This window comes from Lepus europaeus, chromosome 11 (assembly GCF_033115175.1).
Source record: "Lepus europaeus isolate LE1 chromosome 11, mLepTim1.pri, whole genome shotgun sequence".
NCBI classification, from domain to species: Eukaryota; Metazoa; Chordata; class Mammalia; order Lagomorpha; family Leporidae; genus Lepus; species Lepus europaeus.
The window spans coordinates 3224171-3504491 of NC_084837.1; the positions used below are offsets into that span (position 1 = coordinate 3224171).

The window sequence follows — 280321 nt, forward strand, 5'->3', positions numbered from 1 at the left end:
CGCAGCAATGGAAGAGCTGCAGCTGAGCCATGGTGTCTGCCACATGTCCACCTTTCTGGGCAGACATGGACTGGACACGTGCCCTCCGAGATGGCGGCCCGGGCCCCCACACTCACCAGTGCCTCCTGCCCTCGGCACTCCAGGAGAGGACGTGGCCCTCCATGCAGCCCCTCCCCCCGTAGATAACTTCCAAGGTCACCCACACTGGGCGAGAGCGTCTTGAATTCCGGTTCTCTGGGGCGGACGCTCCTGTGTGTGTGATCCAAGTGACCAGGAACAGTGACCGACAGGGTCACCTGGGAACCGGCAGGAAGCTCCTCCTTGTGGCCCAGATACAGACGGCACTCGGAGTCAGGTGCTGGATCCCGGGGCCCCTGTATCGTTGGGAACGAGGTCAGAACCGCGTGGCTGAGGCCTCACGCGTGTCACCACCTGTCCCTGAACTCACTCCTCTCTGCCCTCACCCCAAGCCGTGAGGACTGCGCTCCCTCACTGAGCAGAGCCGGGACGGCTAGAAGCAAACACAGGAAAAGCTGAAAACTTGAATCGCAGAGTCCGCGGCCGATCCGTCTGCGAACGCCACGGGCAGGTGTCACGAGAATTGACCTCAGAGTTTGTCAAGCATCAGGCGCTCCGTGCTGGCTCAGGGCTTAGCACGCTGTCTGGGGCGCTGCCTGCATACATGGGGACGCCGCCGGCATCGGGGCCACCCGAGCAGGTGCAGACGCAGAGCACGGCACGGCATCTGCATGGCCGGTAAAAGACAACAATTCCACAACGATGTCTTCACTTAGGACCACCACATCTTCGGGGTGTGCAGGCCAAGCACCCACACCTGCCTCTCCGGAGCAGGTGGGGAACCTGCAGGCAACAGGGCTCACGGGACGGACGTGGACCTGCGTGTCATCCCGACAAAGTCAGGACCAGGGCACCTGCAGGGGCCTCGCTCCGCACGCCCCACCCATGGCCCCTGGCACCGCCCCCATCACCTCCTACACTCTGAGTCTGCCTCAGCGTCTGCTTCTGAGGATTGCTATTGCCACGGAAGAGAGGAATGGGCGAGGCAAGACACCATCCTGGCCTCATTCCAGCCAGCATCTCGGACGCGGGGGTCCCAGATGTTCAGCTGGGGCAGACGGGAGACACCACGCTCCCCTGAGCCACCCGCCCTGCACGGGCAGGACCACTGCTTCTCCCTGCCCCCATGGCAAAATGCACAAATTCAGGGCCCAGCGCCGTGGCTCACTTGGCTAATCCTCTGCCTGCAGCGCCGGCATCCCATATGGGCACCGGGTTCTAGTCCCAGTTGCTCCTCTTCCAGGCCAGCTCTCTTCTGTGGCCCTGGAGGGCAGTGGAGGATGGCCAAAGTGTTTGGGCCCCTGCACCCACATGGAAGACCAGGAGAAGCACCTGGCTCCTGGCTTCGGATCAGCGCAGTGCTGGCCGTGGTGGCCATTTTGGGGGTGAACCAATGGAAGGAAGACCTTTCTGTCTGTCTCTTTCTCTGCCTGTAACTCTACCTGTCAAATAAATTAATTAAAAAATCTCTTAAAAAAATGCCCAGATTCAGTGGTATTAAGTCCCTCCACCATGTCGGCCCCAGCCATCCATCTCCAACTGTCCCCAGACCCCTCCCCAGCCACAGGCCAGCACCGTGAACAGTCTCTGAGCCTGGCAGCCAGGGGACGGCGCCAGGCAGATGTTCGTGTCTGTGACCAGCCTGGCTCCCCCAGCTTAAAGTCTCCGGGGTTCACCCACCCTGTGGCGTGAGGCAGTGCCCCTCCCTTCTCCAGGGGGGTCGACGTTCCCCCGTGTGCGCCTGCGTCCCACCCCATTTATGGAAACATCACGTCGTCGCTTGTCCTTGCAGCCCTCGATGGCACTCGGGTGGCTTCTGCCGCTGAGCCACCGTGACTGCCGCTGCCATGAGCTCCGGGTAGCAGGATCAGAGTTCTCTCCTCTCCAAACACAAGTCCACCACGTACTGCCAGCAGCAAGCCCCGGAGTGCTCTCTAGAAAGTTCTGTCGCTGGCTTAGGACGCAGCAAGGCCGGCTGCATGTCCTGACCTCCCCTGCCCCCCGTGGGGACCGAGGGGACCGGAGGAGATGAATGAAGTCCGCTCCCCACTTGCGGAGCACAGGGCATCTCGTTCCCACAAACGCTGCAGCCCAGTGCGGTGCCCCAGGCAAACCAGGGGAAAACACAGACCTGGGGGCAGAATCTGTGGTGAGCGCTGCCGGCTGGAACAGGGATGAAAGTGGGGTCTTCAACCCCACGGAAGAAAGGAGACAAGTCGCAGGGAGGGAGGGGCCATCTGACGCCTCAGCCACTGCCCGGCCTGGCCCTGGGGCCTGAGCTCTGCTCGCTGCCACCTGCCACGGCCATGTCTCTTGGCGTGGGGCGCGCTCTCACAGCTGTAGACACACAGAGGGAGCCACACCCCCAGCTCCCAACTCCACACAGACAAGTCGGGTACAGACACCTCTCAACTGAGATAATCCCCACAGAAGCAGCTCCAGCGGCCGCAGCAGGAGCCGGCCTCACAACCTCCTGCCTGGCCACCTGTTCCCCGCCCCATTCTCAGTGCCCCCAGCTCCCTCCAGCAGGTCTCGGCACTGGTTCCGGGGGAGTAGGAAAACAGGTGCAACCTGGCACCTGTCAATCTGCCCAGGAATTGATCAGCACCCCAGCCCTCGCAGTACAGGCAGGGGTGAACCCCACTCCCCACAGGGGGTGCCGCATCCCTGCTAATCCCTGGCCAGCACAGGAAGGTGCCAGAAACCTCACCCCCCCCTGCCCCGAGCAGCTGTGGTAACTGCTGCTGCCCTACGAGCAGGGACACAGGCTACTTTGTGGCTTCTGCAGAACAAAAGCCCCGGTTGCTAATGAGGTCTCCTATTTAGGGCAGAGGGAAGCTCTGGCTTATTATTAGGCTGTGAATAGAGGGCAGTGCACTGAGCTGACCTGCCCTGCTTCACAGAAGTAACCTCCAATTTGTAAATGAAGAGCAATTCGCAGGTGTGAGCAGCCTCTGGGGACCCCTGGGTCAAGCTTTGGGAACCCAACCTGGGCCCAGGAGCCCAGAGGTTTTGTCCAGCGCTAACCATCCAGGTTGTTTGTTTGTTTAAGATTTATTTATTTGAGAGGCAGATTTGTTTGTTTAAGATATATTTATTTATTTGAGAGGCAGAGTTACAGAGAGAGAGAGATAGAAACAGAGAGGTCTTCCATCTGCTGGTTCACTCCCCAAATGGCCACAATGGCCAAAGCCAGGCCGATCTGAAGCCAGGAGCTTCTTCCTGGTCTCCCACACAGGTGCAGGGGCCCAAGCACGTGGGCCCTCTTCCAGTGCTTTCCCAGACCATTAGCAGGGAGCTGGATCGGAAGAGGAGCAGCCAGGACTTGAACCAGCATCCACATGGGATGGCAGCACCGCAGGCAGAGGCCTAACCTGCTACACCACAGGGCCAGCTCTAACCATCGGGGTTTTGTTGGCCACGCCCAGAAGAGGTCCCTTAAGGAAATAAGTTGAGGATCTCGAATCCAAAACACATGGGGCTCCTATGGTTCCAGCGTCAGATCTTCTGGATTCTGGAGTGCGCATACAGGTAACGGGAAACCCACCCGTGTTTCCTGTGCGCACAGGTGCAGCCCGAGGGCAGAGTGACGCGGCGTCTTCAGCCTGCAGGGTGACGTCACACCAGGTCCAGTGCGGGGTTCCCAGCAGCTCAGATGGCAGAGCTCAGCGACTCTGAGACTTCCAGACCTGCGCCCCGATCCTGTTTGTCCTCGTGAACCTGGAGCCCCCACCACCACCTCAGGCTCCTCCTGCCAGCTGGGGCCCCCGGGCAGCAGCGCAGCCCGTCCTGGGAGGAGGCAGAGCAGCCTTCCCCGTGCAGCCACACGGCACAGTGGGAGGCTGCCTTCCGGCTGAGCTCACCACACACATCCCCCAGGAGGAAGTGCCCGGCCCCGGACCCACACTCCTAACCGAGGACAGGCACACTCACCCCTGCGCGAGGGCTCTTCCAGGAGAGGTGGCAGAGCCTGCGGGAATGTGGGGGTGAGCAGCTCCCTGCGTGGAACCCGGAGGTGCGGCCCAGCCCAGGCTGAACACGGAGCGGGGCTGGTTGTGTTTGGTTTGCAGCCAGTTCTGCAGCCCGGGTGCTGGCTCGTCCTGCTGTCGTGTTTGCTCTGGGCGGGGTGGGACTGGGTCACGGCCAGGCTGGGCCTCGGGTGCTGCGGGGGGAAGGGGGGCACCACGGAGGCCCACGGGTGCCCTCGGTGGCTCTTTTTGTTGCCCTCACTCTTTTGCTATTTGATTTCAACCCCCAAGCTACACGGCACTGCCCACCCCTACACTTGCTGCCTGAGCCCAGACCCTGGGGGCACTGGCAGAGGCCACTGCGGGCCCAGCTGGGAACCAGGCACTGCGAGGGACTCCCTGCTCTCCGGGGCTCTGGGGCAGCCCTCGGCACCCACTCTGTCTTCCCTGTGTCTCCCAAGCCAGGGCAGAACCCTGGAAATCAGCTTCGACATCACCCAGCCTCCAGTCCTGGGGCCCCGCGTCCATCATCTTCTGTGCGCTCCGTGGCCCAGCCCCAACTGTTGCAAGCATATGAGGTATGAACCAACAGATGGAAGATCTCTCTCTCTCTCTCTCTCTCTGCCTTTCAAATTAAATTCTCTTAAGTCATGCCTACGACGTCACCCCAGTGCTTCAAACCCACCCAAAGTAAACTCAGACTTCCCAGCAAAGCTTACAAGACATCAAGGCCCAGCACCAGCCCTGCATCCCTCACCGTTCACCGGCTCAGCCCCCAGCAGCCCCGTCCTGCGGCCACACACACGCAGACACTCCGACTCTCCCTCCCCACTGCTCCCCTGTGGGCCTGTGCTTGTCCCTGCCCTCTGCTCACCCAGCCTCCCCCCACCCAGCTCTGCCCCTGGACTCAAGGCCCAGCTAAGTTAGTCCCATGAGCCCCTAGAATGCCACACCCGCACCACCTCCTCCAGGCAGTACTCCATCACCAGCCAGGCCGGCTGCTGCAGCACCAGACACACACGGACAAGGAGCAGGTGTGGTTCACGGGCTTAGGAGCCGGCAGTCGCACCCCATACCTCGGCCCCTGCGTGGATGAGGCAGCTCTGCTGAGACTCTCTGCTCCCAGGAAGAGTGCCTGGGCGGCACCCCCATGCCCGGGACCTCCCGCCGGCTCAGCCCTGGCACCGCCTCCTCCCGGGCAGCCTTTCCCTCTGCCCACCAGCCTGGCCCTCCCCAGCCCCGGTCTCCAGGGCGGGACTGCTCCAGCTGCTCTCCAAGCCCGCCGTGTGACCCCACTGCCTGGCAGAGACCCAGACCAGTTCATCCCACAAAGCTGCCCCCGGCTGCTGGTGTGCAGGCCGGCCTCCCTCTCTCCTCCCATGCTCCCTGGCCCCTCGGTGAACTTACTGCATCCATTTCAAAAATACTTCTTGCTCTGTTGAAATCGCCATGGGCAAACACACGTGGTGAAGTCATAGACGGCCCCTTCCCGACCAGCGTCCTGCGTGTGCCCAGCCCTGCTAAGGCCTCTCTGAGGTCCCCCACCCCCGCTCCTGGAGTCAGCCGACCCCTCGTGCCCGGGGAGGGGCCTCGCAGAGGGAGCTGCCTTTGGGGCGGGAGCCCTGGCAGAGAAGTTTCGCCTTGCAGCAGGGAATGGACTCCAGGCCTGGGCTGAGGCTGGCTGACCCTGACCGATGCCGAGGACACGCAGTGGGTCCTGGAATTCTGGGTCCTGAGAGGGGCCCATAAAAACCCTTAGCATAGGGCTCAGGCTAAAGGCGCCTCCTGCGGGGTCTGGGTGTTGGTGGGGGAGGGGATGTTGAGGTAGGGGGAGAAGGGCCTCGCAGCCCCGCAGCCGAAGCACCCCCCTGGCTGAGTGCTGTGGCGCTGACCTTGTCTACACGGTCACCAGGCTTGAGTACCAACTGTGTGCCTAGAACCGGACGGAGAGCTCTGCCCGGAGTCTCATGTCTTCCTCCCCAGCCCAACAGAGAGGGTTACTGGGAACCCACAGAGACATCGGCACAGGGCAGCTGCCTCCCCAGTGCCTGCCTGTGACACACACGCCCCAGCTCCGAGCCACCAGGCCAAGCTGCACAGCTCCTATCTACAGAGAGACTGCGAGGCTCAAAGAGAGAATGAATGCGGGGGTGGGGGGGTGGGGGGTGACAACCCAAACCACTTCACATCCTCGGGCTGCTATTAGCAAACAAATTAAAAACAACAGGGGCTGGCGCTATGGTGCAGTGGGTTAAGCAGCCATCTGCAGCACCGGCATCCCATACGGACACCGGTTCTAGTCCCAGCTGCTCCACTTCCTTACAGCTCCCTGCTAATGCACCTGGGAAAGCAGCAGAGGATGGCCAAGTGCTTGGGCCCCTGCACCCGCATAGGAGACCAGGAAGAAGCTCCTGGCTCCTGTTGCAGCCACTGGGGAGTGAACCAGCAGATGGAAGATATCTCTCTCTTGCCCCCCACCCCGGGTAATTCTGACTTTCAAACAAGTAAACACATAAATCTTTTTTTAAAAAAATAAAAATGTAAACCGGAAAATAACAAGCATTGGGCACGGCTTGGAAAACAGCACGGAGCTTCCTCAGAACAGAACGGAGCTTCACCGCACGATCTGGGGCTCCACTGAGCAGGCACCCCAAGGCGCTGAAAGCTGGGCGCCAGCAGCCGCCTGCAAAGCCAGGCTCCCAGCAGCCAGAGTGGAGGGGCCCGGGCCCACTGCCGCGGGGACGAGCAGCCGGGGACCCCAGGGCGGCACTGGAGGAGGAAGGAGCCCTGACCCGGGTACTGAGGCCGGGGGGCCCGACGCTCGCCACCAGGCCACACAGGGACGGACACGGTCTGATGCCACTTGGGGGTTCCGGAGCCCCCAGAGCCATAGAGACAGGGGTGGGGGAGGGGGGGGGAGGCCGGGATAAGTGCTCCAAGGCTGCTGGGGCTCCGTAGGGACGGCCTGGAGACCCCGCGGTGGGAACGTGCTCGCCGCTCAGCCCCGGGGGCACAGGGGCGCCTCCTCCCCTGCTAGGGCCGAGCCCCAGGCCGCGGCCACGCGGGGCCTTCGGAGAGAGGGCACCGCCGACCGCACCGCGCGTCCCAGGCGCTCCTCGGCTCTCTGGCGCCCTCGTGCGTCCCTGTCCACCCGCGCGAGCTGTGCGTGTCCAGCAGCGGCGTCCACGCCCAGGCGCGCGTTCCTGCATCGCCGGTGGCACCTCTATGGTCGGAACCGTTTCCAATGCTTTGTTGCTGGAGATGTTCTCTTCCCTACAAGCAAATGAAGCCGGCCCGGTGTTCTAGGACCGAGGGGGCCAGGCCGCCTGACCGCGCCAGGACAGCTGCCAAGGTGCCCTCGGCTGTCCTGCCTTCCACCTGAGACGAGCAGAAAGGCAGGTGGGGGCGCTGACGAGGTCGTCAGGGCCACACAGGCAGCAGGACAGCTGATGAGTGCTAGCCCTGTCCACACACAGGGACACACCTGGAACCGTCACGAGTGGAACAGCCCCGCCCGTACAAAGGCAAGGCACCCCGTGACCGAACCCTGCACCTGCAAGCGACACACCAACGGGTTGTGCTGTGAAGCCATAACTGGCACCGCGGGGCGGTGAGCAGGTGACTGCGACCGGTGAAGCCAGTGAGTCCAGGACCCCGAATCCAGAGCTGAACCTTCTCCGGTTCTGGACTGGCAGGCAGAGCCTCCTGCGCGCCACAAAGGGCACAGCCGGTGCTCCCGGCAAGTCAGAGAGGAAGGGGAAACAGCCGCTTTGGAGCCACAATCCCGCCTCGGGCTACGGGTGCCCCTCCAAGGACGCAGGCCTGACCCTGGGACCTGGGAGTCCCACGTCCGCCACGCCTCCCCCTCGGGGCTGGGCCAGAAGCTGCAGCCGCAGGAGAGGAGCACCCACGCCGCCTCCCCAGCGGGCGGGAACGCCGACGAGGCCTCCGTGCTGGCGTGGGCCCACCTGGGGCGCTGCCCGGGCGACTTCCCAGGGCTCCTGCTGCAGCGCTTCGAGCCGACTCCACACAGACGCCCGCGGCACCTGCCTCAGAACCTGGGAAAGCAATTACACTGTGTCTCCAGACAGAGCGAGACCCTCCGGTTAAGCCTCATGAACGGAGAGGTCAACACATGGAGACTCAGGGAAGGATGGTCACCCCATCAGCTCTCACGTCCGTGTGCTGTTAACCCTAGGAGCACTAGAAGGCTGGCGCAGGTTAGGGATCCTGACAGATCCAAAGGCGCCAGGTGTTCGTCAGGCTGGCCATGCTGAAATAACCCGGACACCAGATTCACCAGCGGCCCCTCAGATCCACAGCACCGGGGCCAGGAGACCAGCACGGTGAAGGAGGAGACCTGGGGAGGAAGAGAAGTCACCGAGATAAATCCACCAGCTTCCGGTGTGGCTGGGAACTGCCCGCAGAACCAGGGTGTGGCTGAGCCACAGTGAGCGCCCGTGACTCCCTCGGCATCGGTCTGTCCCGCGGCGGGAGTGCACCAGGGGAAGTCACTGCCTGTGCCCGTGACTCCCTCGGCATCGGTCTGTCCCGCGGCGGGAGTGCACCCAGGGGAAGTCACTGCCTGTGCCTGTGAGTCCCTCGGCATCGGTCTGTCCCGCGGCGGGAGTGCACCCAGGGGAAGTCACTGCCTGGGACCCCAGCATCCCATGCCCAAGGTTCCACTTCCAATCCGGCTCCCTGCTAATGCACATTTAGGAGACAGCAGATGGCAGCCCCAACCATTACAGCCACTGGGGAGTGAAACAGCCAATGGAAGGTCTCCTCCACTGCCTCTCCCTCTCAGTCACTCTGCCTTTCAAATAAATACAACTTAAAAGTAAAGGCATCCGGCCGGCGCCGTGGCTTAACAGGCTAATCCTCCGCCTTGCGGCACTGGCACACCAGGTTCTAGTCCCAGTTGGGGCGCCGGATTCTATCCCGGTTGCCCCTCTTCCAGGCCAGCTCTCTGCTATGGCCCGGGAAGGCAGTGGAGGATGGCCCAAGTGCTTGGGCCCTGCACCCGCGTGGGAGACCAGAAGCACCTGGCTCCTGCCTTCGGATCAGCGAGATGCGCCGGCCGCGGCGGCCATTGGAGAGTGAACCAATGGCAAAAAGGAAGACCTTTCTCTCTGTCTCTCTCTCTCTCTCACTATCCACTCTGCCTGTCCAAAAAAAAAAGTAAAGGCATCCATTGACATCTATGCTTTCAGAGGGAGAGAAGAGAAAGCTGAAATAATCCCTTTGTTCACACGTGGAAGTAGCTATGGCAACAACTTCTTATCTGGAAGTGCTCGGTACCCGGCTGAGTCCCTCAGTGTGCGTCCAGGGATGCTGGGCGCGTTCCAGCCCCATCCGGCTCTGTGCACATCCAGGGACCGCACAGCCACACCTTCTGGAAAAGTCTCGGGGAAAGACAGCACTCAGAAACGAGCATTCGGTAACTCCTAATAAGATAACTGACTTTGGAACCGTCATGCTACCGTGGCTGAGGAAAAGGCTGCTGGGAAACGCTACACGAGGAGCGGCAGGAAGCCGAGATTCTCGCCTCACTGAGAGCGTGGGGCCAGGTGCTGGGAGTCCCAGGTGATGCAGTGAGAAGCATCTCCATTCAAAAGGACCTGGACTCTACCCAGGTCCTCAGCCCAACACCTGAAATCCAGGAACTGCCGGGGGGGGGGAGGCGAAGCCAATGAGACAACACCCAGAAGGCGGAACTTCAGCACCGTCAGCTGGAATTCATCCACAGGTCCACGGCACAGGAAAAACGGGCAGGGAGCCTCCCAAGATTTAAGAAATACTGGGGGCTGGCGCCGCGGCTCACGAGGCTAATCCTCCACCTGCGGCGCTGGCACACCGAGTTCTAGTCCCGGTCGGGGCACCGGATTCTTTCCGGTTGCCCCTCTTCCAGGCCAGCTCTCTGCTGTGGCCCGGGAGTGCAGTGGAGGATGGCCCAAGTGCTTTGGCCCTGCACCCCATGGGAGACCAGGATAAGTACCTGGCTCCTGCCTTCAGATCAGCGCGGTACGCCAGCCGCAGCACACCAGCCGTGGCGGCCATTAGAGGGTGATCCAACAGCAAAGGAAGACCTTTCTCTCTGTCTCTCTCTCTCTCACTGTCTACTCTGCCTGTCAAAAAATAAAAAATTTTTTTAAAAAAATTGGGCCTACGCCTACAGGTGCTGGGTCAAGTCCTATATGCTCCACTTCCCATCCAGCTCCCTGCTAATGTACCTGGGATAGCAGTAGAAGATGGTCCAAGTCCTTGGGTCCCTGCACCCACATGGGAGACCTAGAAGAAGCTCCTGACTCCTGGCTTCAGATCAGATCAGCTCTGGCCATTGCAGCCATTTGCGGAGTGAACCAGTGGATGGAAGAACTCTCTCTCTGTCTGTAACTCTGTCAAATAAATAAAATAAATCTTTAAAAAAAGAAAAAGAAAAACAGAGAAGTTCATAATGAAACCGGGTGGGCTGTGGATTAAACTTGTGTTAGTGCGAGCTGGCCTCCGGGCGACATGTTTGGCTCCTTGCGCCGCTCGGCCCCTGTTCTCCAGCGCACCTGGAAGTTCCTCCAGCCTCGTCTCAAAGCAAACAGGCTTTGTTTCTCAGGCTGCTGCTCCGTGGGCTGCCCCGCCAGAGCTCTCCTCCCATTGAAGTCGTCATCTGTGGGGCACACGCACAGCCTCTCGGCAACAGCAGCGAGCCCTGCGCCGGAACAAACCCAGCTCATCCCCCCCACCCAGCCTCTGCCCCGGAACCGCCGTGGCCTCCAGACCTCAGATGGGGAGACGGAGGCGGGGGCTGTGCACCACGGCCAGGCAGTGGGGGACAGGGCTTCGACCCCAGGCCGCTGACCCCAGGAGGTACACACTTGACCGCTGAGAAGGCACCTGCACAACAGCTTTTACTATGCCTTTATTATCCATTGTACTAGTGCTATCATTATTTCAATGTAACCTAAAGTGTAACCACGTTAGCTTGTTAGGCAACCATTAGTAAAAAGAAGCAATGCTAGATGTCTTTGACTTTATAATATGTATTATGTTAGATGTTGAGCTAAGTAATCCAGTAACTATATTAAGTTGATTATTGTACGACCCGAACCGCTGCCCATTCCTGGCACTCGCTATCGTACACTCCCCTTCCCTCCATCTGGCCAGCTGTGACCCTACCCTGACCCAGGTCCAGGAATGTAAAGTAATTATCTATACCTATAGGGTTCAAAGCTTTAGATAGCAACCAGCCACTACCCCCGGAGTCAGCAGCTGCGATGCCGGGACTTATCAGAAGTGTCAACTTGATCTACAGCATCCCCTTAACACTTGCTTGTAAGGGGTAATAAAAACTCTGTAACAATTAGGCTCCGGGCTTCTCGGGGGGCTTCCTCTCCTGGAGGCACTGAGAGGCCCGAGTTCGAACTCGTAATAAAAACGACCCTGCTTATTAGCTTCAACTTCAGTCTCTGGTGGTGTGACTTTCGGGGGACCACGGACTTGGGGCATAACACCGCCCTCTCTCATCGGCTGTCAAAGGTGATGATTTGGCCATCAGAAAAAGGTGTTGCTTTAGAAACTCGTGCCCCGCTGTGGTGGAATGAGGTGAAAAGGTCGTATCAAGATGGCTGCCGAGGTGAAAAGGTCATGCCAAGATGGCCACTGAGGTGAAAAGGTCATGCTAAGATGGCCGCTGACAACAGAAACTGCCTGGCAACAGGCCGTGATTGGATGGCTTTGGAAACCACATGACAACAGAGGAAACCACATGACAACAGAGCCTGACTGATGGCAGGCCGTGATTGGATGGTTTCAGAAACTGCCTGGCAACAAGAGCCTGCCTGGCAACAGGCTGTGATTGGTTGGGGCATAGACCGCCCCTTGATCGGATTGGCTGGTCTTGGCTATATAAGCTGTTGTACCAACTGTCTGTGGGCCGCTCGCCTCAAGCCTGCTCTCACTCGACTCCCGGGGTCTGTGTGTTGACTCCGCGCCTCTTGCCCCCACCACGCTGCTCCTCTCAGAAACCAACCCACTGCAACATTGTTGAGAAATCAGCTGATACACCCGCCCCCTAAGTTTCCTGCAGGTGGAATGGCGGAACGTGGTCGGATGACAGCAGAGGCAGAGCGCAGCTAACCCCGGGCGCCATCGCCTCGGCACACTCTGGGCAGCTGAAGACAGACGTCAGGTGCCTGGCGGTCGGCCTGCGGTGGGCCCTGTTAATATGAAAATCCCATTTGCAGAGGCTTTGCCTGGCCGCCCGCATCAGCCCGGCGAGGTGATCTGGTTAGAGACAGAGCTGGCTGGAGGGGCCCGGAGGGGCTGGCCTCCCACCCACCGCAGGCGAGCGCCTCCTTAGGGGCAGGTTTCTCCAGGCTTTGTCAGCTGAGCAGGTCAGGACTCGCCTCTCGCTTAATCCCCCACCTGCCACCCAGAGAGGGAGAGCCAGGAGAGCGAGCGAGCCGGAACCCCAGCTCCACCTGCCATCCGAGGGGCGCGGAGGCCCAGCCTGGAAATTCTCCCTCCGTGAGTCTGATGTTTCCCTTTCCTGGCGCTTCAGAGGCCTGTGTCCAGAGGTTCTCTCTCCTCTCACATTGTAATCCTCTGGAGCCCACATCTTTCTACACGGTGTCCACCACAGTTCTTTATGCTAAGAGTTTGCATAAATGTTGGTTGCATACGTGAGTGTGCTAAAGTGCACTTTGCTTTAAGAGCATTTTTGGGGCTGGTGCTGTGGCGTAGCAGGTAAAGCCTGCAGTGCCGGCATCCCATAGGGGCGCTGGTTCGAGTCCCGGCTGCTCCACTTCCAATCTGGCTCTCTGCTATAGCCTGGGAAAGCAGTAGAAGATGGCCAAGTCCTTGGGCCCCTGCACCCATGTGGGAGACCCAGAAGAAGCTCCTGGCTTCAGATGAGCTCAGCTCCAGCCACTGCGGCCATTTGGGGAGTGAACCAGCAGATGGAAGACCTCTCTCTCTCTCTGCTTCTATCTGTAGTTCTGCCTTTCAAATAAATAAATAAATCTTAAAAAAAAAAAAAAAAGAATGAAGAAGGCCCAGTTTATGAAATGGTGCTAGTGATGCCAATTCAGTCACTAAGTCCTTGATGTAAAATTCCAGAATTTTCTGCTTTTCTGGCTTGTCTTTAGAATCGGGTGGTTTTGTGACACTTTTGGATAACATGATGTAACCTCATCAGAGCACGGCTGGTGAAACCAGCACGTTGGTAAGAGATGGATGAGATGACCACGCTTACCCTGGGCACGGTGGGTTAAGCCACTGCCTGTGACGCTGGCATCCCAGGTGGGCGCAGGTTTGACAGGAACTCAAACACTTGAGCTGTCAACCGCTGTTCCCCAGGTGCATCGGCAGGAAGCTGGACGAGAAGCAGAGGCCGGAGGCAAGAAACACTCCAGCTAGGGCCAGTGAGCGCAGCAGGAACCCAGAGAAGCCCAGCACATCCCCTCCCTGGGGTCTCCCATTTCCTGATCTGACCCACCCCCTCCCCGCTTCTGTGTTTCCTTTGGTTCCTTCCGGCTTTCTCCCGACACACCCCTCATCTGTAAGATGGGACCCCAGCGCACGTGGGGCCAGTCCTGTGCTTGACCTGCATGGAGCAACCCAGACGTCTCAGCCATAGGCGTGGACTGTCCATCTCCGGCACGACACCCCAGGTCTCACAGCTCGGGGGCTGAGTCGGGGGGTTCAGGGAGGACTCTGGCAGCTGCTCTGCCCGTGGAGCCACAGCTGGGGTCATTTCCCAGCAGCATTCGGGCCGTGCCTGGAGTGGGACTCCCAGGAAGCCGTCCATGGCGTCTGTGCGGCTCCCCCAGCCACCTCTCCTCACCAGCTAGCTTGGGCTTCCTCCCAGCATGGCGGTCTCACGGTGGTCAGTCTTCAGACAGGGCCGCTCGCTTCCGAAGGGAAGGTGCAAGGAGACCAGTCTCTCACGGCTTCGCCTCAGAAGTCACAGTGTCACCTCCATCACACTCCCGAGGACAAAACATGTCCCAGGGCTGTGCTATGACGCAGAGGGCAAAGCCGCAGCCTGAGATACTGGTATCCCATACGGGTGCTGGTTTGAGTCCTGGCTGCTCCACTTCTGATCCAGCCCCCTGCTAATGTAGTGGAAGATGGACAAGTGCTTGGCCACTGCACCCGTATGAGAGACCTGGAAGAAGCTGCTGGCTCCTGGCTTTGGTCTGGCCCAGCCCTGGCCATCGCTACCATTTGGGGAGTGAACCAGTCCATGAAAGACCTCTCTCTGTGTCTCTGTCCCCCTCTGTGTGTGTGTGTGTACTCTGCCTTTCAAATAAAATATTTTTTTAAAAGTGTCCCAAGTCTAGCCTGGATCAGAAAGGAGGGGAAGCAGACTCCGCCTCCTGCTGGCAGCTGCACTGTTGCTTAGCAACCGCGTCCACTTGGCTGCTCAGACCACTAGGGTACCCGCTAACCTCTGCCGATGGCCTGGAGAGTTCTCCCGAGCTGAGACAGTGGACACTTTTCTAAAACTCACACCTGCGCACGTCGTCCCCTCTGTGTGAGGTCTTCAGGGCCCCCAGTGCCTGTGCAAGGAACTCCAGTCCCCCAGTTTGCTGTTCCGGACCTTTCACAGTGACAGTGTTGTTCCTCCGCAGCCTGACCGCGGTCCCTGGGCACGGGCTGGCACGTGCCGGGTGTACACTCACACAAGCACACACACACATGCTGTGGCTGTCGGCTGCACAGGACCCCCAGCTCAACCAGAGCCTCAGACACAGCCCCCTGCAGAGACGGCAGCTCCCCCAGCCCAACCCAGAGGGCGGCTCTGAAGAGGGTGGCCCCAGGCAGGCACCTGCTGGGTTTAGGGAGGGTCTTTCATCCGGGATCTGGTTGGGACCTGGCACAGCCCACAGGGTCTTGGTGCAGGCTTGGGGGCCTCGGGCCATCCTGGTCAGTGCACGGCTGCCTGGCAGCCCAACTCCTCCCCAGGTGAGCAGCCAATTGCTCCCAGGGTGGGATTCTGTGCCCTGTGAGCAGTGCCTCGCTTGAACAAACTGGTTTTTAGGAATTTCCAAAGCAAACAGCAAAGCAACTAACGGTTTTACAGTCTTATCTCCCTGGGCAAGAGTGTTCTGGAACAAGCAGTAACTGCGTTGCCACAGGCGGCCGCAGCCATTGGTCCTGACAGCTAAGCCCTGTGGGCCTGGTCCTCAGCACAGTCTTGCTCACCCTCGCCGGCCAGACGCTCAGAGGCCCCCACCTCTGCATTTCCACATCGTCACCCCTTCCCTAATAAAGTCCATGTCCCCCCATTTTCAAAGCCACGCCTGCCCATCACAGGAGAGTTTGAGAACAAAAACATGCGAATGACTCCATCAAGTACACGGGTGGGGGCTGTGCTGCTGTCCTGGGGCTGCCATCACGAATCACCTTGAGCCAGATGGCTTAAAACCAAGCAGCCTCTTCTCTCACATCCTGGATCCCGGTGTCGGGAGCTTGGCCAACCCTGGAGGCTCTGCGGGAGAAGCCATCCCAGGCCTCTCTCCCAGGGGCCACAGCAACCCCGTGCATCATTGGCTGGGGCTGCAAACGTCCAGACTCCGCCCCACCCCCACCCTCCGGGGCCTTCTCCTGCCTGTGTGTCTCTGGGCAGCCTCCGGCTTCTCACAAGGACAGGGTGGAGGTGGCATCCCCACCACACCGGCAGGACGCACCGCAGGCCGCACCAGCTTGCCTGGAGAGCTGCGACTTAACTGCGGAGGCGCCATGTCCAAACAACTTCAGCCCTGAGGCCCCAGCAGATGTGAGCTCGGGCAGAGGGGCTGCCGCTGCACAAGCCCCCATGGTGTGAGAGACCACTCCTGCCTTTCCAGGACAGGTGGCATCTAAAGTCACACGGTAAGAGAGAGCAGCCTGGGATGGCGCTGTGGCCTAGTGGGTTAAGCATCCACCTGCAGCATTGGCATCCCATAGGGGCTCCACTTCTGATCAAGCTCCCTGCTGGTAGCCTGGGAAGACAGTGGAAGATGGGCCCAGCACCTACCCAGAAGAAGCGTCTGGCTCCTGGGTTCAGATCGGCACAGCTCTGACCTTTGTGGCCATTTGGAGAGTGAAACAGCAGATGGAAGACCTCTCTCTCTCAGTCTCTCCTCCTCCCTCTCTGTAATTCTGCTTCTCAAGTAAGTAAATAAATAAATAAATAAATAAATAAATAAATAAATAAATAAATAAGGAAGGAAGAAGGAAAGAAAGAGAGAGAGAGAGAGAAAGAGAGAGAGAAAAAGAAAGAGCAACCTAAGCTGGTTAAAATAAAGCTTGGGGCCAGCGCTGTGCCATAGTGGGTAAAGCCACTGCCTGCAGTGTCGGCTTCCCACATGGACTCTCATTCAAGTCCTGGCTGCTCCACTTCTGATCCAGCTCTCTGCTGTGGCCTGGGAAAGCAGTAGAAGATGGCCCAAGTCCTTGGGCCCCTGCACCTACGTGGGAGACCCGGAAGAAGTTCCTGGCTCCTGGCTTCAGCCTGGCCAAGTCCCAGCCATTACAGCCATTTAGGGAGTGAACGAGCAGATGGAAAACCTCTCTCTCTCTCTCTCTCTCTCTCTCTCTCTCTCTCGGCCTCTCAAGTAAGTCAATAAATCTAAAAGAAAGAGAGAGAGAGAGAGAGAGAGAGAGAGAGAGAGAGAGAAGGATGCTGGTGAGCTGTCCTGCACGAGGGCCCTCCCTTTGCTCTATCCACTGTGTTCTCAGTGTAGCCCAGGTTTGAGGCTGGCAAGGAGGCCCACAGAGCTGACCTGCCCGCCGATACACCCTCCTGTGGCCCACACCAGGCGTGAGACGTCAACACGGCGCATCACAGGAGGTGTCGGCTGTGGCCGTGGGGGCTCAGGTGGCCAGCCGGTTTCCCTGCTGTAAAGTGGCTGGTTTCCCATTCTTGCTTATTTGGAAGTGGGTCGCTCAGTCCAGCTCACACACTGGGCCACAGCGCCGGCACCCATCCCGCATTTCTGTTTGCTAAAGCTGACAACCCAAGCCCCAAGCTTGGCCAGTAGGTGCACCAAACCCTGAGCATCACAGCGCCCTCTGCCTCTGCTCTCAACGGCGCTTACCTGCCCTGGAAAGGTCGACAAGCAGCACCGAGTCAACACACCAGGGACAGCTAGTTACCCCCAGGAGCCCAGCTCCTCCCCAGGGCGGGCTCGTGTCCCCCAGAGCTCTGCCTGGGCAGCCCAGAGCCAGGCGTGGTCCGCAGTGAGGTCCCCATGAGGACTCCAGCTGTGCCGTCTTCGTGGCCACAGCGCCCCCTGCAGCCCCAGGTGGAATCCGCAGCAGCTCCACAAGTGGTTGTCCAGTGAGCAAGTGGACAGAAGAATGACTGTTCCCATTTCAGAGATGGAACAACCAAGGCTTGGAGGAATTCAGCTCCACACGTCCTCTGCTTGTCTTTCCAGGCTGACCGTGGATAAGGAAAATCAATGACAGCGGGAGACCCTGGTGCATCCTAACGGAGAGATGCTGCCAGGAAGGTGCCCCTCCCCCACCCAGCTACTGCCCTCCCAGGTGGTGAACCTGTCTTGGCTGGTTCCCATCGCGACTCTGTGACCTTGGGCGAGTCCCTCCTCTATAAACCGCCAGGGCTGACCCAAACTCAAACATCTCTAAACATCCCCAACGTGTTTCTGCCCGCAGATCAGCCAACAGAACAAACAAGATGTTGCCGTTGACCGTGGGAACTCACGGCCGGCTGCAGGGACAGAGAAGCCACCGCTATGGGACCAGAGCGAGGCTGGTGCTGTGCTAATGGAGCAGCGGTCCCCTCTGTCTGCCTCACTCACCACGCTGCCCGCAGCCCCACTGCTGCTCCAAGCCAGAGAATCCAAACGTAGGAAGGGAACCACCTTGCTCACGGCCACCCAACTTACAAGCACCCAAGCGTCCATCACCCTCCGTGGCCCTGCTTCCCTGACGGGGTGGGAAGAACCAGGGAGGGTTCCAAAGGCCTCTCCAACGACGGCACAAAACCCAGCAGCCTTCGAACCCAGGGCTCACCTGTTCTGTGTGCGTGTGACCCATTACTCAGCTTCCAGCCCTCACAGAACGTCAGCCAGTTGGCACTGCTCTCCCATTTTATAGATCAAGTGCAGAGAGGCAAATGCCCCCCGCCACACAGCCCACCGCAGGGCCCGGCCCCTGATCCATTCTGCTACCCTGTGCTGTCACAGTCAAGAAACACAGTCCAGCCACAGAGGGCTAAGAGCGCCCCCTAGAGAAAGGCCAACAACCCCAGAGAGAGAAGCAAAGCAAACGCAGAGTTGAAGACTGAACACAGAACCAGAAAAATGCCGCCTTTGCCCCCCACCTACATACCAGGTCTGGCTGACCAGGTCGGCAAGAATTTGACAAAAGAGCCCACGGGCTCTGCTGGTGGCAGTGTGAATGGGTGCAAGACCCTTGGAGGGCAGCTGAAAATGACCCAGCCGGTCCACATCTTGAACTCATTCTGCATCTCACTCGTGCCTGTGAAGTGGCGCTGGTGCAGGCCCATCGGCCCGGACACAACCTGCCCCCTTCCCTGGAGACCGGGTCAATGCCAGCACTGGCACCCTGTGCACGCAGAACAGTGGAGAGCGCAGTGGGGCAACGCCGAGGCGTGTCGGGGAACAGGCAGCCATGGGGCGACACCGAGGCGTGTCAGGGGAACAGGCAGCCGTGGGGTGACGCCGAGGTGTGTCAGGGGAACAGGCAGCCGTGGGGCAACACCGAGACGTGTCAGGGGAACAGGCAGCCGTGGGGCAACACTGAGGTGTGTCAGGGGAACAGGCAGCTGTGGGGTGACGCTGAGGTGTGTCAGGGGAACAGGCAGCCGCTGGGTGACGCCGAGGCGTGTCAGGGGAACAGGCAGCCGTGGGGTGACACCGAGGCGTGTCAGGGGAACAGGCAGCCGTGGGGTGATGCCGAGGCGTGTCAGGGGAACAGGCAGCCGTGGAGTGACGCTGAGGTGTGTCAGGAGAACAGGCAGCTGTGGGGTGATGCTGAGACGTGTCAGGGGAACAGGCAGCCATGGGGTGACGCCGAGGTGTGTCAGGGGAACAGGCAGCCGTGGAGTGACGCTGAGGTGTGTCAGGAGAGCAGGCAGTGCTCACAACGGTGTGTGCGGTGCACTTATCCTTCTGTGTGCATTAAACACTGTTTTGTGCAAGAAAAGGAGAGGAGCATGTGTTTGGCTGGGCTGTTACAGGCCTAAAAACACCTTTGGGACCAGATAGGAGGTGGGTAGATTGGGGCGGGGACAGAGAGGGATGAAGATAGCAAGAAGAACTTCCCCTTATCTTTCACGTTTCTTGAGGCTTGAACCACACGCGTGTATCACTTATTTTTAAAATTTATCAAAGAATTCTAAAGCGAAAAGAACAAGAGAGGTGTTTCAGGGCCATGGTCCTGTGGTGAAGGAGCCTCTTCAACCTGTCAGGGCTAAGCAAAGGCGGGGAGCACCAGAGTCGCCCCTCACCCAGACAGGTGCAGTCCCCCACCTTCCCCAAGAGCTAACCCTGGGGCACAGAGGCCTGGTAACTGGGGGCAACCGCTGCCCTCATGGTTGTCCTAGCAACAGCGATGCTCCCACCCTCGGGTCTTCCCTGGAAGTCGTCCTCGCCACCTGTACTTGCATCACTGACGTTTAGGAAGGAGCCTCAGGGACCTGCCCTTCGTCCGAACTCGAGGCCCGCAGACCTGGAGCGCTGTGGACCCGGGGCCATCAAAAGCCACTGCGTGGCCAAAGACCTGCCGCGCCCCACCCCAGAGTCCCCACCACCCCCGGGAGCAGGAGAGCTCAGCAGGTCCTTGGTGGCCCCAGTACTGAACATAAAACACAACTTTCTGATTTTTCACATCGTAAGATGCTTGCCCGACATAATCGGCCCCTCTTCACCAGGAGCAACCTCGAGTTCAGACAGCTCAGGGCCCCTGCACTGCGCAGGGACGCACAGCCACCTCCCGGGCCAGGGCTGCGCAGGCTCCATGAGTGCAGGAGCCTGTGGGCCTCAGCAAGCAGTGCACTCACGGTGTTCACGGCAGGTCAGTCGGAAGCGGGGTGCTGACAGCAGAGGCCCCGCCGGGGGGGACCCTCAACCCTGACCTGAGCGGTTCCATCACCCACCCACGTGCGAGTACTCGATTTCCTGTCCAGCTCCCCATTTTCCCATCACTGTGCTGCGCCCCTCCCAGAGGGGACGCCACCTTCTTATGGCCTGTCATCAAAGCAGCTGTAGAAGGAACCCAGGAGAGAAGCAGGTGTTTGGAAGACGCAACTGAAATGTATAGCAGCGGGACAAAGGGTGGGAGGGGCTGGCGGAGAGCAAGGCTCTTCCAAGGCTGCTCCGGTTTGGGTATAATGGTAATGTCTTAATTTTATTTACTTGTAAGGCAGAGTAAGAGAGAGAGGAGAGAGAGGAGAGGAGAGAACTTCCACTACTTGGTTCACTCCCCCAAATGTATGCAATAGCCAGGACTGGACCCTACCAAAGCCAGGAGCCAGGAACTCCATCCAGGTCTCCCACATGGGTGCAGGGGCCCAAGCACTTGGGTCATCTGCTGCTTTCCCAGGTGCATTAGCAGGGAGCTGGATGGGAAGGGCAGCCCAGGACTCAACTGGGTGTTCGGATACCGGATATCGGCACTGCAAGCAGATGCTGAACCTGCCGCACCACAACACCCTCCCCTGGACACGGTTCGTCGTTCCCTGAAAGGCTCATGCCGGGGTGCTGGGAAGTGGGGTGGAAGTGGGTCTGGGGTCTCCACCCTCACGAGTGGGCCCATGCTCTCTCCACGCAGCTGGCGCCTGGCCACGCCCACATCTCTCTGGCTCCCTGGCTCACCTGCGTGCCCTCGGCATGCTGGGTTGCTCTTCCGCATCTCATGCCCTTTGGACCTGCCAGTCACCAGAACTGAGAGCCAAAGAAGCGTCTTTAGTTTATAAAGCACCGGCCATGGGTATTTAGCTCCAGAAACACAAGACAAAGACAAAGGGCGAGTACTCTCCTCCACCAAGAATAGATAATTTATACATTTATGTGTCTCTTCACAAAATGTAAACTTGGTATGCAAAACCTTCTATTCCCCAGTTAAAGTGTTGTAAAGTATATAATTCAAACACATTAAAATATCAAGTAGAATGGTTACACCATCTTTTTTAAAAAAGTTTTTTTTATTTATTTGAAAATCAGAGTTACATAGAGAGAGAAGGAGAGGCAGAGGCAGAGGGAGAGAAAGAGATAGAGAGAGAGAGAGAGAGAGAGAGAGAGAGAGAGAGAAGTCTTCCATCTGCTGGTTCACTCCCCAGTTGGCTGTAATGGCCAGAGCTGCACCGATCTGAAGCCAGGAGCCAGGAGCTTCCTCTGGGTCTCCCATGTGGGTGCAGGGGCCCAAGGACTTGGGCCATCTCCTACTGCTTTCCCAGGCCATAGCAGAGAGCAGGATCAGAAGTGGAGCAGCCAGGACTCGAACGGGCGCCCATATGGGATGCCGACACTGGAGACGACAGACAGCTTTACCCGCTACGCTACAGCACCGGCCCTATGCCATCCTTATAAACGTGCCCAGTGAGAGCCAATTGCAGGGAGTCGACAGCCACACTTAGGCTTCTGTAAGAAACAGGCGAGCAAGCTTTTCCTCAGCCGTTGGGAACTGTCTGTGCACTCCAGCCACAGCCGGGCAGGAAGAGGGCAAAGCCGACCGGCAGTCTGCGTCCCAGCCCTGGCCGGAGACAGGATTCCCACGACGGGGCTGTGTGGGCACTTCAGGGAGAGGCCAAGGAGGGCCTGGGCGGGGCGGCAGGGAGCCGGGCTGAGTCTGACTGGCTCAGTGAATCTTATCAGGCAGCAGTGGATAGAGGAGGTTACAGTTTTAATTTGCTTTCCACGCTAATGGGAAACAAAATTATACTAACCTCCTGTTGCGCCATCACAAAGTGAATCAACACCCACTTAGCACCCCACACTTTCTGGACCACAGCCTGCCCTGGGCGCTCGGTCAGCATCTCCCGGGCTGAGACCCAGCTGCCTGTCCCACGTCATCACCCGGGACCTCACGGAGCAAGATCTGTCTCCCGGCCTCCTCGGGTTGCTGGCAGAATCCATCTCATGGCGGCTGGAGGGCCCACGGCGCCTGTTTCTCAGTCTGCGCTGGACAGTCCTCCAGGTGCCCACGGCTCTCAAGAGTAAGTGTGGACAGTGCAGGCGCCCGGCCCCGAGACAGGCAGGGACTGGCCTGAGCACCCAGGCTCCAGTCCGGCAATACTTCAGCCCAGAGCTGTTGAGGTGGATTCATTCCTGAGAGGAGGAGCGTGGTGGGGGCAAGAGGCGCGGAGTCACCACACAGACCCCGGGAGTTGGGTGAAAGCAGGCCAGAGGCGAGCAGCCCGCACTCATTTATTTCAGTTGCTACAGCAGCTTATATAGCCAAGGCAGCCAATCCAGTCAAGGGGCGGTCTATGGTCTAACCAATCACACCCTGTTGCCAGGCAGTTTCTGTTGCCAGCAGCCATCTTGGCATGGCTTCATTCCACCACACAGAGCTGTGAATTTTTCTGGGGTCCCCAGCCGTGGTGGGGATGGGGCATGCAGAGAGATCCCACCTGCCCCAGGGCAACCATTGGGGGCCAGCTCACAACGGGTCCCAGGCTTCTGTCACCCCAGCTACCTTCCTGTAACAAGCCTGTGTCACATGACAGGTGTGACGTGGGAGGTGCTGGGTCTCACGGTGCCTGGCCTCTGCGGCTGGGTCTCTGCCACCAGGCAAGGCCAGGCCCTGCACCAGGGGCCCTGAGCAGGTCAGCCCGGCCAGGAAAGCTTCCCCTTCCATTAGTTCCAAATCCCCCACATGGGGAGCTCAGCGGCATCTGTGGGAGTGACAGCCCACTGGCCGGCAAGTTCCGCTGGGTGGCCGCGAAGCCCCAGACCATGTCCACTCAAGGGGAGGGGACCAACTCTGTATTGGTGGAGCCCTCTTTTGGTTACTATTTGTATGGTTAATTTTTTAAAAATATTTATTTATTTATTTATTTGAAAGGCAGAGGTACAGAAAGGCAGAGAGAGAGAGAGGTCTTCCATCCACTGGTTCACTCCCCAGATGGCCGAAATAGCCAGAGCTGTGCTGATCCAAAGCCAGGAGCCAGGAGCTTCTTCCAGGTCTCCCACATGGATGCAGGGGCCCAAGCACTTGGGCCATCTTCCACTGCTTTCCCAGGCCATAGCAGAGAGCTGAATCGGAAGTAGAGTGGCCAGGACTCGAACCAGTGCTCATATGGGATGCCGGCACTAAAGGTGGCAGCTTTACCTGCAATGTCACAGCGCTGGCCCAATCAATCAATCAATCAGAAAGCAAGCAAGCAATAAGGGGCCGGTGCTGCACTGTAGCAGGTTAAGGCTCCACCTGCAATGCCAGCACCCCCATGGGCACCAGTTCAAGTCCCAGCTACTCCACTTCTGATCCAGCTCCCTGTTAATGGCCTGGGAAAGCAACAGAAGATGGGCCAAGTGCTTGGGCCTCTGCACCTATGTGGGAGACCGGAAGAAGCTCCTGGCAGCCATTTGGGGAGTGAACCAGCAGATAGAAGATTCTCACTCACTCACTCAGTGTGTGTGTGTGTGTGTGTCCTTCTCTCTCTGTAACTCTAAGTAAATAAATAACCGAGTCCTCCCAAAGGCCCTGGCTTCTTCATGGAGCTGAACTAGAGGGAGCCAGGTGGGAGGCCAGACCCAGGAGGCGGGCACCACAACCTGGGCGGGAGCCACCAACAGTCACCAGCACTGCCGCCGCCCTTCCCAACACTGCAGTGCAAGGACCCCACCACTCACCTGGTCACTGGGAGCAGCTGGCAGCCAGGGCCCCAGCGGGCGGAGCAGGAGCCCCACTGCCCTGCGAAGCCGCAGGGGGAGATGGGAGCACAGAGAAGCAGCGGAGAGGAATCCTCTCCCGCTCTCCTGCAAGGGCCCAGGGAGGAGGGGCTGCCTGAGCCGGTAGCTGCCCGGACGCGGCAGAGATGGCGGAGAGCCGACCATGAGTCACGGCGTCTCTCACAGCCCTGCTGGTTCTGCGTGGGTCCTCCCTGCGCGGGCAGCACCGGCAACAGCTGGGCTCGTTACAAACGCAAGCCTCAGGCCGCCCCTGACACCTGCCCATCAGAACCCCCGTGCTGCAGCAGGCACAAGTGCTGATGCCGCAGGCCCGAGTTGGCACCCACTCCTCCAGACCACAGTCTGCAGGGTCACTCAGACGGGAGCTCCCAGCTCACCTGTCGCTCCTCTGAATTTACTCTGTGTGAAACCCTGATCACAGCTCCCTCCCACCAGAACACCAGAACACAACCTGTGGTCTCACGCATAGCATACGCAGAGTATACCCGTTCCATGCACTGTGTGTATGTTCCACCTTGTCTTAAAAGACATTTGAGGGGTCAGCGCTGTGGCGTAGCGGCTAAAGCCAATGCCTGCAGTGCCGGCATCCCTTACAGGCACTGGTTCTAGTCCTGGCTGCTCCACTTCCCATCCAGCTCTCTGCTATGGCCTGGGAAAGCAGTAGAAGATGGCCCATGTCCTTGGGCTCCTGCACCCACATGGGAGACCCAGAGGAAGCTCCTGGCTTTGGATTGGCCCAGCTCCAGCCATTGCAGCCATTTGGGGAGTGAACCTGCAGATAGAAGACCTCTCTCTCTGTCTCTACCTCTCTGTAACTCTTCCAAATAATAAAATAAATCTTTAAAAAAAAAAATGCGCTCCGCGCCAGTAAGCTCCGTCCCCAGGCAGCACTGCACCGCTTCAGTTGCTTTGTCGTTGTGCTTCACACACTGCGCTAAGTAAACACAGGCCTGCGTCCTCGCATTGACTCGGGTCTCAGAACGCGCCTGTGGAAGGCAGTATACACTCCTCTCCCTCGTGGGCCAAGCAGGCGCGGCTGCAAAGCGCCCGGTACAGCACCAGGCCCAGGCAAATGCCCCACAGCTGTCTCTCCCATAGCCATAGATGCCCGCTGGGCAGGTGCATGGGCCGGGGTCCAGCGCTATGACTTCAGGCGCCACTAGGTGGCGGTAATAGTACTAAGCGCAGTCACGGGTTAAGCAGGATCCTAGAACTCCAGGGTTGCGCTGGGACCTGGGATCCCTATTCATTCCATCGATCAACAAATAACCCGCGCAGCACCTGCTGAGCCAGGCTCCTGGGGGCTGCGTCTGACACTTCCCGCTACGCACGGCCTCCAAGCCCTTCAGTTCCAGAACTTTCCCTATCTCCTGACATGGCCAGTCCCCTTTGCTCAGAACCTCGAGTCCTTGCTTGGCCAGGGCTGGTGCTGGGCTTCCCTCACTGTCCTTGCAGACTCTGGGGAGAGCACGACCCCTCCTCAGGCAGTTCAGCGCCAGCCTCCCCCGCCCCCCATGTGTACAACCATGCTAGTCCTGGCCGCACGGCTCTTCTCTCTGAGGTCTCCTATCTACTGCTGGCCACCTGTCTTTGCTTACCGAATCCCACCGGTGGGGTGAGCGTTGGCAATGGTTATACTGCTGTTTGGGCCGCCTGCACCGGCGTCAGAGAGCCTCCTTTAAATCCCAGCTGCTCCACTCCCCAGCCAGCTTCAGTGCGCACCCTGGGAGGCAGCAGTGGATGGCTCAAGGGCTCGGGCCTCTGCCACCCGTGCGGGGACCTGGGTGGAGCCCCAGGCTCCCGGCTTCAGCCTGGCCCAGCCCTGCTGGTTGGGGCATCTGGGAAGTGAACCGGCGGATGGAAGACAGGTCTGTCGCTTTGCCTTTCAAACAATGAATGGAGACACTGCCTGTGCTGGCGTCCAAGTTGAGCCCAGTCTCTCTCCCACCCTGCAGGACAGCGCTGTCCTGCCCCCTCACGGCCGGGCCCCTACCACGTTTAAGGAGGGCTCAGAGCAGGTTCCTCCCAAACCCCTGCCCCCATCCTCTCCCTGGGTTTCCATCACCCCTACCCTAACCCGGGACAGAGCCTCCCGCCCCCTTCCCCGCCAGCGACGCAGCCAATCCCCCAAGCCTTCCCTAGTCCCTGTCAAATGCAAATAAGAGCTTGTCAAATGCAGATGGAGCAGGCCCCCTGCGGCTCGGTTCCCAGAGGAGGGGGCTCTCAGGGCGGCTCAGGTGTCTGCAGCCAGCGACTGGACCGCTCCGAGAGCGAGAGAGGGAGGGCATCGCGCTGGGGAGGGCACTGAGCCTGGGCGGGACGTTAGCTCCCACTGTGGGGTCCCCGTGTCCTCGCTGCCAGCCCCCAGGGCCGAGCTGCTGACCCTGGCCCGGTGGCCTGTGTCCTTCCGCTCAGCCTGCTGGCGGCTTCACCCGCCCCAGTTCACGGTTTCATCTTTCAGCTCCGGACCCAAATACCCGCGAGCCTCTGGGCACTCCCGCCTGGGTGCCGCGTGCACCCTCGGGGTCAGCGGGCCTAGAGACCGGCTCAGGCAGGTTTTGGCCTAGCAGGTGTGACCACCGCAGGAGCGCCAGGCTCAGTCCCCGGCCCCTGACTCAGTGAACCGCTAAGGAGCTCCACAGGAGGCGCTGACGAGGGCGTTCAGACCTGGACTGAGTCTGTGGCCCTCTGCCAAGCGTCTCTAACTTCCATGTCCCCACCGCTCTCGCTTTCTGAGACCTACCCAGCACTGGCTGTGCGCCAGGCACCATTCCAAACCCGGCCGCGCCGCTCCATCATCCTCACAAGCCTGGGGGGCAGCTCCCCTTTCCGCCTGCTTCACAGAGGAGCACCTGCCACACGGAGAGGTTAAGTGGCTGCCCCAGACCCCGAAGCCCCAGGCCCCGCACCCCGACCTGCGCAGCCCAGACCTGACTTTCTAACTCCCCAGGGTGGGGCTGGGGGTTGTGCAGCGACGTGGCACAGTGGGTTAAGCAGTGCTGCCATCCCATATGGGCGCCAGTTCAAGTCCTGGCTGCTCCGCTTCTGATCCAGCTCCCTGCTAGTGCACCTGGGAAAGCAGTGGAGGATAGCCCGAGTGCTTGGGCCCCTGCACCCCCGTGGGAGACCCGTCGTGGCCATTTGAGGAGTGAACCAGTGTGTGGAAGAGCTCTGTCTTTTCGCTTTCTTTTTTAAAAAGTGGCACACAGCCACTCACCCACAGGTTTCACACACAGATTCTATGTGAAAATAAGAAGCATCATTGAGACATCCATGGATGTTCCTCTCCTGATTCTTATATGGTTACTTTGTAGCAAAAAGAAGGACAATTTTGTATCAAAGGAAAACTTCACACTCATTCCGGGCGCACGCAGTCCCCGGCAGACGTGCAGGCACTAAGTCTGAGAGGGTCTCCCCTCGCACTCAGAGCATCTCCCGCGGACACAGCTTCTGTGTGCAGTCAGCAGAGGATCCAAACCCTGGAGCCACTGGGCCCAACTTGATTCCGCCTTTAACTCTAGCACCGTTCTCTGTAATCTCTCTCTGTTTTACTGTAAATGTTACAGATGCAGGTGGGGGTGGGGGCACCGGCACTGCTAAGTCACCGTCTGGGACCACTGCATTCCCCAACCAGAAACGGGTGGGACAGGGTCTCGTTTCCTCGCAAGAATTGACGTGACAGCGAGAGGACTGGCCAGCAGGGTAGCAGGTGCAACGGGGCAGGCATCCGTCAGAACGGATGGACAGGATCTGCGGGTGTCCACTCACTCCGGCTGGGGAGAGCCAGGTGATGTGGTTACTGGAGAGAACACCGGGCAGGCCAGGCGGGCGGCTGGGGAGCGCTGAGTGCGGTCTGCACTCAGACGGGCTCAGGGCGAAGGGGTCCAGTTCTCTCCATTTCCCCTTCCCCTCCTCCGCCAGGACACCGATGGCCCAGTGCGCATCAGGCGCAATCCCTCCCAAGGGTCCACTGCCCGGGGAGCCCATGGGTGCCAGGCTAGGGGCCGTCCTCGGGCGCCGGCTATGAGGCTTCTCCTGGGGAGCTCGCCTCGGGGGCGAGGCTGAGACCACCTGGGCGACTTCAGGCACCGCTGAGGCCCGCGCACACGCCGGCCGACTTCCAGCTGCTGCCCCGGGGTCTGGAGCTCGGCTCCCCCTCATGCGCGCGAGGGACACCCGGGCCGAGTCCCCAGGCCCCGCTGCGGCGCGCTCCCGGGAGCTACACCCGCAGTGGAAGAGCCGCTCGCTGCCTCTCAAATGAACGCTGCAGCCAGCAGACCCAGGAAGCTCCAGTGCAGGAGTGACCCCGTCCTCCGTGGGGGGTGAAACCAGGCGACACCGTCCCGCGGACCCCAGGGAGGCCGAGCCCGCCTGCGGGGAGGGCCGCGCCACGCCCGGGCCCCGGCCCCCGGCCCGGGCTGGTCAGTCCCAGACGCTGGGGCCTGCGGTGGCCAGGGTCACCGGGGCGGCGAGAACCCCCTGCCCCCTGCCCCCGGCCCGGGCTGGTCAGTCCCAGACGCCGGGGCCTGCCGTGGCCAGGGTCACCGGGGCTCCCGACGACGCCGGCCCGGGCTGGTCAGTCCAGACGCCGGGGCCTGCCGGGGCCAGGGTCACCGGGGCTCCCGACGACGCCGGCCCGGGCTGGTCAGTCCCAGACGCCGGGGCCTGCCGTGGCCAGGGTCACCGGGGCTCCCGACGACGCCGGCCCGGGCTGGTCAGCCCCAGACGCCGGGGCCTGCCGTGGCCAGGGTCACTGGGGCGGCGAGAACCTCCGGCCCTGGCCCCGGCCCGAGCTGGTCAGTCCCAGACGCCGGGGCCTGCCGTGGCCAGGGTCACCGGGGCTCCCCGACGACGCCGGCCCGGGCTGGTCAGTCCAGACGCCGGGGCCTGCCGGGGCCAGGGTCACCGGGGCTCCCCGACGACGCCGGCCCGGGCTGGTCAGTCCAGACGCCGGGGCCTGCCGGGGCCAGGGTCACCGGGGCTCCCGACGACGCCGGCCCGGGCTGGTCAGTCCAGACGCCGGGGCCTGCCGTGGCCAGGGTCACCGGGGCTCCCGACGACGCCGGCCCGGGCTGGTCAGTCCAGACGCCGGGGCCTGCCGTGGCCAGGGTCACCGGGGCTCCCGACGACGCCGGCCCGGGCTGGTCAGTCCAGACGCCGGGGCCTGCCGGGGCCAGGGTCACCGGGGCTCCCGACGACGCCGGCGCCCCGCGGGGAGCGGCCGGAGGGCCGAGCAGCGGCGCCCGGGAACGATCGCGAAGCTGGGCCGCGCGCCAGGGAGACGCAGGGGCGGAGACGAGCCCGGGGCCCGCGCGCGCCCGGCGCGACGTGACCGCGCTGCGGCCGCGCCCCCACGCAGGCCGCGTGACGCGCCGCTCACGCGCGAGCCTGCGCACGGCCCCCCGCGGGCGCGGACGTGCGGTGACCAGGGAGGGGAATGGCGGCCGGGACGTGGCGGCCGCAGGCCGGCCACCAGGGGGCAGCCGAGCGTCTGCGCCCCGCGGCCGGCTGGAACCGGTCTGGCCGGAAGCCGGGCGGGGCCTCCACTTCCGCCGCGACGCGCCACGTGGCCGACGGCTCTGCGGGAAAACAACAAGATGGCGCCGGCGGCTGCCGCGGCCCCGCAGGGCGGTGTCCGGCGTGGGGGCAGGGCGAGGCGGGCGGGGGCCTCTGTCCGCCGAGGAGGAGCGGGCGGCGCCCACTTCCTCCTCCCCGGGCGGCGGCGAGCCCGGCCCAGGGCCGCCCTTCCCGCGGTCCGCTCGGGACGCGCCTCCTCGCCGCCGGGGTTCAGCTGGAGGCGGCGGGGCGGCCACGTGCCCGCCCGCGGCTCTGCCGGGTCCGCTCGCCCGGGGGCTGCGCTGACCGCCGCGGGGCGCGGTGCTGTTTCTCTGATAAACTTGTACCGTAGGTGAGGTCGTAGGTTAGAGTCCATCAGGTTTGTGAGCCGGAAGGCCGCGCCCTGTGGGCCTCCGGCCGTGCCTGGCCACACCTGGCTGCCCGCCGGCCATCAGGGTACCTAGCCGCACCCCTTGAACGGGGTAACAGCCCGGGACAGGGTGTGTCCACCGCTCTTCGCCCTGGCCTCTTACCCTGCGCCTGCAGGGCGTGGCCGTCACGCTCACCGGGCCTCCAGCTCTGCTCTCCCCGGCACCCCTGAACACCCCGAACACCCCCGAACACTCCCGAACACCTGAGCACCCCCGAACACCCCCGAGCACCCCTGAACGCTCCTAAACACCCCCGAACGCCCCGAACACCCCTGAACACCCCCGAGCACCTGAACACCCCCGAGCACCCCTGACCACCCCCGAGCACCCCTGAACGCCCCCGAGCACCCCTGAACACACCCGAACACCTGAACACCCCCGAGCACCTGAACACCCCTGAACACCCCTGAACACCCCCGAGCACCCCTGAACACCCCCGAACGCCCCCGAACACCTGAACGCCCCTGAACGCCCCCGAACACCTGAACGCCCCTGAACACCCCTGAACACCCCCAAGCACCCCTGAACGCCCCTAAACACCCCTGAACGCCCCTAAACACCCCTGAACGCCCCCGAACACCTGAACACCCCTGAACGCCCCCGAACACCTGAACGCCCCTGAACGCCCCCGAACACCTGAACACCCCCGAGCACCCCTGAACACCCCCGAGCACCCCTGAACGCCCCTAAACACCCCTGAACACCCCCGAGCGCCCCCGAACACCCCTGAACACCCCCCAACACCTGAACACCCCCGAGCACCTGAACACCCCCGAGCACCCCTGAACACCCCCAAGCACCCCTGAACGCCCCTAAACACCCCTGAACGCCCCCGAACACCCCTGAACGCCCCCGAACGCCCCCGAACACCCCTGAACGCCCCCTGAACACCTGAACACCCCCGAACACCTGAACACCCCCGAGCACCTGAACACCCCGAAACACCCCTGAACACCCCCCGAACACCTGAACACCCCCGAGCACCTGAACACCCCCGAACGCCCCCGAACACCCCTGAACACCCCCTGAACACCCCGAAACACCCCCGAACACCTGAACACCCTGAAACACCCCTGAACACCCCCCGAACACCCCAAAACACCCCCGAACACCCCTGAAACACCCCTGAGCACCTGAACACCCCGAACACCCCGAACACCCCTGAGCACTGTGCTCTCCCGCTCGGCCCCACCCCTGCAACCCTGGGCCTCTCTGCCCCTGTGGCTGACACCCTAGGGGCACCCAGGGACTTTGGGAGCCTCGGGTGGCTGGTTATCCCGTGTGTTGTTACACAAATTAAACGTGGGATTTCCCTACTCCATAACTAAGAGCCTGATTGGGACCAGCACCTCCGGCCCGGTACTGCGCTGGCGGCACCGCCCTTACCCCTGATTCTGTGGGGAGAAGCGGAGGATTGTAAATCATACATTCTTGTGTTCTGATCGATACGAATTGGTGTTCAGTAAATACCAGCTTCGATTAAGTAAAGACTCCTTTCATTGTAACCTGGTAACTAGTTAACCTTTAACTAGTTTGCTTCTGTGTATAGGTGGCTACCAAAGAACCAACTGCTGGAGTTTTCCCAATGTGCAGCAAGCATGTGAACTTTGGCGTTCTCTAAAATTACCCAAATGTAAATGAACATTTGGGTTTATTTTTTTAAAGATGGTTAAAGCTTTTTTTTTTTTTTTTTTTGAAAGGCAGAGTTAAAGAGGGAGAGCTAGAGAGACAATGAGATCTTCCATCTGCTGGTTCGCTCCCCGACATGGCCACAGCGGTCAGCTGGGCCGGAGCCAGGAGCTTCCTCCCGGCCTCCCACCTGGGTGCAGGGGCCGAGCACTTGGGCCACCCTCTGCTGCTTTCCCAGGCCACAGCACAGAGCTGTAAGGAAGTGGAGCAGCCGGGACTCCAGCAGCCATCACAGCCTGCCTCAGCTCTATTAGCTGCCTGCAATCTGTTCTGGATCTCCGATCAGCCCTCCCCCACAGGAACGACAATGATGGCCGGGACCTAGTAGTGCTGTTTCCCCCAGCTTAGTGTTCAAGGCACTTGGACAGTCCCAGGCAGGAAACTTCAGAGTCTGCCATTGAAAATCAAGCCATTTGCCGCAGGATTCCTTCATTCTCCCAAAATTATTTAGAGAACACAGAACAGTAAAATATGATCAAGTCACACCTAAGGGGAAGATGTCAATTGGCAAGAAATACGTGATAATTAAGACCGTCTCAGAGAATGCAACCCTTTCCTTTCTCTTAAATGAAGTTTTTCTAATTACCTTACTTGGAACAAAATACATCCTGCTAGGATGGAGAACACGGCGTGCTAAGAAAATGTATTTGAACGGACTGGGAGCTTTAAGAACTACCTATGTGGGAATCATTATTATCAAATGACCATCTTCGTTGAAAGAGAGGTGGAGAGGGAGAGAGATAGTCCACCCACTGGTCACTCCCAAAGTGGCTTCACCAGCCAGGGCTGGGCCAGGAACACGTGGGTGGCAGGGGCCCAGGTACTTGGCCATGCTCTGCTGCCCCCGAGTGCGTTAGGACACCCTTCCTTGTAGTGACAGTAGCTGGTGCACAGGTCCATCTCCTGGCTACCATATTTAAAGCCACTTCAGAAGGCCCAAGGCTGCTAAGCGCTCTGGGTCTACAGATGCGGGCAGTAAACAGGAGGCGCCGAGCTCTTTTTCCTTTTAGCTATCCCAGCACTGTGCATCTGAAATTAAAATCTGTTACCAGAGTCACTGTGATCTTTTCAGAACAGCTCTAGACGTGTTCATCAGTCAGATTTCATAGCTGATAACCCAGCAGAAACTGGATGGCTGTTTTCCGGTTCAGTTCTTTTAAAGGATAATTGCTGTGAACAGCGTCTGTGAGCCATAGCTCTTAGAAGTTTATCTCCCAGGAGCTCCAGTTACTGTCTGCGCTGTAGCAGGAAGAAGGGCAGGGGAGGAGAATTGATCTCGACGGTCTTTAAAAACGCTTCCAGTTCCAGGCAGTTACTACCCAGCAATGAAAGGAAGGGCCTTAAAGCTCGCCCCTTACCCCGCCCTGCCAGAAGGAAAGAGGCCATCTTTGGGTCACTTCATGGCCCAGGCTCTAGGCCCCAAGTCTTGGCCCCTAGTTTGCCGCACGTGGCCTATTCCAGCAGGATCAGTGTTCTCAGGGCCTACCCATCACTCTTTCCTAGTCTGCCCCAAACCTCCCCCACCCGTCACACAGCCCGGGCTCGTTCCTGGTTAGGAACTGGGCCTTGGACAGGCGCAGGGGGCAGCAGCAAATTGGGCTGCCAGTCAGAAAGCCCACACCCCGTCTCTGAGTCCCCACCACTGGGCTTCTGAGTCCAGCCTCCTGCTAATGCATCCTGGGAGGCCACAGATGATGCCCAAGTGCTCGAGCTCCTGCCATCAGCCCAGCCTGGCCCAGCCCTGGCTGTTACAGGTATTTGGGGAGTGAGCCAGTGGATGGAAATTCTCTCTCTCTCTCCCTCTGTCACTCTGCTTTTAAAATAGTTGAATCGCTTCTCGGCCTTTAGGCTAAGATCAAGTGTAGTAAAATAGTTGAAAACAGAAGACCTGGAGTTTGGGAGTGAGAGGAGGCCAGAGTGACGTCCAGTTCTGTTATCACCAAACTGTGTGACCTCAAGCAGGTTACCATCTCTGGCCTCAGTTTCCCTCCCTGTAAACTGGGAATATGTCCTTCCTTGTGGTGAGGATCAAATGACGGACAATACAAAGTTCAAAATGCCTGGCGCAGATAGCAGCTCTCAGTGACGTCACAGACGCTCCGCGCTCCTGTCTCCTGAGCCGTCATCTCTGGCCGTAGTGGGCCTTCTCCTCAGGCCAGCACCTCCCAACCAGTCTTCCCTGAGCCGCCAGGGTCCTGTGTCTCCCCTGAGTGTGTTCTTGGGCTTCTTATCTGCTTGGTGACCCCCGCTCATTCATGGAGACTCAGCTCAAACTTGATGGTAGGACAGACCGATTGCGCTCAGTGTCAGGACCGACGTGGGTGCACCAACCCAGGTACCCACCCAGTCTGCCCCTAGGGATCTGTCCTGTGTGCGTCACACGGGGGCAAGAATCCATGCAGAGATGCTCTGTGACAGGAAAGCCTGCACAGCCCTGCAGGTTCCGGGAGGCACTGCCTCACCCCTGCGGGGCTCTTAGGGGAAGGAGCCGCTCCTGACGCTGTGTGACGTGGGGCGGGGTGATGGTATGAAAAGCTGAGTAGCAGGTGTGTCTTCATGTAGAGAGGAAAGAGGGGCCATACTTGTATTTCTGGGAGGGGTGGGGATCCGCCCCTGCGAGTGTAGACAGCCGGATACCGCACTCACGCCAGTCAGACTCGCGTTTCCGATAAACAGTGCTGTCTTTGCAGCACGGTCCTCACTCAGAGTGCTGGGTGCCTGGAGTTCCAGTGTGACCAGGCCGTTCTGTGATTGCGCTCGGGACAGCGAGCGAGCCCGCGGGAGGCCTGTGTGCGCTGCGGGCTCGCGGAATTCGCTTTCCCCGCCTGTGCTAGGGTGGCGCGGGGCTCGCTCCGATTTTTTCCAGAAACTCGTATTTTCCCATCAGAGTCCGCTCGGTAGTCTGGGCGCCTCTCAGCCCCTCCCCCAACGGCTCTGCTCTGCAGCCCCCGGCCCAGGGGAGCCCCCTCCGCGCCCGCACAGGCCGGGAGGCCCCGCGGCCCAGGCTGCCCGCATCGTCTCCCTCCCCGCAGAGCGATGGCGCCGCGCGCGTTCCCGGCCGAGGCCCAGCCCCCTGCCTGCTGCGGCCCCCGCGTCTCCACCCGGGAGGGTCGCAGCCGCGCGCAGCCACTGCCCCGCGGCGGGGACCCTGCGGTTGACCCTGCGGTAGACCCTGCTGTAGCCCCCGCGGTGGCCCCTGCGGTTGACCCTGGGGTTGACCCTGCGGTCGTCCCCACGGCGGGGTCCCTGTGGTAGTCCCCACGGTTGACCCTGCGGTTGACCCCCGCGGTGGCCCCTGCTGTGGCCCCTACGGTTGACCCTGGGGTTGACCCTGCGGTGGCCCCCGCGGTGGTCGCGAGCGGGGCGCGGGGGTCGCGGGGCCTCGCGCTCGGTTGTCGCCGCGGGGCGGCCGGTGACTTGGGCCCTGGGCGTCGGCGGCCCGGGCGGGAGCGGGGGAAGCGCAGAGGGCGTCCCCGCCGCGAGCACGGGGGTGTGGGCAGCGCTTGGTCTCCGTTCCCTGCGCTCCCACCCTGCGGGACCCGGCGACACCTGGTCCCCGCGCCCAGCCCCGGTCCCTGCCGCACGGCCGACATTTTAGGGTTTGGGGTTTCGGGGTTTTTCTTTGTGCCTCGGGCTTTCCCTTAACTTGGCTTTGAGGAAGCCCACTCATTCCAGCACTTTCTACCCAGAACAGGAGGGCGGCCACCCCGGGAACCAACTTTAAACCGAGCCTGCGTCTTCCCTTCAGGGAAACAAAATGGAGGCCCCGCCGGCCGCCTGGGCGTCCCGAGGCCGCGCGGCGCCTTTAAGAGCAGCCGGGTAATTTTCCACAGCCCCCGCCGGCCGCCGACGCGGGGGGCGGCCAGTGCGGCTGCGCGGTGCGGCGCGCCCGTTGCCTGGAGACGGCCCCGCCCCCACCTCCGGGCGCTCCCGGGCCCTGCGGGGACGAGGCCGGCCGAGTGCGGCGTGGACGCGAGCGCGCTCGGCAGCTCCCCGCGACCCCTTCCAGCCCAGGGCAGCTCCCCGAGGCAGGGTGACACCCCGCGGCCTCTGCGCGTCCGACTCGGGGTTTCCTGTAGAGCCTGCCCGGGGCGCAGAGACCGCGTGGTTGTGGCCGGCCCAGCACCCGCCGGCGGGCCTCCCTGCGACGGCCGAGGCCCGGGGGCCGGGGGCTCTGCCCGTCCGCGAGTGGCCGCTCAGGCGGGGCCCAGACCTGGCCCGCACAGGCGGACCGGGAAGGGGTTCCCGTCGGGTGCGCAGCGCGCGGCCCCGAGACCCCGGGGTGTCCCCGGGGAGAGCACTGGCCCCTCGGTCCACGCAGTTCACCCGATTCACCCTGGCAGCCGGCTGTCTGGGCCAACAGCGCTGCTCCTGGGAGACGTAAACGTGTATTTCTGACCCGGAGTTGGTGTGCAGCTTGGAGCCGGGGCGGAGACGGCCTGCGGGAGGCCCGGGGCGCTGCGCAGAGCCCGCCTCGCAGAGGGGCACAAAGGACTTGCCTTAGGATTTCCTAAAGCGAATGCTGGGGCCTGGGAGAGGTCCGGGTCCCTGCGTGCTTAGAGACGCGGCACCAGCTCCTTCCAGGCTCGCCGGGCGGCCCCACCCCGTCCACACCCGCCGTCCTGAGTCCGATGCGGGAGCCAGACTCCAGGCTCCAGTCCTCCGGTTGGATTCCAGCTCTCACTTCTGGCTTCTCTGAGGTTAAACCTGGTTCCCAGAGGGCGCCGAGGTGGTCTGGGGGCTGCGGCAAGGCCGGGAGAACGGCCCCAGAAACGCCAGGCCCCACCAGGCTTTGACCTTGAGCCGTCCTCCGAGCTCCGCGGGCCTGTAGCCCGGCCTTGGAGAGGCCTGGCAGGGAGGCCCCTCTCCCCGCTGAGCTCTGGAGTGGGGCCAGCCGGTGCTGCCGCTCAGCCCGGACCACTTCCCCTCCTGCTGCCCGCCGGCCGGCCCAGCTGCGTCTCATTTGGTTTCCCAGGGCCCTCAGTCCCCCTGGTAATTCTGCCACTCAGGCGTGGTTACCTTGTGTAGTCCTGTTTAGTTTTCTAGTCCACAGACTGACTTGATAGGCAAGAAGTACCCACGGCAGAGCAAGTTCTGAGGTCGCAGACGGGCCTGCAGGCCCAGCCCAGCCACCTCAATGATGAGTACTCCTCGAAAATTCGTTTTTCAGGGTTTGAGATCACCTTTCATTTGGCTACGCGTGAGGGGCTTTGAGGTCTCTTGCGGAGAGTCAGATTTGGCCAGCCTGGGCCGGTCGGCGCAGGACAGCGGGGCCTGGAACAGAGCTCGCCGCCGGTGCTGCCCCAGCCTCCGCTGTTCCTGGAGCTCCCCACTGACCTGCCGTTGTACTGAGTCTGATCAAAACCATTCTCCGTGTCAAAGAAATCAAGACCAAGGCCTCTTGTGCGAGGCGCGTGGAGGAGCCGGTTTCCTAGTGGACATGAGCAGTTGCCTGTGCTGTGTCGCATTCCTCCCTGTGTCTCTCTCTGTTAGGTCAAACCTGTGCCTGCCCCCATGTTCCTAGCATCCAGGTGCTCTATCAACGTTACCTTCCCGGTCCCTCTATTTGGTTTTTGACCCTTGGGGTAGTTCCGGCTGTTTGGGGTGGCAGGCAAGAGTGAGGAGAACCAGACCTGCCACACACTGGGCTAAGCCACGCCCTGCCACACTGGCACCCCACCTGGGAACCGGTTTGAGTCCTGGCTGCTCCACTTCTGATTTAGCTCCTTGCTAATGCACCTGGGAAAGCAGTGGAAAATGGCTTCAGTCCTTGGGCCCTTGCCCCTGGGTGGAGTTCCAGGATCCTGGTTTCAGGCTCGGCTGTTTCAGCCATTTGGGGAGTGGACCCACAGATGGAACATGTCTGTCTCTCTGTCTCTCCCACCCTCTCTCTGTAGCTCTGCCTTTCAAATAAATAAATAAACCTTTCAAAAAAAGATTTTAAACCTTTTACCCAGAGTTCCCAAATAACCACCTTTAACCAATCTTTCATTTCAGCCGGACGTCTCTACTACTGTTGCTGCGTTGTGGTTGCACGTGCACACAATATTGAGATTCTGGCGGCCAAGGTCTTGGTAACAGCCGGTGAGAGAAGTCCACAGGCACAGAGCACACACGATGCGAGTTCGGTTCACGCAGGGAGTTCGCGTTTCAGAGTGTTCTCTGCGGCACCTGTGCCTCTCAGACGATGTTTGCCGGGTGTGAAGTGACACCTTGCCAGTAGGGACTCCATTTAGAGTGCTCGCGACTCCATCTTGAGAAAGCACCCACCCCCCCACGAGACTCTGGGGGGGTGATCTAAAAAACTCAGACAACAGCAGTCCACGACACCACACTTGGCAACCTGTATCACACTTGGCAAAGCATAGAAACGCCCTGGTATGATGGCTCAAGCTTAAAAACAGACAGGCTGCACCTGGGTTAATAAGACTACAATTTGTCTATGTCCCATATATGATTTAGGCCAATACCTGGATTAATGTTGATTATAATTGGAATTGTTAAGATTATAACTGTTTTGTCAAGATTATAATTGATACTCGTTTCCCATAGGCCTTAGGTCAGCTGGACCCCACTAACCATGGATTCCCCCGATCCTAGTAACCATGAATTCCCCTCCCGTCCTGTGGTTTTGCCTTTACAAACCCTGTTGCTTTGGGCTTCGTGGTCGAGAGTTCCTTAGGGCCCGAGGCCGCTCTCCACGCTGGCCATAAAGGGCCGACACAGTTCACCCGTGCGTGGGCTCCTCTGTCAGCTCTCGCTCAGGCACAACAGGTAGAGCTAAGCTCCGTGCAAAGGTTACCAACAAGAGAGCGTTGCTAGTCCTGTTCCACATCAGTGAGCAAATACTTTCTTCTCCCAACACCGCGAGACTCATCAGTTGGTGCCTGTGCCACATGGGTGCTGATGTTCTCACATAAATTTGACCAAGACAACGCCAGACATTAGTTTAATAAAGCTTGTGTTTTCAAGGAAGGATTTAAACTCTTTTCCCACAAATTCCCACAGTTGACAAGGATCCCATCCAGTTCAGCAGGACCGGGAGTCTCTGAACAGCGCCTGCTCACCGACGTCATCGCCGACGTGGGGGACGCACGCACACCAGGCAGAGGGCTCCTCCCTGCTGTGACAGTGTGGGCTAGAGCGCCTCGGCGTCCCCTGGGACCTGAAAACCACTATGACGGTGCTTGGCCAAGTTTAGTCCTAAATCTGAGGCCAATTTTCCCAAGTGGTGAGGTCAGGTAGGACAAAACAGCGCTGACTCCGACATCCCTGGCCCTGCAGTCCCCAGCTTTCCTGGTGCCCCAGGGTGCTGGACCAGGATTCCCCAGGGGTAGGATGCTCCAGGGAAATCCACGTGGACCGGGCCGCGCAGGAAGAACGGTCAGCTGTGCGGTGTGCCTTGGTCTGGGCTTGAGCAAACAAAGCAGGAGGAACCTGCGCCCTCCAGACACAGTGGGGGCCTGGGTGGCGGGGTGGGCGAGGGCAGGGAAGAGCCAAGCCACTGGGCACAGTGGGGCCGTCTCCTGGTCTCCAGCCACAGTCCTCCAGGGACTCCAGCCACGGCGCCTGTGTTGTGGTCCAAGGACCAGGAACTCCTCAGTGCCGGAGGAGGCTCCTGGGCAAACAGACTCCGTGCACAGGATGTCCAGGGGGCTGCTGTGGAGCGCTGCCCACGTCCTGTGGTTAGAGGTGAGAGATGGAAGCTTTGCTGGCTTCACGGACATGCTGGACGTGCTGCAGTAATCGTGCCCTGTCTGCAAAACGGGGCAGTGCCTAACCTTCCAGGTTTTCACTCGCTTCAAAGAGGGGAGTGCAAATATTTTGATATCTGACTTTAAGTTTACTGGCAATCGAAGAAATACATTGTTTGCTAAATTACAGCATAGATTTGAAAGACGGGGGGGGGGGGTAGGCAATGTTTGATTCTGATTCAGAATCTACCGGCGTCTCACACAAGCCCGGCACAGCCAAGCCAGAAATGTGAAGGTTACAGGCACCAAAACAGCCCTCTGCGGCCGCTCCCTCCCCACGGCCACGCTCTTCTCCGGCAACGGCAGTCCCCAACGGAACGACTTGGAATCCCCTCCCGGCTGTGACCAGCTTGCCCGGGAGTGTGCGCCCCTGCCCGCTAAGCTCCCGGATTGGACCCAGAACCTGGGTCTTGGGTCCACACTGCACTTTCGCCCTTTCCTTCCCACATGTATCCATTTCCCCCCACCACCTTCCTTTTTGAATGTTTTCCTTTAAACATCTAAGGACGCAGGCTGAGCCCTGGCGGGGGCTGGGGGAATGGGCAGTGAGCGCCGGCCCCCAGGCTCTGCCAGGCCGGCTGCAACCCTGGCAGGGCCCTGGTATGGAAACTCGAGGCGAGGCGCGATGATTCACCGCGCGCTGGCCAGGGCTGTGGACGGCTGGCTGTGGCGCGCACCGCTTCTAGGTAGCTACCAGAAAAGCACGGTCCGAATGTTCCTGTCCAAATCGCGAGCTCACGGTGCCGTGGACGTTCGGCCCGGCTTCTGGCAGAGAGGAGGCTGCGGGCCGCGGCCCAGGCCGTAAAGAGAGGGCAGGGGCCCCAGCCTGGAGGCACCGCGTGCGTGCGCAATCCTTTGTCCCCGTCCCCGGCTACCCGCTGCGGGAGGCGCGCGCTCCCCGGAGTGCCCGCTCTGCCCTGTGGTACAGAAACAGCCTTGCTTTTGAGCGCGGCGCAGCCTGCCGGCATGGAAACCCGAGCCGTGCTCCCCGCAGCCCCGGTGCTGCCGCCGCCCCCGGCCCCGGGCGGGTCCGCGGGCCTGGTCGCAGGCGGCGCCAACGCGGTGCCCGCGCGCGGCTGGCTCCGGGGACGCGCGGGGAGGCGGCGCGCTCCGCCCGGGTGTGTTCGGTCGTGTGCAGCGGCCAAGCTTCGACAAGGGCGCAGTGTCCCGGACACCCCCCCCTCCGCCCCGGGCGTTTTCTCCCCCCAGAGCGCCGAGTTCTCTCGGGATCTCGCTTCCTCCGGCAGCTCTGCTCTGAACGCACACAGACACGTGCCGCACAGACCCTCGCGGGCAGACCAGCGCAAGCCACGAGACGTTTCCTGACGCGCGCGAGTCGGCCCGCCCGCAGTCGTCTGTGGGTTCAGCGTGTGCGCGGACAGCCCCGCCTCCCGCCCTGGCGTCCCGTTTGCCAGCAGCGACAGTGAGCGCAGGCAGCCCCGGGCCCGCGTGTCGCCCCCCCGGGCCCGCGTGACGCCCCCCCCAGGGCCCGCGTGACGCCCCCACTCAGGGCCCGCGTGTCGCCCCCCGCCCCCGCTCAGGGCCCGTGTGTCGCTCCCGCTCAGGGCCCGCGTGAAGGCAGGGAGGACGCAGTTGTGTGGAGGGCCGCGTGCGGTCCCAGCCACGGGCGGGGGGGCCTCTGATGAGCGCCCCTGGAAGGCAGGCCCAGGGAGAGACGGTGTCCAGAGAGCGCAGCCCCGGGGTTGTGTTGCGGACGGGGGAAGAGTCCAGGCCTGCGGCTGGCAGAGCGCCCAGACTCAGCCTTGCCCAGTGTGGGCGGGGCGGGTCTTCTGTACCCCAGGGGATGAGGCCCGCGGGCCTCACAGAGGATGTGCTGGGCAGATCTGCCTTCCGTGGTTCAGTCCCCAACTGGATAGAAGAGCCAGGGCTGCCAGGCTGAAGCGGGGAGCCAGGAGCTCCATCAGGGTCTCCCACGTGGCAGGCAGGGATTCAAGCATTTGGACCATCTTTTTTTTTTTTTTTTTAAGATTTATTTTATCTATTTGAAAGAGTTACAGAGAGAGGTAGAGGCAGAGAGAGAGAGAGGACTTTCGTCCTGCTGGTTCACTCCCCAAATGGCTGCAATGGCGAGAGCTGGGCCAGTCCTAAACCAGGACCCAGGAGCTTCTTCCAGGTCTCCCGCACAGGGGCAGGGGCCCAACCACTTGAGCCATCTTCTACTGCTTTCCCAGGCCATAGCAGATGCCCCAGCCCGCGGGGTAATCAACTAGGACACGAGGAGGGCAGACCTGAATGGAGAGACAAACCAGACACGAGAAGGGAGACCAAGACAGTATTCTGATCAAGGTCTCCCTTTATTGGAGAAGGAGGCAGCTTATATAATACAAGGCAAGGATTGTAACAGTCGAGGGCAAGCAGGTGTCATCTCACAACATAGTTCAAAGGAATAATTTCACAGGAATCAGTATCAATTTGACAAAGGGAGTTACAGCGAGGACTCACAGCTACCAGACGTGCTTATCAAGGTACAAGAAAGAGAGCACTGAAGCCAGATGGCCAGGCGCTAACCACATCAGTGAGCTGTACACATGGAATTTTCTAGTGACTCCTCCTTACAGGAACACAGTTGAAGGTTAGTCTAAACAAAGGCCTACACAGGGAACCCAGCACAGTGGCTCCCAACAGCAGAGAGCTGGATCAAAAGTGGAGCAGTGGGGGACTTGAACCGGTGCCCCTATGGGATGCTGGCACTGCAGGCTGGGGCTCTAACCTATTGTGCCACAGCGCTGACCCCATTGGGCCATCATTTGCTGCCTCCCAAGTGCACTGGCAGGAAGCTGGATTGGAAGCTGAGTTGGGACTCTGTCAGGCACTCTGATATGGGATGTGGGCATCTCATGGAGCAGCTTAACCCACTGTGCCGATCTAACACCCGCCCTGATTTAACCATTGGTCGCATGCAAAACCACCCTCACAGACACATGCAAGGTCATCTTTGACCAAATACCTTGGCACTGCAGCCAAACCAAGTTGATACATAAAATTAACCCTCTCAGGGCCCACGCTACAGCGTATCAGGTAAGACCACTGCCTGCAGTGCCAGTATCCCATGTGGGCGCTGGTTTGAATCCCAGCTTCTCCACTTTTGATCCAGCTCTCTGCTATGGCCTGGGAAAGCAGTAGAAGATGGCCCAAGTGGTTGGGCCCCTGCGCCCGCGAGGGAGACCTGGAATAGGATCCTAGCTCCTGGCTTCGTATCGGCCTAGCTCTGGCTGTTTCAGCCATTTGAGGAGTGAACCAGCAGATGGAATATTTCTCTCTCTCTCTCTCTCTCATTCTTTCAAATAAATAAGTCTTTAAAAAATTAACTCTCTCAGGCTAAATATCCATTTTGAAAAATTCACTTGTTAAGGTGAAGAGATGTGGTGGAATGAGAAGGCCATGCCAAGATGGCCGCTGGCAAGCAAGCGTCAGTTACTCAGGAGTGGCATCAAAACCCACCTGGCAACGGAGCCTGCCTGGCAACAGGCTGTGATTGGTTAGGGCACAGACCGCCCCTTGACCAGATTGGCTGCCTCGGCTACATAAGCTGCTGCACCAACTGAAATAAATGAGTCTGTGGGCTGCTCGCCTGTGGTCTGCTTTCACCCGACTCCCGGGGTCTGTGTGGTGACTCCGGGCCTCTTGCCTCCACCATGTTCTTCCTCCCAGAATGAATCCACAGCAACAGAGAGATTGCTCACCAGGTTAAATAATAATATAAGAATATATTCTTATGTAAGAATACAAAAATGGGTAGCATGTACTCACTGCCTTGAGACCTCTTCTCTCTCTCTGTCTCTCTAGCTATTACCTTCTCTCTCTCTCCATCTTCTCTTGCAGTTTTGCTTGCTCTGTCAGCCCTGGCACTTGGAAAAGCCGTGTGTGGTTTTCCCAGACAACAGACAACAGCCCCGAGCTGTTCCGAAACCAACTAGTGAGGAGTGGGCAAGAGCTCAGGGCTCCTGCCTCTGGCCCTCCGTGCCCCAACTGTCTCAGGTCCTGTCTCAGCTTCTGAGCCCCAGAATCTATGGATTTTTTTTTTTAAAAAGACAATGACAGTTTTAACCACTGGATTTGGGGACAATCTGTTACACCGTAGATAACCGATGGTTAGCTTCCTGAGACACTACCACACTGTTTTCCACGTTGACGGCCCCACTCTGTCTCCTGCCACAGCACGGGGAGACTCAGGCTCTCCTTCAGAACCAGGCTCTGATGCTCTGGTCTCTCGGGGGTCCCGCTTGGGGCAGGCATGGGGCAGGTCCTCACTGTGGAGCTCATTTGCTTTCCCTGATGACACCGCATCTACTTTTTAAAAACATTTTTTAATGTGCATCTTAAAAAACTGTTTATTTGTTTTTATTTACCTGGAAGTTGAGTGGCGGGGGGAGGTGGGTGGGAGATCTTCCTGCTGGTTCACTCACCCAAGGCTTGCAACAGCAGGGGCTGGCCAGGCCTAAGCCAGGACTCAGGAACTCCATCTGGGTCTCCCATGTGAGTGACAGGGACCCACGTACTAGCGCCATCACCTGCTGTCTACCCAGGTGTGAATTAGTAGGAAGCTGGGTGGGAAGGGACGTGGGGCTTGGTCCCAGGTGCTCCAATATGGGACGCATGCATCCCAGGCAGCTGCTTAGCCCACTGTGCTGCAACACCTGCCGCCTGCATTTTTTGTTTTCAGATTATTTGTTTGAGATACAGAGAGACAGAGAGCGTTCCCATCTGCTGATTCACTCGTCAAACACGTGCAACGCCGGGGCTGGGCCAGGACTGGAACCAGGAGCAAGGAACTCCACCCAGGTCACCCAGCCGAGCCATCACTGCCGCCTCCCAGGGTTCTCGCTGGCAGGAGGCTGGAGTCTAGAGCCCGAGCCGGAGACGACACCCAGGTCCTTCAGTGTACGACATGGGTGTCCCAGCTGGCATCGCCACCAGCACACCTTTGACCAGAGATATCACTGCTCAACTTGGAGACCAGCTGGTTTGCCGTGTCACTTCATAGTCACAGCTCGCGACAAAGCCAATTCATCCTTGCTCCCAGTCTCCGAGACTTTGTGCTTAACACTTCCAGTTTGTTTTAAAACGACCGCTACAAAATGATTCTGTGGTGTTAACGGTGATCTGGATCCAGCAGGTTAGGAGCAGAAGCTGTCTGTGTGCAGATGTGGGACTCCTGATGTCACGCACACCGCCGCCCTTGCCAATCTGCCTCTACTGAGAAGCACTGTGGGCCAGGTCCGTCACACGTCTCCAGGTGTATTGCCACGGCAGCCCACGGGTACGTCACTGTGGCCTTCCTGTTCCCAGGAGACAGGTGCTCAGAGAGTTTAGGAAGCCTGGCTGTGACCACAGCTCATGTTGAACCCAATATCTTTTCATTTGATCTCAAACAGTTCCCCCTCCACACACACACCCCTTTCTAAGTTTATACCACCAGGTAAGGAAATACCTTTGCCCAAAGTAAACAGCGGGAAGCAACCCTTGAGGGAAGGGGAGAGCCCGGCTTCACTCTGGGCTCTGTCATCATCAGTGGTTTCCTGCTAGGCGGGTCCCTTGTCACGAGAAACAGGGGATGGGGTAGCTCCGCTCCAGCTCAAAGGTCGGTCTGCGCCAGGCTCTGCTCCGAGCACCTGCGAGTGGTTCTCCACGCCTTTCTACAGTGGGTAAACGGATGTGCAGAGTATCTCTCCCAACGCCACGAACCCACAGGTGCACAGCTGTGACTTAAACCCGGCAACGTGGCTCCAAGCCCACGATGCTGTGAGGTCAGGCGACGTTCACGGAACGCTGTTTTAGCCGTGACCTATGACCTCCTTAGCAGCTTTCCTCTGCCCCGTCCCTGCCCTCCCTTCCCAGTCGGGGATGAAGAAACTGAAGCTTGGGAATTTGTCTCGTGTGACTCCCAGTTCCCGGCCGTGGTGGGGCCGGGAGGGCAAGCTCAGAGCACCCAGGGCAGGTGATGCCCAGGGAGTGGGGCCGCAGCCCGGCTAAGCCCGCTCCACACTGCCGTCCACTGCTTCCTCCCTTCCTACCGAAACAGCTGTCTGCAAATCAGAAATCAGAAACCCAACGCCTAAAGGAAGCTCCCTGGGCCCTGGTGGTGGTGGCAGGGCCGGGGGCTCCCAGAACAGATCCAGGGCTGGCCGGGGTCCCCCCACCACAGCCATCAGTCTCTGGGAGTGGCAGCCTACAACCCTCCATGCCAATGCTGAGTTAATCACCAGGACTCACGAGTTAGCCAGGGGCTGGCCTGCGGCACAGCTGGTTAAGCCACAGCCATGTTGCAGCGTCCCAGATGGTGCTGGCTGGAGTCCCTGCTGTTCCACTTCTGGTGTGGGAATGTGGCTGGGCTAGCAGTGGAAGATGGTCCAAGTGCTTGGGCCCCTGCACCTACGTGGGAGACCCGGATGAAGCCGGCTGTTGCAGGTAGGGAGTGAACCGGCGGATGGAGGAGCTCTGTCTCCCTCTCTCTGTCACTCTGTCTTTCAAATAAACGAATAAATATGAGGAGAAGGCATCGCAGCCTGCGCCGTCAGCGCGCCGCGCCCAGAGCGTTTGCTTTTGTGTCTACTTTATTTTCAACTAACAATAAAAACATTAAAAAAAAAAATCAGGCAAAATAAGTGCACTGCCTCTGGTGAGTAGGGGTCCTGGTCCCGAGCCACTCCCCTCCACGCGCGTCCGAGGACGGCCTCGCTAGAGGGGCGCAGCTTCCATCCAGGCAGGGCTCACGTGACACCCCGTGTCCTGCTCTCTCTTTGCTCCCAGCAGTTCAGCCCGGCAGTGCCTGGTGCTCCTTCTCCTCGTTAGCTAACCTGCCCAGGGCGGCCGGCGGGCCAGGCCCAGCGTCCGAGCCTGTGCTCGCTGCGGGCTCCCGGGCTCCCTCCCGCCAGGCTGGTGGGGAGGCAGGGCGGGGGCAGGGCGGCGCTGGCTGCTGGCCGCTGCAGCTCGGGGAGGCGCCCACGCCAGCAGCGGCAGCTCTGAGGGCGCTTGGAGCTGCCCAGCCCCCGCGGCCACGCATGCCGGCGCCAGCTTTTCCAGGAAGACCTGCAGTCCCAGAGACCCGCGGGTCCTGGGGCTCCCAGGCCCCGGCTCCGCTGTGCAGCGCGGGCGATGAATGCAAACGCAGAGGCGGGGAATGGGCCAGCCCAGGAGCTCTGAGCGGCACCGCCTACCACCGTGTCTCTGGAAATGTCCTGGGCAACCCTAGCTCGGTCCCGTGCTCTCCTCCCAGACCAGCGCCCAGCGTCCGCTGCTGCCCGGCTCCCTCTCAGGATGCCTCTCTGGGCCGCCAGCTCTGGGTGAGCCCCCCGAGTTTGCCTCCAAAGGAGGACCCCTCCCTAGTGCTTCTGCCCGGGCGGAGCAGAGACCTTTGTAAACAGAGGCTGCTGTCCCAGCCATCCCTGCAGAAACATCAGCCCAAAGTGGCAGCTAGGAAACGGGTGTGAAGCCACTCATCCCCACCCCCCACAGCTAATTCTTAGAGGGAGGGGGGATCTTCCATCCACTGTTTCACTCTTCAAATGGGCACCACAGCTGGGGGTGCACCAGGCTGAAGCCAGGGGTCCAGAACTCCATTCTGGTCTCCCACGCTGGTGCAGGGCCCAGAACCCCATTCTGGTCTCCCACGCCGGTGCAGGGGCCGAGCACTGGGGCCACCCTCTGCTGCTTTCCCAGGCGCATTAGCAGGGAGCTGGGTCGGAAGTGGAGCAGCCGGGACTTGAACCAGAGCTCATATGGGATGCGGGCACTGAAAGCATGGTTTTACCCGCCCCGCCACAGCACTGGCCCCCGCCGTTGCTTTTTGAGGCTTTAAAAAAAAACAAAAACAAAAACAAAAAAAAAAAAAACAAAAACACTGGGCTTACATACTCAGTTCATTTGCTTCTAAAACTTGAGAACAGGAAACTTAACACCTTGTTTCAGAAACACAAAATGCATCCTTTAGTTCCACCCCAGGACAGTTCCAGAGAACAAGGTCAGCGGTAAATGGACGACAAGGAGGCACCTGTGGGCAGGAAGGGAGGGGGCAGGGGGCAGGAGGAGGCAGGCCCGGCGGAGGGAGGGTGTGCGTCAGGAACACAGGCAGCAGAGGCTTTGGTGGCCCCGGGCCGGCCCAGCCACTGCTCATCCCAGCTGCGGGGCAGGCTTTGTCCCCAGGCACCCGCCGCACAGCTAAGGAGGCTGCCATGACTCGCCCCAGCTCCCGGCACGGAGCTGCCCCAGCTGCCGGCCCGGCACTCCGTGTGGAGTTCGCTGCCGCCCGGCAGGGTCCTGGCCAGGCTTTCCAGCTCCAGACAGCTGTAACATGGGAGGACCCGGAGCGGGAACGAGATGCCGGCCAGAACGCCACCACTGTTATTAACATGTGCGTGCTGACACACCCAGGGGCCTGCTCAGCATGTCCAAGGTCTCTCAGAACCACAGGGGCTCGGCTCCAAGACCTCCGTGGATACCAGAATCCAAGGATTCTCAAAGCATAAACGGCGTGGTGCTCACGTCTGCACGTGACCCAGCCATGTCCTCCCGTGTGCTGAGTCATCTCTAGGTTACTTTTCTTTTCTTTCTTTCTTTCTTCTTCTTCTTTTTTTTAAAAACAATTTTATTTATTTATTTGAGAGACAGAGTTAGACAGTGAAGGGAGAGATGGGGAGAAAGGTCTTCCATCTACTGGTTCACTCCCCAAACGACCACAATGGCCAGTGCTGAGCTGATCTGAAGCCAGGAGCCAGAGGCTTTTTCCAGGTCTCCCACGCAGGTGCAGGGGCCCAAGAGTCTGGGCCATCTTCTACTGCTTTCCTAGGCCATAGCAGAGAGCTGGATGGGAAGTGGAGCAGCCGTGTCTTCAACCGGCGCCCATATGGGATGCCAGTGCTTCAGGCCAGGACATTAACCCACTGCGCCACAGCACTGGCCCCGGGGTGCTCCACTTCTGATCCAGCTCCCTACTATGGCCTGGGAAAGCAGTGGAAGATGGGCCACGTGCTTGGGCCCCTGCACCCACGTGGGAGACCCGGAAGAAGCTCCAGGCTCCTGGCTCAGATCGGCACAGCTCTGGCCATTGTGGCCATTTGGGGAGTGAAGCAGGGGATGGGAGACTTTTTCTGTCTCTGTCTCTGTCTCTGTCTCTGTCTCTCTCTCTCTCTGTCAACCTGCCTTTCAAATAAATGATTAAATATTTCAAGAAAAAAAAAGAGAAGATTAAAAAATCAAACTAATCGCTCTGTGATTTTAAGAAATGGACCCAGCCCCCTTATTCACTTCTGCTCCGTTCACCTTCTCAAGCCCCGCCCCCAGCGTTGCTCCGTGCGTCCTGTCCTGCCTTCACCTTGGGAGCAGACCTGACCCAGCGCGCTGTGCACGGCCGAGCAAAAGACTCGGGAAACAGAAGCGGCATTTCAGGAGCTTCATTTAGTGAAACACATTTGCTCCTGGTCGTGTGCCAGCTAATTTCTTTTCTTCTTTTTTTAACTGGAGAGGCAGAGAAGCAGAGTGAGAGAGAGAGACCGAAAGGGCTCCCTTCCACCGATTGCCTCCACGGCCAGGCCTGCACCAGCCTGAAGCCGGGAGCCAAGAACTCAATCCGAGTCCCCCTGGGAGGGGCAGGGCCCCAACTCTGAGCCATCACCTGCTGCCTCCCAGGCTGTGCACTGGCAGGAAACTGGAATTGGGGGGACAACCGGACAAGAAGCTGGGCACGCTGGTGGGGATTGCAGGCGTCTTAACCGGCACCTTAGCCAGTAGGCAAATGCCTGCGCCTGCCAGTTCACATCTGTTTCAGGAAATGATGTTTTGAAAAGAAATGACTGGGGCCAGCGCTGTGGCAAAATGGGTAAAGCCACCACCTGCAGCGCCGGCATCCCATATGGGTACCAGTTCGAGTCCTGGCTGCTCCACTTCTGATCCAGCTTTCTGCTCTGGCCTGGAATAGCAGTAGAAGATGGCCCAAGTCCTTGAGCCCCTGCACCTGTGTGGGAGACCTGGAAGAAGCTCCTGGCTCCTGGCTTCGGATCAGCACAGCTCCAGCTGTTATGGTCATCAAGGGAGTGAACCAGCGGATGGAAGACCTCACTCTCTCTGTGCCTCTCCTTTTCTTTCTGTGTAATTCTGCCTCTCAAATAAACAAAAAATCTTTTAAAAAGAAAAGAAATGATTGCAGGTTCAAGAAGAGGGGCTGGTGAAGGGAACCAGTGCTCAGAATCAGGACCGATTCCAGCTGACGTCCCTCAGGGAGGACCAGGCGGGGGCGGCGCTGGTGAGCACCGCATCCTAGCGTTAAACGTGTCTCCCGCTTTGCATACGAGGGAAATAAGGAAAACTCCGGTGATAAATGGATTGCTGCAGACTCCAAAGCCTCCCAAAGCACATTAAGGCAAAGTGACCGTGCACTGATGCACAGACAGACCGTACAGTGGTTGTTTTTGTAACCATGAACTTTGAGGTCATCTCTGTGTTTCCTTAGGTATTAAGGGGTCTGTCATCTCTTTACCAGTGTTCTAGGTGGATATATAGGCACAGAGAGGGTGTTTTGCATTTCTTTGTGTGGGGTTTCATCAAAGGATCCCAGCCATCATCTTGTTTTCCTGTACTGGCGGATTAGCCGACCACGATGTGAAAGGTAGATGGTGCGTTTAAACACACAGCCAGCACGAGCCGTTACAACAACACCCGGAGTCATTGGTTCAAGTTCTACTCTTTGAGTCCTATTTGAGCACCAAATCACGTTATTTTTAACCAACAGGTGTTTCTGAACACTCATTGTGTGCTGCGTATGAGTGAATTCAAACAAAACAGCCCCTTCCCTCGCGGGGCTCTCCACAGCAGGAACCGAGACGCCGTGAAACAGCTCCAGACGTCTCTCTGGAAAATCAGATCGGACGCGCGTGTGCTTCCAAAACCTCAGCACGACACTGCACGTTTAAAGCCCAAAGCTCCACAACAGCGTGGTGAGCTGATCGCCCTACTGCCCCGGCTCCTGTCCCAGAGTCGCCAGCTCCCGGTGCAGCCGCCTCCGACGAGGTGAGCACGCACAGCTTGGGGGTGAGCACGCGGCGACTCTTGGCGTGCAACAAGCGGCATCAGGAGCAGCGTCGCCCAGCAGCCAGGACACCGCACTCAGCATCGGAGTGCCTGGCTCTGGTCCCCAGCCCTGCCCCTGACTCCAGCTTCCCGCCTCCGCAGAGCCACAGAGGCAGCAGAGACGGCTCAAGACACTGGGTCCCTGCCACCTTCACTGGAGACCCGAACTGTATTGCTGGCTCCTGGCTCTGGCCCTGGCCCAGCCCTGGCCGCTGTGGGCATTAGGGCGTGGGCCCACGATTGGGAGCGCTCTCTCTTTCTGTCTCTCTTTCTCTCTCAAATAAATAAGTAATAAATAAACATAATTAAGAGGAAGAGCGTCATCTCTAACAGTCACTTTTTAGCAATCGCAGGAACTGTGCCCAGCGGCAAGCATTCTAATAAACCTTCGAACGACCAAACGATGGACCGTTCGTTCCCCTTTGGCAGGGTGCTCCTACTTCTCGCCCTTAAATAAGGCTGTGAGACAGCGACAGCGCTGTGACTCAGCTCTGGCTGTTACCAAACTGCTGTCCAGTAGGCTGTCTGCTCCCTTGAGCACCACCCCAGGTCACTTCATTTCTCTCCATCTTCGCAAAGTTGATAGAACAGAATCTCACGGCTGCTTTGGTTTGCATTTGATTTGGTTTTTCTTTGATTAAGACTGAACCATTTCCCCCAAACGTTGGCCAGACATTTCTAGAAACTTTTTTGGAGAATTGCGTGGTAGAAACCTTTGCACAATCTAGTGGGGTTTTGCTGGCTGAATCCCATGGTTTTAGACATTAACTCCATTAACTCTGTTCCATGTTGGCAATGAGTAGTTCCCGTGGTCCAGGGCTTGCCTTTTGAGTTTTGATTTAATGAGTTTATTTTTGGCCCAGGAGATTTGCATTTTTATCTGTTCGGTTCTAGCCACTGAGTCATCCATAATTCATTTCATCGCCTGAAGCCTCAAACCCCCTACTTTCTTCATCTTCTCAAGCAGGACGTGGCGAGGGAAGCAGAGTCCACCCCAGGCTTGTAGCCTGCCCACAGGGGAGCTCCTGAACCGGCACTGGGGAAGTCGGCGGGGGATTGTTTCATCTTTAGATCTGAATTATGCGGCTTTAAGAAACACAGTGGGCTTTCTTCGTAGGAGAGCTTCGCCCGGTTGGTCCAACTTCCAAGTGCTGCCAAGTGCCGTGATCTGCCCGTTCTTCTCTCCTCAGAGTGCAAAGTTGCTGCAGATTCTGTTTCAAGCTTCTCCATTCGCTCACTTGCCAGGCCCTGTGGAAGTGCCCCTCCTGCTCTCTCGACCCCCAGGAAGAACGAACCTGGCTGACCCCATCAGGGCGCTCAGAGGAGCAGAACCAGCAGGACACACACAGGATACTCCAGAAAGTGCACGGGCGGGGGTGAGTTCTGGCCTCGCGGTTACGACATTGGGGGGGGGTGAGTTCTGGCCTCGTGGTTACGACGTTGAGGGGGGTGAGTCCTGGCCTCGAGGTTAGGACGTTGTGGGGGTGAGTTCTGGCCTCGCAGTTAGGACGTTGGGGGGGGTGAGTTCTGGCCTCACGGTTATGATGTTGGGGGGGTGAGTTCTGGCCTCGCGGTTATGATGTTGGGGCGGGGGGTGAGTCCTGGCCTCGAGGTTACGATGTTGGGGGGGGGTGAGTCCTGGCTTCGAGGTTACGATGCTGGGGGGGGGTGAGTTCTGGCCTCGCAGTTACGACGTTGTGGGGGGTGAGTTCTGGCCTTTCGGTTAGGACGTTGGGGGGGGTGAGTCCTGGCCTTGAGGTTACGATGTTGGGGGGACACCCACGTCCCAGACGGCAGTGCCTGGTGCGACTCCCGGCTGTGAGCCCTGACTTCAGACCATGGGCGGCAGCAGGGGCGACCCCGAGCAGCCGGGTTCCTGCCATGCAGGCAGGAGACCTGGGCTGGTCCTCACTCCCAGCTTTGGCTCCCTGACTGCTGTGGACATTTGGGACGTGACCCAATGGACAGTGCGCTTTCCCTCTGCCCTTCAAGTAATTTCTAAAAAGCTCATGGAAAATGGAATTAAAAGATACATTTATTTTGATGCAAAAAATTGAGGTCCATGCGCAGCTTTTTTTATAACGCCCGTTTTCCGTGAAGAGCACCTCTATACATACAAAGGCGTTCTTTACATTTCCTCCTCCCTCTTTTCCTCTTGAGAGCCAGCGAACGAGACAGAGAAAGAGAGGCTGAGAGACTGATTTATTTGGGGGCTAGCGAGTTCAGAATGGATAGGGCCAGCCGGCAGGCTGGGAACAGGCGGGATGTCCATCCTGAGACAGGATTCCGGCTTCTCCAGGAAACCTCAGTTTTGGCTCCCAAGGCCTGCAGTGAATTTGACGCGGCATTGCCGAGGGGAATCCCTTCTCCGTCGCCCTGCAAAGCGATCACAGGGAATGAACCCACGCTCGTCTCCCCAGTCAACGAGGCTTCTTCGCAGCAGCGCCAGCGGGGCGGCGCCTGCCCCTGTCTGAGGGCCCCTGGCATCACAGTCTCGTGGCCCTGTAGGCTGTCTGCGGCTGGATCGCCCACCAGGTCTTGGCAAATGCGCTGTGAGAGGCCGGGAGTGCTCACCTGTGGGCAGCCTCTGCCGACGTTTCTGTGGCTGCCCCGCTGGCTACACCTGCATTGCTTTCAAAGCCGGGCCACAGGGCCTTGACAGCGTCAGGAACACTGCGGCAGGGCCTTGCCAGCGTGGTTCCTGGAGACTGCAGATCTGATGGGACCTGTGGTAGAGGAACTGCGGAGTTCAGTGCCTGTTGCCTGGCGTCGGTAGGAAGACCTGTCCTGAAACGTCAGCTTTGTCCCTTGTCGGTCCCGGGAGGAGCAGCAGGGCCCAGGGCCAAGGCAGTATCTGGCCAGGGTATCGGTAAACCAGAGAGGGAATGTGGAGCCAGATGGGAGAACCTGTAGAGGAGACGTGGGAGGCCCTCGTCCACGGGATGGAGCCCCGTGGGGGCGGCTGCCATCCTGGTGATGGCCTACAGCCCGTGTGGCAGCGTGGCCATTGGCCGATACTCAGGACCCTCCTCCAGTGGCGCTGGTGTTGGGCCGCGGGGACCCTCCTGGTGCCAGGAGCTCATCAGAGCAGGAGACAAGGCTGGCTCTGCTCGCTCTCAGCCTCGCATAGGACAGGTCAGTCCTCTGCTCGTGGCCACTCCGCCCAAGCCTTGGCAGGCCACAGGCACTTTTCCCCAGGCTGAGGCTGAGGCCCAGGCTCCCGGCCTCCAAGTCGCACAATGCCTGCCATTGTCTGTTAGGATAGACGGACTCTCACATGTGTTTTGGGTTAAACCCCGTTCTCAAAAATTCATGTTGAAACTCTAACTCCTCGGCACTCAGAAGGTGACCTTATTTGGAAATACTGGGGAACTGCAGACGTAATTAGTTACAAAGTCGCACTGGGGTAGGGGGGCCCCTCAGCCAGTGCACCTAGTACTTCAACACAGGAAACCTGGACCCAGACAGCCGGCCAGGCTTCTACAAGGCAAGGAGCAGACAAGATTTCCAGAAAAACACCAGGGTTAGGAGGATGGGAAACAGACACTCAGAGGGACCAACACCGCGGCTGGCATTGTGGCACAGCCAGTTACGCCTGTATAAGCCCAGGTTCGAGTGCCAGCTGCTCCATTTCCAATCCAGTTCCCTGCTAATGTGCCTGGGAAAGTAGTAAAAGATGGCCCAAGTCTTTGGGCCCCTGTACCCACATGGGAGACCCAGAGAAAGCTCCTGGCTCCTGGCTTCGACCCAACCCAGCCCTGGAATTGTGGCCATTTGCAAAGGCAGAGTTACAGAGACGCTGAGCAGAGAGAGGTCTTCCATCCTCTGGTTCACTCTCCAAATGCCTGCAACTGCTGGAGCTGGGCCAATCTGAAGCCAGGAGCTTCTTCCGGGTCTCCCACGTGGGTACAGGGGCCCAAGTACTTGGGCCATCTTCTGCTGCTTTCCCAGGCCCTAGCAGAGCGCTGGATTGGAAGTGGAGCAGCCGGGACTCGATCTGGTGCCCATATGGGATGCTGGTGCTGCAGGCGGTGGCTTTACCCACTATGCCACAGCATCGTTTTCAATCTCTATGTCTCTCTTAGTCTCAAATAAATGCATATTTTTAAATATGCAATTGCAATAGAAGCATCTGGTTGTCACATTGGTCTCAGGAAGTGGTGTGGCACTGAGACTGGAAAACCTGAGACCAGCTGAGCTTGACCTGAGAAGTTCCCCTGGGCCACCCTGGCACACGTGGCGTGAGTGCTGGGCTGAGCCCCTCAGTGAGTTCTAGAAGTCAGGCTCCTTCCCGCACTTTATACCCTTGGACCTGGTATTTATTGCACCTGTTGCAGTCACCGTGACAACAAAGTCAACTCCCAGCCTCCAGACTACATTTAGAAACTCCTTAAATAAATCCCTCTGTGGCTGCCGACGGGTCAGGTTTCCCCGGTGGCCCGGCCCCGGAGGGACTCTTGGTGCACACGCACTGCACACACATGTGCACGCCCTGTGAAAGCCACTCGGTGTCTGGTGCTGGGATTCGACCCCACTTCCCTGGCCGCACCACAAGCCCTGCTCTCGTCTCCAGCTGGAGAGGGGCGTTGGTCCTCCCTCGCTGGACGACCGCTTGGCCGTTTATTAACTGACCTTGGCAGTCAGTTCCCAGATCTGAGTCTTGTTCCTCATCTATAAAATGAAAAAACTTCGGTCTTGGAAAAAACCCAGTCTTGGAATCCACAGGAACAGGGAAAGGGGCAGCCTGGGACGACGCGCGGACACATGTGTGTCGAGCGCAGCGACAGAACGGTCTCCCGGAAGCACCAGTTTTCTCCTCTTGGGCCCCGAGCCTGGAGATTTTCCCGATTCCTGGAAATCTGTGTTTTCCGCTTTGCCGCCTATCGCTGCTTCAACCCAGAGCTCACTGACCCCCGCTTTTCCAAGGGGAATTGGCGGATCCTCCGTGCATGTTTTTGTGTGTGCCCGTCTGGCTGCACATTCCCCACGTGCCGCACGGGTTAGCGTGGGTGTCCGTCTTCTCCTTCGGACTGCAAACTCCTTGGAAAGAAGCTTCCCTCATTCCCCTGGCTTCTGTCTCCGCCCAGCACCTGGTGCAGAACCGCGGGCAGGTCTGAACTCAAAGCGTGTGGAAGCACAGCCGCAGCATAAAATCCCATAGCAGAAAGAAATCCAGCAGAGTTCTCATCATCTACATAGTTTCACATTTGCAATCATCTTTCGTGGGGACAGTCAAGATTATGTTGAGCTTGATGTGCAAATAATATAGGAAGAAAACATTTGTGATGGAAGTGACTTCTAGGAGACATTCACCGAATGCAGCATGTCATTTGTCCAATTGTGTAATAATTTTAAAAGGCGTGCCTTCGCTTTGAAGTGCTCTGCAAATATCTCCCCAGTTCTCTTTCTATGAGGCTGTCAGCAATGTTGTTCAGGATGCTGAACATCCAAGTTGAAGGGACTTCCTGTCACAGTGCCTACGTGGTGCTCCCGCGAGGTGGCCAGATAATTCCGGATTTCCCCCTGTGGCAGAGTAGGCTGAAATCTCCTAGGGAGCCGTGAATGGTCCATGTCACCGTGGATTTTGGCCCTTCTTTTTTTTTTTTTTTGACAGAGTGGATAGTGAGAGAGAGAGAGAGAGAGAGAGAGACAGAGAGAAAGGTCTTCCTTTTTGCCGTTGGTTCACCCTCCAATGGCCGCCACGGCCGGCGCACTGTGGCCAGCGCATCGCGCTGATCCGAAGCCAGGAGCCAGGTGCTTCTCCTGGTCTCTCATGCTGGTGCAGGGCCCAAGCACTTGGGCCATCCTCCACTGCACTCCCAGGCCATAGCAGAGAGCTGGCCTGGAAGAGGGGCAACCGGGACAGAACCGGCGCCCCAACCGGACTAGAACCCTATTGAGCCGCGGCACCAGCCAGTTTCGGCCCTTCTATACGTAGATGGGCCACGGCTGGACCGCTCACTGATTCCAAAGAAACGGCACGTCCGATGCTCCTCTTTGGGCTGATGGGTTGACCCCTCCCTGCTGGAATTTTTCCGGAGAAATGCTGCTGTGCTGTGGTTGTTACTGGCTTTTTGGGCTATTCTGAGGAATTATACAAAATGGTAGCATTTTATTTAAAAAAATTTTTAAAAGATGTATTTTATTTATTTGAAAGGCTGAGTGACAGAGGAAGAGGGAGAGACAGAGAGCTGGATCGTCTGTCCACTGGTTCACTCCCTAAATGGTCACAATGGCAGGGGCTGGGCCAGGCTGGAGCCAGGAGCCAGAAGCTCCATCCAGGTCTCCTATGTGGGTAGCAGGGGCCCAAGTACTTGAACCATCTTCCACGGTCTTCCCAGGTGTGTTAGCAGGGAACTGGGTCAGAAGCAGAGCAGCCAGGCCTCAAACCAGTGTTCTGAGATGGGAAGCTGGCTTATGAGCGGCAGAACTCACTGTACCACCATGGCGGCCCCACAGCAGTAACGTTTTTAAAAAATGCTTCCTGGGGCCGGTGCTGTGGCATGGTTGGCTGAGCCTCTGCCCCCGGCGCCAGCATCCCATATGTGCACCAGTTCATGTCTTGGCTGCTCCACTGTCCAATCCAGCTCCCTGCTAACGCACCTGGGAAAGCAGCAGAAGACGGCCACGTGCTTGGGCCCCTGCACCCACGTGGGAGACCTGGAGGAAGCGCCTGGCTCCTGGCCTTGGATCGGCACAGCTCTGTCCGTTGTGTCCATCTGGGGAGTGAACCAGCGGATGGAAGACCTCTCTCTGTCTCTCCTTCTCGCTGTAACTCTACCTCTCAAATAAATTTTTAAAAATCTTTAAAAAAATGTTTCTAAAGCAGGGCCTTCTAGGAACAGGTCGCAGCCGAGTGCTGCTGGTGGCTCTGACCGGCAGGAGAGACAGCACCCCTGCAGTGGGTCAGGACCGGATCCAGCTTGTTTCGTCAACACTTCATTAAGTGGCTCTGCGGCCCGTGCTGCGGCTCACTAGGCTAATCCTCTGCCTGCGGTGCTGGTACTCCGGGTTCTAGTCCCGGTTGGGGCGCTGGTTCTGTACCGGTTGCTCCTCTTCCAGGCCAGCTCCCTGCTGTGGCCCGGGAAGACAGTGGAGGATGGCCCAAGTCCTTGGGCCCTGCACCCGCATGGGAGACCAGGAGGAAGCACCTGGCTCCTGGCTTCAGATCGGAGCAGCGCGCCGGCCTTAGCGGCCATTTGGGGGGTGAACCAACGGAAGTAGTCCTTTCTCTCTGTCTATCTCTCTCACTGTCTAACTCGGCCTGTCAAAAAAAGAAAAATAAATAAAAAATGAATAAAAAAGAGGCCCCTCTGCAGCTCATCCACAGGGCACTGCAGGCTAACGCTGTAAGCACCTGTGACTGAGAAGGCGCTCTGCAAACAAGGCCAGACAGATGTGGGGTGGAGGCAATCATCCACGCCCTCCAACGACCTCATGGAGAAACCTGTTGGTTTCCTTTTTTAAAACATTAATGTATGGAGCCAGCACTGTGGCGTAGCAGGTGCAGTGCTGACATCCCACCCACATGGGTGCCCACTGGCTGCTCCACTGCTGATCCAGCTCTCTGCTCTGGCCCGGAAGAAGCTCCTGGCTCCTGGCTTCAGATCGGCCCAGCTCTAGGTGCTGTGGCCATCTGGGGAGTGAACCAGTGACGGAAGACCTCTCTCTGTTTCTCCCTCTCACTGTTTGTAACTCTTCCTCTCAAACAAATAAATAAAATGTTTAAAATAATTGGAATCAGACCTATATAATTCCTCTGCCTGCTGTCAGGGTTGCTGGCTCTGGGGCAGACCAGTGCCCCAGCAGGTCAGTGCCGCCGGGGACACGGCAGCTCGTGTCGAGTGCCTGTCAGGTCTCAGCTCTGCTTCTGAGTCCAGCTTCCTGCTGACGCACCCCCTGGGAGGCAGCAGGTGACGGCTTAATACTCGTATCGCTGCCACCCATGGAGGAGTCCCCATGGGGTTCTTGGCTCCTGGTTTCAGCTCGGCTGAGCCCCAGCTGTGGTATTTGAGGAATGAGTCAGCAGATGGGATCTCTCTCTCTCTCTCTCTCTCTCTCTCTCTCTCTCTCTCGTAAATAAATAAATAAAAGTATTCCTCCAAGCTTGCTAGATCTCTTTGGCATGCATTTCAGAGTGCAGAAGGGCTACCGGGGTCGGGAGAGGAGTGACTCTCCCAGCAGTGGCCAGGGACCATGGTGACGTGGAACCACTCAGCACAGTGCCTTCGATCTCGGTCACCAAGCTCTGTTGCCAGGGAGCATTTGCGACCCACAGAAATGATGGCACGATAAAACCTGGTGTTTCCTCGCTTAGACGACACAGAGGTCGCTTCACCCATTTGGTTATTCACCTATATTTGTACATACTAGATACACGTCTGCTTTCTTCTCTCTCTGTACATACGTGGCTTCAAAATACCATTACTAGGGGTCAGCTTTCCGACTCGGCGGGATAAGCCGCCACTGTGACACCGGCATCCCATAGAAGCACTAAGTCTTGGCTGCTCCACTTCAATCCAGCTCCCTGCTAATGCACTTGGGAATGCTTAGAGGATGGCCCACGTGCTTGGGCCCCCGCACGCACACGGGAAACCGGGAGGGAGTTCCAGGGTCCTGGCCACTGCAGCCACTTGGGGAGTGAACCAGCATAAGGAAGATCTCTCTCTCGCTTGCTCTCTCTCTCTCTCTCTCTCTCTCCACTTCTCTTTCTGTAACTCTGCCTTTCACTGGGAGGCAGTGGTGATGGATCAAGTACTTGGGTCCTTACCACCCTGGCAGAGACCTGGACTGAATTCCCAGCTCCCGGCTCTGACCTGGCTCAGCCCAGCTGTGTGAGCTTTGGGAAGTGAGTCAGTGTGTAGGAGCTGCTCCCCATCTCTGTCCATCTGTCTGTCTCTCTGGATATATAAACCATGTGGCCCTGGTACAGCTGACGCTGTACAATTAGAACAAAAGCTGACCCCCTTGCACGCACAGCAGATCTGGCCTGTGTGTGTTAGTGTCACAGGTGCCCTTCCTCACTGTGTCCTGCTTTGGTTGCTGTGCTCCTGCAGGGCCCAGGTGCCCTGAGGTCAGCCCCACACGCATGGTTCTGGCTCACGGAGCCAGCGACACTCACAGATGGCACCAAGCCCCGGTTCGTCCCACTCTCGGGAGGGACATCCCCTTCCAGGACCAGAGGGACCACTTCCCTGCTTGGCCCTGGGCTGCTGGCTTGGTCTTTTCCCCAGTTTTCCTGAGGTATCATTAACAAATACGTAATTAACCATGACGCCATGATGATTCTGGCTATGTGTAAGCCAAAGCACTGCCAGCACGGCCGCCACCTCGCCTGGTTCCCCTCCTCGGTCCCAGCCACGGGTTGTGGGCTTGGACCATTGCCGGCTGCTTTGTCTGAGTTCCTTCCAGTAGTCCACTTCCTCCTCGGTGTTTAAAACCCTGCCCTGCACTCGGAAACCGAGCCCAGACTCCAGGCCTCCCTCTGCCTCCTCCTTGGAGACCAGCACACTTTGTTCAGCTGTGGGACAGCTTCCTGACAAGGCTTCTCAGAGCTCCTCTCCGCGCTCTGTACGACCTGTTCGCCAGCCGTAGGAACAGGCGGCAGTTCTGTAAGGGGGGGAGGGGCTCCTGCGAACGCGGGATTGAATTGCTGGGTGCCAGGACTGCGCTCTGAAAGGCGACAAGCCACGCACAAGGTTTCCCAACTTCCAAGGCCTGGAGCCTTCGACTGGGGCTCTCGTACCAACTTCCCTCCCTGCTCGTCAGCTCTGTCCCTTCTAAGTGCTGAGTTCTGAGCTCAGAGTGAGCAGAGCTAATCTCGCAGAGAGCAAGGCCGGGGCCTCTCATGTGGTCAGCTGCTTTGGTTTTCAGTTGAGAGTTTGGAGTTAACTTGAGGGTTATTACAGGATACCTTTATAAGGGGTCCTTGTGTCATGCAGATTATGAAAAAACTGCTTGGATTTCAATGCGTCTGTGCTAAAAATCTTTTTAATTTGATTTTCCTTGATTTTTTGAAAAAAATATTTATTTATTTGAAAGGCAGATTTACAGACAGAGTGGGGGTGAGACAGAGAGAGAGAGAGAGATCTTACATCTGCTGGTTCACTCCTCAAGTGGCTACAATGGCCAGGACTGGGCCAGGCTGAAGCCAGGAGCCTGGAACTCCATCTGAGTTGCCCACAGGAGTGCAGGGCCCAAGCACTTGGGCATCTTCTACTGCTTTCCCAGGTCCGTCAGCAGGGAGCTGGATCAGAAGTGCAGCAGCTGGGCCTGAATCCGGCACCCACAGGGGATGGCAGCACCGCAGACAGAGGCGTAACCCACTGCGCACAGCACCGGCCCTCCTTGAAATTTCTCAAGTCTCCGCCCGTTTGGTTGCTTATTTATCCCTTGCACATTTTTATTTTGCTGTGGGTGAAGCAGGAGCCGCAGGCTGCTGGCTGCTGGGGGCGGGGAGGAGGACGGGTGTCTGGCGGAGACGTTCCTTCTGCCAGTTTGGGCAAGTCCTGACAGGAGGGGGGAGGGAGGCCGGCAGAGGTTTTGCCACAGCACCAGGAGGGCAGTCTTCCTCTGCCGGCCCCAGCCTGGCCTCACGGGGCTTCTGCGTCCTCGCACGGCTGCCGTGTCGGGGTATTCACTTTACAAAGCACCGCGGCCAACGCGAGGTTTGGGGGGCTCAGTGTGGTCCTGCTGCCGCGGGGGCCCAGGTCCTCCCTGCTCTCCACTAAGAATTCCCCAGGGAGACCCCCCTGGCCATTCCATTTCTGTCCCCCACCCCGCCACCAGTGAGAAGTTGCTCAGGTCTGCGGAGGGCAGGTGTCCCCAGGCAGGGGCTCCTCATCTCGGGCTGTTTTCTCGGGGTTTCCCTGTGGCATGGGCTGGGGGCCGTGGGACGCCAAGGCACCAGGACAGAGGACCTGCCCTCAAAGTGTCTAGCTGGGAGAACTATTGATTGTAAGCAACAGACACTGGTCTGATCACAAATCAGAAGAGGGATATATGGGGAGACGACGAGCACGTGAGGGCCTGGGAGCTCTGGGCATCTGGCACCCGCCCTCCTCCAAGCACGGCTTCTGGGGTGCCCCAGTTACAGCTCCCTCCCTTTGCTGGCAGGCACACATGGTTAGAGAGGCGCTGGGCACTCAGGGCGGCCTGGAGCTCTAGTGGATGACTTGGGGGCCGTGGTTACTGACGACTACTGTCCACTTGGAGACTAGATTTTAAATGTTTGTGCCACAAAAGAATGCTAAGTGAGAGAGGTAATTGATAGGTTGGCTAGTTTGAGCCACTCAACAGTGCACCCCACAAAGGCACACAGCCCTGTGCCACTCACCACAGGGGCCTGAGAACGTCACTCCTGGGCTGTGTTGTGGGGACGCTGTGGCACGCACCCGGACACACTGAGACGGGATGGCCACGCCAGGAAGCCGGGCACTCCTGGGCTTGCATTACATGGTTGATGGAGACACTGCGCAGGCAGGGCACGCCTGAGCAGTCTGTATTTATCAGTTAAACAAAATCCAGCTGAGAGGCAGAGAAAGCACCTGGCCGATTGGCCTCCCTCCCACGGTGAACGGAGCTAAACACGGACGAAATGCAAAACTCGGTGAGCAGAAGAGGCCCAAGCGTGAAGGCAGAGGAGGGAGCCCGCTGAAGTCTGCTTCCCCTTTTCTGAGGTTCTGGCCTTAAAATAGCAGTAATTGTTGTGTGGCCTAGGGCGTCTCCGCCCCTTGGAAGGACTGAGTCCCTCTGTAAGCAGGTGCGTGACTGGCCCAGCCCACCTTCTATCTGTCTCAGCTGTGGGGGAGGGCGAGGTGACACATAGAGGCCGAGCGGTGACACCTCGTGCCCACAAGGGTGGAGACCGGAACTGCCACCCGCCGCGCACCTCAACCTGTGTGGGCATCCGTTGTCCCACAGCGTCCCTTTCTCTCCTGTGCGTGTCTGAAATCGAATGAACTTCGCGATGTAAGCATTTTAGTTGGGGCTGTGCGCCTTCTGTTCTGTGATCTGTGAGGTTCTTTGCGTGGTAGTGGACCCAAGAGTCTACCATGGCGTCAGGGCAATTTCCAGAATGGCGTGGACACCCAGCAGTGGTGAGAGATTCAGTCGCCGGGAAGAGGGAGCAGTCGGGAGTGCGTGTGCCTGCTGACGCCTTCTCAGAGCAAAGCGAAAGCCGCACGGAGAAGTGTAGGGCTCCACCTGAGAGCCGGATGCTGCAATTGATCACAAAGACCTGTTTGGTCTCAATGCCATTATTAACCTCCTAGCCTAATTCACAGTCTCAGAACACCATACCCAACAGTTACACATTGTTTCCAAGAACACATGGCACCTTCACCAAGGCAGACAAATGTTGGGCCATAACAACTCTCAATGGCTTTAAAATGGTTGAGTAACTATTCTGGTTACAAGGAATTAAATTAGAGATCGGTAGAATAGTATATGAAGGAAAACTGCAAATGTTTGTAAATCAAGCAACATATTACCAAATAAATCACAGGCCAAGGAAGAAATCAAAAGTCAATTAATGTGGTCGGTACTGCAGCATGGTGGGTAAAGCTGCCACCTGCAGCGCCGGCATCCCATATGGGCGCCGATTTGCCTCCTGGCTGCTCCACTTCCAATCCAGCTCTCTGCTACGGCCTGGGAAAGCAGTAGAAGATGGCCCAAGTCCTTGGGCCCTGCATGCGCATGGGAGACCCGGAAGAAACTCCTGACTCCTGGCTTCGGATCGGCCAAGTACCCACCCCCATGTAAGCCTAGGGTAAGCAGAAGGAAAAGAATAAAGATGACAGCAAGTTGATGAAACACAGAAGAAACAGCAGAGAAACTAACAAACTTAGACCTGGACCCTTGAGAAGATCACCAAGTCCGTAACTCCTAGCCTGATCCGTACCGAAACCGAGAGGCCACACAACCAGGCTGTGCTGTAGCTCCTGTGCTACAGCGGAGCGTGTGAAAGGCGTAGGAGGGTTCAGCAGCCAGGAGGCAGTGACAGGGAGGTGGGGAGCAGCTGAGTCGGTTCAGGTGCTGATGGAGGATGGGAAGGCTGATGTGTCACCAGGCAATCTCTAATCAGGCAGAACCAGGGGAGCAGGTGCTCCAGCAGCCACAGCACCGGAGATGCACACCGGACAGCCGGCCGGCCGACGTGACAGTGCACAGGCAAGCGAGAGTAGAGGCAGGCACAGAGAGTCTGTCTTCGCTAACTCTGCTGTTTGGCTCCTGAGCCTGAGTGTGGGACAAAGTGGGCCTCATGCTGGGTCAGGCGCAGGCAGTTTGTGGGTTTTGTTTCTTCATTTGTCTTATTTATTTATTTATTCTAAATATTTACTTGAGAGGCAGAGAGAAACAAAGAGAGATGGAGATGGTGTGTTCTCATCCGCTGGTTCACTCTCCAAATGCCCACAACAGCTGGGGCCGGGCCAGGCCAAAGCTGGGAGCCAGGAACTCAATCTGGGTCTTCCACGTGGGTGGCAGGTACTCAACCATTTGAGCCATCCCGGCAGCCTCCCAGGGTGCACGTTGGCAAGAGGCTAGAACCAAGAACAGAGCTGGGACTTGAGCCCAAGCTCTCCAATATGGGATGTGGGCATCCTAATTGACATCTCACTGCTAGGGCCAAATGCCTGCCCCTGGCCTCTGCTTTCAGGGTGGGTGTGGAGAAGGGGTGACAGACATAGACACCATGGACCACGACCATCAGGCACGTCACCTCGCAGACCTGTCTGTTTCAGGACTATAGTATCCAATGTACCAAAGCAACAATCGCAAAGCCAAAGCCCTAGGGAACAAAAATATCAACATGGGAGTATTGTGAAGAACGATATTCAGTTATGCAGATATGTTCAGCTTGAAACTCCCTCCCAAACTTTCAGGAGTGTTTTGGAAACCTGGTTCATAAAGTCTGAAAAACCCTTGGTCACTCCAAGTAAAACAACCAAACACCAGACTTCAGGCCAAAGTGGAGTCTCCACCACCACGCGTCTTAGTTGTTGCTGTTGGTGCCTGCGACTGTGGGTTCAATCAACTGTGGAACCAGAGCACTCGGGGGAAATCGCACCTGTACTGGACACGTACAGACTTGCTTCCTTTGTCATTAGTCCCTAAACGATGCAGTATAGCAGCTCTTCACGAGCACTTACATCATGTTGGGAATCTAAGTAATCCAGCAATGACTGACATACTGTGGAGGGAGGGTCCTGGAACCAGTCCCCTCCCCAGGACCAGGGCAGCGGAGAGGAGCTCCCAGTGCGTCGGGGTTTTCTGAGCCTTGCTCGAAGACCAAGCCTGGAACCAGCTCTTGCTGGTTAAACCGCTCTGTGCCTGCAGCACCATGCTGTTAGGTGGGCTTTCCTGATTATCTCACTTCACTCTCTTAGTAACGGCCCCCACCCCTACCCCGAGAAAACCGGACACAACTTCCCTGTTTCAGGCCTGGGAAAGTAAGGCTAAAACAACCCGAGTCTTGAAGCTGAGGTCAGAACCAAAGCGTTTTGGTTACCAGCAAACAGCCATGCTGGCCTTTTCTCAAATTCCATGTGTACTAGCAAAGCTGCAATTAGAGTGCACAAGATTTAAGATGCACTAAATACCTCAATAATCAATAAAATCATTTCAATGCACCATTTTCAAAAGCTAAAATTAACGTCAAAATATCCCTGGTGACCAAAGTGTCAAGATTCTGAGCAAAGGCCAGTGACTTGCTTGTTGTGGGACCGGTCCTTATTGTGCAATAGCACAATCTTTTCCACCCAGTCTGTAACTCCAGGCCCCTGACCGCTCCCAGTTTGCAAAGGTGTGCAAACAGATTGGGCAATATGGAACTTTCTAGACAGCCCCGCTCTGTGATTGCAGAGCAGGCTGACGACCTGGCTGGGGTCGGACAGCCAGGGAATGACCACGTTGGGGTCAGACCCTGCCGCTGATGATGGCTGCCCGAGCCTGACTGTTCCTCCCCTCTCGGTGACCCCAGCCAGTTAGGAGAAAGCGTGTAAATGCACCGCGCTACACCCTGGAAGTGGCTAAGAGCCCAAGGAAAGTTCCAGGGAGTAGCCAGGACCAGGCTCCTCTGGCCGGCTGGTCGGGCTGTTGCATAACATGCCTGCATTCCAGAGAGTATCTGAGTGCCAGGGGCAAGATCTATTTTTTGTTCACTGACATATAGGGTGTGTCCTATTTTTCAGGAGCCCTAATAAATGGAAACCTATGTTTACATAAGAAGTACATTAAATTCTAATGACTTTGGCTAAATCCCGTGGAAGCCCATTCAGTGTCAAGTTCGCCTAATCTATTCCATGGAATTTGATTCACAGTTGGTGGGTAATTTGACTGCTTGCTGGGTAACTGGGGCAGAGCACTTACAACTGTGCGGTGGTGAACAAGATAAAATGTATCTCAAAGTAAGCCGCGTGGAGTCTTCCCACCCAAACAGGTAAACAGTGACTTGCCATAGGAGCCCCGTGCTACATCAACACACAGGAATGTTGTGGCGGGGAAGTGGAGAAGGAATGACTTGCATGAATCAGTGGTATGGGACTAAGATTGTAAGCTGGGCACGTTGGAGGGCTTGGGGGGAGGGACACGGCGGGGGGGTCTTCCATCGGCTGGTTCACTCCCCAATTGGGCACAACAGCTGGAGCTGAGCAGATCCAAAGCCAGGAGCCAGGAGCTTCCTCCGGGTCTCCCACATGGGTGCAGGGGTTCAAAGTCTTGGGCCATCTTCTACCACTTTCCCAGGCCATAGCAGAGAGCTGGATCAGAAGTGGAGCAGCGGGGACTCCAACCAGTGCCCATGTGGGATGCCAGCACTGCAGACGGAGGCTTTACCCACTATGGTACAGCGCCGGCCCCACAATCTTAACCTTGGCAGAGATGGTTGTGAACGGAGGAGAACCTCCAGGGAGCCCCTCAGAGGCTCGCCCAGCAGCTGTCTTCCCCTAGGGAGCCCAAGAGGAGGAAGCCCACCAGGAAGACTATGGAGAAGGACGCGGCAGAAGTGGTCAGAGGAAGCAAGGACCGGGCACTGCCGGGAAGGGGAGTGGTCAGCCCGAGGGGCAAGCAGGGGAGAAGGTGGAGCCGGATGGAGGGGCGGGGCGCTGCCAGACACTGGGGGCTGTTGGACCTGAAGGTGCCCTTGGTCCCGAAGTCCTTGAGCCAACAGAGGAAACACAACCATGTTCTAATTAATCTCCGTAGAGGTCTCTTACGATAAACTCTGGGCTATCTTTAGAAGGACACTCAGGAAACCACTTATGTTCACTGCTTTCAGGGAGGGGACAAAGGGAAGAGCTTCCCCGTACCCTTTGGTGCCTTATGCCTTTTGAACCAAGTGCTATTTAAAAAATTAAGCAGAGAACACAATCCACCCATGTTGGGAAAAGTGAATGAAATAGGAACAAATTTTTTATTTTTTTGACAGGCAGAGTGGACAGTGAGAGAGAGAGACAGAGAGAAAGGTCTTCCTTGTGCCATTGGTTCACCCTCCAAAGGCCGCCAAGGCCGGCGCGCTGCGGCCGGCACATCGCGCTGATCCAAAGCCAGGAGCCAGGTGCTTCTCCTGGTCTCCCATGCGGGTGCAGGGCCCAAGCACTTGGGCCATCCTCCACTGCACTCCAGGGCCACAGCAGAGAGCTGGCCTGGAAGAGGGGCAACCGGGACAGAATCCGGCGCCCCGACTGGGACTAGAACCTGGGGTGCCGGCACTGCAAGCCGGAGGGTTAGCCTATTGAGCCACGGCGCCAGCCAGGAACAAATGTTTTAAGAGCACAATCTTCATAGGACATTTCAACAAAAGAGAGGCAAGCAAGCAAACCCTTAGACATTTCCAACAAGCAGCTTTATTGGGGTGGGTGTTTGGCACAGCAGTTAAGTTGCTGCTTGGGAAGCCTGGGTCCCGTGTCGAGGGCCTGGTTTGCTCTGCTTCCCGTCCAGCTCCCTGCTGGTGCACACCCTGGGAGGCAGCAGGTGACGGCTCAAGTACTTGGGTCCCTGCCACCCACGTGTGAGACCTGGATGGAGTTCAGAGTTCAGGTTTTGACCTGGCCCAGGATCTGGGCAATGAATCAACAGATGGACCCTGGAAAGGCTCCTCACAGCCTCTCCCCCCATTTATTTATTTGAAAGACAGAATGACTGAGAGAGAGGGAGAGGGAGGGAGAGGGAGGGAGGGAGGGGGGAGGGAGAGAGGGAGAGGGAGGGAGATAGAGAGAAAGAGAGTTCCATCCAGGGATTCCCTCCTCCAAACGGTTGCCAACTGCCAGGGCTGAGCCACGAAGAAACCAGGAGTCAAACTCCACGTGTCTTCCACATGGGTGGAAGGGACCAAGGAGCTGGGCCATCACCTGTTGCTATCCCAGGTGCGTTAGCAGAAAGCTGGGACTTGAGCTGGATTCGATGGATGCTGGCACTACACCTGGCAGCTTAACCTGCTGTGCCCCACCAGCGAGGCCTTCCTCATGGGCCTGGCTAATCCACTTCTGATCCAGCTCTCTGCTGTGGTTTGGGAAAGCAGTAGAAGATGGCCCAAGTCCTTGGGCCCCTGCACCCACGTGGGAGACCCGGAGGAGGCTCCTGGCTCCTGGCTTCAGGTCGGCACAGCTCCGGCCGTGGTGGCCATCTGGGCAGTGAACCAGCGGGTGGAGGATTTCTCTCTCTCTCTCTCTCTCTCTCTCTCTGCCTCTCCTCTCTCTGTGTACCTCTGACTTTCAAATAAATATTAAAGAAAGATGCTATTTAGGGAACCTGCACCCCATATCCAAGTGCTGGGGCTCAAGTCACAACCATGGTCCTGATTCTAGCTCCCTGCAGTGTAAACCCTGGGACAACAGGTCATGTTCAAGTCCGGGACAAGACCCTGACACCCATGGGGACCTGGATCAAAGTACCCCAACACCCATGGGGACCTGGATCAAAGTACTGGCTTCCAGCTTTAGCCTGGCCCAAGCTCAGCCATCACAGGCATTCGGCAGAGAACCAGCACCGGGAGCTCTGTGTGTCTGCCTCCCTTTCTCTCTCTCTCTCTCTCTCTCTCTTTTGACAGGCAGAGTTAGTGAGAGAGAGAGAGAGAGACAGAGAGAAAGGGTCTTCCTTCCATTGGTTCACTCCCCAAATGGCTGCCACGGCCGGCGCTGTGCCGATCTGAAGCCAGGAGCCAGGTGCTTCCTCCTGGTCTCCCATGGGGTGCAGGGCCCAAGCACTTGGGCCATCCTCCACTGCCTTCCCGGGCCACAGCAGAGAGCTGGCCTGGAAGAGGGGCAACCGGGACAGAATCCGGCACCCCAACTGGGACTAGAACCCAGGGTGCCGGCGCCACAGGCGGAGGATTAGCCTATTGAGCCGCGGCACCGTCCTCTCTGTCTCTTGAATTAAAAACAACAAAAAGCGTTAAAAAGGTGAAAAGACAAACCATAGTTTGGGACAAAATATTTGCCAATCACATTTCTGATGTAGAACTTCTATCTAGAACACATCAAATACTGTCAACATTTAATAATAAACAAACAACTCAAATTTCTTTAAATGGGAAAAAGATTTGTAGAGTTCAACAAAGAGAGGCAGATGGCAAATGAAAAAATGCTTGGTAGAGAAACACAGTTAAAACCTAGTGAGCTACCGCCACGCCCAGGGGAAAGCTGAGAACTAAAAAGACCTTGCCAAGAGTTGGTGAGGATGTGGAGCAACCGGAACTCTCAAACTTTGCTGGTGAAAGCGCACAATGGTATAACCACCTTGGAAAAGTTCTGGGAGTTTCCTGCACAGCTAAAAATGTTTACCCCACGACTCTGCTCCTAGGCGTTTACACAGCTGGTGTACCTACAAACTGGAATACCGTTCAGAAACAAAAGTGAACAAGAAACTGATAGATGCCACGTAGGTGAATCCCAAAGACAACGTTGCTGAGTGTAAGAAGCCAGACAGCAGAGTGTGCTGTATGTGACTCCAATCACACATCGTCTTAGAAAATGCATCAGTGCTTTGGTTGCCTGAGGATGGGGGGTGGGGAACGAAGGGTGGGAGGGAGAGATTTCAAAGGGGCATAAGGAAGGGCCTCACTGTTGGGGCGTAGCGGTTAAGTTTCCAGGAATAAGCAGGTGGTGAGGGAGGCTCAGCACCAGGAACTGGTCTGAGTCCTTGTGATCCATGCGTGCCTGGAAGCCTGCCCTACTTTGGGACATTTTTGCTGTTTAATTAGGTAATTAATTAACCAATTTTTATTTGAAAGGCAGAGTTACACACATAGAAGAGGGGAGAGAGAGAGAGGGACGGAGTGAGCGATTGATTTTTCCACCTGCTGGTTCACTCCCCAAATGGCTGCAACGGCCAGGGCTGGGACAGACCAAAGCCAGCACAGAGCTTGCTGGACTGGAATTGGAGCACCTGGGACCTGAACTGGCACTCCTATGGGATGCTGGCATCGCAGATGGAGGCCTAACCTCTGGGGCTTTTTTTTTTTTTTTTTTTTTTTTAAGATTTATTTATTTAGTTGAAAGGCAGAGTGACAGAGAGAGAGAGAGACAGAGACAGAGAGAGACAGACAGAGAGAGAGGTCTTCCATCTGCTGATTCACTCCCCAAATGGCCATAATAGCCAGGTCTGGGCCAGGCTAAAGCCAGGAGCCAGGAATTCCATCTCAGTCTCCCACATGGGTGCAGGGCCCGAGCACGTGGGCCGCCTTCTGCTGTCTCCTAGGCACATTAGCAGGACGTTGAGTGGGCTGAGCAGCCGAGACCACCCAGCTTTCTGATGTGAGATGTCAGTATCACACGCAGAGGCACCAGCCCCTTATCCTAGGACCTTCCAGGTATCCAAACCAGTGGGTTACAGTAGCTCCCTGGCACTTGGGTGGGTGTGCGCCAGGCTTCAGGGTGGCACTAGTGATGTCCTTGCTCTGGTATTCTGGGCCTGAATGGTCCTGTCTCCCACTGAGTGGGGCCACCTGTGCAATCCACAGGCCATTAAGGAAAAGATGGCCTTTGGCCTCTGGCCAGGGTCATAAAGAGGGTGTGGCTTCCAGCTTCTAGAGCTGCACTCTCTTGGATTGTGCACTTGGCGAGAAGCCCGAGGCTAACCGTGAGGCCGCTCGGCAGCTCGGGAAAGGTCGTGAACTCCCACAGCGGCACCGCGAAGGCACCGTCTGGAAGCTGATCCTCAGATGATGCTGCCCTGGCTGACTCTCAGCGGAGACCTCAGCAGAGACCCGGGGCCCAGCACACTGAGCTTGTCTGTCTATTTAATTTATTTGAAAGGCACAGAGAGCGAGAGAGTGAGAGAACGAGAGCTTCCATCTGAGAGTTCACTGCTCCTATGCCTTTACCAGCCAAGGGGGAGCCAAGCCAAAGCCAGGAGCCAGGTCTCCATCGGGTGCTCCCGCACGGTCGGCAGGGCCTGGGTATCTGAGCCCTCGCATCAGCAGAAATCTGAATCAGAAACAGCGTCAAGACGCAAACCCCAGGACTCTACCTGCCACGTGGGTGTCCCAGCTGGTGTTCTGACCACTGGGACACATGCTGGCCCAAGTGTCTCGCTCACAGAAATTTCACAGAGGAAGTATAAATTGTCATTTGAAGCCACTGAATTGTGTGATGATTTTTAGAGAAGTGTTTGTTTATTTTCATCTACTTGAAAGGCAGAATGACAGTGAACGGGATTGGGAGAGAGAGAGAGAGAGAGAGAGAGAGAGAGAGAGAGAGAGAGAGAGACCTTTCATCCAGTACTTCACTCCCCAAGTGGCCACAACAGCGAGGGCTGGGCCAGGTCGAAGTCAGGAGGCAGGGGCTGCTCTGGGCCTCCCGCGTGGGTGTCGGGGCCCAGGCACTTTAGCAACCGTCTGCTGCCTTCCAGGCTGTGTTAGCAGGAAGTTGGATTGGAAGTGAAGCTGCCAGGACTCGAACCAGAACTCTGATACGAGATGCGGGGTCCTGACCCGCTGCGCCACAGACGCCCGCCATGTGGTGCATTGTCTGCACAGTGACACTTGCAGAGACCAGCACGAAGTTTCTTTCTTTCTTTCTTTCTTTTTTTTTTTTTTGACAGGCAGAGTGGGCAGTGAGAGAGAGAGACAGAGAGGAAGGTCTTCCTTTGCCGTTGGTTCACCCTCCAATGGCCACTGCAGCCAGCGCACCGCGCTGATCCGATGGCAGGAGCTAGGTGCTTCCTCCTGGTCTCCCATGTGGGTGCAGCGACCCAAGCACTTGGGCCATCCTCCACTGCACTCCCGGGCCACAGCAGAGAGCTGGACTGGAAGAGGAGCAGCCGGGACTGGCGCAGAGTTTCTTAGCTTCCGTTCTTAGCTGCAGAATGGAGCTTTGGGTGTGACTGAGTCCCCCAGAGGCTCGGGCCCCGGGGCACTGATGTTGAGGTGGGGTCCAGGGGAAGGTCAGGGGCTCCATCCTTGGAGGGATCCATGCTGGCCTCGAGGAGGGGATCAGCTTGCAGGAGAGTGGGATCCCTGTCGGGGAGCCTGGTGCTTCCACCGAGCCCGGCTTCCACGTGCAAGCCCCCACCAGGAGGCTCCGGTCAGAGCTGTGAGCTAACAACCTCTTTGCTGTACAAAGTGCCTGGCTTTGGGTATTTTGTTACAAAAATAGAAAACAGACCAAGTCAGCAGCATCCTTCATTTTGCAGCACAAGGTCAACTTCCAGGAAACACCGGGCCTTTATTTCTCGTGTGGGCCTCCGCCCCTCACCTCTCTCATTCCTATGTCTTCTCCTTACTTATTCTGTTTTTGTTAGAGAGAGTAAGAGCCCGCGCCTGCTAATTCACTCATTAAATGCCCATGACGGCCATAATGGGGCCGAGGCAAAACTCAAGCCAGGAACTCAGAACTCAATCCACGTCTCCCAGGGAGTGACAGGAACCCAGCCACTGAGCCACCCCGCTGCTCGCCACCGTCTGCATCAGCCGCGAGCTGGAGCCGGGGATGGAGCCCGGCTACTCCGACGTGAATGCAGGCGTCCTACCCACAGCCAAGCAACTGCTCTGTGTTCTCACTGTGACCCTCAGCAGCCAACGGCTTTGGGCGGACGTGGTGGGGTGGAGGAGCTCCGGACAGCGGGAGCAGGGTGCTGACGCGTGCAGAGGTCTCAGGGCACCCGCGGGGCTGCTCCTGCGCAAACACACGCAGACTGGAGTGACACAGGCTTCGCTTCCACAGCTCCCCCTCCCCCACGACCACCATCTCAAAGATCACAATTAATCTAATGTAATTACTGAAATCACAATTAAGCTAGCCCATGCAATAACCTGTACCAGGGAGTCTGTAAACTGAACACACGCAGGTAAACGACGACGACAGCTGGTGCGCCCTGTTGGCACAATCAGCTTAGGAAATGAGCTCTTAACAGAACAAGCACATGTGAAGCCCCTGGGAGCCCCTTTAGGATTGTGACCCCCCCCCACACCTCGCACACACTATAGGTTCCACACTCTCCTGAGCTTCCAGTATATTTGAATTAATCATTTCCTGCTTTTCTTTAGAGTTTTCTAAAACTCGCCCTTACAGGTGTCCCTGAACAATGATCTAATCCTGAAAAAACCAAGGAGCGAGCACACACCGAGGTGTAATAGGATAATATTGCCCCAGTTGGACGGAAGCTCCCAGGAGAAAACAAACAGAACAGTCTCCAGGTAACAGCCTGACTCCAGCTGCCCTGGGAATCCACCAGAACTTCAACGTCCCCAGAAGTCCTGGGGAACGTAGGGTATCCTAAGACCACAGCAAGGGCAGGAATGAAGGTAGGGAGTGTGCTGCTCTGTGTTTATCTGCCACTAAGGTGACTAGGCCTGGGGCCAAATCTCAACAAGATATTTCTGGAGAGAAGAAATAAAACTCAGCTGATCGAGAAGCAACAGCTAAGGCAGAGGGAGGAATCTATAACACGGCGAGCTTTGAATAGTTCCTGCAAAATGTGCAGTAGGAAAAAACTGTGCCTGGGTTTCAAAGTGCTTTTGCACCAAGATAAGCTTATCTTTTAATTCTATTTTCACTTGAACTTTTTAAGTACTTTCCTGTACGGTTCAAGGTATGTTACAAATGCATTAGAATCTGGGTCAAGTTTTCCCAAGCATTTAGTCCTTGTGTCAAAGGAAAGAGGCAAAGGCAGGGGACAGTCCTCGCGGCCTGGCTCCCGGGCGGTGCTGTTGCACTGACCGCTGGCCACCTGGGGCGTGGTTGATGCCCAGGGCTCCCTGCACTGCCTTTGGGGATTCTGAGCCCCAGCCTCTGCCCCACGTCTTCGCTTTCTTCCATCCTGTGCCCGCCTCATTCCTCCTTCACTTCCCGGTGGAACTCGCTTCTTGGGAAAGTGTTCATGGGAAGTCTATTAGCCTGCTTTTCTGTTACTACAACAAAATACCTGATGTGGCCCACCTTTTAAAGGAAGGAGGATTATTTAGCGCAGAGTTGTGGAGTTCCCAAGTCCAAGACGAGATATCCCCGACGAGGGCTGAACGGTGGCTGGGATCACGAGGGCAGAAGAGGTTGTGAGAGGGATCATATCCCCAGACAGGGAGCCAGGGAGAGCCTGGGGCCTTCCTCCCTCCGGAGAGCCTGCCCCTGATGACCTAAGGACCCACCCTAGGGCCCACCTCTTAGGGGCTCCAGCACCTCAACACTGCCACACTGAGGACCAAGCTTCCAACCTGACCTCCTGGGGACACACTCAGCCCATACCCCAACCATGGCAGAATATAAAGGTTTTTGAGGTCGTGCATGGAAAGCATCTTATCCTGGGGCCAATCTTGTGGTGCAGTGGGTTAAGCTGCCTCTTGCAAAGATGGCATCCCGCTGGGAGCGCTGGTTCAAGTCCTGACTGCTCCACTTCCAATCCAGCTTCCTGCTAACACGCCTGGGAAGGCAGCAGAAGACGGCCCAAGTACTTGGGCCCTGCCACATAGGTGGGATGACCAGGATGGAGCTCCAGGCTCCTAGGTTTAGTCTAGCCCAGTCCTGGTTATTGTGGCCATTTGAGGAGTGAACCAGTAGATGCAAGATCTCTATTTCTCTCTCCCTCTGTTTCTGTCTCTCCCTCTCTGTCACTCTGCCTTTGAAAGGGAGATTCTACCCTGCACAGATGACGTAGTAGGTGTGGAAGTCTCAGCTGGAAGCCATCTCCCTTCGTATTTGAAGGTGTTGTGTCTCCCTCACTCAGAAGTGCTGTTGAGAAGCCTGAAGTCATTCTAATCCCTTCTCTGCTTCTTGCTCATCCTGTGCCACCCGGAAACTGTGTCCTTCAACTCTGAGGATTTCATTTATGTATTTATGAAGATTTACTCATGTCAATGTTTGGACACAAACCTTTGTTCTGTGCCTAGGCTTTTTTTTTTCTTTAAAGGTTTATTTATTTATTTGAAAGGCAGAGTTACACAGAGAGAGGGAGACACACACACACATACACATACACAGATCTTCCATCTGCTGGTTCACTCCCCAGCTGGCTGCAACAGCCAGGGCTGGGCCAGAACGAAGCCAGGAGCCAGGAGCTTCTTCCAGGTCTCCCACGTGGGTGCATGGGCCCAAGCACTTGGGCCATCCTCCACTGCTTTCCCAGGTCATAGCAGAGAGCTGGATTGGAAGTGGAGCAGCCGGGACTAGAACTGGCACCCACATGGGATGCCAGCGCTTCAGACCAGGGTGTTAACCCGCTGTGCCACAGCGTGGGCCCCTTGGCCTTTTTTTTTATTTAAAGGTTTATTTATTTATTTGAAAGGCAGAGTTACACAGAGAGAGGGAGACACACACATACACACACATGCACACACAGATCTTCCATCTGCTGGTTCACTCCCCAGCTGGCTGCAACAGCCAGGGCTGGGCCAGAACAAAGCCAGGAGCCAGGAGCTTTCTCTGGGTCTCCCACGCAGGTGCAGGGGCCCAAGGACTTGGGCCATCTTCTACTCCTTCCCAGGCCACAGCAGAGAGCTGGATCGGAAGTCGAGCAGCTGGGACTCTCCCATTCCTTAGGATGTTATTTCCTTTGTTGATTGATGCACAGAAGCTTTTCAGTTTTGGGCAGCCCCCTTGTCTATTTCTGCTTTTGGTGTCATATCCAAGAACTCTTATATCCAAGAACTCTTATATCCAAGAACTCTTTGCCAAGGTCAATGTCAAGAAGCTTCCCCTGTCTTGCTTTATTCTAGGGATTTTATCATTTTGGGTCTTATCTCTAAATCTTTAATGTAACCTGATTTGATGTTTGTGTGTCATGTAAGGAAGGGGTCCAGGTTCTTTTTTATTTTTCATGTGAATATCTAGTTCTCTCAATACCATCTTCTGGGAGACGACCCTTCCCCTACTGTGTGTTGTTGGCCCCTAATCAGAGATCACCTGGCCACATCCGGTGGGTTTATCCCTCAGCTCTCTTTTCTGTCCCATGGGTCTGTGTGAGCAGCTTTCTTTAGCTGCGTGTTTAGCATTCATAGTTTGTTCATGGCTAAAAGGCTGGGAACTCGGAGCACAGGATTGGGTCTGGAAAGCCCAGCATAAAGAGTTCCATGGAGTTCCATGGAGCTGGTTCAATTAGGAAGTGGCCGGAGAACGCAGGAGTGACAAAGGACGGACGGAGAAGCGATGCAGCGCTGTGTTATGGGGACAGCCACCACTGCAGGCTTCCGGCTCTGTTCCATAAGTTCTGTCTCGGGAGCCGTGTCCCGTAGCTGTCCACGCAGATGGAAAGGGAAGTGCTTATCCTTGAAGGTGGCCCACAGCGGCTATCTCCCGTGAGTGCCAGGGTGGCATGCGGCTAATGCCCATGCGAGGCTCTGTGGACCCTCGTGGGTGAGGGCCAGGCTTTGGGAAGGCGGCGGCTGGGGGTGGAGTCAGGGGCAGGCTGGAGGGGATCAGCAGCCCGGCACACAGTCCTCCCACACTGACCAACAGCTCACTGAAGGGTGGCCAGCTTACACCGCTTCTTGGGGGTGGCCCCCAGTGGCCCGTCCTGTGGTTTTGTTCTTGGGTTGATCCCATTCCTCAGAGCAGGGTCTTCCACGCCCCTAGCTGGATGAGGCTGGCCACGTTGGTAGAAATCAGAGAACCGACGGGGGCGGAAGGTTCTCCACACATTTATTCCCGCAGCCTCCTCCTCCAGCCTCAGTCCCAGGAGCCCTTGAGTGTGGCGATGCCGGTGCCTTCTCCGTGTAAGCCGGGTCGGCTCTCCGCTTTGCTGAGTTTGCTCAATCAGTGACCGTGCATCTGCTTCCCAGCTTCTCAGCGCATGCGGCTTTTTTTTTTTTTTTTTTTTTTTGACAGGCAGAGTGGACAGTGAGAGAGAGAGAGAGAGAGAAACAGAGAGAAAGGTCTTCCTTTACCATTGGTTCACCCTCCAATGGCCGCTGCGGCCGGCGCACCGCGCTCATCCGAAGCCAGGAGCCAGGTGCTTCTCCTGGTCTCCCATGGGGTGCAGGGCCCAAGCACTTGGGCCATCCTCCACTGCACTCCCTGGCCACAGCAGAGAGCTGGCCTGGAAGAGGGGCAACCGGGACAGAATCCGGTGCCCCGACCGGAATGGGGTGCTGGTGCCGCAGGTGGAGGATTAGCCTACTGAGCCGCGGCGCCGGCCACGTGTGGCTCTTTTCTCCTCTGCTGGCCTCCTCTGCTTGAGATTTTATGACTCAGAAGAAGAGCGCAGAAGAGAAGTGTGAACAGAAAGGTGCCGACTGCAGCGCGCCGTGCCCTGCCTTGGCCCGCAAGCTGGGGGCCCTTCCTGCTTTAGCTCCATCGCTGCCGCCCCAGGCCCTCCCAGGAGTAGTCATGCCCCGTACGCCCGCCTGGCGTTTTCTTATTTGTTGGGCACTAGAACGTGAGCTCCGTGAGGACCACGGGCCCGGTCTCTCCCTGGAGCATGGAGGAAGTGCACTCATTGTGTCTGGGGACAGCATTTTGAGTATCACATGGCCTGTGACCCTGTGTGCACCATACCCTGAGCCAAGGAAATGAAGGCTGGCGCAGGTGGGGCAGGGAGCCGGGGCCGCAGGCTCATAGGGGGCGCCGGAGTCCCCGAGCAGAACAGTGGGAGTCTGGAGACCCTGCCCAGAGCCTCCAGGAGGGGCCGGGCTGCCGGCTCCCAGAGAGCAGGGCCGGGAAGACAGGCAACCCAGAGGGGAGCACCCTGCTGGAGGCCCCGCCTGGCCTCTCCCTGGAGCCGAGGGAGGGGTGCAGAGGCAGGAACACAGCCCAAGAAGCCTCAGGGACCCAGGGAAGACATGGGTTGGGGGCATTTGCAAGGGAAGACTGCTGCCTCCTGTGTCACGTACCAGGAACCGGATCCCATCAGCCAGGGACACTGCAGGGGCTGCTCACCTCCCTGGAGACCTTTACTTAAAACACACACACACACACACACAGAGCCAGGTGCTCATTGTAACAAACTCAGACACCAGACATTTATAGAATAAAGAACAATTCTCCAATAGAGCCGGCATTTAGCCCAGCCCTCCCTCCCTCCTGCCTTCCTTGCCTCCTTCCTCCCTCTCAGAAATGAAGGTAATACATTCACGTCATTCAAAATGCAAAGCCAGGCAAGGAACAGAGGGACAGGGCTCGTCCCCTCCCCTCCCCCACTCCTCTCCAGCTCCCTCCGAGGTCTCCTCCTCTGGGGCAGCCAGGTGTAAACACGCTCTCTGCCCACCCGGGTTTCCTACTGGACGCTAGGGAACAGCAGCAGCAGCACCCCTCAGAGCGCAGGCACAGCCGTCGGCCAGGAGCCGCGGCTCAGGTCTGGGCTGTTCACTTCCTGTTGAGTCGGGGCCATCCGAGCCGGGGTGGCAGCCGCGCTGGGTCTCTGCCGGGACTCAGAGTGACAAGGAACACACAGGGGTCGGGGGCGTTCAGCCAGGTGTCAGGGGCTTTCCGTTTAGGACGGAACTCTCCCAGCTGTAAGGAGGGCTGGCTCAAGACACGCGCTGGCATTTATGACGGGAAACTAAGCTTCAAGGTGGCAGATAGGGGCCTTCTCTGAAGACCGTGTGGGATGTGCACTTGGGAGAGGCTTTTAGGTGAGCAGCCCAGGGCAGGGGTGCATGACTCCCTGGTCATCCCACAGCTGACCTGCAGGGTCCCCCATCAAAGCAAGAGGCCGGGGCACTGCTCCCAGGAAATACCTGGGGACGGGCAGCAGCAGGGTGGGGCCCAGGGCCTGGATCTGACATTTCCCGACTGGAGGTGGAAGACCGCACCGAGGCAGGGGAGGAAGGAGCTGGCAGACCAGGAAGAGCCACAAACAGAACTGAGTCCTTTTTTGGGGAACTCGGAGGGGCTCAATCCTGGCTCTGGTGCTGCCCACCAGCGAGGGCCGACCAGGTCTCTGACAACTGAGTGACTCCGCGGGGAGCGCTCATCTCAAGCAACTCCAAGGATTTTCAGGTCTTTTTTGAAATGCAGACCTGTTCAGGCCTGTTTGGCTGGCTCAGAGCCCCTTAGGATGTGTGAAGGCAGAGTCCTAGCCCTGGTCTCAGGTAGTGGGGGGGGGGGGGGAGGGCAGAGGAGGAAGCGGCAGGGGCGACAAAGCCGGGGACATCTGGGAGGACCCAGGAGGAAGGGCTCGCTGCGGGGCTGTTTCACAGAGCCGCACTGAGGGGCCCATCTTGGAAATTCAGCTGAGGGCGGCTCAGGCCTGTTGGAGCAGGGTGTGCGCCCCTGCGGCTCAGTGCGCCAAGCACCCTGCCCAGGAGGGGCCCACGATGCCCAACACGTCCCCAGCTCGGCCCAAGAGGCTGGTGCCACGCCGACCGGGGGGACGAAGGCCCTGTGTGTTTTCAAAGGCGGGCCACAGCTAGTTCCGTGGTGTCACCCTCCCCGCCATCTGGGGAGCTCAGCAGCGGCTCCCCTCCCCCGAGCACGTGCGGCTCCCTTCCGCCCCAGGCCCCGGCGACAGTGTCCACGGCTTAGGGATCCATTTCCCGCCGCGGCTTGGCCGGAGCGGCTCTCGGTGGAAGAAGCAAAGTGAGGTGGGCTGACAGGAAACCCGGCTTTTTTTTTTTTTTTTCCCCCCGCCTCTGCTTCTCTGGGTGAAGGGCGGACAGGAGGTAGACCGTGATGGTTGTGTTCACGCCACTCCTCCGGCGAGCGCTCCTCGCGCTGGTCCCCGTGGTGACCCTGCCGGGAGGCCTGGCTGCTCACAAGAAAAACCTGGAGGACATGGCAGCCTGCCCAACCGCGGTGGCCCTGCATCTTGTCTGCTCATCGCTTTTTATTTTATACGAAGACAAAAACCGGAAGCCTGGAAGTCTGCGCTGTTCGCAGAGGCAAAGCCATTAACTGAACGAGTGGTTGCAGCCTGGCCAGCCCAGCCCTCACCAGAACCCCCCAGCAAGCCCGGAGGGGTCCGCACTGCGGGGCCAAGAGCAACATCCAGGCTCCGAACCCCCGTGTCCTCGTCAGCCAATCGCGGCGCCGACACAGGAAACGCCTTCGGATGGTGAGTGGCACAGAAGCGAGCCTATGGGCACGGAGGCAGCGAAGGGGGTGCGGTCAGACTCAGCCAATAGGATGCAGGCCGCCGCTGCTGGGCGGGAGGAAGACAGCGAGCGTGCGCGAGGCGGCGCCCGGGAAGGAAGCTCGCGGAGCCAATGGCCGCGGCGGGCGGGCGGCGGCGCGCGTGCGCCCTGGCTCCCCGGGCTGCAGGCGGGAGGCGGGGACGGTGGGGGAGGGGAGCGGGCTGGGGCCCGGCGGAGCTCCTGCCGCCGCCGCAGCCGCCGCCGCAGCGAAGAGGCCATGTTGTGTGGTGTGTGGGGCGGGGGGAGGAGGAGGAGGGAGTAGAGCCGAGCGAGGAGACGGCAGAGACACCGCACACACACGGCACAAGATGGCCGGAGAGGCAGCAGCTCCCCGAGCTGTCAGGCGCTCCGCCGCGGCGCGGCAGGGCCCAGCGGCCGGCGGGGAGCCGCGGCCGGCCGCCCCGGGCCCGCGGGAGCCGGGCGGCGGCGGCGGAGGCCGGCGGGGCGCGCGGCTCGGGGCCCTGGGCGCCGGGTGCGGCGGCGGCGGCTGAGGCGGCTGAGGCGGCGGAGGCGGCGGCTGAGGCGGCCGAGGCGGCGGAGGCGGCGGCGAGGCCCCGGGGCGGGCGCCCGGGCGCTCGGGGCGGCGATCGGAGGGCCCGGCGGCCGCGCTCGCGCCCGGTGAGTGGCTCCCGCGTCCCCATTGTCCTTTGTCCTTGGAGCAGCGGCGGGGCGTCCTTGAGCGCCGGCGGGCGGCGCGGCCGGGGGCGCGGGCGGGCGGCGGGGCCGCGCGGGGGCCGCTTGGACGGCGCGGGGTCTCCCGCCGCGGGCCCGGGTCTGCGGCGCGGTGGCCGGGCTCGGGAGAACAATGGCCGCGTTTAAACGGGAATGCAACTTGGGCTTCAGCCCCGTTGGGTGTTGGCTTTTAACTCTTTGGCGGCCGAGCGGGGCTGCGGCGGGCTCGCGGGCGGGGCCGGGGTCCCGGGGCCCCCGCGCCTGGGCGCTGTGCGGAGAGGGCGAGGGAGCGGCGGGCGGCGGGGCTCGGCGCGGGCTCGGCTCAGGCCCGAGGCTTTGGAAGTTTGCGTCCGCCGTCGCGGGGTTTTAAAGGACGGTGTCGCAGGGCGCGGTGCAGAAACTTCCACAAAGGGCCGCCGGCGCCGGGGCTCGGCAGGGCCCGCAGGGAAGTGGGGCTGCTCTCGGTCATGGGCGACGGAGAGGAGCCATATTTGTTGCATTTGTTGCATGTGGAAAACCCAGATGTGCCTCAGACGAACTGCACGGGAAAAAAAAAAAATTACAGGCTTCGCAGGCAGCTGCGGAGTTCCCTGTGTGGGGTTTCTGGCCGAGACATTGTCGGGAAGGGAATCGAAGCTGAAGGGTGTGAAGGGCGAGCCAGGAATGCACAGACCTTTGTGTGTTTTAGGCGATCCCTGCTCATTCCGCGGAGCCCTTGTGTGGGGAAGGTGCAAATGGTGGGGGGCAGACCCACCTCGCACCTCCGGGCCCGCCGACGCCGCCGGCTCGACCGTGTTCCTAGGGGCCTTTCGCCCCCCGAGTAAAATTGCTTTGTTGTTTTGAACAGCTTTCAGATGGTGGTACAGGTTCCATCCGTTGCGCATATCTTGATCTTACAGAATCTGCCGTTTAAGTGCAGTTCTGGGTTTTCCGATGGCCATTTTTGAAATTTTGAAACCCGAAAAGTGGTTTTAAACGGATACTCGGAATCTAGGTTTTTTTTAGAGTCCTTTTGAATAGTAAAATGAGAAATAATTGCTAGCAGTTTAACCTCAAGATCTTTTCACATGATAAATGGGGGAGGGGAAGACAGAAAATATGCAAGACCCTGGTTTGAGATTGAGTAAAGGTCATAGATACCCTAAGTTCTAGACTTGCTTAAAAGACGAAGCTAATATCCCACTTGGCGAGATCAGATAACTAGTGCTTTAAAATTTAAAGTAACCAGTGGCCATTTTAACTTCACTAATGTTTCTTTGAGGAGTTAATTTTTAATTGTTCAAAATTGTAAAAGATATTTCTAGCTGGCGAAGGAAATTTTCAGGTGATTTCATTCTATAAAAATAATGAACTTTACCCTTTGTTTTTGTTTATTTCCTGTTATCAAAAGAGGGAACAAAAAAACAAGGTCATAATCTGAAATCAGTCTAGATATTCGAATTTTCTATAATTCTTTTTCTGATACCTTAGTCTATAGTATTTGTCAAAACAGCCAAGAGATGAGGAAAACAACGACTGCTGATAGATACTAAAGATAAGAGATAGCTGCAACCTGCAGTGTATGTAGGTTGTCTGTTCTGGAGCTGTCTCTTAAATGTGCACGTACATCTTTCAGATGTTTTATCATTGTTTCAGCATACTGAATCTTTGGCCAAGAAATGTTTTAAAAGTCGAAATGTTGATATCATCTTTTTTTTTTTTTTTTAAAGGTAACTTACAAGATTAAAATCGATTTGATTGCTGATTGTTCTGAACAAGTACATCTTTTATTTGAGGTAAGATTGGGATATTTTTTATTGCTTTGACGTAAAAACTGATTAGATTTTTGTTTTGCTCTTAGAGAATTTATATTTTAAGAACCAGTATTTATGTATGACTTTTAAAAAATCTAGTGAGAAAATACTTGAATAATAATACGGGGCCTTGAAACCATTTCACGCAATGATACGCTAAAAGTATATGAGCATAGCCATTGTAACAATGTATCCTTTAAATAGTTTAAACTGCTGAAGGCCCTTTAAAAGCCTTTGTTTAGTTTGGGAAATAGGGAAAAAACTGAATTACACTGAAGGAAACCATTAACCAAAGATACAGTTTTTTCTTTTTACGTCTGTATTACGCCATGCAGACAAGTTTAATCTTTTAAATATTTACAGAAGTAATTTATTGGAAAATTTGAATATTTTGCTATCCATACCAATAGATTTTAAGGAAGAATATTTTAAACAGTTTTGAGGCTAGATTTTAGTATAAATTTTGCATAATTATGAAATTTTACAACATTTATTTCTGTTTGCTGTTGATAACTTCTAAAGTAAGTTATTTATAGAGTATCTTTTTTCCTCCAAAAGGGACGCCATTTTGAAGACTGATACCTTGACATTTTATCCTTGGGGATAAAGGAATCTTTGGGAAACCTCTGTGTTTCAAATAGCAAGTAAGTAAATGTTTTTTACTCAACATCTGAAATTCAATAGTTACTAGCATTTGAGTAGAAAAATATCATTGTTAGTGAAACAAACTGTAGACTGTTATGTGAAAGAGGATGAGAAAAGACCCATCAAATTACCTTACCTCCAAACACTTTGTTAATCCCATGAAAGCAGTCAGTGTTTGTAATTTATGTCAGAGCAGTAGGACATGCAGTACTTCCCAGGCAGGCGCTGCTTTCGGATTATAGTTACGTCTGCACTAGAGTCCTTAGGATTATGTCTTACAATCTGAAATGTGTATTCTTTAGCTTTCTTTTAAATAATACAGTTCATGTTTTAAGAGTGGGTGAGAATTTTACATTTGCTGATGCATTTCAAAAGCTAAATAGATAAGCTAATTTATAGTTACTTAAATGGGTTTAAAGTATTCATTTTGCCCATTTTCATGAGTTTTCCAAAAACCTAGAGTATTGTGTCCCAATGAGATCTTTAATTTAAAGCGTAAAAGATGGAAAAGTTCACAAGCACAATAGGTATTGGTGCCAGCATTCCGTGTATATAATACAGCGATGTCTTAAAATTAGAAACATGGAAAAAGAAGATGTCTGCTGATGTTTACGGAAATGAGTCTTTATTCTTAAGTTAACGTTGAAGCTGGGAATTCATTTCAAGTCATTATTAGTGACTGACCAGAGAAAATACATAGTAATAGAGGAAACCTCTTGGGAGACAGAATAGACATGACTAGTTAATTAAAAACAAGGGCAAGCTTACCATGGGGAAAAGTCTATATTTTAGTCTTTGAAGTTCATGTTGAAGATAAAGTACAATCTTTTGTTGGTTGGTGTTGCCTCTGTATTGGTTCAAATAGATAACAGCAATATTTTTATTGCCTTTGTTTTATTTTAACTTTTTCTTTATTATCCTTTTTGTAGTTTAATCAAATTTATGTCTTTTAATGGTGTGCAAAAGAAAACTAAAATTTGGGTTTTGAGTGATACTAAAAAAAGACAAAACAGCCATCATCTCAAGCTGCTTTGGCACAGATGTCAAGATGAAGCGTCCCTACTGATGGAATATGAAATGGGCATTCATGGCGTTGGGCATTAGAAAGATTGAGAGTTGGGTTTCTCATGTGAAACATAAGTCACTTTGAGTGTAAAAGGCAACATATTTATAATGGGCTACAAGAGTATTTCCCCTCTTTAATGGACCAAATCATAAACGTCTGAAAGAATTGTTAAATATTTTTATGTTTTTAATCCTAGTGTCAGTAATTAACAAAAAAAAGCTTCTCAATGATAGACTATAATTCCTAGTCTAATGGAATGCCTCTTTATCGACAACAAAACACTAGAAAATCATATTTTATGAAAATTTATGTGTACTTACACTTTTATGATAATACTTTATATAATATTTTTATATGTACTGTTTGAGCCAGTCTTGTATTGTGGACAAAATTGGTTGACTGATAAATAAGAACAGCTGTAAATGTAGGTACTATTATAAGTAGGTAACACATAATCTGTAAGATACATGTGTATATATATTAGATAAGTATAGATACGTTTTGCTCTAAATTATTTTATTTCATAGGAAAGGTAAGTTGTTATTTACCACTATTCTCTGCTTAAAAATCAGAATGATTGTATACTTAAATATCTGTTTCTGTGTTAGCATTCTGGATTAGTTAATCATAAAGATCTTTGGATCCAGCTGGTGGTTGGGTTAGATCGCATTTGTTATTCTGATAACTGTTTACAAAGTGAGCTGACATTCCACAGAATGAAAGAAGCCATGTTGTACTCACATGGTTTTCATGAGCCATAAATGACTTTTAGAGTCTGGGTTATATGACATAGGTCAGCTCAAATGTAATTTTCTTTAAAATTTAGTTTACTGTTATTCAGTCTCATGATTTTTTAAAAATCGGGATATGAACAATTAATTGATTTGCTTTTTGTCTGATTTTGCTGAAGTGTAAGGGAAAAAGTGGTACTAGGAGGACGCTTCTGTCTCCTGTAATCAGGTGTGTGATGGGAACATGTAACGGAGATTCAGCTTCTATGGAAGTCAGCCCTGCAGTCTTGACATTTTGCTTTCTCTAGGCCTTCGTCTGCTAATTTGTTTGAAGGCTTTGGAGAGTCTAGTCTTTTAGGATCCTTCTTAAGTTTTGTGATAAAAATAGTTGTAGGAAGTATTTAATTCTAGTATACAAACTAATTTTTGCTTTGTAATCAGGGGTTATTTTTCTGATGAAACTATTGGAATAACGTAAGACTGAGATGTTAGTGTCCTTGACTTTCCTGCTGATTTTTAGGCATTTGAAGCTATATTAGTAAGTAGTGTAAAAGCTGACATTGGAAAATAGGCTTTAGTAGAGCAATTAACGTGTGACATCTAAATAATAAATCAGCATTCTAAATTTCTTTTAATACTTTCTTATCTGATCTAAATTGGAGTATATTTTCATATATCACATTATAGTTTGCAGCTGGCCAAGACTATAAATAAGAGGACTTAAAATTTGCATGCCTGATATAATCTATTTAATTTCGTTTAAGAAATGTCTGCACTTCAAAGATAAGCATCCTCATTTTACCACCTATCTTCTCAAATGGAGTGGTTCATTGCAAACTTTTATTTTCAAATTGGCTTTTTCTACATGTAATTAACTTCTACAATTTAAGTGAAAGGATGTAATAAGATACGAGTTATTTACAGCATTCAAGCAGCTTGTTTTGTATGTTTGAAAACAGTTTTGATTTATACATTATGTAATGCTTGATCTGTGTTCGGAAAATATTTTTTTGCTCTTTGAAACTAAGCCATTTATTTGAAATTGCATATTTCTTAAACAAGCAATTAAGTCTTCAACATGTACTTCTTGGTAATGATACTCATTTTATTTTAGTTGGGATGGCCCAGCTGAGTATTTTGTAACATTGATGTTTTATGAGTTGTCTTACAGCAGGTTTCTTGGAAACGTTCATTAGTTTATCTTTACCCTGTTTTTTGTAGATGTCTTATATTTCATAGTGCTCATAGCTTTAATTCTTTATTTTAATTTTAAAATGAAGGAATTAAGGTGACAAATATTGTAGGAAGAACAGGAACAGGCTAATGATAATAGAAGAATTGAAGACTAGCAATCAAAATTACATTATATCTGATTTATCATTGAATCTGAAACCATAGTATTTCAAGATACTAAGGATAGCTGGAAATAGAAAATCAAGTATTTGAGTTCTGCAACCCTGTGCCCCTTTTCAAAGGATGGCAAAAAACTATTGCAGACTTGGTCAGTTTTGAGGAAGTAGATGCCATGGTGGATTGTATCTCCACGAAATCTCTGACACCAATGCAAAGTGAGGTCAAAGTCCTTTTCTGTATGGTAGTTTGAGAACTCAGAATCAAGCAGTGCTTGGGGCCGGCCCTGTGGCAGCTGTGGTAGAAGCTTAAGCCTCTGCCTGCACAGTTGGCTTCCCATTCTTCCCATTTGGGTGCCAGTTGAGTCCAGGCTGTTCCACTTTATCCAGCTCCCTGTTAGTGCACTTAGAAAAGCAGCGGAGAATGGCCCAAGCCCTTGTGCTCTGGAAGAAGCTCCTGGCTTCGGCCTGGCCCAGCCCATCTGGGGAGTGAACCAGCTGATGGCAAATCTTTGCCTTTCAATAATTAAATAAATAAATCTTTTAAAAAACATCAAACACTGTTTGAACTAGTAGGTTACTTATTTGTAAGCACATTATCTCTAGCCTAACTCTATAAACATAATTCTTAAAGCCTAAAATTTCCACAAATTTTTCAGGATCAGACCAGTGTAATAGATTTACCAAAGAAATTTCTTACATCAACATTTCAGTTAGTTTTAATGTTTACTTAGTATTTAAATTAATTTATTTTACTTCATTGGTTTAAGATTTGTTAACAAAATCCTGCCTTATCAGGTCAGGTAAAATTTGGAAGCTTAAAAATAATATTTCTTTTCAGTTTCATTTGCTAACTTTTTGAGAAGGTATTTGAGCACCTGTTCTTACAGTAACTTTGAAGCACCTTTGCTCTATTAATTTGAAGTTCTAAACTTATGGCATACTACTTTGCCTTCTAAAAATCTTTTTTCTTGAACTTTTAAATAACATTTAAAACATTCTGCATAAATGTGATTATTATAATCATACTTAGGAACAAGCTGGCTGGAAAAGCAATACACCTGCATGCAGAAGTATTTCAGATATGAGTAACAGTGTTTCCTTTTGTAGAGGGAGATATTTAAATGTAGTGGAAAGTACAGCTACAATATTTTGTTATCAAATACCTGTCTTAGAATGGGTTAGTGTTGCCTGGGGTCACCAGTGGTAGATGATTATGTGTATTGTGTTGATAGTGGTATGTGATGGTGGCAGATAATAGGAAGTGGAAAGGTGACCTTGCAGATGGGTAGAGAGAGCTCTCCTTTGTTTAGAAGGCTTGCAAATAGATTAGATGAGAACCAGAAACAAAAAAAAGAATGATGTTGGCTCTGTTAAAAAAACAACAACTAGTTTTCAACCCTGGATGACTATCAGATCCCAGAGAGAGGGGCCCCGAGTATTTGCATACTGCTTCAGAGTTCGTGAGGGTGGAGCCTGAAGCTTGTGGTTTTATAGTAACTTGCTCTACACTGAGCTTCCTGTGCCCCCTGAGTTACAGTCTTCTCAGTTTCTCTGTGCTTTGTTTGGAATATGTTGTTCATCATACAGGTGTGCTTTGGTTTACAGGACGCTGTCTTGGTAGACACCAGAGCATTGCATTTGTCTTTTCCTGTGAGTAAATTGACGTTCTTTTGTCTTCTGCAGAATGTCAGCACTCCAGAGGCCTGCACGGTGTAACGGACGGTGGAAGCTTTTGGTGAGTATTTAATTTGTATGCTTGATCTATTTAAATGAGTTTGGGAATTTTTGAGTAATTGAAGCAGAATTGTAAAAAAATAGAGGGATTTAGCAAAACATTATAAGAACATCAAAATGGTTAGATTTGAAGTTTATTAATAAAATTTTGCTTATTAATTTATTCCAACCTATTTCTTCACGTAGATTCTTGCCAAAATTCAAATGTAAACTAACTCACACTTGAATATGCGTCTAACACTGTCTTCGATCTGGTCAACACCCTTGGTGTTTTTGCAAATAAAGTTTTATTGCAACACAACTGCTGTTTGGTTTAGATAATTGTTCATGACTACTTTCCAACTTGATGCATCGTGGTTGAGGATAGTTGTACTGCATAGCTGTACAGTCTAAGACGTCTGCCATATTGTCTGATAAGGAAGGCTGTCAACCTTCACTGGATCTCCCCCAGCTTTCAACTTTATCTGTAGAGCTCAGAAGGCCTTTGGGCTTCTCTTTTAAGAGATTTTCAGTGTTATAATTAATTACTAGTAATAAATTAATTCTAAACTTTCCTAAAACTTGAAAGGTCATCAAAGAGGTATCTAGCTTGAGTGACACTGAGATTATACTTTGATACTGGGAAATATGTTCCTTTCACTACCATGGAGTAGGTTTTCTTTTATTTTTTAAAAGATTTATTTATTTGAAAAGATTATTTATTTGATTAAAGATTATTTATTTGAAAGACACTTTTAGAGAGATCTTCCATCTGCTGGTTCATTCCCCAGATGGCTGCATCAGGCAAAGGATTGGCCAGGCCAAAGCTGGGAGCCACAAATTCTATCTAGGACTTCCACATAGGTGACAGGGTCCCAAAGCCCAAGCATTTGGGCCACCTTCCACTGCTTGCCCAGGACCATAAGCAGAGAACTGGATTGGAGGCCTAGCAGCTGAGACTCAGATGGGCACAAGGGATGCCTGTGTCCCAGGCAGAGGCTTACCCCACTGTACCACAACATTGTCCCTGGGAGTAGTTTCTCTAATTCCCAAGCTGAGAACCAGAATAAAGTATGACGTTTTTACAAATGAGTTAAATTATTGAATTATTACTGACAGAACTTTTTAAATAATTGTATACTAGCTGTTTCATAGGAATAATTCTTTGTGAAACTTTGGGAATCTAAATTTTAGATGATGATTTTTGCCTCTTGTTACTACTAAAGCTTTCATTGTATAAGTGGCTATTAGCCTGAAAAATAGTTTTTTTTTTTTTAAAGAATTATTTTATTTATTTGAAAGAGTTACAGAAGAGAGGTAGAGCCAGAGAGAGAGAGGTCTTCCATTCTGCTGGGTCACTCCCCAAATGACCGCAACGGCCACAGTTGAACTGATCCGAAGCCAGGAGCCAGAAGCTTCTTCCAGGTCTCTCACATGGGCTCAGGGAACCAAGCACTTGGGACATCTTTTCCCAGGCCATAACAGAGAGCTGGATCGGAAGTGGAGCAGCCGGGACTCGAACTGGCGCCCATATGGGATGCTGGTGCTGCAGGCTGGGGCCTTAACCCACTGCACCACAGTGCCTGCCTCAGTTTTTTTTTTTTTTTTTCTTTTTTTATAAAGTTTATTTGAGAGGCAAAGAAAAAGGGACAGAGAAAAAAAGAGTGTCCTTTTCTCTCTGTGTGCTGGTTCACTCCTCAGATGCCCTGAGTTGGATTGGGCTGAACACAGGAGCAGGAACTCAGTTCAGGTCTGACACGTTGGTTGCAGGAACCGGTTTGGAGCCATCATCACTGCCTCACAGATCACACATGAGCAGGACACTGGAATCAGCAACAGCCAGACCCAGGCACTCGCGTGTGCATGGATCAAACACCGGCCCAAGAAAATCTTTGTTTTTAAGAAGCAAAGGGGAGGCCAGAGATGAAAGCGTAACTAATGTAGTGCAATTATTAGCTTAATGTCTGATTTTATATATATATCACTTATTTTTGAAAGAGTGACAAAGAAAGCAAGGATAAAGGGGGAGAAAGACCTGAAGCTGAGAACTAGAAGCTCGATCTGCTTCTCCCACGTGGCTGGCTGGGGCCCAAGGATCTGGGCAGTCAACCCCACCTTAGGCCCATTAGCAAGAACCTGGGTGGGAAGCTGTGTCCCAGCTGGTGGCTTACTGTGTTGTGCCACGGTACCCACCTTAATAATGTTTTTGTTTTTTTAAAGATTTATTTTATTTATTTGAAAGAATTTCAGAGAGAGGTAGAGACAGAGAGGTCTTCCAGCCGCTGGTTCACTCCCCAGATGGCCACAACGGCCGGAGCTGCGCCGATCTGAAGCCAGGAGCCAGGAGCTTCTTCTGGGTCTCCCACGTGGGTGCAGGGGTCCAAGGACTTCTACTGCTTTCCCAGGCCTTAGCAGAGAGCTGGATCGGAAGAGGAGCACCCGGGACTAGAACCGGTGCCCATATGGGATGTTGGCGCTGCAGGCCGGGGCTTTAACCCACTGCGCCACAGTACCGGCCCCCCTAATAATGTTTTGAAGAGATGATTTGCCTGGCACATAGTAGGTGCTCAATAACTACTTGTTGATTTATTATATAAATACAGCTGCTGTTAAACATGTTTATCAAGTAGTGTTCTGGGTCTTTTATAAAAAGCAGAGTGAAATTCACTATTAAAACAAATTTTGATGATTAAGTATTCAGTTTCAGGTATTCCTGAAAGCCAAAATTTTAACTCAATAAAATTAAGAGTGAGAATAGCTGGGTCTTTCTAGTTGTTTCAAACCAGTAGTGACAGTTGGAAGATTTTATTTGATGGTAAAACTTTTAAAAAAGATGATTTCTCATTTATAATTGAGATTGGTCTCTTAGAAACGAACAGCTAGTTGGTCTTTTCCAACGTTGTGGTTAGTTTTTTATTTAAGACCCAGATTTGTTAATACATGTTCTGTTGGGGATGCAAGGTAATAAGACAGACTGTATGAATTTACTTTTTAGGCTTCCATAAAGTCAAATTTACAGTAAGTGCAAAGAAGATTGAAATCAATCATAAGTACCAAGAATCTTAATACATGATTGGAAGGATGCATATTTATTATTTTACCCTTTAGTTTTAAAATAGGTGTTAAAAGTGTTAAAAGTTTCTTAAATAATACAGAATGCATCAGTTTAATAATAGCTTTATTAGTAATTTATTTTAAAAATTAAGAATCGTTTCTTTTTCCTTGTACTCTTTCATGTTTTTTTTTTTTTATTAAAAATGACAAAGATTGTGGCCAGTGCCGTGGCTCATTAGGCTAATCCTCCGCCTGTGGCGCCAGCACCCCGAGTTCTAGTCCTGGTCGGGGCGCTGGATTCTGTCCCGGTTGCCCCTCTTCCAGGCCAGCTCTCTTCTGTGGCCCGGGGGTGCAGTGGAGGATGGCCCAAGTGCCTGGGCCCTGCAACCAAATGGGAGACCAGGAGAAGCACCTGGCTCCTGGCTTCGGATCAGCGCAGTGCGCCAGGCGCAGTGCATCGGCTGCAGCGGCCAGTGGGGTGTGAACCAATGGAAAAGGATAGACCTTTCTCTGTCTCTGACTGTCCACTCTGCCTGTCAAAAAAAAAATAAATAAATAAATAAATAGAAAAAATTAAAAAATGACAAAGATTTGCTGAGACTATAGAGGTAAGAAGGTTGTTCATTGTGGGAGAGCCCGCCTTAAACCCCGTGCTTGCATTTCAGCCAACAGCGTATTTTTATAATGGCGCAGTTTTTGGAACAAATTTACTGAAGTAGTTTAAAGACCGTCATGCTGTTTCAAGGTCTTAAACTTGTGGATGTACCAGACTTGGATTTCATGTTTTTGCAGTTACTCATTACCTGTTGGTCTTCAAAGCTTTTACTTTTGTTTGTTGGAATTATCAGAACAAGCAAATTTTCCTTAAAAAGGAGATAAAATCTACTGACTATCAGAGTGGAAAAGTTTCTCCAATCATTTATATTTTCTAATTGAAATGCACAGACGATCAAGGTCTGTCTGATGGGATTCTGGACCCTAGCCTGGTCTTCCGAGGCCTGCAGGAGTCCACATGTGACTGGAGAAGGGATTGGAGTAGGGCTTGGATGCCTCATCCCTACCCATTTCTGTTGGGGCACACTGATTTTATTTTAAAGTGAAACCAGAAGGTCTTTAAATACTTGACCCCTTGTTTCTTCAGAAGATTCCCTTATTGTACTTTTTGCTACACAAAGTAAGGTTAGTTTATAGTTAAGTACCTTGGCTGTTATGGCAGATCAGAATGGCAGTTAACATTTATTGAAGTCTTTTTCTGTGTACCAGTGATATAATTGCTAGAAATGTACAAACTCATTTTACCCTCACTACTGCCATAAGATGTAGATAGCAGAACTATTCCTGTTTTGATGTGAAGAACTGGATTTTATTATCAGGAAAATTTCCAAGCCCAAATAACTTACGCCTGATTCTGGTTTTTAAAAAAATTTAACCTAACTTTGCTTATTTGGAAATTTCATCTTTATAAGAATTTGAAATTCCATGAAAATAGATAGATTACTCCTAAATCCCTCATGGATCTTTTACCGGTTTTGATGCTTGACTGAGCCCTTGTACTTGTCAGTAAAAATTCTTTCTTGGCTTGGATTGGCTTTGCAGGAATGTGAATTGAACACCACTTGGTAGGCTTTTTAATGTCTAAGAGTTGCCTGCCTTTTTCAGTAGCATTCTTTTTGGTTTTTACCTTTTTCCCTTCATTTTCTTAAATATGACTGTGATAGTAGGACAATTTGCTACTATTTTCCTAATTGTCACATAAACCAGTGCATTTTATTTAAGATTTTGGAATGATTTTTAATATTAGGCTTTCTTTTGATATTACTGTTTTCAAATAATGGGTTTGGAAGGAAATTTTATACACTGTTATGGGAAGATTTTACTTCTTGTCCCATGACAGAAGAATATTAAGCATTGAGCTTATCATTTACTGTCACATTTCATAAATTGCACCTGTCATTATTAAAATTGAATAAAACATGAAATTAATGCATTCTTAAGTGTCATTGTTCACCATAAATAGTATTTATAACTCCAACTCCATTTAGAGCTTTACCACCCATTGTAACAATAGAGATTGAGGAGAAATTGGTTTATAATAAAAAGAGGAGGATGATGAGATTATTTTCACATCTCTTAAGAAGTTCATGTCCCGAGCCGGCGCCGCGGCTCACTAGGCTAATCCTCCGCCTTGCGGCGCCAGCACACCGGGTTCTAGTCCCGGTCGGGGCACCGGATTCTGTCCTAGTTGCTCCCCTTCCAGGCCAGCTCTCTGCTGTGGCCAGGGAGTGCAGTGGAGGATGGCCCAAGTGCTTGGGCCCTGCACCCCATGGGAGACCAGGAGAAGCACCTGGCTCCTGGCTTTGGATCAGCACGGTGCGCCGGCTGCAGCGCACCAGCCGCGGCGGCCATTGGAGGGTGAACCAACGGCAAAGGAAGACCTTTCTCTCTGTCTCTCTCTCTCACTGTCCACTCTGCCTGTCAAAAAATAAAAATTACAAAAAAAAAGTAAGTTCATGTCCCTTAATTTTAAGAAATGAACAAGGAAAATGGAAAATGGAAGGTATTTGACTAATACAGGGAATGATTTATTTACTTCTCCTTTTAAGGTGTTGGAGAAATCTGCAGAATCTATTAAGGAGAAATAGTTAGTTTTGATGTTTATTATTGATGTTCTGACACTTTTTCAATCAACACTTTTAAACAGGGATGTCTGTATCTCTTGGTTGAATAGTTTATAAAAGTATATTGTATGTAGGGGATAGTATGTGCCAATTATAGTTAGGGAGGCAAGAAGGTTAGCCTAATGAGCAAAAATACCCCAGATTTATCTTTTAGTCAGTTACTGTGTCTTAAGATATTCAGTAGGAAAGCTGTAGGATTTACAAGAGAGGACTAGAGTTTAAAACTTGTTTTGGGTCTGTTTGATATATGATGAATACATAGATCATTTACTTACTGTTAAATTATCTGGCTTTGCACTTCTCCCTTCAATTCAGATTATTTAAAGACCAGATTTTTCTGTAGGAACAGTTTGGAAATACGAGAATTTTATTTAATTGTCTGGAATTTGAAAAGTGATAGCCTTGTGGGGCAGGTGTTTGGCTCAGCACTGATGATCCTGCTTGGGTGCCCACTTTCCATATTGTAGTGCCTGGGTCTGAGTCTGCACTTCTTCCCATTTACGTTCCTGCTGTTTTGTACCCTGGGAGGCAGTAGGTAATGGCTCAAGTACTTAGGTCCCTCCCTGCCACCCACATGGGAGACCTGGATGGAGCTCCTGGCTCCTGCTTGGCCCAGCCCTTTGGCTGTTGTGGGCATTTGGGGAGTGAACCAGCAGATGGAAGATCTCTTTGTGTGTGTCACTGTTCTCTTTATGTTGCTCTGCCTTTCAAATATAAATAAAACTTTTAATGAAAAGTGGTAGCACTTTATTTCAAATATCAAGTAAGCGTGGCAGAATTTTCACATTTTGATATTTTTTTCTATTGGCTACATCTTTTTCTGCAGCCCCAGATGCATAGCTAATATGGTGCCTTCTTGTATTGGCCACTTGTATTACCTAAATAAATTAACATTTGTTGTCTTGGAAAACTATGCTGTGATCCACTGCTTTGTTTTTTTTTTTAATCCCTTAAGATTCTTTTCTATAATTAGTTTTCTTTGAAGAAGCTTGGAAAGTTTCTTGCATTGAGATTCAGAATCCACAGTGCTTCTGTAATGTAGCTTTCCAGGAATTTTGAATTTTAATTTTTGTTTTTACTTTGCATACACACAGTATAATGATGTTAAATATTAAAAAATTGGCTCTTAACTGCCACTTTTTGGTGGATACAAATGTATCTGACAGTAGAAGAACTTTGTTTCCTGTATATAGTCTTTGTTGATTCTATCTGAGGAATTGGATGTGTGTATTGCATACTACTTTGTTATAATAGAGTTTCACAGTGGAAAGCTGTTACTAAATTAAAATTGTGTATGATACGATATCTTCAAGGTGGGTGGATGTTTTCTATTTGGAGGAGTAAGATAATTGGTATTCCAACAGCATTTTTTCTTTTAATTTTTGTTTTATCAAGCACCCAGTCAGCTTGAAGAGTCAAATGGACCCTACTACTGAGAAATCAAGATGGCAACCCACTATGGGGAAGTGTGGAAATGGATTAACACAAGAATGCTATACAACCAAGACAGGGCTCTTTTAACATGGATTCCATGAAGTGAATGAAGACAATAGGTTTCTCACCCAACATAAATGGACAGTGGATTTGACTTTCTAAAGACTTTTTGTATCATTAGAAGAAGTACATTTTTGACATTTGGTGAAGAAAGATGGCACATTAACATAGGTGATAGTATCCTTGGAATTTTTTGCAATTTGATTTGTATGGAATCATGGAATGTTAACTTTAATAAAATTTCTAACACTTCAAAATTTCTCAGTTTGAGCCTTTTTTATTTGAAAGTGGAAGTTTCATTAAATGTTCATTTATTGCCTTCATAACTCTTTAACCTTTACATTTACCCAGCAGTAAAGTTTACTGAATAAAACTGAAAGTGGAAATGGCATGTTGGAAAATGGTGGATTTGATTAAGACTTATAGTGGTTTTTTCTTTTTTCTTTTTTGGCAGAGTTGTTGAAATTTATTTGTGCTTTGAGATGGTCATTTGGTTGAAATGCTAATATGTGCTTTCTTGAAACACCTGGGGCCGGGAACAATTTAGTTTATGAGTAATAACAATCTTTGATCAACGATGAGATTTTAAAGAAGTTTGTAAGGAAATGCATGTTGCCTCAAAATTGAGGATGAGTGATGTGTGTTATTTATTTCTGAATTGTTTTATGTTAATGTAAATGTTCCTTTTTACTTAGGGCTTTTAATATAATGACTTGCAGTAAGATATAAATGTGAAAAATGAAACTGATGTCTCCTATAAGCTTACCATTGGGAAAAGGTATTAGATTTATAGGGAAGTATCCTTTGAGTCAACACAAAACATTTTATTGACAATAATGTATAATGTATTTCATATACATTTGAAATAGAGTTAATATCTAGCATTTTCCTCACTCTGTACAATTGAGGATTTAGAATCAAAGCATCACACTATGCCATTTGACTTTCAGGGGCCAGATTTTATTCATTTGTTGCTATCAACTAATAGCATTTCAATAACTGATGATGAAGTGGTGGACTATTTTGGTAAATCAAATGAATCATTGCTTGTATTTTCCCATCATTCAGAGAACAAAGAATAGTTCAGGTTACTTTTTTTTTAATCATACTACTTGTAACTAATGTCAAATGTCAGTATACACGTGTGTGATCAGAACATGTGCCTTATCCCCATTGGCTGATGAAGTGGAGGGTCTTTGTATAAATTCAAAAGTGGAATTTTGGGCTTTGATTCTGGTACGGAAGTTATCTTTTTGTGTAAGGAAGTATGAATTCAAATAGATTTGCTGATGGATTTTATATTTATCTAGATTCAACTATGTTGCTTTTGTTGGGTGTGACCTAAAATTGATTTCCTCAGTGAGGATGGATAAGGTTCTGGTAGATTATCATGTTGATTAAGGAACATTGATTGGATTTGGGGAGTATGTGGATATGAGTTTACTTGTCTGCCCGAGGGGCTTGAGGATATTTAATAATTGCTTTTGGCTCAGTAATCATTTTGTTTCTGTTGATCTCATGGTTTTGATAACTTATGGGAACTTGTCCTGCGATCTTTCCTGGATAATTTGCCATCAGATTTGACTATTGTTAATAACTTGTTGAAATGGATTTAGTTGATTTGATTGAAATATGAGGGGAAGGTTTGAGTATGTTCTGTTGGTTTTGGAGGTGGAGTTTCTTGGGTTTTTGATGTAAAGGTGACCATGGTTGGTTCATGCTATTGAGTTTGAAGAACGTTGTTTTGCTTGAATTAGTGTGGGAAATAAATATATTGTGGTTATGAGCATTTTTTGGGGGGTGACACAGGAGTTAAGGGGGGTTGAAGAATTTTTGTGAAAGTACAAAGAAATATATTGAGATTCTTGAATAAAAGCTAGTTGTGTTAACTTTTGCTGTAACGCAACTGAACACTAGGGAGGCGCTCTTGAGTTCTAAAAAATTACCCCTTCCAGTTGGGATGGGAAATTCCCCCTTAAATTTTGTCTTCAGATGATTTTTAGGCATCATAAAGAAGACAAAACTTCAATTTAATTTATGAAATAAAGGTTTTGCTTTTATTTGGAAACCATTTTACCCTTGGGGGGGTTAATCTTTCAAAAGATTAGTACTTAATATGGGCTTTAGATTCTCAAAGAATTATCCCTTTTTCAAAATGGCTTGATAAAACACCACTTCCTGTCCAGGGAGGAAGTTATTTTAGCTCAAGGACTGAAATATTTAGCAGATCTTTAGACAAAAGGAACAAATTACATTTCTCTCTGGCTTAAAAAGGGTGCTTGAGCTAGAGGGGGTTAAGAAGCCCTCCCCCACCCCTGATGGGGTGGTCTGGAGGGACTGGGAGGTGTGGAGGTGGGGGTCCTCAGGCTCCCTGGGATGGTGGATTTTTTTTTTTTTTTTTTTTGGTGGAGATGAAGGGGTGGGTCTATGGTACATCACCTGAGTTGTGGGGTAAATGTAGAGAGTGTCAATCAAAGGCAGAGCTCTCAGAGCTGGGAAGGAGGCTCTAGATGGCGGCTGTGCCTTAGAGAGAGCGCGCTCTGCTCCCTGCCTTCGCCTCACTTTACGCAACTTTCCCTAACTTTCGGGCAGCCTCAGGGGGCCCCCGCAGCCCCCTACCTCTCCTAGTGACTTACTAGGGTCGATTCGGACCTTTTTTAGGGAGAAAAGCAGCTTTTAGGAGCTTTCTTTTCGTGCCTTGTTGGGAAGAAGCAGCCGTACTGAGAGCCAGGTCGTTGTTTTTTCCAGCTTAGAAGCCATGGCGCACCTCCATTTTTGTGCGCTCGCCTAATGAGGTTTTTTTCCTTCCGTACTCGTTTTGGTATTAATTATTGCTTTATTTTTTTGGCCAGTTAACATATTTGAAGATTATTTTATTTATTTTTCGTTTTTTAACGGAGAATTTCACCTTTATTTTTAATTATTTGGGATCTGTATTTTTCTACTACTAGATAGGACTCTTGCTTTGGACATACTACATGGATCAGGTAAGTTCACGATCATTAATGATAATTTCAAAGATTTGTATGCTAAACTTTGCTTTATTTTTTGTAAATATGAGAAATTCCTGGATGACGCAATAAGATACAGAGATTGTTAATTTGTATCCAGTGTGTTACTTTGAGAAACTTTCTTTATTGATAGTGATGCTTCCACTGTTCGGTTTCTCTTTTTTTTTTTTTAAGGAAAAAATAGAACTATTTTGGTTTTTCTGGTTGCTTACCGCTGTTGTGTTGTATCAGTATCGTTCACATCGTCAGGACTTTGTTCCTGATGATAAAAAACCGTCCACAGAAGCTGGAGCTTACCTTTCTTTCAACTTTTGACAGTAAATACCTGGGCACAGGACTTCAAAGCAAACAGATTCCCCCTCCCCCTTACTATTTAAGAATTAAAAGATGATGAGAAGTAAGGACAAAAGCCAAGAGGAGGACAGTTCGCTACACAGCAATGCATCGAGGTATGAGCTATCAACTTTCTTCCTTTTTGTCGTTTTTTTTGGGGAAACCTCAGCTTACAGTTGTTTACCTTGACAGACATGGATTGTTGTCTGTGCTATTGAAAGTATTTTTCTAATTTGGATTCGTTTTTTAAAGCATGACCTTGAGATTGCTAATATGCCACACCCTAATTTTTTGGTAGCAATTTATGAAAGTTGAGTTGTGACTTAAGGCCTCTTACAGCAGTCAAAAGGTAAGGTACCTTTATTCCAAGGGGCCTTTCCCGTAAACTACAGTTTTTCTGTCAGTAAATTTCAGTTTTTAGGTTTTTGTGTTGCAGAAGAATGACCTTGTCGGTTTAGCCATTGCTGCATTGCACCATTTTACATACAAGGCAGATTTTTTCTTTGAAGAATCTAGGATATCCAAACTTGTAACTGGGGCCATACAGGAGCCTAGCAGTAGTAAATTATAGTAAATAGACGTTTGGGAAAGTTATATGAATGAAAAAATGCACATTTAAAAGTGAAATTGCAAAAAAGACCCTTTGACTGATGCCTCTCAGTTTGTATTTTGATTTGACTATTTCTTTTGATACACTTGGCATTTTAGAAAATTTTGATGATTTATCAAAACATTAACTTGATGGTTATAGTTTTTGCATTTATGAAATCAAACTTATAACCACAGAAATCCTGGAACACTGCTCAGATACTTTTCTGTTTGTTACTGTGATTATAATTGTATATATTATTTTAAAATATTTTAGGGTTTGTAATTGTACCCATTATGTGAAGTACTTTCTGGTTGGGAAATGTAGTATATTAGTGCATTTTAGTTTTAGCTGCTGTAAATTTACTGATTTATTTCAACAGAGTCATCTGGAATGCTTTATCTTCTGAAGCTTACAGATAATACTGTTTGTTCAAATCATGATTTCTTTCACATTCCTGGGAGTACATTCTTAGTGACTAAGGAATAAAGCCTCTTAAGATATTTTTGCATCATCTGTGTATATTAATTTTTAGTGAATGACTGCCCTTGATGTTTTTTCTTACGAATTGCCATATTACAAATTTTAAATCCTAGCTAATGTGATTGACTATTTTCCCCCAATTTTTAACTTTTATACTTTTCTATAAATACATTTTTGTTAGGCTAGTAAATGTTCAAGTTGTGGGCACAGTTTATTACAAATGTTGGATTTTGCCTTATTAGACCAAAAATGTTTAAGCTTTGCTTCGAAAAGTACATTTCCAAATTCTTCGCCACTGAAGTCGCCCCAGTTGGGACTGCGCCCTGTCTGCTGGACCGACCTGCCCGAGCGGCCGCCGGCTGTTGTCCCCGGGCAGGAACCTCCTGGTCCTGCGGCGGGTTCTGGACGGCCCAGTAGCGAGGGGCCGGGAACCGGGCTGCTCCCCGGAGTGTGACCGCCGGCCGGCCGCGCCTGGGCCGCCCCCGCGTGGGGCTGTGCGCCGTGCGGGGCCGCCCCGGGCCCACGGGCCCGCCGCTCCCGGTCCCCGGCCTCCCCGGGGCTCGGGCTCGGGTGGCAGCCATTTTATGGCGCCGAGAAGGCCTTCCAGGCGGCGTTTTGAGGCGGCCGCAGCGGGGTCCGGAGCCCCGCAACGCCCAGACATCCCTCCCCGCTGCCCCTGCTCGGCGCCCTGGGGCCGGCAGGAGCGCGCAGCGCGACGGCGGGCGCCGGCCGCAGCGCCCGAGCCCATGGCTCTTGGTGCGGGGCCAGCGCAGTCACAAAATGGCTGTTCCTTTGTGCCGCAGCGCCGACAGACATACTGCATCGCACCGTGCGCTCGCCCGGCAGCAGGAAGTTGCCGTCCGGGTTCAAAGGGCGGCCGGCGCCGGCGCAGGCCGCTGATTGGCTGCGCGCGCGCCTGGCAACAGCGAGGTCGCCGGCGGTGCCTGCGGGCGGCCCCGCCCCGTGACGTCGGCGCCGGCCGCGGGAGGGGCGCGGTGACGTCGCCGCGGGCGCGCCGGGCGCTTCCTCCTGGGCCGGCGCGTCGTCCGCGGGCGGGGCTCGGCCGCGCTTCCGGTGGCCGGGCCGGGACCGTGGGCCGGCGCGCTGGGCCTCGCCCGCGGCGCGTGTCCCCGAAACGGCTTCGGCTCCTGGGGGAGGTGCAGGGCGCGGGCCGGACAGCTCCCAGGGGAGGAGGCTCGCGGCCTCTCCTCGCCCCCGTCCGTGTTAGTCGGCCCCGGCCGGAGTGCCCGCGGCCGGCCATGGCCCGCAGGCGGAGGGACGGGCCCCTGAGCTTGCCCCCGTGCCTTGTCACGTGGTACCGCACGTTCTCTCAGTTGGCCTTTGACGGAGACAAACTCAGGTCAGTACGTGCCGCTTGGTTTGTCTCAGGGTGTCGACGGGGCGGTGAGCGGAGAGGCCGCCCGCCCGGCCCCGGCCCCGGCCCAGCCCCGGCCCAGCCCCGGCACAGCCCCCGGCCCCGGCCCGGCCCCGCTCGTCCTCCGCCCCCTGCCGCCCCGCCCCCGCTCGCAGGTGCTAGGGGGCGTGTGCCGTGGGAGCCGGCCGCGCGGTGTCGTCAGCGGCGTGACGTCACGCGGCTCGCTCGCCGGTCCCCCGCCCGTGCCCGTGCTCCGGTTGGAACCTGCGGTCCCGCCGGGGTCGGCGCCCGTGCGGGTCAGGTTGTGGGCGCTGCCCCCGCCGCACCTGCCCTGCAGAAGGCCGGCGGCCCACGGCCGGGAAGCCCGCGCCTGCTGGAGCCCCAGCGACTTCACGTGGCGCCCGCGACGTCTGTCTGCTCTCTGGCTCTCAGCCGCCCTTACCGGGATAATTTTCCAATAGCTTTTAGCTGTTTGCTGAGAATTTTACTTGCCGGTTGGCTTCTAGCGGAGCAACGTAAACCCCTGAGTGATGTGAATGCAGCGAGGCTGCTCTGCGGGTTTGCCCTTGCGGGGGCTCGTGTAGCGCCCGCGCCGCCAGGGCTGCAGAGCCCCCAGCCCTGGGTTTGCTAAGGAGTCGGCCCGCCCCTGCCGCCGATGGGGCTCAGCTTCGGTGCAGGCGCGTCTTGGATGCAGAGCTGCCCCACCAATCTAAGCCGGAACATTCGAGCCCGGATTATGGAGAGCGCGGTGTGCAGCTCTGCTTCCTTCCCACGTAGTGCGTTCTTAATGTGGGGAACGGGCCCCCCAGCTCAGCCCCTTTCTGTGGGATTGTGGGCCCCCCAGCTCAGCCCCTTCTCTGGGATTATGGGCCCCCCAGCTCAGCCCCTTCTCTGGGATTATGGGCCCCCCAGCTCAGCCCCTTCTCGGGGATTATGGGCCCCCCAGCTCAGCCCCTTCTCTGCGGGACTATGGGCCCCCCAGCTCAGCCCCTTCTCTGGGATTATGGGCCCCCCAGCTCACCCCCTTCTCTGCGGGACTATGGGCCCCCCAGCTCAGCCCCTTCTCTGCGGGACTATGGGCCCCCCAGCTCAGCCCCTTCTCTGGGATTATGGGTCCCCCAGCTCAGCCCCTTCTCTGCGGGACTATGGGCCCCCCAGCTCAGCCCCTTTGCTGCGGGATTATGGGTCCCCCAGCTCACCCCCTTCTCTGTGGGATTATGGGTCCCCCAGCTCAGCCCCTTCTCTGGGATTATGGGTCCCCCAGCTCACCCCCTTCTCTGTGGGATTATGGGTCCCCCAGCTCAGCCCCTTTTCAACGTCTTCAGTGCAGTTCACCCTGAAAGCATTTCCTTGCCTTTGCTGGAGCCCCTGCTGTTGGGGGGAAGTAAGGCCCCGGTCTCCTGGGAGTCCCAGGCGTGCTGGCTGCCCAGCGTTCTCCGCACAGCCCTGGGTTTGTGCCTTGGATCCGACGCCCAGGCCGCTCCCGTGGCCGTTGGAGGACTTATTTGAGCCTTGCTAGTCCCTCAGGGTCTGAGGAGCGTCTCACCGGGCTGAGGCGGCCACCGAGAGCGCCTCCCCCTCGGCCGCCGCTGTGGGTCTCGGCCTTCCCTGTACCCCCGTGTCTGCCCAGATGCTCTGCGCCCTGGCGAAGCTGTGGGCTCAGGGTTTGTGTGGGTTTTAGGCTCCTCTGCCTCCTCCGTTTCTTGTCCTTTCGGATTGTGGTTTAGCTGAGTTTTGTTTTCGCACTTCAGACCGCAGAGGGCCGCTAGGAATACCAGCGTCCAGCCTTACCCTCAGAGTGGGAGTGTGGGACGCTCTCCGTGTGTTTCAGATCCGCGGGTCTCCACGTGTTGGCAGTGTCTCCTTGGTCTCCAGTCTTACCGCGGCAACTTTCTACCTGATTTCTGAGATGTCTGGGTCTTCCCGCCGCCTGCCCTGTTTTCCTTACTCCGCTCCGGCCAGTTCCACTGCTGGCTTGAGTTAGAAGTTTTGTGAGGAGGCTGGTGTGGGGTGAGGGGGGCTCCAGGCTGTGCGAGGTGGCCTGAGAGCCTGCCTGGAGGTCCCCGCGGAGCACGGGTGCTGATCCAGGCTGTGCGAGGTGGCCTGAGAGCCGGCCTGGAGGTCCCTGCAGAGCACGGGTGCTGATGCGCCAGCGGTGGCTCTTGCCCGGCGTGCTCCCTGCTCACACCCTTCATGCCCCCCGAGCTTGGATGCCAGGAGTATTTACTTTGGATGCAGTTACATTCCATTGTGAGCTTTAACTTAAAGGTAACCTTGCCCCAAAGCAGGGCTGCAGCCCTGAACCTGGGTTCTGCTGGTGAACTGGGAATTGTTAAGTAGCATTAAAAACACAAAACCCCATCGTAGGATATGGGGATAAAACGCAGGCTGCCTCATTTGTACGAGATATTTCCAAATCAGGCAACCCTGGTAGCGGGTAATCTTCCATCTTGGATTTTACCGTGAAAGAAAATTGTATGCTACGAGTGCCCTGCAGTAAGCACCGGAGTCGATCTAGTTTGAGGGTGCTTTCTCTTTCGTGGGTGTGTGCGGTGTGTGTCCGTCCGTGCAGCAAAGGCGTCGCTGACCTGCTTCAGCCAGCGGACTCCTGACCACAGCTGCCTGCTATTGTAGCCCCTGGGAGGCAGCAGGTACCTGCGCCCCTGGTGGGGTTTCTGCCACCCAAGGGGGAGACCTAAGTTCCCTGCTCCTGGCCCTGGCCCAGCCCAGGTTACTGAAGATATGTGGGGGAGTGAACCAGTAGAAAGGGAGCTTTCCCTTTCTGTTTGGCTTGCTCCTGCCCTCTCTGCCTGTCAAATAAATAAATTCTTTTTTAAAAAAAGAATTTATTTATTTATTTGAAAGAGTTACACAGAGAGAGAGGGAGAGAGAGAGGGAGAGGTCTTCCATTCGCTGGTTCACTCCCCAATTGGCCGCAACGGCCGGAGCTGCGCTGATCCGAAGCCAGGAGCCTCTTCCAGGTCTCCCACACAGGTGCAGGGGCCCAAGGACTTGGACCATCTTCTACTGCTTTCCTAGGCCATAGCAGAAAGCTGGATCACAAGAGGAGCAGCCTGGACTAGAACCAGTGCCCATATGGCATGCCGGCGCTTCAGGCCAGGGCGTTAACCCGCTGCGCCACAGCACCGGCCCCCAAATAAATAAAATCTTAAAACAGAAGTAAAGTGATTGCCACGGAGGGGCTGACGGTGGGTGGCTGTGCGATCTTGGCGACCACAGGGAAGCTTGCCGTTGCGCCGCTGGATTCGCAGTGCCACACACACACTCGGGATTTGGCCACAGCCTACGGAGATTTGTGCTCCTCCTCCTCCTCCTTTCTTTTTTCTTTTCTTTTTTTTTTTATGTTGTTGGTGCTCGTAAGTTTATTTCCCTAATAGAGTTTGCTTGCAAATCACGTGGAGTGTTTGAAAACACAGGCCCACACCCAGTTGGATTTCCAGGGTTGTGCAGTGTGTCAGGTTGAGAATTCCCTCTGCGTTTCGGGTTCTGTGTACACAGGTGTGTATACGCAGTTCAGTCCTCAACCGCACTTGCCAAGAATCACCTGGGTGCCGCTTAATCCTGTCGACAGCCTCTTTCCTGGAGGCGACTCCCCCTCTGCCTGTGCTGAGCACCACCACCCAGGAAGGCTGGCCAGTAAGGGCTGGAGAGTGGGCACGGTTTGTTTGGGTCTTTGTTTTGCTTCTTTTTAGCATTCGGATCTTAGGAGCCTCTGAGACTGTTTACCTTTTAAAGTAAGATGAAGAATGAGATTAGTAAGTGTTCCTTCCTCAGAGGTTAAGAATGTCTCCAAGGCAGTGGTTTGGGACTGGTGCAGTTTTACAAGCCTTTCCGGGTTGTTTTTTTTTATTTATTTTTTTATTTTTTTAAATTTTATTTGAAAGTCAGAGTTAACACAGAGAGAGGAGAGGCAGAGAGAAAGAGGGAGGGAGGGAGAGAGAGAGAGGTCCTCTATCCGCTGGGTTCACTCCCCAATTGGCAGCAATGGCCGGAGCTGCGCCAATCCAAAGCCAGGAGCCATCTTTCACTGCTTTCCCAGGCCACAGCAGAGAGCTGGATAGGAAGTGGAGCAGCTGGGACTTGAACCGGTGCCACATGGGATGCCGGCACTGCAGGTGGTGACCTTACCCACTATGCCACAGCGCCGGCCCCAAGCCTTTCTGTTTTTGCAGTGCCTGGAGACAAGTTGGTAGTGAACATTTGGGGTTGAGGGTGCTGTGAGGCCGGAAATGCTGCCACACGTTTGCAGCAACACCGGGAATCATCCGGTCCAAGACCTCAATAGCGCCATGATTGAGAAGATGCCGGGAACAACCTAGCAGAGTGCTTGCCGCGGTGAACGTTGGTGGCTCTTAAAGCTGAGGCCCCTCACCTTACCATTTATCTGCCCTGATCCAGGAGCTCGTCTGACTTCCTGTGACTCTGTGGGCATAAGTTTTGCATTGACTTCAGGGGTCGCTGTCACACTGTGTACCTTACAGCGCCTCAGGACAAAGTTAGCCAGGCAGGAGCTGTGAGACTCCTGGGCCCCATAGGACCCTCCCTGTCAGGACAGCGCAGCTGAACACTGAATGGGTAGAGACGAGGTGTGGAGTTGGCTAGTTAGACCCGTGTTGGTGAGTTGAAGTCTAAGGAAAACCTGTGCCCTCAGAGTTGTTTCTCGCCATGGGGCTGTTCAGTCTGTTTTTGCCACGGTGGGAAGTTGGGTCCTGACTAGGTACGTGTTTCCAAAGTGATCACTCTGGCTTATGCCTTATCCATGCGCCTTGCCATAATGGCTCATGATGAGAATGCCTTTTTTTTTTTTTTAAGATTTATTTATTTGAAAGGCAGAGTTGGAAAGAGAGAGGTTGGTCTTCCATTCGTTGGTTCACTCCCCAGATGGCCGAAATGGCCGGAGATGTGCTGATCAGAAGCCAGGAGCCTCTTCCAGGTCTTCCACATGGGTGCAGGGGCCCAAGGACTTGGGCCATCTTCTACTGCTTTCCCAGGCCATAGTAGAGAGCTGGATCGGAAGTGGAGCAGCCGGGACTCGAACCAGAGCGCACATGGGATGCCGGCACTGCAGGCGGCAGCTTTACCTGCTGTGCCACTGCACCGGCCCCTATGCCTGGTTTTTGATTGCCATTTGGTTGGTGCTTCATAAACTATTTAGGATGACTCAGATGTTCATTGTTCATTGTTTATTGGGGAGCAGAGTAGCGTGGTAAAGCCAAGCTGACTTCTGCCTGATTCCAGTGGAGAGTTTTACAAACATGTTTCTTAAAGGTAATTTGATTGTTTTCCTTTTTACTACTGCTTTTTTCTTTTAACATTTATTTATTTATTTTAAAGGCAGAATTCAAAGGAGAGACAGATATCTTCCATCCAGTGGTTCACTCCCCAAATGGCTGCAGTCACCAGGTGTGGGCCAGACCTAAGCCAGGAACCCCAAACTTCTGGGTCTGCCACGTGGGTGCAGGGACCCAAGAACGTGGGTCATCGTCTGCTGCTTTCCCAGGTGCATTAGCAGGGAGCTGGATTGGAAGTAGAGCAGCGGGAATTGAACCTGTGCTCATAGGGGATGTTGGTATCGCAGGCAGCAGCTTAACCCACTCTGCCAGAATGGCAGCCCCACTCCTGTTTTTATCTCTCTTTTAATGATTTAATTTTTATTTGCAAGGCAGAGTTAAAGAATCTTTCATCCACGGTTCACTCCCCCAGGAGCTGTTTCCTGGTCTCCCACGTGGGTGCAGGGGCCCAAGGACTGGAGCTGTCTTCACTGCTTTCCCAAGTGCATTAACAAATGTCTGGACTGGAAGTGAGCAGCCAGGTGTGGGACCATTGTGCCCTCTAGGCCACAACACAGGTCCCCTTACAGTATTTCCTACTCTGGGAGGTAATGATAGCAGTCAGCCATTTTACTTCCTGAAACCGTTAAGCTGTATGTGTGCAGTTTTTGTTACTTGAGGTTACTGTAAAAAGTTTGTGGAAAATGGGATTAAAAGATCATTTTAGCTAAAGATATTTTTAGAGATCCATGCACATGAGAAGTCTTCAAGAAGTTTTTGGGGTGGGCACGTGGCCTGACAGTTCTAACGCCTGCAGTTCGAGTCAGGGTGCCCGGATCTGCGTCCTGGCTCTGCTCCAAACTCCAGCTTCCTGCCGGTGTGCACCTTGGGAGGCAGCAGGTGATGGCCCAGGTGCTTGGCTCCCTGCCACCCCTGTGGGACACGGACTGAGTTCCCGGCTCTGGCTTTGGCTGGGCTGCTGCAGGCATTGGGGAGTGGACTAGTGAGTGGAAGTTCTGTCTCGCCCTGTTTTCTTTTATCTCAAGTAAATTCTTTTTAAATTTATGGAAATGCATATTGTGTGTGGATTCCAGCATTTTTTGTACCAGAATTAATTTACTTTTCAATTACATTTTCCATGAACTTATTTATTTGAAAGAGTTGACAGGAAGGGGGGAGGGAGAGACAGAGAGAGTGCACGCTTCCATATGCTAGTCCACCCTCCGAATGGCTGCAAAGGCCAGTGCTGGGCTAGTTCAAAGCCGGGAGCCTGGAGTTGCATCCGAGTTTCCCATGTGGGCGATAGGGCCACCATCACCTGCTTTCACAGGGAGCTGGATTGGAAGTGGAGCAGCTGTCTCTGCTGGTGCACTGACTCGGAATGCTGGCTTGCATTGCACACAGTGGCCCTACCTGCTGCGCCCCAGCGCCGGCCCCTGCCATGAACTGTTGTAAATGGGCCTTTTTCAACAAGTGGAGTTCAAGGATCTGATTGGATTTTGTTAGCAATTCATGGATTGATCAGCACCCTACCTTGAAGGACATGGGGAGCAGTCTGTGTAAGTAGTTTGACCAGGAATACGGAACCAGCATAGTGGAAAACAAGCCGCTTGGTGAACGTGAGGTGACTCCTCGTGAGGTTCAAGCGAGGACACGTCCTTATCCTCTCTAGGACTGGCCTGTGGGGGTTGGGCTGTCGTCTGTCCTGCAGGTGAGACACTTCAGAAGGCTAGCACGAGTGACTCGGTTTTGGTGTGGTTATTGCGGCCTCCTGCTGGAATGATTGTCTCCTGTGAGGCCGTGCAGCTCTGGGCAGACGTTCCAGGAATCCTAGGTAGAGCCCTGCTCCTGAAACCAGGCGATCCTGTTGCTCGGAGACTGTGTGAGGGATTTAGAAAAGGTCCCAGGAGACAAAGTGGAAGGTTAGACGTAACCAGAACGCCTGGTCACCCCTCTTGGCAGTCTCAGTTCGTGAAGTTGGCATTTAAAAAATGTGCGTGGTTCATGATGTATTTCATAAGTTTAATTGTTTTGAAATGGTCATTTAATCTAACTCAGTCCTAATTTAACTGCTCTATTCAGCTACGTATTATGAGTGATACACATTTTACTTTTGCATTTTTATACATGAATATGTAGAGTATGTTTTGAGCAGAAGGCCAAACATTTGTTTTTTTGAAAATGAATGGGTAATACCTTTATTGCATCATCTGGTTTTTGCTTGGAAACAGCTACTTTGAAATCCCAGTACTGCCTGAGCCCCGCTCGGTGTCCGAGTCTCACTGGCAGCCCACCACAGGTACTTGCTGCTGCTGGGAGCAGTGTGGGCACAGCTGACGCCCTGATTGCTCAGTGAAGCCGGCCTCCCGCGTCTGACCTGGACTGCGCTGTGGCACGTGCGCCTCTGTCTCGCGTGTACGCGATCCCTTGCTCCATCGCGTTGCCGTCCGCTCCTCAGACTGAGGCGTCAGGCGTCTCCCGCAGACGTTAGGCTCTGCTCCAAGTGTTATTTATAAAAGAATGATTTATTTTTATTTGAAAGGCAGAGTGATAGAGGGAGAGACAGAAGCCGTCCATCCACTAGTTCATTCCCTAAATGCCTGCAACAGCTAGGGCTGGGCTAGGTGGAAGCCAAGAGCCAGGAACCCCATCCAAGTCTCCCTGGTGGATTGCAGGAACCCAGATTCTTGGGTCATCATCTGCTGCCTCCCACGGCCATTTAGCCAGAAGCTGACTTGAAAGCAGATAACTGGGACTCCAGCCTGCACACTCTGTTATGGGATACAGGTATCCCAAATGGTGACTTAACCTTACTGTGCCATACAATGCCTGCTCCTCTGTTGGATTATTTTTAAATTAATTTATTTATTTGAAAGGCAGAGTTAGAGGAGAGACAGAGAGAGAAATCGTCCATCCACTGGTTCACTCCCCAAGTGGTCACAAAGACCAGGGCTGAGCCAGGCAGAAGCTAGGAGCGTCTTTTGGGTCTTCCACGTGGTTGCAGGGGCCCAGGTATTTGGGCCGTTTGCTGCTGCTTTCCCAGGTGCGTCAGCAGGGAGCCGGATTGGAAGGAGAGCAGCTGGGACTCAATGACACCCGTTTGGGATGCTGGCGCTGCAGGCTGTGGTTTAACCCACTGTGCCACTGTGCTGGCCCCTGGATTTTTAAACAAATTATGTATTTGGAAGACAAAGTGATGGGGGTTGAGAGGAGACAGATGCAGGTATACACACACAGGAGGTCTCTTTCCTTTGCTGGGTCACTCCCCAATGGCTGCAACAGCTAGGGCTGGCCAGGCTGAAGCCAGTAGCCAAGAATTCTATCCTGGTCTCCCACATGGGTGGCAGTGGCCCAAGTACTTGGGCCATCTTCTGATTCCTTCCCAGGCTCATTAACAGGGAGCTGAAGTGGAAGTGGAACTGCCAGTACTTGGTGCTCTGGTATGGAATGCTGGCATTGCAAGTGGGGGCCTAACCTTAGCACCACAATGCCGGCCCCTCTATTGAAATTAAAGAAATTTTAAGATTTATTTATTTATTTGAAAAGCAGAGTTACTGAGAAGCAGAAAGAGAGAGAGAAGTCTTCCATCTGCTGGTTCACTCCCCAGATGGCTGCAAGGGCTGGAGCTGTGCAGAATGGAGCCAGGAGCCTGGAGCTTCTTCCGGGTCTCCCACGTGGTGCAGGGGCCCATAGGCTTGGGCCATCTTCTGCTTTCGCAGGCCACAGCACAGAGCTGGATGGGAAGTCGGGACTCGAAATGGCACCCATTTGGGATGGCGCTGCAGGTGGTGGTTTTACCCGCTACGCCACAGCAACCCCCCCCCCCCCGCCACTTTTAAAAAAGATTGATTTTTACCATTTATTTGAAAGGCAGAGTGATAAGAGATCTTCCATTTGCTGGTTCACTCCTCAAATGGCTACAATAGTCAGGACTGGGCCAGGCCGAAGCCCCGAGGCTGGAACCACATCCAGATCTTCCACGTGGGAGGCAGGACCACAAGTGCTTGGGTCATCTGCTGATTCCTGGTGCGTATCCAGGGAGCCGGATTGGAAGTGGAACAGCCACTGACACTCCTGATATGGGGGGGTGGTGACGCAGGCAGCAGCTTAATTGCCGTGCCACAGCACCAGGGTCACTGGAGTTTTGATATGTAATTCTTCACATGTTTTATATATATGTATAACACCAACAAGCTTTGTTCTTGAGAATCATAGTACATGGGGTCCGGTGCTGTGGCGCACTAGGTTAATCCTCCACCTGTGGTGCCGGCACCCCATATGGGCGCTGGTTCTTGTCTTGGCTGCTCCTCTTCCAATCCTGCGCTCTGCTGCGTCCTGGGAAAGCAGTTGAGGTGGCCCAAGTGCTTGGGCCCCTGCACCCGTGTGGGAGACCGGGGGGAAGTTCCTGGCTCCTGGCTTCGGATCTGCTCAGCTCAGCTGCAGCTCTTGCGGCCCTTTGGGGAGTGAACCAACAGATGGAAGACCTCTCTCTGTGTCTCTGCCTGTCACTAACTCTACCTGTCAAATAGATAAATAAAATCTTTTAAAAAAATCATAGTACTTGAATTCGAGGCGGAGATGGCCTTGTAGATGCACGTCCCTGAGGAGCTACTGCATCCAATATTCTTTATTGATAACAAATCTGTGCCTTTCCTTCTTAAGACACACAGAATTGAGAGAGAAAGGACAGTTGTGTATCAGTGTTGGTGGGTTTGATAACCTGTTCAGCCTCAGAGTGTGTGTGAGGAGGCAGCAGTGGCGCTCGGCTGGTGCTGTGGGGTGAGGTCTCCTACACTGGCTTAGGCTTCGTCTCACCTGCTCACTGAGGCGGGGTTTCTGCAGATGGCTCAGGCCCAGCTCGGAGTGTTGCTGTCCCATCACTGATCCGCGAGTCGTCTTATGTAGTTCCAGTGTAGGTGACTTTGTGTTTTTGCCAGATTTTGCTTTCACCCACCACAGAAATACCACGCTCTGCCAAGCAGTTCAGCCATTTTGTGAATTGTTAGAGGAATAAGCCTTAGGAGAATGGTGAAATGGCCGCTCTTGGCAGAGAACCGGCGCGGGCTTGCTCTTTAAATGGAATGTTGCTGTGCTGCCCCCTTGTGGCTGGTTGGGAAATTGGTGGTGTAACAACCTGGCTTGCTTTCAAAGTCCCGTTTTAAGAATTACTTAATCACTCCGTTTTTACCTGCTTCAGAAAGCATTCTGAAGTGTACCAGATCCTTTTTATCCACAAGCTAAAGGAAACATTAGACTTTCTTCTTCTTCTTCTTCTTTTTTTTTTTTTTTTTTGACAGGCAGAGTGGACAGTGAGAGAGAGACAGAGAGAAAGGTCTTCCTTTTTGCCGTTGGTTCACCCTCCAATGGCCGCTGCGGCCGGTTCATCGCGCTGATCCGATGGCAGGAGCCAGGTGCTTCCTCCTGGTCTCCCATGTGGGTGCAGGGCCTAAGGACTTGGGCCATCCTCCACTGCACTCCCAGGCCATAGCAGAGAGCTGGCCTGGAAGAGGAGCAACCGGGACAGAATCTGGCGCCCCAACCGGGACTAGAACCCGGTGTGCCGGCGCCGCAAGGCAGAGGATTAGCCTGTTAAGCCACGGCACAGGCCATAGACTTTCTTCTTACAAGCATTTTTTTCTGTCGGAACCTGAAATTCTAGTTTTGATTTCTTGTTTTCCTTTGTTTTTGTATTTCCCTTGTAGTTATTTGTTCAGTCAAAATTTATTTTTATTTTTATTTTTAAAAAATTTATTTGACAGGTAGAATTATAGACAGTGAGAGACAGAGAGACAGAAAGAAAGGTCTTCCTTCCATTGGTTCACTCCCCAAAAGGCCGATACGGCTGGTGCTGGCTGCGCTGATAAGAAGCCAGGAGCCAGATGCTCCCTCCTGGTCTCCCATGCAGACGCAGGGGCCCAATCACTTGGGCCATCCTCCACTGCCCTCCCGGGCAGAGAGCTGGACTGGAAGAGCAGCAGCTGGGACTAGAACCCGGCGCCCATATGGGATGCCAGCGCCACAGGCAGAGGATTAACCAAGTGAGCCACAGCGCTGCCCCTCAATCAAAATTTATAAAGCTTGTTTGCAACTTAGGTTTTATTATTTAAAAGAGATGTATTTTATTTACTTGAAATTTACTTGAAAGACAGTATAAGGAGAGAGAGAGGAAGAGGAAGACATCAACATTTATCTCCCATCCATTGGTTCACTCCCCAGACGGCCTCAGTGGCCAGGGGCAGGCCAGACTGAAGCCAGGAACCATGAGCTTTCCCAGGTCCCCCACCTGGGTGCAGGAGCCTCAGCAGCTGGGCCGCCTTCCACTGCTCTCCCAGGTGCATTAGCAGGGAGCTGGGTTGGAAGTGGAGCAGCCGGGAGTAGAACCTGTGCCCATAGGGGATGCCTGTGCTGCAGATGACGACTCTTCCCACTGTGCCACAGCACCAGCCCTGCACTTAAGTTTTGAGTAACTTTCAGATAAGTATTTTTTTGGTGAGGATTCTGTGTGATTTTTTTTTTTTGCACCAAAATAAACATGCCTTTTAATCCATTTCCATGAACTTTTAAAAAAAAGATTTATTTATTCGAGAAGTAGAGTTACAAGGAGAGACAGAGAGAAAGGTCTTCCATCTGTTGGTTCATTCCCCAAATGGCCCGAATGGTCAGAGCTGGGCCCATCTGAAGCCGGGTGCAGGAGGCTCTTCCAGGTTTCCCATGCAGGTGCAGGGGCCCAAGCCCTTAGGCTTCCTCTGCTGCTTTCCCAGGCCACAGCAGAGAGCTGCATCCGAGGAGCAGCTGGGACAGGAACAGGTGCACACATGGGGTGCCAGCACTGCAAACAGAGGCTTACCCTATGCCACAGCGCCGTCCCCTCCGTGAATTGTTTAAAATAAATTTTATTTATTCATATCATTGAAGAGATCTACGCCATCTGTGGCTTCGTTTCCAAATACCTGGAGCTGAATCTCAGCCTGGGTCTCCTGTGCGTCTAGAGCCCCAGCTGCTGAGCCAGCACAGGCTGCCTCCTAGGACGCGAATGGCCAGGAGGCCGGGATGGGGGGTGGAGCCTGGTGGTGCTCTGGTCTGGGACTTGGTAGCCCAGGAGGCATCTCCCGCACGCCAAATACTGCCCCCTCGGACTTGCTGTAGTGCTGTGTGTGGTGAGTCGTCGTTCCCCCAAATCCTGTTTTAGTTTCCTTACAGACAATAGGCCACTGGAAATCAGGCAGTTTTATTACTTTATTAGGTATTACCCACTAATGCAGTTTAATATTTTTATTTACTATGTTGTAGGCTCTTTTTACCTCTTCTCCTCTAAATCAGCTTGAAAACCACAATTTAGTACTCACAGTGTTTAATATTATAATTAAGGGTTAATAGCAAAGTGACATATCTTTCAGGGAATACTTTCTTGCGGGAATAATTAGACCACCCTAAGTGTGGAGTATTTTCAGAGTTTTTTCTTCTTGTCAGTGAAACTGTATACTACAGAGCATATAATTTTTCTTTAAAATATGTACATATTATTGTGATCCCTCTCCCCCTTTTTTAAAGATTTATTTATTTGACAGAGTTGGAGAGATCCTCTATCTGCCGGTCCAATCCCTAGATGGCTTCTGTGGTAGAGGTGGGCCAAGCTGAAGTCAGGAGCCAGGAGCTTCATCCAAGTTCGTACGTGGGTAGCAGGGACCCAAGCACTTGGGCCATCTCTTCTGCTGCTTTCCCAGGTGCCTTAGCAGGGATCTGGATTGGAAGTGGAACAGCCAGGACAAAAATCTGGTGCCCATGTGGCATGCCAGTGGATTTACCCGCTATGCCACAATGCTGGCTCTGACACTTTTTTTTTCTTTAAATATTTATTTATTTGAAAGGCGTAGTTACAGAGGAGAGGCAGAGAGAGAAAGAGGGAGGGAGGGAGGTCTCCCATCCACTGGTTCACTCCCCAAATGGCTACAGTGGCCGGAGCTGGTCTGATCTGAAGCCAGGAGCCAGGAGCTTCTTCCAGGTCTTGCATGTGGGTGCAGGGGCCCAAGGACTTGGGCCATCTTCTACTGCTTGCCCAGGCCATTAGAGAGCTGGGTCAGAAGTGGAGCAGCTGGGTCTTGAACTGGCACTCATGGGATGCCAGCACTGCAAGCAGTCACTTTACCCACTATGCCACAGTGCCAGCCTTGACCCCGACACTTTGAAGAGTGTATGTTGACATCGGTTGGACTCATTGTTAGATCCTCAAGTAAAGGTTCACAAGCTCAGGAGCTCCATCGTTACTTGTTTTGTGCTTCCCATGTCTTTGCTTAGGCCTAAAGGCAAATTTTGTTGACTAATAACTATAAAGATTGACCCATTTATTTGAAAGGAGTTACAGAGAAAGAGAGTGGTCTTCCATCTGCTGGTTCACTCTCCAGATGGTCGCAACAGCCGGAGCTGGCTGATCTGAAGCAAGGAACCAGGAGCCTCTTCCAGGTCTCCCACGTGGGTGAAGGGGCTCAAGCACTTGGACCATCTTCTGCTGCTTTCCCAGGCGCGTAGCAGGGAGCTGGATTGGAAGTGGAGCGGCCGAGACTTGAACCAGCACTCTTAAGGGATGCCGGTGCTGCAGGCGGCAGCCCCAGGTTGACTGATTTCTTGAATATTCTGGAAAGCTTTTTTCCATAACCTTTCAATGAGAGCATCCTGGGAGCACGCATGCCCAGTGGGCCTGTCGTGCTGTGCCATGGTCTCGAGGTGAGAGCTGTGCCGAGCAGTCAGCTCTCAGCAGTTTCCCCGGCTTTGTGACTGCGGTAGTCTTCATAGTAAGAGAGCTGCTTAGTGATCTGGGCCGTTGTTTCTCCGGGAGAAATTGAGTTCTGACCCTGCTAGCTTCCCGTCGGTCTCATCTAGTTTACTTGGCCAGGCTCTTCTAACGGGGACTTTGAGATACAGTTGCTTGTGTTTCTCTTGCCTGGTTGGATTCTTTAGCAGCTTTCAGCTTGGAGAATTCAGAGTCCAGATCTTTGGTTCTGTGCTCCGTCTGACTGCCTCTTGACGTGCGAACGTGCTGAGCTTCCTTGAGGTGATGCGTGCACCGGTTGCTCATGTCCAGGAAGAAGGTGCAGCCGGCTGGTTGAGCTGGAAGATGATTGTGTCCTTGATAGTGGTGCCAGACAGCTGAACTTCTGCATTAGGGCTAGATCTAGGTCCATGACTTCCAGGACAGGGGCTGGACACCTGCTTCCCTGCCTAACCTGACTGAGCCACCACCACTGGGCCCAGGAATTGAAGGGGGCTGGCTGCCAACAGGTCCTGAAACCTGATCCTTTGGGGTAGACCCCATGCCTCTCACCGCCTCCTGGGGATAAACTCACCTACTCTGGGTGTTCCTCATGCCACCGCCCCACGCTTTGCCACCTGCTGTTGTACCTATCCTTTTGTGTTTCTTTTCTTTTTCTTTTTTTTTTTTAAAGACTTATTTATCTGAAAGGCAGAGTTGGGGGTTAGAGAGAGGGGGGTATAGAGGTAGAGGTAGAGGTCTTCTGTCTGCTGGTTCACTTCCCCAGTCGGCTGCAACAGCTGGAGCTGCACTGATCCAAAGCTAGGAACTTCTTCCAGGTCTTGACTCACGTGGGTACAGGGGCTCAAGGACTTGGGACACCTTTTTTTGTTTTTTTAAAGGTTTCTTTATTTATTTGAAAGAGTTACACAGAGAAGGAGAGGCAGAGAGAGAGTCTTCCATCCCCAGTTGGCCGCAATGGCTGGAGCTGTGTGGATCCGAAGTCAGGAGTCAGGATTTTCCTCTGGGTCTCACAGGTGGGTGCAGAGGCCCAAGGACTTGGGCCATCCCCCACTGCTTTTCCTGGCCATAGCAGAGAGCTGGATCGGAAGTGGAGCAGCTGGGTCTCGAACCTGCGCCCTTATGGGATGCTGGCACTGCAGGCGGCGGCTTTACCCCCTACGCCACAGCGCCTGCCCCTCCTTTTGCATTTCATAGTGGAGCTTGTCCTATAAGAAATATGAAAATTGAGTAATGCCTTTATCTGTCTTGATGGTTCTACAATGACTTAGACGGTCAGTGTTGACACGCATTCAGAGCTCCTCATCTCGTGTAGGTTTGAGGGTCGGATTCCTTCAGTGAACTGGTTTGGACACTGCAGACGTTTGACGTGCAGTGCGCAGCGCTGAACTCCCACTCAGCTTCAGTCATGAATGTCACCAGTTCACCAGTGTCCTCTGATCACAGCTGCCACCCTCGAGCCCGGAGGTAATCACAGTCGTGAGTTTAGTGTTCGTGTTTCTTGGGGTTGAACGTCTCATGTGTACCTCAAATAACCCACCCAGCAGAGACCACCTCGGTTAACTGTTGATTAAATGCATTTATAGGGCCGGCGCCGTGGCTCACTTGGTTAATCCTCCACCTGCGGTGCCGGCATCCCATATGGACGCCAGGTTCTAGTCCCGGTTGCTCCTCTTCCAGTCCAGCTCTCTGCTGTGGTCCGGCTTGGGCCCCTGCACCCACATGGGAGGCCAGGAAGAAGTACCTGGCTCCTGGCTTCGGATCAGCACAGTTCGGGCCGTGGCGGCCATCTGGGTAGTGAACCAACGGAAGGAAGACCTTTCTCTCTGTCTCTTTCTCTCTCTATGTCTTTACCTGTCAAATTAAAAAAAAATGCATTTACATGCCAAGGTATGCACTGGTAGAAACATGGCTGTGTGTGCCTAGGGCACGCTACTGTGTGCGTTGTTCATGTTTGAGGGGCTGCGCCCCTGCCGTTACAGATGGGAAGCGGAGCTGGAAGGTGTGTCTGGATGTCTGGAGTTTTCACAGTGAGTGGTTTGGGAGCAGTCTTCTGCCTAGGGTATAGAAGTCTGCGAGCACATCAAGGACACGAGTGTTTTGTCTGTTAGGTGAGCCATTTGATGATACCCTAATGTCCCTCACTGGGGAATGGGAGTTACATGTGTGCATTCGTACCCAGGGCTGCCCAGGGCGGGTGAGGCACTCAGCCGGCCAGTGTGTTCCTGCCTGACCCCTGCGTGGCCGTTGCAGAGCCGCACGTAAGCACCGAGGCCTACACCTGCCTGACGCTGCTCGTTCACGTGCTGGTTGAAGATTTTCAGTCTGTTGATGTTGGGCTGTTTGTTTGTTTGTTTCGTGGGAGAACGTGGGTCATACTGTGGTCCTGTGGCAGTCTTAGCTGCTGATGGTTGCTGAAGTCGATTCTGCCCTTTAGCCTTCTCTGGAGGTCAGCGTTATAGTGATTGAAAACTAAACCAGTCATTCCAAAAGGTGAGCCGATTGGGTGCTCCGGCAAGACAGCCAGCCCCTCCCTGCTTTGCCAGGGGCAGAGGACATAGAAGAAGGTAGGCTTAGCCATCAAGTCTGGGGACGCCGACAGGGGACCGGAGTGTTCTCAGAGGATGGGCATTCTGGAGGCAAGGTAGTGTAGCGGTTTATGGCTGGGTCAGCACACGGCATTGCTGAGCCTGGGCCTTGAAGCTGCAGCTCCGACTCGAGCCTGCTGCTTCCCCTTCTGGAAGCACCTGGTGAGTATGAGCTCAGGGGAGGATGCTCCCCGAGAGACAGCTGCATAGGCAGGGGTGCAGGGCGTGCAGGGGAACCGTGCGGTGGCCTGCTGGGCTGAGGGAAGGAATTGGTAAGTGCTGGACCTGGAGAAAGTGGCGGAGGCCAGGTTCGGCCGGGCAGGCTGCGGCGCCTGGGAGGTTGTCTGTGCTCTGGGACGCCGTGCGGGGGACGGCCAGGCCGGGCCTCTGCTGACACTTTGCCGTGAGGAATTTCGAGGAGATTCATGGGGCAGTGCTTCAGTGTTCTCAGTCTTGCTTTTCCCCTTAAGTCACTCAGCCTCTGAAGAAGCCTCAGGCTCAGACTCCGGCAGCCAGTCGGAGAGCGAGCAGGGCAGCGACCCAGGAAGTGGACATGGCAGCGAGTCCAACAGCAGCTCCGAGTCTTCCGAGAGTCCGTCGGAGTCCGAGAGCGAGTCCGTGGGCTCCAAGTCCCAGCCGGTCCTTCCAGAAGCCAAAGAGAAGCCCGCCTCCAAGAAGGAGCGGATAGCTGATGTGAAGAAGGTATTTCCTCTGCTGATAGACGTGAACGTGCTGCGGCGTTGTGTCCCGAGGGACCGGCACGTCCTCACCTGACCCTGCAGCTGCTTTCCCACCTGCGGGGACCCCTTTTGTGTCGATAGAACCATCCTGTTAGCGCACAACAGGACACGGTTTTGTGGTTTCAGCCTTTACTTTTCAGAAAGATGGTTACTTTTTTTCTGTACTGTGCTGATATAAGAAAAGTCACTGGCAGATAATGGTGACTGTCCTTTGGATTGGGACACAGTTGTGGGGCTTAGTGACAGATGGTCACAATCCGAGAGAAAAGACAGTTTTCGTTATCTGATAAACAGACAGGAAATACTTCTCACAGACAAAAATGACCTAACTTAGGCTTGTAGGTGTTTTTTTTTTTTTTTAAAGATTTATTTATTCGAAAGAGTTACTCACAGAGAGGAGAGCCAGAGCCAGAGCGAGAGAGAGCGAGGTCTTCCCATTTGCTGGATCACTCCCTAATTGGCCACAATGGCCAGAGCTGTGCCAGTCGGGAGCCAGGAGCCTCTTCCATGTCTCCCATGTGGGTGCATGGCCCAAGATTTTGGGCCACCAGGCTATAAGCAGAGAGATGGATCGGAAGTGGAGTAGCTGGGACTGAACTGGCACTCATATGGGATGCTGGCACTGCAGGCGGCAGCTTTACCTGCTACACCACAGCGCCGGCCCCAAGCTTGTAGATTTTTTTTTTTTTTTTTTTTGACAGGCAGAGTGGACAGTGAGAGAGAGACAGAGAGAAAGGTCTTCCTTTTGGCCGTTGGTTCACCCTCCAATGGCCGCCACGGTAGGCACGCTGCGGCCGGCGCACCGCGCTGATCCGATGGCAGGAGCCGGGTTGTAGATTTTAATTGCTTAATTGCATGGTGTCTTCTATCAAAGAATAAAAAAAGCAGAAATTGAGTTGTGACATTTTCCTGTTGATGCCTAAACTTGAGTGCAGCCATTTTGTAGGAGACGCCATCAGAGGGCAGCAGAGCCTCGTCAGTGTTCATTTGCAGGGAACTGTGTTTGGAGTTATTGAAAATGCGGAAGAATATTGCTTTAAATTCAGAATAGCTTAATGAAGTAAAATGTTCTACGCTAGTTATTTATAGTTAAGCCTTGCTTGTCTAAGATGTGTCTATATATACTTTTTACTTAGATCGTTGTAAAAATACAAACAATTTTAAATTATCTGCAAGTCCCACAGAATACCTTGGGAAACCTGAAATTAAAAGCAAAGCAAAACTACTTTTTTTTGCTCGAGATACACTTGGTATTAACCGTGTTGCTTTAGTTCTTACCTTTCTGGTATGATCATTGATTAATGATACGTGAACTTTAGGAGCTGGTGGGAGGTTGGTGGGTGCTGAGAGCTAGGAAAATGGAAGTTGTGCTTGCTAATAAATGTGCTCTTGGTTGCCTGCTCAGGATGTAGTACACTTTTCAAAAAGACAATTCAAGTATTGACTTTTTCCAAAATAACCCTGCATACAAAATACCACCTAGAGATCCTGCCCCATGAATCAGGAAACTCAGAAATTTGCCACCCATGCACGTGGCAGGAGGCCCTGCTCAGAGCTTGGTGTCTGAGCCTGGTTTCTAGTGTACATGTATTTTATGTTATTATTACATTTTTTATTTGGAAGACACAGAAAAAGAGGGAGCAAGGCGGCATATGGAGTTCCCCTTCACTGGGTCACTCCCCATGTCCCCAGACTGGCTGAGCCTGAAAGCAGGCGCTCAATCCAGGCTCCCGGTGGGGACAGGCACCCGGCTCCGTGAGCCACCACAGCTGCCTTCCAGGGGCTCCATCAGCAGGAAGCTGGGGTCCGGACCTCATTGGGAGTTGAATCCGAGCTCTCGGGTGAGGGACTCGGGACCCTAACTGCTGGGCTAAGCACCTGCTGTCTGGTCCAGGTGTTCTCAGCAGACTCCAGTGTGTGTCTGAATGAGACAGGGGGAATGCAGATTAGCCTGGATGTAGTTTTCTTCTCTACAGTGTGGGGTTATTTACAGGTAGAGATGGAAGGAAACTGTAGAGGCCATGAATTGTAGAGTAAGTTTCCAGTTTCACTGAAGTCCTGGTTGATTATCTGGGATTCACAGCTGGGATCTCTAATACCGTAAATATTTTTGTTAAAGAAGACATCAGGAAACTAAGAGCCAAGAGAAAGTGTTATTAAGATTGGGTTTTGAGGGCCAGGCCTGCACGCCACAGGGACGTGCTCTGGTGCCAGTGCCGCTTCTGGCTGGTGCACGGCCGGGAAGACAGCAGGCGATGGCTCAGTTATTGTCTCTCCCACCCCGGGGGAGACCTGATGGCATTCCTGGCCCAATCGCTGCTGTGGCAGGTATTTGAGGAGTAAATAAATCAGGAGATGGGATCTCTGTGTCTGTATGCCTGCTTTTCAAATAAGTAAATTAAAAGAATTTTTTAGTTTAAAACTCAAAGTGTTAAGGAATTAAAAAATTCCTCAGTCGGTGCTGTGTCTTTAGAAGTAATTGCTGTCTTACATGGCCATGTTTCTCGGCTGTGAGTATATTTTAATAATGGCTAAGCAGTATTGTTTGGTAACCATTAGGTAATGAAGGACATTGTTAAACTTTGTCTTGTCGGATCATAAACAAAACCAGGGAAACAACCCTTTTGATATTTGGTTATTTCTCTTGAAACATCTTGAAGTAGTAAATGGAGGTCTATTAATTTAACAGATGTGGGAAGAATATCCTGATGTTTATGGGGTCAGACGGTCAAACCGAAGCAGACAAGAACCATCACGCTTTAATGTTAAGGAAGAGGTAAGAAGAACGATGCTGAAAGTCCTCCCTGTGTCCCCTCGTCCTTCCTGACTGCTAACTAGGCTGAACTTGGGGCACAAAGTCAGGAGCCAGGAGCTTCCTCTGGGTCCCCCACGCGAGTGTAGGGCCCCAAGGACTTGGGCTATCTTTTACTACTTTTGTAGGCCATAGCAGAGAGATGGATTGGAAGTGGAGCAACCAGGACTTGAACCGGCACCCATATGGAATGGCGGCCCTGTCGGTGGTGGCTTTACCCGCTACACCACAGTGCCTGCCCAAAATTCATTATTTATTAAGTTGCTTATAGTGGAAGTGATCTCAGCACGTTTACTCTTTTAAACTCTGGCTTCTATGTTTTGTGTGAGTGAGCTTGTTTGGTAAGCAAATAGAGCAAGGGACATACTTTTGCAATAGTCCCTAAGAAAGGAGGCGGGAGTGGTAAGTATGTTTTAAAAACCTATGTTTAAAAATGTCTATGAATTTGGTTTCCTGGCTTATTTTTAGTACGAGATATAAAGGAGTTTCAGACATTTACTCTATGAACTAATTGTGAGATATTGAATGTGACTGTTAAATTGTTACTACTGGATCTGCTTGTCTGTAGAATCAGACTTGTTTTTACCGTTCTGTGTGTGGGTTCTTTGTTCTGTGTCCGGTGTGTGGACGCTCGTCTTGGGGGATGTCCCTTGCTGCCTTCCGTGGGGACCTGCTGATAAGCAATACGGTAGTCTTCTGATAAAGTTAAATGTTCAGCCGAGGGTTCGGTTAGCTGGTTGGATGTGGGCTTTCAGTGAATGGCCTTAAAAATCTCATGCACCCTCAGGTCTGTATCAGGCTGGGGGTGCTTTGCTCTGAGCGCCCTGAGCTGGCCTGCCTTTGCTTCCTGTCTCTGAGTGTCAGGCACGAGGTGCCTGGGCCGTGTGTAGGACAGCGTCACATAGCTGGCCAGATCTTCATATGATCACGTGTTCTCAGGGCCTGAGACCGACAGTGAGAACAGAGCTTGCCGGTCTGCTGAATTCGGGGGAAAAAGAGCTGTTGAGGTGTTTGTGACTGTAACGTCCCTTGGCCTAGTGCTGGGAGCAGAGCACTGCTGGCTCGGGAGTGAACACATGCTCTGATGAGTAACATGAGCAGGGGAGCAGTCAGTACCTAGAGGCGCACTGACTGAATGTGACATTTTTCACTGGTACTTTTGATCTGTAGTATCAGTCGCTGGGCACCCACGGCGTTTGTGCTTTAGCTGACATTACTTAAAACTCAAAAGTTCTTCTCCATCACACCCGCCACAGTGCAAATAACCAGTCGTCACCTGTGCCTGATGGCGCCCGCATTGGGCATTGTAGATAGAGCATACACATCACTGCAGAAAATATTTTCAGAGAGCGCTGTTCTGAGGTCAAGCTTAGAGGTTTAGGTACAATTCAGTAATCACAGAGAGAGACTAATTTTCACAGCAGAAGAGTGGGCTCCACTGAACAAGTGCCTGAGCTGCTTTTTGTCTGAAAGCTCATGTTGAATCATGTTGTGTTGAGTAGATCGTTAAACAGGAGGTGGTGGTGTCCCGGAAAACTGTCGATTAACGTCTGTGATCGTCTCTCCCCCTCGTACCCTGAAGGCAAGCAGCGGGTCTGAGAGTGGGAGCCCCAAAAGAAGAGGCCAGAGGCAGCTGAAGAAACAGTAAGTCTCTCGTGGGGGAAATGCGCAGCGTGTCAGCGGTGTTAGGACTGCCCTCACTGTGCCGGCAGTCCGTGCCAGGCTGCGTCTGCTGTCTCCGGCCAGCTCCCACTGCCTGTGCTGACCTGCTGCCTCCACAGCGGCCTCTGAGCGCAGCCTGGGTCCCGCGGGCCACATGCACAGCTCCACAGGCGCCAGGCTGCTGCTTGGCCAAACCCCAGCTCTTTCCCTCTGCTTAGCCCAGTTAGCCCAGCTGTTTTTTCCTTTAAATGTGCATACATGCCAACTATATATGTAGGCATTTGGTATACTAGGAGAACAAGGAACAAATTTAGATTTGCCATTTTTCATTTCTTTTGTTTTTTTTTTTTTTTTTGTATTGGTGTGGCAGAATGATACTGTTTGGGTTCCCATTTTGGTCTGAAAATACATGTTGTCATTTCTATATAGTTATAATGCAGTTTAGAGACTAGACAACTTGTAATTCTTGAGCTTAGTGTGAAATTATAACAGATTACAAATTTGCTGTTTTTTTAATTAAAAAACTCATTGAAAATTTATTTTGTTGAGAAATAATTTTTAAAGTCTTTTTGGAAAAGATGTGGGTCTTTTAGACTATGAATTCCATAGATCTCCCAGAAAAATAAAAATAGAGGTATTTAAAACTGCAAACCATTTCAGGAGTTGTCATTAAACAAGCATATGTGGATCTGTGATTCTAAAATGCTGGTAGTGGTCTTTAATAAGTGACCAAAAACAAGTAGTTTGAGTTTTTAAAACCCATTTTCCCCATCTCCAAACTGGAGGATTATTCTGCCTCCCCAAGAAGGTTCTTAGGGACTGGTAGGCTGTGTGAGTTAGATGTCCGTCTGAAAGAAGACTGCAGGGAGGCGAGCATTTAATGTCCCCTGTGTTTTGAATGTGTGCTTAGCGTTGGGGAGACAGCAGTTGTCCGCAAGCTCGGCTCTGCCGGCCCAGAGGCTCTTGTTCTCCTCGGCTCCGTGGTCTGCCTGGGAGCTTGTTCTCGTTCTACTGCTGCTGCCTAGCAGCCTTTGAGGTCGCTCTGAGATGGTCACCTTGACCGTGTGTCGGGAGCCCACGCGTGTCTCTTTCCTCTGCCATCTGGCTACTTCCTGCCAGTCTCTTGACTCAGCTCAAAGGTGCTGTGCTTGAAGTCCTTGACTTCGCGCTTTAGTGACCCTACCTGTGTGTGAGGCGGTCAGCGTTTTCCGCCTAGCGTGTTGCGTGCCAGGCTTAGTCCAGTGGCCAGCTCGTAAGTGTTCTCCTGAGTTGGCAGCCCTCTGATGTCTTCCTGGACTTACTTTCCCTTACAGGATGAGATGTGTCTTCTGCGTAGCCTTGCTGCCTTCCCCTGGGCATTGCCCTAGGAACTTGCCGTGGGCACAGGAGGTTGTGCTCATGCGCAGGTGTTTGTGCGCGGGGCCGGCCTGCCTCCCTGCGTGCTGTCCCCTGAGTCTGAGAGAGGTCAGAAAGGCCCTGTCACTGCTCAGACTGACGTAGTGCGGCCCCAGCCGCAGGGCCACGTCTGACCTGAGGGAGCGCAGTGGAACCCAGCTGAGGCAGCACTGAGGGAGACTGACGGAGGGCGCGGACCTTGTGAAATATTAGTGCAATGAACTGCTTTTCTGAAACCTTGCAAGTTGTACTTACACACTGTGGAGTTTGTAGGAAAAATATTTTATTAAATATTTTTAAAGTGATTAGTTGAAACTTGAGAAACGCTACAAGAATACTTTTCTGAGATTTAACAATGATTACCATTTTTGCTGCATTTCTTTGTTCTTGTGGGTGCTCTCTTGATACATATTTATACATACATGCACATATACTTGATGCTTTCTGAACCATTTGAGACTAAAATTCATACACCATACTTTTTATTTATTTTTATTTGACAGGCAGAGTTAGACAGTGACAGAGAGAGACAGAGAGAAAGGTCTTCCTTCCGTTGGTTCACTCCCCAAATAGCCGCTACGGCCGGAGCTGTGCCAATCTGAAGCCAGGAGCCAGGTGCTTCTCCTGGTCTCCCATGTGGGTGTAGGGCCCAAGCACCTGGGCCATCTTTCACTGCCTTCCCAGGCCACAGCAGAGAGCTGGATTGGAAGAGGAGCAACCGGGACTAGAACCCGGTGCCCATATGGGATGCCAGCGCTGCAGGTGGAGGATTAACCAAGTGAGCCACGGCGCTGCCTCAGTACACCATACATTTTAAAAAGTTTTCTGTGTGAATTGTTTTAGCATATGATGCTGTACACCTGTGCACAAAGCATGCAGTGTAAAGCCTTCACATCAGGCCGTCGGCTCTGCTCCCGCCTGCTAACTCTCCCTCAGGTGTGTATGCCGTGCGTGGCACACTGGCTGGAGCCCTGGCGCCCGCTCCATCTGTTACGTCGCCTCCCTTCTCTCCTGCTCCCACTGCTCCAGGCTGACGTCAGGTTGCTCCACCGTGTGACGGAGAAGCGTGTGCATTTGTCTTTGCTTTCACAGTGGGCCTTCATAGTAATGAAAACATTTTTTAATTAGCTAGTTGGTGTATGAGAAATCTGGTTTTCTGCCCTCTTTGAGCCTGTCAGCGCTGGCCCGCAGCACAGTGGTGGGCCGTGAGTTCTCCAGTGGGCTCTGTGGTCCTCACCTGGCCCCAGCACGCGTTCGAGACGATTTATCCATTTAAACAAAACTCTGATGTTTACTCAGCCCATTCATGCCCTGATCATTTCATCCTTTTCCATACAGCACCCGCTGATGCTTCCCACATCTGGGCAGTGTTGTGTGGTGTTTCTGTTGACTCCTGATCCTGGTTCTAGATACTCTTCCCTCGTACAGAACCGTCTCACTACCAGAATGGGAAAATAGTGAACGCATGATTGTGTGACGGTTTTCACTTACAGTTGTTGTTACTTATTCCTGTCCAGTGGTTTTTTTTTTTTTTAATGATTTATTTATTTATTTGAAAGGCAGCGTTACAGAGGCGGAGGCAGCAGTAGCTGGAGTTGGGCCCATCCAAAGCCAGGAACCAGGAGCTTTTTCTGGGTTTCCCACGCAGGTGCTGGGGCCTGAGGATTTGGGTCATCTTCTATTGTTTTCCCAGGCCATAGCAGAGAGCTGGATCAGAAGTGGAGCAGCTGGGACTTGAACCAGTGCCCATATGGGATACCAGCACTTAGGCAGCGGCTCTACCTGCTGCTGGCCCCTACTGTTTTGAATTGGGACTCTTACCACAGACCTGTGACCTAGCGGGAGGAAAGCCCTCCTAGTCCCAGATTTTCCCTTTTTATTAGAATTGGAAGCCCCTCCTTCTGTCTTTCCCGGATGTACTTGCTCATGTGTGCAGGAAACCAGAGTTCCTTTTCGGCCGTCAGGCTCCTGGAGACGTGAGCAGTAGACCCTGGTCACTCTTGTCCGAGGCTCCTGGGACGTGAGCAGTAGACCCTGGTCACTCTTGTCCGAGGCTCCTGGGACGTGAGCAGTAGACCCCGGTCACTCTTGTCCGAGGCTCTGGAGACGTGAGCAGTAGACCCCGGTCACTCTTGTCCGAGGCTCCTGGGACGTGAGCAGTAGACCCTGGTCACTCTTGTCCGAGGCTCTGGAGACGTGAGCAGTAGACCCTGGTCACTCTTGTCCGAGGCTCTGGAGACGTGAGCAGTAGACCCCGGTCACTCTTGTCCGAGGCTCTGGAGACGTGAGCAGTAGACCCCGGTCACTCTTGTCCGAGGCTCTGGAGACGTGAGCAGTAGACCCCGGTCACTCTTGTCCGAGGCTCTGGAGACGTGAGCAGTAGACCCCGGTCACTCTTGTCCGAGGCTCTGGAGACGTGAGCAGTAGACCCCGGTCACTCTTGTCCGAGGCTCTGGAGACGTGAGCAGTAGACCCCGGTCACTCTTGTCCGAGGCTCCTGGGACGTGAGCAGTAGACCCCGGTCACTCTTGTCCGAAGCTCTGGAGACGTGAGCAGTAGACCCCGGTCACTCTTGTCCGAGGCTCCTGGGACGTGAGCAGTAGACCCTGGTCACTCTTGTCCGAGGCTCTGGAGACGTGAGCAGTAGACCCCGGTCACTGTTGTCCGAGGCTCTGGAGACGTGAGCGGTAGACCCCGGTCACTCTTGTCCGAGGCTCCTGGGACGTGAGCAGTAGACCCCGGTCACTCTTGTCCGAGGCTCCTGGGACGTGAGCAGTAGACCCCGGTCACTCTTGTCCGAGGCTCCTGGGACGTGAGCAGTAGACCCCGGTCACTCTTGTCCGAGGCTCTGGAGACGTGAGCAGTAGACCCCGGTCACTCTTGTCCGAGGCTCCTGGGACGTGAGCAGTAGACCCCGGTCACTCTTGTCCGAGGCTCCTGGGACGTGAGCAGTAGACCCCGGTCACTCTTGTCCGAGGCTCCTGGGACGTGAGCAGTAGACCCCGGTCACTCTTGTCCGAGGCTCCTGGGACGTGAGCAGTAGACCCTGGTCACTCTTGTCCGAGGCTCCTGGGACGTGAGCAGTAGACCCCGGTCACTCTTGTCCGAGGCTCCTGGGACGTGAGCAGTAGACCCCGGTCACTCTTGTCCGAGGCTCCTGGGACGTGAGCAGTAGACCCCGGTCACTCTTGTCCGAGGCTCCTGGGACGTGAGCAGTAGACCCCGGTCACTCTTGTCCGAGGCTCTGGAGACGTGAGCAGTAGACCCCGGTCACTCTTGTCCGAGGCTCTGGAGACGTGAGCAGTAGACCCTGGTCACTCTTGTCCGAGGCTCCTGGGACGTGAGCAGTAGACCCCGGTCACTCTTGTCCGAGGCTCTGGAGACGTGAGCAGTAGACCCCGGTCACTCTTGTCCGAGGCTCCTGGGACGTGAGCAGTAGACCCCGGTCACTCTTGTCCGAGGCTCTGGAGACGTGAGCAGTAGACCCTGGTCACTCTTGTCCGAGGCTCTGGAGACGTGAGCAGTAGACCCCGGTCACTCTTGTCCGAGGCTCCTGGGACGTGAGCAGTAGACCCTGGTCACTCTTGTCCGAGGCTCTGGAGACGTGAGCAGTAGACCCCGGTCACTCTTGTCCGAGGCTCCTGGGACGTGAGCAGTAGACCCCGGTCACTCTTGTCCGAGGCTCTGGAGACGTGAGCAGTAGACCCTGGTCACTCTTGTCCGAGGCTCTGGAGACGTGAGCAGTAGACCCCGGTCACTCTTGTCCGAGGCTCCTGGGACGTGAGCAGTAGACCCCGGTCACTCTTGTCCGAGGCTCCTGGGACGTGAGCAGTAGACCCCGGTCACTCTTGTCCGAGGCTCCTGGGACGTGAGCAGTAGACCCCGGTCACTCTTGTCCGAGGCTCTGGAGACGTGAGCAGTAGACCCCGGTCACTCTTGTCCGAGGCTCTGGAGACGTGAGCAGTAGACCCCGGTCACTCTTGTCCGAGGCTCCTGGGACGTGAGCAGTAGACCCCGGTCACTCTTGTCCGAGGCTCCTGGGACGTGAGCAGTAGACCCCGGTCACTCTTGTCCGAGGCTCTGGAGACGTGAGCAGTAGACCCCGGTCACTCTTGTCCGAGGCTCTGGAGACGTGAGCAGTAGACCCCGGTCACTCTTGTCCGAGGCTCTGGAGACGTGAGCAGTAGACCCCGGTCACTCTTGTCCGAGGCTCCTGGGACGTGAGCAGTAGACCCCGGTCACTCTTGTCCGAGGCTCCTGGGACGTGAGCAGTAGACCCCGGTCACTCTTGTCCGAGGCTCCTGGGACGTGAGCAGTAGACCCCGGTCACTCTTGTCCGAGGCTCTGGAGACGTGAGCAGTAGACCCCGGTCACTCTTGTCCGAGGCTCTGGAGACGTGAGCAGTAGACCCTGGTCACTCTTGTCCGAGGCTCCTGGGACGTGAGCAGTAGACCCCGGTCACTCTTGTCCGAGGCTCCTGGGACGTGAGCAGTAGACCCCGGTCACTCTTGTCCGAGGCTCCTGGGACGTGAGCAGTAGACCCCGGTCACTCTTGTCCGAGGCTCCTGGGACGTGAGCAGTAGACCCCGGTCACTCTTGTCCGAGGCTCTGGAGACGTGAGCAGTAGACCCCGGTCACTCTTGTCCGAGGCTCCTGGGACGTGAGCAGTAGACCCCGGTCACTCTTGTCCGAGGCTCTGGAGACGTGAGCAGTAGACCCCGGTCACTCTTGTCCGAGGCTCTGGAGACGTGAGCAGTAGACCCCGGTCACTCTTGTCCGAGGCTCTGGAGACGTGAGCAGTAGACCCCGGTCACTCTTGTCCGAGGCTCTGGAGACGTGAGCAGTAGACCCCGGTCACTCTTGTCCGAGGCTCCTGGGACGTGAGCAGTAGACCCTGGTCACTCTTGTCCGAGGCTCTGGCCCCTTCTGTGGAAGAGCGGCTTTGTTCGTTGTCGCGTCACCGTTGCTTCAACTTGGCTGTCTCAGGACAAGCGTTCCCCTCACCACCCGTTCCCAATGAAGGAAAAATGTACACCCAGTTCACCTTCATTCTGACTTCTCTGTGTCAGTTTACATCGCCTCGGGGCCTCACTGGCTAAATCTTGTTATTTTTCCCCTGATTCTTAAAATCTTGGAGAAAAATACGTACTTTCAGAACAGATTTATGTATTTGTTTGAAAGGCAGAGCTACAGAGACAGTTGGAGAAACAGAGATCTGTTGGCTGGTTTACTCCCCAGATTGGGGCAGTAGCTGGGGCTGGGCAGGGGGCAAGCCAGAAGCTTCATCCTGGTGTCTCCCATGGGTGCAGGGCCCACCTACTTGGGCCATGTTCCGCTGCTTTCCCAGGTGCATAAGCGGGAACTGGATCAGAAGTGGAGCAGCTTTGCACGTGCACACACACACACCACATTTAGTCTCTCTTTGTCTCTCCATCTGTGTTTCTCTCTCTCTGTGTGTCTCTCTCCATCTCCCTCTGTGCCGTCTCTCTCTGTGGCCCACAACCCATTCTCACTGGGCCTCAGACCGTCTCATGTTGAGATTCTGAGTCTCCCTGGTTGTCTGTAAATCTTTAATTGGAAAACTCTAGGCTTAACATCCGTTTTCCTTGTGTCTGCTTCTGTTTTGCCTCCTGTACTTGCAGAAGTGGGCCTCACTGGGGGGCCTGGTTTAGATTCTCAATTCCTGAGGGACTGGTAAATTAGACCTGATGCTTGCCTGTGGACCTTTCTCACGTGTACTGCTCTTCTTGGGTCTCATTTGTTTATGGGCTTTCAAGATTGGTTTCCAGCTTGTTGGTGTGAGCTGCTTCTGCACTTACTCGTAGAGATACTGCAGACCATGCACCATTCTCCCAGTTGCTGGAGAAATTTTTTTACCTCCACACCTGGCAATCATCTTGGATTCTTCAGCAAACATTTCCTTGGCTCTAGGGAAGCAGGTGCCTGGTGCTGGTGAGATGCGAGAGGTCTTTGTTCAGGAGAGACTATCAGGCAGTACTAGCAGGCCTTGCTGTCTTCCGATCAGCTTTGGAACGCACTGTGTCTATCTGACTGGTGAACTGAGGAGACCGTTCCTTGATTGATTCCATTGTTTGATGAAGGAATTCCTCCATTTGCCAGGCCTTGTGCTGTGCTCTGCTACAAAAGTGGACACAACTATCACGGCATGCGAGGAGTCCTCCACTGCTAACAGGGAATGGGTGTGGAGACATCCGTGTTGGCAGAATTTGGGTCATGTTTGTACAGGTGCTCCACTGCCCCACTGCCTTGCCTTCTCCTCCCCTCTCTTCCCCTCCCCTCTCTCTCTCTCCTCCCTTCCTCCATTCCTCTCTCTCTCTCTCTCTCTTCTCTCTCAAGATTTATTTATTTATTTGAAAGGCGGAGGTATGCAGAGGGAGAGGCAGAGAGAGAAGTTTTCCATCTGCTGGTTCACTTCCCAAATGGCTGCAATGGTTGGGGCAGGGTCAGGCCGAAGCCAGGAGTTTCTTATGGGTTTCCCATATGGGTTCCGGGCCCAAGCACTTGGGTCATTTCTGCTGCTTTCCCCGGAGCCTTAGCAGGGAGCTGGATTTGAAGTGGAGCAGCAGGGAGTCGAACATGTGCCCATATGGGATGCTGGCACTGCAGATGGTGGCTTAACCTGCTGCAGCACAACACTGCCCCAACCACCTTCTTGTAACAAACTCTCATTATTATTTTGACCTATTACCCATGACGAGTACTGATTTGATTTTGCAGTTCTGCCAACAGGTGTCGTTAGCATGACTTCTTTTCCCTAAATGGACTGACAGGCAACATGATCGCTGTTTTGTCTTCAGAGAAACCTCGGGCACTTGCCTGGTGGGTTTTTTTCTGGGTGTTCCATTCCCTGTAGCTCTTCCATGTTGCTTCTTCCCTGCAGGTCCCTGTGGTGTTTTGTTTCGTCTTCAAGTAAACTACAAGTAGCTGGGTAGTAGGATACTGTAGGTTTGTATGTAGCAGGGTATGTAGGTTATGTGTGTAGTAGGATACTATAGATAATGTGTAGCAGGGTATGTAGGGTATGTAGGTTATGTGTGTAGCAGGATATGTAGGTTATGTGTAGTAGGATATGTATGTTACATATGTAGTAGGATATGTAGGTTATGTGTAGTAGGGTATGTAGGTTATGTGGGTAGTAGGATACTGTAGGTTATGTGTGTAGTAGGATATGTAGGTTATGTATGTAGTAGGATATGTAGGTTATGTGTGTAGTAGGGTATGTAGGTTATGTGGGTAGTAGGATACTGTAGGTTATGTGTGTAGTAGGATATGTAGGTTATGTATGTAGTAGGATATGTAGGTTACATGGGAAGTAGGATACTGTAGGTTATGTTTTTAGTAGAATATGTAGGTTATGTGTGTAGTAGGATATGTAGGTTATGTATGTAGTAGGATATGTAGGTTATGTGTGTAGTAGGGTATGTAGGTTATGTGGGTAGTAGGATATGTAGGTTATGTGTGTAGTAGGATATGTAGGTTATGTATGTAGTAGGATACTGTAGGTTACGTGTGTAGTAGGATATGTACGTTATATGGGAAGTAGGATATGTAGGTTATGTGAGTAGTAGGATATGTAGGTTATGTATGTAGCAGGGTATGTAGGTTATGTGTGTAGGATACTGTAGGTTATGTGTGTAGTAGGATATGTAGGTTATGTATGTAGCAGGATATGTAGGTTATGTGTAGTAGGATATGTAGGTTATATGGGAAGTAGGATATGTAGGTTATGTGAGTAGTAGGATATGTAGGTTATGTATGTAGCAGGGTATGTAGGTTATGTGTGTAGGATACTGTAGGTTATGTGTGTAGTAGGGTATATAGGTTATGTATGTAGTAGGATACTGTAGGTTATGTGTGTAGTAGGATACTGTAGGTTATGGCTCTTCCCAGCCTTCTGAGATTCAGGGAGCAGATCTACCTTTTCTAAAAATTATTGAAAACTACTTCTTTAGCTGAGTAGATTGTTTAGGTAGTGGGTTTATCATTGAAAAATGATTTTAGAAGCTGTTTTTCTTGGATACAGCCTAAAGAATAACGTGGGATGTTCCCCCAGAACTTCTAGCCCAGTGTCAGCATCATCTGTGAATTTGTTAAAATTCAGATATTTAGGTCATGTTTGAGACTCTGACTGTGCCCCGTGGGCGGTGCTGACGCCAGTTGATGTTGGGTGCTGATCTAGGATCTGTTACGGCTTGTATCTTGTCAGTGTGAGGGGCATAAAACAGAACAGGAGAATCTAGCAGCCTTTCTCCTTGAGAACCAGTGGTTTTAAAAATACACCTGCAGTTTCCATTTTGACTAATTTTTGTTAACAGAGGTAACATGGGAGTAGACACTGTATAGTTTAGGAAAGATCACAACCAAAATTTAATGAATGGAGCTATAATAAATCTCTTCTAGCGTAATATCAGGACATGCATGTTCTGCCTTTTGGATCAGATTGAAGTTGGTTTTGTTATTGTTTAGCTTGAAGAATTTTTCAAGAAAAAAATTATTTTATTTTGCTTTTGATCGCAGAGAAAGATGGAAACGGGAGCCCTCAGAAGATGAACGGGAGCAAGGCACCAGTGCAGAGAGCGAAGCAGAGCAAAAGAGAGTGAAAGCCAGAAGGCCTGTGCCCAGGAGGTGCACTGTTCGCTGAGGGGTCCTGGACAAGCGGGGGAGGCTGAGGCGGTGCTGGCCCGCCACCTAGCTGGGCTGTGTGTAGCGGCTCTGGGTTTGCTTGTCTGCAGCTCGCTCCATGCCAGGCCTCCTTGTCCGCAAGGGCTCAGCTGACCGGGCTCCTTGTTTATATCCATTGTGGGCGTTTGTGTGGGTGTAGCTATCTCAGTGGATCCTATGGTTTCCACTTCATGGCCAACTAGTTATGGGAGAGTTAACATGTCTGTCACTTTTATTTTTATTTTTTAAAGATGTATTTATTTATTTGAAAGTCAGAGTTACACAGAGAGAGGGAAGAGAGAGAGAGAGAGAGAAAGTGTTTCCATCTGCTGGTTCACTCCCCAGGTAGCCACAACAGCCAGGGCTGTGCCAAGTCAAAACTAGGATTCAGGAGTTTCCTCCGGGTCTCCCACGTGGGTGGCAGGAATCTATGCTTGGGTCCATCTTCCATTGCTTTTGCCAGGCCATTAGCAGGGAGCTGGACCAGAGGTGGAGCAGCTGGGACACAGGGGCACTCATATGGCTTTACCTGCTGTGCTACAAAGCTGGCCCCTGTCTCCCACTTCGGAAAAGAAACTCCCTGTATGTTTGGTCAGTTCTTTTTGTAAGAACTACTTGTTAAATTTAAAAGTGTTGGGCTGGTTTGAAGCGTACCTGACTGTTCGTTGCCCTGTTCATGTAGCTTACATGTAGCATGAAGCAGAGAATCTGTGTGGAGGAGATGGGCCAGGTTGCCAGTAAATTCTGGCAGCTGGGAGTTGCCATCTCCCTCTTATTTCTTTCGTCCTTTCCTCATTGCTGGAGATTTGAGGATTCCCCTGGGTGAGCCTCTAGGCTGCCGCTCAGTCCAGGTGGTGCGTGGCAGGTCGCAGAGCTGTCTCCTCCGTCTGCTCAGAAGGTCTGTGGCATGGCCAGGCTCTTGGGTCGTCTCCAGGTGTCTTTTAGACACACTGTAGAAAGCTACGTGTCGCTCCTCATCCTTCAGGCCCTCACACGGACAGTGGCGTCCTCTGCGTCTCAGTCTACGGGGCTCCTTCTCTGTTGATCTTGGAAATCTTCTCCCATCAGTATGCAGAAAACTCCGCTTTTCTTTGTTATGACCACGTAGTATTCTGTTTAGTTCTCACTGATGAACATTTAGAGTTTTCCTAACCTTTTGTTATTGCAAGTAGTATTACAGTGAGTATCTTCTTATTTCTGTAGGAGTATGTATCGGCAGGATGCATTCCCATAAGTAAAATTATCCTATATTTTTTTTTTTAAATTTTTGACAGGCAGAGTGGACAGTGAGAGAGAGACAGAGAGAAAGGTCTTCCTTTTGCCGTTGGTTCACCCTCCAATGGCCGCCGCGGTAGCGCACGCTGCGGCCGGCGCACTGCGCTGATCCGATGGCAGGAGCCAGGTGCTTCTCCTGGTCTCCCATGGGGTGTAGGGCCCAAGTAGTTGGGCCATCCTCCACTGCACTCCCGGGCCACAGCAGAGAGCTGGACTGGAAGAGGGGCAACCGGGAAATTATCCTATTTTTAAGTTTGGTGCATATTTCCAGTTGCTTACCGCAGAGACACATCAGCAACAAGATGCTCACATGTTTCTGTGTCAGATTATGGTGACCAGTTGAGAACCCTCCACTGTCTCTCCCATGAAGATTGGGGATGATCAGCATCAGAATCAACCACGTGTAGGTTTCTAGTGAGCTAGAATTCCAGGGAATGCAACCCAAGAATATGTATTTTTAACATTCCCCAGGTGACTCCTACTTATGTAGCACAGTTGTTTGAAATAGACACCAAATGACTGAGTAAAAACTTTGCCATTTTTTTCCTTCTTATTTTAGAACAGTGCCCAAACCTCGAGTTAAAAAGCAAACTAAGACTCAGCGGGGAAAGAGAAAAAAGCAAGATTCTTCTGATGATGAAGATGAGGATGATGAAGCTCCCAAAAGGCAGACTCGTCGAAGAGCGGCTAAAAACGTTAGGTAGGTTACACCTTGGAAGTTTCCCCCGGTGTTATGGTGACATTGCACTCCCTTAGCGTGAGTTTGGATAGGTGACATCATCACCTACGTCCCAGAGTTCCTTTTGGAAACCGAGTCAAGTGATGCTGAGCAGAGGGCGCATGGGAAGAGTGGCAGTGGCTCGCTTCCGGCCCCTGTTCCCATGGGAGCTCTTCACTCCTGTTTGTCTTGGTGGTGAAACTTCTCAGAACATTCTTTCAGGTACCTTGTTTATTCTCACCTCTTTTTTTTTTTTATTATTTATTTTTTTATTTTTTGACAGAGTGGACAGTGAGAGAGAGAGAGACAGAGAGAAAGGTCTTCCTTTTCTGTTGGTTCAGCCCCCAGTGGCTGCTGCGGCCGGCGCACCGCACTGATCCAAAGCCAGGAGCCAGGTGCTTCTCCTGGTCTCCCATGGGGTGCAGGGGCCGAAGCACTTGGGCCATCCTCCACTGCACTCCCGGGCCACAGCAGAGAGCTGGCCTGGAAGAGGAGCAACCGGGACAGAATCCGGCACCCCAACTGGTACTAGAACCTGGTGTGCCGGCGCCGCAGGTAGAGGATTAGCCTATTGAGTCGTGGCACCGTCCTATTCTCACCTCTTAATTGCTCTTTGAATCCCACAAATTTTTCTCAGGTTCAGTTTCCTTATTGGTACGTGGGTATGATCATCTTTTTTTTTTTTTGACAGGCAGAGTGGACAGTGAGAGAGAGAGACAGAGAGAAAGGTCTTCCTTTGCCGTTGGTTCACCCCCCAATGGCCGCTGCGGCCGGTGTGCTGCAGCCGGCGCACTGTACTGATCCCAAGGCAGGAGCCAGGGGCTTCTCCTGGTCTCCCATGGGGTGCAGGGCCCAAGCACTTGGGCCATCCTCCACTGCACTCCCTGGCCACAGCAGAGAGCTGGCCTGGAAGGGGGGCAACCGGGATAGAATCTGGTGCCCTGACCGGGACTAGAACCCGGTGTGCCGGCGCTGCTAGGCGGAGGATTAGCCTGTTGAGCCACGGCGCCGATGGTATGATCATCTTATCAAGCTGACTAATAGGATATGATCTGTTAGTACAAAGTAAAATAAAGTAATAGAGAATACGCAGACATTGGTATTTATAGAAATCAGTGGCTTGTAGTTCTTTCAGCGGACATGCAGGTTTCTGTTGACTTAGTGAGCGATGGTGAGACTGAATCCTGAAGATAATCTGATAACTTGTCCAGAGTATCTGGTCAGTCTTTCCTAGGTTAGCATTAGGCCTTGAATACACCAGCGCACAGCGCCACACCTTCTTCAGTATCCTGCTTCTGGGGTTGTGTGTTTCTTTGGTGATTCCAAACTGTCTCTTGTGAATTATGGCATTAGGTTACATTTCAGTATTTTAGTATCAGGAAGGTACCCTTGTTCAAATTCTCAACAGTAAAGATGTTCATAATCATGTGACTGGGAGACAAAATGCTCACAGGGTTGAAACATTTAGTTTTAGAAATATTGTGTCCCTTTTGCCTGATGACATAATGGCAATTTTTTTTCTTTCATTTTCTTCGTGGCAGCTTCGTTGTTTTATATACTAACGATTGGGTACAAAAAAAAAAGAATAGTGTCTGTGTGATTTTCTGTGTCTGGCTTACATAAGTTAGTACAAACCCAGTGTTGTCATTTTGAAGTGAGAGTTACCTTCGCTGCGGTTTCCATAAACATGCATCCGTATTCAAGAAGGGAAGAGAAGTGAACTTGAGCCCCTGGAATGGCTGATGCGTAGAGCAGCGTGCCGGACCGCGTTGTGGTTCACACTGGTGGGGGCAGCACATCTCGGCGTCTGATTCTGAAAAGTTAGTTTCTCATTTATTCAGCATTATTCCTCCTGCAGTTATAAAGAAGATGACGACTTTGAGACCGACTCAGACGATCTCATTGAAATGACTGGAGAAGGAGTTGATGAACAGCAAGATAACAGCGAAACCATTGAGAAGGTCTTAGACTCCAGACTGGGAAGGAAAGGAGGTGTGTGTCCTTGAGAGGCAGAGCGCCTTTCATGTGTGCTCAGTAAGGCCCGGATTTGTGTGTCACTGTGATGTGATGGATCCAGTCTGCGCCTCTGTGAAACGTAGAAACCTTTCTGACCCATCTTCCGGTCTCAGAGCTGAGGAAGAAGGAATTTGTTCAGTATGTCTTCGTGATTTTAAAATTAATTAAGCTGGGAAAGATAGTGTTTCATAAAGAGGTGAGGTAATAGAGAAAATCTGCCTTTAGTTGTTTCTGAATTTCTTTGTGAAACTGTCAAACTGGCTAAATACGTATTAGGATACCGGTAAAGAATGTTCAATGTCCAATGAGGTAAATTTGTTGGTTTAAAGTGACTTTTGCATGAAGGAAATATCAGAATAATACTTAAAGCATTTCCTTTGTTTACTTGAGGTTAAGAGAGTTAACTTTGGGTGGGTGGGTAAGTCGGGGGCGGAGGATATTTTGCCTGGTTTTGTTTTGTTTTTTTAAAGATTTATTTATTTATTTGAAAGTCAGAGCTATACAGAGAGGAGAGGCAGAGAGAGGTCTTATTCGCTGGTTCACTCCCCAATTGGCCACAATGGCTGGAGCTGTGCCGATCTGAAGCCAGGAGCCAGGAGCATCTTTGGGTCTCCCACGCGGGTGCAGGGGCCCAAGGACTTAGGCCATCTAATACTGCTTTCCCAGGCCATAGCGAAGAGCCGGATCAGATGTGGAGCAGCTGGGACTCGAACTGGCGCCCATATGGGATGGCTGCATTGCAGGCGGTGGCTTTACCCACTATGCCACAGTGCCGGCCCACAGAGGATATTTTGCTTTTCTATTCTTACTCCTGAAGGGAGGGATTTGTTTACTAAGTTAGTAGGGACCAATACAAAAGGATGTTTCTGTTTCATTTTAAAATTGAGTTTGTACAGAGGATTTCTTTGATTTCATCTGCAAATTTTGGAATATGTGTCAATATAGAAAAATTGGGTTTATATTTGAAAATATTTGAAATTATTGGTCATTTTCATCCTGTGTTGTTTCTCTGGTTTCATCCAGGAAGAGACTCTTAGACAGTTGTCTGCTTGGGAAGCCTTGTGGTGTTTGGTTTAGTAAAACTCCAAAGTTTAACTGAATCATTTTGCAGCCACTGGAGCATCAACTACTGTGTATGCTGTTGAAGCGAATGGAGACCCTGGCGGTGACTTTGATCCTGAAAAGGATGAAGGCGAAGCCCAGTACCTCATCAAGTGGAAGGGTTGGTCTTACATCCACAGCACCTGGGAGAGTGAAGAATCCTTGCAGCAACAGAGAGTGAAGGGCCTAAAAAAACTAGAGAACTTCAAAAAGAAAGAGGACGAGATCAAACAGTGGTACGTTTTCCATCACGGATTAAAGAGACTTTTGCAGTTTGAGGGGAAGGGAAGGTTTTTAAATAATGCTTGGAGAATATGGCTATCTTGAATCTCCGATTTCTCCTCGATCGTGGGAGCTATCCGCGATTCTGTTTTATAAAATTGTGACCTTAAGATACTGTGTGTTTTTGTATATAGTTTAGAGTTTCTGTTATATTACATTATAGTTTATATTAGTTTGTAAATGTTTAGAGTGAAGACTAGCTGATCGAGCATTGTTCACACGTTATCTCTTTCATCTTAACAGTAAAAGTGTGAAATTTGTGCTGTGTTTAGCCCTCTCTTATACATGGAAGAGTGAGACACAGGACAACTCTGCATGTGGACCCAGAATTTGAATTCTGCCGGCCTGAATCTGGGGCCCATTCTTTTAAGCACTTGGTTGTTTATTTGTCATGGTTAGACTGGGAGGGCTGGGTTGTGATATATTTAAAACTAACCTTGGTTTTACAGTCTGCAAAAATGATGTGAAGAAGGTGTCAACTTCTAAAACCGAGATCGTCTGTTGTGCTTTCACTTTGCTTGTAGCTGTGCGTGTTTTGCGTTGCGTGTGAGAAGTGCTTGGAGCTATAGCACGTACGAACAAAAGCCGAGTGACGAGGGTGCTGTTTTTGTGTCAGGGATACAGATACATGGTTGCAACTCAGGTTCTGCTTCTACATAAAATGTGCTACTTTAGAAAGTTAAATATTTTCCCTTGGACCGAGAAACAAAAATATGTACCCCTAAGGGAGGGAGGGAGGGAGGGAGAGGGAGGTTCTTTTTTTTTGGACAGAGTGGACAATGAGAGAGACAGAGAAAGGTCTTCCTTTACCGTTGGTTCACCCTCCAATGCCTACTGTGGCTGGTGCGCTGTGGCAGGCGCACTGCGCTGATCCGAAGGCAGGAGCCAGGTGCTTCTCCTGGTCTCCCATTTGGTTGCAGGGCCCAGGCACTTAGGCCATCCTCCACTGCCTTCCCGGGCCATAGCAGAGAGCTGGCCTGGAAGACGAGCAACCGGGACAGAATCCGGCGCCACGACCGGGACTAGAACCCAGGGTGCCGGCGCCGCAGGCGGAGGATTAGCCTAGTGAGCCGCGGCGCCGGCCTGGAGGGAGGTTCTAAAACAACTTTGAAGCACTCTGAAATGTAGCATTATCTAATTTCATGTTGCTGCTGTCATCGTTTCCAAAATTTTCGATATTAACAGTGATAACTGGTTTTCCGATCCGCTGTATTTAATCACCCTTAAATCTGTACCCATCTGAAGGTATGATTTCCTTTAAGTGTGGAGGACAGTTTTATTGTCCTGATCTGTTTAGATATACGAATGAATTTATCACAGGAAGATGCGTGGATTTGTCACATGAAGTGGTCATTTTTAGTTCTTGTCAGCACGGTGAGTGGCTGGAATGCCGTGAGTCTCAGGTCTCTGTGTTTTCTAAACGTGAGCTTTTGTGAAACCTCTGGCTTCTGACAGTGAAGGTTACTGAAGGACAAACGGGAGTGAAAAATAAGCTTCCTTTCCTGCCTCGCGGTTTCTGCTTTGATATTTGATGTATGGGTGCCTGGAATCCAATCACTGTGTTCTTTTTCTCTCTGTCATCTGTGCAGGTTAGGGAAAGTTTCTCCCGAAGATGTGGAATATTTCAATTGTCAGCAGGAGCTGGCATCAGAGTTGAATAAACAGTATCAAGTAGTGGAAAGAGTAATCGGTGAGTACACAAAACGTATGTTTGAAGTCAAGGAAGAAAGACATTTGCTTTTGGGAGTAATGTAAATAAAAACTGTGTTTATTGGTTTATTATTTTTAAAATCTTTTAAAAAATATTTATTTATTTATTTGAAAGTCAAGAGTTACAGAGAGGGAGAGACAGAGAGAAAGAGGTCTTCCATCCACTGGTTCACTCCCCTGTGACTGTAACAGCCAGGCTGAACCAGAGTAAAGCCTGGATGCAGGAGCTTCATCTGGTCTCCCATGTGGGTGGCAGGGGCCCAAGGACTCGGGCCTTCCTCTGCTGCTTTATCCAGGCCATTAGCAGGGAGCTGGATGAGAAGAAGAGTAGCTGGGACACAACTAACACCCATGTGGAAGGCTGGCATCACAGGCGGTGGCTTTACCTGCTATACCACTGTGCTGGTCCCTATAACTTTATTTTTTAACTAATTAACTTGAAAGGTAGAGTGAGAAAGAGGGAGGGAGGGAGGGGTCTTCCATGCACTGGTTCACTCCCAAAATGCCCCCAGCAGGCAGAGGTAGGCCAGGTTGAAGCCAGGAGGCAGGAGCCTCTGGTCTCCCACTATGGTGGCACGGACTCACAGCCTTGGGCCATCACCTGCACATTAGCAGGAAGCTGGGAGGGAAGAGGGGGCAGGAGTTCATCCTGGGCACTCGATGTGGGATGTAGGTGTCGCATGGGGCAGCTTGGCCTGACTGCACCACAGTGCCTGCCCCTGTAGTTTTATTTTAGGAGATTAGACCGATGCCTAGATTTATTTTGAAGGAAATCTGAGCATTTGCTGGTAAATTTGGGTGTGTGGAATGAGAGAAAGAGGGTTAGAATGATGTGAAGGTGTTTGGCTGACAACAGCAGAGAAGAGAGGGACCATTCAGGGAGTGTTAGGGTGAGGGGAGGGCTTGGTCTGCTTGGAAGTTTGATGCACTTCCTTGTCATTGAAGTGGGATGTTGTGAAACTGGAGCACACGTGAGCCTGCAGTTTAGAACTCACCATGTGGGCGGCAGATTAAATTAGGAATTTAGATGGTATGGAAAGCCTGAGATTTAGTGAGGTCATCAAGATAATGTCTCCAGGTGAGAAGAGGAAGTGGGAGGATGTTCTAGCTTCTGGACGTTTGAAAGAGGTCAGAAGAGATGGCGGTGAAAAGGAGAAAGTGCTGCTAGCGAGGGTGGTGAGGACCCGGTCCTGATCCCGACTAAGGCAGTGGTGTGGGGCTGGCAGCCTGGACCCTGGAGCAGGCGGTGCAGTGCTGACTGGGGTCAGTTTGGTGGAGGATCAGGGTGAGGGAGTCTAAGTGTCTTGGGGGAGTTTTGCTGTAAAAGGGAACAGAGATGGTGTGACAGTCTGAGAGGGAGGTGAGCAGAGGTGAGTTTTCTTTCTTAAGATGTGAGATCATTGAATGTATTTATATTCTTATACCTAGACCCCCAGATCTCTTTTTTTCATGATTATGGTTATAACTTTACTGTCTTAATTTTGCATTTGTTTAGCTGTGAAGACAAGTAAATCTACATTGGGTCAAACTGATTTTCCAGGTAAGTAACAGAAATTGTTTATAATGTTGTTAAGAGCAGTTCATGCTTTTGCAGAATATTTATAGTTGTGCCACATGGTGTTTGTTGATTACTCATAAAAGAGAATTTCCCTTCACACCTCTAGCTGACAGTTGCTGATGTGTAAATTTTTATATGTAAAATAGCTCATAGTCGCAAGCCGGCACCTTCAAATGAACCTGAGTATCTATGCAAGTGGATGGGACTGCCCTATTCAGAGTGCAGCTGGGAAGACGAAGCCTTGATTGGAAAGAAGTTCCAGAGCTGCATTGACAGCTTTCACAGTCGGAACAACTCAAAAACCATCCCGACGAGAGAATGCAAGGTGCGGTAATTGCCGACTTTCGGTTTTTCAGTGGAAAGCTGTACTGATAGAGTTTGGTCACATAGGTATTTGGAAGGGAAAATACTAGCAGAGTGGAAGAAGTGAAAGAGTGTGACCTGGATGTGATAACAAATGAGGCACAAGGAGAGGGGGAGTTGCAGAGCGGCTCTGCTGACTTCCTCATGTACAGTTAACTGACGTAGAGGTATGGAGAATACTTGGGAGGGTTAGAGGTGACAAGAAAGGCTGGTGTTTCTGAATTTTCCATTAGATACTGAGTATATCAGCTTTTTTATTTGTTAAGATTTCCTACATGGATCATTTTCTTTCTTTGGAATTTATTTCAATTAGAACATGGTGGGTTGGGGTCCTAGAGTACTGAAAGAATATGTGTGACATGGGTGTGGGTCTTTTTCTGTGAGAAGTTGGCCTTCATGTTATCGTCTGTGAGAGCCAGTGTGTGACTGCAGGTCAGATGAATGGACGGAGAGCAGGTGGCTGGAGACGTACAGAGGTAGAAGTCGCGAAGCACCGAGGTGGTACGTGGACGGGTTTGACAGGAGGTGGTCGTGCTTGAACTGCTCCTGGCCCTTGAAGAAAGGGCTGGTGTTGGCTGCAGGGAAGAGGAGGCCCAGGAGTGTTGCCTGCCACACACAATGTCAAGAGAAAGCTTGCATGGTGCAGCAGACCACCTACTAGACCAGGGTTAGAGGGAGATGCTGTTGGTTCCCTCATTGAGATAAAAATGCAGGCTGTTTTGACTGTGTCCCCTGGGTGTCAGCACCCTGTTAAGTGGAGCACCAGCGTGGACGTGATATTTTGTTTAGAAAGAAAGCTTCATCTACTGGCGTGCGTAGGAGTCTCTGGAGTAAGTGATTATCGAAGGCCAAAGGCCCATAGCCCATGCGTGAAGAGTTAGCATGAGGACAAGGATAGCAGTGGCGTGGGAGGGGGCCCTCCAGGGGCTGACGTGGCAGGAGTGGATGCTGGCTGTGTTTTTGAGGATGGTCTTGAGGAATCCCACTCCTCATTGTCAGGTGCCCTCACCCAGGAGAGCTGGAACCATCAACAACTACCCAGTGTTCTCTTCAGACTATAGATCTTTTATTGGCTCCGTAGAGAACTAATCTGAGAAATGCTCCCTGAAGAAAGAGCTGTGCCACCAAGTAACTTTGGGGACACATCATGAATAAGTTTCTCCTGTAGATTCACACCATGGATGTGTATGTTGGACTTTGATGAGTAAGGAAATTTGTCAAACTTGTTGCTCCATTGTTTACCAAACTTATTTGGCCACAGAACCTAAATTTTATTCTCCAGAATTGTGGAGCTGAACCCTGCAACCTTTTCTTTAGGAAACCAAATCCTATCCTAGAGGTTCAAGGGAGGCAGTGTGTCGGGATCTGTAGCTCTCTGTGGTAGGGTTCTGCTTATAGCAGACTTCCCCGGATAATTCTGCTTGTGAAAATACAAGGGGACTTGGAACAGAAAGTGAAAAAATGGAGCTGAAACATACTTTAGTGTAAAAATATTGAAATCCATGAAAAGTTGTTTCCATTTTCATGAACTGTTTGCATATTCTTTGTATGTACAGACTTCAACATTTTTTGGCACCAGAATAAGCTTATTTTTTAAATCCATTTTCCATGAACTTTTCATTTAGTGGGGTAGAGATGAGTGGCAGTAGGGAGCTCTGGTATCTTCTGTATCCTCTGGTCCACCTCCCAAGTCCCTGGGCTAGACTGAAGCAGGGAGCTCCACGTGGGTCACCGTGGGCGTGGGCCGTGTCCTGCTGCCTCCCAGGTGCTGCAGCAGAGAGCTGGAGGCACTGGGTGTGGAGTGGGCGTCTCAGGCGGGGCTTCACTTGCACCAAGCCTGCCCGCTACAGCCCTTTTGAGGTGGGCTCAGGGGAGCCTCCCACTGCCGCACTGGAGGGAACGGCTGTTTAGTGACTTTCACAGAAAAGAGCAGGTTAGCAAACTGTTAGTTCAGGGGAGCTCTGCTCTGTGAACATGGACCGTGAGGGATGAGGTGATGAGTGGTCTTGATTCATCTGTGAAATTGACGTTTTGGAACCAGTGTGTGGCACAGCAGATTAAGCCACCGCCTGCGATGCTGGCACACGGTCCCAACTGCTCAGCTTCTCATGCAGCTCCCTGCTAATGCGCCTGGGGAAGCAGCAAAAGATGACCCAAGTCCTTGGGCCCCTGCACCCACATGAGGGACCTGGAAGAAGCTGCTGGCTTCGGCCTAACCCAGCCCGGGCTGTTGTGGCCATTTGAGGAGTAAACCAGTGGATGGAAGATCTCTCTCTGTCTGTAACTCTGCCTTTCAAAAAAATAAATCAATAAATCTTTTTAAAGAAATTTACATTTTTATGCTTTGGTGCAGAAATTGTGGCTGGCATTTTAACACCAGAGCAGGCAGAAAACTTTATCAGACCTGGGCTTTGTTTTTTTTTTTTTTTCAGGCCTTGAAGCAGAGACCTCGATTTGTGGCTTTGAAAAAGCAGCCTGCGTATCTGGGAGGGGACAGTCTGGAGCTGCGGGATTACCAGCTGGAAGGGCTCAACTGGCTGGCGCATTCCTGGTGCAAGTGGGTAGAGCAGGTGTCTGAGGCGGCCTGCACTTCCTGGCGTCTTTACTGAGAGATGCAGAGAGACACGTTTCCCACTGCGTTACAGAAATAAAGAATCATGGGATGGAGAAGTTAGATCCTAGGAGTTTCTATGTGTGTGTAATTCCATTTTAATCTGAAGTGAAGAGTATTTTTAGCTTTGTCATTTGGAGGTTCATGTTTCACACCCAGAGACCTGTATCGTAGTGTGGATAGCAGTGTACTTGGCCCAGATCGTGAACATGGAAGGAGTTGTTTTCAAAACACAGAGAAGGAATTGTCATTTGTGCGTGTGTTTTCTTTCCTTAGCAGGAAAGCTATAGCTGCCTTTCCTGCTGGTGTAGAGTAGTTTAGTTGTGTAGTCAGCTCTACAGAGCCTCCTCCTCTGTTGCCAGGGTCAGGAACCCGGCCGGGCTCTGTGTGCGCTGCTTCAGCTGGCCTGTGCTTAGAGCACGGTTAGTCTGCTGTCTGTGGTTCTGCGTCCTCACCTGCTCCTGTGCTGCCGTGAGGCGTTGGCGACACTGTACGTTTGCACAGACTGCTTTCTGGGGAACTAAAGATTGTTTGTCTTTTTTTTCTTTCTGCAGAAGTAACAGTGTCATCCTTGCTGATGAAATGGGCCTGGGAAAGACCATCCAGACCATATCATTCCTCTCCTACCTGTTCCACCAACACCAGCTGTATGGCCCCTTTCTTATAGTCGTCCCTTTATCCACCCTCACCTCATGGCAGAGAGAGTTTGAAATCTGGGCACCAGAGATTAACGTAGTGGTTTACATAGGTGACCTGATGAGCAGAAATACGGTGTGTAAACAAAACAAATCGGCATAGAATCTGTTATGAATGTATTTTGGAAATTGACCTAAAGCTTTTAATAGAATTATTAGTAACATCTTTAATAAATTAAATATTCCGACGCTGTGCTGTATCCCTAGTATTGGGAGATGTATATATGACAAAAATAAGTGTGCTTACTCTTTGCAGTCACACGTGGATGGGGAGCTCTCCTAGCTCGTTTGCAGCGTCACATTTCTCTTCTCTCTGTCCTTTATACTTCCAAGACTGCTTTTTGTAAGATTATAAGATGGAGTTAATGTCATACAGAATTTTAATATTATTATTGCTATTTGAACAGAGAGTTATCACTAAAAATAAGTGACTTCTTGTACTTTGTTTCCCGCCTCTTAAAACTTAGGAGAGAGGAATCAAATCAAACCATTTCAGGCCACAGAAATATTTTTCTGTTCGCAGTCGTACTTGGCTGTCATGAGTTTAGAACACAGTGACTTAGGCTGCTCTCCGCTGGGCGGATCTTTTCTGGGTAACGGTGACTGTACGGCGCCGGCTCTGGAGCAGGCCTTGTGTTGGGTGCATTATGCATCCTCGCTGTGGTCCTCGGGCGTGTCTGCAGAGCCGACGGCGTCACAGTCCCCCAGCCTGCCAGCGCGTGGCAAGCGGCCGCTGGGGCACAGCTTCCCTGTGGAGACTGTTCTGGGATATTGCTTGTGAGAAGAGCGAACCATCAGGAGTCCTTAAACCTTTGCGAGTTACGTTTTAATATTTTCATGCTAATTCAGATTGATTTTTCCTTATCAGATACTTTCACTGAAATTAACGTATACTCTGGCAGATTTGTTCCCCTAAGTTTGAGTTTCTAATTATATCATAGTTGTTAGCTTTGTTAATTCATTTGTTCCCCATTACAAAAGACAAAAAGAATTTCCAGATTACACAAAAATAGCTGTGCGCGGTGCTTGCTGTGGCGAAGGCAGGAGGAGACGAGCTGCAGCCCGGGGCCCCGGGGCCCCTGCTTTGTCCGCACTTGCTGCTGACCTGCAGGCTCCGCACTGGACAGCCAAACTCAGGAGCCGCGGTGCTTGCTGAGGGCCTGCTCCTCTGCTCCCGCACGCCGACGTTGTCTCCGGCATTCTCTGTGTTCACCCGGAGCCCTCCCTCTCTGCTGCTTGGTGAACACACCTCTCTGCTCTTGGCTACGATGGAGGAAATTTCCAAGTCAGGAATTGGAACTTGCTTTACTTGTAGATAACAGTGTTGCCGTATCCAACTAGAAGGCAAGGGAATTTAAGAGATCCCTAGTGTAGCTCAAGTCACCAGGCTTCAACTGCTGACAAAATGTATTTTCTTGGTCAGCTGTGTCGGGAGGTTTGGGGATGGGCAATTTCTTCGAATTCCAGCAGTAAAGTTTTTGTTGCTAATTAATTGATATTTTAATTCTAACTCTTACTACTCTGGACTCTGGTTACGTAGGTCAGTTTAGAATGTGTCAAGTATTCATTGTGTTCTACTCAGGTTTATGTTTATTTGGCATGTCTCTATTGTGTCTTTCAGAAGACTTGTGTGATGCAGAACGGTAGATGTGGAAATCGTGTCTTAATCACCATTTTCTCTTGCAGATACGTGAATATGAGTGGATTCATTCCCAGTCTAAAAGGCTGAAGTTCAACGCACTCATAACAACATACGAGATCCTCTTAAAAGATAAGGTGTGTAATTGGTCACTAGAAGGCTGGATTTTGCCCGGTGTGACTTGTCTAAATGATAGGGTCTGTGCCTCCTGCTTGCCATGTTATTTTTCTTGCTTTGTTTAGAAAAGCAAGCAAATGAACGAGCAGACAGATTTCCTCAAGGAATACTAAGGTTTAAATGGAAAATGGAGTCTATGTTGATGGTGCCCTTGTTGCCTTGTCCAGTTGAACCGAGGAGAAAGCAGATCCTGTGGCCAGTAGTGTGCCCGGGATTGAACTCGGTCAGTAGACACTGGGCTCGGACGTCCTGCCAGGCCTCTCCTGTCATGTTGCTGTGGAGGCCTTTCTCCAGCACAGATGATGGAGATGGTCTCTGGAAAGAGACTCCCTTCAGCGTCTGCTTGGTGCGTTTGCTAAGGCAACGGGGAGAGCCTGCAGATAGTGCAGGAATGAGTTCAGGGTGGCAGCCCGTGGTGTTGTGCACTTCAGGGGTCGGGTGGAAGAGACCAGAGAGGCACAGCGTCATGTGATTTTTGTCTTGTTTTGCTCAGCACACCAGTTTTGTGTTCTTGTTGAGAGGTATACAGGAATACTTCACACACCTAGATTATCACGCGCTCCTCTGAGTAGACTCCAGTCTGGCAGCTAACGCAATAAACAGAAGAGTCCTACTGTATTTTAATTCGGTGAAGAACAAATGTCTGTGTACACCTGTGTGATGGTATTTGTGCAGAGATAATTAATATTGAAATCACATTTGGGTTCCCTTCTGACTTGGTGGCTCGTTCTTTTTGTTTTTACTTCAGACTGTGCTGGGCAGTATTAACTGGGCCTTTCTGGGAGTGGATGAAGCCCATCGGTTGAAGAATGATGACTCTTTGTTGTATAAAACTCTGATTGATTTCAAGTCCAACCATAGGCTCCTGATTACGGGGACCCCTCTTCAGAATTCTCTCAAAGAGCTCTGGTCCTTGCTGCACTTTATTATGCCGGAGAAGTAAGCTCCTTCCTGTGTATTTCAAAGATGCTAGAATGTCTGCAATGCAATGCCTTTTTTTTTTTAAACTTTTTTTTTTTTTAACTTTTTTTAACAGACCTTAGGGAACACAGATGGCTTGGTTTGGGGAAAGCACAGCATCACACAGGCAGGAACAGCAGCAGTAACCTGTTCCGTAGTAAATGATAGGAGGCACAGACAATTAGCTTGCTGAGGGGTCGCATAGCTATTGCAAGTTTGTATTGGTTAATGCATTTGGGAAATAATTGTTAAAACACTAAGCCTTCTCACTGTATGAGGCAATCAGTACACTGGAAATTGAAGTACTACGAGGCATACGATCTGATAAGCACTTAAAATACTCCAAGAGTTTGACAGCAGAGGCTCCTGCTTCAGGTCTTATCCAAGTCTCTGCATTACTAGAGAACCGTGCAGTGTCTTCATGGAAGAGATTCACATGGGACAAATGGTTGCCACTTTTCTTTTTTTTAAAGATTTATTTATTTATTTGAAAGTCATAGTTACACAGAGAGAATGAGAGGCAGAGAGAGAGGGAGGAAGAGAGAGAGAGGTCTTCTGTCCGCTGGTTCACTCCCCAGATGGCTGCAATGGCTGGAGCTGCACCAATCTGAAGCCAGGAGCCAGAAGCTTCTTCCGGGTCTCCCACGTGAGTGCAGGGGCCCAAGGACTTGGGTCATCTTCTACTGCTTTCCCAGGCCATAGCAGAGAGCGGGATCGGAAGTGGAGCAGCCAGGATTTGAACCAGCACCCATATGGGATGCCTGCATTGCAGGTGGCGGCTTTACCCGCTATGCCACAGCACCGGCCCCAGGCACTTTTCATTAAGCTTAAAGTTACCACCAGTGTTTGGTGGTATCTGGAATGGATTCAAAGCTCACTGCTCCAACAAGAGAGAGCCTGTGCAGTCTGGCCCCTGCAGTCTTCTGACTCCTCTCACGCCGCCTGGTCTGTCGCTCACTGCGCCTCAGCCCTGCTGGTCGTCGGCAAGCAGGCCAGACCGTTCCTGTTCTGTCTTGAATGCTCCTTCCCATTCTTCCCGTGGCCAGCTACCTTAATTTTTGCTTTGGCCTATGTGACCAGCTCCTTTTAAAAGTCTTCTCTGACTGCCTGGACGGACTCGTCACCCCTGCCCTCTTTATTCTGTGTAGCACAGCTGTTGTCTGTTGGTTTCCTCGTTTATCTCGTGTTATTGAAGTACACGTGTGAAAGTGACCAGGGGTCTGTTTGCCGTGTTCACCGCCGGTCCATGTTGTCTAGGATAGCTCCTGGCAAACAGTACATGGCAGACAGGTGACCACTTCACAAGTACATGCGCCAGTCTTTTTTCCCCCTTATTTCAGAAAAAAATCAAGTGCTTGCTTTGTGCATTAAAATTGGAATGATACAGAAAAACTTAGCATGGCCCCTGCTGAAGGAAGACACACACTCCATGGGGTGCCCGCATTTCCCTTTCTTTTTCTCAACTGTGCCTGTGGTGAATGAGTGCTTACCTTCCGCTCCGACAAGCAAGCTTGAGAAGCCGCCCTGTGCCGCACGCTGAGCAGGGCACTCTGCCTTTGCGCACGTGTCCTAACATCTTCTACAACTTCTGAGATGTGGTTTATATGCCACTGTCCTCACTATTGAGAGATGGTTTATATGCCACTGTCCTCACTATTTTTAGTAAATTTATGGAGTTGTGCAACCGTTGCTATAGGCCAGCTGTCAGAACTTTCTCCTCACCTTAAGAAGTTCCTTCTCTGCTCCTGCCTCTAGCCTTAGGCCGTCACTACATTAGCTTTGTCTTTAGAGCTTTACCTTTTCTAGAAATTCTGTATAAGTAGAAGCCTAATATGTGATTTTTTTGTTTTTGTTGTCTTTTTTTTTGACAGGCAGAGTTAGACAGTGAGAGAGACAGAGAAAAAGGGTCTTCTTTCCGTTGGTTCACTCCCCAAATGGCCGCTATGGCCGGTGCGCTGCGCTGATCCAAAGCCAGGAGCCAGGTGCTTTCTCCTGGTCTCCCATGCGGGTGCAGGGCCCAAACACCTGGGCCATCCTCCACTGCCTTCCCGGGCCACAGCAGAGAGCTGGCCTGGAAGAGGGGCAACCGGGACAGAATCCGGCGCCCCAATCGGGACTAGATCCCAGGGTACTGGCGCTGCAGGCGGAGGATTAGCCAATTGAGCCACGGCGCTGGCCTGTTTTTGGTGTCTTTGACTTGGCATAATGTTTTTGAGATTTATCCATGTCATAGAAATGATCAGTAGTTCACTTTTATTGGGCCAGGCCAAAGTCAGCAGCCGAGAACTCAGTCCAGGTCTCTGTTGTAGAGGGCAGGCACCCACAGCATTGTATGAGCCACCACCTGCTGCCTACCAGGGTGCACACTAACAGGCAGCTGAATTGGAAGTAGAGCTGCTGACAGATCCCTGGCATTGTGATGCGGAACGAAGGTGTTCCAAGAAGCGTGCGTCCAGTTCCCACGTTCAGTTTGGGGCTGTGACGTCTTCACGTGGATGTTCATTTTTGTTTCTCTTAGATACTTAGAAATGGTGCTTGGAAAGTTTCTATTTGGCATTTTAGAAACTAGCGTGCTGTTTCCCAGAGTGACTAGCTTGAATATCTCTACCAGAAATGGTTGAAAGTTCTGGTCTCTGTGTGGTCACTGTGTTAGGTTATTATCAATCTTTATGATTCTGGCCTCCTGGGGTTGTGTATCTCACTGTGGCTTTAATGTGGATTTCTGTACTGCCTAGTGTTGTTGAACATCTTTCCATGTGGGCATTAGCTATCTCTATGTCTTTGGTGCAGTGTCTGTTCAAATCTTTTGCTATTTTTTTCTTTTTTTAAATTTTTGACAGGCAGAGTGGACAGTGAGAGAGAGAGAGAAAGGTCTTCCTTTGCCGTTGGTTCACCCTCCAATGGCTGCCTCGGCCAGTGCGGTGTGGCCGGCGCACCATGCTGATCCGAAGGCAGGAGCCAGGTGCTTACCCTGGCCTCCCATGGGGTGCAGGGCCCAAGCACTTGGGCCATCCTCCACTGCACTCCCGGGCCACAGCAGAGAGCTGGCCTGGAAGAGGGGCAACCGGGGCAGAATCCGGTGCCCCGACCGGGACTAGAACCCGGTGTGCCGGCGTCGCTAGGCGGAGGATTAGCCTGTTAAGCCACGGTGCCGGCCATCTTTTGCTATTTTTAAAAATTGAATTGTTTTATGAAAAGGGTTTTTTTTTCTTAAGTATTCATTTATTTGAAAGGCACAATGACAGAGAGAGTGATCAGGTGAGAGATGGAGCTTCCATCCCCTTAGTTCACTCCGCAGGTCCCTGTAGCAGCCAGGTCTGAGCCAGGGACTTTGTCTAGGTCTCCCTCCTGTCTGTCTTCTGCTCCCTTGCCAGGTCAGGTGCCCTAGCAGAGAGTGGGACTGGAAGTGGGGCAGTTAAGCTTGAACTGGCTCTCTGATATGGGATGCTGGCGTTGCCAACGATGACAATGCCAACTACTCTTTGTTTCCTTTAAAACGTGCTCTTAAGGGGCCAGCACTGTGGCATAGGTTAAGCTGCCACCTGTCATGCCGCCATCTCATAAGGGTTCGAGTCCTGGCTGCTCCACTTCTGATCCAGCTCCTTGCTGATGCACCCAGGAAAGCAGTAGACGATGGCCCAAGATCTTGGGCCCCTGCCACCTGTGTGTAAGACCTGGAAGAAGCTGCTGGCTCCTGGCTTCAGCCTGGCCCAGCCCTGGCCGTTGGGGCCATTTGGGCATGAACCAGTGGATGGAAAATAGATCTCTCTCTCTCTCTCTCTCTGCGTCTCTCGCTCTCTCTTTCTTTCTGTCTATCTCTCTCTCTTTCTTTCAAGATTTATTCATTTGAAGGTCGGAGTTACACAGAGAGAGAGAGAGAGAGAGGTCTTTCATCTGCTGGTTCACTTCCCAGTTGGCCACAGTGGCCGGAACTGTGGCGATCCGGAGCCAGGAGCTTCTTCTGGATTTCCCACATGGGTGCAGGGGCCCAAGGACTTGGGCCATCTTCTACTGCTTTCCCAGGCCATAGCAGAGAGCTGGATCGGAAGTGGAGCAACTGGGACTTGAACAGCACTGCAGGCGGCAGCTTTATCTACTACGCCACAGCACGGCCCCTATATCTCTGTCTTTCAAATAAATAATCTTAAAAATATGTAGATAAAAATCTTTATTATTACATGATTCGCAATATTTTGTGCAAATCTGAGGCCTTTTTATTTTTTTAATGTTTTTTGAAGAGCAAAAGTTTTCTTTCTCCTTCTCTTTTACTTGAAAGACAAGAGAGAGATGTGGAGCTGGGGAGGAATCTTCCATCTGCTGTTTGACTCCCCAGATGCCTTCAATTACCAAGGCTGATCCAGGTCCAAGCCCTGAGCCTGGCGCTGTCTAGTTTCCTGTGGACGGAAGGGACCCACATACTTGCCACCTCCTGTTGCCGCTCAGGGTGCAGTGTCAGGACTGGGAGTGGAGGCGGCACTGCCGACACAGCCGTGTGGGAGCAGGTGTGCCGAGTGAGGTCTCCCCTGCTGTGCCAGACGCCTGTCCTGCACCTGGAGTTCTGAAGGATTCTAGTCCCTGGTCCTGTCCAGTCCTGTTCCCTTCCCCCTCTCCCTCCCCGTTCCTCCCCCTCCCCTTCCTCCCTTCCTCCCTCCTCTTACCCCTCCCCTTTCCCCTTCCCCCCCTTCCCTCCCCCCTTCCCCCTCCCCTTTACCTCTCTCCCTTCCCCCTTCCTTTCTTTCTTTTTTTTTTTTCTGTTTTTTTTTTTTTAATATCTGTATCTTTGGTATCAGAATCATATAGTGAATTGGGAAATATTCCTTCCTGCTGTGTTTTCTCAGTTTGTGTAACTTTGTATTTTCTTCTTTAAATTTTTGATATTCACCAGAGTAGCAATGTGGCTATTCGTTTTTCTTTGTGGAAATTTTAAATGTCTTAATCAATTTCTAGATATAAATCTGTCCAGGTTTTCTCTTTTGTGGGTGGGAATTTGGGATGGCTGTTATGACAGTGCTTGGGACACGCACATCGTGTTTTGAAGAGCCTGGGTTAGGGTTCAGTCTCTGCTGCTGATTCTGGATACCTGCTCTTGTGCACCTGAGAGGCACACAGGAGGTGCTAGCTTGTGCGCTGCGGCCTGCCATTCACGCGGGAGGCCTGGACGGCGTCCTCAGTCCTGGCTGTGCCTCTCCAGCCCCAGCTGTTGTGGGCGTTTGGGCAGTGAACCAGCGATGAGATCTCGTGCTCTCTGTGTCTCTCTGCCTTTCAGATAAATAAACACATTTTTAAAACTTTTCTGTTTCTTCTTGACTGAGTTTTGTGCACTTGTGTCTTTCTAGGGGTTTGCTGTTTTGCGAGCTTGTCTAATCTGTCGACATTGTGTCATAGTCATCGTTTTCCTTCATAATCCTTTGAGTTTTTGAAGGATGACTGGTGATCTGTATACTTTTCTGATTCTTGGTAATTTGTGTCGTGTCTCTGTTGGTCATTTCTAGCTGAGGGTTTTGGTACAGTTTTGCTGTTTCCTAAGAACCAACTTACGACTTCATGCTTTTTTCTCCCTCTGTTTCTTGTTCTTATTTCTGCTTCTCATCTTTATTTCCATCTTTGCTTGCTTTTTACCCAATTTTTTTTATTAAAGTGCAGCTTAGGTTATTATTTATGACAGTTTATAGTAAATCTAGCTGTTTAAAAGTTTAAATATACCTCCGTACGCTGTTTTAGTTGGGTCTGTGAACATATTGTTCGAGTATTCACTCAGTTTCATCCATATTCTTTTTTTTTTTTTTTAGCATTTATTTTTACTTGAAAGGCAGGGTGTTGGAGAGAGTGTTCTGTTTGCTGGTTCACTCCCCAGATCACTGCTGGAGCCAGATCTCGGCCAAGCTGAATCTAGGAGGCTGGAACTCCCATCCAGGTCTCCCACACTGGTAGCAGAGATGCAGGTACTTGAGCCGTATTCTGCTGCTCCCCAGGAACATGAGCAGGGAGCAGCGAGGACGTGACCTGGTGCTCCCATGTGGGATGGTGGCAGCTCAGGCTGTGGCTTAACCTGCTGCACCACAACACAGGCTCCACAGTTTCATCTATATTCTATTCTAGTTTCTCTTTTGGTTTCTTCTTTGGTATATGGGGATATTAGAATTGTATTGTTTAATTTCCAGATATTTAGGGATTTTCCAAATGGTTTATAGTTCAGTTTTGTGTTAGAGAAAGTGATTTAAATGGATTTATTGTGACTGATAACAGACTAGTACATTTTTTTATGCTGGGAAGTGTTCCATGTGTGCTTGAAAGAATAACGGGTGTTCTGCCTCTGCTTGGCAGAGCGTTTTGTAAATACCATCAAGTCAGCTTGGTTACTAGTGGTGTTCAAGTCTCCTGTGCTGACTGCTGTCTGGCTGTTTTGTCAGTTATTGAGAGTCAAATACTTTAATTTTTAAAAACATATTTGAGGGACAGGTGTTACCGCATAGCAGATTAAGTTGCTCTCAGAGCATCTGGTTCCAACCTTAGCTACTCCGCTTGCTAGCCAGCTTCTTGGGAGGCCCAAGTAGTTTGGTCACTGCCACCCTTGGGAGACCAAGGAGCTTCAGGCTGTTGCTGGCTTTTGGGGAGTGAACCAGTACATAGAAGATCTCTTTCTCTTCCTGCTTTTCAAATAAAGGTAAATAAATAAACATTAAAAATTTATTTGAGAGACAGAAAGAGGGAGAGAGTGAGAAACTATGTGTGCGTGTGTGTGCCTGCACGCGTCTTTTTCTGCTGGTTCATCCCCAGATGCCCTCAGTGACTGGAGCTGGACCGGGCTGGAGCCAAGAGTTGGGAAAGTGAGTCCAGGTCTCCCACACATGTGGGTGACAGGGCCCCAAACACACGAACTGTCCACTGCTGCCTCCTAAGATGTGCTTTGGTAGGATCCTGACTGGTGTCTGTTACGGTGTAACGTCCGTGTCCTGTCTCACTGCTGTCTGTCTGTGCAGTGACTCTGGTGTCTATTACGGGTGTAACCTCCGTGTCCTGTCTCACTGCTGTCTGTGCAGTGACTCTGGTGTCTGTTACGGTGTAACCTTCATGTCCTGTCTCACTGCTGTCTGTCTGTGCAGTGACTCTGGTGTCTATTACGGGTGTAACCTCCGTGTCCTGTCTCACTGCTGTCTGTCTGTGCAGTGACTGGTGTCTATTACGGGTGTAACCTCCGTGTCCTGTCTCACTGCTGTCTGTGCAGTGACTCTGGTGTCTATTACGGGTGTAACCTCCGTGTCCTGTCTCACTGCTGTCTGTCTGTGCAGTGACTGGTGTCTGTTATGGGTGTAACCTCCGTGTCCTGTCTCACTGCTGTCTGTCTGTGCAGTGACTGGTGTCTGTTATGGGTGTAACCTCCGTGTCCTGTCTCACTGCTGTCTGACTGTGCAGTGACTGGTGTCTGTTACGGGTGTAACCTTCATGTCCTGTCTCACTGCTGTCTGTGCAGTGACTCTGGTGTCTATTACGGGTGTAACCTCCGTGTCCTGTCTCACTGCTGTCTGTCTGTGCAGTGACTGGTGTCTGTTACGGGTGTAACCTCCGTGTCCTGTCTCACTGCTGTCTGACTGTGCAGTGACTGGTGTCTATTACGGGTGTAACCTCCGTGTCCTGTCTCACTGCTGTCTGACTGTGCAGTGACTGGTGTCTGTTACGGGTGTAACCTTCATGTCCTGTCTCACTGCTGTCTGTGCAGTGACTCTGGTGTCTGTTACGGGTGTAACCTCCGTGTCCTGTCTCACTGCTGTCTGTCTGTGCAGTGACTGGTGTCTGTTACGGGTGTAACCTCCGTGTCCTGTCTCACTGCTGTCTGACTGTGCAGTGACTCTGGTGTGTATTACAGGTGTAACCTTCATGTCCTGTCTCACTGCTGTCTGTCTGTGCAGTGACTCTGGTGTGTATTATGGGTGTAACCTCCGTGTCCTGTCTCACTGCCGTCTGTGCAGTGACTGGTGTCTGTTACGGTGTAACCTCCATGTCCGGTCTCACTGCTGTCTGTGCAGTGACTGGTGTCTGTTATGGGTGTAACCTCCGTGTCCTGTCTCACTGCTGTCTGTCTGTGCAGTGACTCTGGTGTGTATTACAGGTGTAACCTCCGTGTCCTGTCTCACTGCTGTCTGTGCAGTGACTGGTGTCTATTACGGGTGTAACCTCCGTGTCCTGTCTCACTGCTGTCTGTCTGTGCAGTGACTCTGGTGTCTGTTACGGGTGTAACCTCCGTGTCCTGTCTCACTGCTGTCTGACTGTGCAGTGACTCTGGTGTCTGTTACGGGTGTAACCTCCGTGTCCTGTCTCACTGCTGTCTGACTGTGCAGTGACTCTGGTGTGTATTACGGGTGTAACCTCCGTGTCCTGTCTCACTGCTGTCTGTCTGTGCAGTGACTGGTGTGTATTACGGGTGTAACCTCCGTGTCCTGTCTCACTGCTGTCTGTCTGTGCAGTGACTCTGGTGTCTATTACGGGTGTAACCTCCGTGTCCTGTCTCACTGCTGTCTGTGCAGTGACTGGTGTCTGTTACGGGTGTAACCTTCATGTCCTGTCTCACTGCTGTCTGTGCAGTGACTCTGGTGTCTGTTACGGTGTAACCTCCGTGTCCTGTCTCACTGCTGTCTGTCTGTGCAGTGACTGGTGTCTATTACGGGTGTAACCTCCGTGTCCTGTCTCACTGCTGTCTGTCTGTGCAGTGACTGGTGTCTGTTACAGGTGTAACCTCCGTGTCCTGTCTCACTGCTGTCTGTGCAGTGACTGGTGTCTATTACGGGTGTAACCTCCGTGTCCTGTCTCACTGCTGTCTGTCTGTGCAGTGACTCTGGTGTCTATTACGGGTGTAACCTCCGTGTCCTGTCTCACTGCTGTCTGACTGTGCAGTGACTCTGGTGTGTATTACGGGTGTAACCTCCGTGTCCTGTCTCACTGCTGTCTGTGCAGTGACTGGTGTCTGTTACGGGTGTAACCTTCATGTCCTGTCTCACTGCTGTCTGTGCAGTGACTGGTGTCTGTTACGGGTGTAACCTCCGTGTCCTGTCTCACTGCTGTCTGTGCAGTGACTGGTGTCTGTTACGGGTGTAACCTCCGTGTCCTGTCTCACTGCTGTCTGTCTGTGCAGTGACTGGTGTCTGTTACAGGTGTAACCTCCGTGTCCTGTCTCACTGCTGTCTGTCTGTGCAGTGACTGGTGTCTATTACGGGTGTAACCTCCGTGTCCTGTCTCACTGCTGTCTGTGCAGTGACTCTGGTGTCTGTTACGGGTGTAACCTCCGTGTCCTGTCTCACTGCTGTCTGTCTGTGCAGTGACTCTGGTGTCTGTTACGGGTGTAACCTCCGTGTCCTGTCTCACTGCTGTCTGTGCAGTGACTGGTGTCTGTTACGGGTGTAACCTCCGTGTCCTGTCTCACTGCTGCTGTCTGTGTTACTTGCTGCTCACCTTGATCCTTCTGTGCAGTTGCTCTGTTGAGGGTGGGGCCTGGGGCCTGGTGCCCCATCCCCCTCTGCCTCTCTCTCAGGTGTTCTGCAGTGGGTGTTATAGTCATCGCACACTAGCATGAGCTAGTGTGATTTTTCAGTGAAATATGTGCTGGAAAACAGATAAGGTATAGGCATTTAGAAAGCATAGAGGTTCTGGTGAACTGTTAACTTTGGTTTCTGAAGTGGGTAAGAGAATTTTTATATATATTACTTCACAGTTCTTACTGTTATTGTTCCTTGATCTTTTCGATAACACTGGAAGTGTTGGCCTCACACTGCAGATCCGTGTATGCGGCTTAGCTGATAAAAGTGTGTCCCGTCTGACGTGGTTTTAAGTGAGAGTTCTGTGATAATAGATGATGGCCTTTGAACTTCAGGTTCCTAGAGAAAAATCCTTCACAGCACCATTGAGACAGATGAAGGCATCCTGTGCGTACGAATTGTGAGACGTGTTGAGAACATCCGAAAAAAAATGTGTATAGTTTCCCCCCGGGAGCACCTGGGGTTTACTTTCTTGTACCTGGCTGCTGAAGTGGCCTACAGGAATTTGGGCTCCTAAATGGTTATCATTAGTTTTTTTCTGCTGTTATGCAAATTGTTGTTTTTCATAAAGATGTATAAATAAAAAGGAAGCCATCAGTTAGGAGTGGACGTTTACCCGTCTTTGTGCCGGAGCTTGCTGTGTTTGGGGAAAACAGCCCTCTGGGGTACTTAGCAGCAGTTCCCTTGGTGTCTTAGGACGGCAGAGCTGCTGAAGAAGTGGCGCTGTGGAGAAGAGAAGCGGTTTGCTCAGGTCGCTTTTGACCCCTCCTGGTCTTCCTCCTCACAGCTGAAGTGCTGCTGCTTCCCTAGCCTAGCCGCCTGAGCGCCTTGCTTGAATGTGGCCCCAAGGGAGCATGTGGAGACCAGCCTACCTGTTGGAGACGTGGGGCTGTGGTGTAGCCGGCAGACGAGGCCAGAGGGACAGCTGTGTGCGGCCCGTGTTTCCACCCTGCAGCGAGAGTCTGTTTAGCTCATAGCGCAGAGATCTTGCCTCTTAGAAGTGACTTTCTTTTTCACTTTGTCTTCTGCTGTTTGGCCAGTTTTTGCACTTTTCCTTTCACATTTTTATGATATAACTTTCAGCATATCATTTTAGCTGCTTTAATTTAATTTTCTAGCTGTTCATCACTAGGGTAACTTTCAGTTTTTGTAAAATCTTAAGGTCTGGACATTTTTAAAGATCAGAATTGTTTGTGCTGTTATGAGAGGCAAGTATTAAGTACAGAAGTTGATAGCAGGGGCGTTGTCACCACTGTGACGTCACAATTTCTGTGTATGTGGTATTTTAAATGAATAATTGTCTTTTGTCAGGGACAGCACACTTAAAGGCTCTGTGATCAGTGTTTGGGGACCGTAAGCTCTAGGTCTTTGTCACAGCTACTCTGATGCGTAGACCAAAAGCAGCAGGGGACAGCGCACAAGCAGTGGAAGCTGTGGATCTGGGTTTGTGTATGAAAGAAATGATGTCCCCTGAGGACTCCTTCAGTATCGTAAGGGTGTAGTAGGCAGCTGCCTATGTTTCTTGGCCTAAAATAGGAAGATAGAAATCTTGGAAATGAAGTTTATGTTTCATTTGCTTGACTGTTAAGGTTTTAATTAATTATGTGGTCAATGAATCAAGTCGTCTTTTGAAATTGTCTCCCTGGTGTTCAGTAGGTAGTGTGCTACAGTGAACATCCTGATTTCTAGTGACTTGGCACATCTGTGTGTGAGGTTAGACCCCCGAGCATGGAGGCAGTTGAGCTTATGTTGTTCCTTTTGATCCTCTTGTTAATTTTCATTCCTCATTTATTTTATTTTGTGTTCTTGGAGTATTTGCTTAATATCTTAGCAGTGTGACAAAGTGTTGTGCACCTGAGGGTTATCAGGCTGTAGACTTGAAGGGTGACTTAGAGCTCTAGCCCCCCCCCCCCCCCCCCATGGTGGTTTCAGGTGTGACCAGGTGTTACTAAGGCTGATGTTGACTGACCGGCAGTACCTGGTTGTCAGCTCAGAGGCCACAGCAGACAGGTGGAGCTGCCATGCCCCTGGCAGTGCCGGCCCGTGCTGTCTCAGGCCTGCCGTCTTTCCAGAGGTGTATGCTGAGCCTTTGTGGGTCTGGAACTGCCAGTTTGGCAGACTGGCCTCAGCTGAGAAGGGCCACTGGTATCACGGAGAGACCGGGTCCCGTTCCAGATTTCTCCTACAGATCCTTTAGTGAATCACACATAGTTGAATTAATGTTTATACAAAGAGACTTATCTGTAGATTTTAGGTTGAGTTAATCTGAGTGACATGTTTCTAAATTTATTGGTAAAATTTGTGTCTTCAAGTTCTGTGAGTATTAAGTTGGATCACTTTTACTGACCTTGTTTTCTGGGCCAAGGTCATACTGTCATTGTGATTCATGAAGGAGTGCATTGAAGATCACTGATGGTTGTTTTATCATAAACGTTTCCCCTTGAACAGTGACAGCTGTGATAATATTGCCACAGTTTTATCTCTGGATTTTAGCAGCTTATTAGAAGATAAAAAGATTTATTTATTTGAAAGAGTTACACATTACACGGAGAGAGAAGGAGAGACAGAGAGAGAGGTCTTCCATCCACTGGTTCACTCCCCAGTTGGCTGCAACGGCCAGAGCTGCGCCAGGAGCCAGGAGCTTCCTCCGGGTCTCCCACACGGGTGCAGGGGCCCAAGGGCTTGGGCCATCTTCTGCTACTTTCCCAGGCCATAGCAGAGAGCTGAATCAGAAGTGGAACATCTGGGAGTTGAACTGGTGCCCAGATGGGATGCTGGCACTGCAGGCGGAGAATTACCTGCTATGCCACAGCGGTGGTCCCTGAAGTATTTCATAAACACCAGCTCTGATATGAAAATTGAAAGTCCAGTATAGAAATTGATGGAGGGCCAGTGCTGTGGTGCAGCGGGTTAAAGCCCTGGCCTGAAGCGCCGGCATCCCACATGGACTCTCGTTCAAGTCCCGGCTGCTCCACTTCTGATCCAGCTCTCTGCTGTGGCCTGGGAAAGCAGTAGAAGATGACCCAAGTCCTTGGGCCCCTGCACCCACGTGGGAGACCTGGAGGAAGCTCCTGGCTCCTGGCTTCGGATCAGCGCAGCTCTGGCCATTGTGGCCAATTTGGGAGTGAACCAGCGGATTAAAGGCTTCTGTCTCTGTCTCTGCCTTTCTCTGAAACTCTGTCTTTAAAATAAATAAACTAAGTCTTTAAACAAATGATGGAATTCATTCAGTTGGTTTTCGCTTCTCTTTTTTTTTTTTTTTTTTTTGACAGGCAGAGTGGACAGAGAGAGAGAGAGAGACAGAGAGAAAGGTCTTCCTTTGCCGTTGGTTCACCCTCTAATGGCCGCCGCGGTAGCGCGCTGCGGCCGGCGCACCGCGCTGTTCCGATGGCAGGAGCCAGGTGCTTCTCCTGGTCTCCCATGGGGTGCAGGACCCAAGCACTTGGGCCATCCTCCACTGCACTCCCTGGCCACAGCAGAGAGCTGGCCTGGAAGAGGGGCAACCGGGACAGGACCGGTGCCCCGACCGGGACTAGAACCCGGTGTGCCGGCGCCGCAAGGCGGAGGATTAGCCTGTTGAGCCACGGCGCCGGCTCGCTTCTCTTTTTTTTCGAGAGCTAGTGATTGTTAAATTTTGTCTTATAGGACAGATTGACTTCATGTCACAGGTTTTTTTTTCCCCTTATAAGAGAAACTTTAGTTGTAAAAGCAGTCTTTTCTGTGTTTAACCAAGTAGCACTATGCTGTGCCATCCCTAGGTTTGAGTTCTGGGAAGATTTTGAGGACGAGCACGGCAAAGGGAGAGAGAATGGCTACCAGAGTCTTCACAAGGTGCTGGAGCCGTTCCTTCTGCGCAGAGTCAAGAAGGACGTGGAGAAGTCCCTGCCTGCCAAGGTGGAGCAGATCCTGCGGGTGGAGATGTCGGCCCTGCAGAAGCAGTACTACAAGTGAGCGAGGCCTTGCTGGGCCGGGCCGGGGGCGGAGTGGGCCCTGTGAAGCCCTTAGGTGGCTGATTGTTGGAGTCTCAAGTCTGAGGCTGGCCCCTGACCAGCAGGGGCCAGTACAGACCCTCCCCGACAAGGCGAGCGGGAAGGGTAAGGTCGACGGGGGAGGAGCACGCACAGCACCCGTGAGTTCTGTCGAAGCAGGAACCGCTTTGTTGAAGAAGTGTGCAGGCTTAGGAAGCTGACGAAGGACATGTGCAGTAGGGGAGCCAATCAGAGAAAAGGTCACGCAGGCACGGGTGGACCACGCACAGGGGCACCTTAAGCAAAGTATAGGGATCACGCACTGTCCACGTGTCTGGAACTAAAGCGACCTATCCCTGCCGGTGGTCTGATCTTACGTAGCTTACCCGTGGCAGCCGCAGACACGCCCCTGGAGGTTTTAGGTAATGCCCAGCCGGTGGTTGTCATTGAAGCCGAGTTCAACAGCAGTTCATGTGTGGTCATAACAAAGAACAAGCTTTGTTACTGCTTGTCCAGTTGGGTGAGAGTTTGCTGCACTGTCTGAGAAGTTTGAAGTATATGTTCATTCTTCATGCTAGTCCCTCTGAAATACACGGGCTTATTGTATCTGTTCGTGATGCTGCTTGTCATGCCCAGTCCCATAGTAGCGTCCTGGCGTCTAGGCCGCGCTCTACTCCTGATTCTGGAGTGCTGCGAGGCAGTGGTAACTCCAGCACTGGGGTCCTTGCCAGCCGTGTGCATTGTCGGCTCCTGGCTTCAGCCTGACGCAGCTCCCGCTGTGTGGGCATGTGGGGAGTCAGCCAGCAGATGCAGGATCTCTCAGTTTCTTGTTCTCTCTCTCTCTGTCACTCTGCCTCTTTAATAAATAAGTAATAAATAAATAAAAACCTAAACATTGCATCTTATTTCTTTGTTCTCGTTCATTACTTCATCAGTGCTGTCTAACCGCTGTTTCTTACAGCATTTACATTGTGTTGGTTGAATAAGTAAACCAGAGGGGATTTAAAGTTACATGGGAAGGTGACGTGTAGGCTATGTGCAAGTACTACACCATTTTATACAGGGACATGAGCATCTACAAATACCTAGGGTGACTGTGTGCTGTAGAGATTTTATTTGCCCTCACTGGTCTTAAACCTAAGCTAAAAACCCACTTCTCAACTACATTAATGTAATTCATTAGATACACACAGTAATCTTGGAATAACTGTGCCAGTACTACCACCAACAGTATGAATAATAGGAACAGAATTAAGATTTTCTCTAACAGTATTTCTTTGCTCTTCAGGGAAAATCCCACTAGAAATGGATTGGAGTCTGAAAGCCCTGGAGGTGGTTTTTCTTCTGTATGTTTAGAGCATTAATGGATACAAAGATTCATGTATTTTGATTTGTAGGGATTGCATTGTCAATGTTTTTTGTAATTAATGATATTTTAAAGTTACAGAAGACAAAGCCCCAAAGCCTGGTATGTTGTGAGAAACGTGGCTTCTGCCCTGCTCCTCCCAGTCTGGCCTCTCCTTCCCGTTGGTCGGTGTTGGTATTTCAGTGCTTATCCTTTCTTTGTGTTTAGCTTTTAAGTGTGAGCCAGTGCATTTTAATGTGCAGACTGCCCCTGGTAGGTAAGCAGGGCACCGCCTCCTTTTCTCCCTAGAGGCTGTGTACCAAGAGCCCTTCATGGTGGAGTGTGGAGGCACTCCTTCCAGCTGTGCGCTGTCCCATTTGTGGATCTGCGGGAGAGTTTATTCAGCCACTCCCCTGGGGTGGGCATTATGTTACCTCCAGTGGTTTGCTTCAAAAATAGGTTCCTAAGAGTATGATTGCTGGGAGAAGGGTAAAGAAATGTCACTACTCAGAAAAAAGTACTTGTAATATTTTGGTTTATAGTTAAGGATTATACTGGAATGTGTATGGAAATATATATATGTACTTTTCCTCCCCTCAGTCCAAACTTGACATCATGAGCATTTTGTCAAACTCTTTTTTTTTTTTTTAAGAACTATTTCATTTATTTGAAAGGCAGAGAGAGAAACACAGAAAAGAAAGAGATCTTCCATCTGCTGATTCACTCCCCAAATGGCTGCAATGGCCAAGGCTAGGCCAGGCTGAAGCCAGGAGCCTGGAACATCTTCCATGTCTCTCAGGGGGGTACAGGAACCCAAGCACTTGGGCCATCTTCCACTGCTTTCCTAGGTGCATTAATAGGGAGCTGGATTGGAAATGGAGGAGCCAGGACTTGAACCAGCGCCCATATGGGATGCTGATGCTGCAGGTGGAGGTTTAACCTACTATACCACAGCACTGGCCCCCATCATACTCTTCTACAACATTTAATATGGGCATATAACTTACGTCCTTATAATATAGCTTAATTTATTTAACTCATCTCTTACTGCTCAACAGCTTATTTCCCATCTTATGTTTTAATAAATAGTGTTTCAGTCTTATTTTCCAGATCTATAAATAGACAAACCACACTTTAGATAACTGTCAGTTACCTGAATATATACATACAAGCACCTGTGGAGTGTGCGCGTGCACAGGGAGAGAACGGGAGGGGGAAGCACCCAGTGGGGTCATTAACATTCCATATGACTGACATCTGATAGCAGGCAGGAGATGCAAAATAAAAATACTTGCTTGTTTGTTTCTCTTCAGTAACACTGCGTCTTCTTACAGTCTTGGAAGTCACAGGTCTGTTTTTGAACCTGGCAGCATCATTATTACTTTGATTCGCAGATGGATTCTGACCAGAAATTACAAGGCTCTGGCCAAAGGGACGAGAGGCAGCACGTCCGGCTTCCTTAACATTGTGATGGAGCTGAAGAAGTGCTGCAACCACTGTCACCTGATCAAGCCCCCCGAGGAGAGCGAACGGGAGAACGGCCAGGAGGTTCTGCTGGTGCGTCGTCCCCCTGCGAGCGTGGGCTCAGGCCGGCAGTTTCTGTAGATACTGTACTCAGATGCCCCTTCTCCTCTGTGATAACCCATCAGGGAGCATCACACGAAGATTTAGAAACACATGAGGAGAGTTACTTAATGAGAGAAATGTGGAAAGTGTGATTTCACAGATTCCAGGTTAAAGAACATCTCAGCAGTTGCTGGGTAGCTGGATGGTCGGGGAGCCAAACCCTGTACCGTCCACGAGAGGGTTTTAACAGATGGGAATTCTTCGAGTGTGAGGGCAGATGGAAGTGTGTGCTTGAAAGTAGTGATCAGAATGTCTGTTAACCCCTCAGTCCCTGATCAGGAGCAGCGGGAAGCTGATTCTGTTGGACAAGCTGTTGACAAGACTTCGGGAGAGGGGGAACAGAGTGCTTATCTTCTCTCAGATGGTGAGAATGCTGGATATCCTGGCCGAGTACCTGACCATCAAACACTATCCTTTCCAGGTAAGGTGGTTCAGAATCGGGCCTTTCTCTTACTGGGTTACATGCCCTGGTTGTTAAAGTAGAAAACTAAATTTTCTTACTTAAAAACGATTGAGATTAAGGGTCCAGGAGGGTGTCAGGTTTTCCTTCCATGCCCTTAGGCCCTTGCAAGGAAAACAGAGTTGGGGGGATAAGAAGATCATTTTTGGGAGGGTGGGTCGGGGAGGATGACAGAAAGGAGAATTGGGTAAGAATTGGATGGTGTCTTACAAGTCTGTGGTCAGAGTGGAGGGGAACGTGAAACTGACTGCAGAAGCCCAAATCCTGGAAAGAAAGAGACAGAGGCGGCAGTGTTACAGGTCCACCTCAGCGGTGAGCCTGGCTGGTGGGGCCCTCCCTGCAGAATTTCCGTCTGCACTCCCTTGCCTCCTGTGGGGAGGAGAGACTGTTCAATGTGATACTGCTGGATTCTGTCTGTGGGAAACTTTACCTCTGACCTATTCATAGGGCATGGACGAACGCGGCTTGCTTCTGCTCTTGGGGTAGTATTTTTTAAATGATTTTATTTTTGAGATTTATTTTCATCAGTCGTTTTTCTTTGTTAACTTTGAGTGGGTAGACCGTTCTGCCAACACTTGTCCTTACTCTGGTGTTGCAGAAATGTGAGGCCCAAGCACAGAGCGTCTGGAGGGCACTGCTGCAGCCTGGCGCCCTGGGTGGTCTTTGAACAGCTGCCTTGCAATGCAGCGCAGTGCTGCGCTTGTTTTTAAACTCACAGGACCGTTTTCCCTCTCATCGGTCTCTGTGAGCTTTCATTTCTAGGTCATCAAGAACGTATCCCGGTCCCCTCTTGGGAATTAGGCGTCCTCAGGTGTGGTAGTCAGCCTTTGTTCCTAGGAAACTCAGGTTTATTTGGCTCACAGTTTGGAGGCTCAGGGCCAAGGTCAGATGGCTCCACTGGGTTAATGGCCTACGCGAGGGATCCCGGGGCCAGCCGGGAAGCACGGAGCAGCTGGGCCCGTCTCGGGCTTTTGCACCCAGCCTGTCATGCAAGCTGCCTTCTGAGGGGGCCCTCCCGAGCACCATGACTGGGTCACGTCTCCACCCTTGGATGCCATTAACTCAGGACTTTGGGTTTAAACGTCGGCAGGAGGTTGGGGCCAAATCCTGTTCATGCTGATAGCCAGGCCCCTCCTGCGTGACCGTGAGTTTTCAGTCAATGCCGTGGTGCTTCGGCTGGAGGGAAAACTACAAGTATACCATTGAGGTTTTCTGTTGTGATGTGCAGCTGTGCGCTGGCCTGTGGCTGTGTGTGGAACTCAAGTGAGAAGGGAGAAAGGGGCTTCCCGTGCGTGAGTTTGCCTGGGTGCAGGCAGCCGTGTGGATCTGGTGCACGGGTCCAGGGAGATAGAGGTCCTTCCCAAGGCTGCCTGCTGCCAGCCAGTCACTTTTGGGACACTCTTGCCTTCTGTAAATTGAGGGGATATTTTGTTCATCTCAGTTGGTGTTTGTGAGGGATGAGAGATGCAAATGATTTTAAATCGTGAGAAATTCTTGATATATCCTGTACGTGGGTAGTAATTCTTTAGTGTTTGTTTCACATACTAGTTGGTTTCCCTGTGATGTCATTTTGTACCAAGAGCTGACCCATGCTCTGATCAGCGTTGTGAGCGCTGGGCAGTGCCAGTGGCTCTCTTGAAGCTGTGGCACAGGTCGCTGGTTTCAGAGGGTGATTTTTGGAAAATTTTTTTTTTTTAAATCTTTTTTTTTTTTTTTTTTTTGGACAGGCAGAGTGGATCAGAGTGGATAGCGACAGAGAGAAAGGTCTTCCTTTTTGCCATTGGTTCACCCTCCAATGGCCGCTGCAGACGGCGCATCTCACTGATCCGAAACCAGGAGCCAGGTGCTTCTCCTGGTCTCCCATGCGGGTGCAGGGTCCAAGGACTTGGGCCATCCTCCACTGCCTTCCCGGGCCACAGCAGAGAGCTGCCCTGGAAGAGGGGCAACCGGGATAGAACCGGCGCCCTGACCGGGACTAGAACCCGGTGTGCCGGCGCCGCAAGGCAGAGGATTAGCCTGTTAAGCCACGGCGCCGGCCCTATATCATCATTTTTTAACATTTTCAATATTTCTGCAAAGTGTTTTCCAAACCAAATTTCATAAGTAATGTTTTTGGTTTAGTAATAGTGGTGCTTTCTGTCCCACTGGGGGAGAAGTATCATTGTTTGCAGGAGCTAATTACTAAGGGGCCAGCATTACTACATCTTCATTTCTTCTGCACCAAAGTGTCAGAAGGAAGTCAAGCCTCCCAGCGTGGTTGGGTTTTCATCTCACTCCTGGTAGGTCCTGGCAGCCATTCTGATCTTTACAGACCTAGGAAGCCCTTTGGACCTGAGGCGTCTAACCTTGGGTTTGTAACTGGAGAGCAGGATCAAGTAGGGGTGTCCCTTGAACACTGCCCTTCAGGGCACTTGGCCGGTGCATTTGGTTATTTTTACCCAGTGGGTGTTGGGGTGATAAAGGTTGCACGGATGGTGTTCTGTTCAGAGTGTAGCTGGTGTTCCAACCTCATGGTCTCCCTTTGGTTTGTTTTCACAGCGTCTGGATGGTTCCATCAAGGGAGAAATACGGAAGCAGGCGCTGGACCACTTCAATGCAGATGGCTCTGAGGTACGTGCTGTTTGCACTGTAGGCCCGTGTCTTGGGCAGGTCTTTCCAGTTTGATGTGCTTGTTTCAGAAACAGTTTTGCAGTAGGCTTTCTGCCTGAAAAGGAAGTGAGAGACCCGCGATACAGAAAACACTGTTGTTTGTTGCCCCGAGCAGTGTGCACGTGCTCATGCCCCGGTTTGATGAGTCACGGAGGACTTCACTGGTGGCTTTTGTGGCGTGGAGGCGCAGCAAGGCCAGGGGAGGGGAGGGCCGGGGTTCACTTTGGCATCAGAGGGCTGTGATGCGCTCTGCTTGGTGACTAAGTGTTTTGTCATGGTTCCCATTTGTCAGACTCTGAGAGGAGGTGGCTCCTGTTCTCCCTTTGAGCAGCACCGAGTTCAGAGCCCTGAGTGTCCAGCTGGGATTTGCTGCTGTCCTTCTGTTTCGGGGTACATGGGAAGTGCTCGGGACAGATGAGAAAGTGAAGGACGTGCTAGTTTGTGCCCCTCAGAGTATCAGCCCCAGGGGTTTTCAGAGAAGTGGGAAAGGCCTGTGTGAACAAGACTACAGTGTTGTGGGGGTGGGGACGGCAGCTGTGGAGGGAGCCAGAGGAGAAGCGGAGTCCTTGGGGAGAGAGTCTGAATTTCTGGAGCCTTGCAGAGGAAACAGATCTGGCCTTCTGCCTTTGTGAGTGCTTTATCAGCTCTGTGCCTGTACTGGTTACCATAGAAGGCCACGCTGTCAGCTCTGTGCCTGTACTGGTTACCACAGAAGGCCACGCTGTCAGCTCTGTGCCTGTACCGGTTACCGCAGAAGGCCACGCTGTCAGCTCTGCGCCTGTGCTGGTTACCGCAGAAGGCCACGCTGTCAGCTCTGTGCCTGTACTGGTTACCACAGAAGGCCACGCTGTCAGCTCTGTGCCTGTACTGGTTACCACAGGAGGCCACGTTGTCAGCCCTGTGCCTGTACCGGTTACCGCAATAGGCCACGCTGTCAGCTCTGTGCCTGTACTGGTTACCACAGGAGGCCACGCGTCAGCTCTGTGCCTGTACTGGTTACCACAGGAGGCCACGCTGTCAGCTCTGTGCCTGTACCGGTTACCGCAATAGGCCACGCTGTCAGCTCTGTGCCTGTACTGGTTACCACAGGAGGCCACGCGTCAGCTCTGTGCCTGTACTGGTTACCACAGAAGGCCACGCTGTCAGCTCTGTGCCTGTACTGGTTACCACAGGAGGCCACGCGTCAGCTCTGTGCCTGTACCGGTTACTACAGAAGGCCACGCTGTCGGCTCTGTGCCTGTACTGGTTACTACAGAAGGCCACGCTGTCGGCTCTGTGCCTGTACTGGTTACTACAGAAGGCCACGCGTCAGCTCTGTGCCTGTACTGGTTACTACAGAAGGCCACGCGTCAGCCTGCCCCTCTGCAGACAGGGCTGCGTAGATTAGGGTGAGTTAGGCTGTGCTGTAGCTTCAAAGTTTGTTTTTCCTTTGCTAGGATGGAGAATGTCTGGCCTGTGGGCCTTTATAAGGCCCTTAGGATCATTTGGTCCGGTCCTGCCCAGGCAGCCATAGGCGGAACTCGAAAGTCAATATATAGCAGGCTGATTTTTTTAAGTTGATAATTTTGTATGGCCCACAATGATAGTATAAATATCCAAATGGCCCTTGGCAGAAAAAAGGTTCCCTACCTGTTTTAAAGGCTTGGGACATTAATCTTTTTTTTTTTTTTTTTTTTTTTAAAGAGACATAAATCTATTCAGAACCCAGGCTCTGAAATTGTTAAGGATAAGAGGAACTGAATTACTGAAAACATCTGTCTTCACCCACCTCCAGCCCAACTCCCAAGCCTTCTCCCTGTCTCTTCAACTGTGAGACCAGGGTGCTCCAGCTCCAGCTCCATGATCCCCACAGAGCCCTGATCAGGCTGCCTGGCGTGCAGGAAGCACTCCACAGATGGCAGCAGCTTGTGTGCAGTGCTGGGGGAGCCGGTGTCGTGTTCCCTGCCCTTAATTTTAAAAATAGTATGGGACATGTTTCATATTGCGTTTTCTCAGAAAGAAACTGAAGTTGCTTTTCCCCTCCTTGGCTGTATGGAACATGCAGGTTTTCTACCATTCTGTAGTTTTTGAAAGATTTTAAAAATTTAAATATTTATTATTTGAGAAAAATGTATATCATTTGGAAGATGGTGAAGATTTCAAAGAAGACAAGTTGTGTATGACCCTCACCGCTGGATGCTGTGTGCCCACGTGCTGAGGGTGTGGGTCCTTTCACACTGCCCCCCAGGCCCTGCCTCTCCTCACACGGTTACCTAATGGGGATCGTGTCGCATGTAGTTTTTTTTTGTCACCTTGTATTCAAAATTATACTTTGAGAATTTTCTCATGGCGTTTTATTTTACTCAGAATTTTAATTTCCAATATTTCTTCATGCCTTTGCCATATTTAACCGTTTTATTGGTGGGTATAGTCTAGAGGGTATAAGCATTCTAAGAAGATTTTGGACAAGTTTTTATAAATTACGGTCCCGAAACAATTTATATTCATATTGTTTGTGCAGTTATTCCTGTCTTACTTTGCCTTTGGAGTGCTGAGTTTCTTAGCATTTTTGTCAGTTTGATAGTAGCTGTAAGTACCGTAATTTGTGGTATCTGATGAAGAGTGACATTGAAGACTGTCTGTGGTGAGGGGGCACCTGGATCTGGGCTCGTCTTCAGAAGTGTTGCCGTGAACTGGGCGCCGTGCACCTCTGGCGCAGCGCGGAGCGTGGCGCTGCTGGGTCTCCTCCCGAGGACTGCGGGCTTTGTGTGTTCTGTGTGTTTCTGAGGCGCAGGGCTGTTGACCGTGACTGCTGATTAGCACGGGGAGGCCTTTCCGGCACACCTGTGTGTCTCTGTTAACTATGTCCACTTATTAAGATGGCACCCAACTCCTTGAGTGCTGAGTAAAAATCAAATTCTCTGAAAATAGAACTTGTTGGCATCCATTGTTTGATTATGTCTTTCTGCCGGCCCGCATATTTTTCTGAACTCTCAAAGTCAGGCAGGTATACCATGCCTGCCCAGTCTGTGCTGCTGTGGACACTGGAGTCTGTGGAGCGCCTGGGTCTGTGCCAGGCCGTGGCCTGCTCTGCCGTCCAGCAGCTCCACCATGGGACTTGCTGAGTGCGGTGTGGCCGCACTTCTCAGCGGCCTGACGGACGGATGGACGCTTACATCATCAGATGTCCTTGCTGTGCCCACCGCCATCCGTGGGATCATCTACCTTCCTCAGAAAATCAGCCACCTGCTGGAATGATCCCCAGGGTTGTTTTTTTTTTTTTTTTAATTAGGTAGAGTTACAGACAGACCGACAGAGAGAGAAAGGTCTTCCTTCCGTTGGTTCACTCTCCAAATGGCCGCATGGCTGGCGCTGCACCGATCCAAAGCCAGGAGCCAGGTGCTTCCTCCTGGTCTCCCATGCAGGTGCAGGGCCCAATCACTTGGGCCATCCTCCACCTCCTTCCCAGGCCACAGCAGAGAGCTGGACTGGAAGAGGAGCAACCGGGACTAGAACCCAGCGCCCATATGGGATGCTGGCACTGCAGGTGGAGGATTAACCAAGTGAGCCACGGCGCCGGCCCCATCCCCAGGGTTGTTAAGTGATGTTTTGAGGAGTTAACTTCTTAGATACTAGCTTTAGCCAGGAGTTAGCACTAATTCTGTCGCTCCCCTTGCCTTTTTTGGATTCTGTTCATTGCACTGATTCTTCCTCTTAATCAAATGAGAATTCCCTCTGCCATCAGATTCCTGTCCTTCTGTTAGCCTCCATAAGGTCTTGCATCCATCGTCTCTCACTTACTTACCTTCACACCTACAGGGGTTTCCAGGTATGTGGGCTTGTTGGACTGTGAGACTTCCTGGGTGGCTGTGCATAAGGCAGTGTGTTGTTGTGCGTTGTGTACAGGACTTCTGCTTCCTGCTGTCCACAAGGGCTGGCGGCTTGGGAATCAATTTGGCGTCTGCGGACACTGTCGTCATCTTCGACTCCGACTGGAACCCCCAGAACGACTTGCAGGCGCAAGCCCGGGCCCATAGGATTGGTCAGAAGAAGCAGGTCAGCGGGATGTGGGTGTGGGGCTCTGGGGTCTGTGTGTCTTTTCAGGGTGTTTGTAAAATGCTCTGTAGACCCACTCAGCCTGTTCCATTTGCCGCTCGCGTCAGTTTCTGCTTGGTAACTGGTCGGGAGAAGGAAGCTGCGTGTGGCCAGGCAGAACCTCTGAAGGGACTTCTGTCTCTCTGAAGAGTGCAGCACCAGTGTGATGCAGACTTAGACATGAACTTTTCCTCTGTTTTAGGATGCAGTTGTTAAATATTCTAACTTCATAGTGGTCTCTGTATTTTACGTGACGTTGCTAGCATTGGGGTGTGCTGGCAAACCGCACACTTGTGTCTTTTCTGTGTGAATCACAAGTCTGCTCCAGTCGTGGTTAACTTACACCTTTTGTCTTTGGCCAAAGATTCCGTTTCTGTGAAAATTTTCTGTCAAGGAAACTGAGTATTCAGCAAAATTTAAAAAATTCAAACAAGCCTGTAGGGAAGGCGTTTGGTGTGCAGTTAGGATACCACTTGGGATGCCCGCTTCCCTTACTGAAGTGCCTGGATTTGAGTCCTGGCCCTGCTTCCTGTTCCAGCGTCCTGCTTCTGGGTACCTTGGACAGCAGCAAATGGTGGTTCAGGTACTTGGTTGCTGTCCACGTGGGAGACCTGGGTTGAGTTCCTGGCTCCTGCTTCATGCTGGCCCAGTCCTGTTGCAGGCATCTGGACAGTGAACTAATGGATAGATATCTCTGTTTCTTTCAAATAAATGAGAATTTAAAAATTGAATTAGGCGGGACAGCACCCTTAGGGCAGCTTTGTTTAGAATGTTTCCGACGCAGGAGTGGGAGTGTGTGTGTGCCAGAGCGGCCTGGGATGGGGGCTCGCAGCGGGCTGTGCCCGAGGGGCACACCTTGCCGTCCCTTCCCCTTTCGGTTTGATGCAGGTAACGTTCTCCGTTTTATTTTCCGTCAGGCCTAAGCAAAACGCTTCTTTCCCTACAGGTAAATATTTACCGGTTAGTCACAAAGGGGACTGTGGAGGAAGAGATCATAGAACGGGCCAAAAAGAAGATGGTATTGGACCACCTGGTGATTCAGCGCATGGACACCACTGGCCGGACCGTCCTGGAGAACAACTCAGGGAGGTCCAAGTAAGTGCCAGAAGATGGGGAGGGAGGCACATTGGATGGATTTTGTGTCCGTGTTTGATAGAAGCCCTTCTGGTGACAGAGTTCTCTCCGTAAGCATTAATCCGTTCACGCCAGACCACAGCCACAGGAGGATGGCGTTGTCCCCTCCCTTTGCCGTCCTTGTTCCTCCTTTGGTTGCCTGTCAGCCGGTTGCCGCTGGGCCCTCTGGGCCTTGGATTTGACTTCCTGTGGGACTGTGCGCAGTGGCTGCACAGGGATGTGTGTTGGGTTTCAGCCCAGCGAGGTGTCATCTTTGACGTCTCTGCAAGGAGTCTCCACCAGGCTGAATTGGCAGCTGTTGTTTTTCTGGTAGTCACAGTTTTCTGTGGAGGTTTTTTTTTTTTTTCCGTTGACCGTGAGAGTAGAGAAAGCAAGCAGCAAAGGTTCCGTTGGCTTTAGGAGGATCCAGCCATTCCTGCCTGGGGTTCACGTCCTGAGGAGCTGGGAGTGGGTTCCCGGTGGGTTCAGGTGCGCTTTCCCCAGCAGAATGCATTCCCATAACTCATTCAGGAAAAGCTCTCTCCCTGTGGGCTGGAGGTGAGAAGGCCGAGCGTTCTCGGTTGCGTTCTGAGTCCGGGGCTGAGGCCTGCGTTCGTGGTGCTGTTGCCCTTGTTCTTGCTGAGCTGTGCCCTGGGCCAGCACAGGACAGTGGTGGGCTCTCTAGCCCTCTGCCCGTCTGCGCTGCTGCCGCAGGCCGGCGCTGGTGGACAGTGGAGCGCGCGAGGCCTGTTTTCTCGGGAGGAACTCAGATTTCTCTAGTCACTTGACCCTTGATGAAGGACAGGTGTTCTGAAGTGGAACTCCTCAGGAGTCACTGGACGTTACAGCTGCGTTTGCTTCTACAGCTCAAATCCTTTCAACAAAGAAGAGCTGACAGCCATTTTGAAATTTGGAGCAGAGGATCTCTTCAAAGAGCTGGAAGGGGAGGAGTCGGAGCCGCAGGTACCACCAGCAGGGAGAGTGTTCGCTGGGGAGTCCAGGTTCTGTCTGAGACTTCATAAACAGAGTCGTTACTTGAAGGGTGGAGTTTGTGTTGTCTTCTTATGCACCTGGAAGCTCCTAACTAATGGGAAAGAATGAATAGAGCGTTTGCGGATGCCTGTTCTGCCCTGCCCCCGGTGTTACTTCTTGCTGAGTTGTCGCCCATTGGCTTCGACAGCAGCCTGTAGCCTGTGGTGCGGAGGGTGTGGCGCGTTCACATGCTGCTGACTGTTGATCGTTTTCTTAAACCACGTTTGTGTTGCTTTTATTTTTTCAGGAAATGGATATAGATGAAATTTTACGCTTGGCCGAAACCAGAGAGAACGAAGTGTCGACGAGCGCGACAGATGAGCTTCTGTCCCAGTTTAAGGTGGGAGGGCCTCCACATCCATTCATTTCTTAATCCTTGCTGGTGTCTGTGCACTGTCTCTGCTAGGCGCTGCCTTGTCCTTTACCTGAACTCAGCCATGTTGTGAGTGTGGTTCTGGAGTGGAGGCCAGCCAGCCTGGTGTCGGTGGAAGGGGGCTGGGACTGGGGGTCCAGCAGGCTGTGTGGAGAACAGGAGAACCCTGAGGTGCTGCGTAGGATACCCACAACCCGTATTGGAGGGCCAGGCCCAGCCCTGGGGTTGCAGGCACTTGGGCAGTAGACCAGTGGATGAAAGGTCTCTGCCTTTCATGTATACACACACACACACACACACACACTCACTACGTGTATAAAGTGGATGGCAATGTGGTATAATGGGTTTGGCTGCTGCGTGCAGTGCCAGTATCCCATATGGGCGCTAGTTCAAGTCCTGGCTGCTCTGCTTCCTGTGCAGCCCCCTGCTAATGAGCCTGGGAAGGCAGTGGAATATGGCCCAGCCAGAGTCCTGGCCCAGCCCCGGCCATTGCAGCCATTTTGGGAGTGATCATCTCTCTTATCTTTCCCTCTCTCTATCTCTAACTTGCCTTTCAAACAAATAAAATAAATATTTAAAAAATTTTTAAAAATATATCTAAAAAGTTGAATGTCTAATTGTATGAATCAACAACATAAGCATATTTATGTCACTTTTCAGCATTTTTGCACGGCTGTTTTAAAAGATCAGGAGTAATTACAAATGCTAAGCTTGAGAGACTGATCAGATGATTCCTTCTTGAGCAATCTCAGAAATTTTGCTTCTTGTAACTTAAAATCTGTGAAAATCACAATGTCTTTGTTGGAAGTTAAAGAGTTAATTTTGACTGAAAGTGGGAAGTTGTTAATGGAATTCACTTTCAGTTCCAAATGACTTTGAAGGATGGAACCTCTAAAAGCTCTTTTGTAATTTTTTAAAAAAGATTTATTTATTTTGAAAGACAGATCTTCCATCATCTGGTTGATTCCCCAAATGCTGTGATAAGCCGGGCTGGGCCAGGCTGAAGTCAGGAGACAGGAGCCCCTTGCAGGTCTCCCACGTGTGTGCCAGGAACCCAAGTACTGAAGCTGTCGTCTGCCTTCCCAGGCACTTTAGTAGAAAGCTGAATCGGAAGCAGAGAAGCCTGGACTTGAGCCAGGCTCTCTGACTTAGGATGCTGTGGTGTGAAGTAGCAGCTTAGCCCACTGTGTCACAATGCCTGCCCATCCTGACGGGGTTAAAAGGCCAGTAGGGAGTTAGAAAAGGAGTGTGGATCCCAAATCTTGTCTGGAGGTTTGCATGCATCTGTGTAGCTGGAGTCTGCTTATCTCAGATTCGTACACTTAGATGGTTTCTCCCTGGAATGCATTCTGTGTTAGTACAAATCGCTGTCAGTGGTAAATAAAATTGAATGTGAAAGTAATAGAATATTTTTTCAAGTTTGTTTGAAGTTTTTTCCATTTTATGCTTTCATTTTTATTCCTGAGACTAAAGTGTGCCTTTGAGCATATGAAATCCTTACATAACTTAACTTTCATACTTTTGATGCAAACAATGAGGTATTGTGTTGGTTGGATGATACACACTGTTTCAAATGAATGCTGCTCAGTAACAGTTACAGAAATGAAAGTTTGTCATGGATTGTTATTAGGTATTGAACATTTTATCTAAATTAAAATTTCCTGTTAAAATTAAATTTCCTAGGTAAAATATAGATTAAATAAATCTTAAAGCCTTTAGTTTGTTTCTGTTTCCTTACTTTTTGGTAAAATTTCTGGTGAACTTGAGGGTTTGGCAGATTGGTTTTGGGTAGAGTAAAGGAAGCTGAGTGGGAAAGTGACTCTCTGGTTCTGTGACATCACAGGAGTGCTGCTCACGGTGTCTCGCGTCAGAAAGAGCACTGGGTGAGCTGGCGTTCCGGCAGACAGAGCTCGGAAAGAGTCGGTCTGACGATGGGTTCGTTTGTTTTAAGGTCGCCAACTTCGCGACGATGGAGGATGAAGAAGAGCTGGAGGAGCGTCCTCACAAGGACTGGGATGAGATCATTCCCGAGGAGCAGAGGAGGAAGGTGGAGGAGGAGGAGCGGCAGAAGGAGCTGGAGGAGATTTACATGCTGCCGCGCATTCGGAGCTCCACCAAGAAGGTGACCAGCCGAGGAGACCGGGACACGCCTAGCTGAAGAGAGAGGGGACCCAGCTGACGAGAGACAGGGACACGCCTAGCTGAAGAGAGAGGGGACCCAGCTGACGAGACAGGGACACGCCTAGCTGAAGAGAGAGGGGACCCAGCCGACGAGAGACAGGGACACGCCTAGCTGAAGAGAGAGGGGACCCAGCCGACGAGAGACAGGGACACGCCTAGCTGAAGAGAGAGGGGACCCAGCCGACGAGACAGGGACACGCCTAGCTGAAGAGAGAGGGGACCCAGCCGACGAGAGACAGGGACACGCCTAGCTGAAGAGAGAGGGGACCCAGCCGACGAGAGACAGGGACACGCCTAGCTGAAGAGAGAGGGGCCTGGTGGGGTTTTGCCCCCTGGGCAGAGTGATGCCATGGGAAATGGAGGAACACGCCTGCAAGGCCCTGAACTTGGTCTTTGCAAGATGGCTGTGTGTGATGAGGCTTTGAGAGAAGTTGGCATTTTGCCTTTGTGATTAGAATCAGGAACCCTAACAGTTTGGTTCTAATTGCCACTGCCTTTAACTTTGATAGTGGAACCTTTGTAAATGCTCATGGCTCTTGGTACAAATACTGAGGCGACGTACACAGGTTCCACAGCTTATTGGGCACCATCACAGCCACTGTGTGATTGGATTTTTGCAGCAGCATTTTTGTAGGTAGAACGAGTTTTATTACCTGCTTTGTTGAGACAGGAGACTCCCGTACATGCAGGCTACAGAAAGTCAGTATTCGGTAGTACTGGCTGCCTTGGAGCTCTCGACTGCGTGCCCGGCCTGTTCTCGGCGTTCACCCTCACTGAGTCACTCATCTTGAAAGCCTGTGTCGTTGGTACTTTTATCCCCATTTTACACGTGAGAAAATAGACATAAAAGCCCAAGGAAGTCCACACGAACCTGTTTTACAGTGGATGTTATAAAAACATTGGCAGATTTTCCTTCATTCCGTGACGCCTGCCTCCTGTGTGTGGAAGGACGATAGTTGTGTCTGAGGTGGGGAGGGCTCTGAGCACTGGGTTGTCGAGGCTGGCTGGTCTCTGTCCTTAGCGCCCCGGGACCTGGCGCTTGCTGCAGTGTGACCCTGCCTCCCTCCGTTGCAGGCTCAGACGAACGACAGTGACTCCGATACGGAGTCTAAGAGGCAGGCCCAGAGGTCCTCTGCTTCAGAGAGCGAGACGGACGACTCTGATGACGACAAGAAGCCCAAGCGCAGAGGGCGCCCCCGGAGTGTGCGCAAGGACCTCGTGGAAGGGTTCACGGACGCTGAGATCCGAAGGTTGGTGGGGCTGAGCTCCTGGCCTGGCGTTTCTGAGGGGTGGACGGAGGCGAGTGTTCGAGTGGGCGAGGGGAGCTGGATTGGGCCCAGACCTTCGGGCGTCTCCTGCACAGTGCTCCGGGTTGAGCTCTCATCTCCTGTTTCCCACCCCACCCCCTTCAGAACATTCTCATAGTCCAGCCGAGGGGAGAGTCGAAACAGGAAGCAGTGTAAATATGAAGTGCAGAGGTACTGAGTGTGAGGCTGCCCTTGCCGCCTCTGCCTCCCTCTGCCCCAGCCCCATTCTCCTTGGAGCTGGTTCTGGGGACTGCAGTTCAATGGTCCCCTGTCCTCTGTGGCAGTGTACATGACGTGTCGTTTGCCAGCGTTTCTCCTACTTGTAGTACATTTTGGGCCTTGCCGTGTGTCGGGGTTTATCCCACAGTTGTTGGTGTTTGGCTTGCACCCCTTGCCCTCTATCAGGAGTTCTAAAATTGGTGTTTTGAAATAATTTTTTCCTAGTTTCCATGTTCCTGTACACACATCTGCACAGACTATAACACACAGACCAGCAGGTAGCATTTGTGTACACACGCATTCCAGAGCGCAGCCTCTGTGTACACACGCATTCCAGAGCGCAGCCTCTGTGTACACACGCATTCCAGAGCGCAGCCTCTGTGCACACACGCAGACCAGAGCGCAGCCTCTGTGCACACACGCAGACCAGAGCGCAGCCTCTGTGTCCACACGCAGACCAGAGCGCAGCCTCTGTGTCCACACGCAGACCAGAGCGCAGCCTCTGTGTCCACACGCAGACCAGAGCGCAGCCTCTGTGTACACACGCATTCCAGAGCGCAGCCTCTGAGTACACACGCATTCCAGAGCGCAGCCTCTGCGTACACACGCATTCCAGAGCGCAGCCTCTGTGTCCACACGCAGACCAGAGCGCAGCCTCTGTGTCCACACGCAGACCAGAGCGCAGCCTCTGTGTCCACATGCAGACCAGAGCGCAGCCTCTGTGTCCACACACAGACCAGAGCGCAGCCTCTGTGTCCACACGCAGACCAGAGCGCAGCCTCTGTGTCCACACGCAGACCAGAGCGCAGCCTCTGTGCACACACGCAGACCAGAGCGCAGCCTCTGTGTCCACACGCAGACCAGAGCGCAGCCTCTGTGTCCACACGCAGACCAGAGCGCAGCCTCTGTGCACACACACAGACCAGAGCGCAGCCTCTGTGTCCACACACAGACCAGAGCGCAGCCTCTATGTACACACGCAGACCAGAGCGCAGCCTCTGTGTACACACGCATTCCAGAGCGCAGCCTCTGTGTCCACACACAGACCAGAGCGCAGCCTCTGTGTCCACACGCAGACCAGAGTGCAGCCTCTGTGTCCACACGCAGACCAGCGGGTAGCATTTGTGTACACACAGACCTGAGTTTGTATCCCCCCTTCACACGTGTCATCTGAACAGTGTGCTATTCCACCTTCTCTTGCTTCCTACCCGCAGTGTTATTCTGGAAAATTTTTTTCTGCTGTTGGGCAGAAGTTTCCATAGATAGCTGTTAGTTTCAGGTCACTCTGGTTCTGTCCGTTGTGGGCCGTGGAATGTTGCACGTTGTCGTAGCGTGTGTCCCTTCAGTACTGTCAGTGTTCGCTCTCTGTGTTTTGGGGCCGTTGCTGACGGCATGCTTTAGAACTGGCAGGCCTCCTTTAGATCATAAGATGTCTTTGTCAACTTTTTTAGCCTGATATTAGTGTAGCCACTTCAGCCCTCTTTGTGGGTGGTTCAAATCAAAAAGGTCGTGTCTTTTTTCACCTTTTTTTTTTTTTTTTTTTTTTTTGACAGGCAGAGTGGACAGTGAGAGAGAGACAGAGATAAAGGTCTTCCTTTTGCCGTTGGTTCACCCTCCAATGGCCGCCGCGGTAGCGCGCTGCGGCCAGCGCACCGCGCTGATCCGATGGCAGGAGCCAGGTGCTTCTCCTGGTCTCCCATGGGGTGCAGGACCCAAGCACTTGGGCCATCCTCCACTGCACTCCCTAGCCACAGCAGAGAGCTGGCCTGGAAGAGGGGCAACCGGGACAGGATCGGTGCCCCGACCGGGACTAGAACCCGGTGTGCCGGCGCCGCAAGGTGGAGGATTAGCCTGTTGAGCCACGGCGCCGGCTGTTTTTTCACCTTTTTATTTCAACTAATTTGTGTAGTTGAATGTAACTTGTGTCTCTTGTGGGCAGCATATAGTTGGATCATTTTTTAAAAAATAAATGTTTTCTGCTAATCTCTGTCTTTTCGATTCTTTAACCCTTTGCATTTAGTTTTATTGGTAAGGAAGGATATACATCTCTTTTGCTTTTTGTTTTCTCGGTCATGTGTCCTTTGTTCCTGCAGTTTTCATTTATTACCCACTTTTGTATTAAATAAATATGGTTTCAAGTGACAATGTAATTATCTTACAGTTTCTTATTTTTAAGTTATTTTCTTGGTGGTTACAATCCCTGAAGGTTACAAGTAACTGTTTAAATTTAGAACAGTGTACTTTGGATTAATACCAACCTAATTTCAATGGTTCCTAGAAAGTTTATATAAACTCCACTTGTAGCTCATTCTTCTACCCTGCTTTGTGCTGTTACCACACAGCTCTCATCTTCATGTGTCAGGCCCATCCACACAGTTGATACTTACTGCTGTAAGTAGTTGTCTTTTAAAGTCACAGAGAAGAGGAGGGTTACCTGCAGCAGCACAGTTATGCTGTCTTTATTCTTGAGGGCTCTTGTCTCTTCACGTGGCTTTGAGTCCCTGATTCATGTCAGTGTTCGGGGAAAGAGCCTGGAGACAGGCTCCTAGGAACCAACTCTCTCGTTTATTTGGCAATGTGTTAGTTTCTCTTCCATTTTTGAAGGGTGGTTTTTGTTCTTTGTCTTTAAGATTTAAATTTTGTTTTAATTTTTATTATTTATTTTGACAGGCAGAGTTAGACAGTGAGAGAGAGACAGAGAGAAAGGTCTCCCTTCCCTTGGTTCACTCCCCAAATGGCTGCTATGGCCAGTGCTGTGCTGATCTGAAGCCAGGAGCCAGGTGCTTCCTCCTGGTCTCCCATGTGGGTGCAGGCTCTCAAGCACTTGGACCATCCTCTACTGCCCTCTCGGCCACAGCAGAGAGCTAGGCTGGAAGAGGAGCAGCCAGGACTAGAACCTGGTGCCCATATGGGGTGCCGGCACTGCAGGCAGAGGATTAACCAAGTGAGCCATGACACTGGCCCCAAGATTTAATTTTTTTTTATTTAAAGACAGGGCATCAGAAGAGAGGGAGAGACAAAGATCTGAGAGATATTCTATCCACTGGTTCACTCTCAATAACTGCAACAGCCAGGGCCTGGCTGAAACCAGCAGCCATCATCTGTTGCCTTCCCAGGAGCATTGGCGGGAAGCTGGATCAGAAGCAGAGCAGCCACTTCCGTCTGGGGTGCCAACGTCACAGCAGCAGCCTAGCCTCACTGTGCCGTTCTGATTAAAGTCTGTCTTATAAATCAAGTTATAGACTTCCTCAGTAGTTTCTGTTAACTGCTTTTTTCCCGTCTGTGCATCATTTTCTGTTTGTGTATGTGTGCTCCATAATTTTTTGTTGTTGAAAACTGGACATTTTAAGTAATACAATGTGGCAATTCTGGAAATTAGATTCTCCCACCAGCCAGAGTTTGCCGTGTTTGCTGACTTACAGGCCTGTTCTGTGAAATCTGTCCTTTGTCATGCTATTTGCAGGCTCTGCCCTGTTAGCTTCGTGGGCTGCTGATGGCTAGCCAGGGCCGTATGTCTGCAGGGCTTGGTGTTCCCGTGCTTTGGTGGCAGTTTACAACGCCGCCTTGACCTTCAGTTCTTGTTGGCACAAATCCTCAAGGAGGGTCAGCCAAACCTGCACAGTTAGGACCTTCTCAGATCTTGCCTGGTGTGGAGACAGACCTGCATACATGTGGTCTTCTGTACTCTCGCCCCACGTCAGCGCTCTCCACAGTGCGCTGTGGATGTCTTCCCCAGGTTCTCCTTTTCAGTGTTTGGTCAACTGCTCGTTACCCCCAGTCGGTCATGTTGCCTGAAGCCGCTATGATGTTGCATCCCAGTGTTTCTGACCAGTGAACTGTGGGCAGGGTTGTTCACATAAAGACAGGCCCAAGAGTAGAGCTGCGCAGGGCAGGCCCAAGATGAGGTGGTGCAGCTCTCTGGGGTAGGGCTCGTGGGGAGCTCCAGACCCACGCTGACCCTGCAGGGCTGCAGGCTGCTGGTCGGCAGTGCTGCGGCACTTGCTGTCGTGGAGCTGGGAACCGTGCTTCGGGCAGCAGAGGGCACTCTTCGGCCACACTGGCCATTTTCTTGAACAAACCAGTGCCTCTAGGATGGCTGCAAGCCTTTGTTTGATTCCCAGCTCCAACAAGTCCACTGCTAGTTTGCCGGTGCTCTTGCTGTGTCGAGGAGCAGAGTTGTGAATCCCCTTATCCCACCAGTCCGGAAGTGCTTCTCCCGCCAGTGCTACTTCTGACTGGGCCTCAGCATCGTGTTCCTGCGTGCATCAGACATTTCAGTGTATCATGAGGGGACATGCAGCGTCAAGGCTTAACCCCCAGGGCCAATTTCTTTGTTTTTAAGATTTATTTTATTTATTTGAAAGGCACAGTTAGAGAGAGAGAGAGAGAGATCTTCCATCCACTTGTTCACTCCCTAAATGGCTGCAATGGCCAGGACTGGGCCAGAGCCAGGAGCTTCATCTGGGCCTCCCACGTGGGTGCAGGAGCCTTAGGACTTGGGCCATCTTCAGCTGCTTATCTCAGCTGCATTATCAGGGAGCTGGATCAGAAGTAGAGCAGCCAGGACTTGAACCTGCTCCCATGGGGACTGCTGGTGTTGCAGGCGTGGCATCCCCTGCCACGCCACAGCGCCAGCCCCATTGAGCACGTTCCCAACCATCGTATCCTCGCTCTTCCCTCAGTGATCAGGCACTGTGTCCTCAGATCTCTTTGTGTCATGAACCAGCTTGTTGTCATGATTTGACATTTTACAGTGATGTCCTTTGTGTTGTGACGTGATTTTTACTGAAAATGCCAGTGGTGAGTTTGTGAGGGTGGGGGAGAGGAAAGCACCAGATGGCATGTCCTGTGGGCATGAGGGCAAATGGCACAGCTTAGGGCAGAGACTTGGGGTGGAGAGATTGGGTTTTTGTTTGGAGACACAGTTGGGCAGGAGGAACCACCAGTGTTAAAAATAATTTTGCTTAAGAAAATTTTTTTAAAGATTTATTTGAGAGGCAGAGTTACAGACTGAGGGAGAGACCGAGAGAGAGGTCTTGCAATCCCCTGGTAAATTCCCTACGTGGCTGCAACAGCTGGAGCTAGGCCGACCTGAAGTCAGAAGCCAGGTCTCTCACACAGGTGCAGGGTCCCAGGCTCTTGAACCATCTTCCACTGCTTTCCCAGGCTGGATTGGAAGAGGAGCAGCTGGGACACAAACCAGTGCCCGTATGGGATGCCGGCACTGCAAGTGGGGGGTTAACCTGCCACAAGGGCCCCAAGAAATAAGTCATACTTGGTTTTCTCTGCCTCATTCCAAAAAGTGAGTATGAGATGGTCCAGAAAATCTTAGAGCTGTATCACTGACCAGAAAATAATGAAAAATACTGCAGTAGGCTATTGAGAGTAATGGAAGTGGGCTGAGTAGGTCAGTGAACCTTAATCCAAGTTTCATCATAATCGAGTTGTAGTGATGGAGTCATTCATTACTTTTAAGAAGTTGTTCATTTGTGAGGCAGAGAGACAGGGTGTATCCATCGAGTTACTTTTTAGATGCCCTTAAGTTAGGAGCTGGGAACCCAGTCCAGGTCTGCCACACAAGTGGCTCGAACACAGTTACTTGAGGCGTCCCTGCTGCCTCCCAGTGTGGCCATCAGCAGGAAGCTGGAACGGAGCCCGAGCCAGAGCCCGGCACTTGTCTGTGGGACACAGGTGACCTGACCTCTAGGCCGAATGCCTGCCCCCGTTATATCCCGGGCTCCATAAGCCTGTGCCTTCCAAGAGGCTGTGGAGAGTGAAGGTGCAGCCCTCCATTGTCTCGGAGCAGGTTCATCCTGAGTCGCTTGGAGCAAAGTTCTTCTTTAATTTGAATAGATCTTTAGCATTCATTATTTTAAACCACCTTGTTTCAAAAACATGTAACATCTACTGATTTGTGGTATTTGTAAGGATTGGGCCCAATCTGTTTATGACAGTTTGTATGGCACACGTTTCATCACAGGATATTTTTGCCTTAACATAGCTAAAGCCTCATTTTTTTTTCTTTTTCTTTTTTTTTTTTTTTTAAACAGGCAGAGTTAGACAGTGAGAGAGAGAGAGAGAGAGAGAGAGAGAGAGAGAGAGAGAAAGGTCTTCCTTTTCCGTTGGTTCAGCCCCCAAATGGCTGCTACGGCTGGCGTGCTGTGCCAATCCGAAGCCGGGAGCCAGGTGGTTCCCCCTGGTCTCCCATGCAGGTGCAGGGCCCAAGCACTTGGGCCATCCTCCACTGTAAAGCCTCTTTTCTAATGTGACTTTTTGGTCATATTCTTAGGTTCATCAAGGCTTACAAGAAGTTTGGTCTCCCTCTTGAAAGGTAAGCTCAGTGATAGTCCCACGTCTTCCTCTTCTGCTTCTTCATATAGCAGGTTCTCTTGGTGGTATTTTCCTCTGAATACTAACACTGGGAGCATTTTTCTTTCTAGAAACATTTTTTTCCAAACACATACATGCTGTGTGCTTGTTTGTGCTTGGCCTTCTGCAGAGGGGTAACAGATAGAGACAGGCCGTGCCTACGAGATGTTACCTTCACAAGGGAGACGCAGCGTGTCCATTCCACGCTGGCGTGAAGGGAGCACACCCACACGAATATGTGTGCTTGCTGTGCGTGTGCTGGTCCGTAGACTCAGGAATATCCAAGCTGAGAGGCCCTCCGTGATTTTGTCGTCTATTAATGAACGAGGTACCTTGGACATTAAATGTAAAGAGCTAGTCTCACCTTGCCAGTAGTCACTTCCTTTTTTTTTTTTTTTTTTTTTACAGGCAGAGTGGACAGTGAGAGAGAGAGAGAGAGAGACAGAGAGGAAGGTCTTCCTTTGCTGTTGGTTCACCCTCCAGTGGCCGCCGCGGCTGACGCGCTGCGGCCGGCGCACCGCGCTGATCCGATGGCAGGAGCCAGGTGCTTCTCCTGGTCTCCCATGGGGTGCAGGGCCCAAGCACTTGGGCCATCCTCCACTGCACTCCCTGGCCACAGCAGAGAGCTGGCCTGGAAGAGGGGCAACCGGGACAGAATCCGGCGCCCCGACCGGGACTAGAACCCGGGGTGCCGGCGCCGCAGGCGGAGGATTAGCCTATTGAGCCGCGGCGCCGGCCAAGTAGTCACTTCCTAAAGGGAGTTCATGAGCCTTCGATCAAGGAAGGCAGAGTTGGGTTTTAACAGAGGCCCTGTTTCAGAAGGGTCGTGTTCTGCTTTACAGCAGCAGCAGTGCATCCTGTAATGGGTAGAACAGATTTGAAGGAAATGTCTGTTTCCCTTCTCGTACTCCTGGTAAATTCTGGAGTGGATGGAAATGACAGCACCTTCCTTTGAGCAGGTTACCATGAAAAGCAGCAGAACTGGGGAAGTGGGCGTGGCCTCTTTGGACAGCTCGCTGTTAAGGGGTCGTGTTCAGCTTTCCTTGTGACTTGGAGGTCACGTGGCCGTGCTGCAGCGGCCACTCAGGAACGCCAGTGAGGGAAGGAGGCTGGAGAAAGGCAGCCTTCAGCACTGTACCTCTGTTAGCAGACAGCCCATTGTTTTTTTTTTTTTTTTAATTTTTTAATTTTTAATTTTTTTTTAATTTTTTTTTTTTTTTTTGACAGGCAGAGTGGACAGTGAGAGAGAGAGACAGAGAGAAAGGTCTTCCTTTTGCCGTTGGTTCACCCTCCAATGGCCGCCACAGCCGGCGCACCGCGCTGATCCGAAGCCAGGAGCCAGGTGTTTCTCCTGGTCTCCCATGCAGGTGCAGGGCCCAAGCACTTGGGCCATCCTCCACCGCACTCCCTGGCCACAGCAGAGAGCTGGCCTGGAAGAGGGGCAACCAGGACAGAATCTGGTGCCCCGACCGGGACTAGAACCCAGTGTGCCGGCGCCGCAAGGCGGAGGATTAGCCTAGTGAGCCGCGGCACCGGCCTTTTTTTTTTTTTTTTTTTTTTTAAAGATTTATTTATTTATTTATGTGAAAGGCAGAGTTACAGAGATCTTCCATCCGCTGGTTCTCTCCCCAAATGGCTGCAATGGCTGGAGCCGGGCCAGTCTGAAGCCAGGTGCCAGGAGCTTCCTCTGGGTCTCCCACATGGGTGCAGGGGCCCAAGGACTTAGGCCACCTTCTGCTGCTTTCCCAGGCCACAGCAGAGAGCTGGATCGGAAGTGGAGCAGCCGGTTCTCAAACCAGTGCCCATACGGGGTGCCAGCACTGCAGGTGGCAGCTTTACCCACTAAGCTACAGTGCTGGCCCCGAGCCCATTTTTTTAATACACTCAGTTGAACCCTCTCCTTTGTGTTTTTTGGAATTACTTTTTTTTGTGGGATATTCCCAAGACACAGTTCTTTGTGATGGAAAATGATTGTATTAGCTTCTAGTCACTGCCCCAAGATGGTTGTTAGAACCGTGGAATGAATACAGGAAACTAGAGAGGGGTCTTGTGTGTGAGATTGTGGTCCCTCCTGTGACCTTAGAAAATGGGCACAGGAGCCTCCACTGTCGCCGTATTTGTGCCTCCTCAGGCTGGAGTGCATAGCGCGGGACGCTGAGCTGGTGGACAAGTCGGTGGCAGATCTGAAACGCCTGGGCGAGCTGATTCACAACAGCTGTGTGTCCGCGATGCAGGAGTACGAAGAACAGCTGAAGGAGAGCACCGGCGAGGGTGAGTCGGCCGCCCCGGGGCCTGGCGCACACGGACGGCGCCTGGCGCTGAAGGGCTCGTCTAAAGAGCACACTTTATCTCACACGTGGTCTGAGCTGCCTGACGGCGCGCGCCCAGGTGCACTGACGTGCGGAAGGTGACACAGAGTGAAGCAGTCTCTCCCTGTGCTGCTCTGTGAAGTCTGAGTTGTCGAGCGCTGGGAAGCCTGGGGCACAGCCAAGGGGACACCTCTGGTTTTGGCTGTCACAGCACAGCGTCGTCAGTTACACATGCATGTTGTGCTGTGACCAAGGGAAAGGATTTGGAGAACTGAGATGAGATGTCGGCAGTATATTACAGTTTTGTGCACTGAGGCTCTCGTGCCTCTGGGATTTGTAGAAATTAGGTTGGATATGAAGGATGTAGCTTCAAGTAGTTTTTTCTGTCTGGAGAAGTATTGGGAGGCAAAGAGGGAGAGAAAGACACAAAACTGCTGTGCTGGTTCTTCCCTCTGATCCTGCAGGACTGGGGCTGAGCCAGGCTGAAGCGGGGCGGGGGGGGGGGGGGCTCACCCAGGTTTCGTGGGGGGCTCGTCCAGGTTTCGTGGGGGGCTCGTTTATGTTTCGTGGGGGGCTCGCCCAGGTTTCGTGGGGGGCTCGCCCAGGTTTCGTGGGGGGCTCGTTCATGTTTCGTGGGGGGCTCGCCCAGGTTTCGTGGGGGGCTCGTCCAGGTTTCGTGGGGGGCTCGCCCAGGTTTCGTGGGGGGCTCGTACAGGTTTTGTGGGGGGCTCGCCCAGGTTTTGTGGGGGGCTCGTACAGGTTTTGTGGGGGGCTCGCCCAGGTTTCATGGGGGCTCGCCCAGGTTTCTGTGGCAGTGGCAGGGACACACTTGCTTGGCCTCTGTCCTCCTAGGGTCTGTACTGAGAGGAAGCTGGAATTGGGAGCAGAGCCAAGACTTGAACCCAGGCTCTGATATGGGATGCAGCCATCCTGACTAGTAGCTCAGCTGCTAGGCTTGATGCCTGTCGCTTCGATTGTCTTTGCCTGTCCTGTGAGACGTCTCCAAAGCAGGAGATGGGGCTCTGAAAGAGCTTCTGTCAAGGATACTTCACAGACACGAGGACGTGTCATTCCGGCTCTCCGGGCTGTGTGTACCGTGCCGTTCCACCACTCTTGTCACCCTGCACTGCTAGGACAGGCTGCCCTGCGGAGATCTTGCTGAGCGTGCTTCAGTGAGCAGGCGATTCTGGTAGCCAGTTGTCTGGAAATTTGGTTCTGTCACTTCCTGTGTTCCATTTAGGAACAAAATTTTCAGTTTGAGAGGAGAGCGATCACTAATCTTATATTGGAGCAGAAGTAGCACCCTGGGCTCAGAAGGTGCTGGCTCCCAATACAGGCTTAGAGGAAACAAGTTAATGCCATAAGGAAGCCATTGGCCAGACCAGGCAGTGAACGCACACAGAAGCAGGACGAGGTACCTAAGACAACTGAGGTCGCATCGTTACCTCTCTTGCAGAATGGAGCAGTGGCACTTGCCCCGAGGGTCTGGATGGTTAAGTGAATAAATTTCATACCTGTAAGGTGCTCAGTGCAGAGTCTGGCTTGCAGTGTTGGCTGTTACTATTCAAATATATAAAGATATATTTGTGCTTTGGAATTTTCAGGGATGTTAATAAAATTAGTGGAATTAGAAATTTGTTAAATGTAGTAAAAAATTTGAAAGATATGTTTTCTTTTTTGTAAAAGAAAAATAACTTGAGGAGCTTGGACAGTGGCCTGTGTACTGTTGTAGCATCCAGAACATATCATAAAGTAAACTTTTAAGTTACAATATTTTTTCTTTGTTATTGTTTTGAATAAGTGATACATTTACTGCTTCAGTACTGAAAATATGGATCCATATCTGTTCTTGCTATTTTTGAGACATCTTAAAATTCACATGTAAGAAAATAATTAATTTTTTCCCTTAGAAACACAGAGGGCAGTGCACACACTGACCTGTGCCATGCTTTTTCCGCCTCGCGAATGCTTTGGAGACACTCCCAGCTAATGGCCCCTTGTCTTCACCTCCCTCTTGTTTCTGTGGGCGTGCACATTCCTTTTGGCATTAACTTGTATCCTCTATGCCTGTATTGGTATTTGGCATATTCTGAGCCCAAGTGATACTTCCATACTTCCAGTTCCAGTATAAGATTATCAGTCTCTCTCTTCCTTCAAGCTGAAAATTTTTGTTCCTAAAATCATTAACATAATTATGTATTAGCTTTACTCCCACAGTATACTTGTGCACATACATCTCCAAATGCTAGTTCCAGTATTACTGTTTTTTTTTTTTTTTAAAAAGATGTATTTTATTTATTTGAAAGACAGAGTTACTGAGAGAGGTAGAAACAGAGAAAGGTCTTCCAGCTGCTGGTTCACTCCCCAGATGGCTGCAACAGCCGGAGCTGTGCCAATCCGAAGCCAGGAGCCAGGAGCCTCTTCCAGGTCTCCCACACGGGTGCAGGGGCCAAACACTTGGGTCATCTTCCACTGCTTTCCCAGGCCATAGCAGAGAGCTGGATCAGAAGAGGAGCAGCCAGGACTAGAACCAGTGCCCATATGGGATGCTGGCGCTTCAGGCCAGGGCTTTAACCTGCTGTTCCACAGTGCTGCTGGCCGCCCCCGCCAGTGTTACTGTTAACAGTAGAATACATCCCAGTAACAATGTACAGTGAAAGCACCGTGGGTTTTTTGTGTGTTTTTTTTATTTATTTATTTTTAAGATTTATTTTATTTATTTGAAAGAGTTTTAGAGAGAGGTAGAGAGAGAGACAGAGGTCTTCCATCTGCTGTTTCACTCCCCAAATGGCTGCAATGGCCAGAGTTGAGCCCACCAAAGCCAGGAGCCAGGAGCTTCTTCCGGGTCTCCCACATGGATGTAGATGCCCAAGGACTTGGGCCATCTTCTGCTTTCGCAGGCCATAGGAAGGAGCTGGATTGGAACTGGAGCATCCTGGGCTTGAACTGGTGCCTCATGGGATGCTGGAAAGCACCGTGTTTTTATAGTTTCTTGAGGGGCAAACACTGTGGTGCGGTAGGTTAAGTCAGCACTTGGGATGACTGCATGCCGTATGGAGGTGCCAGTTTGAGTCCTGCCTGGCCCACTTGCAGTTCTTATCTCTCCTTCTCTGTCACCCTGCCTTGCAAAAACACAAAATAAATCTTGGTGGGCAGGCATGCGTGTGAATGTGTATTTCTCCTCCACACGAGAGAGCTTGTCGTGCAGCTGCTTATGTTGACAGCAGAGGTCCCTCTGTTCCTAGAGACCCCCCTCCTTCCTCTGACAGTCAGTTGCAGCGCCCACCATGTAGACAGATGTCGGTTCATAATGTCGTGTTCCAGAGTGGGATTGCAGGGTCCTGAGGACAATGGAGTGTGCTTTGCTTTGATATTGCCAAATTCCCTTGCAGCAGGCTGGTGCCATTCTCATTGCCACCACAGTGTTTGCTGGTGCTTGTGGGTAGGCCTCACGGAATGTATGAATATTGTCAAATATTTAGATAAGAAATAATATCTCCTTTTTTTTATTTTTTAAAAAAATATTTTCATCGACTAGAAAGGTAGAGTGACAGAGAGAGAGAGAGAACACTTCCATCCACTGGTTCACTCCCTAAATGCCCACAACAGCCAGGGCTGGGCCAGGCTGAAGCCAGGAACTGGAAACTGCGTCCAGTTTCCCATGTGGGTGGCAGGGCCCCAAGCACTCTCAGGATGCGTTAGCAGGAGGCTGGATTGGAAGCAGAGTAGCCGGAGCTCACACCAGTGTTCCCATATGAGATGTGGGCATCCTGAGCAGTGGCTTAACCTGCTGCCCTGCAGTGCCTGCCCCTTGTTTTTCTTTAAATGAGCAAGTGGATTATCTTGTGGGTTCATCTTAAGTTCTTTGGTTAGAGTGATTGGATTTCATTTTTGCTTCTTATAGGATCATTTACATTTTAAGTTTGGGTTACAGTACCTTTTTGTGCCACCTTTTATTTTTTCAAATGTGCTAGATATTAACTTGATTTCTTTTAAAAATGCATTTATTTGAAAGTTGGAGTTAGAGAGACAGAGACAGAAAGAGAGGTCTTTTGTTTGCTGGTTCTCTCCCCGAATGGCCACAATGACTAGAGCTGAGCCAGGCAGAAGCCAGGAGCTTCATCCAGGCCTCCTACGTGGGTGCAGGGGCCCAAACACTGGGGCCATCTTCTGCTGCTTTTCCCCGGGCATTAACAGGGAGCTGGATTGGAAGTGGAGCAGCCACAACATGAACCAGTGCCAGCCGCTTAACTTGATCTTGAACTTTATCAGTAGCACTATTACAAAAATCAAGTATGAATTATTTTTAAAACACTTGAATTTTTTTTTAAAGATTTATTTATTTGAGAGGCAGAGGCAGATAGAGAGAGTTCTTCCATCCGTTCATTCACTCTTCAAATGGCCACAACTGTTGGAGCTGGGCCGATCCGAAGCCAGGAGCTTCTTCTGAGTCTCCCACTTGGGTACCGGGGCCCAAGGCCTCTTCTGCTGCTTTCCAAGGCTGTAGTGGAGAGCTGGATTGGAAGTGAAACAGCTGGGACTCGATTTGGAGCCCATATGGGATGCCAGTACTGCAGGTGGTGGCTTTACCCGTTATACCACAGTGCCGGCCCCAAACACTGAATTTTTAAATATGCATTCAGAGTCATCTTTTATTAATTTAAGAACACAGGTAGTATAACAGAAAGATTAAGAGTTATAAACCACAGCGTTTTTTTTTTTTTTTTTTTTTTTTTTTTTAAATCCCAAAATCGTGGCTGGCCTTGTGGTGCAGTGGGTTATTAAGGAGCTGCCTGTATCACTGCATCCTAAATGAGCTTCAGTTTGAGTCCAGGCCTCTCGATTTCCAATCCAGCTCCCTGCTAATGCACCTGGGAAATTGGTGGAAGATGGCCCAAGTACTTGGGACCCCGCCATCCATGTGGGAGACTTCAGTGGAGTTCTGGGTACCCGTCTTCATTCTGGGCTAGTCCTGGCTGGTGAGGCCATCTGGGGAGGGAATCAGCAGATGGAAGCTATTTGTCACTCTGCCTTTCAAATAAATAAAAATAAATCTTTAAAAAAATAAAAATGTGTTAGGGAGAGAGATCATCCATCCTCTGGTTCACTCCCCACATGACCACAATGGCCAGGGCTGGGCCAGGCTGAAGCCAGGAGCCAGGAGGTTCATCCACATCCCCCATGTGGGTGACAGGAGCCCAAACACCTGGGCCATCTTCTGCTGCTTTTCCCAGGCTATTAGCAGTGAACTCGATTGGAAGTGGAGCAGCGAGGACTTGAACTGATGCCATATGGGATGCCAGTGTCTCAGGTGTTGGCTTAACCCACGTGGCCACAATGCCAGGCCCTTTCCAGATTTTTGCTGAACTAATGTGGCATTGCTATTCTTTAGGGAAAGGACCTGGGAAAAGGAGAGGCCCAACAATCAAGATATCTGGAGTTCAGGTTAATGTGAAATCCATTATCCAGCATGAAGAAGAATTTGAAATGCTGCACAAATCTATCCCGGTGGACCCTGAAGAAAAAAAAAAGTGAGTGTATTTGGGTCTGTCATGGGTAGTCAGCCACGAGAAGACAGCTGGAGTTCGGTCGATGCGGCTGCCTGTCATTCTCGTGATCTCTCCTTTAACGTGTCCGCGACGCCCTCTTCTATGTCCTCACTTGCACCCTTAGGTACTGCTTGACCTGCCGTGTCAAAGCTGCGCACTTTGATGTAGAGTGGGGCGTAGAGGATGATTCTCGACTGCTGCTGGGGATTTATGAACATGGCTATGGAAACTGGGAGCTAATTAAAACAGATCCAGAGCTTAAACTAACTGACAAAGTAAGTTGCTGTGACGCTAGAGATTTCTGTGCAAGATTTATTTCGCAATACTTTTATAATGATTACTTATTTTAAACTATTTTTAACTAAATTGGAAATTAGCACAATAGTAAATTCCTGGGACTTCTTTATCCTTGGAAGTGTGTTACCATCTTTGTGGACTGTGGCACTGTTTCATAGTGAAAATAAAGGGAAGGACAGTAGCCAGGTGGAACTTTTGGGACATGATAGGAGAAATCTGGAAATTCTGATAGTTACTATAGGTCAGATCTCATTACAACAAATACCAGGGTACTTTTGTTTTTAATAATAAAAGCATTCTTTGGCCTTAATTGTTGGCACTTTGTTTAAAATATATTTGAAACGATCATGTTTCAGTCTTTAACACGAAGAGAAAGAGCATGACCTTGGTGTTTTTTGTAGTGGAACTAAACACTGGCTGTACTTCTCCCACAAAATCGAGCCTCCCACCCTGTCTGTTGAAGTAGCAACGCCGTGGTTAGAGCACGGAAAGCTGACTGGCTCAGACTGCAGTAGGATTCACTCCCTGTGGTGCTCCTGGCACGTCAAACGATGCTCATCCCATCTGGGTTTAGGAGGGTGACAGCACCCAGCCTCAGGCACTGAGACCGAATCCAAGAGGTCCACCTGCGGTAGCAGGAGCGGTCACATCCTGACACAGCTCAGTGCTTTCCGGCAATGCTCTAAGAAGCATTTTCAATCTAAATCGAAGCTTTAACCTAGCTCCAGGGAGTCCCTGCTCCTGGAAGGAGGAAATCCACGACGGCTGGGATCTCTAGCAGACGAAGCCACAAGCCCCTCCTACCTGAGTTGTTCTACCCTGTTAACAGCACAGGTAGGAGCCAGTGGGAGAGCTGCATTTCTCCACCCCATTTGTACGATGAGAACAGCTCGTGAGGGATCTGCAGTGTCTGGGAGCCATGACATGAGCTAGGATCGGAGGCTTTATCTGTGTTTTGGGTGGCTGGGGTGGGAAGGACCGTGCTGAGTTCGTTGTCTCTTTATCCTGATCCACTAACCGGGATGTGGGTGGTGGCGGGTGCTTCTCTCCTTTCCTGTTGAAGATCCTGCCCGTGGAGACAGATAAAAAGCCCCAGGGCAAGCAGCTGCAGACCCGAGCGGACTACTTGCTGAAGCTGCTCCGGAAGGGTCTGGAGAAGAAGGGGGCCGTGACAGCTGGGGAGGAGGTGAGTGTGCTGCCAGCTGTGCGCTCCTCGGGCTGCAGGTGGGGAGTCGAGAGAGGACAGCCTGGGCGCCGGCAGAATGCTGCCCTCTCAGGGCTCGGTGTTTCCCGTGAGCTTCCAGTAACGAGGGTTTGGTTGGTGGTGATAGAGATGATCATTGTTATTTTTTTTATTTTTTTGACAGGCAGAGTGGACAGTGAGAGGGAGAGACAGAGAGAAAGGTCTTCCTTTTGCTGTTGGTTCACCCTCCAATGGCTGCTGCGGCCGGCACGCTGTGGCCAGTGCACCGCGCTGATCCAAAGCCAGGAGCCAGGTGCTTCTCCTGGTCTCCCATGGGGTGCAGGGCCCAAGCACTTGCGCCATCCTCCATTGCACTCCCGGGCCACAGCAGAGAGCTGGCCTGGAAGAGGGGCAACCGGGACAGAATCCGGCGCCCCGACCGGGACTAGAACCCGGTGTGTCAGCACCACCGGCGGAGGATTAGCCTAGTGAGCCATGGCGCCTGCCAGAAATGATCATTGTTACTTGACCTGGATATGGTCCTGGTAGCGCATTGAATACCGACGGTGCCTGCGGTTCCTCTGACTCTGGGCTGCTTGCAGGCTGGATTCCAGGGACAGAGTGTCCAGTTGGAATCCACAGTTGATTCATTCAGAAACTGATCTTGAGTTATTGTCTTACTCAGTGGTAAACACCAGCTGAGGTGCTGGTGCACTCTCCTGAGCTTTATTTACCGGTTTCCCACTTGATCGATTCAGTTCAGGCCTAGGGAGGTGGAGAGTCTCAGTCGGGAGACACCAAGTTAGGCCCGCCCTATGCTAAGCAGGCTTGGTGTGTGTGTGTTTCCTAAGTGCTTTTACAGCCAGAGCATTTGTATTGGTTTCTCTGTATTACAAACAAGAAATTTTAAGGGAAACATCTCCCTGATCCCACCCTTGGCTGTTTGCTGTGTGGCGTTGTGGTCCAGGTGCAGCGTGGTCTCCAGGCAGCCTGGTGAGCAGGCAGCGTCCACGTTAGGCTCTGGAGACACGGAGTAGGCCGTGTTTATGTTTGTTCAGAGTGGTGAATCATTGGGGTGAGTGAATAGACTATTTATTGCTTGTTTCTAGCTTTTTTAATGTTTCTGATGTTCAATGTGTTTGTATTTTTGAACACAAAGGTTTTTTTCCCTTCAAAGAAATGATATATTTAGGATGAATTCTAAAAACTGGAGTCAGTAGGTTCAGGGAGCGTTGAGTTTAGTGGTACTGGAAACGTCGAGGCTCTCGCTGTTGATCTCCTCCGAGTGTTCTTGTTTGAACTCCATGCTGCTGCCTCCGCGGGTGGTGATGCTCTTGGCATGCTCTCGAGGCACCATGCTGCAGCTTTATTGTCGTTTTCTCTCCCTTTCCAGGCCAAATTAAAGAAGCGCAAGCCTCGAATGAAAAAGGAAAACAAGGCGCCGCGGCCCAAGGACGAGCACGGGGCGGAGTTTCCATCCCCCAGGCACTCGGACAACCCTTCGGAAGAGGGAGAAGTGAAGGTGTGAGGCTGGCGTTCAGCTGGGGCCGGGTATCTTTCGCTGTGTGGATTGTGCAGCGGGTGTACGGTCATGTGAAGTGTGTTGGTTTGCGCGTAGTAGACACAGTGAACATAGACTGTGTCGGACTTTGCTTTATCTGTCAGAGAGGACTCTCGTTCATTTAAGTCAGCCCTGCAGATCCGTACACAGAGGAATTAAGCAAGGGAACCAGGGACGGTTGAATGTAGACGCTGACTCTAGCTTGTTGTGGGGGCAGTGGGGGTGCTGAGGACTGTGGTTAAGCAGAGAGCTCGTGACTGACGTAAAGGGGACAGCGCGGCTCTGTTCACGTAACTGTTGGACCAAGCACAGCTCTGGGGGCCGGGTTTGGCCCAGGGCCTCTGGTCTAAGTGGAATGAACGTAAGTTGGTGTTGTTCCGTGTGTTGTTACAGTTAAAGGCAGCTTTATGGAATCCTGTTTCGTTAACCCTTACTGTGCTTTGAGATGAGCTCAGGGAGGGTCAGTCGTGGTGCGGGAACTTTTGCGGACTTGAGTCCCACACACGTGAATCCAGCTACCAGCAGGTGTGTCCGTTACTACAGGTATCATCTCCCTGGTCTCAGCTTCCCACCTGTGAACAGGAGTGAATGCCTGTGTTGAGGGGTTGCTGTGAAAATTAGATGAGGGGGAGCAGCAGAGAGTGCCTGTCTGTACAGCCTTACCTGGTGAACACCGGAGAGTTGAGAGTTAAGGCCGTGTGCTTGTGGACAGCCTGGGGCGGCGCGCTGCAGTCCACAGGTTGATAGCAGGTTTGTGGTGAACGTTCATAGCGCTCTTCATTCCCTAGGATGATGGCTTAGAAAAAAGTCCAATGAAGAAAAAACAGAAGAAGAAGGAGAACAAGGAGAACAAGGAGAAACAAGTGAGTTCCAGGAAAGACAAAGAAGGGGACAAGGAAAGGAAGAAGTCCAAAGAGAAGAAAGAGAAGGTATTGATGTCCTCCTTACAGCCTGCGAGTTCCCTGTGTGATTTAGAAGTGGCATGGGGTGCAGGCCCTGGAATAATTGTCTCTTCCTGTGGGTGCAGCCAGGAAGAAAGGGTAGGCTGTGGAAGGGAGGCATGTCCCATGCTTGTCCTCGGAGAAAGGAGGGGACTTGCAGGTGTGGTTGATCTTCCATAGAGGGGCCTCACCTAGCTGCTGCTGCATATTTCATGGGCTTGTGTCCAGGAGCTAGACCGGGTGAGAGGAATCTGCATTTATGGTAACTGCTTGAACGATGTGCTGAGATTCACGTTAGAAGAGCACAATTCGCAAGTGAATTTGAATATTTGAAGAGTGGAAGATTCCAGATGAATGTTATAGCAAGAGTTATTGAGGTATAAAGGAAATAGATGAAACTTGTGGAACTTAAAATATGCAGGAGTTATTGAGGTAGAAATAATTAAAAGCATTGCTGTTAACTCATCTTCACGCTCGGGGTTTGTGAAGTTCAGTACGGACCCCAGGAGTATATAGTGTTGGTGCATGCTTGCAGATTTGTGCCACAAAAACTTTTGTTTTTTTTCCAAAGAGTTGTTTATTTATTTGAAAGTCAGAGTTACACAGAAAGGCAGAGAGAGAGAGAGAGAGAGAGATCTTCTATCTACTGGTTCACTCCCCAATTGGCTGCAATGGCCGGAGCTGCACCAGTCTGAAGCCAGGAGCCAGGAGCTTCCTCTGGGTCTTCCCATGCGGGTGCAGGGGCCCAAGGACTTGGGCCATCTTTGGCCACCTTCTACTGCTTTTCCAGGCCAAAGCAGAGAGCTGGGCTGGAAGTGGAGCAGCGGGTCTCGAACTGGTACCCATATGGGATGCTGGTCCTGCAGCAGGCGGCTTTACCCGCTGCGCCACAGCGCTGGCCCCAGAAAAGAAACTTCTGCAGTTAGTCCATAGTCACTGCTAAGACGTCCAGATAGCAGTTCTGCCACCCAGTGACAACCCCAGGTTCCTTGATGTATTCCTGTCACCTTCTCTTACTCATGTGCATGTAAAATGAAGACCTGGTCACACTGGGGAGCTTTTGTCTTCCCACTTAGTGTGCAAACAGCTGTCTGAGTGAGTCAACAGGGAAGCTTCTGTGCGGCTGTGTGTAACATTCTGGAAGCAATTTAAAGCTTCTACATTAACATCGCTTCCCAATTTCTGATGTCATAAGCCATACTGTGACAAATGCTTTTGCATTTGTACTCCTACAGATATTCTTTTTTAAAAATGAAACATTTTTTAAAAATGTACAGAGATCAATTTAGCCAACATCCGTTTACTGTCCAGATACTGCAGCTGCTGAGATCCATCCGTGTTTACTGCAGCCGACTTCGGTTTCTGCCTGGTGGGCTTTGGGTTTTACAGACACTCACTGATGCTGCCGAAGCTTACTGTTCCTCCTTTCTCCCCCGCCGTAGTCCACTGCTCTGACCATGTTTCTACTCATAGACTAAAGTGTGCTGTTACCTTGGTACTAGTTTCCAGACGAAAGGGTAAACTGAAGTACGATTCTTGATATATTCTTGATAAATACTTGATTCTCTGCCAGTCGGTAATCTTCCCCTCTGCACACTTTATAGATGAAGGAATAGAAGCCTAGGATAGCACTGGTAAAATTAGCATTGTGATTGGGTACGTTTAGAGACAGTGGGGATAATATGCAGTTAGCCTATTGCTCACGCGAGTTTGTCTCAGAGGACTTTGCCCGCTAGAGTAGTGCAGCGTGGGTGCAGAGTCCAGGCTGCAAGGCTGAGCGCACACATGGCGATGTTTCCTTGTACTCTTTTTGTTTTCCTCTTAAAGCCCAAAGGTGGTGATGCCAAATCTTCGAGTAAATCCAAGCGATCTCAGGGTCCTGTCCATATTACAGCAGGAAGCGAGCCCGTCCCCATTGGAGAGGAAGAGGAAGACGATCTGGACCAGGAGACATTCAGCATAGTAAGTCTGGGGCTGGGGCGCCAGCCTGCAGCTGCCCTGCTTGCTGGGCTCCCCTTGCTGCCGCACCGCAGCACCCTGTGTGAATTTGGAGACACATTGCTTCTGTAGCTGAAGACCGCGTGCTCGGATGCAGGCTGGCACGGAGGCGGTTTACTGACTTGCCCTGCAGTGAGCAGAAGCCTAGGGGCCGGATTTCCTGTCTTGTGCTCCTGGGTGGAAAGGCCGCAGAGGCCCCAACAGGCATTTAGGAGGCAGACACGGCCCCTGAGCTGGTGCTTACTGGACGTGCCATCTGCAGAGTTCCCAGGTTAAATAAATAACTTTGTGTGGTTGGAGATTTTACGTGTTGGGGGGAGGCGTGTGAGATTACTCCACAGATCGCGCTGGTGCCATGGAGGAGAGCTGGCATCCTGCAGAGGGGCTGTGAGAGGGGAGTTGACCTGGTCAGGAGCTGTCAGGAAGGCGTGTTGAGGGAAGTGATATTTTGAATTGGGCTGCAAAGAAAGAGTAAAAGATAACAAAAGAGACGGAAGGGAAGAGCATGCCCAAAGGCCTGTGGCAGGAGGGCATGGACTGGGCCCGTGAGAGCTGGAGCAGCTCCACCGTGGGAGGAGGCTGGGTCCTGAGTGTTTGCTTCCATGCCTGGTGCTGAGAGCCAGGGCACTGCCTAGGGGATGTTGCTGTGTTCCTCACGTGAGGCAGGAAGGCGTAGGGACCAGGTCTCGGCAGGGATCGGTGCAGGCCAGAATCCTCAGGCCCCTTGACCCCTGGCTGGAGCTGTGGGCACAGAGGTTGTCATGTGGCCCTCCCTCCCTCTCTGTGGCTTCATATTGTCCCCAAACTTCACAGTTCACTCCGATAATTCATTCAGACTTAAAGGAAAGGTGATCTTCCAGATCTGAACATGCCCCCATCCTGTGGCCGCGAGGATAGAGTGTTGGCTCCATCCTGTAAGGTCCTCCTTTCTTTCACTCTTTTTTTTAAAATATTGATTGATTTGAAAGAGCAGCAGAGAGAGGAAGAACAGAAAAAGAGACAAAGAGATTACTATCAAATGACTGCAGCTTCCAGGTCTGGGCCAGTCTGGAGCCAGCAGCCAGCAGTTCCATCCGAGTCTCCCTTGTGGGTGGCGGGCGCCTGAGGACATGGGCCGCCTTCCTCTGCCTTCTGGGCGCGTTAGCAGGGAGCTGGATGGGAAGTGGAGCAGCTGGGACTTGAACTGGCGCTCCAGTATGGGATGCTGGCCTTGGCTTAACCTGCTGTGCCATAGTGTGGGCCCCTCCTCTTTGTGTTCCGTGAAACCTAGACACGTAAGTATGTGTGCTTTTCTCTTTTTCACTATCCCAGTTTTCTTAAATCTATTCTCTTCCTGTGCGCTCTCTGAGGGCAAATATTTTGTTTTTTTAAAGTCCATTTAGATGCTAGAAGTACGTCAATAAATGAGTGAATGAAGTAAGTGCATGAATTTATGACATAGCTGGCTGCCTCACCTGTTTCCTGGTTTTTCCTTTGTTCATTTTTTAACAGATTTATTTATTTGAAAGTCAGAGTTACACAAAGAAAGAAGGAGAGGCAGAGAGAGAAAGAGAGAGAGAGAGAGGTCTTCCATTCGCTGGTTCACTCCCCAGATGGCCACAACTACCAAAGCTGTGCCAATCCGAAGCCAGGAGCCAGGAGCTTCTTCTGGGTCTCCCACGTGGCTGCAGGGGCCCAAGGACTTTGCCATCTTCTACTGCTTCCCTAGGCCACAGCAGAGAGCTGGATCAGAAGTGGAGCAGTCGGGACTCAAATTGGCGCATGGGATGCCAGCATTGCAGGCAGTGGCTTTACTTACTATGCCACAGCGCCCCTCAGTGTTAAAATAATACCTAATGCTACTTTTCTTTATAGATTTGTTTCATTTTGACTTTATTTTATTTTTGTTTTTAGACTGTGTTTATTTAGAGGCGGAGAGGGAGATAGTGAGCTCCTGTCTGCTGGTCTACTCCCCAGATGCCCACGAGGACCTCAGTCCAGGGCTCCCACATCTTTGGCAGAGGCATGCTTCCTTGATTCATGACCTTCCCTGCCCAGGCTCTGCATTAGCAGGAGGCTGGAACTAGAATCAGAGTTGGGTCTCAGACCCCTCCCTTTTTTTATGTTGTGAAATCTTTAAATGTACTGAAAACATCCAGGAATATATGAGTGGTCTTCAAAAAATTCTCCAAAAATGCGTATTATGAAAAATCATGCATGAATTTCAAAGTTTTCTGCGCCAAAATAAACTTTCAGTTCCATCTTCCACAAACTTTTCAAAGTACTCTTGTAATAGGCATTGATCTAGATACCGTGAAACTGTCAGATCCGAGTTTTAAAACTAGAAGCAGCAGTTTCCCGGTCCCGAAGCGCCGGCATCCCTCCCTCCCTGAAGCAGCCTTGATTCTGGGCTCAGTTGCTGTGCCTGTGTGTGATGTGAGAGTTCTGCTCCTCAGCCAGGCGCTGTGCGTACCTCCACGGTGACCCTGGGTGGGCCTTGCTCCACGTTCCATGTGAAACATAGTGGGGGGAGTAAGGGGCATGTCCTCTGTCACCCAACGAAGTTCTGACCCAGTCTGGCCTGAGAGCTCGGTCCTTCCCAGCTGTGCAGCACAGCCCCCGGCACTGCTGTCCACGCAGCGAGGTTTTCCTCCCTGGCATCAGTGTCTGCGATTCCTTCGTGTGGGCAGCTGCTTCCTGTCGCTCTGTTCCGGGCTTCCTGGCTCGTTTCATACTCAGGGCCTTTGGGGTTTTCCAGCTCTTGCGCAGACAGGCTGTGGCGAAATCTCTGCGGGTGTGTGTGTGTGTGTGGCCGGAGGGGTGGGGCCAGGCCATTGGCCGGTGCGTGTGCCTGCAGCGTGGAGGTGAGCACAGCCCCAGCTGGTCGTCTCTTGCCCACATTCTGCCAGTCTGAGGGCTCTGCAGTAGCGGCTGTGCTGCAGTTGGAATGTTCTTTTCCTGTTTATTGGGCATGCGTGTTCCAGTGCATTACGTCCACATCCTTTGCCTGTTTGGCCCATTTGTCTTTTCTTAAATTTTTCTATAGAGATCTGTAATACACTCTTGGCACTGATTGTTTGTTTGTTTGTTAGAGTCTTCTCAGACATTTTCCAGACTGATGTGTGTCTGAAGTATGGCACTGAGAGGTCCACAGATCCCCAGCACACAGCAACAAATGGTCCTGGGCCACCGCCCGGCAGAGGCACACACACGTGCCCTGGGTTCTCAGGGCTGTCTCTGGAATGCCTGGTTTTGGGCTGTTAGACTGTGGGGTTGGTTCCTGGTTCTGTCTTTCATTTTCCTTTTCTGCGTTTTGCTTTGCCTCCTAGGAAATCCCCTTAACTTCATCTGCCCGCCCTCTCTCCCCCCTTGAGTTCTTACTGCTCTCGCTGTGCTTTGTTTCCAAGACCCTTTCTTGCTGTGGCTCTCGGCGTGTTTGCGTGCTGTTAGAAGACACTGGCTGTGTCAGTGTATTCAGGAGCAGGCCACTGGACGCTGGACGCGAGCTCCAAGCACGCAGATGTGGCCTGATGGGAAACTTGCCGTCTTGGTTCTTCCTCGGAGGTGGCCCCGTTCTGTCAAGAATCCCCCAGCCTTCACTGTGGATTCCGAGGCAGAGGAGCGGGCGATGACTCATCACGTATCCCAGTTGACCCTGGCCTGTGTGCAGCTCACAGGCCTTTATTTGATTTTCTCCAGCGAATAAGCGTCTGCGTCTGATGTCTCTGTTGACCTTGGCGCTCTCTGCACCTGCAGAGACACCTGGCTCTGGGGCGTCTTGCGTTGTGCGTCACGCTGGTTCTCAGCTGTCTGCACTGCTGGATCGGGTTTCCTCCGTTGCCTCATTGCCCATGCTGCCAGTCTCTTGTTCCTCATGTTTTCTCTTTGAGGGCTCCCCTTTCCTAAACAGCCCCTTGGCTGTGGTTTTAGTGGGGTTGGAGAAAGAGAGGAAAAGATGTTCGTCTGGAAGCCTTTCCTTCAGGCCTGAAGGATTGGCAGGTGCTTCACGTGTGTTTCTGGGGGATTTGTGGTCGGGCGTTTCGGGTTAGGCCAAGGCAGGCCCTCCACGTTCTGTCGAGAACCCCCAGCCTTCGCTGTGCCGAGGCTGGCCTGTGCCACGTTCTGTCGAGAACCCCCCAGCCTTCGCTGTGCCGAGGCAGGCCCTCCACGTTCTGTCGAGAACCCCCCAGCCTTCGCTGTGCTGAGGCTGCCCTGTGCCACGTTCTGTCGAGAACCCCCCAGCCTTCGCTGTGCCGAGGCTGCCCTGTGCCACGTCTGTCGAGAACCCCCCAGCCTTCGCTGTGCCGAGGCTGGCCTGTGCCATGTTCTGTCGAGAACCCCCCAGCCTTCGCTGTGCTGAGGCAGGCCCTCCACGTCTGTCAAGAACCCCCCAGCCTTCGCTGTGCCAAGGCTGCCCTGTGCCACGTTCTGTCGAGAACCCCCCAGCCTTCGCTGTGCTGAGGCTGCCCTGTGCCACGTCTGTCGAGAACCCCCCAGCCTTCGCTGTGCTGAGGCTGCCCTGTGCCATGTTCTGTCGAGAACCCCCCAGCCTTCACTGTGCCGAGGCTGCCCTGTGCCACGTTCTGTCGAGAACCCCCCAGCCTTCGCTGTGCCGAGGCTGCCCTGTGCCACGTCTGTCGAGAACCCCCCAGCCTTCGCTGTGCCGAGGCTGCCCTGTGCCACGTCTGTCGAGAACCCCCCCAGCCTTCGCTGTGCCGAGGCTGCCCTGTGCCACGTCTGTCGAGAACCCCCCAGTCTTCGCTGTGCTGAGGCTGCCCTGTGCCACGTCTGTCGAGAACCCCCCAGCCTTCGCTGTGCTGAGGCTGCCCTGTGCCTTGTGCGGATAAGGAGACTTCACTCAGAGAGGCTCAGCAGGGTGTGCCGGGGCCGGGGCACCCGCCTGGTGGCGCTGCAGCCGCTCGGGCCGGCCACGCCGTCGGGCGGTTTTGTGGTGAGAGGGGCCCCGTCGCTCTGCCGTGGGCAGCTGGTGCACAGTGAGTGAGGGCAGGAAGCTCCTGCGGATGCTTGCATGCGTCTTTTCTCTTGGCTTGTTCCAGTGTAAGGAGAGGATGAGGCCCGTGAAGAAGGCGCTGAAACAGCTGGACAAACCGGACAAGGGCCTGAGCGTGCAGGAGCAGCTGGAGCACACCCGGAACTGCCTGCTGAAGATCGGAGACCGCATCACCGAGTGCCTGCGTGCCTACTCGGACCAGGAGCACGTCAAGCTCTGGAGGAGGTAGCGCCTGGTCACCGCCGGCCTGGGTCCACAGGGCTCACTTTGTGAGCACCTGCGAGAGTTGCTTTTTCCAAAGATTTTATTTATTTATTTGAGAGGTAGAGTTACAGACAGTGAGAGGAAGAGAGAGAGAAAGGTCTTCCTTCTGTTGGTTCACTCCCCAAATGGCTGCCACGGCTGGAGCTGCACTGATCCAAAGCCAGGAGCCAGAAGCTTCTTCCAGGTTTCCCATGTGGATGCAGGGGCCCAAGCACTTGGGCCATCTTCTTCTGCTTTCCCAGGCCATAGCAGAGAACGGGATGGGAAGAGGAGCAGCTGGGACTAGAACTGGCGCCCATATGGGATGCTGGCGCCACAGGCGGAGCATTAACCTACTGCGCCACGGCCCATAGGAGAGATTTTTTCCCCTACATTGTTCTCTGTGGTGACTGCCTTCCCATGAATCAGGCCATTCCACCTGTTGAAGGCAGCCTGTTGAAGGGGCAGGCTGATGCCATTCATGTATTTTCTAAGAGAAAGGCAGCAATGCTGGCTCCCTAGGCCGGGGAGGGTGGAAATCATCTGGGGTAACTGCTTCTGCTGTCTGGGCTGGTGGCACCAACCAACGTGTCCGGGAGAAACAAGAGCTAGTTCTCCATGCCAGTCTTCTTTAGTCAGTGAAGAGCTCAGAAGTCGTTGGGACTCATGCAGCTACTCTAGAGTGCCTTGTACGTACTTATGTTCACTTATGTGTCCACTTCCACATTCTAGAAAGCCCAGTCACCTGTTCTTAAAAGACCCTTGTGACTCCAAGTCTGTTTCCTTAAACCACGGTGACTTTGCACTTGTCTGCTGAGTGGTTAAGGCCGTGATCTGATGCTGTACCTGCGTCACACTGGTGGATAAGGTGTTAGTGTAGCTTAACAGTTACGGACTTCTTCCATACCTCGTGTACCTGGCTCTGTGTTCCGTCTGACGTCATTCCATCCCAGTTAGAGCACAGCGAAAGCTCATCGTAGTGCTTGGTTTTGTGAAGCAACACTTCCTGCCCTGCCCCTGAACCTTCTGTGTTGAGATGGGTCAGGCACTGTGGCTATGGCGAGCAGTAGTTCTTAAGAAGGTTCTCCCTTTTTTTTTTTTTTTTTTTTAAAGATTTATCTTTGAAAGGCAGAGAGAGAGATGGATAGAGAGGTCCTCCATCTGCTGGTTCACTCCCCAAATGGCCACAATGGCCACAGCTACTCCGATCCAAAGCCAGGAGCCAGGAGCTTCCTCTGGGTCTCCCACGTGGGTGCAGAGGCCCAAGGACTTGGGCCATCTAATACTGCTTTCCCAGGCCACAGCAGAGAGCTGGATCAGAAGTGGAGCAGCCGGGACTCGAACCGGCACCCTTATGGGATGCTGGCAGTGCAGGCAGCGGCCTCACCCACTAAGCCACAGTCCTAGCCTTTTGAGAGTTCCGGAGTAGTACTGAGATACTGTTAGGGTATGAGACACACGATCCTATATGAGCTGAGCAAACCTGACGGGCATTGATGTGCAAGAGCAGCTGGAGCACGCCCGGAACTGCCAGCTGAAGATGGGGTGGTGCAGCCAGATGGTGCAGCAGAAGCTCCAAGAAGGCAGTGCACACGGGGCGGGGCTGGGGCCTTCTTCTCGCAGGCAGGGGTGCTGAGTGGGATTACTGAGATGGGCATGGTCTCGGGCTTCGGCAGAGGCTGGACATATAGGACCATGAGGTGTTCAGGGTTTAAGAGCAGTTTGTTACGAAGACGGATGCTCTTTATGAGATGCCTCAGAAAGGCAAGGAGGTGCTCGAGCCCTCCCGATGCAGTTAGGGTGTCCTGTGGGTGGCACTGCGTGGTGGAACTGCCCACTGCAGCGACTGCCCGTGTCGCCTGTTTCTGAACTCCCCTGTTGCACAGTGGTGCCGTGCTGGGGGAAGTGTAATGGAATCACAGGGGAGGAGACCTGGGTGTTTTCAGGAAGACATGACCTTAGTGGTGATGTGCAGGAGGGAAGATGGGCCACAGCGTGCAAGCCTCAGGCTGTGGGTTGGCGTCCAGAGAACCCTGGAGGATGGGAGCTCTCGGTTCCATGCACATGGATGTGAGGGTCTCGTAGTTAACAGAACCCCGTCTCTGGGCCTCTGGTCATTCCGCTGCACACGCATGCAGTAGGTGTAGCACTGACCAGGTGACCGGGAAGAATATTCCTGTAAGTTGATTTCTATGCTTGGATTTTCCATAGCAAAATTCAGTAGCTTGCTATCTGTAAAGGGAATAAAAACAGATCGTTTTAATTCTGTAAATCACTGGAAATGTTAATTTCTCTTTTTTTTTCTTTTAGGAATCTATGGATTTTTGTTTCCAAGTTTACAGAATTTGATGCCCGAAAACTACATAAGTTATACAAGATGGCTCACAAGAAAAGGTCTCAAGAGGAGGAGGTAAAATGCAGATTTAATCCGAGTTCTACAAATGAGATCAGTTGCACACAAAATTCCATAGCCAGTGTTCTTCCCTGGGGAGGCGGTCAGAGAACCCTGGCTTGCTGAGGGGCTGAGATCCCTGGCGTTTCCCTTTTGTTTACAGATGGCCACACAGGTCCATGACAAGTGACAGTGGCTACCGTGGGCCACAGAAGGAGCCATCCTATCGAGCACTGTGTGTGCAGTGACTCGGTTAGCTGCACGGTAGTCACATAGCAAAGACTGTGTTAGTGGGAGAAGTGAAACTGTGCTGAATTCTGTCACTGTGCGGTTAGCCGCATGGTAGTCACATAGCAAAGACTGTGTTAGTGGGAGAAGTAAAACTGTGCTGAATTCTGACACGGAGTTCACTGTGCGTTCTTGTGACCCGGCGTCATTTCTCCACCATGTCTTCTCTTCTTCCATTTGTACATGGGTTACAGTAGCTTAATAAATTTGGATTCTAATAGGTAACAGGGTTGTGGGCAATGCTTTTCTTGCTCTTTTCTGCTGGGCCATGTCCTTGCTGTCCTTCAAGTCTTTGTACGTAAAAAGATCTCAACTGCCTGCTTCAGGAGCAAATCCGAGAAGTGTGCATTCGTGGCCTCGCCTTCGCTGGAATAGGGGATGGATGGATGGCCAGGCGTGGCCTGGCTGAGCCACAGAGGCCAGGCTCCCTGTGCAGGCACTCCCACTCGCTGAGCTGCCGACTTGCCACATGGGTCCATCTGAGCACACTTGGTAGCTCCTGCTCTCTGAGGGCAAGGGTTTTATGTCCTCTCCCCACTGCTGGGTCCTCAGTGCTGTGGGTTGGTGCCAGGGCCAGGGCAGGTGCTCAGAAGTGCTCGTGCCTGTGAGTAGTGCCCTCAGGTATCTCGCAGTCTTAACTTTGTGTGGAAGAACAGGTTGCAACAGGAACACACAGGAACACTGCATGCTGCTGCTCAGTGTCCCTGCAGACTAACCTGCTGTAGGAAATCTGAAAGAAAAGGCTACAGGAGGCGGAACAGGTAGGAAGGCCCTTAGGAGGGTGTGAAAATTAGAATGAGGGTCTGACAGTGGACGCATGGGGGCATTTAAAGGCTCATGGAAATATGAAGCATGAAAAAACTGCATTCATTTCAGAATTTTTTACACCAAAGTAAGCTCACCTTTCATTTCAATTTCTAACTTTTTGAAGCACCCTTGTAATGGTGAGAGGCTTAATTTAACTATCAGAAGTCAGTGTAAGTTGAATATCGAAAATGGTGATCTTCTGGTAGTGGGAATAGGCACAGCCTGTCTAGAGGACAGTTGCGCAAGCTTTGATAAGAAGCTAAAACCTACAGTTCTGCTCCTGAGAACTCAGTTTAAGGATTTAATTCAGGATGTAAACATATTTGTAATGGGAATGAACAAAAATAAAATACAACAGTAAGAAACAGTTAAATAGATCATATGTCCACCCTGGGGAGAACTGTTTGATCATTAAATGTAGTGCTGTAGGAATAAGTATTCACCTGGGAAGACTGTCGTATTGCGTTAAAAAAATATTTTTGTTGTAAAAAAAATCTATAAACAAAAACAAAGTAGCTATAGACTAAATGATCGTTGGTGAATCCATCAGTGGTTAGATTTTGGGTCACTCTGTGTTTGTGTTTCTGTTTGCTTTGTGTGTGTGTGCGGGGGATTCATTGAAAGGGTTTACCTTGCTGACTTTGGTGTCAGGTGGGGTTGTTTGTGGTGAGCCACGGAGAGTTGCTGCTCACAGTTTGCACAGTGCCGGATCATGCCCTGAGAGTGCCGACAGCCGAGGCACCGGCTGCAAGCCGTGTGTTGTTCTCACACCTGTCAGTGGAGGTGCCTTTTCTTGTAGTGACCTAGCAGGTCGAGCTCAGCACATGGATTCCTGCTAGGCTGTGGGCGCTCTTTCTGGTAAGAAGGCATAAGTGACATGTTCAAGTCAGGGAGAACAGGAAGGAAGTGGAGGGGATGGTATTTATTATTTATTTTGCTCCTGGGAGTCGAGCCTGGGATCTAGAACTTCTTTGGTTTCCTCTTGCTCTCCAGGAGCAGAAGAAGAAAGAGGACGTGATCGGTGGTAAGAAGCCGTTTCGCCCAGAGGCCTCGAGCTCCAGCCGGGATTCTCTGCTCTCTCAGTCCCACACCTCTCACAGCCTTCACCCGCAGAAGCCTCATTTGCCTGCCTCCCATGGCCCACAGATGCATGGACACCCGAGAGACAACTACAGTCACCCCAACAAGAGGCACTTTAGTAACGCAGGTAGGGCACTGAGTGAGTTTTTACAAGGTGCTGGGAAACCCAGCCGTTTCCCTTCCCAAAGACAGCGGCTGGACCCGTGCCCCGTTCTCCCACAGCACTGTGCTGGGCTCTCTCCTTCCCAAGATAAAGTGTGAAACAAAGATGCCGACGACTGGTAACTTCAGCTGTGGATGAAGAGGAAACAGCTATCATAAACAAAAGACAAGTGACAGACTTAGGGGAAAACATACATTCTGTATGACAGGGAAGTAGTCAAAACTGCTAATAATGAAAGAACCCTCGTAAATTGACAGAAAAATGGGCAAAGGATTGTCAAGAGTTAGAGCCTTCATAACAGGAGAATAGATCCCAAACCTCTGATTAGCCGTTAGTATCCAAAATGTACAAGAAACTCAGGAACAAGAAAACAACCTAACTAAAAATTGGTAGTGGACCTCAAGTGACATTTCTGAGAAGAAGACATGCAGATGGCCAGTGGGTATATGAAAAAATGCCGGACATCTCTAATCATCAGGGAAATGCGAACTAAAATCTCAGTGAGCTATCTGCGCATCCTTTAGAATGACCAGAATCAAACGACAAGGGGAGGTGTTGGGCCTTTCAGTTAAGCCATCACGTGGGTCCCCCACATCTCTGGGTGTGCGGTCCAGCTGCACTCTGATTCCGGCTTCCTGCTAATGTGCATGGTGGGAGGCAGCAGGTGACGGCTCTCGTGGTTGAGTCCCTGCTACCTGAGAGGGAGGCTTGGTGAGTTCCTGGCTTCTGGCTGTGTTTGGCCTGGCCCAGCCCTGACTGTTGTGGGCATTTGGTGAGTAAACCAGCGGCGAGGAGATCCCTTTCCATCTCTGCCTTAAAGTGAGTGATAGATTTTGTTAAAGTGAGTGGACAGATTTTGTTAAAGTGAGTGATAGATTTTGTTAAAGTGAGTGGATAGATTTTGTTTTTCCTAAGTGTCGGGAGGGTGTGGAGGAGAAGAAACCCTGCATAGTTTTTGGTATATCCACTGCGGAAAGCAGTGTGGAAGCTCTTTTTCAAAAAATTAAAAGTAGACCCAACATGACCCAACAGTCTCACCACTGCATGGATAGAGAAATCTTTTGTTTTCTGCCAAGACCACTTGAATATTTATAACACTCCAAATTATCAGCTTAAAAATTAGCCTGCTATTGCCTGGTGCCGCGGCTCACTAGGCTAATCCTCCGCCTGCGGTGCCGGCACCCCAGGTTTAGTCCCGGTCGGGGCACCAGATTCTGTCCCGGTTGCTCTCTTCCAGTCTAGCTCTCTGCTGTGGCCCTGGAGGGCAGTGGAGGATGACCCAAGTGCTTGGGCCCTGTACCCCATGGGAGACCAGGAGGAAGCACCGGGCTCTGGCTTTGGATTGGCACAGCGCGCCGGCTGTAGTGGCTACTTGGGAGGTGAACCAACGGAAAAAAGGAAGACCTTTCTCTTGGTCTCTCTCTCTCTCTCATTTCTAACTCTGCCTGTCAAAAAATTGAAAAAAAAATTAGCCTGCTATAAATTTTGAGTCCCAACTGCAAGTTGCCTTGGTAGGGCCAGACCGAATGCTTTTGTGGGCCGTAGCTGGCCCACAGGCTGTGCTAGTGGATATATAGCCAAAGGAAGTGGAATGAGAGTGTCCAAGAGATACCTCCACCGCTGTGTTCGCTGAAGCACTGTCCAGTGTTCTAGATGCAGAGCCAGCCTAGGTGCCACGAGATGAGGAGAGAGAAAGCGTGCACCGTGGAGTAGCGTTCCGCCATGGAAATGCGTCCAGCAGTGTTTGAGCCTGGGGGGCGTCGTGTTCAGGGAAAGAAGCCTGGCACAGGAGACGCCTGCCACAGGCTCTCACCTACAGAGTGTGACGGACAGAGCTTGGAGGAGCAGAGGGTAGGACAGTGGTCAGCAGGGAGAGGGTACACAGGAGGAGGTGTGCTGCTCACAGGGTGCAGGATTGAGCTAGGAGGCGGAACGGCACAACAGGGTGACTAGTTACTAATGACGCATTCTTGGAAATCGGAGAGTAGCAAGTGTGTGAGGTAATGCGATGTTAATTAGCTCGGTTTGGTCATTATTATGTACGTATTTTAAAACATGCTATGCTCGATAAGTAGATGCCATTTCTGTTAGTGAAAATTTTCTGAAGAAAAACCAAAATCCTGAGGCAGGTGTTTGGCCTGGCCATTAAGCTGCCACTTGGCGCTGTCTTGTGTGTTTGGGTCCTGGCTCTGCTCCCAATTCCTGCTTCCTGTTGGCGCCACCCTGAGGCAGTGGTGAGGGCTCCACTAGTTGGGTTCCTGCCATCCTCGTGGGAGTCCTGGATTGGATACTCGGCTCCCAGTTTTGTCCTGGCCCAGCCTAGCCCAGTCCTGGCCATTGCGAGCATTTAGTGTGGGGGCTGAATGGGAGCTCTCTGTGTCTCTGCCTCTCAAATAAATAAATAAAATCAAAGATTTTAAAAACAAGCTCTTGAAACAAAGTTCAAAAAAGGGAAAGCAGATTGAACTGAAGTCTTGGACCATTGATTAGAAAAAGAGCTGTGTTTACATGTGGCTAAAAAGTGGAGACAAGAAGTTCACCGATTTTCTTTTTTACCCATTCAAATGAGCAAAAAAGTAAGAGAGATGCAGTTGCTGAAAGTGTGACTTGCTACCATGTTTTCAGAATACTCAGAGATGTCTAAAGACCTGTGCGGGTGCCCTCCCAGGCTGCTGGTGACCCTGCGTGTGTGTCAGTGCGGGCTGGGCCCGTGAACAGGAGGACGTCTTCACGAAAATACTGCTCGCAGTTGTTACAGAGAAAGAGTCGGCTCTGTAGATAAAGCTCGGAGGGAAAGGAAGCAGTAGTAGCAACGAAAGCCTCCCTGCGCTCGGACCTCAGTGGCCGTTAGTGAGTTCAGCCTGTTTGCTCTGGTGGGAAATCCCATCCCCACAGCGCAGCCTCTCCCGGTCACTCTCCCCTCCGTCTCTGACGGCCACCAGCCCGCTTCCTGGCTCTGGTCACACTCCCCTGGGTAGTCACGTAAGTGGAATCACACACATGCGACCTCCTGTGTCTGCCTTCTTTAGCCTGGCATAGTGTTTTCTTTCTATTTTTAGTTACTTTTTTTTTGTTAAATTTGAAAAGTCTAGAAAAACAAATAGGGACAAAGAGAAAGGTCTTTGCTGGTTCACTCCTCAAATAACTGCACCAGACAGGGCTGGGCAGACCAAGGCCAGGTGCCTGGCACTCAGTCTGAGTCTCCCGTGTCGGTGGCAGGGCCCCAAGAACGTGAGCAGCCCCCCGCTCCCTCCCAGGGGAGGTTAGCAGGAGAGTGGCTCCGGAAGTGGAGACAAGACTTGAACCCGGATACTCTGATATGGGCTGACTGCTGCCCCAGCTTAGTGTGTTCAGTTTAGCCACTTGGTGGCATGTATCAGTACGCATTCCTGCTTATGGCAGGCTAATACTCCATTGTTTGGACGGAGCACATTTTGTTCCTTCATTGGTCGACATTTGGAGTGTTCTGCTTGGGGACTGTTGTGAATAGTAATGTGAACGTTGATGTACAAATAGGTATTGAGTACCTGTTTTTAACTGTTTGAAGTATTGACCTAGAAGGGAGTTGCTGGCTCATGCAGTGATTCTGTGCTTAGTTTTTTGAGATACTGTGGCATATGTTTGAATAACGTATTTATACGAGCACGGAGAGGCATGGAAACATGCACACTGAGGTCAGTAGCAGTCCCCTGGGGATGCAGGGATGGAAGGAAGGTTGGCAGAAATGATGAATAGTCTGCCTGTTGTCTGCTGCTGCCTGAGTGAGAGTGAGCGTGAATTAGTTGTTTTTTGTTTTAAAGATTTCTTTTATTTGTTAGGGAGAGTTACAGAGGGAGTCAGAGAGACAGAGACTTTCTGTTGTCTGATTCCCTCCCCAGATGGCCACAACAGCCAGGCTGACGCCAGGAGCCGGAAGCTCCATCGGGGTCTCCCACGCGGGTGCAGGGGCCCAAGGACTCGGGCCATCTTCTGCTGCTTTCCTGGGTGCATTAGCAGGGAGCTGGATCAGAAGTGGAGCAGCTGGGACTTGAACCTGTGCCCATGTGGGATGCCGGCGTCACAGGCAGTGGCTTTACCCCTTATGCCATAATGGTGACCCCCCCCCTTTTATTTTGTTAAATGAATTTTTTTTTAAAGATAAGAAGAAAGGGGAAAAAATCATAGGATGAACCTTAAAAAGTATATAACATATAGAGATGTGTAGTGTAAGGTTGATCTTACAAAGATTCAAATATTCTATAATAATCAAAATGAAATATGCTTTTCTTTGTAAACTTCAGTTCTAGAATTTCCATTTGAATTAAAAAACACACATCCCAGTCCTCTGGTAGAACTCTCGAGCTTTTAAAAATAACTGCTGAGAAGTCCTTGCCCTCTGACTTCTGTGAGCGATTTCCGCTGCGTGCTTTTCCTCCTGGCTTCCAGCTGTGTGTTCTGGTCTCTCGTGCCTGGCTGTTTGCTCAGAGGGTGGACACTGCTGTAGACGTTGTAGGGGCTCCAGGTGGTCCCTTCCTGAAGAGAGCGTTCGCCTGCTCCCCAGGGCGCCCGGAGCGGGTGACCCTGCTGTCTGCGTCCCTGCTGCAGACGTCCCGGGTCCTCTGCTGGGCTGCCCTCTGGCGGCCTTGCCCCACCCGCTCTGCTTTGCAGCTTTTCCGCGTGTGCCGTAGCCGCCTGCTCCCTGCAGATTCCGTGGCCACGCACTTGAAGTCTCCCAAGGGTCCAGTGCCCCTGCCATCCAGAGAACCTACAGAAGCTCTGCTGCTTTCTCTGCTTCTCCAGAGCAGTTGCTCGGCCCAGCCCGAGAGAGGTCTGACACCTCGGAACCATGGAACCTGGGTCAGCCCGCCCCTGTGCTGCCTGCGACCCTGCGAGCCTCGTCCTCTGAGCCCTGACCGCCTGACCTGGGAGTGGATGCCTCCTGGTGTGAATGAGTTTTCACAGCCCGGGTAGCAGAGGTGTTTGGCACCTGTCTGGAATCTGGCTTTCCGCTTGTTTGGAAGCCCTCTGCAGCTGCCCTCCACACTGAGATGTCTCTCCTTGTCATCTGTCGAGCCTTGGGTTGACTGGTCTGAAGGTTTTTGTTCCGTGACCCTTCGGCCTGATCGCCCAGATCAGGTGACCAGTCACTGGGTGGCTGCATTCTGTTAATGGTGGCACAGCTTTCCTGGTGCTGTCACACTCTGGGTCTGTAGGAAGCGCTAGAGGGCCAGCAGAAGCAGTGGAGGCATTTACTTGGTGGCAGGATAGTGACGCAGTTGTAAACAGGAAATGGAGCTCCTCTGAGCCCACGTCATGCCTTCCGGCTCCTCCTCTTCCATAGTTTACTGGGGCTGCAAGGAATAAAGCAGCACAGAGCAGGTGACTCGCAGCATCAGACTCTGGTGCGGCTGGTGCGGCTGGTGAAGCCAGGGCTGCGCGTCGAGGATCCTGTTTCCGAGTGCCAACTTGAGTCCTGGCTCCTCTGCTTCTGCTGCAGCTCCCTGTTCCTGGGCCCGGGAAGGCAGTGAGGGTAGAGCAAGTGCTGGACTTGCGGCTACGTCACGCTCGTCTGTCTCAGGCCTGCCTCTGCCTTTTTTTTTTTTTTTTTTTTGCTAAGATTTGTTTTGTTTACTTGAAAGAGTTACAGAGAGAGGCAGAGCCAGAGAGAGAGAGGTCTTCCATCTGCTGGTTCACTCCCCAAATGGTCACAGTGGCCAGAGCTGCACTGATCCGAAGCCAGGAGCCAGGAGCTTCTTCCGGGTCTCCCACGTGGGTGCAGGGGCCCAAGGACTTCCACTGCTTTCCCAGGCCACAGCAGAGAGCTGGATCGGAAGTGGAGCAGCTGGGACTCCAACCAGTGCCCATGTGAGATGCTGGTGCTGCAGGTGGCGGCTTTAACATGGCAGCCTACAGCACTGGCCCTGCCTCTGCCTCTTTCAGATGGTGTCTGCCATTGGATTGAGGGCTCAGCTTAAATCCAGGGTGATCTCTCCAGTGTCCTTACCTTTTTATTTACATCTGCAAAAGCCATATTTCTAGGTGAAGTCACTCAAAAGTGGATGTGCATTTCAGGGGCTGCAATGCACCCTGGGACGGCTTCTGTCCCTGGACTCTGTGCTTGCACTGCCTTTTCTGATGCTAGCGATTCTTCTCCTCAGGGAGAGGAGGTGCAGAAGTCAAGTGGACCTTAGTTTGGCCTTGCCCTTGAGAGGTAGTGTGCTGACCCACTTTAGAGTTAGCGTGCTGACCCACGTAAGTTAGCGTGCTGACCCACGTCAGTTGGCGTGCTGACCCATGTCAGAGCTAGTGTGCTGACCCATGTCAGAGCGTGCTGACCCACGTCAGAGCTAGCGTGCTGACCCACGTCAGAGCTAGTGTGCTGACCCACGTCAGAGCTAGCGTGCTGACCCACGTCAGAGCTAGTGTGCTGACCCACATCAGAGCTAGCGTGCTGACCCACGTCAGAGCTAGCGTGCTGACCCACGTCAGAGCTAGTGTGCTGACCCACGTCAGAGTTAGCGTGCTGACCCACGTCAGAGCTAGCGTGCTGACCCACGTCAGAGCTAGCGTGCTGACCCACGTCAGAGTTGGAGGAGCTGCTTTCACTGCAGGAGACTGAGGCCCACTTCTCGGGTACAGCCTTGAGAACATGGTCGGTGTGATCTGGAGAGCTGTCCAGAGACCAGGCATCGCACATTGCCAGTGGAGGGGCTGCAGGTGTAGCAGGTGTAGCAGGTGGAGCTGCCGCCTGCAGTGCTGGCATCTCTTAGGGGCGCTGGTTCAAGTCCCAGCTGCTCCACTTCAATCCCGCTCCATGCTATTGTGCCTGGGCAAGCAGCGGAAGATGGTCTGGTTGTTGTGGCCGTTTGGGAAGTGAAACAGCAGACAGAAGTACTTTTTTTTTTTTTTTTTTTAAATTTTTGACAGGCAGAGTGGATAGTGAGAGAGAGAGAAAGGTCTTCCTTTTGCCGTTGGTTCACCCTCCAATGGCCGCCGCGGTAGCGCGCTGCGGCCGGCGCACCGCGCTGTTCCGATGGCAGGAGCCAGGTGCTTCTCCTGGTCTCCCATGGGGTGCAGAGCCCAAACACTTGGGCTATCCTCCACTGCACTCCCTGGCCACAGCAGAGAGCTGGCCTGGAAGAGGGGCAACCGGGACAGGATCGGTGCCCCGACCGGGACTAGAACCCAGTGTGCCGGCGCCGCAAGGCGGAGGATTAGCCTGTTGAGCCACGGCGCCGGCCTTTTTTTTTTTTTTTTTTTAAAGATATATTTATTTATTTGAAAGGCAGAGTCACAGAGAGTCAGAAGCACAGAGAGAGAGAGAGAGGTCTTCCATCCACTGGTTCACTCCCCAGATGGCTGCAATGGCTGGAACTGTGCCAGTCTGAAGTCAGGAGCCAGGAGCTTCCTCCAGGTATCCCACACAGGTGCAGGGGCCCAAGCACTTGGGCCATCTAGATCAAAGTTCTCCTGCCGTCTGTCTGTCTGTCTCTCTCTCTCTTTCTAACCTTGCCTTTCAAATAAATAAATATTTAAGAAAATTGACTGTGGGTATGGAAACGGAGGGTGAATCTCGGGAGCTCATTTTCTGAATCGCTGGCTCCTTCTGTTTGTTTACTTAGTGAAAACTTACTTTAAGGGTTTACCATACATTGGAAGACAGAACACAGTAATAGTTGGTACGGTCTTAGGAGAGAGGTGGTGGACTCTTAGTGCCCTAAAACACGGGGGCAGGAGTAGCCCCGCTCATTACGGAGGTGTTCAGGGGCAGCAGGCCCGGGGGAGGGTTCAGTGTCTGTCCCTGCCCTGTGCCCGCCTTTCCGTCGGATTCGGCCAGAGTGGAACGCGGCTGCTTCCTGCATCACCAGACCTCTCTTCCCTTCCCTTCAGATCGAGGAGACTGGCCGAGGGACAGGAAGTTCAGCTACAGTGGCGGCGGCGGCAACCCACCGTGGGGCGGTGACAGGCACCATCAGTATGAGCAGCACTGGTACAAGGACCACCACTATGGGGACCGGCGACACATGGATGCCCACCGTTCTGGAAGCTATCGGCCCAACAACCTGTCCCGGAAGAGACCTTACGATCAGTACGGCAGCGACCGGGACCACCGGGGGCACCGAGATTATTACGACAGGTGCGGAGGCCTGGGAGACGGGGGCGAGCCTGCGTTCATCTCGCGCTGTGTCTGCACAGAGGGGCTGCAGGGGGCTGCAGGGGAGTCCTGCGCTGCAGGATGGTCAGGCGTAGGGAGTTTGAGTTTCTCCTGGGCCGAGGGGAGGCTGCGGATCTGGGTCTGAACCCTGAAGTGTTGGAACTGAAGGGGTGCTCAGAGACGGGCAGGTTGGCTGAGGGCGGGGCAGTGCCCTGAACGCCAGCGTGCGGGTTTATGTACAGACGTCTGGGTCGTGAGGACCTCCAAGAAAATGCGGAGAAGTGGCAGCCGTGAAATCCTGGAGTGAGCAGCCAGGCTTCCTGAGGTCTGTAGGGTCTCTTACGTGCTGGGCACGTGTGGTTGAGAGTCAGTGGTAGGAGGGGCCGAGGTTTGAAAGCTGAGAGCTGGCAGTGCAGGAGGGGCCAGTGCATGTCCCCTGCACTTGCTGTGTCAGGACTGGACTGCGTCACCCTGCAGCGGCTTTGTTCTCCCCGGATTTAAGTGGGAACATTCCATACGCACACCTCGGGGTCCTGCTTCCCTTCTGGGAGGCCGTCTCCCTTGGCTGTTCTTTTCACAACCCCTCATTGTGCGTGCGGTGGTTTGCGCTTCTTAGCCTGAATCTAGGTTCAGCATTTCCACACTGTGTGGATATTTACAGCAGTCTTGGCACACCCTGTCTCTAGCGATTCCCGTCACACCGATGTGAACCTGCTTGAAGCTGCCCCTAACTCACTCAGGATCTGGGTTTTGTTTAGTTGGTTGTTTTTTTCTTTTGTAAGTGATGTTTTCTCTCTCTTTTGGTTGGTTTTTATTATTGTTTCTAAATTTGCTAATGCAAGCAGGCTTCAGAAAGTTCATGGAAAAACTGTGCATACATTTCAATGTTCTTTGCACCAAAAGTACTTTTAATTCCATTTTCCATTAATTCTTGAGGTGCTATTTTCAGTTTTAACTTCTGGTCTGCTGTGAGATGCATCCAGTGTGTTTGTGTTTCAGAAACTGAAATGTTATCTCTAGAAGCTTTTTTAAAAAGCCTCCCTGTCTGGAACCTTTTGTGCCCTGGGGTGCGGACGGTTTCTGTGCTTTGAGCTCTGGGGTGTGGATTCGTTCCTGTGCCTTTGTCTGCTGGCTGCTTCACTGGGGTCCCTCCGAGCTGACCTCTCTGCGGAGTCTGGGGCTGATCCTCCAGTGCTGGCTCTGTGCCCAGGAACGTGGTTGTGTGCACATGCAGTGTACCGTGTTGAGTGGCGGCCACGCTGGGGCCCACGAGTGCCCTGGAGCTGCGTCAGGGCAAGCGACCGCCAGGAGGAAGCAGCTGAGGGCGGTCAGTGAGGCAGCGGAGGGCAGGGCCCCGTCGGGGACCTCTCCTGCCCAGCGCCAGGCCTGGGGAGGCTCTGTGAGAGCACAGGGCACTGCGGCTGCTGGGCGGCTCTTTCCCTGGCCGCGGTGGTGTGCTGGCATGCACACGGCAGGGTTCAAGTGCGTATGAGGGGTGCTTTTCTCTGCGCAGCCCTCTCCTCTTGCGCTACGACCTGGGCACTCTGGCTGCCAGGCTCTGAGAACTCTGCTGGCTCTTTCTGGTGTTTCCCTGTGGCCGCAGGCTGGACGCTCGCAGTCCAGGAAAGGCTGTCGGAGGCTCACCTCGTTGGCTTCCGTCTGAGGAGGCCTGCTCGCGTTGCCTACTGTGTGGGGCTTTGAAAACCGTCGTCCATACGCTTTGTCCCTTTCTGACTGAGGCTGTCTCTCCATGGCTGGAGCTGTGGGCACCCCGTCCTCTGTCTCTCACTGCAGAGCTCAGATACAGCTGTCTCAGAGTATACAGTTCAGTGTCGTGGAGCTGCCTGGCTCTCCAGTTCCAGAACTCTGTGGTCACCCCAGAAAACCCTGGCACCGTGAAGTCCGCATGCCCACCCTCCCCTCTCCCAGCTCCTGGCACCCTCCGCCTGCCTGCTGTTCAGGGCCGCCTGTTCCACATCTCGGCATTTCCTGTGGGAGGAACCACGCGTGACCGTCTGTGTCTGCCTTTGTTCATGGATGTCATTCGTTCAATGAGTTACTTTGTCTTTGTTTTTTTTTAAAGGCAGCGTGGTAAAGGGACATACCTTCCATCTGCTGGTTCAGCCCTGTATGCCCCCCACAGCTGGGGCTGGGCTGGGCTGAAGCCAGGAGCTAGAACTCACTCCACATCTCCCTGTGTGGCAGTCAGGGCCCCGTCGCTTTAGCCGTTGTCTGCTGCCTTCTCAGATGTGCATTCCAGGGGGCTGGACTGGAAGCACAGCCTGGGCTCGAACCCAGGGCCTGCAGAGTGGGGTGTGAGCATCCCCGGCGCTGTTCTGCCGCTGCACTGACACCTGCCTCTGCTTCACTCCGTCCAAGGCTGCGTCGCACTCCACTGATGCTGTATCACATTCTGTTCATCCGCTCCCACTGGTGGGCACTTGGGCTGTTTCCATCTCTGAGCCTTTGTGAATGGTGCTACAGGGAACGTGGGTGTGTGTGTTGGCTTGAGGACCTGTTTCCGTTCCTCTGGGGAGAACTGATCCTACGGTTGTCCTGTGTCGAACTTTTGGAGAAACTTGTGAACTGTCTTCCGGTCACTGAACCGTTGTGTATTCCTGCCAGCGGTGTGTGAGCGTTAGCGGTTTGTCCACCTCCTCGCCAACGCTCATTCTCTGTTGTTTTAAATTTTCTTTTCAGTAGAGGCATCCTGGTGGGTGTCGAGGGTCTCATGGATTTGATTGGCAGTTCTGTCATGATTAACGGCATCTATGCAGTGCTTGTTACCAGCTGCTTGTGTCTTGGGAGAAGTGTCTGTTCAGGTCCACTGCCTGTTGTATTTATTTACTTTTAAAGATTTACTTGTTTGAAAGGCAGAGTTAGAGGGAGAACAAAGACCTACTGGCTCACTCCTCCAATGGCTGCAGCAGCCAGGGCGGGGCCAGGCCGAAGTGGGGAGTCTGGACTCCATCCAGACCTCCCACATGGGTGCAGGGGCCCAAGGACTCGGGCCATCTTCCGCTGATTTCCCAGGTGCTCCGTTTTCAGAAGCGGGCAGCTGGGACTGGAACCGGCGTCCATCAGGGATGCTGAAGTCTCAGGCGGCTGGACCTGCGCCGCGACGCTGGCCTCCTTTGCCTGTTTTTGAGTTAGGTTCTTCGTCCTGCTGCTGTTCTACAGTAGAACAAGCGGTTTCCCGTGGTCCAAACTACAGATCTTGATGCTCTCGCAGCAAGTTGATTTTTACATTCATTTTATCGTCCCTTCCCTTGTTCTTGAATGTTCAGGCTGACTGTGGTCTTTGCTGTTGGTAATACCTCAAACACTAACCTCTGTGGCCCTGTGGCTCCTCGGGGGTCGGGACTGCGGTGAGGACGGTCTGTGCCGGTGTTGGGTCCGCCAAGCACGGCGCGCCCCTCTGCGGCACTGCCTTCCTGATTCCTGACAGTGGTCGTGCTTGCCGCCGCGTCCTGTGTGTGTGAGGAGAGGCGGGTGAGGGCGTCTGGCCCTGCCCCCTCTCCTGACCCCGCATCTGTCTCAGGCACCATCACGAGTGTAAGCGGAGGAGAGCCGATGACTTCAGGCCTCAGAGCTACCACCAGCAGGACTTCCGGCGGATGTCCGACCACCGCCCCGCCATGGGCTACCACGGCCAAGGACCCTCCGACCACTACCGCGCTTTCCACACAGACAAGCTGGGGGACTACAAACAGCCCCTGCCCCCACTGCACCCTGCCGTCTCAGCGCCCCGCTCACCTCCTTCTCAGAAGTCGCCTCACGACCCCAAGTCCCCCCTGGGCCATCGGTCTCCTCTGGACAGGTCACTAGAACAGAAAAACAACCCAGATTATAGTTGGAATGTTCGGAAAACATAAAGGACGGCTTGAGGGGGCGAGCAGGAGCCAGCGCGCACGAGGCTGTTTTGGTCTGGGCCCCAGCGGCCAGCTCGGAGCCCTGCAAGCGCAGGCTGGGGACACGCGGCTGCCGTCCTCTCTCCGGCCACAGGAGCACTTCACGGAGAGCGGGGCCTCGCTCTCAGGCCAGCTCTCCCGCACCTCGGCTCGCCCTCCGTGCCGGCCTGCTCCGGCCTCCCTGACGGGCGCTGCGGGGAGGAGGTGACTGTGTGCCCGCGTCTCTGGACCTGCTGCCCCCCGGAAGGAACGGGGGCTCCGGGGGTTTCACTGCCAGGCCCGAGCTCCCGGGCCTTGGTGTGTGGGGGCTGGGGGCCTGAGGGCTGGCGTGGGGGCTGGTTCACTGTGACATGACAGGTGCTGCTGAAGGGGCGAGGTCTCGCGGTGGAGGACTTGAAGGGGACGTCCTGCCTCATGGTGGAGACCTGGGGGCGGGGCCTCTCCCTGCCAACACTAATTTTCATGCTGTTTTTGTGCATTTCAAAGGTTTGCTCTCCTGAAGGGGACTGCTTTCCCCCATGCCAGGGAAAGTGGGGCCCCCCGGCTGACTTTTGAGTCCTGTGATTTAGCCACACCGAAGTCAGCGTGGGCTGGTCTTACTGACTGTGGAGTGGGCTGAGGGGGTGGGGGGTGGGGGTCGTGTGGCCAGGTTCCTCTGGAGGGGCGGGGTGGAAGGAGAGGCAGGTCCACGGGCGGCCAGCAGGTTTCCTGGTGGGGGTTGCCCGTGCCAGCAGGTGGGGGAAGCTTTCAGTATTGAGTCGATCAGCATCTGTAGCGGCCTGCAGCTTGGATTAATTACCCAGAATCCCACCCCTCCCTCCGCACGGCGCGGCTGCAGGAGCGTCCCAGCCGAGCTTGGTCTCCTTGAGAATAAGGCCAAGTGAAGTGCGGACCTGGTGGGGTTTGTCCTGGATGGGGAGCGTCCAGGGCTGGGGACTGAGTGCTGGGCGGCGAGAGTCGCCGTGGCGTGGAGCTGAGGACAGGGCCAGGTCAGGGCTGTCGCGTGTGCCAATGTGAGAGCAGCCAGCTGCCTGCAGGCCTCCAGGCGCAGAGCTGTGGAAAAGCCTGTGGAGGGCGCGCGCGGACTCCCTGAGCTGACCTGTGGGGCCCTCGGGTCCCGGACAGCGCCGTTCATGCCTTTACCAAGAAATGCCAAGCCGTCCCGAGCGACGTGCCGCGGTGCTGAGCTGCCTGCCGTTGGGTCTGTGTCCCCGCAGCCTGGGGTGGGAGTTGGGCCCGCCCCTCCCGCAGCTGCTCAGCTTGGCCGTGCACCACGCCACCACGCCGCCACGCCTGCCACGCCGCACCGGGGGAGGTGGGAGGGCGCAGCTGCTGAGCCAAAGAGGAAGGTGAGGGCGGCCCTTGCGGTGGGAGCTGGGGGGGGGGGGGCGGGCGAGCCCCCGGAAGCAGTGTGAGAGGAGCGGATGCTTTCCGGTACTCCACGTTGCCGACAGGAGACGTGCGTCACCTCCGAAGATGTCCCTGCCTTCCGTTCCCACTCAGGCCCCTGAGTGCCATGTGCCGAGCAGGAGGCGGTGTGGGCCAGATCAGTGTTGATTCTGTGTGACAGTATCAGTGCGCGTGGGCTGGGACGGCAGGCGGCACTGGCTCCGGCTGCGGTCCCTGAGCCTCGCGTGCCGAGGGTGACCGCAGGTGTGCGCACGTGGCCCTCTCACCTGCGGAGCGGGGCCTAGGGAGGTGCGGTGTTGGCCGCGCTGTGGCCGGCAGGACAGGCGAACCCCAGGCTGACCTCCGAGCCAGGCTCCAGCTGACGGCCCCTCTGCTTGCTCTCCCGCCATCATTCCTTCAGCACCCCCAGGGAAACCCGAGCACTTGGCCCGATGCCCGCCAGCAGCGGCAGGCCTGGCGGTGCAGGTGCGGTCCTAACAGACCAAAACCCCCTGTCGGCCGGGTGGGCCCGTGCGGGCGGCTGTGTTGGGTGAGAGCCGTGCCAAGGGTCCAGGCTGCTTTAGTCCCCCTGTGCCCATCTGTTTTGGGCACAGGTGGCTTTCTTTATTGTAAAATTGTGGACTTTTAAAACCTGTTGACTAAACAGTAATTAATTTATATTTGTGAAAAATGCCACTGTCCTAGTGATTTCTGATGTAAATAAGGTTGTTTATATAGTATGTATTAAATTTTCCTACATTGTAAAACTGCTCTACTTTTGATTCTTACACATTAAAAAGTGTTACTAAGGATTTCTTAGAATCGGGCTGACACGTTGCATTGCATTGTGGTTTGAACGGCGTGCTGGAGAACCCCTCCTCCCCTCCCGGTGCGCGTTGCACCTGGTTTACCCGGCCAGGGCCGAGGCCTTGGAAAGTTGTATTTCTACCCCAGCTGCTCTGGGCCTGCGCCTCGACACCGCAGGGTTCTGAGGTTTTCTGTCCCGGAGCCGCTGTTTGCAGGTTCAGTTCCCTGGCCACAGCCCACGCTGCACCTCGGGAGGACCTGCTGGCTGCAGCCGTGTTAAGCAGGGCTGCCCTAAGGTCCCCAGGGAGCCCCGGGGAGGGCTGAGGCCTGGTGGCCGCACGGAGCAGGAGGCAGTGTCGGCCAGAGCAGTCTTGTGCTGTGCTCTATCCAGAAGGGAATGGAAACACCACGTGTGCTGGCCTGAGCGCCACAGGCGTTCTGTGTCCTTGACAGTGGAGACACGGACACAAGCATTAGCTCGAGCCAGGCCTGGTTCCTGCGGGACTCCAGGTGCAAGGGTTGCTAGGAGCTGGGGGCTGAAGCCAAACCAGGTCTTTGCGAAGCTTGTGGGTTTTGGAACCGTGACTGCAGGCAGAGGGGTGGGTCCGGGGGTCCCATGCAGGAAGCAGGGCTGGGGCTTGTCCTGCCCGGAGCTCGGGGGGGGGGGGGGGGGGCTGGAGCTTGTCCTGCCCGGAGCTCGGGGCGGGGGGGGGGGGGGGGCTGGGGCTTGTCCTGCCCGGAGCTCTGAGGGGAAGCCGGGCCCGGGGGCCCGTGTGCAGGGCTGGGCCTTGTCCTGCCCGGAGTTCTGAGGGGAGGCTCTGCTGGAACGAGGTGGGGAGCGCAGAACGGGGCCTGCCCGTTACTGGAAGCCCAGGCCCGGCGCCCCGCCCCCCTCCTCCACAGGCCGAAAGGTCAGCCTGCCCGAGGCTGTGCAGCTGGCCGGGGCGGAGCTGGGCTCCCCGTTCCAGCTGCCTTGCTAGGGAGGCCTGCGCCAGCCCTTCCGTCCTGCCCGAGGCTCAGAATCCCGCTGGGCTGGTGCCCTCCAGCTGGCCTCTCTATTCTGTGATGGGCAGGGAAGAAGCCTGGAGGCTCCTCCCCTCAACAGGTGACAACCGAGCGTCCACAGGGAACTTTGCCTTCGCTTTTTGTTGTTTTATTTCTGTCTACTTGGAAGGCATAGCGTCAGGGAAAGAGATGGATTCCATCCACTGGTTCACTTCCCTGCACTAGCCAGGGGCGGGGCCAGCCGAAGCCAGGGTCCAGGAGCTCCGCCCACGTGTCCCACCCAGAGCCCCGGCACAGGCACCATCCTCCACTGCCTCCCAGGGTGTGCTAGCAGGAAGCTGGATGGGAAGTGGCGTAGCTGGAGCTTGAACCGCGCTCTGATGCCAGAGGTGGGCCTCCCAAGCAGCCTTTGGTTTGCCGTGCCACAGCACCCAACCCACTGCACTGCCCGGATCCTTGGTGGCCAGCGAGGGACGGCTAGGGAAGCGGGAGAGGCAAGGAAGCACATGTAGGGCTCAGGATCTGATGCAGACACAGCCTGGGCTGCGGTTCCTGGACAGAGCGTGGGCTGGCTCTGCTGGGAGCTGGAACCCCACACTGTGAAGCCCAGGGACCCAGCCCCTGGGAGCTGATGAGCTGCTGGGGTGGGGCTAGTGAGGCAGGCAGGAGAACAAACTCACACACGCAGGTGGGAGCAAACGGGGCAGGTGGGAGAGGGACAGGGTGGCGGTGGCTGAGCCACGCTGGAGGGGCTGGGCGAGGAGTGCCCGGGGCAGGGGGCAGGGGGAGCAGGCCTGGGCTGGAACCCAGCCGCCACTGGCCTGCTGGGGTCTGGGCACAGAATGCCCCTCACTGGGCCGAGCCAGGGGTGAGTGAGTGATGCACCTGCTACTGTTATCAGAGGGTGCGCGTGGGGGGGGGGGGGTGTGTGTGTCTCAGTGGAGACCTCTCTTCCCGCCCTGGGTGGGGCCAGTTCTCTGTGGCCGAGGCTCCTGAGGTTCCAGAACTGTCCTGCAGAGGGCAGCAGGTGTCCACAAATGGCCTAACGGGGGCGGAAGGCTCCCCTGGTTGCTCTCTGCTCCGGGGCTGTCCCTTGGCTGCAGCACCTGGAAGAGGGAGCCACCTCTTCCCTGCAGGAGGTGTGCCAGGACTGGGGGGAGGTGACGGGTGGGGGGCCGTGGACAGTGCTGCACCCAGGCCAGCCTCCCCCCCTCAGCCCAGCGGCAGGGCCTCTGTTCCTCCACGTCCAGGCTCCCTGCTTTGGTTCCGAGGCCCTCTGGGTCCCGCCCCTGCTGGCCACGCTGCCCTGCGTTCTCCTTGGGCTCCTGACCACAGCCCACTGTTGAACTTCAGGTACTGGAGGCTGCCTCTGCCTCCGGGCCGCGGTCCCTGGCTCCCCTCTTCCACACCCCGCCTGCCCGCTGAACACCTGTTCACCTTAGGAGTCCATGCTGGGCAGCCTCATTCCTGCCGCTTCTCCCCCCGGGCCCACAGGTGCTGCCAGGGCCCCCACCTGGGGCTGCACCCGGGGCCCGATCACGCGTCCCTGGCTCCGACTTCGGCCGCACCGTGGAGGAGCCGGGAAGGTGCTCACGGCAGAATGTGGGTCCGCTAGGCTGTGTCCTGGGGTTTGCTCTTGGTGCCTGGCTGCTCAGATCTGCAGCAACTGTTGAGCTCAGCGCCTCTCTGAGGGTGGGGGAGAGGGGGCGGGGTGTGCGTGGGGCAGTGGGGGGAGCAGTGGGCTCCCCCGGCTCGGGGCTTGCAGCAGCTTCTGAGGGCTCCTTGTGCCCCCGGTCAGTGCTTTCTCTGCTGCATTGTGGGAAGTGCCAGGGGCTTCCAGGGAGCCCAGCTGAGGGGGTGGGGGCACTTGGGGCCCGGAGCAGGCAGGGGCAATAGCTGAGGTGCCTCGGCGGCCCTGTGGGAGCCCCTAACCCAGGGCTGTGTTCCCTGGGGCCAGGTAGGTGGGGGGAGAACCAGGCAGCAGCAGAGTGGGGAATTGAGTGGCTCGGACGGGAGGACCCAAGGCCCAGGAGGAGCCCCAGGCCTGGGCTCAGAGAGACCGTGAGCTCTGGGCCCTGGGACCAGGCCAGCCTCCATGTCAGCGACCACGGTCTGGCTCCGTGGCCGCGGGCACCTGAGCCGCTCAGGTACAGCTCCGGAGGCCTCAAGGCTGGAGGCCAGGAGGGGGCTCCCTGAGGAGGACCAGGGCGTGCTGGTCACCTGGCGCTTACCCCACGGGGTCAGGACTGCCAGGGTGGGCGGCAGCCATGTTGACCTTTTGTGTCCCCAACACTGGCTCAGTCGGAGAGCACGGGGCCTGGGACCAGCCACTTTAGGAATGGCCTGGGAGTGCCTGCCTCCCCCCCGCCCCCGGCCCACGCCGCCATGCCCTAAGGGATGGACCCCAGAGAGGCTGCTGGCCAGAGGAGACCTGTTCTGCCTGCGACAGGACCGCTGTCCTGTGGCCCTGGCCCTGGCTGTCAGGCCCCAGCCATGACCTGAGGGCCACCCAGGGCCCAGCTCCCCAAGCCCCTGTGATGGCCCCACATGCACTCTGGGTCAGGGTGGCTGAAGGGGCTCCGTGGTGACACAGGAGCACCGCCGCTGTCTCGACCTGGCGGGGTCTCTGGGCTCCATTCCAGCAGCGGGTGGCTCTGGGGTAGCCCAGGCCGCTTGCACCCACCCTGGAAGCAGACAGCGCCCTGTCCCCAGCACCCGGCCCTCACCTTGGACCCTGGGCCTCTGTGGCCCCTGTGGCAGGAGGTTATCTCAGCAGCCCTGGCCTCTCTCCCGTCCCCATCATTTTGGGCCCAGCTCTGGAGCCCCCCCCCCCCCCCCCGCCAGCCCTGCTAGGTCCTCGGTGGAGATGCAGGTGCAGTGAGGGGGCGGGCCCTTCGGTGTGTGCCTGGGGAGCCCCTCTTCACCCTCTGCCTCCAGGGTTGCCGTGAGCTGGTCACAGCAGAGGCAGGACTTTGGGGGGATCCCCCGTACTCTCACCTGAGACAACTCCGCCTCCTTCGTAGTCTGCCACAGCCCCTTCTGGGGAACAGGCGCTCCGAGGGCGCTCAGGCCGCCTCCCCAGCCTGTGCCCCCTCCATAGCTGTGTCCCAGTCCGATGGGTCTGTGTGGCTTCGGCTGCACCGCCTGGAGACGGTCCCGTTCCCGTGACCTTGGAGTTCCCACATGGAAGAGTCCATGGGCTCCCCAGGGCTCCCTGCTGTCATCCGGTGACCACCCTGCCAAGGCCCTGGGATCTGGGCTGTGCTCTGGCCCAGACCACGCCCGGCGCTGCTGCTGGCCGCTTAGCGTGGTGGCAGAGGTGGCTGGGGAGGCGGCAGCACAGGGGCCTCACCGCTCAGGCCCAGGTTCATGGTCTCCCTGCCTGGGGCGAGGGGTCCTTGGACTCCAGACTACAGGATGGGGTGGGGTCTTTCCACTGGCCCTGGCAGGAGCACCACAATTGTTTCCATTGTTCAAGTGTTGGCCACATGGGCCGGCGCTGTGGTGCAGTGGAAGATGGCCCAAGTGTCGGGGCCCCTGCCACCCACATGGGAGCCCCGGAAGCAGCTCCTGGCTTCAGGCTGGCCCAGCCCTGGCTGTGGCGGCCATTTGGGGAGTGAACCAGTGGAAGATCTGTCTCTCTGTAACCGTGCCTTTCAAATAAAAAATAGATCTTAGAGAAAAAGTTTGATAAGCAAGGCCAGCGAGTCCCCAGGTGTGGTTTCTGGGCCAGGACTCAGAATCTGCGGGCAGAATCCGTGAGCAGACGGCGCCTCTGGCGTCCAGGGCCAGCAGGGAGCCGGCAGCCTGGAAGCCGGGGCGGACCCACGAGGGTGGTGGTCACACGGGTAGGCAGAGAGGGGCTGAGACGTCAGCAGGATCTGTGCCGAGCCCCCAGCACTGCACAGACCCCACCCCTTCCATGCCAGTCCAGGGTGGCTGCAGGCTCGGCACGCGCACTCCCCACACGCCTGAGATGCCGTGAAGACTCCGTGTGCAAGACGCCAGGCCACTTCCACAATTCCCAAAAAATGGGACAGGGATGGAGCTGTACTCAAGCCCTGCCCAAACGCCGCCCGCGTGAATATTTAATTAGGGTACCGCCCCCTTACCCTATAAAAGTTGGACCCCACTGCCCTGAGGTGGGGGAGCAGCTCTTCCGCTGCCCAGGCTCTCGTCTGGGTGTTTTCCCATAACGCCCCTGCTTTCCTGTGCACCTCTCACACGTGGAGACTGGCTCAGGCCCAGCAGGGGTCCCACCTGGGCCCTCCATGGTCTCCACTCCCTGCTCCCTGGCTGCTCGGCCTTTGTGCTCCCGGCTCCCAGGAGGCTGAGCCTGCCAGAGGGCCCGCCCCCACAGAGGATCTGCCCCGCCCCCCGCGGCCCCAACACAGGTGCATCCTCAGAACCTTCCGGGTCCTTCATCTTAGCTCGGGAGCTGCAGTGTGCTCACAGGCCGCAGGAGCACGGGCTGCCGCCTCGCTGGCTCCGCCCGGCTCGGTGCTGGGAGCTGCTGCGGATGGAATTAGAAGCTATGTTTACTTGGGTGCAAACACCCTGGAATCCATGTAAAGGAGGGTGCAGGACACCCTGGAACCCATGCAAAGGAGGGGCCTTCAGCAAGCTCACGGAGACAGGATGGTGAAAACCGCTGTGCAAGGATTTCAACCTTTCTTGCATCGAAATAAACGTCTCAGAAACCCGTGCTGCAGCGGCTTGTGGAGGTGCCCTGTCCGTCCAGCGCAAGGGCGGGGCAGTGCCCTCCTCCTTCCCTGGGCCGCTGGGGGGCGAAGGCTCCGAGGCCCGGAGTGACTTGGCTGCCACACCCGCTGTCCCGAGTGTTCCTGGCAGGGCTCAGACCAGGCTGGCTTCTCCCGGCAGCTCTGCTGGGGCCTGGGGATGAGCCCCCCTTCCTGTTCTGAGTGTGCAACTTGGAGGCCGGGGAGGGGGCACTCCCCCTGGGCTGCCTCCAGGCCACAGGCTGCCAGGCTGGAGCAGGCAGTTGGCTCCACACCCAGCCCCCACGACCCATGAAGACACAGCTCCTGTGTGAGACCACAGAGCTCCTGGCACCCCATTCATGATGGAATGCAAATTCTGAGGGCGGCCCTAACCCGGCACCTGGGACGGAAGTCTCATGGCCACACCTGGGGTCCTGAGACGACCCAGGCTGTATGACCTTCCTGCAGGTGGCACGCAGCGTCGTCCCCCAGGGGACAGGGGCTGCCGTTCCCCTCCTGAGCCCCGCTCCTCGCGGTCCCTGCCTCCTGCGACCCCTCACCGCCACCTTCCTGAGATGCTCCAAGGCACAGGTGTGTTTGGTCCTTCCCAGCCTGCTCCCAGCCTCTCAACCCTGACTCCTGCAGTTTCTTAGGGAGCCTTTGTGAGAGCAGGGTTCTGCCAGCGCCGCGGCTCACTAGGCTAATCCTCCGCCTTGCGGCGCCGGCACACCGGGTTCTAGTCCCGGTCGGGGCACCGATCCTGTCCCGGTTGCCCCTCTTCCAGGCCAGCTCTCTGCTGTGGCCCGGGAGTGCAGTGGAGGATGGCCCAAGTGCTTGGGCCCTGCACCCCATGGGAGACCAGGAGAAGCACCTGGCTCCTGCCATCGGAACAGCGCGGTGCGCCGGCCGCAGTGCGCCTACCGCGGCGGCCATTGGAGGGTGAACCAACGGCAAAAGGAAGACCTTTCTCTCTGTCTCTCTCTATCCACTCTGCCTGTCAAAAAAAAAAAAAAAAAAAAAAAAAAAGAGCAGGGTTCTAGAAAGCTCTCCCCCGAGCCTGGGATGCATGCAAAAGCCCACTCTTTGGACCGCCCCTCCCCAGCATCCAGGGTCTGTGAGGCCCCTGCCCTCTCCACCCCCCATCCCCCGCTGACCTCTCCCTCTGGGGTAGTGCAGCCACCACCCTGGAGGGCCACCCAGGGTCAGGCCCCATCCTCAGAAATGCACACACAGACCCATGGGACCGCCAGGCACCCCTGAGGCACGCCCCCCTCCCAGGGGAGGGGCTGAGTGACAGCCCAAGGTCTCTCAGCTGGCAGGGCGGACACGGGCCTGTGGCCTGGCTGAGCTGTGCCACTCTTCTGCCTCAGGTCCTCCGGTACCAAGAGCAAGGCCTGGGCCCTCAGCGGCAGGTGCACTGCGGCCCCTCCTCCCCGGCTCTGCAGGTCCCCCGTCTGGGCTCCAACACCCTGGCCTCACTCCTGAGGGCCCGTATGTCCTTCCACCTATGGCTGTCGGCGTCACCAGGGCCAGGAACCAGGCCCCACTCCGACCCAAAGAGCTCACGGGGGGGGGGGGGGGGGAGCACACGCACACACCTGCACGTGACGCTCATGTGCTCACACGCACCACACGTGCACAAAGCATGTGCAACACATGCGTGCATCAACCGTACACAGCACTGCTTCCTGTGTCCACACACGCACAACCTGCACGGGACGCTCACACCACACGTGCACACACACAGCATTTCACACCCCTCGCACACACCTGTACCCGTATCCGTGACAAGATCCCCCCAAACCCTCCCTAGGGGGGCCGCCCACCCCCACAGCCCGCCCTCGGCTGGGCCAGGACACAGACGCCAGCATGCCGTCTAGAAGAAGGTAACCAAACCACCGGACTTTACTCGCCTGCAGCGTTAATAAATAATTTACAGTATGTACACGCGGTGACGCCACGCAGCCCGCACACACGCGGACGCGGGGGGCCGCTCCCAAGCAGAGCGTGATCAAACAACCAAAATAAAGTGCTTCGCATCTTACTTCCAACGTGGGGGTCGTCCTAAGCCCGGCCGGGGGAGGGGACCTCTGGGAGGGAGGGGGCTGCGGGTGCACAGCCTCCTAGCCAGTGTATGAGAGGTCCCGGACAGCGCTGCGGGGGTGGGGGCGGGCCGGGGGCTCGGGACAGCAGCAGAAGTGGGGCCGGCCCTCGGTGCGCGCTGCAGGGCTTGGGGGGGGCTGCCTGGGGACGCTCAGGGCCACAGGTCTTCCAAGACCCTGCCCCCCCCAACCCTCATATTCCAGACATGGTGGATGGGGAGGGGCCGGGGAGGGGGCAGCAGAGGTCAGGGCAGGCCAGCTGGCCCTGTCCCCTGGGTCCCCTGCCCAGCGGAGGGGGAGGGACGGAGTGAGACGTGTGGAAGGGGCGGGGCACCACCTGCTGGGAGGCGGGAGGCCCCTGGGGTGGGGGTGGAGCCTCAGCCCCAGGGGCGGGGCCAGGCGCCAGGCTGAGTGTGCGTGTGGCGGGCCAGTGTCAGTGCAATGCCAGGGTGTGCAGGGGCCGCCACCTGGCCCAGGGTCTCGCCTCTGCTGGGGTAGGGGGTTCCCCAGGGGCTCCGCGTGGCCGGCTCACGTGGTGGTGGTGGTAGGGGGTGGGCAGAGGGAGCTGTTCTCTCTCTCACGGCTCTACCGTCACAAATTCCACCGTGCCAGCTACCTCAACAGTGTCCCACGCACGACGGGGGCTGGGGGGCGACGGGCTCCCAGCCCTGGCCCGCAGATGGCCGGGCGGCGCGTCCGTCTCCGCCCTGCACCCCAGCGTCCCGGCCCCGATGGAGGAGGCGCTGCCTAACGGAGCTCAGGCAGCAGGGGGAGGAGCAGACCCAGGGCGGCCAGGAGAGGCCAGGGGCCCCGGGGCAGCTGCGGGGCGGCCCCGCCGGGCAGCTCCCGAGTCCTCCCGAACAGGTGCAGCCTGTCCTTGTGTGAGTGCAGCATCCTGACGTCCTCCAGGGCGTAGTAGGCGGCCAGCGTGAAGTTCACGTCGCCTGTGGTCAGCAGGTCAAACACGCAGGCCTGGTAGTACAGGTCCTCCACGGGCAGCTTCTCCTTGCACTTGGCCACGGCCGCCTCGTACGGGAAGGCCTCAGGGGTGGCGGGGGCAGGGCCGGCGGCCTGGAAGTCGATCTGCTGGCTGAGGGGGCAGCCACGCAGACACAGGTAGAGGCCCTGGCTGTCCCGGTCCTCCACCGCGTCCACCACCTCCTGCGGCATGCGCACCGCGAAGGTCAGGTAGCGGCCCACCTGGCGCACCACGATGGTGGTGCCGATGTACCTGGCCTGGATCTCCACGTGCTGGCCCGACACCTTCTCGGTGATCTGCAGGCTGTTGGCCCCGTGCTTGTCGCCGCCATTCCTAGAGCCATCGGCGAAGGCGGCTGGGAGCTCGCCCATCTCGGCCTGGTACACCTTCTGCTCCACGCACTCCTGGAAGCTCTTGAAGATGATGGTGAGCTGTGGGGCAGGGCACAGGGACCCGGTCAGGAGCGGCGGGGCAGGGCCGGGCCGCACCCTCCTGCCGCCCACGTGGCGGCCCATGCCTTCCTTCACAACTTGTCTTTTTGACGTAAGACAAACGCCTTGGAAAACCTCAGATCGCCGCCCAACATAAACTCAGCTCACTCACACAGGGAGGCGAATTGCAAAGTCACCCCCCCCCCCCCAGCCCCGGTGGACAGACCAGCGCCCCCGCTGCCACAGCGGCCTCAGCGGGCAGAAAGGACCCCAGGCTGGACGGGCGGCCCAGCAGAGGGTGACCTGATGGTGCAGGAGCACGTGGTCCACGTGGAAGGACCCGGAGCTGGGCCCTCCCGCTTCCCGCCCTCGGCCGGGCAAGGGTGCCGAGCCCAAGGTGCTGTCTTGGCAGCAGAGACCTGGCCCCCAGAACCCCAGGAACTGGCCTGAACCCTGAGCATGGACACCCGGCCCATCCTCTGCTCTGCCTGTGTGGGACCGGGGGGTGGGGGAGGGTCTCACAGCCCTGCTGGGTGGGGGTCACAGATGCGGGGGTGGGGGGAGGGTGGGCAGGGGAGCAGAGGCCTGGGGGCAGAGGACTCCAGCTGTCCACGGTCAGGCCCCGTGCACACGGAGCTCCCATGAGGCCGTGAGGTCAGGGGAGGGCCAGGCAGGGGCTGGCCAGGCTCTGGGAGCCCGGGGTCGGGCCAGCTGAAGGGAGGAGACACATGGTGGGTTCCTGGGAGCAGAAGGGCCCAGGCTGGGGGGTTCCTGAGAGCCCAGAGGCCCCCACTACTTGGTACCCCCAGCAGTACCAGGCTGCCCTGCATCGGGGACGCCTCCCTGGGCACCCGTCCTCACCGTGTCAGTCAGCTAGGAGCTGCTGCAGAGACCCCTGCCCCTCCCTGCCCCCTCCCACACCCGGCTCAGGGCACCGTTTGCTGACTCAGTGTGGGGACCCGCACCCGAGCCCCGAGGCCCAGGTGGTGGGTGCTGGAGACCAGGACTGGGGTTTCTCCTCCGAGTGGCACCGGAGGCCTCCAGGGCAGCCTGCGATCAAAGGTGACCTCAGGCTGCTCAGTGGCGGGCAGCCCCACAGGGACCCCAGCACCGGGGCAGCAGCCTGACGCCCCTCCCGGCCAGGCTGTGGCTCCGTCTCAGCCCCAGGGCCAGGCTCCTGTCTTCACCCAGCCGCCTCGGAAGCCCCTTCCTGGGGTGGCTGTCGCTGGACCCCGGGCACCTGGCCTGGGGCTGGGGGACTCTGCTTCACGGGGAGGACCCAGAAGGCAGCCCTGGGGGCCGCGGGAGGCCGCGGGAGAGCCAGGAAGCTGTGGGGACAGAGCCGGTCCCCGGCTGCAGGTCCCTGGCCAACCTCCCTGGGTGTGGCGGCCGAGCAGCGACAGGAACGCCCTTGTGGGCCGCCTGGCGTGGCCTCCCAGCGCGCTTCCTAAGCAAACAGAGCCCTTGCCCACCTGCCGGCCGGAAGCCCCAGGGCGCTGAGGGGCAGGGTCCTGGTTCCCAAGGCCCGGGGCTTCGAGGGCCACAGCCGCCTCTGGGCTTGGAGGCCTCGAACTGTGGCTATGTCTGAGCAGAAGGTCTTGGTGGGAAGGGGAGTGGGAACTGGCTGGGTGGGAGCGGCCCCCCGGCTGGGCTGAGGGCCATGGCTGCGGCCGCCTGTGGCTGTGGCCCTGGCAGTAGAACTTGACTCCAAACGCCGAGGTCACCTTGGGTCAGAAGCTGAGCGGTCCTTGGTCGGGCTCTGAAGCCAGCTGGGCCTGGGACAAGTCCTACCTGGGTGGACCCAGCCGGGCGCACCCTCTGCCTCCCGGGCCTCCGCTCCCCCGTCCCCGCTCCTGGGCGCCCAAGGCCTCTGCCTCTCAGGGTCCAAGCGGGGCTGCCCCAGCATCCCACAGCCCTGCCTGCTGGCCCCGTGTGCCCATCCCATGCCCTACACGTGCTGGGGCCTTCGCAGGAATGACCTATGGGCACCCCACCTCCCCCGGAGAAGCGGGGTGCGAGGCAGCCCCGGGGCATTTGTGACGTTTGCACATGAGAAGCCCTGGGCAGGCTGTGACCTCCAGGAGGGAGGCAGGGCCGCCTGCCCGAGTGGCATCTGCCCCAGCCCACGTCCAGCCCCGGCAGGAAGCTCCCGGAGGCCAAAGTTTCTGCTGACCGGGTGAGGAAGGGCCATCCCAAAGGATGGAGCACTTCTAAGCTTCGTGGACTGAAACCCCAGGGGGTAATCCACGGTGAGTTACAGCCCGGGCTGCACGCGCTCACACGTGTGCGCACAAACACGCACGTGTGCACGTCAGCCCGCACTCCCGGACACACTACAGGACGCCTCTCCCACTAGCCCCGAGCAAACGAAGGTCTTCACCACCGGAATGGGACCTCACAGCCTTGGCAACCAGCACAGGTGCCGCAGGGGCAGCCAGCTCATCACCAGGACCCCTCCCCCGACACTGCCACGGCTGGGGATCCTGCGGGCCTGGCCCCTTACCTTGCTGGTGGCGGTGGCCGCGGAACCCGGCAGCACGGGCGTGTTGGTGACCTGCACGTTTAGGTAAGTGTTGTCGATGAGGGGCCAGGCGCCCTGCACCTTGCAGGTCTGGAAGCGGTCGGTGAATGTCCTGAGGTGCGGGTCCCCGAAGAGGCCGCAGTGCGTGTAGTTGGGGGCGGCCGCGTGCTTGTGGAAGCTCCTCTCGTAGTGGCAGGTCTCGGGGCTGTCCGAGCGCTCCTGGCTGTCGCCCGGGGGCGGCGTGCGCAGGCGTGGCTGGGAGGTGGGGCCATCCTTGGAGCAGCTGTGCTGGTTCATGAGGTCCTCGATGCCATGGACGGCCGAGTGGTAGGCCAGGTCGCCGCGGCAGGTGCGGGCCGTGCGCCGCGTGCACAGGGCGTAGGTGCGCAGGGCGGCACAGAACTCCGGGGCGTCTTCCGTGGCCGGGGCGTGGCTGCCCGACGTGGCGCTCCAGAAGTCAGAGTTGCACTTGAGGATCTTGCATGGGGAGGTGGCTGTGGAGAGAGGGAGGGGCGCGCTGGTCAGGGCCAGGGCGGGGCCCGGCAGGTGCACACACCAGCTGGCTGTTCAGAGGGCGAGAGGTTTCCCGCAGGTGGCAGCAAAGGGTCAGGCCTGCCCCAAAGGTCACAGCCTGCGGTGACTCCGGGTGGCTGGTGAGGTCTTCCGCAGCCTCTGGGCACCACAGCCAGCAGGACTGAGGGAACCAATAGGCCACTGGGGGGGCCTCTGACGTCCCTAAGAACTCTGGCAGAAGCGACAGGGGACGTGGCCCCATTTCTCAACACATGCCTGCCATGGTGTGGCCTTGGGCGAATCTGCACCCACTCACGCCCACCTGCAAATGGACTGCCACCAGGCCCTCCCCTCTGAGGCCAGCATTCAGCCAGTGGCCAGCGACTGAGCTCGGAGAATGCTGGCTGCAGCGACCAGAGAGGACAGGGCCCCCTCCTGGCTGCTGGTGCTCCAGCCCTTCCCATCTGGCTCAGGAAGTGAATGGACAGGGTCACCTGGAGCTGCCCTAATTCACGGATTTGTTTTATGAGGTCACCCAAAGCTCGGGGACCTCTGTGATAATCAGCCAAAATGACCGTGGCTACGCCCGAGGCTCAGCACACCTCAGTCGCGCACCTGGACACGCAGAACCCTCCCTGGGGATGCACGGCCACGGTGACCACAAGTGGCCAGGCACACACCCCTGCTGCAGGACAGCTGTCTCCACCCAGGCTGCAGCCCCGTACCAGCTGGGGTGGTCTTGGAGGGGAGAGGCCATTGCTCCTGGCTGGGCCACGAACTTGGCTTGTGACCCTGGAGAAGCCACTGTGTGTAGATCGAGTTACACAGCAGGACATGAGAGTAGGCCGAGGCATCCCAGTGGCACTGTGGGTGCAGCCCGTGGGCCCTGCACCTGCTGGTGGGTGGGGGTGGGCGGGCCCTGCTGTCCTGGAGCAGGAGTAGCCCGCCCAGCTCATACACCTGTGCCTGGAGTAGCCCCCGTGTCCTGCAAGTGGCCTCCACTGGAGAAGTCGCAGTTTTACTCGAATGCGCACTGGAGGGAGAGCCCGATTTTCCGTTTTCATAGCCTTGTGTACAATGAAGATTGGCGCTGTGGTGCGGTGCCGCCCGTGACGCTGGCATCCCATATGAGAGCACGGGTTCAAGCCCTGGCTGCTCCCTTCATTTTTTTTTTTTTTTTTAAGATTTATTTTGTTTATTTGAAAGGCAGAGTTAGAGAGAGGAGAGGAGAGAGAGAGAGAGATCTATGTCCTGGTTCACTCCCCGAATGGCGCCCATATGGGAGAATGCCAGTTACGGCACAGCGGGTTACGCTGCCACCTGCTGCAACACTGGCCCTTGCTCCACTTCTGATCCAGCCTCTGTTAGTGCACCTGGGAGAGCAGCGGAGGACGGCCTGAGCTTGGGCCCCTGCACCCACATGGGAGACCCAGATGGAGGTCCTGGCTCCTGGCTCCGGCCTGGCCCAGCCCCCGCTGTCCCAGCATTTGGAGGTGAACCAGGAGACGTAAAGATCAATATCTTTGCCTTTCAATAAAAAAAAAAAAATCTCTCTTTTGGACAGGCAGAGTTGGATAGTGAGAGAGAGACAGAGAGAAAGGTCTTCCTTCCGTTGGTTCACCCCCCAAATGGCCGCTATGGCCAGTGCTGTGCCGATCCGATGGCAGGAGCCAGGTGCTTCTCCTGGTCTCCCATGTGGGTGCAGGGCCCAAGGACCTGGGCCATCCTCCACTGCCCTCCCAGGCCACAGCAGAGAGCTGGACTGGAAGAGGAGCAACCGGGACAGAACTGATGCCCCAACCGGGACTAGAACCCGGGGTGCCGGCGCCGCAGGTGGAGGATTAGCCAAGTGAGCCGTGGGGCTGGCCCAAACAAAACGTCTTTAACCATCAAAGTAATAAATCAAAAACTGGAAGGATGCAGTTAGCTAACCGTCGGGTGGCCAACGTGGGCGCGCTGGAGAGAGCCCCGCCCACAGGTGTGCTCTCCTACCTTAGGCCAGCGCCAAGGCACAAGCTTCCTCTGCGTGCTGGAATGTCCACTCTGTGGGCCGAGGCAGCCCCAGCCCTCCACGGCCCCGCTGGGCCGCACACGTGGCCTCATTCAGCCAGGAGCCCGAGCGCACTGCTGACTCAGCCAGGTCCACCTCCAGCCCTCACCTGGCCTGTGTTGTCCACGGAGGCCACGGTCACACATGCGGCAGCTGTCCGGCTGCAGCTGGACCTGGCTGAGCTGTGCTGGCGAAGTCACCGCGGACTCCGCGTCCCGGCGCGGAGCCGCACGCCGCACAGCCTCCTCTCGCCCAGGTCGCCCTGCCGTCTGAGGCAGGCTGGGGGTCCCGCCGGCCAGCGTGAGCCTGCCCCTCGCAGTGCAGGCACAGCCTTGTTAGCACCTGCACGACGCCCTAGCTGGGCCACGCAAGGCCAGCTTCCACCACGGGCAGCTTCCGCCTCTCCCGGGGGGACCCCCACCTGCCTCGGGACGCTGCCTCCCAGGGGCCACGTCCAGGGGTGGGCAGGAGCTGGAATGGCGCCCAGGGCAGGGTCAGCACCCCCAACCCTGCCCCAAGGACGTGGCGTGCATGTGCGCTGATCCGGTCCTGACCCTTGTTTGTGGCTCTAAGAGAAAATGGTGACGGTGACCGCTATCCCCATGGCTTTGAAAATGGGCTCCCTGCAGTGTGCACAGCTCACACCCCAGGAGCCCCGGAGGGTGTCCCCTCGTACTCCACAGCTGGTCTGGGGCTGGGCCCAGGAGCTGGGAGAGCAGTGCAGGTCTCTCCCATGGGTGGCAGGGACCAAGCGCTTGAGCCATCACTGTCGCCTCCCGGGCTGTGCAGGGTCAGGGAGCTGGAGTCCGAGCGGGGCCCTGCCTCAGACATGGCATCCACGGAGGGGCAGGTGCCCCGCTGTTAGCCCCAGGCTGTCTGCCTGCTGCCGGCTACAAGGGGCGTGGGGGTGGGGCCGGGAGCGGCCAATCACAGCAGGGCGCCAGGTCCCCTCCCTCTCCCACCAGGACAGAACTCCCCAGGGGCCGGGGCTGGGTGGGGCAGGGGTCTTGTCCCACCTACTCCCTGGAAGCCTGGCAGACCCCACTTCCCGGCTTCAGGGAGTTCTCCACACCCACCCTGGATGGGGCGGGAACTGAGGGGCCCAGGGAGACCCTCCGTGGGGGGACCTGGCTCTGCCTCAGTCACCTTGTCCACTCAGGCAGATGTGGCCCGGGCCCCAGTGGGCGCTCAGTAGGAGGTCACAGAGCGGCCGGTGCCACAGCCCAATGGGTAAGGCCGCTGCCTGCAGTGCCTGCACGCCAGGATGGGCGCCAGTTCAAGTCTCAGCTGCTCCACTTCCAATCCAGCTCTCTGCTGTGGCCTGGGAAGCAGTGGAGGAGGCCCCAAGTGCTTGGGCCCCAGCACCCACGTGGGAGACTTGATTGAAGCTCCTGGCTCTCTCTCTGTCTCTCCCTCCCTCTCTCTGTAAACCTGCCTCTCAAATAATTAAACAAAACAAAAAAAATTTTTTTAAAAAGGTCAGGTCGGGGAGTCTGGTGGGGTGGGCAGGGCACAAAGCGAGGCGGCCCCACCCTCGGCCGTCTCCCCAGGGAGAGGCTGCAGCCACGGCTGGCCCCATGCTCCCCTTGCAGCCTGCCTCTCACCAGGGAGGGGCCATGGACCCAACTCTGCCTCCCCCTAGCTTGCAAGGGGATGGCCATCTGCGGGAGTGCCTTCAGGCCTGGGGGTGGCCCCCAGGAAGCCATCACTCCTCCCCAGGAGAGCCCTCTCTCGGCCAGGAGTCGGCCGCGGACCCTGGGACCCCCCTCCTGCCTCAGACTTCCGGCCTCTGGAACTGTGATGTTGTCACAGCAGCCGGGGGGACACAGGACACACACAGCCCCTCCCAGGCCCCTTCTGGAAGCTTCCAGGTCAATGTCACCTGCCCCATCTCCCCACCCCTCACCAGGGCTGCTCCCCTGGGGGGCAGATGGCAACACCTGGGAGGGACACGGGCTCCCCGGACCCCTGGGACCCAAGCCAGCTCTCAGGGCGGATGCTGAGCCGCCCTGCCCCAAGGCACCCGAGGAGCCGCCTGTCCTGGCCTGCGGGGGCTCCTCTGCCAGCCCAAAGTCGCAGGGACCCAGAGCCAGCCTCACAAAACGCAGGGCGGCAGGCAGCTGGGCGGGACAGCGGCTGGCCGGGGGCCTCACACAGAAACCGCACCACCAGAACCCCGTGTGAGTGCGCAGGCACTCCGGGAGGCTTCGGGATGCGGGCCGACCGACCGTCTCCACGGGCAGCCAGCCCGGGGGTCCCGTGGCCACTGCAGCTCATCACTGACCATGGGACCGACTGCACGCTGGCCCCGCAGAGAGGCAAGGCTGTGGCGTGGGGGGCCACCGCACAGACCGGGGAGGGGGCTTTGTGAAAGTGGGGCCTGAATCCAGGCAGTGAACCCTGGACATCGGGAAACCAGGTGTGGCTGTGGAACAGGCCCCCGGGGCTCCCGCAGTCCCCCGAGCTCTGGAGCGGGGCCATAATCACACACCCCAGCAAGCCGCAAAGGCACCCCCACGGCTCTGCTCCCTGAGCCCTGCACTCTGACCCGGGCCCCTGGTGCAATGTCCACGAGCAGGGTGTGCACCCAACCTCTGGGGCGGCGTCCACCCTCGGACTCCGGGTTCCAGCCGCTAGGGCCTGAGCCAGCCCACTCACCTCGGCAGCAGCGGGACCTCCACTCAGAGCAAGCACCGAACGGCTTCACAGGTGCGCCAGGAACTTCAGAACCTGGGAGCTGGCAGGGTGTGCGTGTGTGTGCAGGGTGTGTGAAGTATATAGCGTGTGTGCACTGTGTGGGGTGTATGTACGTAGTATGTATGTAGTGCACTGCATGTAGTGTATGTGTATGGTGTATATGTGGGATGACTTGTGTGTGGTGTGTAGTATGTGTGTGATGCACGTGTGTGTGGTATGGAGTGTATGTGTGTACATGTGTGTGCACATGTGTGTGGTATGTAGTATGTGTGATGTGAAGTGCGTATATGTGGTATGTGTGATGTACGCGTGTGTGGTGTGGAGTGTATGTACATTGTGTACATGTGGTGTGAAGTGTGAATGAGTACATGCAGTGTGTATGTGTGTGTACACACGTGGAGTCTGGATGTATGTGTGACGTGGAGTGTGTGTATGTGGTGTGTACATGAGTGTGTGTTTTCATGTGCTGTGGAGTGTACATGTGTATGGTGTGCACATGAGTGTGTGGTATGTACATGTGCAGTGTAGTATGAATGTGTACATGTGGTGTGTAATGTGTGAGTGTATGTGTGTACATGTGGTGTGGAGTGTGTAATACGGTATGTACACGGGCTATGGAGTGTGTACACGTGTGTGGTGTGTACCTGAGTGTGTACACGTGGTGTGGAGTGTGAACTGTCTGTGCAGGAGTTCTCCCTGCAGCACCCCTCCCCTTCCAGGGCCTCTGGTCTCCCCGTCCCCACCAAATCTGACCTCTAGGGGTGCGGACTCACATGCGCCCCAGGCAGGTCCCAGGAGCCACCCTTCCCTCTGCACCCGCCCTCCCCAGGGTCCTCTGGGGAACCGCAGGCCGGCCTGCGCCCAGCTCCGGGGCTGCAGCCCCGCACCCGCCCTGGCCCAGGCTCCATTTCACTGTGGGGAGGGGTGGGCTCCACACCGGCGCCCACGGCCGCTCCAGCCCAATTCTTTTCCTTTCCCGAGCTCCCCAGCGCCGCTTGGGAACGGAAAAGCAGGGCAGGGGGCAGGGGGCAGGGAGCCTCGGCGGGCCGGGAGCCGAGGCAGTGCCGAGCCAGGCCGGCGGGAGTATTCAGGCACCCGCACGGCGTTAGCCGCCGTGAGTCCTCCTTTGAACTGTTAATCAGGCCCAATCTTCCAGAATAATAGCCCGATTATTACCGCCCTGTTTGCATAACAAAGCAGCCCAATAAAACGGACGCGGCCGTGCGGGGCGGGGTGCGAAGCCCAGCCCACGGAGAGCCATCCCAGGAATGCGGGAGCCCTCCAGAGCCGGAGCCCAGGAATAAGGACAACGCAATCTGCCACCAAGAAAAGCCCAATAGACCAATAAATTACCGCCGGCAAAGGCCCCAGATCAGGTTTCCGCGCCGCGCAGGAGGGGTGGGCGGAGGGCGGGACCTGCCTCCTCCTACAGGGCTTAGGCTCAGTCTGAATCTGAGCCCCAGTCAGGGCCTTCCCGCCCGCCTCTGTGGCCCGGGCCCGGCTCTGTGCCGGAGCAGCTCCAGGAACAAGCCCGGGTCGGGTCTAGCTCAGGCAGGGTCGGCCAGAAACTTCTGGAAGGCTAGGCAAGCAGGTCCCATCTGAACACGAAACCCGGAACGACTGAGGGCTGGAGGCACGAGAGCAGGGATGCAGGAGAGGCACGGGGCGATCGGAAACGGGGACACCCCCACCCCCCAGCCACCAGAGGCTCAGCCTGGAGCCACGCCAGGCAAACATCACCCTGCCTCACTGCCCTGGACGAGAAGGGACTCGGTGCACCCCCCCCCCCCGCCGAGACCTGGGCCCCACTTGACAGGGGCCTTCTTCAAGCTTCTCAGTGCCACTGGCCCCGGAGCTGCTCCCTGTGATTCTGTGCGGTGACCCAGGGGTCCTCCCAGCCCGTTAGTGGCCCCCTGGACTGAGTCCCCTGAGTGGAAATAGCCCAGTGGCCCCTAAATCCAGCAGCTCCTGGGTAGCAGGGCCGGACCAGGACACAGGTTCAAGAAGCGGTGTGGGTAGAGGCCATGGCTTCAACCACCACAGTGGCTGGCAGGGGACAAGGAGGGAGAGAGGCTCAGAAGACCCCCTGCCAGCCCCCAGGAGGGGTGCCCACCCGGCCCAGGCAGCAGAGGCCCAGCAACCGGCCACCATGCGGAGTCACCCTCAGCGAGACCCGGGTCCTGGCCACTGCACTCCGCGGGTGGGGACAGGCGGGGTCTGCAGCCTGAGCTGGCAGGCGCTGGGCCGCCTGTCTGTCTCACTGCTGTTGGATTTGCGCTCCACCATCCTGGCATGAACTTCCAGCTGCTTGGCATGGCGCACCGAGAGGAACACACCCAGGAGAAAGCTGGGTCGTCGCCAGGTGTGGCAGGGCCTACCTGACTTAGCCTGCAGCTGCCAGAATGAGGCGCCTGTCCTAAGAGGCCAGCCCAGCGACGCCCAGGGGGACCGACCAGCGGTGGGAGGCGACCTGCAGCTGACCCAGGCCTGGAGCTGGCTCCTGGGGGGTTAACTGCCAGCGAGAGCAGAACGGAGCTGCCCTACCCCAGCCTCCACACCACCAAGTGTGCAAGGAACCCCAGCGGGTGCCAAGGGGAGGGGCACACGGCAGATCCCGGGAGGCGGGGCGGTGGGGGGGGGGCTGGAAGCGCGGTCCTGTTTAATTCCCTTCCGCAAGCCCAAGGCTGGCTCTGGGACAATTTTCTATCCTGCCCGCCTCCAGCTCATCTGCTCGCCGCAGGTCCAACTGCTGGGTCTGAAGTGGCTTCTCTCCCTCACCACCAACGGCAGGCAGCCCAGCTCGGGCAGGGGAAGGGCCCGCACACACCTGGCCGGCACACGTGTGTGTGTGTGTGTGTCGCTGTTCCTGGGACATCCCGTACCACAGGGGCGGCAGGATGGGGCTGCGCCGGGTGTGCTGACCGCGTGGGTGAACAGCAGCCACGCACCTGGCCAGGGACGCCTGCGCAAGGACATCCTGCCCACCCGTCTCCCACAAGGGATGGCAGACAGGCCTCTGGGCAGAGGCAGAGGCGCGGGCCCACCCAGTCACATCCTCAAAGTGAGTTTCTCCGGGTGGCGCTGCGGTGCGGGGGTTAAGATGGCTGCCTGTGATGCCGGCATCCCCTGTGAGCGCCGGTTCAAGTCCCTGCTGCTCCACTTCCCATCCAGCGCCCTGCTAATGCACCTGCCAAAGAGTGGGAGACAGCCCACGTGCTTGCACCCCTGCAGCCACGTGGGAGACCCGGATGGAGTTGCTGGCTTCTGGCTTCAATCTGGCCCCGTCCTGGCCGCTGTGGGCATTTGGGGGAGTGAACCAGCAGATGGAAGGTTCCTTCTCCCTCATATATATATATATATACATGTGTGTGTGTGTGTATATATACACACTCTGCCTTTCAAATACATAAAAGAAACGAAAAAGAAATAGAATTCCCCAGCTCCCTCCATTAAAGCACAACGGGTCCACAGTGCCAAGTCTCACGCACGACACAGGAAAGTAACGACTGTGTTTACCCAAAGTCCCACGCGTGGAAGCAGCGCAGGGGCCTGGCTCTACTGCTGGCCCCACCCTGAGACCCCCCCCCCCCCCCCCCCCGGCATTTCGTTTCCAGCGACACAGGAGTGCCGTCCTCACTGGACGCACTTAGAGCTCTCAGCCGAGTGCTCGGGACACGCCGGCCACTCAGACAGCAGACTGATTCCCCCCCACCCGGCGCGCGGCAGGGCTCGGAGGACGGTCGGGAAGTGTCCATGAGGCACGGAGGGTCGCCTGCGCGTTCTCGGTTACTCGTTCTGGCATTTAGATTTAGCAACGAGTGCTGCTTTTATAACCAGGGGGGAAAAGTTATTTTGGCACAAAATTGGGGCATCTGGGAGGAAAAATCTTGTGGGCCTTGTCTCTTGAGAAATGAACAAAATAAACAGGAACAGAAACAACTTGGGGGCCTTGCAGTTGCCAGAGCCGTGCTGGGTGGGCTGGGCCGGGCAGGGTGCGGAGCGCGGGGGTTCACAGAAGCAGAGACGGGGCTCCCACTGAGAGCCACCAGGCCCAGGTGCCGAGTGCTTGGGGGTGCTGCCTGGATCCCAGGGCCTGGGCCTTACCAAGAGTGGGGCAAGGCCACGGGGCCGAGGTCGGGGAGCGGAGGTGGCGGGCCTGACCTGGGCTTGGGGATGAGGCTCAGCAGGAGTGTGTGTGGGGGGGTCAGAGGCCCTCCCCTCTGGGCTCCGCAGGGGTGGTCCCCCGAGCAGCATGGGTGTCGGTGCGGGAGGGGCAAGGTGACAGCGGGAACAGGCAGAGAAGGGTGAGTCCGGGTGCCTGGACTGCTGGACACGCCCACTTCACATCCAGGCTCCGGCCAGTGGGGTCCCTGGCACAGGTGAGGCCCAAGTCTGGGGGACAGGAAGGGGCGTGCCCGGGACGAGCAGGGGTGGGGGTAGGGGGCTTCTCAGGACACGAGGCTTCTGGTTTTCTAGCTGAGCTAGCCCTAGGCCAAATGGGGTGCCCTGGTCGCCCCAGAAGCAACGGTGCCTCCAACCTTGGGCAGGCTGGGCCCAGGAACAGTGACACACACACACACACACACGTGTGCCGGCCAGGTGTGTGCAGGCCCTGCCCCTGCCCGAGCTGGTGGTGAGGGAGGGGAGCCTCTCCAAACCCAGCAGCAGGGCCCAGCTGGCTGTCGGGCCAGCTCTGGGGCAGGCTTCTCCGCCCAGGCCCAGTGTGGGACCTTGTGCACTGACTTCACCAGAGCCGGGATCTTTAGCAGGCACCACGCTCCACCCACCCCCGACCTCCACAGGCCCCCAGGGACCCCCGGCCCTGCCACCCCCCGGGTGGGGACTAGTGCTTATCCCACCCTGAGGGCCTGGGAGCCTTTCCTCTACTCCTGGGCCTGTCCGGGGGGCCTGGGGCCCGGCCACCCCAGGATTTCCCATCTGCCTGTGTGTGGCAGCTGCAGGCCGGCCCTGTGGCCACCTGGCCCTCCCAGCTGGTGGCATTTCCTTCCCAGTTCCACAGACTTGGGCGTGTGTCCCCCAGGCTCTCAGGCCGAAACCCAATCCCACGGTGATGCCGTTAGGAGTAAGGGGGCTCTTGGGTGGGGTGTGGAGCCTCGGTGAGTGGGCCCGAGAGAGCTCCCGCCAGCAAGGAGAGTGACAGGTGCTCTTCGTGAGCCAGGACGCGGCCCTCTGGGCACTGAAGCCGCCCTGGGCCAAGACGCGCTCCCCGTGGCACACGAAGGCTGTGGCGGGGCGGCGCGGACCTGCCCGCACTTCCCCACAGCAGCTCCGAGGCCACTCTCGGTGCACGGGGCCCTTCCACCAGCGTAAGGGGAGAAAAAATGCAGGACAGCAGGCCTCTCACCAGGGTGTGCACCCTGCGGGGGCTGTGAAAACATGGACCCCGGGCCCCAGCCCCGAGCCTCCACTGCGTGGGCCGGCTCCCGGGCTGCTGGCGTGGAGAGCACACTGGGAGACGCCCTGTGCTGGATGGCAGCACCCCCACGAGGCTCCCAGGAAGCAGGCGACCGTCCACACGCGCGGGTCTCTCGACCACCTGCCTGCACACGTCGCCGGGGCCTGCTGATGAGCTGTGTGAGGACGAGGCCGCCCCACGGCACGCCTCTCCTCCAGGGCAGACATGGCCACTGCATGTCTGTCCTCGGGCCCCACGGCGTCACCCCAGCAGACCCCGTTCCTGCCCGCAGGGCCCCGCGGAGCCCCTCTCGCTCTTCACCAGGGTATGGTCTGCCAGAGGCCCTGGGAGCTGTCACTGAGTCACAGTGGCTGGCCAGGCTCGCTGCCAGGAAATGTAAACACACACACACACGTACACATGCACACACGTACACACACGCACACACACCCCACACGCCCACACACAGGCACGCACACACACGAACACACACATACACACCACCCACGTACACACATGCACACACCCCACACACATACACCCCCACACACGAACACACACACACCCACTCACGTACACACCCCACACACCCCCACACACACACATACACACACGCACACACATACACACCACCCACGTACACACATGCACACACCCCACACACATACACCCCCACACAAGAACACACACACACCCACTCACGTACACACCCCACACACACCCCCACACACATACACACACGCACACACACCCCACATGCCCACACACATAAGCGCACACACACGAACACACACATACACACCCACCCATGTACACACATGCACACACCCCACCCCCCCCACACACACCCACACACACGCACACACCGTCTGGCAGGGCTGTCATCTTTCTCTGCACACAACCGAGGCGGCCCTGATTCTCGCTCCTAGGGGCCCACCCCGGCAGCGTTCACCTGTCCCCGGGCAGCCCTGTCCACCAGACCCGGGTTTGCCAGCTTTGTTCTCCTGTGGCCCAGAGCCCAGCTGGGCAATGACCTTGGCCGTCTGTCTCTCAGGAAACGGCCCGTCTCATCCCCACTGCGGAGGCTGCCTTCCGAGCCAGGTTTCTGGGGCGCACAGGTCCCAGGGCCCCCACGTCAGTGGTGGGAGGTGGGAGCCCAGCCTTCAGGGCGCTGGGCAATGCTGACCCGGCAGCGCTGTCCGGCCCCCGGTGACTTGGGCCATCAGCAGCTGGCGGGGCAGGCCCGTGGCTATCTGTCCCATCTGCCAGGTTCTAGTTACCAGCCTCAGAGCCAAAACGAAATGGGATTCCTGGAAACAGAACTGGTGGAATCTGGGCCGTGAATTACATAACCCACCCGCCTTCCTCAGCCCTCGCCGGGACTCTCCACGGAGAAGTTTTCAAGACGGGCGGAAAAGAGGATCCAGAACCAAAGACACCCCCAGCCGGGCCTCGCCCCCGCCCACCCTCCACTCCTCTCCCGCAGCCCGAGCAGCCAGCGGGGCTGCAGCTTTAAGAGCTGGAAGCAGTTGTTCCAAGGGCCTCCGAGCCCCTTCTCCATTTCAGCCAGAGCTGAGATCACATCCCCCGCGGAAGCCAAGGGACAAAAGCCATTTATCAGCCCGTCTGGCGAAACCTGCGCAGGCCGCATCCCCAGGCGTGCCCGGCCCAGGTGGACGCCGCGCGGGCTCCCGCCTTGCCGGGAGGGGGCCGTGTTTTGACGAACGCGGCGGTTTCTCTTTTATTCCTGATTCTTGGGAGGGAACCAGGCCAGCCTCCCAGCCTGTCTCCTTTTAAAGGCAGTGGGGGCGAGCTGGGCACCCACCCCAGCTCTGCAGGCTGTCACCATCCGGCCGCCCACCCCCACGGCGTCCTCAGCCGGGGCTTCGCCAGCGGGATCCGGGGCGCAGGGGCTGTGCGGCCCTGGGGCTGGGCGCTCTGTGCCCCAAGCAGGGTAAACTGGAGGTGTCCCCGGGGCTGCGCCCTGCCTACGTGGTCAGGAGTTGGGGCTGCTCAGGTCTGCCAGTTCCTTGAAACCCTGCTGGCCCGGGAGCAAAGCACAACAACTCAATCCGAGCCCCAGTCAAGTCCTTTCTTGCAAAAAAGCTCCGTGGCGCGCTGGGGGATGCAGCTCACGCCCGCGGCGGCGGCGGGCAAACAGGCTTTTTTTCTTTTTGCAAAAAGACACCTCGAACCCCGCGGCCCAGCGCGGCGGCCCGGGGCCCGGGGCGGTTTCTGTGTGCTGCCGGTCGGAGAGAACGGGCAGCGAGGGCTTCGCAGGAGTTTCCAGGCTGTGCGCAGCATATGGCAAAAATGGAATAAAGTTTTACGGAACTTTGTAAAGCAAACAGGCCGGGGATTTAAGGTTCGTGCTCCCCTCCCCTCTCCACGAAGGGACAGAGCGCCGGGCAGGAACAAACGCTCCTCTGTGGAGCCCGGCTCCCCGCCCCCAACCAAAACAAGAGGTCCGGGCTCCGAGGAATTCGAGAGCGGCGATCTGCCAAAAACGCTGTGAAAAACCATGGCGGATTCATTGGAAACAGATGGGCTCTCTCCGCCTGAGAGCCCAAGTCCCCCTCTCCGACACCACGCACACGCGCGGGGCTGGCCAGCAGCGCCCGCCGGCCGTGGGCCTCCCCGCGTGGGCGCGCGCGGGTCCGCAGGGCCCCGCCCCTGGGCGCCCGGCAGGTCCGCAGCCCCGGGGGGGCCGGGCCGGGGCGCGGCGACCTCCCCGCCCGCGGCCCGGCGCGAACAAAGGCCCGGGGCGGTGGGCGCCCGGGCCGGGGGCGGCCGCTTACCTGCCGGGAGGCTGCAGAGCAGGAAGGCGAGCGTCGGCCAGAATCCCCGGGCTGAGCGTCCTGCGCCTCTCCCCATGCCCATCCATCCAGCTCGGCCTGCTGCCACGAGCCTCTCCCTGGAGGAAGAGCTGAGAGAAAGGCACGGATCAGCGCTGCGGAGCAGGGGCCGCCTCGCTCCGCCGGCGGGAGCAGCGAGCCGGGAGGCTCGGGTCCCCCAGGCCGCGGCGCCCGGCGCGCCCCCCGCCCCGCAGCCGGCACCCGGGCCCCGCCAATGCGGACGCGGCCGCGCGCCCCGCCCCCGCGCGCTCGGGTTTCAGCGCGGCCCCGCGGCGCGGGGCGGGCGGCGGCGGCGCCGGCGCGGGGACCTGGGGAGCCCAGGACCCTCAGCCTCGCCCCGTCCCCGCGCCCTTCCGCGCTCGGCCCCGCAACGTCCACGCCAAGTGGCCGCCGCCCCCGCCCAGCCCCTCCCTGCGCGGGGCTGAGCACCCCGCTCCCGAGGCGTCGGTCCGTGGGCCGCCCGGACCCCGCCCGCCAGCCCGACCCCGCGCGGGATGCGCCCCCGAACCCCGCTACCTCCCGGGCGGCCGCTGCCCGGAGGGCCTCGGGGTGTGGCGGCCCGCGGCTCGGCCGGGCGCTTATGTTCCGCGAGAAGAGCGGCTGCTCCCCAGGCTCCCCAGGCCGGCGGCTCCAGCGCCCTGGTGATCCTCCAGGAGCCGGCCGCGTCCCCTGAGAAACATCTTCTGGACAGACGCGCAGAGGCCCAGCGAGTGCTGCTGGTCAAACCCCCGCGCCTCGGCCCCCCGCCCTGGCGCCCAAGCCTGCTCGTCTGGTTCTCTGGGAAAGATCTGGGGTTTCATCCAATGTGGAGGCCTCCGAAGCGCCCGTGGCGGCCCTCGCCCGTTCGCTCGCTGCAGGCCACACAGGCAGCCGTGCTGCGCCCGGGGCTGCGGGAGGCGCGAGCTGTGGGTGCAGCCAACAACGCCCCGGGTCCTCGCGACACGACCCCCCCCCCCCCGCAGGGAGACCTGTGAACCGGGCTGCGGCACCCCGGATGAGAAGGGCGCGGGAGGCCAACACGTCGCTTCCCTGCCCGCCAACAGGTCTCAGAGCCACCCCGAGTACCAGCGCCCCTCTAGGCACCGGTTCGCCCAGTGCCAGTGTCTGCAGTCCAAGCGCCCAGCGCCCAGGCTGGCCCAGCTGGAGCTGCTTCTGCAGACTGGCAGGTCGGCAGCCGGGCACACACCAGGCCCCCGGGGCCCGCGGTGCTTCAGCTGCCTCCCTGCGTCACAGAGCGGGCAGCAGCCTGGATACGGGCTGACCACGGTGCCCCCTCTCCAGGGGCAGACTTGGCTCAGGCCTGGAGAGGTGGACAGCCTTCAGCCCCACAGCCCTGTCCTCCCCAAAGGCCAGGCGCACAGCATGGCTGCCTCGAGATTGCCCCCTGGATACAGCTTGTCCGGGGCTCCAGGCCCTGGCGTCTGGGTGTGCCTGCTAGGAACTGGCAGCCTCCCCACCCCTCCAGGAGACTCAGTCACTTGGAAAAGGGACGCAAAGGGCTTTTCCTTGTGCGCAGGGGGTAATGCCTGAGGCTGAGTGTGGGGGTCCCCAAAGTGGGGATTTGGCTGTTGCACAGTTTATGGGCTGTGGAGAGCAGCCCAGCCCCACACAGCACAGTATGGGCTTGTGGGGACCTTGGGCCATCTGTCTGCACTGGCCAAGCCAACCAGCTTGTGGACAACTCCCCAGCTCTCTGCACTGCACGAGCCATCCACGCTCACCCAGCTCCAAGAGTGGCTGACAGCAGCATCGCGGGGTCCCTCCGGCTTCCTCCCCCAGGCTGGGGCAGAGCCCCGCTCCTGGGTCAGGAGGCCCCGCGCTGTGGGGGTCTGGGGAGCTTCTGAAAGGTAGGCAGTGGTGGGCAGGGATCCCAACTCCGTGGACTTCTGGGTGTGCACACAGAGTTCCCAGATCCAGGCTGGGGCCCTCAGTGGAGACCCACCGAGCGAGGCGGTCCTGCTCACCGACAGCCCCAGTCCAGGCCCTCGGGCCGCGTCGGGCCACAGGGAAGGGGAGTGTGAAAGAAGAGGGGGCTGTGAGACACAAAAAGGTGCTGTTTTCAGGTGTCTGGAAGGACTCATTTTTAGTAAGAGCGGCTGCCGTTCTGATGGACCCTTGCGCTGTGCCTGGTGCTAAGTGAACCCCTAGATGCTCTTAGCTGAGCTAGGGTCTCCCGTCACCCCTGTGCAGATGAGGTGTCAGTGCCCACCCCATTGCTGGCTGCGGTGCGCAGAGTGGGGGACCCCAAGCCCACGCCGGCGAGCCGTCTGCAGCGGGGATCCCCCACCGCCACTGCCCCCTTCGGAAAAGCAGAACTGGGCCTGGCAGGGGCACCTGGGGTGCGGGGAGAGACCTGCACCTGCGCCAGGGTGTGGCTTGCCTGGGGACTGGCAGCTGAGCAGGATGGTGGGCGAAGGCCGTGAGGCTGGAGACCATGAGAAAACCGGGGAGGGCCTTTCGGGGAACACAGATGCCAGACTCCTTCTGAGCCCCTGAATTTGAAGTCCTGGGGGTAGTGGAGCCTGGGCAACCCCATTTTTAAATGAGCACCCCTGGTAACTAACCTGGGGGCGTCTCTCTCTAGATCTGTGGGTTCTGTTAAATTGTGGCCTCATCAACCTTGTGCAGCCAGGTCGAGTAGCCTGCTCATCCTCTTGGGCCCAAGGTCAGGAGCACAGTGACTGGCATGTGACCCCGCTGGACCAGAACCTCTGCAGGCCACTGCTGTGGGAGAAGCCCCACTCTGGCCTCCAAGCCCAAGGCAGGATGCGCGGAGGGGCAGGGAGTGGCTGAGTGCTGGGGCTTCGGGCTGGGTGTGGCCGAGCCGCACTCCGTTCCTTAGGGGTGCTTTATCTGGGGGCTCTTGGGGTCTGACGGAGGAAGTGACTCCCCACGTGACACCCCCTGCAGGTCTTCCTTGGACCCCTTGTTCTGGGCCAGCACCTGCTCCAGCCAGGGAGCCCCGGAAGTTCCCTCTCTGGCTGAGACCAGCCTTGAGTGACACCTCCCTCCCTGGTACCCACACACCCCAGCCAAGCTGCGACACGGCGCCAGCGGCTCGGAGGCCATCGTCCTGGTCATGAATCAGCTCAAGTCTCTTCAGCATCCTCCCGCTCCTGACAACCCCCCCAACCCCCCCACCCCCCGCGCCTCCAGCAGCCCCACTAACCCACTTCACAGCTCCGAGTGGGAACCACCCCTCATTTCCAATTCCGCCTTCGAACTTCAAGGCCACCCTGGGGCCTGGCATCTCACACCTGCTGAGCTGGTCCTCCATCGCCCGACCCCACTGCTCCGGCTCCCCTGTCCACGCTAACGCCACGGCCTGTGTGATGCTGCTCCCTCCTGTACCTGGGTGCCGCCTGCGCGGGACCCTATCTCTGGCTCCGTTTCCAGCGCCATTTCTGATCGTCAACGTGGAGTTGTTCACCCCGGGGTGCTCCCCGTCAGGGGTAATGGCTGCGACAGTTTCAGTTTGTTTTCAGGGAACGGGACTTCAAGGCTTAGGAAGTGGCCATGAAAATGGCCGTTTCTGGTTAGGAGCCCGCATCCCAGATCACAGCGCCTGGGCTCCAGGTGCCCGGCTCTGGCTCCGACCCGGCTTCCTGCACGCATGCACCCTGGGAGGCAGCAGGTGGTTACTCAAGTCCCTGCCAACCCTGTGGGGACCTGGATGGAGCTCCTGGCTCCCAGCTTCAGCCTGGCCTGGCCCTGGCTTGTTGTGGGCACCTGGGGGCGTGGACCAGCAGATGGAAGATCTGTCATTCATGAACAGCAACAATGAAATGCTAAAATTTTTTCTAAATGACCAGGGTGGGGAGGGTCGGGGCGGCAGGAGGTACAGTGGGTGCGCCACAGGCTCAGGTGCTCTGTGGAATGACAACGTCCCCATCGTCATCACCCTGCCCTCCCCTGCGATGGTCCACGTTTGTGTCCACGACAGCTTAGGGGACCTCACCAGGTCTCCCACGTGGGTGAGCGGCCCAAGCACTTGGCCCATCGTCTGCTGCTCTCCCAGGGCATTGGCAGGGAGCCGGATCAGAAGTGGAGCAGCTGGGATGAGCTGTGTGCCCCAAAGCCACGACACCGGCCGGGATTCTGGGGAACCCTACAGCTACTCCCTGGATCCTCTTTGGCCGTCGGCTTCTTTCTCTCTGGGCGCTGACCATTTCCTGTGGCTTAGTGCCCCTCCCTCTCTTAGTAATTAAAATATTTTATCCCAAAATTGTAATTAAAACAGAATGGTAATGCAAGAGCACTCTTTAGAAGGAGGAGGGGCCAGCGCTGGGGCTCAGTTGGTTTAGCCACTGCCTGCAGCGCCTGCATCCCATATGGGCACCTGCTTGTCTCGATGCTCCACTTCCAACCCAGCTCCCTGCTGACGCACCTGGGAAAGCACTGGAAGGTGGCCCAAGTGCTTGGGCCCCTGCACCCACGTGGGGGACCTGGAAGGAGCTCCTGGCTTCAGCCTGGCCTAGCCCCAGTCATTGCAGCCATTTGGGGAGTGAACCAGCGGATGGAAGACCTCTCCCTGTCTCTCCTTCTAACTCTGCATTTTAAATACATTTTTAATAAATAAATAAATTTTAAAAAAGAGGAGTGATCTCACTTTCCATTTGAACTCTTTGGCACGGACTTAAAGCATAGTAGCAGGTCCGGCTGCTCGTGGCCCTGTCTGTAAATCTGTGTGACTGGATTCGCAATGTTTTTCCCCCACAAGACACATTCCCTTTATTTATGATTTTTCCCTTATACCCACTTACCAAGCACTGAGTACTCAGGTCAGGCAGACTGTGGGGGGTCGGGGAGAGAAATCTGCCACCTGCTGTTCACTCCCCGAATGTCAGCAGCCGCTGGGGCTGGGCCAGACCAGAGCCAGGAACTCCATCCGGGTCTCCCATGTGGGTGGCAGGGGCCCAGGCACTTGGGCCATCCTCTGCTGCCTCCCAGGGTGCGCACCAGCAGGGAGCTGGGACTTGCCCCAGGCCCCCCACTGCGGGGTGCAGGGGTCCCCAGCAGCGCCCTGACCACCACTGCACAGGCTGCCCGTTCGAGGGCTGGAGTCTGGGGGGGCCCCTCCGAGGGGCGTGTGTGGGGCTCTCGGGCACGCTTCCTCCCATGCTTTGCAGGGTGGGCTGGGCGGCCACTTGTTCAGCACACGGGAGTCCACAGAGCTGGTGTCCCCACGGCCAGAGGTCAGGCTGGGGTTGAGGTCCGCTCATTTCCCACTCCCACAGTGGGTTCCCCGGCAGTGCCTGGAGTGACCCCAAATGCTTTCGGGACCACCTCTGCCCAGAGACCAGCTCGGCCTTCGGACAGGGTGCGTCCCCTGTGCTGGGAGCACAGAGGAGGTTCCACAGACGAGCGTCCCTCCCCCTGGCGCCCACCTGATTTTAAACGCAAGCAGTACGATAGGCACATGACGGAGACACAGGAAACGGAGCCGGGCAATGCTCCCTGGAAGCGGCAATTGGCAGAGGTTGGTGCCTCTCCAGGTACTTCTGTGTGTGCGCAAGCCCACATGAAAACCAGCCACCCACCCAGCAGCCTACTGACGAAGCCACCAGCAGCCACGTGCAACTTCTGACTGCTCCCCCGCCCACTGGGCATTCCCTCCTCTGCTTTCTCTGCCAGTTAGAGTCCCCGAGACCCCTCCCCCCGCTGGGAGCCCAGCAGACAGAAAAGGGTGGATTTCACCAACTAAGGAGACCGAACACATGCGTGTAACATGGAGTCGTGCCCAGGTAACACAGTGTGACACAGCCATGCACGTGTGACAGTGAGACACAGCCATGCGCATGCGACACAGTATGACAAGGGGCCACACACATGCAGCATAGTAACACATGGAGCCATGCACATGTAACAGTGTGACACAGTCATGTACATGTGACACAGTGTGCCATGGAGCCGTGCACATGTAACAGCGCAACACAGCCATGCACATGTATGTGACACAGTATGACGTGGAGCCACACACATGCAACACAGTAACACACGGAGCCGTGCACATGCCTGTAACTGCAGGACACAGGCCCCAGGGTGGCAGTGTGGAGGCAGGGCCTGGGGCGGAGTTGCCTGCGGTTCTCCAAGGACCCCGTCTGTTCAGAGTGGGTGGCCGTAGAGGGGCAAGGCTGGCTGCATGCGCTCGGCCTCTCGCACACCTGCCCAGGCTGTGTTCGCCCCTTGTGTTCACCCGGCCTTGGACACGGCGAGGGCGGTGGAGAGCGGGGGCTCTCCTCCTCGCAGGCTCCTCCCACCCTCCTGCAGCCGCAGCAGCCCGGCCCACGTGCACCAGTCTGGCACCGCAGGGGGTCGGCAGCCTGCCCCCCTGAGCTCTGCGGTGGCCTCCTCCACCTCTCTCATCCCAGCCCGGGCCCACGCCAGTGCAGTGCGCCGCCCGTGAGCCGCCAGCAGCCTCTGGGGGCTCGTGTCCAGGCACCGAGCTGCACCCGCCTCTGTCTCCGTGGGTCGTCCCACTCGGCTGCCGGGGGCCCTCAGGGGACGCCCAGGGGTGTCTTCCGGGAATGCTCCCCTCTGCTCCCGGGACGGTGGGCTGGGCACAGCCGGCGGGCACCTCACCCCCCAGACCTCTCCCATGCCTTCCACTGCATCACCACCTGCGCTGAGCGCGCCTACTTTCCCGTATGAGCCGCTGGATGGCCAGGGTGGAGACGGGGGCCCTTGAGTTGTCGCTGGATGGTCAGGGTGGAGACCGGGGCCCTCGAGTTGCTGCAGTGGACACGGACAAAGACGGCGACCAGCATGGGGATGCCCAGCTTCTCCGCCTGCGCAGGGGGTGCCCGGTTCCAGGGGTGCGGAGAACGGACGCTGGGTCTGTAAGGAGCTGGCCCTGCCCACACCCGGCTCCCAGGGGAAACCTCGCTGTGTCCCCAAGTGAACACCTCGTCACCGAGGGGTGACGACCGTGTCAGAGAGGAGCCCAGCAGTGCTGCAGTCCCCGAGACCACAGCCACGAACGTCCGGCCCCACCCTCACCCCAAGAACGTCCGGCCCCCACCCTCACCCCACGAATGTCCAGCCCCCACCCTCACCCCATGAACGTCCAACCCCCACCCTTATCCCACGAACGTCCGGCTCCCACCCTCACCCCACGAACATCCGACCCCCACCCTCATCCCACGAACGTTCGGCCCCCACCCTCACCCCACGAACGTCCGACCCCCACCCTCATCCCATGAACGTCCGGCCCCCACCCTCATCCCACGAACGTCCGACCCCCACCCTCATCCCACGAACGTTCGGCCCCCACCCTCACCCCACGAACGTCCGACCCCCACCCTCATCCCATGAACGTCCGGCTCCCACCCTCATCCCACGAACATCCGACCCCCACCCTCATCCCACGAACGTTCGGCCCCCACCCTCACCCCACGAACGTCCGACCCCCACCCTCATCCCACGAACGTCCGGCTCCCACCCTCACCCCACGAACGTCCGACCCCCACCCTCATCCCACGAACGTCCGGCTCCCACCCTCATCCCACGAACATCCGACCCCCACCCTCACCCCACGAACGTCCGGCCCCCACCCTCACCCCACGAATGTCCGACCCCCACCCTCATCCCACGAACGTCCGGCTCCCACCCTCACCCCACGAACGTCCGACCCCCACCCTCACCCCACGAACGTCCGGCCCCCACCCTCACCCCACGAACGTCCGACCCCCACCCTCATCCCACGAACGTCCGGCTCCCACCCTCATCCCATGAACGTCCGACCCCCACCCTCACCCCACGAACGTCCGGCCCCCACCCTCACCCCACGAATGTCCGACCCCCACCCTCATTCCCACGAACGTCCGGCTCCCACCCTCACCCCACGAACGTCCGGCCCCCACCCTCACCCCACGAACGTCCGACCCCCACCCTCATCCCACGAATGTCCAGCCCCCACCCTCACCCCACAAATGTCCGACCCCCACCCTCATCCCATGAACGTCCGGCCCCCACCCTCACCCCACGAACGTCCGGCCCCCACCCTCACCCCACGAATGTCCAGCCCCCACCCTCACCCCACGAATGTCCGACCCCCACCCTCATCCCATGAACGTCCGGCCCCCACCCTCACCCCACGAACGTCTGGCCCCCACCCTCACCCCACGAACGTCCGGCCCCCACCCTCATTCCCAGTGCCCCCCTTCACAGCAGCCTCCTATCTTGGGGACGCACCTCTACCCATTCTAGAAAGTTCTCCGGCCAGGAGCCAGGTGTCGGCCAGCGGCCCCTGTGGGATCTGACATGGAGTCTGTGTCTCTCGCAAGTGGCAGACGCTCTGTGTGCTTGGATTAACGAGCAAGTTGGCGCCAAGCACAAATACCACAGGCAAATTATTTTTAAAGATTTATTTATTCAGTTGAAAATTACACAGAGAGAGAGGCAGAGAGAGAGAGAAGTCTTCCATCCACTGGTTCACTCCCCAATTGGCCACAATGGTCAGAGCTGCGCTGATCAGGAGCCAGAAGCTTCTTCCAAGTCTCCCATGCAGGTGCAGGGGCCCAAGAACTTGGTCCATCTTCTACTGCTTTCCCAGGCCATAGCAGAGAGTTGGATGGAAAGAGGAGCAGCCGGGACTCGAACCGGTGCCCATATGGGATGCTGGCACTGCAGGCCACAGCTTTACCCACTATGCCATAGCAACGGCCTCAAGCTGTTTATCAAACTCTGAACCTTTCATGGAGTGGCCCAGCCAGAGAAGACCCCCAGCCAAGGGGCGGTGGGGACACAGAAACACCTGTTGCACAGGCTCCTCGTCCCTGGATCCCTCGAGGCGGCCGCTTCTCCACCAGTCGGGCAGGGGTCCGGGGTCTGAGCCTGTGCCTCTCAGACCTCAGTGGCGTCCCCTGTGGCATGGGGACGTCCCCGCTGCTCCCTCGGAGGGCAGGTGCCCGGCATGGCGTGCGTGTTTCAGCCAGTTGTCCGTGTGGTTTCACGTCTCGGAGGAGAGCCCTGTTTGGACCCCGTGTCTGCCCTGTGTGCGCGAGGGGACTCTTGTGTGAGCGAACACCCCCAAGTACCCACAGGCTGGTGCTAACTGTGCGATGGGTGGAGCCATCTCCACTTCCTACATGAGCCTGAAACCTGACAGCCATGCGACCCGTCCAAGGCCACCAAGATGCAAACAGCAGGGCAGAGGCTCAAACCCAGGCCAGGGGTGCCGGGTGGTTTTCCTGGCGGCCCAGCATACAGCAGGCCCTGCACTGCACAGAGACCAGGGGTGCAGCCCCCAGACACGAATGCGGCGGTTCACATGTGTTGAGAAGAAAAAATCTCTCCTCGCGCTCTTAGTTCTCAGGGAGCTGAAGCAGAGGATGGAATCCATCTTCTGCACGATGAGCGGCACTTTCAGGTTAAGTATTCAGAGCGTGTCCACCTGGGTTTGGCCTCTGGAGGACAGGAGATGCTGAGGTCCGGCTGTCTACACCGTCTGTCTACACTGCAGCTCTCAGTCCACAAGCCAAAGCACAGCTCCGATGTGCAGCTTCTGCCCTTGGAGACTGGCAGGAAGGGCCAGAGCCCCGCCCCCCGCCTAGCTCAGGCCCAGGGGGCAGTGTGTTCCCTCCCTCCCTGGGTCAGGAGACCCGGCCAGCAGATCGGACACCGGCGTGGAAATGCTCCCCGAGACAGATGAGAGCGGCATAAATCCCGCCCAGCTCGCGGGAGCCGGCATCCAGTTCCACCCAAGGTGCTTCAGTGACAGCGCAGTTTGAAACCAGTGTTCTGAAAGCCGGACGTCACACGACTGTAGCAGCACCGGCCGATCTCGCGGCCCAGACTCAGCAGCGAGCGCTCCTGGCAGGGCCGGGCCTGGGCACGGGAGCCTCATCCCGGCACGGCTGGTACAGCCTCCGGAAGCCCTGTCTCTCTGCTTTGCCTCTCTGGGAAAATGCAGTTGCATGAAAAAAAAAAAAAAAAAAAAAAAAAACCACTTATTTATACTCTGCCTCCTTCCTTACATGTGAACAACAGCACATCCAAAGCTTCCCAGCAAATGCTAATGATCGTTCTTTTCAAAGCAGCCGGTATTTGGGGGGCCCTATAATGAGTCTCTGAACCAAGAGCTCCCCCGACAGCCAGGAAGCGCCCTGCAGGGAGAAGCGAGTGTCCAGGTGGATGCACTCCCTCGAGACGGGAACTGTGCCCCAGCCGGAGCTGCACTGGACACAGTCCCGTGTCAGAGACGTCCCAGCCCGGCCAGGGCAGCACTGAGACCCACAGGACTCCGGCCAACAGCCACTCTAGAGCCAGCACTTGAAACGGTCAACTGGTCTCCCTGCCAGGGACCATCAACCAGCAAGTCTCAGGGTCCTTACGAGCGGATCAAATTATTGAGAGGATGAACTTCGCACAAGCGCCTTCAACAGTGAGGGCAGGGAGAGACACACACCGGGCAGCACGGATCAGCTGGGAAGCGTGCCCACGTCTGGCGGGGCATGACTCCTGAGGCAGGGGTCTGTGCTGCCGCTGGCGGCGGCCGGGACCCTGGCCAGGGCTTTGCAGGCGTTGGCCTCATCACGTTGGCAGGTGACATCGGAACACCTCCAGAGGAGGACAAGGGGTTTGCACCCGTCTGGAGGAAGACAAGTGTGTCCAGGAGGAAGCAGCAGTACCGGGTGCCTACTGAGCATGTGAGCAGAGCGTGTGCGCTCACAGGATACGCAGAGTCCCGTGTTGACAGTGGAGTCCCTGCTGTCACCCAGGGCAAGCTGCTGCAGCGACCGACGGGTCTGAGAGCCCCCAGCAGCCAGAAGACGGGTGGGCGGTGCCAGCCGAGGCCGCTGGGACCGGCCTTGTGGGACCGGATCTGAAGGTGGGGCAAACCCCACGTCTTGACTTGGGAGACGCTTGGCACCCCGCTTCGGCGCTGCTTTAAACCAGCGGCTGGAGAAGGCGAAGTGAACCCAGCCAGCAGTTCTGGAGTGAAATGACTCCCTCCCAGGCTGCGAGCTGGGCAGGGACACGGGACATCTGCCCGTCCAGCAGCCAGCAGGGACCTGGGACCACGGAAGGCATTTGCATTTATTTGGTCAATTTCTGCCCATGTTTCAAAATTCCTTCTTCCTGCTCTTAGAGTTGCAACGTTCCACGCCTCACCAGCCATTCCTGGCTTCTGACGCTGGGTTCTAATAACGCAATTCAGCATCCTAGGGCATGAACATCTCTCTCTCTCTCTCTCTCTCTCTCTCTCTCGATTTTACTTACTTATTTGAGAGGTAGACTTATAAAAGAGAGAGAGAGAGGTCTTCCATCCATTAGTTCACTCCCCAGACGGCTGCAACGGCCACAGCTGCTCCGATCTAAAGCCAGGAGCCAGGACCTCCTCCTGGTCTCCCACGCGCGTGCAGAGGCCCAAGCACCTGGGCCATCCTCCACTGCTTTCCCAGCCCATAGCAGAGAGCTGGATGGGAAGAGGAGCAGCCGGGACTCGAACCGGCACCCATATGGGATGCCGGCACTGCAGACTGGAAGCTTTAGTCCACTGTGCCACAGCGCCGGCCCCCTGAGCATCTTTTTCAAAGATGTTCTCTTATTGCTGTCACCAAGGACACCGATGGATGCTGTGGCGAGTGGTCCTTCATTCCTTCGACCGCCCCCATCACTGGGCTGCCGTTTGCTCACAGTGAGAACAAGAGGAGCCTGTCATCCTGACGGGCTGGACGGCGGGCCAGTGTGAAGGCCCAGGGCCGCCCTGCTCCAGGTTAGATCTGTGCCCAGTTAAGTTTGTTGAATGACTGCACAAAGACTGCCCGAGAGCAGGCACCTGCTAGGGCGCAGGGCCCCTCCCCGCGACTGGCCTGGCCCTGGTCTGCTTCTGCCTGGTCTCACCCGGCTCCCCCGCCCTCCATCCAGGTCCACACTGCGCGCTCTAAGGCGTGACTCATTGTGCAGCCATTCTTGGTCAAGGCAAGTGCTTGCACGGGTCACCGGTAGCAAGGCCGTAGGGAAAAAAGCGCTGTGGGCTCGGAACCCTGGCCTTGCCCCTCACCTCTCTGACAGTGTCTGTGGCTTCTCCTGAGACACAGAAACAGCGGCAGCTGCCCCCCCCCCAGCAGCCAGGGCACCCCCACCAGGGGGGTCCACCCCTTAGCCACCCCGCCCCAGGGTCAGGAGGCTCAGCCACATCCCCCCACCTGGGCGGCACCTCCTCTGGCTGTGCAAGCGCAGAGTCCAGGCACAGTCCACACAGGGAATAGGCAGCCAGTCTACACAACAGGGAGCAGTAAGCGGCTTCTCAGCCCAAGTCCTGGGACAAGAAGCCAAGCCACTCTGAGACAGCAACGGCCACCCACACGCGCGCCGGAGTGTAAGCACCTGTCTCCCCGGGGTCCTCGCGGTCACACCGGGGATAACCCAGCCAGTGCTCGCCTCGGCGGTCCCGCAAGGCCGCAGCAAATCCCGCCTGACCGCGCGGGTCCCACCCAGGCAGTCTTTGTCCGCTGCGCCCCAGCCGTCAGCCGGCGACCGCATCCCCGCGAAGGGGGCTCGCGTGTCCCTGGAGCAGCGAGGAGTGCGCTCTCTGCACGCGCGGACAGGCCGCCCTGGGGCGCACAAGCCGCTCGCGCGCCCCGGCACGAAGCCCCTCCCCAGCTCTTCCCCTGCCCCTGTGAGCTCTTCCCTGGGGATCTCGACTCCACACCACCTGCCAAGTCCGCGCCCAGGCCTTCCGGACGTCTGCGACACCAGCCGCGCGTGGGGTCGGCTTCTCCCCTACAGGAGACATCTGCCGGGGGATGGGGCGCCCGCGGGTCACTCCGTGCGGCCTGCACGCGGACACGCCGAGGACCCGCGCTGCGGGCGCCACCCGCCTCTGCACCTGGAGCCGCTGGGCTCCGAGGGGAACCGCGGTCCCGCTAGATGGCGCCGCGTCCCCGGGCCCGCGCGCCGGACACCCCCTTGGAACACAGCTCCCCGCGCCTCCCGACGCCGCGCGCAGAGCAGCGGCTCTCGGGCGCCCGAGAAAGTCCCGGTCCGCGGGGACCGCTTCCCGCTCCCAGCACACCCGCCGCCAGCCCCTCGCAGGAGGCCGCCGCCAACGGCTCCGCACGGCCCCACGGATACACCTGTCCCCGGCCCCCGCGTCCCGCCCGCCGCCCCGCCGAGGACCCCGGAGCCGCTCGGCAACTGCTCCGAGCGCTCCCCAGGCCCCGCGTCCCGCTCCGCGCCCACGCAAAAGCCGCTCGCACCCACACCCTGCGGCTCCGCAGACCCACGCGGGGCCCCGCGGTGGGCGCCGCGGCCGGGCACAGGGAGCCTGGAAGCGAACGCAGCGAACGCCGAACCCCGGAAACTTTCCCGCCGCCCCGAGCACGGCGGCCGCGGGCAGCCGGGAGCGAGACGGCGCGCTTACCTTAGCGGCTGCATGAGCCTCTGCGGCCCGCGGGGGTGGCCGGCGGGGCGGCGGGCGAGCTGGAGCTGCCGAGTGTCGCTGGTCCGCGCCGGGCAAGGGGCCGCGGCGGGGCTGGCGCTCGTCCCCGCCGACCCGGCCGGCTCAGCAGCGGCCCAGGGCGCGCCGCCGGCTCCCGGGCTGCCCGCCCGCGAGCGCCTGGAGGAGCCGGCCCGGGAGCCCACGGCCAGTGCTTCCCGGCCCCGCGGCTCGGGCGCCGCACGCGCGCTCCGGAGACGACTGCGGCGCGGGGCGGCCGCCCGCGCTCGCTCGCCCGGCCCCCGCCCGCCGTCGCGAGCTCCGAGTGCGCGCGGAGGGGAGGGGGCGGGCCGGGCGCCCCTGGCGCGGGCGGGGCCGGGGGCGGGGCGGGGTGCGGCGGCGAGCGCCTCGGGTCGCCCCGCCTGCCCGCCGCCGCCGCCCCACCTTCCCGCATCAGCACCGCGGCGCGGGCGCAGGGCGCGGCCGTGGGGAGCCCAGACGGTCCCCGAGTGCTGGGCGAGGGGCGCGGGCGACCGACGCGGCGACCCCTGGGTGCCCCCCGACTCTTCGGAGCCCTCGGGCGACGCCAAGGACCGCACTTTTGCGACTTAAGGTCCGCGAGGGTCCCCGGGGACCCTCGGAGGCTCTGGAAGGGCCGGTTTGTCCCGGACTGGTGTTTAGGAGTCCGGGGAGAAACGGAGGCACACGTACAGCACGCGTCACGCACGAGGGGGTTGTCGCGTGACTCCCGCACAACGCAGGCGAGTCGGGCGCGAGAAGACCGCCGCCCTCGCAGGGCAGCCCCCCGCCCAGAGGCCACCTGCGGCCCGCGTGCGCCCCGCGCCACCGCGCGCGCACAGCGCCCATGGCGTCTCGCGAGCTCCTCGAGAGACCGCTCAGCGTTCAGTGCACGCTCGCGCCGGCTTGGCCAGGGCGTGCAGCCGCGCGCCCCGGAGGCCCGGAGCCGCGGGCGGGTCTGGGACCCTGGCTGGGTCTCGGCGGGCAGGAGCCGTCGGCCTGGACACGCAGCCAGGGCCTGCAGCCTGCCCCAGACGGAGCAAGCTGTCTCTGAGCTTGGGTCCGGAGCGAATTCTTCGGACTTGTCAGTGACAAGGGGTCAGCCCCGCGAAACACGGCCGTTGTGCACGCCCGCGGTCTCGACGCAGCGCTCTGCTTCCTGTGGGCCGAGCGTGTTTGGAGAATCTGTAGCCGCGATATAAATAACATCCATGGGATTTCGCGGGAAGCGTGGCTGCTCGGTGCAGTTGGCTCTGACCTCGAACGACGCCTTTAGCTCTGCTGGGCCCGAGCCCCTGTGATCCACAGAGGCGCTGGCCTGGTCTTGGCTGGGGAGCCTGTGCGTCTTGCAGCCCTGGTGTCCCGTGAATACCCACTTGCTTCCCTTACCCATCTGCTCCTTACCCCCGCAGGGCACAGCCCACACTTGGCCCCTCTCTTTCCTGACGCCCGTCTCGCTCAGCGTGACCCTTCCCCAGGGCCACGCGGGTGGGATCCGCCCTTACCGCAGTGCCAGGCACCTAAGAGGCGCACTCCGCAAACCCCCGGCGGGTAGCTGCCGGGCTGCTCTCCGGTCCACGCGGCCCGGCATTCGTAAGAAATCTGTAAGCGGAAGCCTCGCTTTCTAAAAGGGAGCTGGCGGAAAGCACGCCCGGGGGCGAGGAAGGACCATTCTCGGCCCAACCAGCCGCCGCCCTGCTGGGTGAGTATTGATGCCAACCTAACGCACTTGGTTAGGTTGGAACTGCACACGTCTGCTGGGATACACACACAATGAGCGCCCGGATTTAGATGGGACCTCCGGGTGTGTCTAGGGTGCAAATGAACAATCGTGCGTGGCTTCAGCCAACGGCCTAACACAGAGCTGCAGGGACCCTCTTCTTCCCCAGAAGGGCCGCATGCTTTGGGGATGTGCACAGAACACAGATGCCCTGGGTTCAAGCGTTGACAGCAGCAACCACAGGAGCAGCTAGGGCGAAGGAGTGCGGTGTGAGCTGCCCCCGGCCGACGGCTCTGTGGCTTCTCCCTCCCCCCTGTGCGCAGCTGCCCAGGGGGACGTGAGGGTCTGGCTTCGAGTTCACAGAGGAAGAGTGGGACTGACGGCTTCCAGCTCTTGTTGGCCGCTTCCCCCTCCTGCCTCTGCGGATGCCGCCGGGTTAGGGGGAGAGCTTTAGTGCCACAGAGAAGGGGCTGTGAGCCCTGCGGGGGGCTCCCCTGGGGCCATCACACCTCGGGGTGCAGCGCAGGTTTGAAGTTTCTGCTGTGGCCGTGAGGGTGGCACCTGCAGGGCCACAGTGCACCCTCGGGGACTCAGGGGAATCTTCTGCCATGAAGCCACGTGAGAGCTGGCCCTGGGGGACGGCCCTTTGCGACAGGAGCTCTGCCCGTGACATCTTTCTGGGTAAATTCAGGTTCAAAAGGAAAGGGTGGCTGAAGGGAGCAGCAGGTGCAGAAGTCTCAAAGGAGCCCGGGCACGAAGGTAGAGCCGATTGTCACACCCCGGGTCTCGTGAGGCCGGGGGCAACAGGTGACCACAGCCGATTGTCACACCCCGAGTCTCGTGAGGCCGGGGGCAACAGGTGACCACAGCCGATTGTCACACCCCGGGTCACGTGAGGCCGGGGGCAACAGGTGACCACAGCCGATTGTCACACCCTGGGTCTCGTGAGGCCGGGGGCAACAGGTGACCACAGCCGATTGTCACACCCTGGGTCTCATGAGGCCGGGGGCAACAGGTGACCACAGCCGATTGTCACACCCCGGGTCTTGTGAGGCTGGGGCAACAGGTGACCACAGGAAGCTGCGTCTCCCTCCAGCATGGGGCCTCCCAGGGGCACTTTCTCCTCGTTGGGAGTGGGGCTCCTCACTGACTTGGAATGCAGGTCTGTCCCTCGGGGGCCCACAGCAGTGGGAGAAAGAACGCTCCAGAAAGCTGGACTCCAGCAGGGGCTTAGCAAGCCCACCGTCCACCCAGCCCCTCCCTGTATCATTCTGTGCTGTGATGTGTGTTCAAATGCTACCCCCAGACCGCCCTCCTGGGCTCCGTGCCCACCAGACTGCTGCGCGGGACCCCTGCGACTTTCCGGAGTGGACGCTGCAGGGAGGGGGGGAGCGAGAGACAGGAGGTGCAGCTGACGGCGGGGCTGTCGCTAGCTGGAGGGTTAGGACGTCTTCCTGGAACTGGAGGTGGTCCTCAGTGGGTGGATCTGATCTGACGTGAGGAAGCAGGGAGGGACCGGCACCGTGGCACAGGGAATGAGCAGCCACATCCCCACAGTCAGAGTGCCTGCTCCCTGCTGCAGATCCGGCTTCCTGCCCACGCGCTGGGGGTAGCCGGTGAAGGCCACGCTCCTGGGTCCCTGCGGCCCCTGTGAGAGACCCAGGCGGAGCTCCAGGCCGCTGGCTTCAGCCTGGCCCAGCCCTGGCCGTTGCTGCCATCTGGGGAGCGAACCAGCAGGTGGAAGATCTCTCTCTGTCTTTCTTCTCTTCCTTCAAATAAATAAATAAAAATAAACCTTTACACAAAGAGAGAGAGGCGCTGACTTATGAAGGGGAAGGGTTACATTGGTTCACGGCTTTAGAAGTTCAAGAAGTAGGAGATCAGGCGACCCTGTTGGCCTGGGGTCTGCTGAGGGTGCCGGATGGGGGAACGCAAACAGAGAAAGGATCACATGGCAAGCCCAGAAGGGGCGGGAGGGAGGGGAGAGAGAGAGACAGAGAGACAGAGAGAGAGAGAGAGAGAGAGAGAGAGAGAACCTAGACCCAGATCGGCTTTTATAACCCACCGTCTCCTAAGAGCCCAAGGCACACCAGGGATGTGCAGTTGTCCCCTGGGCCACCTCCCAGACACCTTAATTAGGCCAAGTCCCCGCCCTGACCCAGTAAGCACCAACTCTAATCCATTAATCAAGAACAGAAGACTTAGGGGACCAACACCTGGGCCTTCGGGGAGGTGCCCAAACTGTAACAGCGCCACATTTTGAGCCCTTACGGGGGGCTCTCAATGGCTGATCAGAAGAAATTCTCATACCTCACAAGTAGAGGTCTTTTCTTGATTCTGGTTGTCAAAAAAACTGAGATTTAGAGGTTCCTTCTCCTGGAAGAGCACCTGGCATCGCACCTTGTCCACAGATTCCACAAATTCAGCCACGGGCGGGAGTGGGAGACTCCAGGACCTACCTGTGGTCTGCAGGTACGGCTTGCGGTATGGGCTTATTTTTAAACAAAAGAAGTCACTAGTATTTAAAAGTACAGAGATCGTGTATTGGGGACGGCTAGGCCGCTGTGACAGAGCCAACGCCAACTTCGAGAACAAAGTTTCTGTACCCTGGCACCCCCCCCCCCCCCATCAGTCTGAGGAGCTTTCCAGGGATGCACGCCCCTTAGAAGCCATTGTTCCATGCCCCCCTCCCCCAAGCCTTCCTGTGACTGCAGACTTGGGGCTGGGTTGCTGCCTGTGGAGGAGGCAGGGCTCTGCCTGTGAGGTCACTTCCGCTCATCTGTGGCGGGGGGGGTGAGCCAGCCGCGCCAGCTGCAAGGGAAGCTGGGTAATTACGGCAGTTGGGCAGCCACTCGCTATGATTGCGGAGTCAGGGGGCATAGATGGTGCTGGTTACTGACAGCCGGGTGCACCCTGTGGATGTAGCACGGCACAGCGGCAGAAGCGACGGTTCTGGACCCTGAAGCCCCGGATTCGGATCCTTGGCCCCCTGCTCCCACTGGGCAAGCTGCCATGAGATGTGTGTGCTCTCTGACCGCTGAGGCAACCGCTGGTCCCTCCTTAAATAGCTGCTGGGAGGGGGATCGAGCCGCAAGGGTCTCAAGGAAAGAAAAAACCGGCTTGAGCCTGTTTGGGGAAGGGGTGATTGAGGTCCCAGGCATGACAGAGAACCCAAAGGCAGGAAGTAGAGGTGAACGTTGGGGGAGCGACTGGACTTGGAGCTGGAGGCCTTGTGGAGAACAGGAGAGGGGAACTGCTAGGGGCCATCCGTCCATTAGCAAACCCATGGGAACCTCAAGCGGCTCATGACAAAATGGAATTTAGAAAGTTTGTTGTGGCTCAGAAAATGTTAGAAATCCACACAGTTTTTCATGGTGTACATTTTCCACGAAGACCGCTTGTGCCGACTGCATCCATGTCTGTCTGCCCCACACCCTGGGCTAGGCCCCTCGCTCTGTCTGCTCCACTGCGCTGCCCGGGGCTGGGAATCCCTGCCTCCATCCCGGTGCTCTCGGATCCGGGTGCGCTGAGACAGTGTCTCCTGAGCGAGGCCTCGGTACGATAGAATCCCGGCAGCCCACCCTGGTTTACCGTGCCCTTGCAGTGTGATCTCCTGTGTCTGCCTCTCTGACCATCTCTCTGCCTTAGCCGCATGGACCGCTGTCTCTAGATAGACCATCCACAGCCTGCTCCTGCCCCAGGACCCTTGTCCGAGCTATTCCCAATGCCTGGGGAACCCCCACTTCTTCCATCAGTTCACACCTTGGTGTAAAAAATGCAGAATGCCCTCTCTCTATCATGTCACCCCACTTTAATTCCCTAATTATCAAAATTTTATTATTTCCTCATTGGCTTACTTGTTTATCCAATTCCTATAGCCTTTCACTGGTTCAAGGCCTGGCTGCTCCACTTCCAATGCAGCTTCCTGCTAACACACTTGCCAAAGCAGAGGAAGATGGCCTGAGTGCTTGGGTCCCCGCCACCCGTGTGGGAGACCCCGATGAGGCTCCTGGCTTCAGCCTGGCCAGCGCTGGCCACTGAGGCCGTCTGGGGAGTGAACCAGCGGATGGAGGACCTCTCTCTCTCCCCTTTCTTCTGTAACTCTTTCAAATAAGTACTTTTTTTTTTAAAAAAAGATGTTGTTTAAACATTGGTGTCAGGGAGAATCCCGCATTTGAGCGAGCCCCCAAAGAAGGAACCCCCAGGCCCCTCCCCCAGCCGCGGGGGGACCAGGCCTCCCCCGGCACATCCCCGCGCTCAGGTGGGCTCCGGGCCCCGGGCCGGCGCAGCCAGGCGACCCCTCCCCAGTCTCTGCCTCTCCCGGAGCCAATTCCTCGCCGCGAGGGAAACCATTCAGGCGCCGCTTTAAGCGGCCAAGGCTCGCTGCTCAGGCTCTGGGCTCGGCCTTTGACTCTGAGAAAGCTCAAAAATGAAGCAAAAAAGGGACTACGAGGAAAATGTGGCCTTGGGATCTGCCCTGTGGCCAGAAAGATGGGTGGCGGCGCCGTGGGCTGGAAGAGGAGCAGCCGGGCCATCAGGGTCATGGGCGGCCCGGGTGGCGGCTGGACGCTGGAGGGCGGAAATTTCCCTCCGGCCGGCTCCCAGGGGAGGCGCGGGTCCCATGCTGGGCAGGGTCCCGGGCTCTGGACGCGACCAGAGAGCGGGAGCTGCGGCTTGGCGGCCTCACCGGCCCTGAGCTCCCAGATCCTCCTCCCTCCAGCCCAGGGGCAGTCCTCGTTCCTTGTTTCTTTTTCCTTGTTTGATGGCTCGGGGGTTCTGACCCGGCGGATGTCTTGGTTCTTGTATTTGTATTTTTATTTTTTTTTGACAGGCAGAGTTAGAGAGAGAGAGAGAGACAGAGAGAAAGGTCTTCCTTCCGTTGGTTCACCCCCCAAATGGCCGCTGCGGCCAGCGCACTGCGCTGATCCAAAGCCAGGAGCCAGGTGCTTCTCCTGGTCTCCCATGGGGTGCAGGGCCACTGCACTCCCGGGCCATAGCAGAGAGCTGGCCTGGAAGAGGGGCAACCGGGACAGAATCTGGTGCCCCAGCTGGAACTAGAACCCGGGGTGCCGGCGCCGCAGGCGGAGGATTAGCCCGGTGAGCCGCGGCGCCGGCTGGTTCTTGTATTTTTGACTCAGCGTGTGTGATGTGCGTGGAGTGCATGGACACACGTAATCCACACGCACCTTCTTGGGGCGCCGTGCGCGTCCATATGCATCTCTGCTCCATGGATGTCTTGAGGCAAAAGCCCACCTTTCCCGGGAATTCTGTGAGTCAGAAAGTGGGGCGCCACCTGGATTCCCCTGCTCCTTAGCAGGGCCTCCCTGGGCCCCACATCCGGCCAGCTCCCTAAAGCACCCCTCACCCCACCCCGGCTCTGTCCCCCACACACTGCTCAGTGTGACGGTCAGAACCGTCAGCAGAGCACCTAGCTGGTCAGGGTGTGGCGCGACCCGATCACCATCCATTGCCCGTGGGCTGCAGAGGGTGGAGTTTGAGTTTCTTATAACCACGCCCGCTGGAGCCGATCGTTTACCCCTGAGACCGGAAAGCTGGCTTCCCACACAGACACCCCCATGCAGGGTCCACACAGCCTGGGAAATGGGTGGGCACACTGGCCCGGGAGTTCGGCTCAGCACAAGCAGCGACTGAGTGTCTGGGGCAGGCCACGGAGACTGCCCTTAGACCGGTCTGGAAATGGGCACAGGTGGAGGTGGCAGGGCCGGAGGGAGCTGGCGTGGCTCTCCTGCTGGGGAGGAGTAGTTGGCCTCGCTCTCAGCCGTGTTTGCAGTTCAGTGGTGCTGAGTGCATGCACGGAGCTGCGGGGCCCTCGCCGCCCTCCCTCAAGGGAAACCGACCCCCCCCCCCCCCATTCTCCCCTGCACTTAGCCTGCGCCCAGCCCCTGCTGGACTGCCCTCACCCAGGGCACACCTTGCCCTGGTGTTCCCTGTCCACCTGTTAGCTCTCCAGGGAGCTGTCTGGGCACCGGGAGGGAGCCTGCACCTGCTCCCTGCCTGTCCGCCGGCCGCCCTCGCCACACCTAAAGTGAACTCTTTCGGCAGTTTGCCTCTGCTGCGTATCTGTCTCCCAGATTTGCCAAGCTTAGACTCCGGAGCGTGGTGTCTTGCCACCCGGGACGACGTGTCGAGAACTCTTAGCGATGTCTCAGAAACTTGGACGACGAGCCTGAACGTCAACGCAGGGCCAAAAGCATTTTCAGAACGTGGGTGGGGCGTGAGCATGTGGTTTTTCCTGGGATTTGGAAGTGTGTTTTGGAACGTTTCAGTAAAAGGAGTGAGAAATCACAGACTCCTAGTTTGGATGTAGATGTAAGCCAACTGATTTTGTTATCTTTAAATTTGTTTACTGGAGAACTGAGGTCAATTTAGGTAAATTGAAGGACAAAATGCACTCACAATTAATAATAGCATCAGTAGAACTCATTAGGGTCTTAAAATCATTTATGTATTTATTTTATTAGGGAGAGAGAGAGAGAGAGAGAGAGAGAGAGAACTTCTGGGCTGGTTCACTCGTCAGTACTCAGAACAGCCAGGCCTGGACCTTAATAGGGGTTTCCCCGTGTGGGTGGCAGGGACCCAAGTACTTGAGCCGTCACACTGGGGCTTGTAGCAAAGCATCTGATATGGGGTGTGGGGGTTGCAAGTGGAGTCTTTTTTTTTTTTTTTGACAGGCAGTTAGACAGTGAGAGAGAGAAACAGAGAGAAAGGTTTTCCTTCCATTGGTTCACCTCCCAAATGGCTGTTGCGGCTGGTGCACTGCGCCGATCCGAAGCCAGGAGCCAGGTGCCTCTCCTGGTCTCCCATGTGGGCGCAGGGCCCAAGCATCTGGGCCATCCTCCACTGCTCTCCCAGGCCACAGCAGAGAGCTGGACTGGAAGAGGGGCAACCGGGACAGAATCCGGCGCCCCGACCGGGACTAGAACCCGGTGTGCTGGCGCCACAGGATTAGCCTATGAGCCACGGCGCTGGCCAGCAAGTGGAGTGTTAACCGCTATACCAAGCTCCCACCCCCTGATATAAGAAATTGTAAAAAACATTTAAGAAATGTTCAGAGATGCAATTCATTGAGAGAAAGATCCTCTAATAGAAGTGGTGACTAAATCCTCAGGTTTTTTTTTTTTTTTCTTTTGATAATTCAGTTAATTAAGAGAAGTGAACCCTACAAACACTTTGGGAACAGACTTAGGTTTCTTGCTGAGTTGCCTGAAAATGCTGACATTCACAAGATATCTGAGTGACAAGGACTTCGCTAACGAACTGGCCAGTGAGTCATGAGTTCCGAGACCGTCCTTTACTCCGGAAGGAAACTTGACGAACCCTAGGAAAACCGCAGCTCAGGTAAACTTGATTTTCTCCGATTGGATAACAGTCCTAAAAATTGGCACGCACACATCAGAAATTCGTTGAGAAGTGGAAAAATTCTGAAATCTCAAGAGTAGAAATCACATCTCTGAAGTATGTCAGAGGCAGGACCGAGTCATGTATTTTCTGCATAGCGAATGCTACGTGGTCTGGGGCCGGCTTCATGGTGCAGCCAGTGAAGCCGCCGCCTGTGATCGGGCCTCCCATGTGAGCGCAGGCTGAGTCCTGGCTGCTCCCCTTTCTGTCCAGCTCCCTGCTAATGCATCTGGCAAAGCAGCAGATTATGGCCGGAATATTGGGCCCCTGCACCCTGTGGGAAACCCAGATGGAGTTCCAGGCTCCTGGCTTCGACCTGCTCCAGCCCCAGCTGTTGTAGCCATTTAGGGAGTGAACCAGAGAAGGAAGATCTCTTGATCTCTCTCTCTGACTGCTTTTCAAAAAAGTAAATAAATAGATGAATCTTAAGAAAGAAAATATTATGTGGTCACAGGAGGAAGCAATCAGAGAGTGTGCAGGACACATAGTATGTGGGGAAGGGCAGTGTGGACGTGGAGCAGGGAATTAATAAAAAGATGGGGTTATTTTTCTGGGTGGTGCAGTGTCTGTCATAGCTGATTAGCTTTTTGAAATTTGTAATTCATTGAGTCTTATTCTAAGTAAATACTTTATACCAAACTTTTTATTTTTAAAATTTATTTATTCATTTTATCCTTTGAAAGGCAGAGAGAGAGAGAGAGAGAGAGAGAACATCTCCCATCCACTGATTCACTCTCTGAATGCCTACACTGGCCAGGACTGGGGCAGGCAGCCAGGGTGGGGGCTCCCACCTGGATGGCAGGGGTCCAGGTACCTGAGCCATCACCTGCTGCCTTCCCGGAGTGCACGTTAGCCGGAGGCTGGAATTGGGACGAGAGCCTGAACTCTGTTAAGGGATGCTGGCATCCCAAGTGGTGTCCTAACCACTACACCAAATGCCCGCTCCCATGACTTTCATACTAAAAGAAGGTCACCGGCCGGTGCCGTGGCTCAACAGGCGAATCCTCCACCTGCGGTGCCGGCACACCGGGTTCTAGTCCTGGTCAGGGCGCGGGATTCTGTCCCGGTTGCCCCTCTTCCAGGCCAGCTCTCTGCTGTGGCCCGGGAGTGCAGTGGAGGATGGCCCAAGTGCTCGGGCCCTGCACCCATGGGAGACCAGGAGAAGCAGCTGGCTCCTGCTTTCGGATCAGCGCGGTGTGCCGGCCGCAGCGCGCCGGCCACAGTGGCCATCAGAGGGTGAACCAACGGCAAAGGAAGACCTTTCTCTCTGTCTCTCTCTCACTGTCCACTCTGTCAAAAAAAAAAAAAAAAAAAAAAAAGAAGGTCACCGAGTTTGATGAGCCTATGAGCCTCAAGCCCTACACAACCTGGATCTGCCCAGGGCCTGCTGTGCCACAGCCGTCTGAGCGCCTCGCTCCCAGACGTGGGAGCTGGGGCGGTGGGAGACCCCTTTGTTCTCGCTTCTGTGTCCCCCAGCATCCGTGGCAGACACAGACAGCAAGGGGCCAGTGGGGGCCAGGCGGAGAGGTTTGACTTGACAGCTTTGTGACCTCAGGCAAACCACCTGTACCGTGTGCCCGGGCGATGGGGATGACAGAGAGCCCTCGTGCGGCCACACCCAGCCAGGGGCTGGCACTCAGTAGAGGTCGGGCCCATCTGAGTCTGGGCCTGCTCCATACCGGGCTTAGCGGCGTCTGACCTCCAGGACATTAACTCATCTCGCTGGCCTTGGGCTCTTTTTAAAGAAGACAGTGGGTTCCGACTTGGAGCTCTCTCTGCTCTAAAGTTCCATGACTTAATAGAGATAAAATAAGAGGGATTTCATTACCAAGGGGCAAACACTCAGGGAAGCCCAGTCGCTGTAGCCCTCTTGACCGTTTCTGGATTGTTTGCTGGTGACTTCGAGTCCTTAAATATTTTCTGTAAGCAGGCAGCGTGTGAGTGCAGCGGGGTCCCAACAGGTTCACAGTCACCTTGTCCTTAACAGTCCTCAGCGTCCGAGCTGTTGCCAACGCCTGGACTGCGAGGGGAGTACGCGCGATCACGTGAGGCCGGGCGTCGGTCAGACATCAGACATCAGACATTTCCGATTGGCTCTGATCTGAGCAGGTGACCCCGCCACAAGGGTGGGGGGCTTGTAGGCTCAGATGATGATGTGAGAGGGGGACCGCTTTTCCCGAGGAAGGGGCCCGCCTCGAGTCAGCTCCGGGGAAGCTCTGCCCCAGTTCCCAGTCTGCTGGCTGCCCCACACGCTCTGCGCTTGTTGGTCCTCTCGGTCACATGACCCATTGTTTTCCTCCAGTTTTATTTCTTTTCATTTTTTTTTTTTTAACATCTGGAAGGCAGAGAGACACAGAGATGGACACACACACACACACACACTCTGATCTTCCATCTGCTGGTTCACTACTCCAGTGGCTACCAACAGCCAAGGCTGGGCCAGGCTGAAGCCAGGAGCTTGGACTTTCATTTGGGTCTCCCTTGTGGACCAGAGATCCATGTGCTTGGGCCGTCATCTGCTGCCTCCCGGCGTGTGTGTTGGCAGAAGCTGAATCAGAGTGGAGGAGCGAGGACTCGAACCCGGCACTCGGGTGTGGGATGCAGAGTCCAGGCAGTGACTTCCCCACTGCACAAACGCCGGCCCCAGCCTTAACACACCCGAGCTGACGCGGCTCTAGGAAGACTCCCCCCCGCGCCTATCTCAGTGACGGCTCCCCGAGGTTGGTGTGGATGCAGCTCGGGGAGGGGCCTGGCCCTGACCTGGCCAGTGCCATGGACACATCATGACGTCCCTGCCTGCGCAGCCACAGGGTGGCTGGTGTCGTGGGAGCTAGCGGCAGGCAGAGCCTCCTGTCCCCCGAGCCCAGTGCGAGGGGAGGAGAATGTTGGTTCCAGAACCTTCTTCCCTGGGTTCCGGATGGCACTAGTCTTCAAGTCTGGGGGTTTTAACCCTTTGTAACCTGGAGATGTTTCAATGGGGGAAGCCTGCAGGGAGGGGGAAGTGGGGAAGGGGAGCAAGAGAACAAAGCTGACCCCGTGACCCCAGTGTGACCAGGCAAACCACACAGCGTTTGGGCCCTTTTCCCTGATGGCTGGAGTGAGGCTCCTGTGAGGTCACTGGTGGTGGGCGCTCAGAGCAGGGCCGTGAGAGCAGGGCGGGGGTGTGGCGGTGCCGCTGGTCCTTCCGGGTCTCTCCTTGTCTGTCTCGTGTCTGTGCTGCCCTGCGGAGCAGAGCCGGCTCGCCTTTCCAAGTCACAGGGTGAGCCGTGGTCGGGTGTGCACCGTGCCGTCCCAGGGATGCGTGCGGGGACAGCAGCCTCTCCCGCAGCCCTGTGGTCCCCTGCTCCCCTCTTCGCTTGTGTCCTTGGGCCTGACGTCAGCCAGGGCACCTGGGAGAGCTGTCCTGGGCCTCGCGGGCTCCCCAAGACAAACAGCCAGGCCTTCAGGTAGGAGGGACGAGCTTGAACCTGGCGCAGGGCTGGAAAGGCTGGCTGGCCATCCTCAGGGCATTGGGACTGACGCTTACGCCACGGAAGCTGCTCCCAGGCCCCTGTGGGGGCGAGGGTGGGGACAGGTGCTAGGAGGACAAGTGCGGCTGGAGCCCAGCGCTCTGCGTGGGTGACGTGGACCCCGTGTGAGCACACGGGCCCTGCAGAGATGCAGAGTGACTTCAGGCTCTGCTCCTGGTCCCCAGCCTGCTCCGGCCTTGTTCCCAGCTGGGGTCCTGTTGCTGCACAGGCTCCCAGGTCCTGCGCCGAGCTGCTGAGACACAGCGCCTCCCGGGCAGGACCTGGGAACGTGCATTTTGAAAAGCGCCGCAGATCTGAGCAGGTATCTCATGGTCACGTTCATAGTAGCAGTACAAGCAGCCCAGGCCCAGTGGATGAGTGGAAAACGCAGGTGCGTGTAGGAGATGCAGACGGGGCCCTGGCATGGTGCAGCAAGGACGCCCCAGAGGGGGTGGCGCCCAGTGGAACGAGCCAGGCACCCAAGGACAAGGGTGGTTCCGTCCAGGCCCCACCCAAGCAGGCTTCTCACAGACAGAGACAGCGGCTGGGGGCAGTGGGAGGAGCGGGGAGCGAGTGTGCAGCCGGGCTGGACTCAGGCTTGGAAGGACGAGAGCCTTGTGGGGGCAGGGGTGGTGACCCCGCAGGGCCGCGTGAGCGGACTTCACGCAGCCGGACCGCACACGGAGACGACCGCGAAGCGTGAGTCTGAGGACTCGTCCCTCCTGAACGCGATTTCCTCGTCTCGTGCCTTGTTCTCTCCTGCATGTGCTCTGTCTCAGGGTGTCCACTGGGAGAGGGCCGTGGCTGGCGCAGGCGCGACCCAGTCTCCCCCGAAGACTCACACACAGCGTTGCTAGGGGCAGCTCAGCCGGGCAGGGGGTGTCCTCCCGGGCCAGCAGGGCCCCTCCTCCGGCCCGTGGGTCCTTTCCCCTGAGCGGTGCGTGGGGGAGATGGCTCCGCTCAGGTGTCCAAGGCCACCCTTCTCCATCCCTGAGGTGGCCGAGGCTTTGTCAGGGCAACCAGCCCGTGTGACAGTCGGGGACAGTGTGTCCCTCGTGGGACAGCTGGGGGTGCTTGGCTTTGCTCCTGGACACAGAGCGTGGCCGCTGTGGGAGCCAAAAGGTCAGGAAGGCAGGGGTAGGTGGACTCGGGGGCTGCTGCGGGCTGGGGTGGGGGCCCCATTCTCCGGCGAGCGTCTCATCCCGCGGGAGGCTGTCCAAACAGCGCGGGTACTTCTCCGTGATCAGCAGCTCTCTCGGGGGGTCTTCTCGGCCTGTCTCTGTGGCTCTGGGGGTTTCTGCTCATCTCCAGCCCTTTCTCAGGTGCAGCTGTGTTAACAGTGGACAAGCATGTGTGTGCCGTGCCCACGCCATGCCCACACCATGCCCGAGCGGGGCTCTGCTCCCCTCTGCAAGCCCCAGTGGCTGCCGGGACGTCAGAGTCTGGGCCCCAGACGGTCTCTGCCAGGGTCAGGCCTGTGCGTGGAGCTTTGGTCTGAATCAGGCACGAGAACGTTCCGTTTTGTTCCACAGCTCTGACAGGCGCCCGTCCCAGCAGACTTTAAATAGGGCAATAATCCATTCTGCGACAAGGCCCGCCGGGAGGGAGGAATTAGGGAATGGAAACTGAGAGGTGACACTGGATCCAGCAAGGACACACAGAGGGGGCAGAGGAGCAGGGATTGGAGACATTGCTCCAGGAGGCCCAGCTGGAGTCCCCGCCCACAGGGCGAAGCCGAGCAGAGATGGGCTGGGCTGGGTCCTTTGCGCTGTCGCGGGCAGGGCGCCAGGGCAGGTAAAGGACACCTCCAGGGCACTGCCGCGCGTCCGGCCACTCCTGAGGAGGTGACCCAGGGGCTGGCTCTGAGAAGGGAGCGGTGTGGATGGGCCAGGGGTCCGGGGGGGATTCAGCCACGCGGTTCCAAATCTCCGTGCTGTGTGCATGCATTAATGCATCTAGAGGAAACAGCAAACATACGTTTGTGAGGCTAGAAATTGGGGGCGTAGATGAGGGGTCTATTGGCAGGAGCAGAAAGTCATCAGAAGTGCAGAGACCGAGAAAGCTTTCCCCGTGAGTCTCCTGAAGATAGAAAGCACAGCTGATTCAGGCCGCGCTGTGTGGTTGTTTGTGGGCTAACAGTGTTTACACAACATGGGTCACAGACAAAAACGACAGATTCTTGACAATGTAAAGAATGTATTTATTTGGAAAGGAGAGTGACGGGGGCAGGGGGAGAGAGCTTCATCTATTGGTTCACTCCCCAAATGCCTGCAACATTGGCCCAGGGCTGGGCCAGGCTGGAGCCTGGAGCCTGGAGCCAGGAGCCAGGAGCCAGGAGCTCCATCCGGGTCTCTCAGAGGAGTCGCAGGGGCCCAAGGACGTGGTGAAAGACACCCTTGCTGTCCTCAGGGTGTGCGTTAGCAGGGAGCCGGACGGGCAGCCGAGGTGGGGCTGGAGCCCACGTGCTCTGGCGAGGCCTGCCGGTGCCCCCACCCACGTCTGCCGTGGGTCTTGGCCATTTCACGCGGCTTCACCGAGTGCTTCTGAGCCTCGAATGGCTGGAGTTCGGATGTTCTTTACGTGGCTGTGGCCACGTCCGGCAGCAGCCCCAGCCTCCAGCGGCCAGGGGCACGCCCCCACACCCCTTCCCCTGCAGTGACAGTTAAGTCTCTAGCAGGATCGGGAACTTATTTGTGGGGCTCACAATCAAAATAAAAGGCGGGGCCCCGAGTGCAGAAACATCAGTTAAATCAGTGTGGGCGGGTCCCTTCTAAGCTCTGTGTCCCACTCGAGTGCACAACCCACCTAGGAAAGCGACCTTGGTCCCCAGACATCGCCAGTGTCACTGGGGCGCTAAATTGCTCCCCCTGGAAGCCACTGATTAATCTATTTAGGTCTGTACGTACCTGTGCTCAGGGACAGAGACTGTCAGGAATGAATGCCCCAAAGAAAGCCTTAACAAATGCTGCAGGTAAAAAGTTTGATGGCAGCCATGCCCTGGCCCACCGGCTGCGCTTGTCAATAAAGCTTTATTGGAACATGGCTGTGCTCGCCTGTGTAGGGGTGGGCTGGGGGCTGCCACCCTTCAGCAGCAGAGTGGAGAAGCGGCAGCCGGGACTGCATGGCCCAGAGAGCCCAGGACGGTTACCGTCTGGCCCCCGACAGAAAAGGTTTGCCAGTGTGTGCCACGTGTTTGAGTCTTCAGCTGCTGCTCATGGTGGTGGCAGTAGAGGAACAGGTGGAGTTAGCTAGAAGCCCCTGGGGCGTAGGGCTCCGGAGCCCCGTTATCCACACGGTCAGGAGCAGTTCTTGGGAGCCAGCAGCCAGCGCGCACATGCTTATGGAAACCCAGGGGAGTTGCTAGGAAGGACCTGGGTACTCACGGCTCCGTGTGCGTGGAGGGCACAGGAGGAGAGGCATCGCACACTGCTGGTGAGCGGCTCCGGGCTCCGTGGCCCCGGGAGCTGGGGGCTGGGCTGAGGATCTGGAAGACAACAGGGCTGCAGGCTGGGCGGAGGCAGGGCCTGGGACCGCTGTTTCCTAAGGTTCTTTTGCATTTCTTGGGGCAGGTGAAAGCAGCCCAAGCGAGGAGGCTGGATGGGGGCTCCAGGAGCTGTTCCCCGATGGGTTTTCTGCTCACGCCTTCGCAGAGGCGAGCCTGGGCACTGTCAGCGCACTAGGAGGTATTCAGCCCCTTGCCAGGGTCTCGGCTGATTTGCATAATCCCCCTGCAGGGGCTCTGAGGTGAGCTAGTCCCTAATTAATCATTAAACTCTCATCAGTGTGGGTAATGGAATCCCAGCAGGCTCCCCGGGGCCTGGGCGCTCCCCAGCCAGCCTTCCCTTCCTGTGGTCCTCCCCCAGGCCAGGCCTCGCTCTCCAAGGAACTCCCCCAGCCCACCCTAGGCCTGACTGTGGACGGCCCCTAGGGTTCGCTGCTATCCCCCTAGTGCCTCATTTCTGGGGGCGCTCTTCCACGTGGCAAAGATCAGTTTTATGCTCTAGTCCTTCGGCGAGGAGTTTAAAAGTCGCTTTTTCTTTCCTTTCTCCCACTTTTTGGATAATCCTGTGACATTTTCTCTGCCGCTCTGGGTGTAGCAGGCCAGGGCACTGGCAGGAGGGGTGGACGGGCACGCCGGGGCGGAGGCTGAGTGGCCATGGCAGGCCACGCTGGCGACAGGGGCAGTGGAGGGTTCGGATGCGGCACAGGCCTCGATACGCCACTCACCAGGGTGAGCAGCCTGAGCCCCTGCCCGGGTCCCCGCGGGGGACGGTGGGTCTGCCTGGAGTCTCTGCGTCTGACAGTGTTGTCCTCACCCACAGAGGAGCGATCACACAGTGGTCGCCGACAGAGCTTTCCTGGGCACACGGTCGCCCGCAGCCGTGCTCTGAGCCTGCAGTGGCTGGGGCAGCCGGCTCCCCTGGGTCCAAGCTCACGTGCACGTTCGAAGCTTTTGATGTTGAGGCTGCTGTGTGATGAGGCAGCTGGTTCGAGCCAGGCCAGCGGGGAGTCTTGCAACCCCACAGTGCAACCTTCTCAGGCTGCCCTGTGTCTCAGCCTAAGACCCCACTCTGTCTGACTAAGGCGGCGCCCCCTACCTTGTAAAAGAAGACCACCCAGCAGGTGCTAGTCTCTCACAGGCAAGCCGCGGGCTCACTCTTGACTGGTGGGTCTCCGCGTAGCATGGCCCACGCTCATGTGTGGATGGATGCTTGTTCTCTCACTGTGCACAGAGTCCTGTCCGCACTGTGTACTGTACGTGGATGCCTGTGTCCATGGGAGGAAACATCACGATCCAGAGACCCAGACCAGGGGCGTGAGCCCAGCACAACCAGCACTGAGCTTTGCTCTTGTGAGGATCCAGTTGTTTCTGCACCAACATAAACTTGGATTCGGACTGCACTTTCCAGGATCCTGGAAGTCCCTGCATCTCCAAGAGGCAGTCGCTGGGAACCCAGCTCTTAGCTGCCCGGAGGGGACAGGGAGCAGAGAGCAGGTGGAGGGGCTGGGGTGGGGCTCATCTTCCATTGCACACGTGTGGAGCGCTCACTCCTGTGCCAACAGTGCGAGCCTCTGCCTCTTAGAGGGATCCTGGCGGGAAGGAGTCAGAAGTTTGGGGTCATCAAGTGAAAACCAACTCAGACACAAGTTAGGAAGCAGGTTCCAGCCGGGGGGTGTCCTGCTGGGACCTGTGTGGACCGAGGCACCGTGGACAGCAGGGAGTGAGCCCAGAGCAGCCGCTCTGCTGGGCGGGGTTCTCCGAAGGCCAGGCCGGCAGAGGGGAGGCTGGGGGGGCCCTGAGCTCCTCCAGCAGAGGGGAGGCTGGGGGGGCCCTGAGCTCCTCCAGCAGAGGGGAGGCTGGGTGGGCCCTGAGCTGCTCCAGCAGAGGGGAGACTGGGGGCGCCCTGAGCTGCTCCGGCAGAGGGGAGGCTGTGGGGGGGGCTGAGCTGCTCTGGCAGAGGGGAGGCTATGGGCCTTGTGCAGCTTGCGGTGCGCTTGCCTCTGCTCTCGGCGTTTTCCAAACGTGGTGACCCTGAGGATTGCTGACCAAAGTCCAGATCCCAAGGAGAGATCCCGAGGAGAGATCCCAAGGAGAGATCCCAAGGAGAGATGGCGTCACCTTGGGCCCAGGCTGCGGGGTGCACCTCTGTGGGCGGGGCCCGGGGGTGGCAGTCCTTCTCCTAGGGGTCCCCGTCCCACCTGGCCGGCCACAGCGAGCCTCCGTGTTGCATCCGAATCTCCTGCCTCGGCCCGTGATTTCTCATCCAGGCTTCTGTCTGAGGGCGGAGAAGCTGTGTCTGAGGACCCTCTGCCCCCCGATATCTTCATTTCCCCAAAGCTGCCTCACAGCCGCCACAGGACAGCGATGGGGACGACCGGAGCCCCAGTGCCCGGCAGGGGTGGGGGCTCACCTGCCTGGGACATGGGGCGGAGCTTACTCTGTCCCAGTCACAGCTTCTTGGTTTGTAGACCGGCGGCTTGCGATCCCAGAGATGCAATGGGAGGCGGGAGGAAGGGGGCTGAAGGCAGGGGAGAGAGGGGTGTGGGATCCACAGTGGGCAATGACTGCAGACCCCACTCACTATTGTGGGTGCCCCTTGTGGTCAAGGCAGGTCGGCCCAGGATCCCCGTGGACACCCACGCCCGCGGGAGCTCGGTCCCTGTTGTGACACAGTGTAGGATTTGCACAGGACCTAGCACACCTCCCCACGCCTGCAGTGACCTGTGGTAGGTGACGGCTCGTGAGCACTGTGCAAGCCGCTGAGGTGCTGTGGTATTTGGGGCAGAAGCGCGAGAACCGGTCTGTTCAGTTTTAGTACAGATGCAGGCGGCCCCACAACGGTTTCCCATCGGCACCAGGGTGCACCTGAGGGTTGACATCTTTGGACGCATGGGGCCCACTGCTCTCGGAGGTCCGTGGGGGGGGTCCTGGGGGACGCGCAGGGCTGGGTTCAGCCCCGTGGTGGTGGGAGGTGCCCGGGCAGGGCTTCCTGGGGCCTCCCGAGCTGAGTCTTATAGGAAAGGGTGGTTTTGCAAGAGGCCGTGGTGACAGAAGTGCCCGGGCTCCTAAGGGTGTGTTAGAAGCGATTCCAGCACCATCGATGCTCCTCTGGCTGGGGACCGGGGCTGTGGCCCAGGCCCAGCTGCCGGCTCTGCCCAGTGAGGTCCACGTTGGCTGCCGGATGGATGGCTGCGCGGTTTCCCCACGCCTCCTTGGCCAGTA

At 54.8% G+C, this 280321-nt stretch overlaps 2 protein-coding genes, 1 long non-coding RNA gene and 1 other non-coding gene across 13 annotated transcripts; 3 read left to right on the plus strand and 1 right to left on the minus strand.

The window, feature by feature from the left end:
* Positions 1-46426: 46426 nt before the first annotated feature.
* On the plus strand, positions 46427-95404 carry LOC133769754 (uncharacterized). 6 transcript variants are annotated; one of them, XR_009867231.1, is made up of 7 exons: positions 46427-46666; positions 50107-50384; positions 51690-51820; positions 82323-82388; positions 82965-83050; positions 87884-87935; positions 95041-95404. It is a non-coding gene; the product is annotated as an uncharacterized LOC133769754 (long non-coding RNA). The 6 variants fall into 6 exon arrangements; XR_009867232.1 differs by lacking the exons at positions 46427-46666; positions 50107-50384 and adding an exon at positions 79650-79862 and having other exon boundaries at positions 51211-51820; XR_009867230.1 differs by lacking the exons at positions 46427-46666; positions 50107-50384 and having other exon boundaries at positions 51375-51820; positions 95041-95401.
* A 1984-nt stretch (positions 95405-97388) lies between these two features.
* CHD2 (chromodomain helicase DNA binding protein 2) lies at positions 97389-220704 on the plus strand. 5 transcript variants are annotated; one of them, XM_062204929.1, is made up of 39 exons: positions 97547-98126; positions 98469-98599; positions 118047-118278; positions 121006-121092; positions 122711-122772; positions 132724-132831; positions 134702-134842; positions 136719-136852; positions 137988-138213; positions 139849-139949; positions 141465-141509; positions 141674-141852; positions 144323-144447; positions 145056-145272; positions 146883-146972; positions 147761-147951; positions 161258-161446; positions 164207-164369; positions 164707-164859; positions 167437-167508; positions 171433-171582; positions 172568-172716; positions 173601-173697; positions 174014-174106; positions 176091-176261; positions 177395-177570; positions 184136-184177; positions 186347-186486; positions 191917-192055; positions 192198-192348; positions 193434-193556; positions 194947-195075; positions 195903-196043; positions 197883-198017; positions 203090-203268; positions 205597-205696; positions 207767-207980; positions 215886-216132; positions 219692-220704. In XM_062204929.1, exons 2-39 carry the CDS (start codon positions 98538-98540, stop codon positions 220023-220025), a joined length of 5487 nt encoding a protein of 1828 aa, XP_062060913.1. In that variant the 5' UTR covers positions 97547-98126; positions 98469-98537; the 3' UTR covers positions 220026-220704. The 5 variants fall into 5 exon arrangements, with proteins under 5 accessions (XP_062060917.1, XP_062060916.1, XP_062060913.1 ...); XM_062204930.1 differs by lacking the exon at positions 132724-132831 and having other exon boundaries at positions 97548-98126; XM_062204931.1 differs by lacking the exons at positions 97547-98126; positions 98469-98599; positions 118047-118278; positions 122711-122772; positions 132724-132831 and having other exon boundaries at positions 121033-121092.
* LOC133770665 (U6 spliceosomal RNA) lies at positions 149317-149428 on the plus strand. The gene has a single exon (XR_009867370.1). It is a non-coding gene; the product is annotated as a U6 spliceosomal RNA (small nuclear RNA).
* Positions 220705-229861: 9157 nt separating the features above from the next.
* Positions 229862-260995, minus strand: RGMA (repulsive guidance molecule BMP co-receptor a). Its single transcript, XM_062204540.1, has 4 exons — positions 260917-260995; positions 247491-247618; positions 233999-234510; positions 229862-231495 (listed from the first exon to the last, which is right to left on the minus strand). Exons 1-4 carry the CDS (start codon positions 260928-260930, stop codon positions 230833-230835), a joined length of 1317 nt encoding a protein of 438 aa, XP_062060524.1. The 5' UTR covers positions 260931-260995; the 3' UTR covers positions 229862-230832.
* Between the last annotated feature and the right edge of the window lie 19326 nt (positions 260996-280321).

What these genes read in the sequence shown, in the direction of transcription:
- CHD2 (XM_062204929.1), top strand. Translation starts at nt 98,538, where the DNA reads ATGATGAGAAGTAAGGACAAAAGCCAAGAGGAGGACAGTTCGCTACAC. An exon ending in TTTGGTCTCCCTCTTGAAAG is followed by an intron (nt 184,178 to 186,346) that starts GTAAGCTCAGTG and finishes GTGCCTCCTCAG; the next exon opens with GCTGGAGTGCATAGCGCGGG. An exon ending in CACGTCAAGCTCTGGAGGAG is followed by an intron (nt 203,269 to 205,596) that starts GTAGCGCCTGGT and finishes TTTTTCTTTTAG; the next exon opens with GAATCTATGGATTTTTGTTT.
- RGMA (XM_062204540.1), bottom strand. An exon ending in GCTCTGCAGCCTCCCGGCAG is followed by an intron (nt 234,511 to 247,490) that starts GTAAGCGGCCGC and finishes CTCTCTCCACAG; the next exon opens with CCACCTCCCCATGCAAGATC. An exon ending in CGGCCACCGCCACCAGCAAG is followed by an intron (nt 231,496 to 233,998) that starts GTAAGGGGCCAG and finishes CCTGCCCCACAG; the next exon opens with CTCACCATCATCTTCAAGAG.